A 288,358-nucleotide genomic window follows, 5' to 3' on the forward strand; every position below is an offset into this window, starting at 1 on the left:
ACTGGCTGAATGGATCCAAAAACAAGACCCATATATATGCTGACTACAAGAGAGCCTCTTCAGACCTAGGGTTACATACAGACTGAAAATGAGGGATGGAAAAAGATATTCCATGCAAATGGAAATCAAAAGAAAGCTGGAGTAGCAATTCTCATATCAGACAAAATGGACTTTAAACTAAAGACTATTACAAGAGATAAAGAAGGACACTGCGTGATGATCAAGGGATCAATCCAAGAAGATGATATAACAATTGTAAATATTTATGCACCCAACATAGGAGCACCTCAATACATAAGGCAAATGCTAACAGCCATAAAAGGGGAAATCATAGTAGGGGACTTTCACACCCCACTTACACCAGTGGACAGATCATCCAAACAGAAAATAGATAAGGAAACACAAACTTTAGATGGCATGATCGATCAGATAGGTCTAATTGATATTTATAGAACACTCCACCCAAAACTGGCAGTTTACACTTTTTTCGCAAGGGCACATGGAACATTCTCTAGGATAGATCACTTCTGGGTCACAAATCAAGCCTCAGAAAATTTAAGAAAATTGAAATCATATCAAGCATCTTTTCTGACCAACACACTATGAGATTGGAAATCAATTACAGGAAAGAAACTGTGAAAAACAGAAATTCATGGAGGCTAAACAGTGCACTGTAAATAACCAAGAGATCACTGAAGAAATCAAAGCAGAAATAAAACAATACATAGAAACAAATGACAATGAAAACACGACAACCCAAAACCCACAGCAAAAGCAGTTCTAAGAGGGAAGTTTATAGCAATTCAATCTCACCTCAAGACACAAGAAAAATCTCAAATAAACAAACTAACCCTGAACTTAAAACAATTAGAAAAAGAAGAACAAAGGAAACCCAATGTCAGTAGAAGAAAGAAATCATAAAGTTCAGAGCAGAAATAAATGAAATAGAAATGAAGAAAACAATAGCAATGATCAATAAAATGAAAAGCTGGTTCTCTGAGAAAATAAACATGATTGATAAACCATTAGCCAGACTCATCAAGAAAAAAAGGGAGAGGACGCAAATCAGTAAAATTTGAAATGAAAAAGGAGAAATCACAACTGACGTTGCAGAAATACAAAAGATTATAAGAGACTACTACAAACAGCTATATGCCAATAAAATGGACAGCCACGAAGCAATGCACAAATTCTTGGAAAAGCACAATTTTCCAAGACTGAACCAGGAAGAATTAGAAAATATAAACAGACCTATCAGAAGTAATGAAATTGAAACCATAATTAAAAATCTTTTAACAGACCAAAGTCCTGGACCAGATGGCTTCACAGGCGAATTCTATCAAACATTTAGAGAAGAGCTAACACTGATCTTTCTCAAACTCTTCCAGAAAATTGCAGTGGGAGAAAAACTCCCAAATTCATTCTACAAAGCCACCATCACCCTGTTACCAAAACCAGACAAAGATATCACAAAAAAAGAAAATTATAGACCAATATCACTGATGAACATAGATGCAAAAATCCTCAACAAAATACTAGCAAACAGAATCCAACAGCACATTAAAAGGATCATACACCATGATCAAGTGTGATTTATCCCAGGGATGCAAGGATTCTTCAATATACACAAATCAATCAGTGTGATACACCACATTAACAAATTAAGGAATAAAAACTGTATGATCATCTCAATAGATGCAGAAAAAACTTTTGACAAAATTCAACACCCATTTATGATAAAAACCATCCAGAAAGCAGGCATAGAGGAAACTTTCCTCAACATAATAAAGGCCATATATGATAAACTCACAGCCAACATCGTTCTCAGTGGTGAAAAACTGAAACCATTTCCACTAAGATCAGGAACAAGGCAAGGATGTCCACTCTTGCCACTCTTATTCAACATAGTTTTGGAAGTCCTAGCCACAGCAATCAGAGAAGAAAAAGAAATAAAAGGAATACAAATTGGAAAAGAAGAAGTAAAACTGTCACTCTTTGCTAATAACATGATACTATACATAGAATATCCTAAAGATGCCACCAGAAAACTACTAGAACTAATCAATGAATTTGGTAAGGTTGCAGGATACAAAATTAATGCACAGAAATCTCTTGCATTCCTATACACTAATGATGAAGAATCTCAAAGAGAAATTAAGGAAACACTCGCATTTACCATTGCAAGAAAAAGAATAAAATGCCTTGGAATAAATCTGCCTAAGGAGGTGAGAGACCTGTACTCAGAAAACTATAAAACACTGAGGAAAAAAATCAAAGACGACATAAACGGATGGAGAGATATACCATGTTCTTGGCTGGGAAGAATCAACATTGTGAAAATGACTATACTACCCATAGCAATCTACAGGTTCAGTGCAATCCCTATCAAACTACCAATGGCATTCTTCACAGAATTAGAACAAAAATCTTACAATTCATATGGAAACACAAAAGATCCCGAATATACAAAGCAACCTTGAGAAAGAAAAATGGAGTTGGAGGAATCAGGCTCCTGGGCTTCAACTATATCACAAAGCTACAGTAATCAAGACAGTATGGTACTGGCACTAAAACAGAAATATAGATCAATGGTACAGGATAGAATGCCCAGAGATGAAACCACCCACATATGGGCACCTAAGTTACAACAAAGGAGGCAAGAACATACAATGGAGAAAAGACCGCCTCTTTAATAAGTGGTGCTGGGAAAACTGGACAGGTACATATAAAAGAATGATATTAGAACAGTGCCTAACACCATACACAAAAATAAACTCCAAATGGATTAAAGAGTTAAATGTAAGACTAGACACTATAATACTCTTAGAGGAAAACATAGGAAAAGTACCCTTTGACATAAACCACAGAAAGATCTTTTTTGACCCACCTTCTAGAGTAACAGAAATAAAAAGAAAAATAAACAGATGGAACTTAATTAAACTTCAAAGGTTTTGTACAGCAAAGAATACAATAAACAAGACAAAAAGACAACTCTCAGAATGGGAGAAAATATTTGCAAATGAAACAACAGACAAAGGATTAATCTCCAAAATATACAAGCAGCTCATGGAGCTCAATATCAAAAAAATAAACAATCCAGTTAAAAAATGGGTGGAAACCCTAAATAGACATTTCACCAAGGAAGACATATAGATGGCCAAGAGGCACATGAAAAGATGCTCAACATAACTAATTATTAGAGAAATGCAAATCAAAACTACAATGAGGTATCACCTCATGCTGGTCAGAATGGCCATTATCAAAAAAGCTAGAAACAATAAATGCTGAAAAGGGTACCCTCATACACTGTTGGTGGGAATGTAAATTGATACAACCACTATGGAAAACAGTATAGATGTTCCTTAAAAACTAAAAATAGAACAACCATATGACCCATCAATCCCACTACTGGGCATATACCCTGAGGAAACCATAATTCAAAAAGAGACATGTGCCACAATGTTCATTGCAACACTATTTACAATAGCCAGGACATGGAACCAACCTAAATGTCCATCAACAGATAAATGGATAAAGAAGATGTGGCACATATATACAATGGAATATTACTCAGCCATAAAAAGAAATGAAATTGAGTTATTTGTAGTGAGGTGGATGGACCTAGAGTCTGTCATACAGAGTGAAGTAAGTCAGAAAGAGAAAAACAAATACCATATGCTAATGCATATATATGGAATCTAAAAAAAAAAATGGTACTGATTGAGCTAGTTGCAGGGCAGGAATAAAGAGGTAGACATAGAGAATGGACTTGAGGACGTGGGGTGGGAGGGTGAAGCTGGGGCGAAGTGAGAGTAGCGTCGACATATATACACTACTGAATGTAAAATAGTTGGCTGGTGGGAAGCAGCAGCATAGAGAGATCGGCTTGGTGCTTTGCAATGACCTAGAGGGGTGGGATAGGGAGGATGGGAGGAATGCTCAAGAGGGAGGGGATGTGGGGACATGTGTATGCATATGGCTGATTTGCTTTGTTGCGCAACAGAAACTAACGGGGTATTGTGAAGCAATTATACGCCGATAAAGATCTATTAAGAAAACATTAAACATAATTATTTCAGTGTTTTTGTCTGAAAATTCTCTTCCTTATCTGAAGTCCTTTTAGGTTCTGTTTTCTTTCTGCTGATTCTCAATCATGGTGCCTCTTTCTTTTTGTTTTTAGTTTCTGTTTGTGAACTGATGATGTTCTTTGAAATGAGAGGAGTTTCTTTTGTGAGGATTTTCATTTGCTTTTGTCTGGCAACCAGGGAAAATTCATTCCAGAATATCTAGTTTTCATCCTTAATGCTTTCCAAACACTGAGGTGATGTATATTGTCCTGTGGACACTGGTGAGGATTGGCTTGTGGTTCCAAATTCTCAGTGATGATTTTTTCCCTTCGTTCAGCCCTAAGTTTTGAGATACATAAATTTATTTTCAGGTCTCTATGGATGAAGGGCAGAGGGTTATATTTGTTTTTTTTTTCTTCTTTTAAATTTAACTATAGTTCATTTACTATATTGTGTTAGTTTCAGGTGTACAGCATCAGATTCTTTTCCATTATAGGTTATTAAAAGATACTGAATATAGTTCTGTGTGCTGTACAGTAAATCCTTGGTGTTTTTCTATTTTATATATAGTGGTGTGTATCTATTAATCCTATACCACTAATTTATCTGTCCCCCCTTCCCTGTCCCTTTTGGTAAACATACATTTGTTTTTTATTTCTGTGAGTCTGTTTTTTTTTTGTAAATAAGTTGATTTGTATTATTATGTTTTAGTTTGCACATATAAGTGATATCATATAATATTTGTCTTTCTCTGCCTGACTGCACTTAGTATGATAATCTCTAGATCTATCCATGTTGCTGCAGATGGCATTATTTCATTCTTTTTTATGGCTGAGTAATATTCTATTGTATATATGTACCATATCTTCTTTATCCATTCATCTGTTGATGGACATTTATGTTGTTGCTTCCATGTCTTGGCTATTGTAAATTGTGCTGCTATGAACACTGGTGGGCATGTATCTTTTCAAATGAGAGATTTTGTCTTTTCCAGATATATGGCCAGGAGTGGGATTGCTGGATCATATGGTAGCTCTATGTTTAGCTTTTTAGGAACCTGCAGACTTTTTTCCATAGTGGCTGCACCAATTTACATTCCCACCAACAGTATAGGAGGGTTCCGTTTTCTCCAGTATATTTGGTTGACTGTTCACTGAGGGTTTATCTCTTTGGTGTTACAGGCTCCAATATCTCATGAGTGTATGAAAATTGAAGCTTAATTTTACCTAGTTAAGCAAATGATCTCAGGGTGAAAGTTGACTTTAGTGTTCTACTTACTTCTATGGATTCTATATGACTTTTTTCACTTGAGAATTTGTTTTAGTCTTGCCAGCTTATTTCTGTTAAGGATATTTAAACATTTATTATATTCAAGATTATTAGTTATTTTCAGTATAAAATTGTTCCAGTTACTTAGCCTGCCATGTTACTAGAAACAGAAGTAAAACCATATTTGAATCTGAGCTATAGTAATTATATTGGCCCTATTTGGAGCACATGTATATTTTTCTTTTAATTGGTCAAGATTTTCTTTATTGTCTTGTGTCTTAGCTTATGGTGATCCCTTCCATTATTTTTCTTTTTATTCTCCTTTGTCTATTCAAAGACAGCAAATTCTAATGCATAAATGTTCTACATGGGTATTTCTAACCTCTGGGAATACGTTGTAATACCTGAAGAGTCAGGGCAGTTAGTTTGCCTTTTTAATTCATTTTACTTAGTAAAAATAAAGTGTCCAATGAATCTTTGATTTAATATGTATTTAGCCAAGTAGTGTTTCCCATAAGGTTTTAATAGTATTGTTCAGCAGTATTCCTAAGCAATGATAGCATTTACTCAAATAAGTTAGCGATATATATTTTTAAAGACCAAAGTAGAGTTGATTTAGTTTCCTCACTCAAGAAACTGAAAGTGTTGATTAAAATCTTAATTTGAAAATCTCTAAAATCTGTTTCTATATAAACACTGGAAAGAGTAAGTTTTACTTCAGTGTAAGATTTTATAGAGGCATTAGATTTGTTCAAAAACCTGAAGTATGAGCCACTTAGAACTTAAATGCTTATGTAACTAGAAACTTGATATAACTTCTGAAAGGATGGTTATTCAAAAACTCATTCATCACTTAATGCTCAAAGTTCATTCATCATGAGTACTTTATGTCATTCTTAAAAAAAAACTTTATCAGAGATTCAAATTTCTGCAAGGCGCATTGTGATATGTCCATATGGTACATTTTGCAGCTAACAAAAGGAGAAGGAAATAACATCCTAATCTGTTTCATTCATTCATCTGCTCTCTTTATTTCATTTGGGAGGATTTTCAACAGAAAGAGCTTCAGTGATGGTGGAAGCTGCAGAAATAATGTCAGGAATGCATTATTCGATGCAAATTTTGGAAAAGAGTGAGGAGCCTAAGTAATTCTTCCTGTTTTGCTTTGCATAACTGAGCCTATGTTCCTATCAGAAAGAGAGAGAGGTTTTCCTATAATATTTTCTGTGGGGGGAAAAAGAACCCGAGAGTTTTATTTTTTGCAGTGGGAGAGTCAGGTTAAAGTGTTAACTTAGAGTGTTTGGGGTAAACTTTTACAGAGAATGATATAACTCAAAGTACACCAAGGCAACTTAATGAGCAGTTTGTGTAAGCCAGCACTGTCCAGTAGAAATACATTTCAAAACAGATATGTAGGGCTTCCCTGCCGATGCAGGGGACACGGGTTCGTGCCCCGGTCCGGGAAGATCCCACATGCCGCAGAAAGGCTGGGTCCGTGAGCCATGGCCGCCGAGCCTGCGCGTCCGGAGCCTGTGCTCCGCAACGGGAGAGGCCACAGCAGTGAGAGGCCTGCGTACTGCAAAAAAAAAAAACAACAACAACTCCCCCAAAAAAACAGATATGTAATTTTAAATTGTCTAATAGTCACATTAAAAAGATAAAAACAAACAGGTGAAAGTAACTTTTATGCTGTATTTTATTTTACACAATATATCCAAAATATTATCATTTCAGGATATAAAGAATAAAAAATTATTGAGAGTTTTTACTTCTTTTTGATACTGAGTCTTCAAAATCCAGTATAAATTTTATACTTCAGCACACCTTAATTGGCAAACTAATATGGAAATATTTTATCTGCATTTAGAATTCATAAAACATACAAGAGAAAAAGTAGATTCATATCTAAGTTGTCCCCAAATACTTAAAATTTTCTGATAACTGAAATGAATATGTTTTAAAATTTACATCTAAATAAATTAAAATTACAGAAAATCCAAATCACGCTAGTTATATTTCAAGTGTTCAACAGCCTCACGTGGCTAGAGGCTGCCGTATTGGACAGCACAGCTCTAAGCCAGAGTTAGATTTGAAAAATGAAATCTTATTAAATACATACAAATGAGGTTAGCCTCATGTTACTGATGATGACTTGGCAAACTAATATAATTTATATAAAGTTGTATAAACAGCAATTTTTATAGTGATCTTGTCCTCAAGACTAAAAATTCTATGCTAATTTTGGCAGAAACATAAATGCAGTCACTTGTTCCAGATTTGCTATTTCTAGGCTAATCAGAGTCACAGCTCATAGCAACAACAAAGCAAAATCTAGGTTAGGTGCTGGGCTTGGGTCAGAACCCCAGAGTTCAGAGTTAAGGGTGGGGCGAGGCAGTGGCAGCAATGTAACAGAGAAAAGGGGTTTGCCTCTCACCCCAGAAGGCTCAGAGGCTCAGTCTTGTTAACCTTTGCTGCCCAATCAGCCTTCTGTCAGGTCCAGGGAAACATCTGCAGCTGGTAAGAAACCAAAATAACCAAATAATTGCACCATTCATCTGTCTGTCCATCTACCTATCTATCTATCTGTCTATCTAGTGAGTCATCTACCTACCTATCTAACGAAGAACCATACTATGCCTTCTAGCCTCTGTGTTAGAGGTGAGTTATCCAAGGTCACCAGAAGAGGTATTTTGATATTGCAGCATTACAGGTAGGGTTTTTGAAGATTACACACACGCCTGCTAAAATTCCCAGTTTGTTTAGCCATGCTACAGTTTGTAACAAGAGTGAGGTTACTTTATGCAGCAGGAGCAGAAGCCAAGTATCTTTGCATAGCTTTTCCCTTCTCCTTGTTCCATGTGGGGCAAGCTGTAGCCTGTGACAGTTTCTTCTCAGCTAAGATCTTGCCAGAATAAGAATGAAGATGGGTTTTTTGTCAGGCACAGCTCTTTTTACTGGCGCTTATAGCACTGTTTTAGAAGAATTACGTGAACAATGTTGGTACTCCATTTAAAGGAATGTCTACAAACAGAGTTTTTCAGTTCGTGAACCAGTTGAGGCATCAGCAACTGGCCATCCTTGTCAGTACACAGGTAACCCTAGACACACCCCTGACTCTAGTTTCTTTGACCTGGAAAATCTATTTCTCCATTGATATTTGCCCAATTTTGTTGATGTTGTTTCTCCAAGTAATTTCTTTGTATCCTTTGACCAGAATGTGCAGTAGAATCTGGGGGCAAGAAGGTGAGAGAGGACCTGAATTGACTTAAGATTTTTTTTTATCACCTAGCAAATCCAGCACTCAAAATGGAAATTAAATTCAACCATAAAATAGAAAATTACTTTTCTTAAACACCTGAGTTGGTTGACCTAAGATTATTTATACTTGTTTCGAGTTGGGACTGTCCAGAATTTTCAAGAATCCTCATGATCACCCATCTCTGCACCGTATTGATTATAAACCCTGGTCCAAAATCATCTAGAGGCAATGGGTGTCATCCTGTGAGGGATCTGGTGTGTAGAAGTGAAAGGGACTCAGAGGTTACTAAAGATTTCAGTGAAAGTTTTAGTGTGAAAGAACTATATGATGTCTTAAATTTCCCTGTTAGAAGAAATCTCAGATAAAGGAGAACTGGCAAAGGAAGAAAGGGAGAAAAATGGAAGGTGATTTTTGAAGCTGTTAGGGACTCTGAATTTCTAAAATAGCTAAACTTCTTCCTGGCCAAGGAAGAGTCCTTTCAGCAACATCAACTAAACCAGCCTACCCTTCAGTCTGCCTGCATATATGGGAGATGCGTCTACTGCAATTTTTTTTTCATTGCCAGGAATTATTTTTCAACTTGTTGTTCTTCCTCCATTGAAGGTAGAATTTGCGAAGCATCTATTGTCACAGGTCAGAGTTATTGTAACACCAAAGCAGAGAAAGGGATTTTGGGTTTTGAAAATCTAGGCTGTTGAATGTCAAAAGAAATGATCATAAGGGAACTGGCTAACAACAGATTTGGAAGAATATATATTTTATTAATAAGGATATGTTTCCACTAACTCAAAGTGGACACATTTTTTCCCCAACCAGAGGCAAAGGAGCGAAAACTCTGTACAACCACAAGACAATTTAGGTTCTGTTGAGTCTCTGTGAGGGGACATTGTATCTCCCTGTGTTGAACGAAGACCTGAGAGATGAGATATAACAAGATGACAGTGGCTTGAACAGTATGAAAGCAATGGAGGTGGTGGGAAAGGATCAGGTACTGAATATATTTTTGAAGTAAGAGAAAACAGAGTTTGTAGAGACATTGGATGAATGTTATAAAAGAGGAGTCAAAGTGGCCTCAAGTTTTTGACTTGAGCAATAGGGAAGAACTACTGTTATCTGTGATAAGAAACCGCAGGCAGAGCAGATATTTTGGGGAGTGGTGAGTGTGAAGATCAATGATTTAATTTTAGGCAAGGTAAATATGAGATGGCGATTAGGCATCCAAAGAGAGTAGTTAAAGAGGCAGGTAGTGAGGTGGGGATTAGAGATGTGACTTTGGGAGTTATTGCTGTATAGATGATGGGACTGGATAAGATCACCAAGGAAGTGAGTATAGGTAGAGGAGAAAGGAAGTCCAAGGAACAAATGCTTTGGGAGTTTAAAGTTTTGATGTATGTTGAAGAAAAGGATAAGTAGAGAGGATTGGGGAGCAATCAGTGAGGTAAAAGGAAGACCAGGAGTCCTTCTAAATACACAGCAACTCAACAACCCCACACCCTAACGCATTTGTGTTCTGGTGAAATCTACTTGAAAGGAGGCCATTCTTTAGAATGGGAGGAAGAAGAAAAATGGAAAAATATTGGTAGGACCCTCCTTCTTCCTTCCCCCACTTTCCATGCCTCTTGGTTTCCCACGAAGATATGGGGCTTTGTGGGATGATTGTATTTTATGATACCCTCAGGTTTGGTTCAGCATCTGCTCTGACAGATCCAACTTTTTGTTTCCTGCCTGACCTCTCCATGAGTCACGGGTAAAATTTTCTGTGGATTAGCAGAGGGTCTCTTGGAACTCAGGTCCAAAACATGAATACCTCAATCTTTCTGTTTGTAATTGTCTCATTCCACCATTTCTGGAAATTTTTGCAGCTCTTGAACTGTTTCTTGTCATGAAGTTTTCTAAACGTATTTCAGAGAAGAATAACCCATTCTTGATGGATTTTCTGCTTCTGGAATGAACTTGGTTTACTTAAGACAGATAATGTTTCTCATTCTTTTTTCCTTATTGTAACTTCCTGTTTAGGAATGCTTGAATTCTATATATAAATTGCTCATGTTAAGAGATTATTATCAAATCTATGGACTTAGTATCTGAATTGAACACTATGTACTTAGTATCTGAATTGAACACTATGAACACTTAGTATCTGAATTGAATACTATGGACTTAGTATCTGAATCATTTAGATGAGATAGGTTGTTTAGGAAGTAAATGAGGAGTAGAAGGCATGCCATTTTCCAGTGTATTAAGGAAGAGTACTTTATCTGAATAAAAGAGCTCTTGGGCCCAGTGACTCAAGTGGATACATCATAAGCCTTGAATGTAATTATATGGATTCTGAGACTTGTGAGAAGATGACTTCCAGAGAACAGACCATCGTTCACTGGCTGACTGATAAGGCGAAACTGGTAAATGCCAAAGGCATTCCCTACCGTGCAGTCCTTTGGATTTCCTCTGTGTTTCATTTTGACCTTTTTGACATTGGAAAATAGTAAATTTAAGAGCTAACATTTTACATAAGAATAAATCCTTTTCTCCCCTTCTTATGTACAAATTTAGTGATAAATATATTCAGAACACAAGTAACTGGCTCTGAAAATAATATTTTATATCTTTCCTAGTGTTATTTATTTGTATATTGTACATTTGTGTCTTCCAGTGCATATAACAGTGTTTTCCTTTGAGCTCTGGAAAGGAAAGGATTATATCTTTTTCATGTGATTTATACAATATCTAAGCCCAATATTCTACTTACACTTGGATTAAAATATAACTTAGGGCTTCCCTGGTGGTGCAGTGGTTGAGAGTCCGCCTGTCGATGCAGAGGACACGGGTTCGTGCCCTGGTCCGGGAAGATCCCACATTCCGCGGAGCGGCTGGGCCCGTGAGCCATGGCCGCTGAGCCTGTGCGTCCGGAGCCTGTGCTCCGCAACGGGAGAGGCCACAGCAGTGAGAGGCCCGCGTACCGCAAAAGAAACCAAAAAAAACAAAACAAAACAAAATATAACTTAATGATGATATTATGCTTAGATAAATTAATGATATTTAATATTGCATAGAGTATAATACAAATTTATTGGTCAAAAGCAGAGAAATTTTCCTTTTTTTGATCAATATCTCTATACAAGTATATAATTCGAATGATTTCTGTATCTTTGCAGAACTGCCTTCAAGTCTTAGTTATATCTTTAGCTGTATGTTGTGCACTGTGACATAGTCTGTGGCACTGGAGTCTGACCATTATGGTATTTGCCAAGCAGGCACAAAGGTTAATTGAAAATCTGTAATAGCTACAATACTATACAGCAAAATCCTCATAGCTATTTTCTTCCTTTATAAAGGCTTGAGCCTGTCTTACCATTAATGTCAGAAGCACAAATGATGCCTTTGAGTGGGATTTTAGAGCACGGAATCTGCAAAAGAGGAAGGAGTTGATGCATGTGGGTTGCTTTCCAGGCGGTATGCAATTCCTTTTATAGGCTTACTTTAAAATGCCTTCCTTATATCTACCTAAAACATACAAGTATGTACTAGTGGTGGAGTAAGAAATCAGTTGTAAAACTAACATGAAGTATAACTGAGTCATACAATTTGGGGTTTTTCCCCCTGAAATAACTAACTTTTAATTAAGACTTTCAGATGATATTGTAATACAAACATTCTAATTTTTGCATAGAAGAATAAAAATTTTTGTGACAAAAAAATGGATAGAACTAAACCCAGAGCCCACAGATCTTGAGCCTTGATGCTATCAGGTGATTTTCTCACATAATACTCAGTGAATTGACCCTCTGGGCTGGAACTGTCAATTGAGACTTGAAAGACTCTGATTTTGAGATTGTTTGCTTTACTGACATTTGATCTTGGCTAAATCACAGAACCGTCTCTGCTTCATTTTCTCATTGGTAAAAGAAAGATGATCCTTGACACCTACTCAGCTCGTAAGATGTTATTAAAGTACCTTTGGTTAACGTGGTATGAAAGAGAATTTTTGGTATCTTAAAAGCAGATTGTATCTAACTCAAAGTCTCTATTACTGTTAGGTCATTGCTGTTGACTTTTTGTACATAGGGGAAAAATTCATGTTGCCTATACTTTCTCTTTAGTTCTTTGAAACACACATAAACAACAATACTCTTTGTTTTGTACAGAACAACTGATGTGGAATACATAAATTCAGGCAGAATTGCTACTTGTTCCATTCCATTAATTAATTAAGGACTTTTCTTGCTCTTCTGCTGAAATTTGAAACATATTTGCTTCATTTAAGAGCTCTGGCTGATTCCTGTCCTCAGTTTGAATTTTGAAGTCTAACTTCACAGCAGAGAGCCTGCCATATAAATATGTTAAGTCATAAGTTCCCATCTTAAGCTAACAGGTGATTATCCTTTACAGTAGAACTACAAAAGGAGTCTAAATTAATGAACGTCTTAAGTGTCTTTTCCTATTGCTGTGATATAAAGGTAGAAGGCCTAAACAGGTGAGGTAATCACTCAGATTAAAAAAGGGAAAGCAAATAAAACACATCTGACTACTCTTGAGAGTTGTCAAGACAGTTCCTCCATTATTCAACTCACCTTGCAGTTTAAAACATTGAAATGCCTTTGTGCTGTTATTGCCTATTTTGAGTGTTTCCTAAGACTTTCAGTTCTTCGTTACTGCTTTATAGCTGAGAATTGCTTGCTTCTGGGATATTAAGATTATTTCTCATTGTGCTTTTCCTTACAGCTTCATAACTTGAAGAACTTGTTCCTCTCAGCAGAAACTAGTTCCTTGTTATTTTCGCATCTTCACTTATTTCTAATACACTAGCCAGCCAGGAAACCAATAAAATGAAAGGCCTGTTGGCAACATTATGTGTGAGATTTTCTATGGGTAAAGATTTATTTTACTCACTTTTTTTTTTTAAGGTGTCTGAGAGGAGGACATGAGGCAAAAAGCTTGAATTGGATTTTTAAATGTAAAAATATAGGAAAAGGCACTAGCTCAAAAACAGGAGACTAAAATGCCATCTTAATTCTAAGAACTGAGTATAGCTTTCAGATTGAGTTCTAGGGGTTCTTCATTTTGGGGTCAGCTTAGTTTAGAGAACAGAAGGCACCATATAGAATGGCCTCCAAAGTAATTATACCCATAAGAGTTTGTAATGCGATGGTTTAGAAATAATAAAACCTAGATTAACTAGGACCTAGTTAACTGGAACTTTCAATTATCCATATTTTAGTCCCTTTTTCTCTTTTAGAAGAATAGCTAAATGATGATAAAACTTTTGAGGTTAAACATCCCTTTTTTATTTTTAATTCATTAAGTTTTTTATTAGTTATCTATTTTATATACATCAGTGTATACATGTCAATCCCAATCTCCCAGTTCATCACCCCCCCCACCCCCCACCGCTTTCCCCCCTTGGTGTCCATACATTTTTTCTCTACATCTGTGTCTCTATTTCTGCCTTGCAAACCAGTTCATCTGTACCATTTTTCTAGATTCTACATGTGTTAATATACGATATTTGCTTTTCTCTTTCTGACTTACTTCACTCTGTATGACAGTCTCTAGATCCATCCACGTCTCAACAAATGACTCAGTTTCATTCCTTTTTATGGCTGAGTAATATTCCATTGTATATGTGTACCACATCTTCTTTATCCATTTGTCTGTCGATGGGCATTTAGGTTGCTTCCATGACCTGGCTATTGTAAATAGCGTTGCAGTGAACATTGGGGTGTATGTGTCTTTTTGAATTATGGTTTTCTCTGGGTATATGCCCAGTAGTGGGATTGCTGGGTCATATGGTAATTTTATTTTTAGTTTTTCAAGGAACCTCCATACTGTTCTCTATAGTGGCTGTATCAATTCACATCCCCACCAACAGTGCAAGAGAGTTCCCTTTTCTCCACATCCTCTCCAGCATTTGTTGTTTGTAGATTTTCTAATGATGCCCATTCTAACTGGTGTGAGGTGGTACCTCACTGTAGTTTTGATTTGCATTTCTCTGATAATTAGTGATGTTGAGCAGCCTTTCATGTGCTTCTTGGCCATCTGTATGTCTTCTTTGGAGAAATGTCTATTTAGGTCTTCTGCCCATTTTTGGATTGGGTTGTTTGTTTTCTTAATATTGAGCTGCATGAGCTGTTTATATATTTTGGAGATTAGTCCTTTGGCCGTTGATTCATTTGCAAATATTTTCTCCCATTCTGAGGGTTGTTTTTCATCTTGTTTATAGTTTCCTTTGCTGTGCAAAAGCTTTTAAGTTTCATTAGGTCCCATTTGTTTATTTTTGTTTTTATTTCCATTACTAGGAGGTGGGTCAAAACCTTTTTTTACTATATTGAGGAAAATGCGGCCCATGGCCTAAAGATTAGTGCCTATTTTTCTGCCTAAAGTTGGAGCTCTAACAACCATCTTTTAAAAGAGATGTGTTAACAATAGGAAACCCCCTAATTTGCAGATATCAAAGATCATTATAAAGTCAGTCTACTTTTCTGTAGTTTTCATAGACATATCTACTGTACTGCAAAAAGGGGACTAGATTAGGTGTCAAGACCTGATCCAAGGTCTGCCACTATCTAAGTGTGTGGCCCTGGACAAGTACCTTCTGTCCTTTATATCTCAGTGTCTTCATGTGTGGAATGAGGAGGTTGGATCTGTCCCCTTCAAGCACTAAAATGATTTTTAATCTGGTAATCACTGAATCGTTAGAATGATTGTCCTGAGGCACTGCCAGATCTTCAACTAAGATGAGCAATTTTGTTGCTGCTACTGTTGTTCACAATAGTTGTAATGTATTGTGAACTAGGGAAATTGCATGCCTACTTTCAGAGAAAACAATGGCTTGGAGAAGTTAGGTAACTGGCCCGTGGTCACATTATCAGAGTTGCAGTATCAGATTGGGATAAGAACCCAGGACTCTCTGACTACAGAGTTTATGTGTTTCCACTACTTCAGTGGGTATATCCCAAAGACTCTGTTGAATTTGGGATTTTGAAATGGGAAATACTGATCCCACTCATTCTATAAACTGAAGGCGGACCAGAAATATCTAGAAATTCTTATGAATTTGCTCTGAAGACTAGGAGTTGCAGAAAATAGGGAGATGGGTTCAATATGAATCAAAGATACAATATAATGAGATAAGTGTAAAATATATGTTTATTTAATTTCAAATCAACAGTTTGGGCATCCAAATAGATATTATTGCCTCTGTTGAATTAGGATTGGTTGCTTCATTGTTGATTAGAATAATGTTAGAGAATTGTATCTAAAGCCAGCAACACATTGTTTTTCAAATGTGTCAGCCTTGATGATGAATTCTCATCTTTTGAAGATGGATATTTTGAAATCGGTAAAATGTCAATAAACCTCTTACAAGAAAACTGTTTATCTTCCTTATTTTATATCTCACAGTGCCTATCCTAGTATCTTTTACTTAATGGACAGTCAATAAATAATTTTTTTAAAATTTGATTTATTATTTTTTACCATAATAAATGTAAGTGAGAATTTTGTGAAATTCTTACTTTTAATAGGTGTATCAGTTAGGGTTTTCTAGAGAATCAGAAGCAATAGGATATATAGAAATATTTATTTATTATAAGATATTGGCTCAGGTGATTATGGAGACTGAGTTGTCTGCAAGCTGGAGACCCAATCTGGTTCTGAAGGCCTGAGAAGCACGAGCACCAGAGACAGGTGAAGGTGGGTGTCTCAGCTCAGCAGTCAGAGAATGAATTCAACTTCCTCCACCTTTTACTTTCATTCAGGTCCTCCTTGGATGGGATGATGCCCAGCCACATTGAAAAGGGCCATCTGATTTACTTAGTCCACTAATTCAAATGCTAGTCTTATCTAGAAACACCCTCACGGACATACCCAGAATTACTGTGTAACCAGTTATTTGGGTATCCCTTAGTTCAGTCAAGATGACACATAAAATTAACCATCATAATGGGTTTATACGGCAGAGGAAGAGGAGTCATTTAGGATAAGACATTTTGCTTGTTGTTTTGCTTGTATCCAGGAATACTCTTAAACCACTCTTAGAAACTACTAAAATTGAAGTATGTTGTAGAGTCTGATATTCCTCTTGGGATCCATAGAGGCAGGCAGGTCTCAGAGGCAGCAGCAAAGGTTTGCCTCATAAGAAATTGCTTTTGTGTTTTTTTGGGAAACATTCAAATGTTACATTTCACTATTTATAGTGTTTTAGGTCATAGGTGCAGAGTAGCCCTTCACATCTTTCATGTGGTGGCTCAGATGAAAACTGTGCAATGTAAAATTAAAATTTAAGATGCCTGTTTATGCCAGTTCTACTTAAGGATGACTTGCCTTGGGAAAGCTGTACTGTGGGTTCCACACCCGACATCAGACAGGCAGTGACTCTGTGTATCTGTGCTGGAAGGTATTTCTCAGAAAAAACCTCATGTAAGGCATAGAACACTCAAACAATTTAAACTTAGGCAAGTGGGAAAAGGCACTTTCCTTGACTTTGTTTGATGATAGTCACTCCCCTTTCATTTTCTCGTGTGAAAAATAAACCCAACCATATATTTTCCATGACGGTTTTAAGCATTTCAAATTATTTGTTTCAGGCCTGAGGGATTTTAAGCAAAGCTACAACCTACACAAATCTCCATGATCCTAGAAGGAAAAGAAGAGCTTTCAGGGATAGGGGACACTATGTTTTTTTGCTGCTAAATGAGAATCACACAGTTATCTTGCCAACTGAAACGCTATGCCTATTTTTCCTCTGGAAGAGTCCAAGCTTGTGTGTAAAGGTTCCCATTGAGGCTGATCTTTCAGAAATGGAGTTGGAAGGGCCAGGATTGCTGTAGCAGACAGGCAGCTTCTGGGTTTTATCCCTCTTGCCTGTGAATCAGCACATCCTATTATGTATGTTTCAAGGAATCACATTTTGCTGCTCCTTGCAGTCGTGCAGCATTTCTAATTAAAAGTGCCTGCTCTTCTGAACATGTTGTGTAAGCTTTTAAAAGACACTTTTGTGTTTATTTCCCTTTATTTGTGTTTTTAGTGCCATTTTTTGATATCGCCTTTAGCAAAGGAGGAATATGGAATGCTTAGATAGAGTGCTGTTAAAGTGCTTATAGCAGTAGTATGTGGTTACTTACATAAATAGATATGAAACATCTGTTGGGGTATAGGAAGTTTCAACTGGACCAATGGTTTCCCAAGAGCAGCCTTTGAAGTGAAAGTATATAAGCTGGCTTGAAAGTTGATCTAAGATAAATTTTTTAAGGAATTGGAAATATTTAAGTTTAATTCTGGAGAGAATAAGAGCTGAAGTTGGAGAGATTGAAATAATAGGAAATAGGAGTAGAGAAAGGAGAGTTTGAAATGGCCAGACTGGAACTGAAAAGACCAAATTGTGGGGAGACTCAGGCATCCATCGGTGAATTGAGACATCTGGAGACTGCGGTCTGGTCCTCAGTCACTACACCCCTGTTCCCAGATGTCACAATGAAACACAAGGAGATTAAGCAAAATTCCTGAGATCATATGGCTAGAAGATGATGGATCTGGGACTGAAAAACAGGAGTTCCGAAACAATATTACTTTTACTATTGAAAATGCCTTTGTGATTTGTGTCCTACATTATACAAGCTCTATTTTTGATATCAGCCCCCTCTGATAACACTTTCGTTCATGCCCTTTGCCACCACCAAAAAATCTTCATTAGCTCTTTGTGTTTGAAACCATCTCTTAATCTTGAACAGAGTGAACATTTTGTCACCATGTTTCTGTCTTCGACCCTACCTGTACCATGGGATGATGGCTCATTGATGATGGTTGTACATATGACTCAACGTTCTACACCTCCTTTCAATTGAGTAATTAACCTGAGACCTTGCTTTTAAATTTAAACCCATGTTTTTCTTTATTTCTCCTGTCCCATTGCTGCCTCAGCCCCAGCTCTGACAAGAAGAAAATATTACCAAAGGAGCAGTGGGAGCAAGCATTTGAATACCTTAAAGAGAAGGAAATAACCTTATTTTCAGGCAGAGTAGGCTAAATAGATGTTGGGGAACAGGACTGTTTCCCTGAGAGATAATTTTCATTTGTTTAACAGTCTTCATGCATAGGACTGTTATTCAGTTTGCCTTAGGATACCCCTGAGTACTCTTTCACCTTCTTAGTCTATTTGTTTGATTATATTAACTTGGCAGGAGAAGGTATTTGAACATGATAATGTTTAAATATTCTTGTTTGAAAGCAAGCCAGAAGAAAAAAACTATACCCCGCTTGTGTTACCACATCTGTATATCTCCTTATTTTGAAAGTCAAAATATGTTCTTCACTAGTACCTCTTGATCTCACTCCAAGCTTTTATGAGAATATAAACGTTACTATATGTTAGATACAAGAGAATGCAATACTATTTATTTGTTTCATCAATTTGCTGTCATAAAATGAAAAATATTAAAAGAAAATTGATGGTCAACAGTGAAGGAGTAGGAGTAGATTGTTGGTATAATTGTCTTGCAGATAATAATTATAAGTTATGAACAGAATTAAACACACACACACACATATATGTGCACAATTATTTAAAGTCATGTAGAGCAATCATAAGCAGGTGTAAATGAGAGGTTTTGGCTAAAAAAGGTAAGTACTTTGAGTGAAGTCTATATTTATGGGGCTCCTTCTCCTGAGAGCATACTATTTAGTATGGCCTGCAGGGAGGCTAGACCCCAAGTAGAAAGTTACAGCTGACTAAATTCAACATCCATTCGTGAACAAGGAGTAGAAGGAAGCTTCCTTAATCTGGTAAAGGACATCTACAAAACATTACAGCTAACTACATACTTAATGGGAAAAACCTGAAATATTTATCCTTAAGAGTGGGAATAAATACAGTTTTTCTGCTTTTACCACTTCTGTCCAACATTGTACTAGATAGGTATAGCCAATGCAATAAGTAAAGAAAAAAGAAAGAAATGGTATATAGATTTGAAAGGAAGATGTAAAACCAAATCTATTCACTGATTGTCCACAGAAAATCCTATCAAGTCATCTACCAAAAACACCCAAACAAACAAAAACAACAAAAAACTAACTTTAAGTTATAAATGGATTTAGCGATTTCTCAGGATATTAGGTCAATAAAGATAATGAGCTGCATTTCTACACACTAACTGCAAACAATTTTAAAATTAAATTTAAAAAGGTTTATTTAATATAGAATCAATAAGTATAAAACACCTTAGGAAAATGTAACAAATACATGCAAGACCTTTCTACACTGAAAACCGTGAAACTTTGCTGAATGAAATTAAAGACATTCTAAGTAAATGGAAAGACTTAACCATATTCATGGATTGGAACACTAGTAGATTCAATGTAATCCCTATCAAACTCTCATCCAATTTTTTATAGAAATGGACAAGCTGATTTAAAATTTATATGGAAATGAAAAACTGACAATAGCCAAAACAATAGTGAGAAAGAACAAAGTTGGAAAACTTAAGAATACCTGATATTAACTCTTACTATAAGCTATTGTATTTAAGACAGTGTGGTACTGGAATAAAGACAGGCAAATAGATCAGTGTAATAGAACAGAGAGTCCAGAAAGAGATCCATAATTATGCAGTCAAGTGATTTTAAAAAAAATGTACCAATACAGTTGAATGAGGAAGGAAAAGTTCATACATACAACTGGGTGTATGTATGAAAACAAATGAACACTGATTTCTACCTCACATCCCACATAATAATTGATTCAAATTGGAGTGGGATTTAAATGTAAAACTAAAGGTATAATGATTCTAGAAAATACATTGGCAAATATCTTTAAGACCTGGGGCTAAACAAAGGTTTTATAGACACAAAATGAAAAGTACTAACCATGGGGCTTCCCTGGTGGTGCAGTGGTTGAGAGTCTGCTTGCCGATGCAGGGGACATGGGTTCGTGCCCCGGTCCAGGAAGATCCCACGTGCTGCGGAGCGGCTGTGCCCGTGAGCCATGGCCACTGAGCCTGCGCGTCCGGAGCCTATGCTCCGCAACGGGAGAGGCCACAACAGTGAGAGGCCCGTGTACCGCAAAAAAAAAAAAAAGTACTAAGCATGAAATTAAAATTGATAAATTTCATCAAATTTTAATATGTTTGCTCATCAAAATACACTAAGAAAGTGAAAAGTCAAGCCATCAATTTGGAGAAATATTCTCAACACATATTCACCAAAGGACTGTATCCAGAATATGTAAAGAACTCTCACAAATCAATAATATAGAGAGAAGAAAAATGGGTAAGAAAATTGGGCAATTAACAAAAGAAGATATACAAATAAAATGAATCTATGTAAAGATACTCAACAATATTAGGTGACAGAGAGATGCAAATTAATCCAACATGAGGTATGATTTCATGCTCACTAGAATAGTTACAATAAAAAGGAGTGATGATTGAAATGTTGTTAAGGATATAAAACAACTTGAGCCTCATACTTTGATGGTGGGAGTGTAAAATGGTCCAGCCCCTTTGGGAAACTGTCATTAAATCATCTAACCCAGCAATTCCAATCCTAGGTATTTGCCCAAGATAAATAAAACCATAAGTTCACAAAAACAATTGTACAAGAAAATTTAGAGCAGCTTTATTCATAATAGCCCACCAGAAACAACCCAAATGTCCATTTGAGTGAATAAACAAATTATCCTGTATATAATGGAATACCACACAGCAATAAAAAATAATAAACAATTATACATGCAAGCAGCATCTCAAAAAGCATTATGTTAAGTGAAAAAGTCAATATGATTGGAAAGGGTACGTATGGTGTAATTTCATTTATATGCATTTCAAGAAGTAGCAAACTGAGATGCAGTAATAGAAATTATGGAGGAGGGGATTGACTGGAAAGCACATGTGAATTTTATGATGTGAAGGAAATGCTTTATATTCCTGATTTGGGTGGTGGTTAAATAGCTGTATACGTTTATCAAAACTAGTATTTTGGGGCTCCCCTGGTGGCGCAGTGGTTGAGAGTCCTCCTGCCGATGCATGGGACATGGGTTCGTGCCCCGGTCCGGGAAGATCCCACATGCCGCGGAGCGGCTGGGCCTGTGAGCCATGGCCGCTGAGCCTGCGCGTCCGGAGGCTGTGCTCCGCAACGGGAGGAACCACGGCAGTGAGAGGCCCGCGTACCGCAAAAAGAGGAAAAAACCCAAAAAACTAGTATTTTGTACACTGAAGATCCAGTGTATTTTACTATATATAAATTTTTAAAAATTGCTAGTTTCTTGTATGTGTCTGGAACAAGCTCTAGACCTACATTTGTTTGTCTATCCAATCCTCATTTCCATCTGTAGTCCTGTCTCATGTTTAGAGACCACACTTAGTACTGTGCTAAGGGCTTTATATGTATTGTGTAGTTTAATCATCACAACGTTACGAGGTAGACATTGTGGGAGCTTGTCCATCTGACTATCTGTCCACACCTGTCGCCTCACTTCAACCTCTGTCATGTAATGCCATTTCTTTTTCCAGCTTTACTTCATTCACGGACACTCTAAAATCTACTGAGAGCCAATGAGATAAAACTTGTTTTCATTATTGGTCCAATCCCAACTAACGCCAAACTTCTTATTTTAAAGAGCTCTCTCAATCAAGTGCCGACTTATTCCTGTCCAAATCACTTCATCTTGCTGTACCTCACCTATTCTGCTTTTAATGAGGAAGAATACATTCTTATATCACCTAATATGTGTTGAACAGAGAAGCAATGGCTTTCAATGGTGAGATGAAAGTCATATCAATATCTACGGAAATATGTATTTGTATTGTTTATTAACAATAATGATTTAGTTCATGCTGTTTAATGCCAGTTAACACCAAATTCATATAATCTAAATATTTAGTAAAAAGGGAAGACTGTCCTCAGCACTATATTTGTAGGAAAATCCAAGAAGACTATATGTTTATGAAATGGACTGCAGCTTGATGGGCTGATTTTTCTGCAAGCCAAATCCTAGGAAATTGTTAAGGAAAATGGAGACACTCTTGATAAAGATTACAGCTGAGCAGCAGGATAGAAGCAGGGCAGCCATCTCCACACTAATGGTTCCTGATACACAGAGGAAACTAGCAATTTTCCCTCTCATTGAGGGGAGGAACAGGCAAGTGGTATTACATTCTCCTGTGTCTAATCAGGAAACCAAAATAGTAAAACATACATTCTCATCAGGGAAGCTGTTGGGTGGTGTGTTTGGTGAAGCACAGACTGTGACTTTCACAAGAGGGAGATTTACAAATGTAGTAACACAAAGGTAGTGACAGATGCAGAACTGAAGAGCCATAGGGTAGAGGAAGGCTTTTTAGCTGTTGCTTATTAAAATACTGTGTGGGAAGTGAGAAACTTTTCATTCTGCACCAACACATTCATCTAACGGTATTTGTCTTTGTGATGTGAAGGAAACAAAATCCTGTGATTCTTAAACTTTTCTACCAAAGTGCCTTAATAGTGGATGAAATCACAAGTTTACCTGGGAATTTGAGGTGAGAAAATAGAGGGAGAGAGGAGGCTTGGCAGAGGCAGAGGGTATAGACTATAATGGTCCTATGCAAGCGGGAAAGTTTCTTGAAATCTTCTGTTTTATCTTTTAATAAATATGTAAATAGCACCCACTTTTTATAATGCTTTTGATTTTTCTCAATTGAAGTTATCTACCCACAGTTTGTCATGTGAATTTTTTTGTGACCTAGCTTGGGAAGTTGGATGAGTACATTATCAATGATCTTGATCTTTTTGTTAAGCTTTCCTTTTTCCTTTTAAAGGACCAGATATAAGTAGTCTTATGTTGTTCCTCTTTCTACTATTCCCTGGTACGCCCAGCCCTGGACAGGTGATGGTGGTGGGTCATGGTAAGGGTGATAAGAGGGCAGGCAAGCAACAGAGAGTGAGCATGCACCTTCCTCCAGCCGTGGATCCGTGACTTCTGTGGTTTCCTTCCCAGCATCAGCCTTGGCCAGAGGGCCAGTTGAGAAAGCACGGAAATATATCTCTGGGGTTGCTTAATGCTGATGCCAGGAAGCCAACCAAAGTACTTGGAAGGAGCTAGAGATGAGTAGTCTCAGGATGCTAGCAATAGGCTGAAGTTAACAAACCTTTTATAATATGTCATACTCTTCTTTTTCATGACACCATTCTTTGTCAGAGATACAGATTCTTTCAAGAGCTCTTCTCAGATAGTTTTTGAAGACACCACCCATGATTACACTTCACATGCATTTATATTTTATTATTCTAGCGTGGGTATCATAGGTGTGGGTGCTATAGCAGGACCAGCAATGGCACATGCAGAGAGTAGCTTGTCCTGAGCCTTTATCTGTTTTAGATCCTGTTCTCATCATGATGTTTTCTTCCCTCAATCTGTGATTTAAAATATTTAAGTCATTTCACTGTTCTCTCCTTTTCCTCCCCTTGTTCAGTCTCAATACCTCCTCAAGGCCTGTATGGAGATCTCTCTTTTCCTCTCCCAGTCCACCTCAAAGATTACATAATTTGCAAAATTTTCCCTGAATTTACTAGTTTAACTTCTATTTCTATAATCTAACTTGATGCTCTCTCCTTCTTGCACTAATTTATATTTGCTTCTCTGATTAATATTTCCACATAAGTTTCACATGGGTTGCGTTGGTAGCAATACTTTATTTGTAAGCCTTTTCAGGCACACAGTACTTGCGTGGATAATGATAATAGTCAATATATATTGAGTGTTTGCTATATGCCAGACACTCATTGCATGTACTTATTTAATGCCCATAATTTTTGAAATTGTGATAATTATTATGGCATTTTGCAGATGAGGAAACTGAAATACAAAGAGCTTAGCAATTTGTACAAGGTCCCAGTTCTCATAGCAGTAAATATAGAGCTGAGATTTGAACTCATCAATTTGATTCAATGTAGTGTGCTATGCTGCCATCAGCACTAATTCTAAGAGTATTATGATGGTGTCCACTTCGGGCAATCTCTTTTATAAGGCTTCGATAGAGTAGTCAACATTAGATATTGATATTTAAGTACATTGTAATTTCCCTGTAGATTTCTCATTGTAGTGAACCAACAGTTTAAAAGCTAGAAATCATCCTCAGGAACCCTACTTATGTTAACAGGCCGGCAGATAAATGATCAGTTCAGTGCTGAGTCTTGAAACAAGAGTATGTGTTCAGAGATTGATGGAGCTGTTGAATATGCTGTCATAGAATATTGATTTTTAAAACTAAAAGGGATCTTAGATAATAATAATATTAGTAATAAACTAACAACTACCAGGCACACCAAGCTTTCTATATCCTAGATCTTTTACTAAGATCATTATATATGTTATTTCATTAAATCTCAGAATTACACTATGAGATAGGCTATCATTTTGTACTATGATATTTTACAAGTGAGAAAATAAACTTGTTATAGTTTGGTAACTTGCGCAGGTGGTAACTGGCAAAGTTGAGATTCAAATACTGTGTGCAGAATTCATGTTCTTAAACGTTCAGTTATTTAGTAATGTTTATTATATCCACATATTTCTACAAATGATGAATTCTTGTTTAGAGAAACTACCTGGCTTTCCTAGACCCTACAACTAGTCAGTGATAGAGTTGAGGCTTTTTGTTGAGCCTTCTTCCCATTACTGGTTACATTTTCTTTCATGTCACTTTTCTTTTTGTACAAGGTTTTAACTATTACCATTCTTTTCTTCAGACATTATTTCATTCAGTGCAAAACTGAAGATCGAGCTTAAGCAGAGCAAAAGTACAATGAAGGATACAAAGATGAATATGTGTTCTAAGCTCTTACAACCTCATGAGGGTAGAGAATAAAAATATACATACATCTGATTATGTTTCAAAGCAGAAACAATCATATACTAAAAGTACAAGCAAAGTATATGATAGTGCAGAGTAAGATACAGTCTTAAGTTGGAGTTGGAAAGAATACTTAGAGAATGTGGAGTTTGAAATTAGCCTTGAAGGAAGGGTAGGGGATTTGAAGGCAGGGTATTCCATCAAGGTCAGTGTATGTGAGATCCAGCTAGGTTCTGTGAGAGGTACAGAGGCAGTTCAGAGAATAGTCTCTCAGCACAAGGAAGTGAAACGCTACCTGAAGATGCTAGACACATACAGGTGAAGTGAAAGTGAACAGTGAAGTGTGTAAGAGTTGTAGGAGGTCAGAATTAGAGAAATATCTGAGAGCTAGAATAATCAGGGAAGGTGCCTGGATGGAGCAGAGCCTGAATAGGACCTTGAAAGATGCGCAGGGCTTCTGGGGAGAGAAGTGGCAGTGCAGGTAAGGGGAGGGTCCCAGGCACAGCCACATGGGAATGCACAAAGGTGTTTATGGCTTAGTGAGGAGGTATACAATAGTACGTGTCTGTGTGTTCATGTGGTGGTTAAAGAATAATTGTGGCAGACAAGAGATGCCATCAGGCAGTGAGATGGCATGTACCAGTCAGAAATGAGGGACCTAATACCGTCTCCTGTAGACTACTGAATAATGACAGACCCTGGAGAAGGTTGTTATATAGCCCTGAGTGATTGCAGCTCATGCATCAGTCATGTGAGTGCCCCTGGCTGAGAATAATCTTGTTAGCAGCTTCATCTTTAAATATGAAGAGCAAAAGTAGTCCACAGCAGACTATATAAATATACAAGTGGTGTATATTGAAAGTTATTTTTTAACACAAACAACAATACTCTGTTATGTGCAAAATTTTACAAATGCTGAAGAAGTCTGCATCAACCTACATTGCTTTTCCATAAGTATTCATTAGCGTGGTCTCTAATATACTTGTATGAAAATCTGAATCAATTGCTAGTGATAAAGACATTTGAATTCTGGCATATGAAAGTAGTGGAGTAGGAGAGGGAGCAGAGAGATGAAACTGACTTAGGTGAGGGATCTGTTACGAGGAGAGTAGAGAGCTGATAGTCTCCATCGGCCACGCTTTTGGGATGCAACACATTGAGGCCGTGAGATGCTTCCCGCTGATGCCCAAGCATTGGTGGGGAGGTGACAGGGACTGGAGACTTCTGCCCAATGCGGGACTCCTCTATGATCGATCTTGGCATTGAAGTGCCTGGTGGGCAGGCCAAGACTTTCTCAAGCTTGCGCTGTTGTCTGAGACTCTTCCTAATGAATCCTCCCTCCTCCTTCCTTTCCTTTTGTAAACGTCAGTCTTGTATCTTGGTCTGAAAGCTTTCCTTGCCTACTCTTGCTCCCTATCCACCCCTCCCCACCAATAAATCTCTTGCCCTTGAATTTTTTCTTGATATCCGTTTCCTGGAAGTCCCAAACTTACAAACATCTTTATGATGATTTAAGTCTAATAATAGAACTATAGTCCAGAATAGAGGTCAGTAAACTTTCTGTAAAGGGTCAAATTATAAATATTTTAGAGTCAGTGGGCTGCATATAGCCTCTGCCACACAATTCTTTGCTTTTTCTTACAACCTTTAAAAAATGTAAAAACCATATGTAACTTGCAAGTTGTAAAAAAATTGGCCCTAGTTTGTCTATTCCTCCTGCTCTAGGATATAAAAGATCTAATTTCAGAGGTGTATTCTTATTTGCTGCATGTTTCTATTTTATTATCTGTAAGAAAGTGGCTAATTTCTGCCCACCAAGCTCACAAGGGTGTTTGTTAGCTTTAGCAGTGACATTAAATAATTTCAAAATGATTTGGGGGTCTGAGGGAGCAGTATTCTGAGATGTGGTAGAAATTTAAGAAGTGGAGGTGAATGCCAGTGAATATATATAGGTCTCAGGCAATTAGACTGATAAAGAGAAAAGTACAAGGACAATAGAAGTGGTAGCATCAGAAGCCCTTCTTTACATAACTTCTGTAAGCCAGCTGTGCATGAGAACCTTGAGGAAAAGGAATGAAAGAAGAAAGCTAGAGGATAGGAATAGATGGAGAGGGCTTCCCTGGTGGCGCAGTGGTTGAGAGTCCGCCTGCCGATACAGGGGACACGGGTTCGTGCCCCGGTCCGGGAAGATCCCACATGCCGCGGAGCGGCTGGGCCCGTGAGCCATGGCCGCTGAGCCTGCGCATCCGGAGCCTGTGCTCTGCAACGGGAGAGGCCCGCGTAACGCAAAAAAAAAAAACCCCCCAAAACAAAACAAAACAAAAAAGAATAGATGGAGAAAGAAAGTAAAAAAGACAATAAGAAGAAGGGCAAGAACATGGAAAGAAAGCAGAAATTGTTACTTAATCTTTTTTATTCCACATGATAAAATGGTTAAGAAAAGACGGAATGGAAAAGGGAAAAAAAGGCAGCCTATGGGAGTGGAGCAGATAACCTAAAATTTGATTGAAAGAAGTAGTTGTCCAGAAATTATGTTTTACATTTCATAAAGGTAACTCTCCAGGAAAAGAACTGTGTAATGGAACCCTGATTAGAATCAGTTAAGATGAACCCAAGGAAAATATTCTGAATAATTTGGATTTCTGGAGTTTGATGAGAATGCAGAGAATTGCTGTTATTTCAATGACTGTATTAGAAGAAAATGTTTTAGACCACTTAACAGAACAGTTGTACAAGTTTTGTTCATTCCCTCTAGGAAAATATATGGTTTGGGATGTAGGACTCATTGTTCTGCATTAAATGTCATAGTAAAAGGAACATTCTGGTGTGGTTTTAGATTAGAAAATGTAAATATTGGATGGAACTAAAGTGAGGGTCTAGATGGGATTAACTATCTGGGGCCGATATATGCTGTGTTTCATTACACCATTCCCTTTTTCTGGGCACACCTTGCAGTTAGGTTGGGGCAATACCTATGAGTTTCAGCCAGTGAGATGAAGGCAGAAATCATACAAGCCACTTTCAGGCCTGGACCATAAAACATTTCTCTTGTCCTTCCAGCTTTCTTTTTTGTGGCAGTGACCTTGGAGGCCAAATGCTGCAGTGGGAATAGCTACAAGTTGAAGGAGGGCAGCCCAATTTTTACCATGCTATGCCTGGTGAGAAGTAAACTGTAATTGAGCTAACCCGATGATATTTGGTGGTTTATTTGTTATTTTACCCGAGTGTCGCCTATATTGATCAGTAGAGATTCCACAAGTACCAAGCCAGAATCAACGGCTTGCTGCAGGTAGGGCTCAGGAAAACATCTGAATGTTAAGTTTGGTTAGCCAATGTCATTAAAGAGTGGCATACAGAAATGCCGTCTGTGGAAAAGCAGATTAAAAGGACAGCAGATGTTGCTGGAATCATTTCAAGGGTACAGAATTCTAAACAAGGAACAAAAACAAAAAAAGCGCTCAGTGAATGAACCTGCCCAGATGAATTCAAGCAAGCCTTTTAAGGCTAGAGGAAAAGAGGGAAAGTCAGATATGACATGTACCTTCTGGAGATGCCAACACTGAGGCAGAATACGATGGGAATTGCTGGCGTTGTTAGTGCTGGTTGAGTGTAGGATCAAATTCTCCTTCCTAATGTTTAAAAACTAGTGACAAGGGAAAGTTCTCCTGAAGAGAAATTATTGTTGCAAATAGGAGTTAATGTATTAAAGGGTAGATATCTGTGCTGTGGAAGGCTGATGTGGTAATTTACCTGACACAAAGAGCTGATCTGCCCAGACCCCTGCCTAAAACTGCAGGGCTCGCTGTGTCTCCTCACTTGAACACCATGCATGCTGAATTATTTATTGTCTCCCAAATTAATCTTCCATTCTCTCACTTTAATGCCTTTACTTATCTCACTCCCTCTGGTGAACTTGATCTTCTTGGCCACTTTTTTGCCTGCTGAATTCTAGCTCCTTTTGAAGGCCTACATCAAATGCCATCTTCACATAAAGGATTTCCAGATGACTCTTGTGTATCAGATTCTCTCTCAGTTCCTTCATAGAACCTAATAACTTTCTGATGCCACTTTATTTCTACTTGTACTATAGTTGTCTGTGTTCCTGTCTGTTCTCTGCCACTATTTGTAAACTTCCTGAGATCTTGTCGAATTTATTTTTTGTACACCTCCTAGGACAAATCAAAATCTCTGGTCTTAGGATGGGATAAATGAATGAACAGATAAATAGATAGATAAATAGATGTTCAATTAAATTGAAGAAAACTGAAGAATGAAAAGAATACGTCTTTTTGCCATTATTAGATAGTAAAACATATTAAAAGTGATCATTAAATTAGCAGAGTATTATTATAAGGAATGGAAAAGTGGGAGGAAGGGAAATTGTGGTAGCCAAACAGTTCTTAGTAAATACAAGTGATATAAGTAACAAATTATCATAAATCAATGATGCTAGGACACTCAGTTTGCTATTTGTAAAAAAAAAAAAAAAGTTGGTTTAGATCTTACCTTATACTCTATCAAAATAAATGGGGCTTCCCTGGTGGCACAGTGGTTGAGAGTCCGCCTGCCGATGCAGGGGACACGAGTTCGTGCCCCGGTCCGGGAAGATCCCACATGCCGCGGAGCGGCTGGGCCCGTGAGCCATGGCCGCTGAGCCTGTGCGTCCGGAGCCTGTGCTCCACAACGGGAGAGGCCACAACAGTGAGAGGAGCCGTGTACCGCAAAAAAAAAAAAAAAAAAAAAAAAAAAAAATGGCAGTTAGAGCTAAACATTAAAAAAAAAATCAAGCCATAAAACATTGGAAAAGATTAATATTTATCTTGTGTCTAGACATGGAACAAGATAACCTTAAAAGCACTGGAGAAAATTTTTGACAAATGTAATTGACTTGAAAAACAAGTTCAAACAACTTTGATTCTTCAAAGCAGTATAAACATAAAGACAGGCATTAATTTGGGGGAAATATTTGCAAGAAATATGACAAAAACAGAATTTACATCCTCTAAATATAGAGCTTACATAACTTAGATGGACAATAGGACTACAATAGTACCTGAACTGAAAACTGATAAAAGGGAAAATAAAATGTTAAATCTCATTAGCAGTTAAAGAAATGCAAGTTCAAAAAACAATGAGATACAATTTTTTTTTTTTTTTTTTTTTTTGCGGTTCGCGGGCCTCTCACTGCTGTGGTCTCTCCCACTGCGGAGCACAGCCTCCGGACGCGCAGGCTCAGTGGCCATGGCTCACGGGCCCAGCCGCTCCACGGCATGCGGGATCCTCCCAGACCGGGGCACGAACCCGCGTCCCCTGTATCGGCAGGCGGACTCTCAACCACTGCGCCACCAGGGAAGCCAATGAGATACAATTTTTGACCTATCAGATAATATTAAAGATTTAACAATCGATAATACTGAGTGTAATGTAGGTCAGTGAGTCATGCATTTATACTTACGGGAGTGGAAACTTTCTAGAAGGCAATTTAATAATATGTATCAAAAGACTAAAATATTTATCACTCTTGGCTCATTAATTCCACTGCTAGAAATCAATACAAAAGAAATAGTGTATAATATAGACAAAGTTTTAGGCACAATGATGTTTGTAGAAATGTCACTAAAAATTAGAAACAATTAGATATCTAGCATGAGGGGAATGGTTCAGTAAAATATAATATATTTAGTGAAAAATATTATGCAGCTACTAAAAATTTTTATAGAGTTTAAAATGATAGGAGGAATTGCTTATATGATGTTGAACAAAAGCATATGATACATGCCTGTGTAAAATTTTATATAGAGAAAAATTTGTCAAAAGGTTTACTGTACTTATTCCTGGTGCTAGCAATATAAATGGGTTTTTTCTTTGTAATTTTCAGAATTTCTACAATAATCATGCACAGATTTCTAAACAGAAAATCATAAGCAAAATCACAGATTTTAAAAAGACTGATAACTTGAATGAAAAACTGGAAAAGTAAGATGATAAAGCACATACACATACAAAATAAATTCATGAATTTGAATGTCAGAATGTTTTTAAAGGTCTTTAAGAAACTATAGCATTTAGAAGTACATTCAATTAGGTAGATTGAGGGAAGTCTGACAAAGGGATCACTTACTAGATTGTACAAGGTGCTAAATGAAACTAACAAGAGATAGTTCAGAATCCCAGGGTTAGCAAAATGAGGAGCTGTTTCTACCTCTAGATCTGAAATGGAAACAAGACGGTGGTTTCCAGCCCCAGGAAATGGTAGCTATATGGAAAAGGGTCTCTGGCAGAGGCTGCCAATACAGGGACATCAGGATATAGATCGGGGGGACGATGACCTCAGCTTTACTACCCTCTTGTCCTCCAAGCTCCGGGCTGTGCTTCCCCTTGGGTAACCTCTCAACTAGAAGCCAGAGAACAAGGGAGCCTGTTGATGAAGAACAGCTTCTCACTGCACAGAGCAAGGTGTAAGGAGGAGAGTGGATCTGGAGGATAAATAGAAAATACAGCACCGATGCTATAGGAAAAAATCCTCCAGAAAATAAAAAACAACCCAGAGCCTGTCAGATCTCATAAGAAATTCTTTACATAATGAATTGTTGGTTCAAGTCAATATGAATTGGAGGATTGTTTGATACAAAATCTTCCAAATTAAGGAGAAACCTGGTTGATCAAGGTTTGGGCATGTCACAAGTAGCAAAAGGATTTTTGGACACAGCTAATATTACAGGAGAAAGAAAATAAGCTATAGAAACAAAAAAGCAGTATATGGAGTCTCATTAAAATAAAAGCTGAACAACAAAGAATCATCAATTTAGGGATAAAAATCCCCTGGAATAGGAAAATGCTATAGTTCACAAGTATGTGAGTGGGGATCAGGGAAAGAGCTAAGAAGGCTGGGACAAATTAGAGTAAAGAGAATACAGAAACTAATGAGAAGAAAATGATGATAATTTAAAAAATTGGAATGTAGGAGAGGTTTATATACATTGCATACATTTTGGTATATTTCTTTACAGAAAAAAGTATAAAAGTGAAAGTTTGAAAACGGGATTTGAAGTTAAAAATTACAATTTTGTTATTAGTAATTATTTAAAGCTAAATTGAATAATTTTGCAATTTTCCTGTCTGCTTTATTGAGTGTTGCATTTTCAATGATGTTTAATTCGTTTGAAACACATTTTTGTGAATTACTTAGGAGTGAGGTCATGTTATAAAATTCAGAATATGGTAGCCTGCCAAAGTTTTTGGATAATTGTTTTAAGTGGTAGTATTAACCTTGGAAAATAAAATATGGCTGTTTTGGAAAGATAGCATTTCCTTCGAAGGTTAAAAATATATTGACAGACCCTGAGACTCAGTAGGAATTCATCTTTAAGATACAGCCCACATAAAAATTTTAGATATTGCCTGATGGCAGAGAGATAAATGGTTGTCAGAAAATGGGAAAGACTCATTTACTAAGTCTGAGTGGCAATTTTCCTACAGCTCTGTCACATGGATAAAGTACTTGCCTTTCCGAAGCAGGTTGCCTGAAGGGAAGGAAGGAATGGCCAAGATGAATGAGATAAGCCAAAATAATATTTATTTTCTGAAGTACACTATTAACATTTCAGAGTGGGTCTGCCAGAACCTTTCTTCCAGTGTCGTTATGTGGATGACATAATTAAGACATTTGTTAAGTTAACAGAGGTGGAGAAGAGAGACCCTCTGCAAAAGCATATTTGTCAAAAATGAAAGCATCTGTTGCAACTCTGCCTTGTGTCTGTTGCTCTTCTTTTGCCTGGTCCTATCCCCTGTGTGCTTGAAATTTGTTCACTGTTCTTAGCTTCTATTTAGAGCTAGATGAAGAAAACTTGGAACGGATATTGTGTCATTTATAACTTTTTTTTTTAATTTAATTTTATTTATTTATTTATACAGCAGGTCCTTATTAGTCGTCAGTTTTATACACATCAGTGTATACATGTCAATCCCAATCACCCAGTTCATCACACCACCACTACCACCACCCTGCCTCTTTCCCCACTTGGTGTCCATACGTTTATTCTCTACATCTGTGTCTCTATTTCTGCCCTGCAAACCGGTTCATCTGTACCATTGTTCTAGGTTCCACATATATGCCTTAATATACGATATTTGTTTTTCTCTTTCTGACTTACTTCACTCTGTATGCCAGTCTCTAGATCCATCCACGTCTCAACAAAGGACCCAACTTCGTTCCTTTTTATGGCTGAGTAATATTCCATTGTATGTATCTACCACATCTTCTTTATCCATTCGTCTGTTGATGGGCATCTAGGTTACTTCCATGACCTGGCTATTGTAAATAGTGCCGCAATGAACATTGAGGTGCATGTGTCTTTTTGAATTATGGTTTTCTCTGGGTATATGCAGAGAGTGGGATTGCTGGATCATATGGTAATTGTATTTTTAGTTTTATAAGGAACCTCCATACTGTTCTCCATAGTGGCTGTATCAATTTATATTCCCACCAACTGTGCAAGAGGGTTGGTTCCCTTTTCTCCACACCCTCTCCAGCATTTGTTCTTTGTAGATTTTCTGATGATGCCCATTCTAAATGGTGTGAGGTGATACCTCATTGTAGTTTTGATTTGCATTTCTTTAATAATTAGTGATGTTGAGCAGCTTTTCATGTGCCTCTTGGCCATCTGTATGTCTTCTTTGGAGAAATGTCTATTTAGGTCATCTTCCCATTTTTGGATTGGGTTGTTTGTTTTTTTAATATTGAGCTGCATGAGCTGTTTATATATTTTGGAGATTAAGCCTTTGTCCGTTGATTCGTTTGCAAATATTTTCTCCCATTCTGAGGGTTGTCTTTTCGTCTATTTCCATTACTCTAGAAGGTGGGTCAAAAAAGATATTGCTGTGACTTATGTCAGAGAGTGTTCTGCCTATGTTTTCCTCTAAGAGTTCTACAGTGTCCGGTCTTACATTTAGGTCTGTAATCCATTTTGAGTTTATTTTTGTGTATGGTGTTAGGGAGTGTTCTACTTTCAGTCTTTTACATGTAGCTGTCCAGTTTTCCCAACCACTTATTGAAGAGACTGTCTTTTCTCCATTGTATATCCTTGCCTCCTTTGTCATAGATTAGTTGACCATAGGTGCGTGAGTTTACCTCTGGGCTTTCTATCTTGTTCCATTGACCTATGTTTCTGTTTTTGTGCCAGTACCATATTGTCTTGATTACTGTAGCTTTGTAGTAAAGTCTGAAGTCAGGGAGTCTGATTCCTCTAGCTCCGTTTTTCTGCCTCAAGACTGCGTTGGCTCTTCGGGGTCTTTTGTGTCTCCATACAAATTTTAAGATTTTTTGTTCTGGTTCCATAAAAAATGCCATTGGTAATTTGATAGGGATTGCATTGAATCTGTAGATTGCTTTGGGTAGAGTCATTTTCACAATATTGATTCTTCCAATCCAGGAACATGGTATATCTCTCCATCTGTTGGTATCATTCTTAATTTCTTTCATCAGTGTCTTACAGTTTTCTGCATGCAGGTCTTTTGTCTCCCTAGGTAGGTTTATTCTTAGGTATTTTATTCTTTTTGTTGCAATGGTAAATGGGAGTGGTTCCTTAATTTCTCTTTCAGATTTTTCATCATTAGTGTATAGGAATGCAAGAAATTTCTGTGCAGTAATCTTGCATTATTATTATCCTGCATTAATCTTGTATCCTGCAACCAAATTCATTGATTAGCTCTAATAGTTTTCTGGTGGCATCTTTAGGATTCTCTATGTATAGTATCATGTCATCTGCAAACAGTGACAGTTTTACTTCTTTTTTCCAATTTGTATTCCTTTTATTTCTTTTTCTTCTCTGATTGCCATGGCTAGGACTTCCAAAACTATGTTGAATAATAGCGGTGAGAATGGACATCCTTGTCTTGTTCCTGATCTTAGTGGAAATGGTTTCAGTATTTCACCATTGAGAATGACGTTTGCTGTGGGTTTGTCGTATGTGGTCTTTATTATATAAGGTAGGTTCCCTCTATACCCACTTTCTGGAGAGTTTTTATCATAAATTGGTCTTGAATTTTGTCAGAAGCTTTTTCTGCATCTATTGAGATGATCCTATGGTTTTTATTCTTCAATTTGTTAATATGGTTTATCACATTGATTGATTTGCGTATATTGAAGAATCCTTGCATCCCTGGGATAAATCCCACTTGATCATGGTGTATGATCTTTTTAATGTGTTGTTGGAGTCTGTTTGCTAGTATTTCATAGAGGATTTTTGAATCTGTACTCATCAGTGATATTGGTCTGTAATTTTCTTTATTTGTAGTATCTCTCTCTGGTTTTGGTATCAGGGTGATGGTGGCCTCATAGAATGAGTTTGGAATTGTTCCTTCCTCTGCAATTTTTTGGAAGAGTTTGAGAAGGATGGGTGTTAGCTCTTCTCTAAATGTTTGATAGAATTCACCTGTGAAGCCATCTGGTCCTGGCCTTTTGTTTGTTGGAAGATTTTTAATCACAGTTTAAATTTCATTACTTGTGATTGGTCTGTTCATATTTTCTATTTCGTCCTGGTTCAGTCTTGCAAGGTTATACCTTTCTAAGAATTTGTCCATTTATTCCACGTTGTCCATTTTATTGACATAGTGTTGCTTGTAGTAGTCTCTTAGGATGCTTTGTATTTCTGCAGTGTCTGTTGTAACTTCTCCGTTTTCGTTTCTAATTTTATTGATTTGGGTCCACTCCCTCTTTTTCTTGATGAGTCTGGCTAATGGTTTATCAATTTTGTTTATCTTCTCAAAGAACCAGCTTTCAGATTTACTGATCATTGCTATTTCTTTCTTTGTTTCTATTTCATTTATTTCTGCTCTGATCTTTATGATTTCTTTCCTTCTGCTAACTTTGGGTTTTGTTTGTTCTTCTTTCTCTAGTTCCTTTAGGTGTAACGTTAGATTGTTTATTTGAGATTTTTCTTGTTTCTTGAGGTAGGCTTGTGTATAGCTATTAACTTCCCTCTTAGAACTGCTTTTGCTGCATCCCATAGGTTTTGGATCGTCATGTTTTCATTGTCATTTGTCTCCAGGTATTTTTTTATTTCCTCTTTGATTTCTTCAGTGATCTCTTGGTTATTTAGTAACATATTGTTTATCCTCCATGTGTTTGTGTCTTTTACGTTTTTTTCCCTGTAATTCATTTCTAATCTCGTAGCGTTGTGGTCAGAAAAGATGCTTGATATGATTTCAATTTCCTTAAATTTACTGTGGCTTGATTTGTGACTCAAGATGTGATCTACCGTAGAGAATGTTCCGTGCGCATTTGAGAAGAAAGTGTAATCTGCTGTTTTTGGATGGAATGTCCTATAAATATCAATTAGATCTATCTGGTCTATTGTGTCATTTAAAGCTTCTCTTTCCTTATTTATTTTCATTTTGGATGATCTGTCCATTGATGTAAGTGAGGTGTTAAAGTCCCCCACTATTATTGTGTCACTGTCGATTTCCTCTTTTATACCTGTTAGCAGTTGCCTTATGTATTGAGGTGTTCCTATGTTGGGTGCATATATATTTATAATTGTTATATGTTCTTCTTGGATTGATCCCTTGATCAATATGTAGTGTCCTTCCTTGTCTCTTGTAACATTCTTTAAAGTGTATTTTATCTGATATGAGTATTGCTATTCCAGCTTTCTTTTGATTTCCATCTGCATGGAATACCTTTTTCCATCCCCTCATTTTCAGTCTGTATGTGTCGCTGGGTCTGAAGTGGTGTCTTGTAGACAGCATATATATGGGTCTTGTTTGGGTATCCATTCAGCAAGCCTGTTTGTGTATCCATTCAGCAAGCAAGTTTGGAGCATTTAATCCATTCGCGTTTAAGGTAATTATTGATATGTATGTTCCTATGACCATTTTCTTAATTGTTTTGGGTTTGTTTTTGTAGGTCCTTTTGTTCTCTTGTGTTTCCCACTTAGAGAATTTCCTTTAGCATTTGTTGTAAAGCTGGTTTGGTGGTGCTGAATTCTCTTAGTTTTTGCTTGTCTGTAAAGCTTTTGACTTCTCCATTGAATCTGAATGAGATCCTTGCTGGGTACAGTAATCTTGGTTGCAGGTTCTTCCCTTTCATCACTTTAAGTATATCATGCCACTGCCTTCTGGCTTGTAGAGTTTCTGCTGGGAAATCAGCTGTTAACCTTATGTGAGTTCCCTTGTATGTTTTTTTGTCATTTTTCCCTTGCTGCTTTCAATAATTTTTCTTTGTCTTTAATTTTTGCCAGTTTGATTACTATGTGTCTTGGCGTGTTTCTCCTTGGGTTTATCCTGTATGGGACTCTCTGTGCTTCCTGGACTTGGGTGGCTATTTCCTTTCCCATGATAGGGAAGTTTTTGACTATAATCTCTTCAAATATTTTCTGGGGTCCTTTCTCTCTCTCTTCTCCTTCGGGGACCCCTATAATGTGAATGTTGTTGCGTTTAATGTTGTCCCAGGGGTCTCTTAGGCTGTGTTCATTTCTTTTCATTCTTTTTTCTTTATTCTGTTCAACAGCAGTGAATTCCACCATTCTGTCTTCCAGGTCACTTATCCGTTCTTCTGTCTCAGTTATTCTGCTATTGATTCCTTCTAGTGTAGTTTTCATTTCCAGTTATTGTATTGTTCATCTCTGTTTGTTCTTTAATTCTTCTAGGTCTTTGTTAAACATTTCTTGCATCTTCTCAATCTTTGCCTCCATTCTTTTTCCGAGGTCCTGAATCATCTTCACTATCATTATTCTGAATTCTTCTTCTGGAGGGTTGCCTATCTCCGCTTCATTTAGTTGTTTTTCTGGGGTTTTATCTTGTTCCTTCATCTGGTACATAGCCCTCTGCCTTTTCATCTTGTCTATCTTTCTGTGAATGTGGTTTTTGTTCCACAGGCTGCAGGATTGTAGTTCCTCTTGCTTCTGCTGTCTGCCGTCTTGTGGATGAGGCTATCTAGGAGGCTTGTGCAAGTTTCCTGATGGGAGGGACTTGTGTTGGGTATAGCTGACTGTTGCTCTTGTGGGCAGAGCTCAGTAAAACTTGACTGCTGATGGGTGGGGCTGGGTTCCCTCCCTGTTGGTTGTTTGGCCTGAGGCAACCCAACACTGGAGCCTACCTGGGCTCTTTCATGGGGCTAATGGCATACTCTGGGAGGGCTCATGCCAAGGAGTACTTCCCAGAACTTCTGCTGCCAGTGTCCTTGTCCTCACAGTGAGACACAGCCATGCCCTGCCTCTGCAGGAGACACTCCAACACTAGCAGGTAGGTCTGGTTCAGTCTCCGCTGGGCTCACTGCTCCTTCCCCTGGGTCCCGGTGTGCACACTACTTTGTGTGTGCCCTCCAAGAGTGGAGTCTCTGTTTCCCCCAGTCCTGTCGAAGTCCTGCAATCAAATCCCATTAGCCTTCAAAGTCTGATTCTCTAGGAATTCCTCCTCCCATTGCTGGACCCCGAGGTTGGGAAGCCTCACGTGGGGCTCCGAACCTTCACTCCAGTGGGTGGACTTCTGTGGTATAAGTGTTCTCCAGTCTGTGAGTCACCCACCCCCTAGTTATGGAATGTGATCTTACTGTGATTGCGCCCCTCCTACCATCTCATTGTGGCTTCTCCTTTGTCTTTGGATGTGGGGTGTTTTTTTGGTGAGTTCCAGTATCTTCCTGTTGATGATTGTCTAGCAGCTACTTGTGCTTCTGGTGTTCTTGCAAAAGGGAGTGAGAGCACGTCCTTCTACTCTGCCATCTTGGTTCCTAATCCATTTTTAACTTTTAATAATAAAGATAAACTACAGTTTAGCTGAAGCACCAATTTCAGCAATAAAATTATTGCTTATATCAGAGAGAGAGAGAGAGAGAAGAAGAGACAGAGGGACTTAGGGAGAAGTTTTATTAGTATAAGTTGTGACCTAAAACTTCAAAAGCACTTTTAATTAGCCAGGTACAGTGTGTGTTTGCCTGTTTTACCCTTTTACTTTCTTATGTATTAAAGAGTATTTCCAAGTCTGGCTGAGTGGCCTTCTCACATTGAGGAAAGTAATGCTTAGGGGAGATAGTGTTGCCAGATATCCAATTTATGACAGATAAATTTGTTAACATAGAGTATAACTCAAATTTGGGTAATTTGTCCCAAATGCTAACCCTCTGGTGCTAGTATAAGATGTGAGGTAATCTTGAGCTTGTATGTTATTTCCCTGCAAACGAAGTTATTATATCATGAAAGTGCACAAAGCATCTAAAGATATCTTATGCAAAGTGCACTAATAAAAGGAGCAAAAGCGTGTGTGTGCCCGCATGGGCATCTTTCCTTGTCCAGCATGTTCTTTTGGTTGTTTTTGGTCCAATCCTCAGATCTGCATAATTGTGAGAGATTCTCAGTGGCCCATTAATCCCACTCTCCAGAGACAAACTCTGTTATTAGTAAAATGTTTATCTTTCCAGCCTTCTGTAGTGCACATTTAAATGTGTATATTTTCTATATTATGCATACTGAATTGTAATTTGCATTTAATGTATGGTAAGCCAATACCTAGCAACTACCTGATCCTTCCTAATGGCTGCATAGTATTTGGCTGTATGGATATTCTCTATTTTAAAAACTTTATTAGACAACATTTACATTATTTCAAATTTTACTAATGAAACAAATGCTCCCAATCCCCCAGTGGACTTCACAGTAACAGGTATCTTTGCACTTTTGCTTTTCTTGTTCCTGTAGGATAAATCCGAAATGTGGAATTGTTGTGACAATAAACAGATTGCTGCGGTGGGTGCATTGCAACATTGCCATCCAGAAGCTTGTGCAATTTATATTCTGAGTGTAAAAACTCTATTTCCTCACACATTCTGCCTTGGAATCTCTAGCTCTTTTTAATTTTTGCAGGAATGATAGGTAGAAAGTGATATTTTATTGTTTTGTTACATTTCTACTAGCTGAAGGGTTGAGTAAAATTTTTAAAAGTTTAATGCCATTTGTAACAGCATGGATGAACCTTGAGGGTATTATACAAGTGAAAGAAGTCAGACAGAGAGAGACAAATTCTGTATGATTTCACTCATACTTGGAATCAAAAAAAACAAAACAAACAAGCAAAAAAGATAAAATAAATGAACAAATCAAACCAAACAAAAACAAACACATAGAGGAAGGGGTGTGGGGAGACTGCAAAATAGGTAAAAGGGGTCAACTGTATGGTGACAGATGGAAATTAAACCTTTGATGGTGAGCATTCTGTAGTGTATGGAGAAGTTGAAATATAATGTTGTACACAAAAATTATGTTAAAAACCAATTTAAATAAATAATAAAGCTTTGCGGTCATTGACCGTTTGCTTCAGCTTTGTGCAGCAGCTCAAAAAAAAAAAAAAGGAAAGTTTAAAATCCAACTAACCAAAAAAAAAAAAGGGTAATTTTTTTTTCCCAGAATACACTCATTTTCCTCATTATGGTACCTTTAGGAACCTTTGTGTTTGCCAGTGTTCTTCCTGTAATGTTGTGACTGGAGTTACTGATGCTTATTATAATTTGTGTGGACTCCTCTCTTTCTGGAAGAGTGCATTTCTCTCTGCAGTATTAACTGAGAGGGAAGGTTCTCTGTTCTTTGATGAGATTGATGCTGATCCTGACACGACTCACTAAGTGGATCCTATTTCTTTCTAACTTAATGGTGATTTTCACAGCTTTGAAAATAGCTTCTATTTAAGATTTGCCTATTACTTAGGGGTTTATTTTTTCGTGAACAATTTCCTGTGTATAGCAGTGTATATGATTTCTGGTTGTATATCTTACAGCAATGGATCAGAATTTTAGTACGGATCAAAGCATAAATGTCCAAACTGAGTAGTCATTAGATATTGATAGCTATTAAAATTTCCACCAGACACATTATTTCTCTGTATGTTCAAACTTGGATTTCACAGTACTTATAGAATACTTTTTTTGCTTGTTTTATTTAAGAAATACATTGAACTTTATGAATCTTGTAAAAGGAATGTACTTGAGATTTAAAACCTTGTGTATTAACATTTCAATGATGTAATAGTATGTATTGAGGCGGTAAAAAGAGGCACTTGCTCTAGCTTTGTGTGAGATTGATACTACAATACATATGTGCATGGGAAGAATTGATGAGAAAAGGAACTGTGAGTAAAATTTTTCATATCAGTTATGCCTAAGACCATGAGAATATGATTACCTAGAATAAGAATTTTTGAGTTATTGGCACACATTGGTTTCTAAGTCCAAGATCTTAACCTGTAAGCGGTTTAACCTCTTGGAACAAAGGTTACTTAATCTGGAAAATTAGGATAATAATATTATTCCTGTCCCACATATAAAACAATGTATTTATAATAAAACAAAACTGTATTTGAAATGAAATCAAATATGCATCTAGTGTTATCTTTTCTAATCTTTATTATTACCTAAATCCTACGTTTTTGCTGCTAGTGTAAAAGGTTAGGAATTTTAAATGGCTGTTTATGATGCTTCATATTAATTGCATAAATTATTCAAGTGCATAGTTTATGGGCTCATCTAAAAAAAAGGATCACTTTCTATAGAGAGAAATAGGGACATAAATGAGGGAGAAAATCCAGGCAAATATGCCTCCATTGTACTTTCATTTCATTTTGCATTCTTTTTTCCCACATTCTGGATCTGATTTTTAATGCAGTGTCAAACATATGTATTAAACTAGTATCTGAGACTCTGCATTAGACACTTTTAAATAAAAACAATTTCCATTTTACAGATGAGGAAACAGATTCACAGAGAAGTTAAGTGACTTGCTGAAGCTCATACAGTTAGTAAGTAAGTGAGCTGGGCCTGGAACCCAGAGTTCTTTGGTACCTGAACATTGTTCCTAACTTCAGTGTTCCTTGTCTCATGGGGCACTTGTCTTTGTATACCAATATTGTGTAAATTTGTATTTCATGAGTACCAGCTAAGAGTAGTAGAAAGAATGTTGCACTAAAAGCCTGGAATCTGGGGTTCTAGATCGACTTTTTCATCTTATTAGCTGTCTGGTCTTGAGTTATAATTTAAATGTCCCCTGAACTTCCATTTCATACCCTGGAGAATGAGGCTAGTAATACCATCTACTTCTTCCTCCCCGTTTCACAAGAATGATATATGTGCATAATGAAAAATTTATGTAGATACTGTAAAGCTTTGTGATAAACTCTATTACTGTTCAAAATTTTCACTGTCCCTCCCTATGGAAGGATTTATACTCCTTTTCCTGCTGATATCAGATTGGGCATGTGTTTTGCTTTGGTCAATGACATATGAGCAGGACTGATATGTTTTAAGTGGAAGTTTTTGATTTCTTTTCCCTGACTCTATTCCCTTTCATCTGTGCTTGCAAACAAGCCACTTTTTTTCAGAGTTATCTCTTTTTTTATAATAAGTTGTTGAACATAACCAAGAGTAGCCCATACATAGTATTAAACAGGTTCCAACTGTTAGAAGATAAAACTGTGAACATCTGGTAGCAACTTAGGCTAGTTAAAACTGAAAAAATGGCTTGAATAAAAGCAAGAGTGTGGCTATAAATCCCATTGCTTAAGATCTTCAAATTGACTAAGGTGTTAGCCAGATTCCTTCAACTGGATAAAATTTCCCAGGGAGATGAGACCAAGATCATGGTTCTCTTATAGAAGCCTGACAAGCTTAAACTAGAGTGGAGGCATGTTCCAAAAAGAATTGCCATATTGTCGTTCTGGACACAAGGTTCTGGTTTCAGTCAAACAGATGAGAAACTACATTTTTATAGACTAGTGTGACCCCAAAATCCACTAGGCTCAATTTTCAAACTTAATATGACCCTTAGGCTTCCAATCTTTTATGGGTAGAAAACAGGATGTGAAATTTTCTCAGATTCCAAAAAGATCGTTTGCTCTAATGTCTTCCTAAAGAAGTCGAGGGAGATGATGGAAAAAGACTTTCCAGAGGGTTGAGCCAAAGGCTACTGATAACAATGGAATAGAAAGCTCTTCCTCCAGGCAAAAACATGACTTAATCAAGAAACATCTTCTACTGTATTGGTCTGCAAGGGCTGCAGCAACAAAATACTGCAGACTGATGGCTTAAACAATAGAAATTTCTTTTCTCACAGTTCTGGAGGCTGGAAGTCTGAGATCAGGGTGCCAGCATGGTCAGTTTTGGGTGAGGACTTGCAGACAGCTGCCTTTTTACCATGTAATCCCATGGTCTTTCTTTGGTTTGGAAAGAGAGACTAAGCTCACTGGTGTCTCTTCTTGTAAGGATGCTAATCATATCAGATCAGGGTCCTAACCTTATTGCATCATTTAGCCTTATTCACTTCCTTAGAGGTCCTATCTCCAAATACAGCCACACTGGAAGGTTAGAGCTTCAACATATGAATTTTGACGGTACACAAACATTAAGCCTGTAATACCTACCTTCACGGTGAGGTCCTTACGATGCCTGTTAGCAGGATTTTAGAATTACTGTGGATCAGTGGCCACTTGTGTCTATCATTCTTCCTGTTTCTGAATGGGTGTGCTTATTATGAAGCAGGGTGGGGTAGGGAGGGCCAATAAATTGTTTTTTTAGTTCTGTCTGGGTCTTTGGATCAAGAGGATCCACCTATGAACCTAGTGTTGAAACCCTCATGTGAGTGCGAGCCTCGTGCCTTGATGAGATGATGGGACTTTCAGATTGCTTCCTTTTGGAGATAGTATGGGAATGATATTTTAAATATGGAAAAGAGGATATTAAATATTTGTGAATAAGAGAGCAGACTGTTATACTTTATACTATGGTTTAAGTTTTTTTTCCTGCCCTCCTTGCAATGCCCCTTCTTGTCATGTATCTCCCTGTGGAAGGGTTATATATTTGAATCCCACTGATGTTAGACTTGGCAATATGACTTGTTTTGTTTGGCCAAGAAAATGTGAACAAAAATAATGTTTGTCACTTTTGGTGGAAATGTTAAGACAGAGTGTGCTCGCTATGAGATGGACAACATCTTAGATGAAAGCTACTCTATCAGCCTAAATGCTGTTGAGAAGATAACATTGAGCAGAACCATGTGGTATGAATAAGAGGAAAAGTACAATAAAACAAAACTTTTGTTGCTGTGAGCCATTGAGAGTTTGAGATGGTTTGTTTTCACATATAACCCAGCCTAAGCTAACTGATAGCATCCTACGTATATATGGGGAATTAATGTTACACTTAGTAAGTTCCAAGTTCATCCAAATTGACCAAAAGATTAAACGTGCTATTTTATTTAATTTGCTAGAATCTTGAGGTTAAGGCCGAACTATAGAAAGGCACATTTTCATATTGAAAAGCAGCCCAAAGAAGAATTGAATCATTTATTTTACTTCATTGTTAGTATTATAAGATCCACTAAGCTGTTCTTAACACAAATTTGGTGAGTCTCAAAATGAAGAGTAGAGATTCTGGAAAATCTCCTAGGGAGTGTTTCATGACTCTAGCTCCTTTTCCATATCATGATAGAGGTATTGTGCACTATTTCTATTTCCAGGATGACAAACTTGCTGACTCATCCAGTCCCATTTCATTATAATTAATTTAGGATGATTTCAGCAACATTTTCTATGAACTGGCCAAACCTACTAAGAGGCCAATTCTGCTTTTTCCTAATTTAAATTCAATTGATGCTCCAGTGTGAGATCTCTAGCTTATCTGGTCTTCATTAAAGGCCTATTAAACTATTTTAAAAAGTATTACATTTTTGGAAATTTACACCATTACATACAATATTAATTGCCAAAGTGTACTAATTAGCTGATTAGAATAACTGTTCTTTGTATTTATATCATTTCACTTACTATAGAGTCCACATTCTGAGTAGCATTAGGAGTAAAGAGAGAATTTTTATGTTATAAGGGAAAGGGTCACCCAAGTATTCCATGATCATCAGTATTCTTTTCAAAGTTGTACCAACTAAAACTCCTTTAGTCACCACCTTGCTTTCAATCACTTGAAGGGACTGGGCGCTCATTAGTAAGCTTCTCCATCCAGTTGCTGGTGCTGAGCATAGTGTTGAAGGAGGGAGATAAAATAGGCTTACTCAGCACTGCAGATAGAGTCAGTTGATCTTCCAGGCAGCAAATACTTGATCAGCTCTTCTCATACTTACCAGCATCTCTACATGGAGATGTCTGAAGCCAGTGAACAGCAGCAGCTTAGCCAAGTGAGATACTAACAGGATGTGCTATAATTGTGATGATGTTCTGTCTGCCTACATTAAGACCCACAATAATTTGTGGACATGAGAGCCCAGGCTAATTAACAAGACTTTTTTTTTATCCTATAAACGCTCTGTTTTTTTTTTTTTTTTTTCTCTTTGCGGTACTCGGGCCTCTCACTGCTGTGGCCTCTCCCGTTGCGGGGCAACAGGCTCCGGACGCGCAGGCTCAGCGGCCATAGCTCACGGGCGCCGCCGCTCCGCGGCATGTGGGATCTTCCCGGACCAGGGCACGAACCCGTGTCCCCTGCATCGGCAGGCGGACTCTCAACCACTGCGCCACCAGGAAGCCCAACGCTCTGTTTTTATTAAGTGAATATAAAATACTGTCCTAGTACAAAATCTTCATTTTATAGATGTGAAGTATGACTATTTCCTTAAGATCATATCATGTGAAAAAAGAAAATCAAAACAGAATGATTCAACAGGACTATTGCGTATAACGTGATCACTGATAATAGGCCAAGTTGGAGAAATCTTGGTAGAGAGAAAGCTAAGTATTCTGGGGTCAGGCTACGAAGTCCTGCAATGAGAATATCTGAAAAGAGGTGACCTTAGGAAAAGAGAAAAGCTAGTTCTAGCATCAATAGTATGTTATTTGAGAAGTCCATGTCTATGTTTTCTGAATAATGTCAATAGAAATGCTAATAAAGCTCATGGAATTTTCCAAATGTTGTGGTTCCCAAACTTCTAATATTATGTATTGCTTACTTACTTTCTTGTTTTGCTGTTTATTTAACGTTCACTTTATTTTCATTTTAATCAGTTTATGCTTTCCAAATATTTGGAGAAGGTAAATCCTTATTGTCAAAACTTCCTGCAATGTAACAAGGATAATTTAATATTCTTGTTCATATTTATTCAATACCTAGTTCTAAGTGCTTATTTAGTTTTAACATTCAGCTTTTGTGATGGCAACAGATTTCTATTGATCACTCACTTGAGTGCTTTCTTATACAATGGCTTGACTGAGGCCTATATTTATTTTGATGCACATATTCAGCATTGACATTCCCTGCTGTGTAAATAAGACCATTGTTAAGGAAGAGTATGGTTTTTCATAAGTATATGTTCAAGAAAGGTTAAGTACTCACCATTGGGAAACACCTTTTGAGAGACCATTACCCAAGAAATTGCTCATCTGTGTTGCTATTTGCCTACAGGATATAGTGTCTAGTGCTGGATATATATCTAGTATGGGATCTAGTGTAGTCTGGGAAAATACTGAGAAATAGAGAAGCAAATATGAAGATATTTCTACATGGTCTCAACTTGGTTCAAATATTGAGAATATTTAATAACACTAGAAGTAATTTAATAACATTAGAAGTAGAGTATGAAACTTTCAAACTGAAAGAGCCCTCAGAAATTACTTTGTTCAGCCCCCATGCTTTAGAGACGAAAAAAATGATCCAGGTATATCCAGTGACATAGTGCAAGAGAGTGACAGATTTAAGGTTTGAATAAAGGACTTTGTGACCAATCACTGCTCTTTCTCCTGCTCAAAGTTGACTCCTTATGGTCTTAAAAATCACAACTTGGTGAACTTAGTAGGGAAAAGTCAGGGCACAATTCTCCTATCAGTGTGTTTTGTTTTTTTTTTTACCAGATCAGATGGGCGTTGTTTGCTGTTATGACCCAAACCGTAAAATGATGATTCACATTGAACTGAATTCTAAAATTCATGGTTTCTGGAAGAATTAGTGATAATTAAGAAATTTAATTGTCCAAAGATAGATGTAATTTCCTAAAGTTTTTTTTAATCTGGCCTGTAACTCATCTTTTCTTTCTATGTGCAACTTCTTTTTCTCCATTTACTGAACTAAAGGCCTGGATAAAGGATCTTATCAAAATTCTGTTATTCTATTGTTTGTGATATGTGGGAATGTCTATTACAATAAAGTGAGGAGCAGTTATTTTTCAAACATGTTCTTGCAAACACTGTAAGGTGGGAATGTGACTTCCTTACGCCATTATCTCTAATATAGGTCCATGGTAGGAGAGCTTGATTAGTATAATGCTCCCAGAATCTCTCCTTTTCTTTACTTGCTCCACTCCTGGCAAGTAAGGGTGACTTACCTGATTGAAGCATTTGGTAAAAGTAAACCTATCGTGTTTGTCTTAGTTCTGCTTTTTTTTTTTCTGTCCTGTGGGGGTCTAGCTGTCCCAGGAAGCAGGAGTTCTGCAACCTTACCACCCAGAATAAGGAGATCATCTGCTATTTAGTTTTTCCTGTAACAAGCTGGTAAAATCTACTGAATTACTGGGCTTAGTTATCAGGGTTGTCATGGTTCTCACAGTAAGTTATCTTTCTCTAATGGTCTTTATGGCTAAGTAAGTTATCTTTCTCTAATGGTCTTTATGGCTAACAAATGTGATATTTTGATCTATAGCCCTTTCTTATCTAAGTTTTCAATTTGTTTAAAAAAAAACAAGGACCCTACAGACCTCAACCGATGCTCCTGGCATAACATAATTAAATGCATAACCCACGAAAATACAATATTTAAAAATTAGCTTAAGAGCATGGTAGGGAGATGGAAAACTCCAATTTTTTTCCCATTTCCCATCAACTCTATCCATGAACTCCTGAATGAGTGACCACTCCTAGGCCAGTTTTAAACAAGGGTTTTGGTTTTGTACAATGAGATCCTCCTCTTCCCACCTTCTGGGTGTTGGTACTGGGCTTTCTCTCTCTTGCTTTCTCTCTCTCAGCAATCCATCAACTTTGCACATCCAGTATTCCATGGAATCCTGGCTATCTCACACCTGTAAGCCTCCTTCTGAAAAGAAGCTCATGTTTCAATTTTTATTTATTTTTATGTCCATGTTTTCTCTTCTTCCCCTAAAATTCTGTTCTCCTTGGAGTCTCTCTTTTTCACATAATTCCTGCAATATTCCTTCCCCTCAGTCCCCCACATGCACATGTAACTTACATATATATATTTCTGTATACTGTATGTCATCCTTACATTTTGTACTGTAGGAAAATGATGATTGATGTTTAGTGACTAATTCTCCTCTACTTTGACACTCATAGTATCTATATATCTGATATTACTCTCCAAACTCACCAAAGAGGAGTTACTGGAACTGACAGTGTGAGAAAATCTACCTGACTTCACTTACAACCCTCGAAGAAGGGGGTTCCTTCTTCCTTGAAGAAGGAAGTCAGTAACGTATATCGAGTGACCACTGCAATCTACTGAGCTAGATACAGTGCTTGATGTTGACGTGCATTTGCAAATTTGATTTTCTTGAGAAGGAAATCTGTGCTACTGAGTATTAAGGGAGCTTCAGTGAAGAGTCATTTTTTAAAATCTATTGCACTTTCTTTCTTCTGATTACAACTTTAAATATTTCATATCCTACAAATCTTCACTTGGAACACAGTGAAAGGAAACAATTGAAATTTCCTTCTTTTGGAGCCATACTGTTAGAAGAGGAGCGATTTTTTTTTTTTTTTTTTTTTTTGCGGTACGCGGGGCTCTCACTGTTGTGGCCTCTCCCGTTGCGGAGCACAGGCTCTGGACGCGCAGGCTCAGCGGCCATGGCTCACAGTCCTAACCGCTCCGCGGCATGTGGAATCTTCCCTGACCGGGGCATGAACCCATGTCCCCTGCATCAGCAGGCAGACTCTCAACCACTGCGCCACCAGGGAAGCCTGAGGATCGATTTTTAAAATATTAGAAAATGATCAGTGCCTCATTTGACAAAACGGTATAGAGTAATATGTACTTAGGAAATTTTTCCAAGATGCCAAGGCTAGGCCACATTTAACTAGTCTTGCAAGAATCTTATCCATAAGGGCTTGAAATTCAGGTCAGCTATTGAAGCCAAATTAAACTACTTAGCAAGTTTTATCTATGACACTAGAAATACATGGATTCATGGATCAAGGCTAAAGTTACTTAAAGACTGAGGCAGGGTAATTCCCTTGTGCCGCAGTGGTTAAGAATCGCCTGCCAATGCAGGGGACAGGGGTTCGAGCCCTGGTCCGGGAAGATCCCACATGCCGCGGAGCAACTAAGCCCATGCGCCACAACTACTGAGCCTGCGCTCTGGAGCCCTCTAGCCACAACTACTGAGCCCAGGCGCCACAACTACTGAAGCCCGCATGCCCTAGAGCCCAAGTGCTCCGCAACAAGAGGAGCCACTGCAATGAGGAGGCCATGAACCACAACGAAGAGTAGCTCCTGCTCACCACAACTAGAGAAAGCTTGTGTGCAAAACGAAGACTGAAAGCAGCTAAAAATAAATTGAATAATTAATTAATTAAAAAAAAAGACTGAGGCAGGGTTCACTGAAAATCAACTGTGTTGGGAGGATGTTGAGTAAATTGTTCTGTGATGGACTGAAGAGGGGGGACTCTGTGTAAGGGAGGACTTCTGCTAAGGAGAGCTCAGTCCCAGCTTGCAGCATCTTTGAAGACCGAGAAACAGCTCAGGTCACACTGATGTGAAGATGAGAGGGTGATCAGGAAAGACATCCAATTGATTGGGAGATGCATGCAGAGCCCAAAGCAGTGTTAATCCTAATGGGAAACCGAGAGTTTTAGAAATAAATCTTTGGTTTCATTAAAAAAAAATTAGTTCTGAAAGATCAACAGGAAATGAGGTATTGACTGTGTGTTGACATTTCAGGCCATAAAGGGACTGGAAGGAATACAAACATACCCTTCAAATATGCTGATGCATTTGAGCGACATTTATACTGGAGAAAAATATTAAAATCATATTTCCCCCACTCTTAAGGCTATGTACCAAGGTTAGGGAATTAAACAACTGGCCTTTTCTAAGGAGTTTCTAATTTATAATGCCTGGTTTTGCTCCAGTGGCTTGTTGGGCATTGAGACCAATATTCAAGTTGACCCCAGGTCCTGATAACTTTCTGATTACAAAGAGTCCTCTTAGGGTGATTTTGTGTATCTTTTTTCCAACATTAACCAAAAGTATAAGGTAAATTGAATCATATCCCAGAGGTAATGATAAAAAATAGTTTCCAAAGTTTTGTTATATTTTTGTTAATATTAGCTGAATTACAGAGCAAACCTTTCCTTATATCATGTAGTTATTTCCTTCTAGAATAGAGGCCACATATAGCAGAATTTGAGTTCAAAATGGCTTATGCATAATTTTTGTTTGCTTTCAGTTTGATAAAAATTGAGAACATTAACACAAGCATCCAGATCTTCAGATTCTCTTGAAGAGAAATTAAAAGATCTGGGACGACTTTTTCCACTTCCTTCATGGCATTGCCTTGATACAGTAGAATAGTACTGCATATCCAAGCAGAGCAGGTGTTTTCTGATATGGTACCACTCCCTATGATTTTATGTTAGACCAGCCTCATTACTTACTTTACCCGAGTGGCCTTGTAAGTTTTTGAATTTGTGACTTGGATTTTGATAGTCTAGCCTGATCCTTCTTCAAATTGTCTCCTGCAGGCCTTTTAACTTACCTTGCCAATAACATTATTTTCCTAAATATTTAAAAACCAAAATATTAGAACAGCCTTGAAAAATCAATCCTTATCATCCTTCCCAGCAATTTTGTTAGACTTTCCTATTTTGACCATCCTTTATTTTTAAAAACTTACTGCATCAGTCATATTGATGGGGTGGATGGTGGTGGAAAAAGATGAGATATTTAAAAAATAAGTAGAAGTTGATAAATAGAAACATTTCTTTTGTGCAAAACAAAATTTTTATTGTCCTTTGGGTCCCTATCTCTTATTCTGACAGGACTTTGATATGTTGGTTTTTCTCCTGAGATCTAACTAACCTATGTCACCTTGCTACCTTTCATCTCTCTGGCAATGTGCTATTTAATGATTAAATTTCAGTGGGTGGATGTGTGAACACGTTAGGCAAACTGCTCTGTGGGGAAGAAAACTCTCCTAGCAGTCTTTTATTTTTCTTTGACTTACTGTGTAGCAAAACCCTAACTTGTGGCCCTGATTCAGTGAGTGGAATAAATTAGGGTTGGACAAATCTGTATTGTAATTCCAGTTATGGTGCTGACCCAGTGTTAAATGGGTTTCAACTTATTGACGGTAGTAGTACATTATGCTTAGTTTTAAGGTTTTAGTTGAATCTTCAACTAAAGATTGAAGCTAGACATTGACCACCATGACCCTTTTCCAATGGATGTAGAGAAAATCAGTTACCTTTTCTTTTTTTGTGCAAACGCATAAACACACCAGGATTTGTATTCAGATTACTCTGTCTTCCAGGGCTTCTTTAGTTAGTGTGACCTGCTCATTGATGAGAACACCTGTGGTAGGCAAGCTCCTAAGATGGTCCCCAAGATTTCCTGCTCCTCTAGTGCTCAGGCCTTGCATAATCCTTGGGATGGTAAATATGATGGATTTTCTCCCATGGTTATGTTGTTATATGGCACAGTTAATCTTAAAATAAGATTTATCTAAAGACCCAGCCTAATCACATGAGCCATTTAAAAGCTGAGAGTTTTCCTGGCTATTGGCAGAAGGGGAAGTCTGAGATTCAAAGCATGAGAAGGATTTGATGCCTCATTACTGATTTGAAGATGGAAGAGGATACATGACAAGAAATGTGGGCAGCCTCTAGCAGCTGAAGGTGGCGGCCACTAATAGTCAGCAAGGAAATGGGGATCTCAGTCACACAAAAGACTAGGAATTAAATTCCTCCAACGAGAAAGCAATAGATTTTCCCTCACAACCTCCAGACAAAAACTCAGCCCAGCTGACACCCTGATTGCAATCTCGTGAGCCCAAAGCAGAGAACCTAGCATGCCATGCCAGACTTCTGACGAAAAGAACTGTGAGCTAATACAGTTGTGTTGTGTAATGCTGCAAGTTTGTGGTAATTAGTTATGCAGCAATAGAAAACTAATTGCACTGTAGATCCTTTCATCATCTTTGATGTCTATTATCCCCTTTTTTGTATTTTTCTGTTTTTTTTTCTTTGTGCACCATTTAGGATATATTAGTTTTTGGCTTATTTCAATATTTCAGTTCAATGATTCTTTCTTTAGCTGTGTTTAATCTGCTGGTACAGTGATCCACTGAGTTCTTAATTTTGGCTGTTTTATTATATTACTTTATTGTCTAGAATTTCCACTTGGTTAATTTTTATGGTTTCCAGTTCTCTGCTGAAATTTCCAGTCTTTTCTTTTATCTCTTTATGTAAAGTAAGAACACCCATTTTAAAGCCTGTGGACAATAACCTTAATTTGTATATCCTAAAACTGTGTTTCTCTTGTCTTTTATTGCTGTTGCTTTTAAATCATATCCTCTTGTTCACATATGTACAAGATAACTTTTTATTTTGAGCCTGACATTATATTTTTAATATTGTGTGAAGAAATGATTCAATGCTTAGAGTGATGTCATCTTCCTTTTGAGAGAACTTATATTTATTTCTCCCTGGAGATCTACCACTCTGGATGCTAGAGCCACGTGCTCTCAGATCACCTTAATACAATTTCAGGGATTGATAAGATTCAAAGTTGGGTTACAGTTTCTGTGAGATCCATTTCCATTTCCAGTTCACCTTTATTTGTAGGTTCTAGCCCTTTTAAGTCCCAATCCATAGTGAGGTAGATTCACCAAGAACCTCCTACACGGTGAATCTGGGACTTCAGTCACTGTCCCCCTATCTTCATGAAACCATCTAAAGCTCTGCTCAATCTTTTAGTCTCTCAACCACTCCCTCCACAATCAGTCAATGCCCTGAGGGAAAAATTAGCCCGCAAAGTGAACTCATCTTCCTGGATTTGACGGTGTTTTAGAAATTTGCTTTTAATACCTTTAGGCAGCTTTAAAAATGTATATTCTGTCCAGCTTTTTTAGCTATCCTCAACTGGAGAGTTGGCTCAAATTACCTACCATTACCAGAAATAGATGTCTTCACAATCCTTACTTTACAGTTTCTATCTTATTAAAATGAGTACTCATGACAAAAACTTTATATCAACAGAAGAGTGTATTTATGTTGATAGATCTTTTTGAATTGAGTATCACATTAGTCCCCTCTTGAGTGAAAATTTTTGAATTGCTTTTCCCTAGAAAAACATTCTCCTTGAGGTGATAATTGCTTTTGCTGCCCAAATCTGAAATAAACTTCACTGTTTACCCTGATAATAGTACTTTTCAGCTACCTACAGCTCTAGTTTTGGCTTCCTTTTTTTAGGGTATTATATTAAAAACTTTAGACAGATTTGTTGACATCCTTTTAATGCCTACCCAGTGGCTCTGGAGAGACTCGTTGGTCCCTGAGCTTACATTTATTGTATTATTTTTGGAGAGCATCCTGTTTATACTATAACTTTGATATTTGCACATTAAATTTTTTGGTTTCATTTCTTCATAATTAAACTGAAAATTGACGACAGAAATTAATTTGTGATTTTGCTGAGGCAAGAACTTGACTTATGAACTCTTCGAGGCTGGTGTGGTGATTGGGAAAATCAGCTGTTAGCCAGTGATTGAGCCCCACTGACAATCTAGCACTCAGCTATACTGCTTTCTATGCAGAGTTTTGATTCTCTATGGTGATATTTTTTTTTTTTTGCGGTACGGGGGCCTCTCACTGTTGTGGCCTCTCCCATTGCAGAGCACAGACTCTGGACGCACAGGCTCAGCGGCCATGGCTCACGGGCCCAGCCGCTCCGCGGCATGTGGGATCTTCCCGGACTGGGGCACGAACCCGCGTCCCCTGCATCGGCAGGCAGACTCTCAACCACTGCGCCACCAGGGAAGCCCCCTTCTATGGTGATATTTTAAAATTTCAAGATTGTGGAAGTTCCTGGAACTATCTGAAATAAATGTCAAGGGCCTAGTGTATTTCATTTTAATTAGTAAAGAGAATGTGTTTTCCTCACTTAAGTTTTGAAATCTTACCACAGCTTTCACAGAAAAGCAGTTGGAATACGGGGTAGCAAAAACATCTTGAAGAAATGAGATTGTGAGCTAACAATTGTGTGAGGAACTCTATCCTAATCAGCTTTGGAAGCCAACCACATTAGACTATTTGTAAACATGTGCAACTTTATCTAGAAATATCTCATCATTCTCCCGTTAATATATCAAAGTAAAGCAGAAGTGACTCAATGTTCTTCAGAATATGCAGATTGACTTTTGGAAGGTCAAAGTCATTCTGATTTTGGGCACTGAAATCTAAGTTCTTAAAATAGATTTGGATAATTTAGTTAAAAAACCTTTACTAGTATGGTATAGTGTAATTATTGCAAAGTTATTGAGCTATTTTAATTTTCTTTTTTGTGTTATTTCTGACTTTTTATAAAAGCTTAATAAAATTCTTAGAGGACAGGTGTTTGGGGTTCACTGAATTTTCTGATTAATTTCTGCTCAAGCTTAGAATCTTTTTATGTTGATGGGAATAAAAAAATTGCATCCACTTGACTGACTTAGTAGAATATACTGAACATAATTGAATTTCCTTTTTTTTGATTATGACACTTAATAAATGATTCATGGTGGTCATTCAGAACATCAGAGTTTCCTGTGTTGTTTAGGAAACAAAACTAAATTTCTTCTGACTTTTGGACTCTGCGGAAATGATTTTCTCAAACTGCATGATATCAGCTTGTTTTCTTGCAATTTGACTTTGTTCCTTAGGGTTGTAGACCATGAGAATGTAATCGCATCCAAATAATGGTTAATGGAGATAGTATATTGGGAATGGATTTATTTATATTAATTTTGGAAGGTGGAATATTCTTTTTCTTGGACAAGGATTAGAGAATCAAGCTAAAATGTCTAAATATACCTAAATTAGAATTTACATCATTTGATCTGATATTAGTATAAGATTGGCATCATTTCTGGCTTGGTATGATTGATACTTAATCTGTAATTGGAGAAGCTATGAGAGCAATTTCCTGTAATGGCTTACAAGCTGTATCTGATTTCTCCTTGGGGGAGAATTTCAATTGTGCGTTACTCCCCACATATGGACAAATTTGGCTGCCAGCTCTTTCTTGAATCTGGTATTAATCTTTCTGGTGAGCCTGCAGTTTTATTTTTATCACAATTAATTTTGATGTGAAGAAACAACAAAACCTTTGATATTTTCATGGCCAGGAGTTAACATCTTGGTTCAAGAAAAATTCACAGCAAACATGAAAATGAATCTCTTTAGTAGAAGTCTCTGAGTTCAGCCTTCAGTGTTAACAATCATAATCATAATCATTCAATAAAGAATTATTGAGAGCCTGCTGTTCTGCTATATGTCAGACACTGTGATAAGCAGTCCTATACATAAATTGTGGAGCATGGTTAAGTAGAGCTTTAGATCTCATCTAGATTGCATGTATTAGCAATGATACCATTTTATATATGCATGTGCACATACACACAGGTTTTCTATGTTTCAAAAAGCTTTTAGCATCTTGTTTGACGGTGAAGCCACACTCAGTGAAAAGATGGAGACCCTGAAACAACAGAAACCTGTGAAAGGTTATGAGATTTCTGAGGATGCCTATTTCTATGTTGATAGTCATATGAGGAAATGTAATCATTTGGAAATGTCATTGAGGCGGGAATCATTTTTTTTTCTCCTTTTAAATTACCTCAGTGAAAGACAGAATAATAATATTGTTCTTGTGGTTATAGAAGTTGTGCTCATGGACTGAGGAGTCAAGGGTAAAATCCAGAGTTTAAATTCTGACTTCAACTTTATATTGGCCCAGATTATCACATAAAATGTTTACACTAGGAAACTGTTGTCGGTACTTACCATCTACTTACTTTCCCATTTAGGTATGATTATGATTTCTGTTTCCCATTGCCACATTGCCCCTCGTTTGAATGTAGATTCAGGAGTTAATTAATGGTTTGTGAATTCACAAATATTCTATGTGTCATTTATTGCTCCAGTTTGTGCCATCTCATGAGTCAAGCTTATATATTTTAATACGACATAAGAGGACAAGCAATTTAGGAGAAAATTTTGTTTTCTTTGACCTTCAGAGAAAAATTTAATAAATTTGTAAGAGACAGAAGTGTAACCAAGGCTTTAATTCTGCTTCACTTGTAATAGTTATTTTACCACAAGCAGATATCATTGTATGCATGTTACTGTCTGACCCAAAGAGCTCCTTCTAGGACTATCATTTATTTGTTGGGTATTAAGTTCACAAGAAAGCAATATAAACCTGCTCTCAACCATTAGCTGGGGAGAAAAAACTCCGTGTTTTACATCAGTGAATTTCGAAAGGGTAACATATTTAGTTACCTGTGTGTGAGGTGATTATACAATTGCTCTGTGTCTTTTTATGTAGTGATCAATTGAGAAGGCTTTAAAAACTTATTTGAATTTATGGCTGTTGCCTGGCCCTCCTCTGGTTTTATATCAAACAAGGTAAACAGGGTGAATTCACCCATGCAGGCTCAGTGTTTGGCAACCTCCTGGGGCTTGCAGTCACTGTTGCACGCTCTCCAGTCACTCCACACGAAAATCCTTATTAACAACATGGTGAAAGCTTCACTGTCCTCCGGGAGCTTCTTCCTAATCAATGCCTGTGGCCAATCTCTTTAGAACTCCACAGCCTGCAGCCTGGGACATGCTTGGCAGCCAAATTCTGACTCACAGGTACAGTAGTTTGCAATGAGATTGTGAACATGCCCGGTGAAGAGGTTGGCACCCTGCCCCCCCAGGCTGTTTCTCTTAGACAGCTGAATGTTATTCTGCAAAGTAATCTGAAGCATTGATTTTCTTTTTTCCCCTATTCTAAAAAAGGTATTAGACACAAAAAAACAAATGTTTTTCATTTTACCCATGTGGGACAATATTGGTGTTTTATATAAAAATAATCATATAAATAAGGTCATTTTTGTTGCCGGAAGCAAGAAGAACTAAGCGTGTTAGTATTCTTGGGACATTTTCCTTAGTTGTGAGACTGAGTCAACCAAGTAAATAGGATCTTACAACCTCTAACATCTATTATATAGATGTCTATATAGTTGTTCACAAAGAGGTCAAGTCTCTGACATAAAATAACTACAGGAATTGTGAAATGAGGCTATAGAACCTCCTTTGTGTCACTATTCTAAATAAGACACGTTCATGTAGGGTCTCTGGACTAGAAGGATGAATAAACCTTGCTTTGGAAGCAAGTTTAAAAAAATCTTCTGACATTTTTCAGAAGATTTCAGAATACATTTTTCTGGCCTATTAAATCTATGTGCATTTTAACATCTAATCTCAAATCATTATATCTTGAATCACTCCAATTTTAAATCAACCATAAATAGTAAACAGTGCTATCCTACTTCACATTTGAGGAGATATAGGTTCCAGACCACATAGCTAATGAGTAAGGAAGCCATTCTATCTATAATGAATGATTGTTTTTAAACATTTATTGAGTTCTATCAGGGTGTTTTTAAAATAGTAGACACAATTCCTTTCAGATTTTCTCTTCCTTGTTTTGGGTAAGTGACCTTCGTGACTTTGTTCTGATTTGTTAGAGTATGTGAGATGTTTCTCTTTGTTATGATTTTTGTTTTATGTTCAATTCTGACTTTTCTTCATAATGGTAATCTAGGTTGCTTTGGGGAAGAAAGAGAATACCTGGGATTTATATCAAAGACATTGTCAGATACTTTTTTTTTCTCTTTGCTTTCACTGCTTGCCCCATCCCAGAAAGGTGTGTCATGAGAAACAAAGAATTAGAAGTTTTCAACTGACCCAAGGGGAAGGAACAGCTTATTTACGGTGCTACATGGTATCATAAATCAGCAAGGATAATACCCGTGTGACTGTAATCTGGTATTAATTATGGCACTAAAATTTTAATGCTTCCCTGGCCAACCCTCAGAAGTATCGGGGGTTAATAAGGGATTTTAACTGGGGGACACTGAGTTCCTCTGGAGGTAAGTATTTGGGAATTTGGAGAGTCTTCCTAAAAGTGAGCTTTATGAGGTCTGTGTATTAATACAAATGGCATCAACAACAAGCAAGCCAGGGCCTGTGGTAATGGGGGGTTGAGTATCTTTAACAGTTCATTCTTTATTATTATCTAGATGCTGAGATCAACTCTGCTCCATTGGGTGTATAATAAACCTTAAAAACGAGAATGTTGAACTGTTTATAAAAATGTACTCTTCTTCATGGACAAATATTCATTGCCAAATGAACCAAATCAATGTTTTTTTCCTGCAAGTTCATTAATTTAGACTTGTCATGTGGGTGACTATTCATAAGGCTGGACTACATATGCTGAACTGCATATATTAGACTTAATATATATTTATTCTTCTCACTGCCTAAGCTGATACTATAAACAGTGACATCCTATGCGGAAAATGTTTCATAGAAGAGGGGCTGACTAATAAAATCTGTATATTTTGATAAGAATGCAAAAATATGGAAAATTACTTTTGGCTGAGCCCATGATAAGAAGTTTCAAAGCGAGGTGCTAGACCCGTTCAGCAGGATTGTAAAGAAGGCAGTAAGAACCGTGACTACCCTCATCCAGTGTGAAAAGGAGAGCGAACACAGTGGCATAGAACTACTTAACAACTAAGGTAGCCACCTGGAGTCTGACCCATCTACGGGAGTGTTAAGGGACCTCCGGGGAATTGGGACAATCCAATAGCAAGAATCTGATCGGAGGCCTACTGCCTAGACTGGGGGCCAAGGGGGGCTCCTTGGTGTTCAGAGGGAGGGTGAATATTTATGTCAGGGAGCTGCCGGGGAGATTGTGGTTTTGAAGAATCCATAGGTGTGCCCAGGAAAGAAAGGAGAAGAGAGAACTTAAAATAACTGCCAGGACCAGAGGAAACCAAATCCCGACAATACTGGCACCGATCTTGGAAGGTTTCTCCTCATTTTTTTCCTCTTCTCTCCTCCTCAACAATGGAAAGGGCTGTAAGCTGCAGCAAGGAGGAGAGAGTGGAATGGTCAGTGGAGGATGGGGAACTAATGAACATAGAAAGAACCTGCCCATGCCTTCCTTTCCTACCGTAGAATTCCTGCCTGCAGCAGGCCTAACTGGGCAGAGATATTCTAATGTCAGTTGAATTTCTGAGTTTTTATATTCTCTGGGACTGGCTGTGTCAGTTACTGATTTGTGACTTTTGGGGGAATCAGGGTACAGTTCTTCTCTGAAGCAGATTGTTTATATAATCCTATAGACTTTGTAGTTGAAGATTTTATTTCACATCAGTATATTTCTGTGGCATCAATTTATGTAAACATCAATCAGATAATCAGATAAACAAGAAAAATAGAGTAAGTGCTTTTCAGTGAATTGAAATACAATGACTTGGAAGCTTCTTTGGATTAGAAACAGTCCTCTGAGGGAAAGGAGCCACACAAATACTGTATGGCATTTTTGCATTTCAAACAAAAGAAATAGCTAGTGCAAAGACACTCAGGATGGAATGAGCTGGTGTATTTGGGGAACAGAGAGAAGGCCAAAGTGGCAGAAGATAAATTCTTGAAGTCGAGAGTGGTGTGAAGTTGGAGGGGTTAGCTGGGGCACATCACATGGAGCTTCCTAAGCTAGAGTAAGGCAGGGAAACGTTGGAGGGCTCCAAGCAAGGGAGTGACATTGTCTGAGTTATATTTATAAAATTCTCTCTCTAGCTGACATATGAAGAATGGGTTGTAGGGGGGCAAGAATTGAAGCAGGAAGACCAACTCAGAGATCGTTTCAAAGTTTAGGCTAAATATGATTATGATTTGAATAAGAGTTGTAGGGATACATATGGAAAGAAGTAGTTGGATTCTGGATATGTTTTGAAAGTAGTTACCTTAGTGATGTTCTGGATGTGGGATAAGGGAGAGTGTTCTCAAGGATGTGCCCTAGAAGTTCTACTGGAGCAACTAGGTTGGTGTTTCAGCCATCTGTCAGTCCACCACTGAGGAGACTTGCCTTGGTTCTACCATAAGATGGATACAATAAAAGACTCATAGGAGCCATCACCAGAGCCAGGATAAAGTCAACACTGGACCTCAGAAGAGTGGTTGTTGTAATCCCAGCATTGGCAGCAGTAATGGCTGCAATGCTTGCTGCCTTCACGGCAATTCCCATGGGCATCTGTAGCACTGGGGGCAGTAGTGATTAGTATAGGGTTATAGCAATGGAGTTAGTGGATGGGGCTCTAATATTAATCATCACACATGGCATGGACTTCAGCATCGTTTCTGATGCTGAGAAGAGCAACCGAAAGAGCGATGCCTATGGCTGACATCTGCAGCTGTGGTGGTCGTGTTCAACAATGATGGTGGTCATGCCTTTGAAAAGCTGAAGCCATGTAGCTACCACTTTTGATGTTGGCTATACAACACATAAACAATAAAGACCTAAAGCAGGACAGGAAGACGGTGGTGGCCAAGAGAATTAATTCTTTGTTTACATCAGAAAAAATCCTATGTTGATTCCTAGACATTTTCCCAGGAATTTGTATGATGCTTGGGTTCTCAAAGAACAAGTAGGAGAGGATTAGAAACATTTTTGTTTTGTGGTTATGTGCTTGAATAGCCTGCAAAATATAGATCACACATAAGTATAGCAACTCTTGAGAGAGAGAAAGTGTATAACTGTGATGCTGTGTAAAAGCACACAGGTAGAATATAAATGGCTTCAGAATGCAAGCTATTAGTTATACAAAAATGATGGAGTGGCATCCGGAGATGCCATATGAAGTTTTTTAGGTGGGAGTGAGCAAGTTATTTTGGTTGCAGTGGAGATTTTAGTTCTGAGCTGTGATTTTGGTATCTTATCCCAGTGGAATTTGAACTTTTAAAATGCTCCAAGAGCTTTAGGACTTCCTGCTTCTGCAGAGGATTTTAGGGAGATAACTCACCATCAGAATGATGGTTTAGATTCTGAGAAATGAGGAAATACAGCTTTAGAGTAAGTCAAGGTTTTCTTAGGGTGTGATTTAGTGGACTGGCCATAACATTTGTTATTGCCTGTTTTCTGGGACAGAGTCTATTCCCAACAGGGCTGTGACTCAACCTTTCAGACAACCAAATGGAATCCCAGAAGGATGAGACCATAGAAAGTGAGGCTTTACCTGGACCTTGTGGGGATTTAAGAGCTCATGGTCTTTTCCGTAATGTGTTTTGACCAAATGAAATTGGTCCAAAGTATTCCCTTTCCTTTTTCACCATTAGGCTCTTTGCTTTTTTTTTTTTTTTTTTTTTTTTTTTTTTTTTTCTGATTTTCTTCTATTCCTGAAGGGTTTACATTTCTTTTGTGAAAATGCATGTGTGGGATTTTGAGAAATGCTTCAGGATGAAGTCCTATCTATCAATCCAAAACTCTATCAAGAGATTTATTTGTTGATTGCTGTTCTTCCCCACAGGCCCACCTCTTTGCTTCCTAATACGTTTCCTTCCATTTCTATTTTTCTTCCATCCACAGCAGAAGGGCTGCCTGAAGCTTTTCCCCAGAGCAATTCAGCAGAACAGTCTTAGAGAGGAGTTAAAGTCTTCAGTGTCTCCCCTGACAGGCACTAGAACATTTTTTCTTTAACTCTAGCATCACTGATTTTTGCCACCAAATAGCCACCACCCTGCTCCTCTGCCTAAAATAAGACATTCTTATTGATGGTATGTGGATGGCAAAGAGCACTATTAGCCAGACAGTTTTCATGTTTTTACAGAGGAGAAAATTGCCTTGCTAGACATGTTTTTAGGAGGAATTAATAATACTATTCACATGATTTAAGTTGGCAAAATAACTTACCTGGCAAATTTTGGCTGGGTAGGAAAAGCTACTGAAGCCCAGTCAGCTTAATTATGACAAGGGTGATTAGTGTATCTGTCTCAGTGAAAGACCATTGCGATTATTAGAAAATCAATAACATATAGAATCACTGCCACTTTGCCCTACAAATATGCCCCTGCTCATGATGCTTTAGGATGTGAACATCGATGGTATGCTAGCCCTTCGTTGTCATATTGTACACGCTCTACGAAGGAAACTATATTAAAAAGCTTTTGCTCAGGACGACTGCAGTTTTTAGGTGCTATCCTGTCCAGATTCTTAAAACAGTCAATAGTGTTAGGAGAGCTTCACTGATTGAAGCTCTGACCTGATTATAAGAATCAGAAAGCTTTGGTGATTATCTAAAGCCTATAGGAACTTAATCACATTTCTTTAGTTATGGAAATAAGCCAAGATTCCACAATCAGCTTTACAAATAAGATATCTGTAGATCAGGGGTTGAAAGAGAATAATGCCATCCTTCTTTTTAAATCAGACCTTCCTTTTAGAGCAGGCGGTGATGAATTTGTGTTGCACCAAGTTCGGGCGGGATGTAAGGGGGAGGTCCTTGCTGCTATCATTAACACTATTTCACAATTTCTGAGAGATGATACTAGATGAATCATGGTTGAGAAAGTAAAATATCCAAATTACTTCAATACAACTAAATATTTCTTTTGTTAGGGTCTTATAAAGAGCCATTTAGAAACATCTGAGTTCACTTTTAAGAGATATCTCTATGTAATTTAAAAAATTGAATTTTTATTTTAACTAATTGTTCAAGGTTTTAGTTAATGCTAATCTAGCCTCTACTGACAGGTGTATATCACTACGCCTTTATCTTCTTCTTTTTTTTTGGCAGTGCCACGTTGCTTGTAGGATCTTAGTTCCCCAACTGGGGATTGAACCCAGGCCCTTGGCAGTGAGAGCACAGAGTCCAAACCACTGGACAGCCATGGGATTCCTGTCCTTTTGCTTCTTGTTTAAGGCCAAGATTTGCTATGGATCCCACCCCTTCTGTCTGCCTGAGGTCATTTAGGGACCAGCAAACTATGGCCAGAAGGCCTGCTTCCACTCTTCTTGGTAAATAAAGTTTTATAGAAACACAGCTATATCCATTAGCTTATGTACTGTTTCTGGCTGCTTTGTGCTCCCATAACAGAGTTGCATAGTTGCAACAGAGACCTTGTGACCTCTGAGCCGAAAATATTTGCTATCTGATCTTTTAAGAAAAAAATTTCCAAGCTCTCTTTCAGCCAAGAACATGCAAATCTCTTTCTACCTCACTAGCCCTTTGACTCTGTAGAGCTTCTAGACCTTTCTAGTCAATTTCAATTCCCTTCTCTTCAAACTTCTTGGAAATTACTAGCCACTCGCAGGACTAGCCAGACACTCCCTGTTTTCCCATTCACTCCTCAATTCTGCATTCTTGTTTCTGCTCCTACTCTATTGCAGTTGCTGCTGACTAGGCTAAAAAAGTTTCCTTAATTACTGAATCAAATGGCCACATTTTTGGTCCTTTTCTATGACATTTGATTCTGGGGTCAATGGTCCTCATGCTGGACTCTCTACACTCTAGGTTTCTGTGATGATATAGTCTCCTTTTTTAACTCTGACCTCTGTGGTATTGCTTCTTGGGCCTCTTTGAGGCTACATGTTAAATGCTATGACTCTATTTCAGGCCCCCATTAGCTGTCACTTGGACAACCTCAGCAAACTTCTAACTGGTTTTACCCTTCTGCATCACTGTCCTCTTTAAATCTTTTCTCATATAGAGTGATCCATATTGAAACCCAGTATCACCACTTCCCTGTTTACAAAACCTTAGAAATTCCCATTGTCTACAGCTACAACGAACAAGTCAAATTGCTGCCTTACCCAATGTTTCCGTCTGAGAATTGCCCAAAACCACTGTTTTATGACCTGGGTTATATCCCAGTAAGAGCAAAACACATTGTAAACATAGAGTGGTGATAGAGAATGTTGGGTGAAGTAGTTCAGTATTTCACAGGGTTCCTAAGGAAGATGGGTAGGAGATGAGGAGGGAAGCTGAGTAGGGAGAGGCAATGAGGAACCTGGTGTGCTATGTTAGAGAACTTATGTTTTATTCAGTAGGAGCCACTAATTTTAAGTCAAATAGCATTGTCAGTTTTATAGTAAAGAAAATCCATTCTTAAAATTGCATAATATATCTGGAAAACTATTTTTATAATATGTATTAAGATAATTAAGGAATTACAGGGCTGAGCCCTTGTTACTTTAAGTAGGAGAGATTTGAACATACTTATGTAAACTACTAAACATGAAAAGGCTGAATTACAGGAGAGAGATGGAATAATTGATGGAATGACTTACCAGGGGGATAGGATGCCAGTTAAACGATTAGTATATATAGAACAAGGAGCACCTAAATGCTAGGTAGGAAGAAAGGAAGGGAGAATAGTGGGAATGTCTGTGATATCAAGATGGGCAAAGGAAATTGAAGGAATTCTCATGAGCTTTACTTAACTTGTGAACTAGGAAGCAATATGGTCATCTGAGAATGATGAAGGAAGTAATGGCAGACGGTGCTTAAATGAGATTTTGGAGTAACAGTTGAGGAAAATGGGAGCTAGAGATAAATATGGAAAGACAGAAACAGAAGGATTATTTGGTAGTGTTAAGGATCACCTGAGATGGGATGTCGTCAATTTCTAGTGACTTCAAGAGAAAACTCTTCTGCTGATGACACTCAGCCAATCATAGGAGACTAAGGAAAGTGGGAGGTGGCCATTTGGTTGGTACAGGCCTGGAATTTCATCATGTGAAGAGGCCACAGGTAAAGGGTATTGACAAGTATCATTTTTTTTTAACATCTTTATTGGAGTATAATTGCTTTACAATGGTGTGCCAGTTTCCGCCTTACAACAAAATGAATCAGCTATACATATACATATATCCCCATATCTCTTCCCTCTTGCGTCTCCCTCCCTCCCACCCTCCCTATCCCACTCCGTAGGTGGTCACAAAGCACTGAGGTGATCTCCCTGTGCTATGCGGCTGTTTCCCACTAGCCATCAGTTTTACGTTTGGTAGTGTATATATGTCCATGCCAGTCTCTCACTTTGTCACAGCTTACCCTTCCCACTCCCCATGTCCTCAAGTCCATTCTCTAGTAGGTCTGCATGTCTATTCCTGTCCTGCCCCTAGGTTCTTCATGAACATTTTTTTTGATTCCATATACAAGTGTTAGCATATGATATTGGTCCCTCTCTTTCCTACTTACTTCACTCTGTATGAGAGACTTCAGTTCCATCCACCTCACTACAAATAACTCAATTTCACTTCTTTTTATGGCTGAGTAATATTCCATTGTATATGTGTGCCACATCTTCTCCATCCCTCCATCTGTCAATGGACACCCAGGTTGCTTCCATGTCCTGGCCACTGCAAACAGAGCTGCAATGAACATTGTAGTACACGACTCCCTTTGAACTATGGTCTTCTCAGGGCATATGCCCAGTAGCGGAACCACTGGGTCGTATGGCAGTTCCATTTCCAGTCCCTTAAAGAACCTCCATACTATTCTCCATAGTGGCTGCATCAATTTACATTCCCACCAACAGTGCAAGAGGGCCCCCCCGCCACACACACCCTCTTCAGCATTCACTGTCTGTAGTCTTTTTGATGATGGCCACCCTGACCAGTGTGAGATGACACCTCACCACAGCTTTGATTTGCATTTCTCCAATAACTAATGATGTTGAGCACTCTTTCATGTGTTTGTTGGCAATCTGCATATCCTCCCTGGAGAAATGTCTATTTAGGTCCTCTGCCTATCCCTGGACTGGGTCGTCTGCTTTCTTGACATTGAGCTGCATGAGCTGTCTGTAAACTCTGGAGATTAATCCTTTGTCAGTTGCTTCACCCGCAAATATTCTCTCCCATTCTGAGGGTTGTCCTCCCACCCTGTCTGTGGTTTCCCTTGCCGTGCAAAAGCTCCCAAGTTTCGTCAGGTCCCACTTTCCCATCCTTGTCCCTATTTCCATTTCTCCAGGAGGTGGGCCAAAAAGGATCTTGCTGTGATTTATGTCATAGAGTGTTCTGCCTATGTTTTCCTCTAACAGTTCCACAGTATCTGGCCCTACACCTAGGCCCCCAATCTATCCTGAGTTCATTTTTGTGTATGGATCCAGGGAGTGCTCTAATTCCATTCTTCCACATGTAGCTGTCCAGTTTTCCCAGCACCACTCACTGAAGAGGCTGTCTTCTCTCCACTGTACACTCCTGCCTCCCTTATCAAAAATAAAGTGACCATATGGGTGTGGGTTTATCTCTGGCTTTCTATCCTGTTCCATTGACCTATATTTCAGTTTTTGTGCCAGTACCATACTGTCTTGATTACTGTAGCTTTGTAGTATAGTCTGAAGTCAGGGAGCCTGATTCCTCCAGCTCCGTTTTTCATTCTCAAGATTCCTTTGGCTATTCGGGGTCTTTTGTGTTTCCATACAAATAGTGAAAGTTTTTGTTCTAGTTCTGTGAAAAATGCTACTGGTAGTTTGATAGGGATTGCGTTGAATCTGTAGATTGCTTTGGATAGTATAGTCATTTTCACAATGTTGATTCTTCCAATCCAAGAACATGGTATATCTCTCCATCTATTTGTATCATCTTTAACTTCTTTCATCAGTGTCTTACAGTTTTCTGCATACAGGTCTTTTGTCTCCTTAGGTAGGTTTATTCCTAGGTATTTTATTCTTTTTGTTGCAATGGTAAGTGAGAGTGTTTCCTTAATTTCTTAAGTTTACCAAGGCTTGATTTGTGACCCAAGCTATAATCTATCCTATGAGCACTTGAGAAGAAAGTTTATTCTGTTGTTTTTGGATGGACTGTCCTATACATATCAATTAAGTCCATTTTGTTTAATGTATCATTTAAAGCTTGTGTTTCCTGATTTATTTTCATTTTGGATGATCTGTCCATTGGTGAAAGTGGGGTGTTAAAGATCACCATTATGATTGTGTTACTGTCGATTTCCCGTTTTATGGCTGTTAGTATTTGCCTTATATGTTGAGGTGCTCCTGTGTTGGGTGCATAGATATTTACAATTGTTATATCTTCTTCTTAGATTGATCCCTTGATCATATGTAGTGTCCTTCTCTGTCTCTTGTAATAGTCTTTATTTTAAAGTCTATTTTTTCTGATATGAGAATTGCTACTCCAGCTTTCTTTTGATTTCCATTTGCATGGAATATATATTTCTATCCCCTCACTTTCAGTCTGTATGTGTCCCTAAGTCTGATGTGGGTCTCTTGTAGACAGCATATATAAGGATCTTGTTTTTGTGTACATTCAGCCAGTCTATATCTTTTGGTTGGAGCATTTAATCTGTTTACATTTAAGGTAATTATCGATATGTATGTTCCTATTACCATTTTCTTAATTGTTTTGGGTTTATTATTGTAGGTCTTTTCCTTCTCTTGTGTTTCCTGCCTAGAGAAGTTCCTTTAGCATTTATTGTAATGCTGGTTTGGTGGTGCTGAATTCTCTTAGCTTTTGCTTGTCTTTAAAGGTTTTAATTTCTCTGTTGAATCTGAATGAGATCCTTGCTGGGTAGAGTAATCTGGGTTGTAGGTTATTCCCTTTCATCAATTTACATATGTCCTGCCAATTCCTTCTGGCTTGCAGAGTTTCTGCTGAAAGATCAGCTGTTAACCTTATGGGGATTCCCTTGTATGTTATTTGTTGTTTTTCCCTTGCTGCTTTTTTTTTTTTTTTTTTGAGTTTGAATGCAAAAACCACATATTTATTAAACATATGATTAACTTAAAAACACCAAACCAGTTTGTTTTAAAGTGCTCCTCATCCAAAACCTTGGAAAAACCATCACTCCAAAGTGAACTGAAAAAACAGTTTACAAAGCAAACACTGACAATAGGTATGGACAGGCACTACCAAAAAATGCTATTTGTTCTTTAATTAAATAATGCCATTCTCAAGTTATGTAGGGCAGTCACCTTGACAGATTCCTTTTTTATAAGTATTCGTAAATAAAAAATGTCTAGATAGTCTAAAGAGCTGCAAACATTAATACCTTACAACAGCAGCTTACGTCTATTTTCGGAAAAAAGCACTAAAATCCTCTTCCATTGCAAGTCATTTATTTCTCTGGTGGAAGTGAGCAAGGTCACTACAATATTAACCTCTTTTCTAGAACAATGTAAATAACAAGGTATACACATCTTAAATTTGGTAGGTCATAAAAGTTAGGATGCAATCATTTTTTCTGATGCAACAGAAAAATAAATAAGTAAAAATTAAATACTTTAACCCAATATTTGGTATTGATAAATCAGTAGTGTCAACTTCATATACAAAGGACAGCACGATCTCGTTTTTAAAAAATCCTCAATGTCATGGTATTTGGGGTAAAAATATTTCGAATATTAAATGTTTCCTTTTTGCTTAAAGGAATATAATACAAACACCATCAAGCTGCGACCGTAACTCACTTTCAGCTGGGGTAAAGTGACCATTTGGTCCATGGCACAAGTTACATATATCACACTTCTGTCAAACTGAAACCTTAGGTTTATAAGATTTCATGTTTATAAGCTACAATACACACTGACTAAGATGTCAGTCCCTCACAGTATTTTAGAAAAATATCTACATTTGTCCTTACAGATGTCAAAATGTTACACCATCATTTGTTCAAAAAAAAAAAAAGATGCACATTCATACTGTGAAGTTATTAAGAAAATACTCTTGCAAATAAACTATATAAAGATAAAATACACTTCAAAGGTATGTGGGTTGTTTTTTGTTTGTTTTACAATATTCTATAAAGTGCAGAGAAATCCTAAGGGAAAAATTACTCCCTATAATATAGTTTAATTACAGCAGCTTTTGCATAGCAATACTTAGAGGAAGTTGGACACTTCCGTTTCCTCAGGAAGAGAATGATGGAAGAGGATCTTCCGATTCAGATTTTTTTTTGGTCATAAGTCTGCTTTCTTCAGGAATGGTTGCTGATGCCAAATCTCCATTAAGTGTATTTCTGGAACAGTGAACAGGTCTATCTGGGTCTTCGAGAAGAGCATCATTACAAGAGTCTGTATCTGAGTAGGTTCTTCGGCGCCTCTGGGAGAGTCGGTGAAGTGTAGACACTGTTTCTTTTATAGAGTGGCTACTCCTCTCTGAACTGCAAGAACCAGGGTGGCTGACAGAACGCTTCATCATTTGAACAGGAGAAGGTGACACAGGAGAAACTAAGGGATCCGGATGGCACAGCTGAAACATCTCAGGTTTAAACTTGGCATTCGCTATCTTCACACATTCCTCAAGCGTTGTGATGAATGTATTACACGTGGCACTAAGTAGAGAAGAGGCTTCATTCATGTTCTCTGTGCTGGGAGATGAATGATTCTCATCATGGTGAACAAATTCTTGGATCGTATGAACTTGCTTCATTAGGAGGTCACAGTAGAGGCGAAGCTCAGACATTTTGGTTTTCAGAGATTCACTGGTTTCACTTATTTCTTTTTCTTTTTTAGTCCTAGTATCAGACAAACAGGCTTTGGAGCTCCCCAAAGCAACCAGCCACCTTTGTCTTTCAGCTGCATTCACTGCCTTCATGTAGAAATGCTGCTCTCCTGGAATGATTAATTCCATTCTTGTGTTGTCTGCTGAATGGACTTTAATTTCACAAACTGCCATCTTTATACTTCCTTTGCTCCCTTTGCAAACATCATCTTGTGAATCATAGTAGGACAGGATTCCATTATCTAAAACAAACCAACGAGGCTGCCAACCCGTGAGATAGTTGGTCCACTTGTACAGAACTCCCTCCATGCTTCAGAGCCCGGCGCCGCGCATCCTCCTGGCCTGGCGCCGGCCGCGGTGAAGGGGGAAACGCGGGGCCTGGGCAGCCCCTCCCGGCCCGCCCGGGCCCCTCCCCGGGCGCCCCCAGCCAGCACAGAGCAGCCCTCAGCCCGCGCGCGCTGCCGGGACGTGGCGGCCCTCAGAGGCCGGGACGGCGGCCGCCGCGTGGTGCTTGGGGGCCTTGAGACATCCCCGGGCGAGCCCCGAAGGCGGCGGCAAATTCGGGACCGCGGCCGGCCTCCCGCTCGCGCTCCCACCGCCCCGCTGCTCCCTTCCGCGCCCCGGCGCTCCTTCCTCCTCGCCCGCCTTCCTTTCCTTCCCTTGCTGCTTTTAATATGTTTTCTTTGTATTTAACTTTTGACAGTTTGATTAATATGTGTCTTGGTGTATTTCTCCTTGGATTTATCCTGTATGGCACTCTCTGTGCTTCCTGGACTTGATTAACTATTTCCTTTCCCATATTGGGGAAGTTTTCAAGTATAATCTCTTCAAATATTTTCTCAGTCCCTTTCTTTTTCTCTTCTTCTTCTGGGACCCCTATAATTCGAATGTTGGTGCGTTTATTGTTGTCCCAGAGGTCTCTGAGACTGTCCTCAATTCTTTTCATTCTTTTTTCTGCTCTGGGGTAGTTATTTACACTATTTTATCTTCCAGGTCACTTATCTGTTCTTCTGCCTCAGTTATTCTGCTATTGATTCCTTCTAGAGAATTTTTAATTTCATTTATTGTGTTGTTCATCATTGTTTGTTTGCTCTTTAGTTCTTCGAGGTCCTTGTTAAATGTTTCTTGTATTTTCTCCATTCTATTTCCAAGATTTTGGATCATCTTTACTATCATTATTCTGAATTCTTTTTCAGGTAGACTGCCTATTTCCTCTTCATTTATTTGGTCTAGTGGGTTTTTACCTTGCTCCTTCATCTGCTATGTGTTTCTCTGTCTTCTCTTAACTTACTGTGTTTGGGGTCTCCTTTTCACAGGCTGCAGGTTCATAGTTCCCATTGTTTTTGGTGTCTGCTCCCAGTGGCTAAGGTTGGTTCAGTGGGTGGTGTAGGCTTTCTGGAGGAGGGGACTAGTGCCTGTGTTCTGGTGGATGAGGCTGGATCTTGTTTTCTGGTGGGCAGGTCTGCATCTGGTGGTGTGTTTGGGGTGTCTGTGACCTTATTATGATTTTAGGCAGCCTGTCTGCTAATGGGTGGGCTTGTGTTCCTGTCTTGCTAGTTGTTTGACGTAGGGTGTCCAGCACTGTAGCTTGCTTTTCATTGAGTGGAGCTGGGTCTTGGCGTTGAGATGGAGATCTCTGGGAGATTTTCACTGTTTGATATTACGTGGAGCTGGGAGGTCCTTGGTGGACCAATGTCCTGAACTCATCTGTCCCACCTCAGAGGCACAGGCCTGACGCCCAGCCAGAGCACAAAGACCCTGTCATTCACACGGCTGAGAATAAAAGGGAGGAAAAAAAGAAAGAACGAAAAAATAAAATAAAAAATAATTATTAAAATAAAAAAATAAAGTAATAAAAAGAAAGAAAGAAGAGAGCAACCAAACCAAAAAACAAATACACCAATGATAACAAGTTCTAAAAACTATACTGAAAAAAACAAAACAAAACAAAACAAAAAAACAAAAACAAAAACGGACAGATAGAACCATAGGACAAATGGTAAAAGCAAAGTTATACAGACAAGATCACACATAGAAGCATATACATACACACTCACAGAAAGAGAAAAAGGAAAAAATATATATATTTAAAAAAAAGTAAGAGAGCAACCAAATCAATAAACAAATCTACCAATGATAATAAACTCTAAATACTAAACTAAGTTAAACATAAAAGCAGAAACCAGTCGGTTGCATACAGCAAACCCCAAGTCTACAGTTGCTCCCAAAGTCCACCGCCTCAATTTTGGCATGCTTTGTTTTCTATTCAGGTATTCCACAGATGCAGGGTACATCAAACTGATTGTGGAGTTTTAATCCACTGCTCCTGAGGCTGCTGGGAGAGATTTCACTTTCTCTTGTTTGTTCGCACAGCTCCCGGGGTTCAGCTTTGGATTTGGCTCCGCCTCTGCGTGTAGGTCACCTGAGGGTGTCTGTTTTTCGCTCAGACAGGACGGGGTTAAAGGAGCAGCTGATTCGGGGGCTCTGGCTCGCTCAGGCCGGGGAGAGGGAGGGGTACGGCTGTGAGCTGAGCCTGCAGCCGCTGTGACCTATATGACATTGCAACAGTTTGAGGTGTGCCATGTGTTCTCCTGGGGTAGCTGTCTCTGGATCATGGGACCCTGGCAGTGGCGGACTGCACAGGCTCCCAGGAGAGGAGGTGTGGATAGTGACCTGTGCTCGCACACAGGCTTCTTGGTGGTGGCAGCAGCAGCCTTAGCGTCTCATGTCCGTCTCTGGGGTCCGTGCTGATAGCCATGGCTCGTGCCTGTCTCTGGAGCTCGTTTAGGCGGTGCTCTGAATCCCCTCCCTTCACGCACCCTGGAAAAATGGTCTCTTGCCTCTTCGGCAGCTCCATACTTTTTCCCGGACTCCCTCCCGGCTAGCTGTGGTGCACTAGCCCACTTCAGGCTGTATTCACACAGCCAACCCCAGTCCTCTCCCTGGGATCCGACCTCTGAAGTCTGAGCCTCAGCTCCCAGCCCCCGCCCACCCTGGCGGGTGAGCAGACAAGCCTCTTGGGCTGGTGAATGCTGGTCGGCACTGATCCTCTGTGCAGGAATCTCTGCGCTTTGCCCTCTGGACCCCTGTTGCTGTGCTCTCCTCCATGGCTCCGAAGCTCCCCCGTGCCATCCCTCGTCTCTCCCAGTGAAGGGGCTTCCTAGTGTGTGGAGATTTTTCCTCCTTCACAGCTCCCTCGCAGAGGTGCAGGTCCCGTCTCTATTCTTTTGTCTCTGTGTTTTATTTTTTTCTTTTGCCCTACCCAGGTACGTGGGGAGTTTCTTGCCCTTGGGGAGGTCTGAGTTCTATTGCCGGCGTTCAGCAGGTGTTCTGTAGGAGTTGTTCCCCATGTAGTTGTATTTCTGATGTATTTGTGGGGAGGAAGGTGATTCCCACATCTTACTCTTCCGCCATCTTGAAGTTCCTCCGACAAGTATCATTTTTGAAGCCCTGAATCACAGTGCCTAAGGCTGGCTGCAGATGGAGTTAACTTTCACAGTTTCAGAATTATGATTGGTACACAAAGCATCAGCCATCATGTTAATACTCTTTAGTGGTTCCTAATTGCTTTGCATGTTAATACAACCTATTGGTAATCAGCTTTAATGTCCTCCAACGATTAGCTTTCTTTTGTCTTAACAGTTGAGGATGTTTTGGAAGGGAGTCTCAGGCAGAATTGGAATGAACTATGAGGAATGCCCCAGATTATGGAGGCAGCCAGCCTGCCTAACACTGTGTTCCTTCTTTTTTTCTTCTGAAAATGTTTCCTTATCGTCCACAAACTTCCTTCATTCTCTTCTACCTCAGAACCTTTTGTTGTTCATACTTAGTCAATAAATATTTGAGTGATGTGTACCAGGCACGGTCATTAAAGTTCAGTCACCTGAGCTGTAATGTTTAGTCTTAGTATTTTTGGACGTGGAAGCATTTGAGAATTATTCTTGGTTCTAACACGTTGGGAGCAACCAGTTATACCTGGGGCTTTTTCAGAGCTAATGGGTCATGCAGTATAACAAGGTGCCAAACACTCACAGGAGAAGTAAGTTAATTATATGACACCACTAAGGGCACACATCTCCTGCTTGGAGGGAAAAGACTCATATGCACTTTTAATCTCTTCCTCTCTCATAATCTCTCTACTGTGTATTATTAGATTTGGTGGCTGTGGTGATGGGGGTTTTAATCTATATAAAACTTTCTTAATGTTTATTTATCTGAGCTAGACTTGAGAGAGCCCGTTCCTGCCTCTGCTCCCTCCAGACCACAAGTCCAGGAGGACAATGAGTGGCACAGGGTGCTGCTCAAAAATACTTGTTAAATGAATTGATGAATCATGCTAACAGGTACCATGAGTCTAGTAAAGTGTTCTAAGGCTCTGCAAGCCAAGACTGGGTTCTGTTAAAATCCAGTGACCCCCGCCCCGCCCCCCCAGGGGAACCACGGCTCCTGGGGAGTGAGGTTCCTGAGATGATTAACACAAATTACCAGAAACTCTCTGTGGCGTAACTTCAGACAGGTCAGCCATTCTCACACCCTCTAATGTGATTGGCTCCCTGTTCTTTCTCCACTTTCCATCTCAAATGTCCTCTACGTAAATTGCGTCTGAGAAACCCATCTGAAGAAGCCATATCCTTACAACTTATTTCCTGCCTACCGTTACAATCGCTGTTAAAGGCTTTGCCTACTTCTTTTACTCTGTTTCCTCATTCCCCAGTGCTATCAAGTTCCGGGGAGAAACAGAATTGTGTGATGATGTGTTAACTATATTTTTATGCCTTAAATATCTAGTACTTAGGACACAGCTTGGTTTCCTGCATATGTTAAAAATAAGCAAATGAACAAAACAAAAAGCAAGTAAACAAATAAAAATTACCAAGTGTTACTATATTCAGATCTTTGGAATACACAAAAGCCATTGTTCGGCTGCCTATGTCTATAGCTATATCATACCTTTCTTTTTTATTTTTCCTCTCAATAAATGTAAGTCAAGAATTGTTACCTGCTGGGACTTTCCCTGGTGGTCCAGTGGTTAAGACTTGCGCTCCCAGTGGAGGGGGCATGGGCTCAATCCCTGGTTGTGGGACTAAGGTCCCCCATGCTGGGTGGTGCGGCCAAAAAAATAAAATGAAATATCAATAGAAAGGTGTTATTAAGGATAGGGAGCATTTATCAAAATGCTCCCTATCCTTAATAGGGATAGGATACGAAAGTGTTTGAGAACTACAAAATTAAAATCTACTGGTACCAATGTGAAAACTCTTAAAAAAAAAAAAAAAGAAGTTACCTTCTAACATTGTATAGTTTTTTACTCAGTGGGTTTTGGTAAATGATATAGCTTGGGGAGGTAATTTTCTTAGAGACCTTATTTAATTTTCATCCTAAACCTATGAGATTATTATTACCTACATTTTGCAGGTGGGAGAGCAGGTTCTGAGAGGTTAAGGAACTTGATAATAAAAACAAGTATTGTGACAAAAGAGTAGCATTCAAATATATGATAATGCAGACTCTAGGCCAGGTAGGTATTGTCATCACCATTTTGAAGACAGTTTAAATTCAGGGAGAGAAAGTATTCTGCCTAAGGCCCCTCAACTGTACTAGTGTGTGACAGAAGCTACTGTTTCAGCTCGGTCTGTCTGACCGCGTAGCGTGTTTTCCTGGCTGAGTGGCTTGTTTAACTCAGGGCTTTTCACTCAACAGGGGACCATTCGTGAGCAGATACAGCTTCTTCCCTGTAACAGGAAATTACTGGATAAAATTGTATGCTGTCTTGTCCAATTATAAGACAATCAGTGCTGGGAACACCTTACTGGCTAAAAATGAGTGTTAATGCCTCTGTTCTTTTACTGTCATAGTTTAGTCTTGGTCTCAGGAAAGTAAAACATGATAAACAAAAACAAGTAAAAATTCTATTGCTGCTTACTGCCTTTACCTTCTTCCGTCTTTTCTGCTTAGCTAGTGCCAAAGTAATCACCTAATACACAACCCCCAGAAGCATTATGTTGACAGATCCTGATGTTCCATTTCTGTGTTTTCATTTGAGCTGTTCGGTCAAACGGAGATATGTTGTGAGAGGTGCTCAATGGAATTTTTCTAAAGGCAGTGAGGATCACAGCAACTACTTCTTGCTGACTTTCGGTGGGGTGGGGAAGGAATAGCAGGAAAATAAAATAAAAATGAAAAATTGTTGTTTCTTCCATATTGCCACGTAAAGTTACTTTTCTAGCTGTGTTCTGTATACATTTAATCACATCAATCTAGCTGATAAAATAAAAGCTCTCCTCCTTTGGCCCCATGCTAATTATTCTTGTTAATTATTTTTTAATTATCTTTCTATCACTGCTTCTAGAACAACTGTCATAATTTCTACCTCAGAGGCTCCAGACATGACATACCTATAACCGTGGTATAAAAGATGGTGGCTGGTGTGTGAATGCTTTAAAGGAAACATAAAGGGAAATCAAATCCAACTGCATCTCCCACTGCATTAGTGTGGTGAGTCTCTCAAATTGCTTCTGTTAATTATTCATTATAGGAACACATACACACTAAACCCCTTAATTATTTGAGGGTTCATGTTACCTAGTTCATATCTCTGTATTTGTCAGGTGTCTGACAGCATGTTGGACAAAGCAGAGCTCAAATAGCCTGCTATGTTGTCTAACCTTACTTCTGGAAATAAAAAAAACGGGTTAGGCACCAATTAATTATGCAGACCTTTGAGGTCTGCCATGTACTAACTAGTTCTTTTGTGTTAGAGTGAAGCCATTAGCACTATGCTAGGCACTCTGGGAGGGTACAAAGTCATTTGATTTCTGTTCTCTATTCTTTTTTTTTTTTTAAGTAGCCCTTGAGTTGAATCTTTATTTATTTATTTATTTATTTATTTATTTATGTCTGTGTTGGGTCTTCGTTGCTGTGTGCAGGCTTTCTTTAGTTGTGGTGAGCGGGGGCTACTCTTCATTGTGGTGCACGGGCTTCTCATTGCAGTGGCTTCTTCTCTTGTTACGGTGCGCAGACTCTAGGTGTGTGGGTCTCATTAGTTGTGGCACATGGGCTCAGTAGCTGTGGCTTGCGGGCTCTAGAGCGCAGGCTCAGTAGTTGTGGTGCACGGGCTTAGTTGCTCTGCGGCATGTGGGATCTTTCCAGACCAGGGTTCGAACCCATGTCCCCTGCGTTGGCAGGTGGATTCCCAACCACTCTGCCACCAGGGAATCCCCCCTGTTCTCTATTCTTAAGTAATTTAAAATGTCAATAGCAAGGTAAAATATACACATGTGACGTTAAAAAAAATTAGAGACCAAAGGCGTGAGAAAGAAGTCCAGAGGAGACTATCAGGGCAAAGTTTTCCTAAAAGACGTTTGGGTGGGAGGACATCATGAAGCATGGATAAATTTTAGAGGGTTTAGTGGTGGCAGTGAACATGGGGTCTTCAGTAGGTAGCTGGCGTGATTGAAGACTTTGTGTAAGAATCTTATAGGTAAGGTGAACATATAGCATATATATCATATAAAGTATTATCCATTTGCTCAGAATATCCTTGGTCAAATTCCGTTTCAGAGGCCTGAAGCCCTGCAGTACTCACAATATAGTTATTCTTATAACTATATTCTTATACAATATAGGTTTTTCTTCTCTGGTATGAGATTAGCAAGTTGTACCTCAAGTCAGTCCCATCTGTGTGCTTGTTTTTTAGAAAGATAAATTTTGTATCATTGTCACAACTGGGATATATAATATTTATAAAGTTTCATGCAAACTCTTTGTCGAAAAATTGAACCAACCTACTTGTTTAATTAATGTGAAAGATCAGGGAGGGAACTGCTGCTTAAAAATATTCCATATGAGATCATCATGTTTGCTTGAATGTCATCTCTGCTTATCATTTCTAAGAGAGATTATAAGGAGTTTGTTTCCCCCACTCCAATAAAGCAGACAGTCAATTGAAGGCAAGCCTAGTGCTTACTCTCACAGAGTTGGAGTATCTTGTTATTCTTCAACATTATGAGAAAATTGATCATCTTTAAAGCGCAGAGTTCAATACAGTGCTATAATCCCTAAATGTCTTGAAATGGTTGAACAATGAAATAACACTGACTGGCCTCCAGGTTTGTTCATTTTCTAAAGATACAGCTTCATTACCTTTTTTCCCAACGAGAATTAGAAGCCAAGCTTAGAGAAGTTACTCCTGATTTTGATAATGGTATAAATCATAGTTCATATGCATTATCATATTTAATTCCCCTTAATTCTATGAGATAGTTACAATTATCACAATCATTCCTGCCCTTAGACATGAGTAAGAGGTGTACCCAGTCAATGCTCTGAGCCTTAGCAAACACTGCAAATCACAGATATTGATACACAAAGAAAGTTTTTCCATTTCAAGCTAAGATTTTCTTTTATTTTTTTCTCTTTTATGTTTGAAATTAATTTGACTACACAAGAATTATGGGAAATAAATGCATTAGCCAAAATGGCTGTCCCAGGCCAGAGGATGCTAGGCTGAGTGTGTGTGTGTGTGTGTGTGTGTGTGTGTGTGTGTGTGTGTGTGTTGTCACATTTTCTGCCCTGGGAAACTAGAGAAAGAATTGGTGCTCTTGGTTACATCCAGCTGTCCAGACACCAAAGTGGCTGTCTAGGCAGACTAAGATCCCCACATAGCTGCATTCTCTTCCTCCCTATTTCACTCCCTCTCCTTGGATGGTCTAGTTTTGGTAGATGCTTAGAGTCTTCTGTAAATCCTGAGTCAGAAGGATATCCCTCTGGCACTCCAATCATCAGCTAGGAGGCCTGGGAAGTTTCTACCTTTCTGGCCCCAAAAGATCTATACTCCCACCCAGGCTTTCAGGGAGGCAGGGGCAGGCTCAGGGAGAGCAAAGTGCCTCTCTGGCCTCTGGGTGGTGAGCACATTCTAGAGGAGCAGACTTGAGGAGTAGGGGGGAGGGGGAGGCTGAGTGGAAAACAGGAAGGTAGGGGGCATAGTCTATCTGATAACTTTTAGGTATTTAGACATATGCTATGTTGGCCCTCATTTATCCTTTTGCCTTAGGCTGTGCTAATATTAGGGAAAACCTGTTCTCACTTCTACAGAGGAGCAAACTGAGGCTAAAAGGGATTAAATTAATTGCCCAATGGCTGGTAAATAACAGAGCTGGGATTTGAACACTGATCTGCTGACTTTAGAATATCACATTTTGGGTAGAGTGGAGGCAGTTTATAGGGGGAGCACCTTGAAAAATGTAGGTTTATGTAATAAATGAAACTTCTTGTAGAAGTCTGAGGAGAAAAGCAACATGAGAAAATCTTGTCCTGGAAAGATTTGTCCCCTGGTCTAAAGGCTATTAATCTTAGATGCATAAGAATTGGCCTTGGTTCTTAATCTAAAAATTTCCAGAGGATTGTCTCTTGAAGCTTGATTCACTAAACGTTAATAGTTTTTACACATGTGCACAACACAAAAAATGATCTCAAATTAAGAAGAGTAGGAAATTCAAAGTTAAACCAAGGGGAATAACATTCTTTATTGCAGTACTTCTCAGAGTCTTAGATTTCCTTATTTGGATTTCTATGGAGTAAATAACATACATAACTTCCCCAGACTGCTTGCTGATTGACCTGTTTTTGTGGAGCCCTTTACTGCTGCGGAAGTACTAATTCATAGCCCCTCTCCTGCTGACTCTTCCACCGGAGGCAGTAGAGGAGAGCAGCCCAGTAGCTGCTCTGTCTGACCCATGGTGGCCAAAATTAATGGTTCCCACATCTGACTAGCACTCAGGCCTCTGGCAAGTGAAGGAAAGACTGATCAGCACAGTTCTGCCACGAAACTAGTTTCCAAGTTACAGTGATGGTGCTGATAGCCAAGAGAACTGATCTGAACAAAAATTTAAGAATGCTTGCTTTTGTGGGTTAAGCTTCTAGGCTTTCCACATAAATGGAAAGTAAACTGAAAATGCAGTACCTGTATTTACTTTTATATTTCTGTTTTGGGAAAAATAGGAGAAGAAATGATCATCCAGATAAATTTGGACAAAGTCAGACAAGAAAAGGAAATGAAAATTGAGTGTCTGTGCCTGTAGGCGAGTAGCATTAGAAACAAAACATCCACAGCATGGGTGACAGAAGAAAATTATGAGATACAAAGATTTTATAATAAAGAAAAAAGCAGTCTTACTGCTGCAGGATAGCAGAAAAGTCTAGAACATGTTATTATGCAATGTGCTTGCAAATGGAAAGGGTAATGATGGGGTATAAATGGGAGCGTTATTGACTAATTTTCATATAAGAAGAATTAGATTAAGAGAATAAGTTACTGCTTCTCTAAAAGGTTTAAAAATAAAGCTACTAGAAGTAGGTATACTACAGACTTCTGGGACAAGAGATAAAGCAAAGAAATATGTGAAATAAGAGCAAGAGAAGATGACAAGATTAGGCTTATGGGAGATTTCAAACTCCTTGCTGTGATGTGTGATTTGTGAAACTTTGAGACAAGGTTGGAATGAGGGAAAAGGACATGATGGATTTTCTAAATGGAGATCATAGATTTTTGTTTTTAACTTGCCAAGCCCCAACTGATAAGGGCTGCCCAACAAAGTTTGGGTAGTGTAAAATTTTCAGTCCAGCTATAAATAGGTGTGTAGAATTCCCACATACATCAGTAGAAATATAAATCAGGACAAACTTTTGTAGAGTAGCATCTGTCCCCCCAAAATATTCATTGTGTTATGCAAATGTACAGCAGTAATCTCTGCCACAACAATCCCCTGAAGATCTCCCTAACATTCAGTATTATTCTCCAAGTAGTATTAGCTGGCATGCCCAAAGTTCCTCATGGCAGCTGTGAAGAAGATGAATTCATCCATTCTGGGGAAATCCCTGCTTGGGCATCAAGGTTATGGTCAGTAGGCTTTCCACAAGCTCCTGGATATTAGGAAACAAAGGAATCAAATTAAAAGAACAATGTAAATGGCTTATAAAGTAAGTAGTTAACCTTGGTATGTGTATATATGTGTAATTATGAATATACTGCTGATTTTTATGTACCTTTTATACAGGTGAGCTTGTTTATTAACAATTCTCTCAGTACAGACTGGTCACATCTTTCAGAATCCTGGGTGGGTGGGAGCCAAATTGCAGCCATGGTTCACAGATTTATGTCTTCCTCAGCCTCCTTGCATTTTGTTTCTGCTCACTGAGTTGGCTGTCTTTTTCCCTAAAAAATCTAGCTCTGGAAATATCTTGACTCTGTAGCCCTTCAGACTCCTTTTTCATTTTATTTAAGCCTTGATTTTATCGTGCAAGTGTTTCTGCTTTTACCACCATTGCTGCTAGACTATTACTACTGCTAGTCATTTTCATTGAGCTCTGTTTATGCCATTTACTTGTGTTATTCTGTGGAGTTAGAGATATCTTTGTTTAGTCAGGAAAAACGGGAACTTCTGTCTGTTCCACTAAAATTTTTCTGGCATAAAATTATGAGCTATCAGTGTAACACTTTTTTCACTAAACAGCAAATTCAAACATTTATTTGCAAACCACACATGTTCATTGACTGCTTGCTATGGGCCCAATACTAAGTAAAATGCAAGAAGAAAATATGTCTGCCTTCAAAAAACTCATAATCTAGCAGAGAAGCTAGGAAAGAATCAAATAGTGTGAGGGCTATCATAGAGGTGATTGAATGCTCTCCTTGTCCTCTTTGACAGAACACTCTCTTGGTTTTATCCCTGTTTCTCTGCCTTCTGTTTATTTTTATTTTTCCACTGCAAACTTGTACTCTATGACCAACAGTACTCTATGACCAACCTTAGGAGTTCCTCTAAGGTTGGTCGTAGCCCTCTTCTCTTCTTACCCTATGTATTCTCTTCCCAAGTTGTTTCTCTGTATCCATGTCTATTATTTTAATTTGTATGCAGAAGACTCATCCTTTTTCCCTTTACTAAAAACTCTACTCTGAGTTTCAGACTGATATATCTTAATTTTTGTATTTGACATCTCTCCAGGGAACCTCAAACTCAATATAATAAAAGACTGAACTCAACATCCAATCCTCTCCCCCTCAAAATCTGATCACCCTCCAGTACCACAATGTCAGTGAACAGTACCAACATCCATTTCCTTGTTCAAGCTAGAAAACTAGGGACTATACTTTGACATCTCTTTTTATTTGTCTCCAATACTAAATCTATAATTAAGCTCTATTGGTTTTCCTTTCTAAATTTCTCTCACTTGTATTATTATAATAGCCTCCTTTCTCTACTCGCAGATCTATTTTTTCACACTGAAGCCAGAGTGATCCTTTTAAAACTCTAATCTTATCAGAGAATTCCCTTTTAAAATCTTTAATACTTTTCCACTGTTATTATTTTAATAATAACATTATCAAGATATAATTTACATACCATAAAATTCACCCTTTTTAAAGTATGTAATTTGGTAGGTTTTAGTGTATTCACAGAGTTGTGCAATTATCGTCACTAATTTTAAAATATCTTTTTCTTCTCAAAATGGAAACTTGTATCTATTGGCAGTCACACTCCATTCTCCTCTTCCCTCAGCCCCTGACAACTACTAATCTACCTTCTGTCTCTACGGATTTGCCTACTTTGTATATTTCATTAAATTAAATAATACAATCCCATTGCTTTTTGGATAAAGACAAAACTCATAAACGTTGGCTTTAAAACCCTGCAGAGCCTGGTCTCCATTTCTTCTTATGTCTCATCTCAAACTGTGTTCTCCTCCATCTCTTGAATCCATCACATTGGGCTTCTTTCTTTACTCCTCACTTACCATGCTTGCTTCCTACTGCTAACGGTTTTTGCATGTGTTGTTTTCTCTTTCTCTTCTTATCTAGTAAATTCTGCCTCATTGTTCAACCAAGCCTCAAATGTTAAACTCTTTCAGGATGGACGTTCCTGACCCTTCTGACTATATCAAATCTCCTAAGTACAGGGTCTGATGACACAAGGTGCTTCTACTTTACAGCATTTGTCACAGTTGCAATATTCATTTTTCTTTTGTCATTATTTGATTAATGCTTTTTCTTCACTAGTCCAAGCTCTGCTTTAGTATCTAGCACAGTTTGACACATGGTAGGAGCTGATTAATGTTTACTTAATGAATGAAAGAAGTTTGGAATAAAAAGATTTGTAGAAAATAGGTACTGAAGTTGAGTGGACATTAGAAAAAGATGAAAAATGGAATGCAAAATTTGGTAGTGGGAGTATGCAGAAAATATTATCAGAATTGGCTCCTGGAATCCTGGGATATAATTGTAGTTCATCCTTCTGCACCTTCTTGCCTCACCTCCTCAATCTGTAAAGTGAGAATTATATTTTCCTTTTTATGTCCCAGACAAATTCAAAGACTCAAATGAGGTAATGTATTTAAAGAAGGTTTGTAAACCATATATCAGAGTTATTAAATTAAAAAATGTTCTTATTAAATAATCAGGAAATATATACTCGATAATCTTGGTTATTTATAGGATATAAAACTAGATTGTGTGGACACTAGGAAGAATGATAACTTTTCTCATTTGTGTATGTAATATTTGTCAGTTATAAAGATTAAATCTGTTTTCTTGATTGATGAAAATGTGAAGGACATTTTGCAATTTTATGAAAAAGAGAAGTGATTGGATCTAAAGTAAGAAAGATGACCTATGTGACAACGTGACTAAAAGTAGCAAAACAATGAATACTGGCAGAGATCTCTAAGATGACAACTATACCTGAACCAATAAGATGTTCAGGGTGAGTTTGCTGAGTTGGATAATGTGAGATTTAGTTAGGAAGAAAAAACAAAAGCTTTATATGAAAATGGATGTTTCAGTTGAAAACCCTATTTTTGTTTCATATTGTTGATTGAATATATTATACACTGTAATTCAAGTATTCCTCTGAGTTCTATGTGATTAAAAAACATCAGTAGGTTGTGTGGGATAAAAAAATGTTTATGTGAAGACCAATCAGAGTATCCTGGAGAGGAGAAAAATTGGTGTTAGCACTAAATACAGTGCCTGTTTAATAAATGTGTATATAGATATGTTATATATGTTGATATGTCATTTCTATGGTGTTAACGTTAGATTTGGTTATACATCCTAGGAGCAGAAAGACCATTTATGAACACTTAAATTCCTACTATTATAGAATTTTAGGATAGGTAGGGCCTCAAGCATTATCATGTTACAATCCAAGAAGTATATGGCTCTCTTACAGGTTTATAGCTAGTTGTTAGTGGCAGAAGTAGGCCTAGAGCACAGGCATTGAGATTTCCAATCTAATGTTGTTACTTTACTACTGTCACTAAGACAGTAACTTAAATTATCTTATTGGTTCCATCCTATATGTGGCTATCTTTATTTCTAACTCTACATCCAGAGATTGGCTTGTTTACATTTCCACTGACAGGCCATTGTGTAAGGGCATCTAATCTAGTTCCAGCATTATTACCCTTTGAATGTTAGGACTATCAAGATTAATGCCCATTATGTAATTATTCAGGGTTTTCATGTCTAAGAATTTATAAGAAGCTAGTCTTTAAGTTCACAGAGAAGCCTCTTGGAATGGCAGAACTATGAAAAAGTTAGGGGAGCCAATGTTTAATGCCTGTAAGCATAATAAATGATTTATAAATACAAGTGGGAAATCAAGAATGCACATATATTTGAGTAAAATAAAAAGCATGAAAGAAAAAGACATGGATCAATACAGAGAAAATACTAATGCTTAATCTTTTTCAAGTGAAAAAAAGATAAAAAAGTTTTAATTTGTACATTTGGAGTATTCCATAAAATAGCCCCTTCATAGAATTAAAATTGGCTGGTATGTAAAATAATCAACCAGAGGACAAGTGTTTATTCTAAATTAAAGGTATGATCAGTAAAATAGAAATCAAATAGAAGGGTTAAAGGATAAAGTTGGTAAATTGTTGATAAGGTAGAAGAATAAAGGCAAAGAGAAAAAGGGAGAGGTATAGAGGGCAATCTAGATGGTCTGATATTTATCTAATAGGATTTACATTAAGAAGAGAACAGAGACAATGAGTGGGAGGGAATAATACAGAAAGACTGCAGGAAGAGTTGTCAGAGATGAAGAACTTTTAAAAGAGTTGATTAATGACCAAATGGAATGAATGAAGCTGTATACATTCTAGGCCTAACTTAATGAAGGCTTACAATTTAGAATATAAAGAAGACATTCAAAGCTTCCAGGGAATATGAAACAGTTTACAAACAGAGGGATGTGAATCTGATTGTTGTCAGACTTCTCACCAGCAATATATATTAGAGGCCAAGAAGTAAAGTTTTGAAATTCTGAACAAAGTTATTTTGAACCTAGAAATCTTACCCCAGCTAGTCTGTCAGTTAAGTGTGAGGGCAAAAGGAAAACATATTAGAACATGAAAGAATATTACTTACTGTCAACTTTAAAAATAGAGTTAAGAACATATGCCAACAAAACATAAACAGAAATGAAGCAAGCATACAGCATGGAAATAAAAAAAAATGGGATTGAACTTGGAATACTATAAAAAGAAATGTCAGAATGAAAAATGTGCATCAACTTTAGAAAATATAGCAACAGGCTTCTTTGTGTAATTAATTTCTAAGTTCATACCACTGTGGTTGGAAAAGATACTTGATATGATTTTAATCATCTTAAATTTATTGACTTGTTTTGTAACCTAACCTATGATCTCTCCTGGAAAATGTTCCACATGCACTTGAGAAGCATGTGTACTCTGCTGCTTTTGGATGGAATGTTCTGCATATATCTGTTAAGTTCATCTGGTCTAACGTGTCATTTAAGACCAATATTTCCTTATTGATTTTCTGTCAGAATAATATATCCATTGATGTAACTGGGGTATTAAATCCCCTGCTATTACTGTATTGTATTTATCATGTACTTAATTACACAAAGCAAATTGGAAAATTCATAAATACGTGGAGATTAAGCAGCATACTGTTGAACAACCAATGGGTCAAAGAAGAAACCAAAAGAGAAATTTAAAAATACCTTGAGACAAATGAAAATGGAAATACAGGTTTCCTCCAGTTTTCAAAAGTTTACTTCATTCCACTTCACTTTTATGAAAGACCTACATTAGTTTTTGTTTCGCTAACAGAAAGAAATCTGAAGAGGATTTTTGCTCTTACAAAAAAAAAAATAATTGTTTCTTTGCTTTATGCTGTTTTAGCATATGAAAGCTTTCATAGGAATGCTCTAGTTTTGAATAGCAGGAGAAATCTGTATAACATACCAAAATTTGTGGAATGCAGGAAAAGCTACATTTTAAGTTCCAAGAGGGAAGTTGATAGTAATAAATACCTACCTCAAGAAATGCCTCAAATAAACAACCTAAACTTAACAATTTACAAGGAACTAGAAATAGAAGAACAAACGAACCCCAAACTTAGAAGAAGGAAGGAAATAACAAAGGTTAGAGCAGAAGTAAATGACATAGAGACTAAAAAGACTATAGAGAAGATCAAGAAAACTAAGAACTAGTTTATCAGAAAAGGTAAACAAAGTTGGCAAGCCTTTAGCTAGACTCACCAAGAAAAATAGAGAAAGGACTCAAGTCAAATCAGAAATGGAAGAGGAGATATTACAGCTGATACCACAGAAATACAAAGAGTGATAAGATACTTCTATGAACAATTATATGCCAACAAATTAGACAACCTAGAAGAAATGGATAAATCCCTGAAAACATAGAACCAACAAGACTGAATCTTGATGAAATAAAAAAGTCTTAAGAGACTAATTACTAGTATGGAGATTGAACCAATAATCAAAAACCTCTGAACAAACAAAAGTCCAGGACCAGGCAGCTTCACTGCTGACTTTTACCAATCATTACAGAAAAATTAATACCAATCCTTTTTAAACATTTCCAAAAAATAAAAAAGGAAAAAATGCTTCTGAACTCATTTTATGAGGTCAGCATTATCCTGATACCAAAACCAGTCAAGGATACCACCAGAAAACAAAATTACAGGCCAATATCACTGATGAATATAGATGAAAAAATCCTCAACAAGTTATAAGCAAATTTTACTGAATTCAACAATACAGTAAAAGGATCATACAACATGAAAAAATGGGATTTATTCCAGGGATGCAAGAATGGTTCACCATCTGCAGATCAGTCAGTATGATACATCACGTTAACGGAATGAAAGATAAAAATCTTATGATCATCTCAATAGTTGCAGGAAAAGCACTTAACAAAATCCAATATCCATTTATAATAAAAACTCTCAACAAAGCAGGTTTAGAGGGAACATATCTCAACATAATAAAGTCCATATATGACAAGCCCTCAGATAATATCACACTTAATGGCAAAAAGCTGAAAACTTTTCCTATAAGATCAGAAACAAGACAAGGATACCCACTCTTGTCACTTTCATTCAACAGAGTATTGGAAGTCTTAGCCACTACAATCAGACAAGAATAAGAAATAAAGGGAATCTAAATTGGAAAAGGAGAAGTAAAATGGTCACTGATGACTCAATCTAAAAGCTTTTGTAAATAATAAGTGAATTCAGTAAGGTTGTAGGATACAAAATCTATACTTAAAAATTTGTTGCATTTCGATACACTAATAACAAACTATCAGAAAGAGAAATGAAGAAAATAATTTCATCAAAAAGAATAAAATACCTAGGAATAAATTTAGCTAAGGAGGTGAATGACCTGTACATTAAAACTATAAGACATTAATGAAAGAAATTGAAAAAGACACAAATAAATGGAAAGATATTTCATGTTCATGGACTGGAAGAATCAATACTACTGTTAAAATGTTCATACTACCCAAACAATCTACAGAGTCAATGCAATCTGTATCAAAATTCCAGGGCTTCCCTGGTGGCGCAGTGGTTGAGAGTCCGCCTGCCGATGCAGGGGACATGGGTTCGTGCCCTGGTCTGGGAAGATCCCACATGCCGCGGAGCGGCTGGGCCCGTGAGCCATGGCCGCTGAGCCTGCGCGTCCGGAGCCTGTGCTCCACAATGGGAGAGGCCACAACAGTGAGAGGCCCACGTACCGCAAAAAAATAAATAAAACAAATAAATAAAATTCCAGTGGCATTTTTCACAGAGATAGAAAAAATAATCCTCAGATTTGTATGGAACCATGTAAGAACTTGAATAGCCAAAGCAATCTTTAGAAAAAGAACAAAGCTGGAGGCATCACACTCCTTAATTATTTCGAACTATATTTTAAAGCTATAGTAATTAGCTTTACTATGGTGTTGCATAAAAACAGATACATAGGCCAATGGAACAGAATAGAGAGCCCAGAAATAAACCCATTCGTATATGGCCAATTAATTTACAACAAAGAAGCCAAGAATATATTATGGGGAAAGGACAGTCTCTTTAATAAATAGTGCTGGGAAAACTGGACAGCCACAAGCAAAAGAATGAAACTTGACCATTATCTTACACCATACACAAAAATTAACTCAAAATGGATTAAAGACTTAAACCTGAAAATTTAAGACTCCTAGAAGAAAGCATAGGTAGTAAGCTCCTTGACATAGGTCTTGGTGGTGAGTTTTTGAATCTGACATCAAAAGAATAAGCAACAGAGTAAAAAGAAACAAGTGAGACTACATCATACTAAAAAGCTTCTGCACAGCAAAGGAAACCATCAACAAAATGAAAAGATGACCTACTGAATGAGAAAAAAATATTTGCAAATCATGTATCTGATAAGTGGCTAATATCCAAAATATATTAAAAACTCATACAACTCATTAGCAAACAAAAAATTAAATTAAAAATGGGCAGAAGATCTGAATAGATATTTTTCCATAGAAGATAAACAGATAGCCAACAGGTACATGAAAAGATGCTCAAAATTATTAATCATTGGGGAAATGCAAATCAAAACCACAATGATATCACCTCACACCTCTTAGCATGGCTATTATCAAAAAGACAAGAAATAACCAGTGCTGGCAAGGATGTGGAGAAAAGGGAATTCTTGTGCACCGTTGGTGGGAATGTTATTTGGTACCATCACTATGGAAAACAGTGTGAAGTTTCCTCAAAAATAGAACCACTATATGATCCAGCAATTCCACTGCTAAGTATTTATCTGAAGAAAACAAAAACACTAACTTGAAAAGATACATGCACCCCAATGTTCATTGCAGCATTATTTACAATAGCCAAGATATAGAAACAATCTAGAGTCCATCAATGGATGAATGGATAAGAAATTATATATGTATCGTATATATATAGTATATATATTGCATACATATACAGTATATTATATTGTCTATATAAAAATGGAAAAAAATGAAATTTTCCACTTGCAATATATGAATGGACCTCAAGGGCATTCATTATGTTAAGTGAAATGAGTCAGACAGAAAAAGACAAATACCATATGATCTCTCTTGCAAGCATGCTGAATCTAAAAACAAACAAATAAAACCCAAGTTTATAGATATGGAGAACAGATGGGCAGTTGCCAGAGGCAGGGAGTGAGGGGTGGGAAAAGTGGGTACAGGGGGTCTAAAAGTAAAAAACAAGACAGATGAGGTTCTGTCAGGATTAAAGTTTATCATATCTTTAATTTCCATGTATAAATACATAGGGAGAAACAGGTTTTATACCCAATGGGGAAAAGAAATAAAGAATTTTCATTACTGAAACATTATTAATCTGGTCTCTGTGTGAAGTGAGGCTGCAGTGATACCACACAGGGCAATACCATGTGGCCTCATCACATGAGTGAAAGAAGAAAAGATAGCAGTAGGATTCTAAGAATATTGTTTTCAAGAAAAAAAAATTCATTCAACATATTTAATTGATTAAGAAGCTGGATGACTTAGTTGTTTGGCCAAGGAGGGAGACATTTATTTGGTAAACAAGAAAATAAATGAGAGAGTGGGTGGGGAGAAACATTACGCTTTCAAAGGAAATCAAGCAAAGGGCTAACAAAAAATTCGCCCTAGATATAGAAAGCAAATTGAGTAACTAAGAGTTTAAAATAAATAACTCATTTGACCACAAGCCTTTAATATTTTCCTTCCAGAGGCAGTGGCTTTCTGAATAAAATTACTTGTCTTTTTATAATTTACCCAGTCACTATACTGGGTTCTGTAGTGAATAATATTCACATAATGATAATATTAATGGTTTTCAATTTTTAGAATTGAAACTTAATTTTAGTTATAAAACCATGAGATTTAATTATAGTCGTATAAAAGAATATAAATGTTATAAACTTTGATAGTGGAAAAGCAATGGTATATGATGACAAAAGCTGGCCGGTTGAAGCATGGGAGGGACGACTAGAGAGTGATGTAGCAGTGATAATTTCTTCATTGTCTAGAGTAGAGAGCTAAATGAGTCTGTCTTAAGTTCTATCTCGGTTCAGGGGCTAGCTTGGTCATTAACTACTTCAAAATTCAGATCAGGTAAAAATCACTCTGTGATAACATTTCAAGCATAAAATAAAGATTTTGGAGTATATAATACCCATGGTCATTGAAATAATATCTCAATTTTAGACATATACTTTTAAATAGCAATTTGAGGTGAAAAAGAAAAATCTCTAAATAAAAATTTAAAGCTAACAAACTGACTAGTACTCCTAAAAATACTGGAAAAATACTTAAAATGTTACATATATATATATATATATATATATATATAAAACACTGTGTATGAGACTGATAACGAAGTGTACTTGAAGTATTTATCAAAGAAGACAATATTATAACCATAGAAGCTAACATTCATTGAGCATCTGGGTGCTAGGTACGTTGTAAGTAAATAATATATATGACACAGAATAAATGCACGTTCATAGTTATCACCAGAATTTGAAAGAATGGAAGTGAACACCTGTAAAGAAGTGGTGTATGGTTTATGCAAGGTGTTTATGATTCAGAAGAAAATGAATTTAAAAAATAAGTTGGAAAAATATTGACTTTGTGGAAAACCCTTTCCTTGACAGCATAAACACAATAGGAAATATTCAGGAGGATTATAGGAGCAGAGAAGAGAAGTGACACTACAGAAGCACACCAATGAGATGACAGATAAGGGATGACGGTAGGATCAAATTACCATAGTGTTTACATTCAGATTCCCTCTGGCTATGTTTAAAAAAGTTAAGTAACTGTTTTTAAAAATTTTTTTAGTGTAAATATTTATACTGTGACAGAAATTACATCTTTGGTAACCATTTAAAATTCAGATAGAAAAAATTAGAAGTCAGTTTCATGTTTGAGGGAATATGAAATTATTCAGTATTATGTGGGGTAACACAGGCAAATGTGTGAAGATCAGTTCAATAGTTAACCTTTAATTTCTCTTCCAATTCTTAAATTCTGTGATTTAAGGCACATTTATTTAAGAATACATAAACAAACTCTTAACAGTTTAAAAATGTATATTTTCTTCTTTGATCTCATACTTCCATTATATTTCTCCAATAAACTTTTACTCTAATATAATATACTTTTGTACTTCTGAAAGTCTTGTATTTGTCACCTATCATATTTCTCTGCAACAAGCAAATTTGTCTGTATAAATTAAAATTTAATTATTTTTTATTTTTCTGGCCATAAGACTCTAAGTGTTAAAAAATTCTTCTAGATTGAATTTCATGAAAATTATTATTACTACCCAATTGATCAAAAAATCATACTATAAATTTTAATACTTATTAAATGCAAAAAGCAAAATATTACTGAAAATTAATCTCTTAATAAGAATAACTTATTTTTTCCTGGATGAATATTAGTTTTAATGTAATTGAGGCAAAGTTCAACATCAATTATATTTATATTTTTATATTTTATATATATGTAAACACTGAGAAAACATTATAAATAAGAAGATAAAAATGGAAGTTTTAGTATAGTAATGTCACTCAATTCTTTGAGTTCTTTCTGAGTTCTGTGCCAAAAATTCATATAGTGATCTATCATCAAAAATGTTTATATTAATCTACGAGCTGACAATTTAATTATGTTCTCTTCAGTTTTGATCCTGACTTTCAAAAGGATTTGTCACCCTGTCATTAGAGTCATTTTCTTTCTCAATTTATAGCCAGTACACCAAAAAGGCTTTACTGAGATGTATTCAATCACTATTATTATTAATTCTGATGCACATCTACCAATAAACAGTTTTGATAAAACACTTTCTTTTCATGCACTTTAAATATACTATTGTTAAAATCTCAGAGCCACAGAATTAACTAATTTATGGGAAATATTTAAGTTGCTTATTTGGCAAAGCCAGTCCTGAAATCAAATCAATCAGCCGAATCAGATTTACTGTCAGAAAAAGTCTGACTTCACTTCTCAATTCAGTTACACGTGTTAATACATGTCTTCATGAAATCCTCTCACATCTGAATTCTAATTCTGAGAGAGATAGTCATAGCAGTGAGCCCTACCAAGACTTTATTGCTTGGATGGAAAAAAATGCATAAAAAAGTAGAAAGAAAAATTTACTGGTCCCAGACAAGCATACCTTTAGAATTTATGGAAGCCTGGCTCCAAGAGCTGGGAGAAAAAAAAGAGATAGTCACATCACAAAACCAGATACTCTTAAAGGGAGATGAGGTCCTCTAGAAAGGAACAATGTGAAAATCTGATAGTAAAATTGCTAATTATCCTTAGAAGAAAAATAAAGGGGAGACAACCAAAGAAATCAATGACACTTCACAGAAAATGCTGTGATGATTCAGGTTCTAAGGGACCCCGAAGATGGAGTGCCACATGCATGTTAAAGAGTGGCAGAAGTCTGAAAGAATATGAAAGCAGGCAAAAGGCTAGAATAGTAGAGAATTATAAAAGACTGCTACAGAGGGCAGGGAGCGAGATGGACAAGGGTGAGGCAGCCCACTGTTTTCCTAGGTGGTGTGTTACTCAAGATGGTAGATACTTCTCTACTCAACATGTTCAAGATTGCTCTTGAAAATTAGTTTTCCAACTGGAAAAGTAGAATTAAAGTCTGAAATATATGATGAAACAATAAATGACACTGGTCACCTTTATACAAAAATCATCTTAATTCCAATAAATGACCTTATAGTCTATTGAAAGGACTTGTAAACATAGTTGCAGAATATCTATCAGCAATATTTAACAGTCATGATTAATTGGGAGACAACACACAAAGAGACTGATACTTTTCTAAAAAAGTATATCAAAAAGTCTTAAAAAATGGGTGTTGATATACTTAATGTCAATGCTAAAAACTGTCTAGAGGGCTTCCCTGGTGGCGCAGTGGTTGAGAGTCCGCCTGCCGATGCAGGGGACACGGGTTCGTGCCCTGGTCCGGGAAGATCCCACATGCCGCGGAGCGGCTGGGCCCATGAGCCATGGCCGCTGAGCCTGCGCCTCCGGAGCCTGTGCTCTGCAATGGGAGAGGCCACAACAGTGAGAGGCCCGCGTAACGCAAAAAAAGAAAAAAGAAAAAAACAACTGTCTAGAGCTAAAAACTATTATAAATAGTTTACTAAAGATCTCTTAGAAAAATGCTCTTCTCTCTCTCTGTCCCTGTCTCTTTCTCTCTCTCTCTAGGACTAGTCAGAATCTCCAGGTAAAAAACAAAGGGAAACAGATGTCAAGTCAAAATAAGAAAAATTTCCGTAAGATTTACAGTGGTCCAAACCTGAACCAACATCACAATCATGCTCTCGATGCCTGCAGTGGAGAGACTGAAGCAAGGTCATCGTCATAGTCAGAAGGGCAGTTGAGGGGATTCTTTTGGGGTGGGATTGGATTTAGGTGATCTCAGATTTTGGCTCCGTTAGTTCCTTAGAATTCTATTCATCTGTCTTGGGTGAATGGAATAGACCTGCTTAAAAAAGACACATTTCTTTGAATGCTTTCTAGGTTTCTCCATTAGCACTTAGCAAGAGATGGTGTGAGTTAGTAGTTCCAGAGGAGTGTGGAAGAACACATGTGCATCATTGGTGAGGATAGGGATGGAGAAGGAACTGCTCTCTACTAACCTGGGCTGTGTGGATCATCAGTGGGATCTACAGGGAAAACCAATGGGCGGCAGGGCCTAGATTCTCTGGGGTTAAGATTTATCTGCCTCACATATGGTCTCTGGCAGGACCCTGCTGTTTTTGTGGATTTGGAGGCCGAGGACAGTTTGGGAGATACCTGAATCATTGACAAAATCTCCCTTTTTTTGTTTGCTGCTATTGTGTTTACCCCTCACTCCAGCTGAAAAGAAGAAGTCAGTTCTGTGTTTCATTGATCATTCCTCGTGCAGAGAGACCTATATTGGCCTCATCCCCACTGTGTTTATGGTCTTCAGTTTCTGCCTTTGGGGAAAAGAGGGACTCTCCAGCTTCCCTCCACATTTTGATTATATGCAGTTGTAGAAATTCATTAGTTTTCCATGGGAAAAATTATTTGAAAATTATAAGCCTTGTTAAAAGCAGATATGGAGTAGCTTATAAGAAAGCTCTAAGGGGTGTGTGTGTGTCTGTGAATATTGAGATGAACAGTTTCAGGCATCCATTGAAGTGAAGCTGCATTTTTGTGTGTGCGACAGACCCTACTCAGCAATCTCTTAGCTTCCTTTTACTTACAAACCAAAAGCTTCAGCTGTTTTATTAAAGACTGGGTGTCAAAGCTGAAGTGCTTTGCCAACACAGACATCAAAGGGTCCTAAGTGTACTTTTCCCCATATGTTTTAGATAGTTTTTCCCTTCATGCCTGATATCAGTCAGAGAGGGTGCTAGAATGTGGTACCTCACACCTTGAAGATTAAACACCTTCTCAGCTGGTATTTCTGTTTCGACTTCATTTCCTGCCACCTTCTATCATAAGCACCTTGCACCATGTCATGGTTCTGTCTGAACAATGAGACTATGTTTTTCAAAAGCATTTTTCTGCAAATAAGTAGTCTCTGCCTTGCCTTTGACGTGAGCTTAGTTGCTGAATGAATTGCTTTGTTGGACAGTGAGATAAGATTATAATAGAGTCTGTAATAACGATGCCAATCACGAATGGCAGGAAGGCTGTTTTTCTTGGACTGTTGTATTTGTAAATCATGCTAGATTTCCCACGCCTTAATCTAAAAATGCCACCTTGTCAGTGGTAGAAGCTTACATTTTTAGTTCCCAAGAAAAGTATTTCATAAAGAACTTTCTTTTCTTCTTCATTGTGTAATAAAAAAGTTCCAGGAAAGATTCATATTATCTAAAGAATCACTCAGGTGGCATTTTCACTTCTGTACCTAACCCTGTATGAGTCGGGCAGTTACCACATTCTCTTATGTGTAGAATGATTCTTACTTGTATTGGAGGTGGTTGTTGTTTTGCTTTAGTTTTCTTTTTGCTTGAATTGGAAGCACATGTTCTAAGATAGGCTAAGGAGTGTGTTTGGGAGCTCTGTGGCCAGGGGACAGACCTCTAAGGAGGAAGAGGCAGGTTGGAGGACTAGTTCGGCGTGAGGAATCAGCCCTTCAAAATAGGAAGACTTGAAGTTAGGTATTAAAAAAGAAAGAAAAAGGGAAGTGTTTCCAGACATTCTATACATCTTCATGGAATTGATGTGTTCTTAAGGGTAAAACACCAAACAGAATAAATCAGTTTTTGTGTTTCATTTGCCTTATATTTTCAGAGACGTTTCATTTTTTTATCCTGAGAAGGTAGCTTCTTATATTTTGGTTTAAAATTTTTCTGTCCCTTTGCTAAACACCCCAGTGACTAAAAAGCAGAATAGTCACCACTTTGTAGCTATAAAGGGACTGTGGACTGTTCCTCTATAAGAAAATGACCTATTTCAAAGTATGTTCCTATGTAAGGTCTAATTGTGAATTTAAGAATCTAAAGCCAGAAATAGCAGCTAATATTTTGTAAATAACCACTTAAATGAATCAATATTTAAGGGGACACTTTAGGAAAATTATAAGGAAATTATAGGCAAATTTGGATTTAGAAAGAACATCAGATTATTTCACTCCATCATGGCAGTTGAAAGATAAACAAAATGAGGCTGAGAGAAATTAAAAATGTGTCGTAAATATTGTTGAATGAGCTAGCTGTGAAATCCTGGTCTCTTGAATGTCATTTCTGGAGCTCTCTTAAATATGCTTGGTATCTCCTGTAATATAAGTACTCATAACCAAATCTACCTATTTTGAAATACAAGATTTTTTTCCAAACCAGAAAAATGTCTTTAATCGTAAATTGTCAATTGTAATAAAGTAGCAAAAAAACCTAAAATATGACTAATTTCCTCGATCAAAAAAGAAGTTCCAGGGCTTCCCTGGTGGCGCAGTGGTTGAGAGTCCGCCTGCCAATGCAGGGGACACGGGTTCGTGCCCCGGTCCGGGAAGATCCCACATACTGCGGAGCGGCTGGGCCCGTGAGCCATGGCCACTGAGCCTGCGCGTCCAGAGCCTGTGCTCTGCAACAGGAGAGGCCACAGCAGTGAGAGGCCCGTGTATCGCAAAAAAAAAAAAAAAAAGAAGTTCCAAAAGGTTAAACTCATTTGAAAGAATAACATGTTATAAAAGGATTTATTATATATCATAAATTTTAATTATAAAACACTTTCACAGGTGTTTTATGTACCCTTTGTTTAAAAAAAACTGTGAGGTGATTGACTATTAACTGCGTTTTGCAGATAAGAATCCTGAAGCTCAAAATTGAAGAGGTACATCTGAGACAGCAGGATTGGGTAGTAGGTCCAGGTCTTCTGACAGCAAATCCCAGCGCTCTTGTCACTACCTCCCAGTTTGTTCCTCAGTGGATAATAGACCCACTCTTCTTCACCTGCATTCATTATCTCTCAGATTTCATTCCAGTTCAGGAAATAATAATGAGCATTTTTTAAAACCAAAGAGGTTGTAGTAGGGAATTTCCAAAATAATGTTGCAGCTGGGGAAATACACCTAGAAAGACTAGTTAGAAGGGCAGCATGCTGGACGTTGGGATGGGTAGGGGCAGCTGGCATGCTCCAGCCACCTCCTACTGGCTCTCAAGAGACAATTGTTAAATTTACAGTGATTTTGCTGTTTGTTAAATAGCCATTATTAAAAATGAAATTGCATAAACTTATAACTGAGCATTATGTTAAAAACAGATATAGTAAATATGAAAGACTTGTCACATCTTAATTTTACTGCATTTTACTATTATCTATGTGGTGTTTTTTTTGATTTTTTTTTTTTTTTTTTTGCGGTTCGCGGGCCTCTCACTGTTGTGGCCTCTACCGTTGCGGAGCACAGGCTCCGGACACGCAGCCTCAGCGGCCATGGCTCACGGGCCCAGCCGCTCCGCGGCATGTGGGATCTTCCCAGACCGGGGCACGAACCCGTGTCCCCTGTATGGGCAGGCGGACTCTCAACCACTGTGCCACCAGGGAAGCCCTATGTTGTTGATGTTATTTACATGTCTGGTATCTGTATGGTGGAAATGCTGTGTAATGCCATCTGCTCTTCCCAGTCCTGCACTGGTAGTTTGGAATCAACTATGGTGGAAATATTTATACCATGACAATCACAAATGCTAAAAAGTTATTGATTTGTTCATTGTCTAGACTTAAAAATATTAATATTTTTCATATTAGCAATGCAGATTAAATTTTAAATTGTTTTGTATCTGCAGCTGTTACATTGTAAATAGCACATAAAATTGAAAAAATATTCTTTTAGTGTTTGAAAACTGCTATCCGATTTAGCAAAGAAATTACTCATGTCATTGAAAATGAAATGACGTCTGACAGACATCCTTGTTGTTTTACTTTAGACTCACCCTATAATATAAAAACTATATATATCAGCCAACATCTGTGTCAGAACTACACTCATTTGTCAATGAGTGGACATTGACATGAGGACTTCTTTTTTGAATCAGATTGTAATCAAACATTTATCCATAGTCCAATTTTGTGGCATTATTGTTGGGAACAGAATGAAAATGAAACTGATGGTGGATTTTATAGGAAACAGCAAGCCGCGCTGAAGTCATTGGAATGGAATTTACGATGATGATTATTACATATTTTATCGTTATTTGTAAATCATGTTGCTGTATGTTTTTAAAGCAGTGAAATTTATAATAATTTTTTTTCTTGGAGAGTCAGTTGTTGAACCCTTGTCAGCACACCATGGATAGAGGGCATGGTTTGTTGGAAAGATTAGTGCTCTTTGCAGACGAGAATGCAAGAGAAATCCATTCTTGTCCCTTTGTAGTTTTCCTTCAACACGAGCTCTAAGTCTAAATAATGATCCCAGTTTTATGTAATAGACCTCTGTGACCTTTTCCTATAGTGTATGGGGAGGGTCTCTTTTCTATTTGTAGCATCACAACTTCAAATTCCAGAATGCATTTTACATTGTAAAAAGTAACCAACTTACACAGACAAATGGAGGACAAAAAAGCTATCATTAGTTGTAGGGAAACTTCTGGTGTTGGCCCCAATATTCTATCTCAGCTCTGTCCTTTATTTCACTTTCCTAGTACCCAGTACCTAGTACAATGATTCTACCTTCTGGAAATAAAACCCAAAGCTCTGGTGCATTTTTGGTCCTTTACTCCATTGATGTGACTTCTCCAGAATCAGTCATAATTTATCTGTCTTTTATTCTATCCCCTTGGAGCTCTGCATTATATTAGGTTACTGCACTAATAGTGGCCAAGGACTTACTGCTATCCCATCTTCGAGTAATACATATTTACATTAACACATACTAATTCTCTGGGAATTCTTTAACCCCAATGGATAACTCAAGGGCTGGGATTCTAAGAATTGTGGCATAATGGTAGTTAGTGGTGGTGGATATTCAATAAGTAATTGTGGATTGATTGATAGGATTCCCTTCTAGACTCTTTCAGTCATACCAATTCCAACTTCTCCTGCACTGACAGGCAAATTAGTCTTATGATCCCTTCTTCTCCTTTTTATTGACTTTTGATTTCAAATTAATTTATATAAAATCTAAAATTACAGATTGAACATCTACTAGTTTTCTCATAAAGCTATCTTTGGTTTTAGAACTGGCTTGCTTTGCCATTCATATATGGGGTTTAGCTTGTACTGCAGTTAATCATACTTAAGTTCCATTTGTAAAGGCCTTGATGAGGCAGCAGAAATGTCGAAAGAGAAGAAGAAATCATGAGATGCCACGGTCTTTTGATTTCCAGTTGAAGAGTGGAGGTTAGTTATAGGTCAAAGTGAATGAAGCGTTATTTTGTGGTCTCAAGAAGCTTGCTAAGGTAAAATAGGGGAATCTTACTGAGAACACATTTCTACTTTTAAAACTTCCATGGCTCCTGTAAGATTTAAATAGGAAAATCAGGGTGTTACGTATTTTTAATACATGAAACAGGTAACTGAATATGAGCATTGCAGAGAGAGGTGGGTTAAGTAAAGTGCTTTGTAAACAGCAGCCTGATTTCCAATCCTAGCTCTGCCTCCTCAGTAAACTTAATTAGTTTCTCTTAACCTCAATTTTATTATTTGTAAAATTGGAGATTATTTACAATGTAACTACTTTATTGGATTGTTTTAATTATTAAATAAGATAATAAGTACAGAGTGCTTAGCAAAATTTCCACTCACAGATATTGATGACAACGTGTTGCCAAGAGGGTTTCCATGATGCAAAACCTTATCGAGGAGACAAGTTGGGGAACTGTTTCCCTTCAGAGAATCTTTTATTTCATGGGCCGTATAATGACTTTCTCTATTATACTAAAATGGTGTTATTCCATGAAAATATTTAAATTAACTGCAAATAGATTTAGCTACTTTAAAGGTTATTTGTTGAGTTTTGAAGAATTGCTCAAAAATTTTTATTATGTGCAATTTGTGAAGGTGGAAATTATTGAAATTCGTTGAGAATTCTCTTTCTGTTACAGAGATCGTGAAGATCTGAGGACAGTGCAGCACATCTCAGGAGAAGGTTATGATACAAAATGCTGTGGTCTGTCATGGTGCGTTGTTTAACTCCAAATTCAGCCAAAGAGTTTCCATTTTATATCCATGTGTTCTGGGAATTTAAACTTTTGTAATCCGATTAAATGTTATTAATATTGTTATATTTTATCATGGTGCATTCTGTAGCTATTCTTGAAAGAGTTATCTCTTCCTTTTACTAGAAGTAATTTTCTATATTATCAAGAGATAAAAGGTCACATAAATGTAAAGCTTTTCCAGAATTTATTGCTTAATCTTAGCTATACTAACAGATTGTAATTGGGAAGTGAATGCAAAGACTAAGATTATCAGACCTCACTTACCTGGTCTGGTGAACTCTCCCCCACTTCCCGCCCCACTGGGACATTATTTTCTGCAGTTTGCTCCTTGGAAGTCTGGGGGTATGCCATTACAGAGGGTCACCTCAGAGGTCCAAGTAGTTATGGAAATACTGCTTTCGGAGATTTATGAAGCATGTCAACACATTAAAATCTCTAAGAAGTCCAGTAAAGCAAGTTGTTTGTGCCAGTGTTTGCCTCTTTGATTGCATAATACATATACCTTGTATTATTTGTTTGATGAAACATGTTTTAGGAAGCTTTACCCTGGATTAGAATTCCTCAGCCAGAAGCACGAAACAACCTGAAATTGCTTTTAACAAAGTCCTTAGAGTTGATTTGGAATGAGAAGAATTGGGTTTGAGACTTTATGCTGTAATTTTACAGCTAGGTAACGTTGGGTAAGTTATTTCATTTCTCCAAATCTCAGTTTCCTTTTCTTTAAAAGCATAAAATACCTAATACTTATGTACAGGTTTTTATAAATATTATGTAACAATGTTAGTGAAAATAATACATAAAACCAATGGATGATATTTACTGACTCAAATACTTCCCTTATAGATTTTTGGGGGCCTTATTTAACACACTTTGGGCCTTATGCACATGTTAATGAACTTAGGTCTCCAGTGTCTCAGCCCATGATAAACTAGAATTAGGAAAAATGACTAGAAAGCTACTGAGGCTGTTATGGAGCAGTGGCAATAAGACCAGCAATCCCCAAACTGAAAAGCAGACTGGCTATATGGATACATGGCGTAATAGCCAGTTTTTACAGTTCATCAAGAAATGGTTAAACGATGATAGGAGTCCTCCAATTAAAAAAGGTAGGGTATGGGCTTCCCTGGTGGTGCAGTGGTTGAGAGTCCGCCTGCCGATGCAGGGGACACGGATTCCTGCCCTGGTCCGGGAAGATCCCACATGCCGCCGAGTGGCTGGTCCCGTGAGCCATGGCGCCTGAGCCTGCGCGTCCGGAGCCTGTGCTCTGCAACGGGAGAGGCCACAACAGTGAGAGGTCCGCGTACCACAAAAACAAAACAAAACAAAACAAAAAAGGTAGGGTATAATATTTTAGGAAAAATACCATAATGTAGCTCCTTTAGATGAGGATCCCTGTTATCCATATTTGAACATCTGGTTCTTGTTCTGAGGTCAGGACATACTGAGATCTCTAAATTTCTAATTAGAATTTTTTTTTCAGTATTAGTTGACTGATAATTATTTTTTGGATCTACTCTTTCCCTGAAAATCCTAGATTGATGTTTTTTAAAAAAATTGTTGTCAAACATGTCTGATTGTTTATGTAGATTTTATATATATACATATATAGTACAATATATAATACAATATATAACATGTATACAATTAACAGTGAAAGTATAGGAATCATATTTATTCATATGAAATATATTTGTGATATTGAGTATATAAAAATCAGGCTATCAAATAATGTAAAAATATATTTGTTTAAAAATATGTATGCAAAGAATATAAATCTGGTAGGAGAATAATTGGCCGAAAAATTAGTGTCTGGGTAGTGAGTTTATGGTGAGTTTTTATTTTTTTGTATTTGCTTATCTTTATGTTCCAATTTTTCTGTAATTCATGCCAATGTGGAATATTTCATACCAACATAACCAAAAATAAAATATTCACTCTGATATTTTACCTTAGTCCATTTGGATTGCTATAACAGTATACCAGAGAATAAGTAGCATATAAACAAGAGAAATGTATTTCTCGCAGTTCTGGAGGCCAGGGAGACCAAGGTCAAGGTACTAGCAGATTTGGAATCTTTGAGGGCCCACTTTCTGGTTCTTAGACAGTGCCTTCTTGCTGTGTCCTCACAAGGTGGAAGGGGGGAAGGATCTCTGTGGGGTCTCTTTCGTAAGAACGCTAATCTCATTAAGGAGGGCTCCTCCCTCATGACCTACTCACCTGCGAAAGGACCCCCCTGCTCATATCATCACATTAGGCGTTAGGATTTCAACACGTGACTTTGGGGGGGACACAAATATTCAGACCATAGTACTGACCAAAAGAATCGAGCAGAACAAATGGTAGCCTTTACATGACAGTCACTCAGGAGCGTGAGGATATGTCCTTTAGTCACCTCTGTGTCTCTCTGGCCCTCTGCCTACCTGCCTCCCTGAGTGCCTACCTGTGTACAGTCTCAGAGGAGATGATAGGCTGTTACACCTCCAATCAATCAAGTTCTTACCTGAATGAATTTTCTAAGAGAAGAAAACATATACATCAGCAGAACTCTGAAACCTCTTAATCTTAATATCCCCATGGGACTCTTCAAGAAGTTTCCAACTCCTATATTAAACAGTTGAGCAAAATGAATTAAAAAAATAGAGAGTGAGTAAGAAAGGACATTGAAAACTGTAAACAGTTTTGTAGATTGTCTTTCCACTGAGCTCTTCAAGCAAATGTGGCTCTAAACTTTTAATGATTATTCAGTAGGTATTGATGTGGTACTCTCAGTGACATAATAGAGATATAAAAATTTCTCAACATACCATCTCTTACAGATATATCTTGAAAGTTACCAAGAAGGACTCATCAAATATCACCTGAGTGAGACAGTCCTAAGAGCATAACCCATGAATATAATTCATCTGAGATAGCACTTAACTCCAGGTAAGAGATAAATGACATAACCAATAATGTATATAGTTCTTAAGAAACTTCGATCATTCTCCTTTATTCAAGCTCTCCTTTGTCAGAGAGAACAAAATCATAGGCTAAAAGTTACTTTCCTGTAACTCCTACAGAGCACCCTGCTGTTGGTCATTGTGTTTATATTTAATGATGAGGAGGTAGAGGAAGGCTCTTGGGTTTATATCACTGTCAGATTGTTAATTCATTTAAGGTTTTTGTGATTTGTTGCACTTAGGAAATTAATGAATTTTTTATGCTACACTGGTATGAAGCCTTAGGGCTAGTAGGCTAATTACTGGTCATAAGTGGAAGGACAGTCTATACACACTTAAAGCCACATATTCCAAAAGGTAGGTAGTTTCCATATGCAAACAAATTATATGAATACATAATTTTAAAAAACAGATACTTTGATGTCTTTTTATTGATTATCAAAGGGGAACTAAAAATCCAATATTATTTAAAACCTTGTCTTAGGCTTGACTTTATGCAGACATTTCTATCCCTCACATTCTCTTTTTATTTTTGTTTGTTTTTTGCTGACTAGCCAGATGAAATGTGGATTTGCACCAGTAACCCTGGTCAGAGATGACCAAAAGGATGCACAGTCTATACAGATTCTCCTCTTGTTCTCTTCCTTAGCTCGCTGGCTTTGCTTTTCTGTTGCTTTCGTTCTATCTCCTTTTTTCCCCTCTGTCTTTGATTAATTTTTGTTCTCCTTGGACCCCTCCACTCCTTTTCTTTTTATTTTCTCAAATGTTTCTCTTGTGTCCTTCTTACTTCCTCATTTCTCTTTTTCACCCTGATTCTTTTTTCCCCCGACATCACCCTCCAGGTCCTGTTTTCTCATCATCCCCTCACAGAAGTGCCTAGTAGTCCCCCTCCACACATTATTGTTTCTTTTCTGTTCCATCACCTCTCTTTCTTTTGATCCCCATGGAGCCAATTTGACACTTTCATCCGTGTGTACACTGAGACAAGGCTCATTTAGATTTGTCTGGTATTAGCAGCAGAAGAGAGTTTTATTTAGAGCAGGGGACATGAGGTACAGTGAGTGTCTCTAGTGTCTGGCTTAGCTGAGATCTGGCTTCTTGCCAGTGTCAGGAATCAGTCAATGTTCTGGAAAAGTGAATTTCGGTTGCAGGGGCCAGGGTGATGTGTGAGGCCAGCTGTGGTAGGTGAGGCAACAGGGATTGCACCCTACAGATCTGCAGGTCCTGGGGTGACTAGGTGTGTTTCAGTGCTGAAGGGCATCATGCTGACTATAACAGGCAAAGTGATAATCCCTGTCTGCTCCATCATTCAATTTATGCCACATATCATTGCCAAAAGAATTGACCACTTTTGCTGCTTTAATCTCCCCTCTCTTGAACCTGGTTCGGAAACTCCAGTTACTGCTTTGTGCAAGCCTCTACTCTTTAGCACCTTGCCTGCCACCACACCACATGGAAGCCGTGTCTTCCCTCTGCACTCCCCACACCAAATTTTCTTCCTTCTTTCACTTATACTCTTTGCATATATTTATTTGACCTTTTCTCTCAAAGTGTCCTTCTCATTTTTTGAGAGACTCAGGCCAGCTTTTTTTCGGAGGATTTGTTGCACTTAAGCAGCACCATCCACAATCCCCAAATCTTCAGCACGCTTGTAAAAGCTCATCATTGTGCTTTTCCTACATATTAATTTTAATCCCATCTTCCCTTTTTTCTCAAATTGTAAGCTCTGTGAATACACTTTGCACCTATCCTGCCTATATCTAATAAATATTAAAGGATATAATTTCACTTTTGATGAGGATATAATTTCACTTAAAAAAATTTTTGTGATTAAAGCAATCTTAGTGTTTCTACTGTTGTGTATAAGTAAAAGTACTTATAGAAGGCAGTGATTTGGTAGGATTTTATAATATTATGTTTAATTTTTAAGGATTAAATATTCTTACCCATGCTCCTTTACCAGAAAAAGTGCTGGTAAAAAATACATTCTTTGCTGGCCAGGGTCTCCATCCAAAGTCTTTTTTTTTTACATCTTTATTGGAGTATAATTGCTTTACAATGGTGTGTTAGTTTCTGCTTTATAACAAAGTGAATCAGTTATACATATACATATGTTCCCATATCTCTTCCCTCTTGCATCTCCCTCCCACCCTCGCTATCCCACCCCTCCAGGCGGTCACAAAGCACCGAGATGATCTCCCTGTGCTATGCGGCTGCTTCCCACTAGCTATCTACCTTATGTTTGGTAGTGTATATATGTCCATGCCTCTCTCTTGCTTTGTCACAGCTTCCCCTTCCCCATATCCTCAAGTCCATTCTCTAGTAGGTCTGTGTCTTTATTCCTGTCTTACCCCTAGGTTCTTCATGACATTTTTTTTCCTTAAATTCCATATATATGTGTTAGCATACGGTATTTGTCTTTCTCTTTCTGACTTACTTCACTCTGTATGACAGACTCTAGGTCTATCCACCTCATTACAAATAGCTCAATTTCGTTTCTTTTTATGGCTGAGTAATATTCCATTGTATATATGTGCCACATCTTCTTTATCCATTCATCCGATGATGGACACTTAGGTTGTTCATCCAAAGTCTTGAAGTCAAGTCCTTTCACATGCTTCAAATGAGTGCCTTCAAGAGCAGTCTGTTGGTGGAACAGTCCAATAGCCCTTGTGGTTTGGGCCATTCACCTCTTTCTAGGTGGTGTCAGGGGCTCTTTTCATGTTTTTAAAAGGCTTTTGTTTTTGTCCTCTGGTATAATTTCCTGGATTGGTTTTTAGACACTATCTTTAATGTCAGAATCAACTGGATATTTCAAGTACTTTAATGAATAGTTGCTAGGAGAAACTGATGTTTTGGGTCCTTAATAGACATGTAAATAGACATGTTTCCTATAATACCCATGTCCTTCTCAGAAAGTATGTTCTAATAGCCACTGTTGAGTGGACAGCCACCCATGTGACACTCACTCCAAACTAGCCACAGCTTAACATCAGTGGTCTGTTAAACTGTTCCCTCTCCTAGAAATATGGAGGTGGGACACAGGTCTTCTCCCTAATCAGCATTTAAATTTGTAAAGGATGTTAAGCCCAAACTGGGAGTAGTAGTCTTTGCCTCACATGTAAATGGGTAGATAAATCTGGACAACACAGAAGGAAGAAAATAGAGACACAAAAGACAGAAGTAGAGATAAGACCTCATGGCGTGAGGGACAGACACACATATACAGAAATACAGAGATAGAGGGAGACGGGTCAGCCAGTAGGGGGAAAGAGAAAGAGGGAGGGAGGGAGGGAAAGAGAGAGAGGAGGGTTAGAGGGAAGGAGAGACACACACATGGAATAGCCTCAGATCCCAACAACTCACCAGTTCCTGATTCCACAGCCACCCCCCCAAACTCCCCCTCCCTGCTGAGGACAGAGGCAGAACCCTTGTGCTGAAGCCAGGTTGAATTGGTTCTATTCTATGTATCCAAAAGATTCTAACACAAGATAGAGCCTTCCTTTAATCTACACATGTCTAACTCAGAACAACTTGTGTCGTAACAGTTGCGTGTTCCTGCTGTGAATTAAGGTTCATGAGTTCTGTCTTGGTATTTAATAAGTTGCTAAAGCTCATTAGCAGTCATTATCCTAGTAAATCCACAATGAGGATTTTTTTGCTGAATGATATTGAAACATTACTGCCAACTTTTGTAATTTTGGGTTCTTTATTAAATTCATTGGTTGATCAAAATAATTAATCAGTGTTTAAAAAGAATTATCTAAAAATAAGTAACGTTAACAATGACAAAAACCCAAATGGTGGTCCATCGTGTTCTAAAGCATCTATGTAAACCATGTATTTTTTCCATGAAACTAAACAGTGATTTGTTTTAAATTTAATTAAACCAAGTAAGCAAATAATTATTTGTCATATTGTCATACTAATTTAATGTTTTAAATTACAATTTCATTGGCTTTGTAATTTTGCTATCATTTAACATAAAATTGTTTATTTTAGCTCTGTAAGAGCATAAGCATAAGAACTTTATACCTACTTTTATGTTTGTACATATACATATAATATTAGGAAAATAATGTATGTAATAGTGGGTTGTCTAATATTTTTCCCTTCAAAGAAGTTCCATGCATTATTCAAATTTAAGAAATTTTGAATTAAGTAGTTGTTTTCTAAATGAAAGTTTTTCTTGATTCACTTTACTTTTTCAATTTTTTAAGGTAAAATTCCTAAATTTATCCATGTGCACTCAATATTTACATACCCTGTAGTGGTCTTTCTTAAGGGTCAAATAAGTTTGTTTTGAACAGTTATGTGGAATTTCTCACTCTCTCTCTGCATTTTCTTCAGTAATTTCAATCTTTTGTCTGAAAACCAGGAGGCAGTTGGTCAGTTCTTCTGGTTTGGACACTGTATCAGCGAGGCCAAGTTTATGGGGTGAAGATAGGAAGTTAAGTGGTTTCCATTTGTGATTACTTGCTGCGCACAGCAGCTGGCCCCCCCTCCTGGACATGTTGCACTATGATTCATAGGAGCACCAGGTACAAATAATCCATCCCAGCTACAGGTAAAACAACTCATATTATTGGACCCAAAGCTGCAGTTCAGCATGCCACTGTGACTTACAGAAAACTGATGCAAGTAGCACAAATAAAATGAGAGATCATCATACAGATATATATATATATCTAGATATATAAAGATATATATCTAGATATATATATTTCAAGGAATTGGCTATATGACTGTGGCCCGGCAAGTCTAAAATTTGTATGGCAGGCCACAGCATCTGATGCTGCAGTCTTGAGGAAGAATTTCTCCTACAGGGAAATTTGTTTTGCTCTTAAGTCCTTTCCACTGATTGAATGAGGTCCACCCACATAATCAGGGATAATCTTCTTTACTTAAAGTCAACTGATTGTAGATCTTAACGAGATCTAAAAAAGCGCCTCTACAGGAACACCTAAATTAGTGTTTGTTTGGGTACCTGAATCCCTTGGCATAGCCAAGTTGACACAAAAAACTAACCATCATAGTCTCCAAATCTGATCAGAATCTTACATGTGCAGACTGGTAGGATCTCAGCTTTTCTCCTGTAAAATGTCCTCAGAATCCCCAAGAGGGGGAAGATCTGATTCACATTTAGTACCAAGCTGTTCTTCTCATCTCGGTGACTTTCAGCCTCCATACTGCAGCTGTCTTCAAACATCTGGTGCTTTATGAAATTCTAGACCTTCTGCTCAGGCTGCCCTTCCAGTGGTGCTGATGAATCCTTGATCTTTGAAAACTCCTTTCCCCACCACCCATTCTGAGTTCTCTTACCTCTGCCAGTGCTTTAGCTGGTTGGGTTCTTTACCCAGTGCGGTGGCCCTAACCTCTATCACCAGAGGATTTGAACCCTTTGTGGCTTTACCTTTATTGCGTTTCTACAGATTCTCTTAAAAATTATTGTGAGAATAATGAGGTACTCCAGTGAATCTACCAAACTCCCCACATCTCCCTCCTTATTCCCTTTCTGTAGCAGCAGTAAAATCACCCCTTGACAATTGGAATGGATGACTCCAACAATGTTACACACTCTTCCTCTGCTTTCAATTCAGTGGCTTAAGAGCCCTAAATTAACAGGAGGTGGAATTAGTCTCCAATATACTGAAATCGTGACTTCATTCCCATTTGAAGGTGTTATTCTCTTAGGAACTCATATTTCCAAATTTGTGGAACCCAAGGGTGCAGGAACAAGAAGCAAAATTTTTAACATGGAGATTTCAGGTTTAATATTGAGGGACCGCTACCAATTTGTTCTGGAACTTGGCTATGGGGTAAGTAGGGGGGACATTACTGTACATTGATCACTGGTTTAAAGTACCCTAACCCCACCCTCCTCAGCTGGTACCATAGCTGTCCACTTCTAGATGATAGGACATGTGGTAAAACCCATGAATTCCATAGGCGTGAGCCCATCACTGTCTTTGTTTCATTATAAAGTGAGTGGCTTGATTGAGGTTGATGCTTTGTGATATAACTTTTGACTGAATAAGGTATGAATAAGGATGTGTATTAGATACCTGGGACTACTGTGACAAAATACTACAAATGGGCTGGCCTAAAACAACAGAATTTTATTCTTGTACAGTTCTGGATGGAGGCTAGAAGTCTGAAATCCACGTGTCAGTATAGCTGTGATCTCTCAAGGGACTAGGGGAGAATCAGTTCTATGCTATGAGCTCCTGGTGTTGCTGGCATTCCTCGACTTACAGTTCCATAACTATAATCTCTGCCTCCAACATCATGTTACGCTTTTCCCCTGTGTCTTCACATCATCTTATAAGGACATCAGTCATGTTGGAATAAGGGCCCACCTTGCTCCAGTATGACCTCATCTTAACTAATTACATCTTCAATGGCTCTATTTCCAAATAAGTTTACATTCTGAGGTACTGGGGGTTAGGACTTCAACTAGGGACACAATTCAGCTTATAGTAGGGTGTTAGAAGAAACACTGTAGACTGGGATGCCAAATGCATATCTGGGACAGGTATTTGGGTTCCTGAGGACAAATATCTACCCCACTCACAAGTAGAAAGGATAATCAACTTTCCGTCAGGGAGCTTGCTAGTCCTTTTGGAGAATGGTGTCATATCAGAGCACATCATTGGTCTCTATGACTGAAAGGCTGGGTACATAGGCATTGTAATAGATTAGCCTTGGGAAGAGCAAGTCCATGTTGCTGAGTTCCATGTGTATCCTTCCACCTTGCCACCATGGCCATTTTGAACACACATGCTGGATTGGCTGGGTAAAGAGGCTGAATGGTATCTGTAATAGTAATCTTTCTGATCATTAAGAGATTCCTCAGCAATAGATACCCTCTGGTAGACTTTTCTATAGGACATAAATAGCCAACAGTCCATGACTATACCAAGACATCTATTCACATAACCTTTCCCCAGAACTCCTTGTCACCAATCCTCTAATCTTGTTTTTCAAATCCCTGGTGGGAAAGGCATCCCATTAGCTCCTCCCAGGAGTCATTGTGGATCCATACAGTGGACCATCTCTCCCTCCACACAAAGTGTACAGATGTACAACACAAAATTCTGCCAAATGGAAATATTTCCCTTTAGGAGTTTCAGACCGTCACAGATGGGGCTGGAGTGTAGCAGCTGTCCATTTCTGGATGTGGTCAACATCCATCAGAAAGACAGGTAATTTTTCCTTCTTGGCTAACAGTCATAGATAACTTCCCAGGAGGCCACAAGTGTGGTTTGAGGAACTGATGACAGCAATAGGAGTATGTACTTGTGTGTGTGTGTGTGACTTGATTTATTGCAATATTTGCTTTATTGCAGTGGTCTGGAACTGAGCGCACAATATCTCCAAGGTCTGCCTGTACTCTGTTATGGCAGCCTGAGCAAACTTATACAGAGGGGAAATTAAGGATCTTATAGAAACTAAAGAGAAACGAGATGTGCCAACCCCTATTCCTTCTCTCACCCCACTACCAACATCCATTGTTTTGTTGTTTTTTTTTTTTTTTTTCAGTACATGGGCCTCTCACTGTTGTGGCCTCTCCTGTTGCGGAGCACAGGCTCCGGACGCGCAGGCTCAGTGGCCATGGCTCACGGGCCCAGCCGCTCCGTGGCATGTGGGATCTTCCCAGACCGGGGCACGAACCCGTGTCCCCTGCATCAGCAGGCGGACTCTCAACCACTGCGCCACCAGGGAAGCCCCCAACATCCATTTTAAAACTGCACAATACTGACAGAAAGGTGGTTTTGAACTAAGAATCCTGTCCACATAATACCGAGAAATATGAAAAATTAATCTTGCTTTATGCAATTTTTTTGTTATGGAATTGATTTTATTTGAGCTGAAAGAAATCTTTTGACTTCTTCTTAATTGATTTATTTTTTAAAATTTTTTAATTTTTGTTTTTTAAAAAATTTTACTGGAGTATAGTTAATTTACAATGTTGTGTTAGTTTCAGGTGTACAGCAAAGTGAATCAGTTATACATATACATATATCCAATCTTTTTAAGATTCTTTTCCCGTATAGGTCATTACAGAGTATTGAGTAGAGTTTCCTATGCTATACAGTAGGTCCTTATTAAATCTATTTTATATATAGTAGTGTATATATGTCAATCCCAATCTCCTACTTTATCCCTCCCCCATTCTCCTCTGGTAACCATAAGTTTGTTTTCTACATCTGTGACTCTATTTCTGTTTTGTAGATAAGTTCATTTGTACCATTGTTTTAGATTCCACATATAAGCGATATCATATGATATTTGTCTTTCTCTGTCTGACTTACTTCACTCAGTATGTTAATCTCTAGGTCCTAGGTGTATGTACTTTGAAGTCTGATTCTGCCCAGCTGGGTTATTTGAGTTTTCTGGACTTCCTTGGGCATGTTAGATATATTCCATTCCAAATTTAATCATTCAATGCACACATCTACCAAATAATACCCAATTCATGATGAGCAGCTCAGGTCATATGGTCTCCTGGTTGTTGTGCTCAGGTGTTGTTTTGTTGTACCAGGGCCAGTAGCAAACCAGAAATAGTTTTACAAATGGGATAGTTTTTTGCAGGAGGGAGTTTGGATTGCTCTATCATATTAGGGTCTATACTGTGTTTCTCCTATTGCGGCACAGTAGAGGCCTCAAAGGGAGCCTTTCAAGTTGTACCAGAGAGTTCAAGTACCATTTAAATATTCTAGCTTATGAAATGCAAAAGATGGGGAAGCCTGCACCATAACCTCGTCCTATTGCTAAGCCTTTTATGCTGTGGGCAGCAATAAAATTGGTAACATTGTGGATTATTCAGGAAATGGGTTACAACAGTGTTGCCAAATGTAGTGTAGTCTTCCTCCAAACCCCAAAGACTTAAGCTAAATTTGCTGCCTCTTTCTTCATAGTAGTAAATTCAAGGTGCAATTAATTGTAGCTTGCTTTAGAGGGAATATCCGCACATGCTCTACCGTAAAGGATTACTAGAAATTTTGCAGTTTGACAGTATCCCAAAGCTTTGTGTGGTTTGTCTTCTACTCACTAGCACACATGGTTTTGTTAAGGCATCTTGGAACTTGTGACCTCCTGGTCATCAGGTCCAGTTAGCATAATGTCTTCAATATACTAGATCAGGGTGATGTTTTCTGGGATTTCAAAATGGTCAAGATTTTTTCAGGAGAGTTGACATAGTCCTGAGTTGAGACATTGAAGGTATAATTATGTTCCTACTATTTAGATAAAGATGAACAGTTTCTGATTGTCTTTACTAATGCAAATGGGAAAAACCCCACAAGAAAACAAACCACTTCTTAGATCAATAACTATATTCCAGGAGCCAGCAGCTGTGTTGATTTGCTCCAGTTAGGGCACTACATCTGGATCAGCAGCTGTGGCTGATCACAGTAACTCAGGGTCATTCTTAAGCATCCTTTTGTGACCTCCAAACTGAAAAGGCCAGTATAAAATGAGGAAGGGACCGGAATTACCATCCACGCTGCTTTTAATCTTTGATAGTAGTACATATTTCTGCAGTGTTTTCAGGGTATTGCTTTTTGTTTACTACTTGACAGGGGAAATTCCAGAAACTCTACTTGGCTCTTCCCACCATATAGCATTTACTTCATAGGTCAGAGAACCAATGTAAGGATGTTTCCAGTTGTTAAGTTATGATTATTCCAAGTATACAATAAGAAGCATGGGAAATAACAGTCAGAAGGGATATAGCCCACTGACCACTCTAAGGTAGATTTGGGCCAAGACTCCGTTTATTTCCTGACTTTGTGCCTACACTGATTAGTGCTAAACTGAGGTAATAACTCCTGGGTAGTATGGTTATTTCTCTTTCCCAATTCACTGTCACTCTGTTAAACAGCCATGGATCTTGTGAGGGAAGGTTTGGAGGAAGATTTGCAGTGTATCTTTGTGTCTGCCTTTCAGAATGATTCCTTTAAAAAACAAAACAAAACAAAACTAGCCTCTATCTGAAAAGGCGCTGGGTTTGTGAACTGGGTAAGAGGCCATGAATTCCCACTATAGTATTTTTATTTGGGTATTGCCTACCAGGGGAAGAATTGGTGTGATAACGTAAACTAAATAATATTTTAGAAGGTTGATAATCTATTTCATTCCTAAAATTCTCACACACACAAAATTAACCACAATCATATATCCATGTAGGTCAACACACTTGTATTGCTGTTCTGTCTTTGTGGTCTATTTCAGTAGTTGTGCCACCCTCACCCCTGAAACTGGGCACTGCCACCTGGCCTCTACCACTCCAAGACCCCATCATTCTCATTGAGATTAGGGAGCCTGATTCTTCAGTAGCATCTCTAGCCTACACAGGGCAGCCATGACAGAACTTTTGGGGGGTACTGGTGCTCACTACCAAGGTATTCTTTTTGCTTTGGGGAAGGAAGTATCCTTTGGTCCTTCCTAGAGGTATGGTAAGAGTGGCTGAGTAGGTTACAGATAATAGGTCCACTCCAGCATTCCCACCTCCCTATGCCTTTAATTTCTTTCCTCTTTGTTGCAGAGAAGTCCCAGCATCTCAACCTTATTACTGTAGGTCACCACTGAGTTCAGGCTTCAAGCAAACTAATTAGAGCTTCAGCTGACATAATATATCTAGAATCTTAGATAAGCTTTCCCATATTGATAAATTCTTCTTGAAACAACCTTATATTTTTAGCTCCTTGATTTAATCCTGTCAGAATCTATTTGTAAACATGCTTCCCCTACTCCCATTTCTTGACTATAAAAATTGGCACCTTCCTATCACCCCTTTGATACTGAACCTATCTTATATTTGAGAGTACTTTGCAATTCTCCTTGTGGCCATGGAAGCTATGGATGGTGGTGTGGGTTAACCTTGAGAATAATGGGAACGTCCTGGCTAGGTAAGCGTTCCAGATGAAGCTACTGAAAGTAATTTTTTTAGTCTGGAGAGACTGTATCAACTAGCAACGACGATGCAGGGGGATTTGAGAATTCAAGTTAAGGACCTCATTTCAGGTGTCAGGGTTCCCCTTTTTTCAACCAGTGCTTTATTACAAGTCTCTTAGATTACAGTTAGAACCCTGGTTACAAAGAAGTGGGATCCTGAGACTTGAGAAGGGCTGCTAAGCTTAATTTTAACTTGGACTTTCAAAGCCCACTGGATGTATATATTTAGTTGGTTTTGCAGCTCTGCAGCTCATATCATCATGTCATGATTCTGATCATCAACTATGTCTGTTGTACAATACGCGAGATAAGAGATAACATTTAAAGTTAACTAGAAACTTTCCGGTTCTCCACCATGCCTTGAGTTGAAAGTTCAGGCACTAAGCTTATATTTTTATTCTTATAATCTCTCCAGCACGTGAGAGGCCACCTATAATCTTTATCACCACAAAGCTCAAATGAAACAGATACTTAATCTCCCACAATCTTGCCCTCTGCTCTTTACCCTCCACTCCTCCTCCCACTTGAGTAGGTAAGTCATCTGTATGTTATAAAATAATATGTGTGGAATCAATACTGGAATTCCAACCTGAGGGTCTGTTCCTGGAACCAATTACTGCATCAGCCAGGGGCCCAGCGAGAGACAGACAGAATGCACACTGATGGAATTGTGAGGAGAATTTAATGAAAGTACTTGTTAGAGAAGTGTGAGGTTGGGGAAGATAACAAACAAGAGAAGTTGAGGCACCCCTGACTAGCAACATTTGGAAGGTGTTGCCGTCCCTAAACCCGAGGAGAGGAACACACATTAAAGCCCTGTGAGAGACAGAGCTCTGAGGAGAGACCGCCTGTCCAGAGCTGTGGTCAGAGGGAGCCGCATCCACTGTTAGAATCCTAGCATTGAATCCAGGCATGAGCAAGCCAAGAAGAACCCTGCCCTCTTCATTTTTTTTTTTTTTTTTTTTTTTTTTTTTGCAGTACGCGCGCCTCTCACTGTTGTGGCCTCTCCCGTTGTGGAGCACAGGCTCCGGACGCGCAGGCTCAGTGGCCATGGCTCACAGGCCCAGCCGCTCTGCGACATGTGGGATCTTCCCGGACCGGGTCACGAACCCGTGTCCCCTGCATCGGCAGGCGGACTCTCAACCACTGCGCCACCAGGGAAGCCCCCTGCCCTCTTTCTTTTCTCACTTTCTGATTTCCTGCTGGGCTGCCATTAGCCCAGGTGACGCAGTTTTGCAGGCGTCAGCCTTTTTGCCATACACAGAACACTACAGAACATAGATCTGGGTAGTAGGAGACTGGAGAATGGCTGAATGGAAAATAATCACTGCGTGCTGGTGGCAGTGGGAGCTGTCTGTGCAGTCGTGGTGAATTCAAGGAACGTCTCCTACTGTATTCAGAAATACTATTCCCTTTTAGTATTGCTCCTGGTAGAAGATGTATAATATTTTTTCAGGCTCATTGTGCCAACATAGCAATCACTCTTCATACCACATCCCACCCCAGTATGTCAGAAACTCTTTCTTACAGGCCTAATGCTCCCCAGGCAAATCAGGAATATGGCTAGAAACTCTTTAAGTGTCCTTAAGAATTCCCATTTAAGGTGATTTTATGCAGTCGTGGCACGTGCAAGCCTCCAGAGAGATTGTTGCCTAGCTCGTCTTAGCCTGAGCCAAGATAACTTGTTAGAGAAGTGAAGTAAAAGAAAATTAAGGTGAGCATTACTTGGAAACAAAATTAATTTATAATGTGATGTGGCAGCAGAAAAGCTGAATGTTTTTTGAAGAACTATATGAAGAATAATCACAGTCCTGAGTGTTTCTTCCTGCACAATTCAGTTACAATGCTTCAGACATCACATCTGATTTGGAATGTCGGAGTTACAATCAGTTGCAGACATTTGGTGGAAGAAATGGCAGTAGAAAGGGAAAATGTACAATTAAATAAAGGAAAAAAGCCTTACTAGTCAGAAATATCCTCCTCCCCACCAAAAACCCAAAGTGAAATAGATTAATTGGCTTGACTCTATAGCTGGAAAATGAAGTTTTACCTTAATAATCATAAAAAGTATAATATGTTGAAGGTATATTACATAGAGACTATAGGGAATATATACCTTGGGCATGAGAAACATGGCTAGAAATGATCACTCCTGTATCAGAAACATAATCTTTTCTTGAGAAAAAAAAAATCAGACGTACATAGAAGTGTGTCAGGGGTGTTGATTGTCATTTCAAGTATAACTTGTTTATTCAGAACTATGCATCCCTTTCTATGCTGCATCTTTTAACTCGTGAAGGTGAAAATTCACACTGGGGATAGATCTGCATACGAGGAAACAGGCATCTTTTTACTCTCCTTCCATTCCCATAAGTAGAACAAATTTAGCTGTATTTTGCTAGAGGCAAGTTTGCTGAACTTGAATAACCTTTACATTGATTGCTAGAGACATTCAGGTAAGATTGCGAAGCTTCTGTGGCGTTGCAGTTTTACATGGTGTAGGTTTTTCCTCGTTGGGTCAATTTACATTGCTTGCCTCATACCATCTCTATTTGAGTAGACAGTGACCTTTGCTCGAGATATTGGGTTTCTCATCGCTATGCTGTAGGGGAGAGCATGCAAACTTTGAGGCCAGTCGGTCATGGTTTGAGTCTTGCTTCTTCTGCTTACTAGCTGTGTGACATTAGGCACATTTCTAGCTCCTATGAGCCTCAGCTTTCTTTTCTGCAATGTGGGATTAATGCTCATAGTAATGTTTTGAAGCATCTAACATGGCTGGTATATAGTGGGGATTCAGTAAATAAAAGCTGCTGTAATTCTTCACTGTTGTCTTCTCATTTCTCAATTAAGCAATTAATATACCTTCCCTGTGGAGTAGAGTGGTGGTATTTCCAGGAGAGAGAATGTTGGCAGGGCTAGGACTTGTCTCTGTTACCAGAGTTAGACACCATTTACCTGAAGTAGCTTCTCCATTTCTACCTCTCAGAATAGACTGATTCAGCATCCCCTGGAGATTTTAACTTCTTCCCTAATAAATAAAACGTTTGAATCTGAAGTCAGGTAACACTTTGCCTTAAAGCATTGTCTTAAGTGGATTTTTCTTTTCTGCCTAAAAGAAACTCAGGAAAGATTTATTATAAACGCCCTCAGGAGACCTCTTCCAAAATGCTTCCCTTTAAAGAGGTAGTCACAAAAATGAGCACTGAACATTGCCATGGAGATTTGTAGAATGACAGCAAAACCATTTTCTGAATGTCTGTTAGTGGATTTGGGATGAGTTTGAATATGCTAAAAATTAATCTAAAATTTCACATTTGATTAAATTATGATCCACATATGAACACATGGATAATAATTCATTTTTTAAAAGTGAACCAATTACTAAAAAGAGATATGTATTAGAAAGCTGATAAGCAAGCCAGATTATATTCAATAGCTGTATAGTTACATCTTTAAGGCCAGTATCTCTTTAAGAGATAACTTCACCAGTATTTAGTTAACTTACATTTATATATTACATTTATCTCGAATAGCATTTCTGAATTTAATTCAGATAACGTAAGTAAGTTTTTCTTTTACTCTTTGAGTTTTTATAAATCTTTGCAAATAATCTTTTAATTTGGGGAGGGAATGGGGATAAAAATCAAGAACATTTTTTGCCTGTTCAGCTGCCTTTTTCTGTCTTTAGGCTTTGAGTAATTTTTGAATGTTTGAAGGAAGACAAGAGCTTGAAGTTTTCAAGTTTACTTCATCTATACCCTAAACTCTATCAACTACTTAATATCCATTGAGAAGGAGTGCTGTATATCTAGAGATTTTTCTAAGTTGATCTCTTTGAAACATAATAATAGCCTGGTAGATGGGCAAATATATGTCAGGAAATGTTAGGTCCTCTTACAGGTGTAATAAATTGTTTCTTCTTCTGGATTAATAATCCCTCATAATCAATTAATACAGAATGGCAAATTGGAAAGTATTCTGGTCACGGCATAGAAATCCCTGGGTTTTATTCCTGGTAATACAATTTATTTAGCACTGAAGTCTTGTGCAAATCACTTAAATTTTTTGAATCTCAGTTTCCTCATCTGTGAAATGGAAGTTCCAACAAGCTCCCTGTGGTGGTATGGCTGATTGGTCTGTTCTCAGCATCCATTTCTTTTTTAAAAATTTTATTTATTTTTTGGCTGTGTCAGGTCTTTGTTGCTACACACGGGCTTTCTCTAGTTCTGGTGAGTGAGGGCTACTCTTTTTTGCAGTGCGTGGGCTTCTCATTGCGGTGGCTTCTCTTGTTGTGGAGCACAGGCTCTAGGCACGTGGGCTTCAGTAGTTGCAGCACACAGGCTCAGTAGTTGTGGCTCGTGGGCTCTAGAACGCACGCTCAGTAGTTGTGGTGCACGGGCTTAGTTGCTCTGCGACATGTGGGATCTTCCCGGACCAGGGCACAAACCCGTATCCCCTGCATTGGCAGGCGGATTCTTAACCACCACGCTACCAGGGAAGTCCCAGCATCCATTTCTAACTCCTTCTGCTTTGCCTTCTTGGCCTGTAGAAGCTGGAAAGCTAAAAATCCATATTTCCCAGGCTCCCTTGCTGCTAAGATTTGGAAGCAAATTTGATTCTATCATTTAGAAGTATTGATTCAAGATTTATAAGGTGGGAGTAATAAGGGAGCCATCTTCCTGCACCTTTGTTTGTTTTTTTCTTTCAGAAAACAGGTTGCAAAGATGTAGGGTTTTTCTTCAGCAGTGTTCCAGTGTCCAGCTTTACGTAGTAGCTAAGGTGACAACAGCAGTTACTTTCTCATTTCCAGGTCACAGCCATAGCATAATGTCTTTTTTATGTTTTGTTTTATTTTACTTAAAAATTTAAAAAAAATTTGTATACAATTTTCTAAGGTTACTTTTCATTTACAGTTATTATAAAATATTGGTTGTATTCCCCGTGTGGTACAGTACATCCTTGAGCCTATTTTATACCCAGTAGTTCGTACCTCTCACTCCCTAACTCCTACATGGCCCGAACCCTGCTACCCCAGCCACTGGTAACCACTAGTTTGGCCTCTATATCTTAGTCCATAACAGAATGTTCTCGACTTAATAGTTCCAGTAGTGGCCTCTTGATTTTTACCTCTGACTGTGGCAGAATCAGCAGCCCTCCTGGTGTTTTGGTTATGCAGTGTTTGGGGGTTATTCCTGGAGGCCCAGTCTAGAGCCCATTCCTTCCAAACTTCTAGTTATTTTGTAAGCCTCTCATTTCTTGAATTAAACCCATTTCTCTTAAAACATCTAAAGTGTTTCTATTTATTATATTGAACTCTGTTACTTGGCCTAAAGTCTTGTGAATATCATGTGGAATTAATCATGTATTTTAAGGTGCTTTGTTAAAACGCTATATATAGACGTAGAAATTATTACAATTAACACACACAGAAGATTTGCCACATTATTTGACTAGTGGAATTTAACTTAAACATACCCTATGATATGCTCCCTGAGGCTTTAAGGAATTAGATCAAAGTGGGTAACTCTTCACATAGGGAAAGGAATAACTGTGTAATCAAGTTACATTAAGTTTTCTGATTACGCCTTGGTAGTGGGGTCAGGGCTGAGTGAGTTGAGGGTGCAGGAGGATGGCCTAATACTTCTTGAGTAACTTGGGGTCTGGCAGTGCAGGAGCACTTGGTCCTGAGTGGTTAACTTGCTTCCATGCTCTATTCCTGATCTCCACTGCCTTTGACTAGAGTTTTCTGCAGCACTTGTGAATTTGAAGTTCCTGGAAGTCTGAGTACTGGACTATTTCTTGTTTTCCTCTTTTTCTTATAAGTAATGTTCCTTGAGAAATTTAAGGGTAAAGGTTTAAAATTGTAAAGGATTGAGCCAATTCCTAACATCACTGGTTATTCCAAGATGCCATCCTAGTATATTTCCTGCAAGAAATCAAATTATTCAGTTAGAAAATATGATGATTCTTGAAACATAACAGGAAAGTTACACCTGCTAAATCAGCACTCTGGGTCTCAAGATTTCTGAGTTATAATGTTATATATAATGTTATAATTATAATGCCTTATAATTACTTGCAGTATCAAAGAACATTTACTTCTCTCTTCCTCATGACCATCTCCAATTTAGATCATGAGTTCTTATAGAGCAGGGAGGGCTGCAGAGACCAAACACATCTGCTGAGATAAAGAGCTGAGGGACCTCAGCTCTTTTTACTCCCCTTTACATAATAAAGTACTTTGAACCACGTTGAGCGTAGAGAGGAATCGAGTTTTAGATGAAGAAGAGAGAGGAAAAACTGGCCTGGTGTTGTTTTATTCCTTGACTCCTTGTGCTGAATATCAAATGGAAAAGCAGGACACAAATATTAGAAGCCCCCAGGGAGTAGGCAGAAACTTGAGAAAAGGAGATGCATGCACTGTCTTCTGGCTGCAGTTTAAATGTGGCAGCCAGGCAGATGTGCACTGCACCATCCTGCACTGGTAACGCAAGGGAGATGGATACATGGTTCATTTATATATGAGAGGGGCCTCCAACCACACCCTGCCCTCCACTGAGTCTCCAGGGTATTACATGGTCCAAGAGTGACGTGTCAGGGAGTTGCTCACAACAGTGAGTTGAACATGGATGGACCTCATGACTTAACCTGGGAGGGGCAGCTCATGTGCAGGCTGAGGAGAGAAGAGCAGAGCTGCTGCATCTCTGAGATGTCACCCTTCCAGTTTGCTGCCAGAAATCAAATGTGACCCCTACCAGCACCCCTCTTGATGTGGTTCAGAGACAAGAGACTACGCTGACAGAAGCAGTGGAATACCATACAGAAAGTAGATTTTGTCACTCTTCTTCACAACCTCTCCCCACTACAGAGAGGCAGCCAGCTGCTGCCCGTGGAAGGCAGGTGCTTGATACCCTGGAACACTGACAGCTCGATGAGGTGAGAAAGAAATGTCTAGGAGGCACTAGAGAACCACACTGTAACTGGTTTACACAGTCTAAGTGGACTATTAAATCACTGGATGGGGCAGAACTAGAATGCAAGAACTAAATTAAATTGCCTGATATAAGGCTGGTGAGTTGGCGATCCAGATTTAGAAAATAAATTCACTTCAAGACAAAAAAGCATTATGTTTTTAAACATCCAACTTTGTGAGTGTATAATGTAGTCATGTTATTCAAACATATAATTATTGACTTTTTTCCAAAATGAGATCATGCTATAGATGCACATCATCTTTGCTTGCGTATATATCAACGCTGTAATTTTCAATAGGTGTCTAAAACAAACGTTTTAAATTTATGTGAGGTCAAATATATTTTTTATGATTATTAATTTTTATGTCATGTTTATATTTTTGCATTTATAATGTAATATAATATAAAATTATATAATGCATTATACCAGACGTATAAATATCATCTCTATATGCTTATAGCACTTTATGATTTTGCTTTTAAATTTAATCTTTATTTCCAGCCAATTTTAAGGTAAGGATGAAGCAGGAATCTACCTAATTTTTTTTCCCCATATTACTCAACCATTGTCCCAATTCCATTTATTAAATTATTTATCTTTCCTGTGTCAACTTGAAAAGCCATCTTTATCCACCAATTTTTATGTATTTGTGTTATTGATTATTTCAAAAACACCAAAATTACTCAATTATGACAAATTTTCACTACATTTTAGATTCTGAAAGGGCAAGTCCTCTCTCATTCTTCTTTTTCATAATTTTCCTGGATATCCAGTGAACTTTAGCATAATTTTTATCAATTCACTGAAAAAATGTTCAGTATTCTGACTGAAACTGAAATAAATCTATAGCTTAATTTGGAGAATTTCTATTTTTCTTTAAAAGTTCCTTTCTATCTCATAATCTGTATGTTTTCCACATATTCATTTTGCTCCTATGCTTCTGACTAAAATTTTATAATTTTATTCAAGTAAGCGATCTAACGTCTTGTGAAGTTAATTTCCTCGGTAGTTCCTTTGCATTTCTTGTTACTATTTTATGTGAAATATTTTTCTTTGCATGTTAAAATTTTGGAAACATTAATTTTTTAGCTTAGTTGTCCATTTTACTGACTTTACTTTCTATTTCCAATGGCTTCTTAGTTGATTCATTTATTTTTTTTTCTAGATAGACAAATATATTTAAGTGTTTTCCTCTATTTCAGTACTTTTCACTTATATTTCATTTTCTTATTTAATTGCACTGACTGGCTGATTCAGAGTAATCATATGTGCATTATTTGTAGAGAGAATGATTATTACTTTGGGCATACTAATACTATTATCTGGCATTAATGGGCAAGCATGCAATGCTCAAGTATGAGGCTGGCTGGAAAAACTGTGATTGATTTTAATATACATCTTTCTATTCATGTTTTTAAGAGATTTTTCCTTTAAGAGTGGATGGTAAATTTTATCAAATGCCTTTTTTCAATGTACTATAAATTGAGTTGTTTTTTTCTTAGTTGATCTGTTTATGTTATGAACTTTATTGATACATACCTATATGTAACCTATATATTCCTGGAACAAACGCAAAGAATATTAATTTTAAATATACAGCTGGATTTGATTGGTTAATACTATATTTTATTTAAGATTTTGATGCATTATATTCACCATTCACATTAAGGTAGGACCCAGTTTTTCATGGTTTCAGAGTTGGATATGGTTTCAAAGATATTGGGAGAACTTGACTGTGTACCCCGGAGGTTTTGACGCACAGATGCAGGTACCAGACTTTAGCCTGAAAGAGTCTACGGAGCAGAAGCTGGTTAGAATTGCCTGCTGTGGCAGAGTCAAGGGCACGTGACTTTTGTGGGGCAAAAACAGAGGTGTTGCTAGCCCGTTGTGTGAATAAGGAAAAAACACTCCTTGCTACAGGCACGCACAACCCCATTCCAGGATGCACCATTTGAGGTCAAGAATGAGGGTCCCTCCTTTGTGTACATCACTGCGTGGGGAATACAGTGCACGGTGTTCCGTGGCCACGTTGGGCAAACATGCCAAGGGTTTATCAGGGCTAAAGAGACACTGCAGAAGAGAACCAAGTTAAAGACATTTTGAAATCCATTACATAGGACTATCTATAAAGGGTGAGACAATCCCAGCAGAAGAGGAATGCTGGTTTGATAGGGAAAGACTAAAAAAAATAATAGGGATTCTTACTGATACAAACAATATTTCTCCATGGCCTATAGAGATGATTATGCAAGTTACATATGGAATGGCCAGTCAGTAGTTATAGAAAAGAAAACGAACTCTCCACTTGGAATAAAACGAAAGCAAATACATGGCGCAATTTGGGACAGGAGTCTTGTGGGAACAGATATGACATAGAATTGGCAGATCTTGTTAAATGGCCAGGGATTGAATGTGCTTCTGCCTGTCCTCTAAGGGTGCTCCACTTCCTGCCAATAGTAGTATTTTCCTGAATCAGCCATTTACTTAGTTTTTATTCCAGGGAGAAAAAAAAAAATAGTCTCCTAGTTTTTAGGTTAGTGTATGATTTACAGCTGGCCTCCATGTGTTCAAATGAAAAAACAGTGCAGAATATTACATGGAAACTTGGGAAGTCAGAGCTCCGAATTTGTTCCAGAGTGTCTGATTTATGATAAAAGCCCGTGGCACAGTGTTGTTGCCTGACCCTGTGTGAAGCTGCATTTGACATTTGGACTGTGAGTAGAATTTCCTTCATTTATAATAACATGAAACTCAGCAGTAAATCTTCACAAGATTATTGTAACTCAGACCAACTGGAAGCTATCCTTAGGGCTTACTGAGTGGTGTAATGGCAAAAATTTCAAATTTTAGGTGATAAATAACAAAAGAACATTCCCCCTATTTCCCTTCCTCAAAAATTCTATACAAATGGAATGATGCTTCTTGCCCTAGTGTCTAGTCTTTGGATCTTTATAAAACCATCAAGAAATAACTCTTTATTACATGTCTAGAGCCTTGAATTTAAGCAGCTAGAATATTAGTAAAAACAGATTTAGTGCACATTCCTTAGGTGTAATACTTTACATCAGAGATAAAAGGGAAGCAGAAATCCCTAAACTGTTGTAACTTGAAAAATGAAACAAGTTTAACCTACTGCAAATGGGCCATGTGGATGTAAGAAAGGACATATTAATCAAACCTTACCAATTAAGGAGCGGGTACTTCACTATTAAACTCTAAGATGAATTTCAAGAGCCTGGCTTGATGGAATGGATATTTATGTTATTAAGATATCGTAGCAACCAATCTTTATCTATTCTGAGTGCTACACAGAGGTCAAGTTGAAAGTTCTCAGCTGATTACTATCGTGACAATGAATAAAGATGATGTAGCTTGTCTGTTCTAACTTCTTTGAAAACATGAGTATCTAGAGGTAGGAGAGTCTTTTATGCTAAACAGTAATGTCTTCTGCTAAATAAGTGAGAGATAAATGAATTGAATCACTGTTAATCATTCAACAAATAGCTTTAAACCAATTTTAATTAATGTTAGAGCTCTTAGAATTTGTGAAATTTGAAGCTGAAGTCCTGCAGTAGTCTGAAATGATTTTCAATTATGCGTTCTAAAGATGATTTTTCTTGGGATGTTATTTTCTCCTTGTTCCTGCTCTGATTACTATTGCTACTTTTAAAAATGCTACAGATTTGGAATTTGAAGTTATGTACTTATTATCACTTATATAAACAGCTTGCAATGGTATTAATTTGTACTTTTTTGTTTTTTAATTACCGAATTAGCATTTGTGGAGCATCTGCTCTTGGGAGCCCTATTCTAGGCTTCTCCCCTAGTCTTCCGCATCTCATAACTGCATCACTATTCACCTCTTTTCAGACTAATAACCTAGAAGGCATCCTCAATTCTTATTTCCTCGCAATTAACATGAAAACCTTTAGAAAGTCTTGTCTTCCATCTCTACTTTCAAAGTATGTTCAAAATGTGATCACTTCTTATTACCTCCAGGTAGTGCCAATCCAAGGCACTACCACGTCTTGCCTGGCCCATTGCAATACCTCCCAACTGGTCTAGCTTCCATTTTTGCAACCCTATAGCCTATTTGCCACAGAGCAGCTAGAGTAATCTTAAAAGACAAATCAGATTATGTCACTCCTTTGCTCAAAACCTTCCATAAGCCTCTCATTGCATAAATATAAAATCTAAACTGCTTACCATAGCCTATGCTGGCCTTACATGATCTGGCTCATGCTACCCCTATCTTATACCCCTCTGCCCCACTCTCACTCAACTCCAGCCACACCATCTTTCTGATGTTGTTGGAACACACAGGGCTCATTACCACCTCAGAGCCTTAGTACTTTTTGTTCTCTCTGCCTAAAACATTCTTCTACCCAGATCTTTCAATGCTTTCCTCAGTACATTAAGGTTTTTGCTTAATTGTTCCTTGGCCATTTCATCTTAAATAACCCTCATACTTACCAGTTCGTAACCCTTTACCTGTTATATAAGTCTTTATGGCACTTTTTTCTAGCTAACGTATTTCATATTCGTTTGTTTACTTGTTTAATCTTTGCTCCACCCCGCCTCCCACATACACATTCAATACAGCTTCACGGGAGTGGGGACTTTATCTTGTTCTCTATATCATGGGTCTAGCAGAGTAACTGACACATAGCAGACATTCAATAAATATTTGATGAGTGAATGTATGAGTTGATACAGTAAGAAAGAAGGACAAATGATGATAAAAAGGAGTTAACCAAAAGTCAAGGTGTTTGTAGCCAAGGAAATTCAGGTCTAATCAGAGGAAAAACCCCACACCTATGCAAAAGAATATAAAGCATTACAGATTGAATGCATAATATCTAAGTAAGGCAGAGCAAAGCAGGACACTTTATTATGTATATTACATGGAGCCATCTGTCTCCCTCCTGTTACTTTTGCATTTCTACATATTGCCTAATATGGTGTCTGCACATAAAGGTTGACTATGACTAATTGATTATTTTTTTAAATATGCAAATATGAGTAGAAAGTAATATTGAAGGCAAAACTAAAGTGAAGGTTTGAATTGCTCTGAATTACCTGTGATTTAATTTTTCCATGCATGATAATAAACATAGATAAATATGTATTGACTTTTGTTTAGCTGCTGGACATACATCAAAGCAATTTTTTATGGCATAGTACAATATTTTCAAGATACCACTAGTCAAAAATAAATTGTATTTAAAAATCTAAATTCTCAATGTTTTCTTCTACTCTTCCATTTCTCTGATCCTTATAAATTTTAGGAAATTAGGTTACACACTTTCCTTGAGAATCAAGTTTGTTTAACTTGACTATATTTGTAGAGTTATAAATGAATAACACACAATTTACTGAGTTCATCATTGAGTCAAAAAATTGCTGCTCACTGACTTGGATAGACTGGGCATAGTAATTTGAATAAGATATGGTTCCAACTTTCAAGAAGCTACTATGCATTTATTTATTCACCTGATGTTTTCAGACAGTTGAGAACTAATAGATTTCAGGCACTGTCCCAGGCATTAGGGATGCAATTGCGAACAGGATTGTTAAGGTCCCTACAGTCACAGAATGTAAGGTTCCGGGAAATAGAAACCGTACAATGCTGACATGTGATTTTATATAAAGGAAGAGAACACAACAGAATGGGAGCGTATAACAGAGAAAACCAACTTTGAGCCATCAGGGAAGGTCAGCCTGAGGAGTCACATTAAGATTAGACTCCAAGAAGAAATCTAAGGGCAAAGGCAGGGCTAGACATGCGTATAGGTCACCATAGGGCAGTGTAATCAGTCAGGGCTTTAGCAGAAGTAAGGAAGTGAATACAGAATCTGCTGGCTGCATTGAAAAAGGGAAGATAAACAGAGCCTTGTGGCATCAATAAAGGCTTGCCCTGGAAGAGATACTTGGGCTTCAGGAGTGTGGGTTTTCCAGATGGATAAGGGGGTAGGATTCAGCTTGTACAACATTTGAAGATTGTAACATCGTACGAGAAGGTAAGCAAGTGATGTAAGCCTCAAGCAAAGTGCACCAGTAGTGTGAACTGCTCTAGGGAGCTTGGCTGGTGGAGTCCTGCCTTTCTGTCCACATGTCAGGCACCGTGACCTTTAGAAAGGTGATTAATACTTGAGAAAGGGTACAAGGCAATGTCCTGGGCTGATCTGGCTCCAGAGCTGCCTGTGGCTAACTCCTGGCGTGACAAAGTGCCGTCGCTGCAGACCAGCCATTAGCACTTGCCTGTTTGCCTTGCTGGCTGAAAAATGGGCACAGTTACAGGAGAGAGAATGGTCTTTGTTATTCTAGACAGCACAGCACTTGGGTCCTGGACATGAAAACAGAGAAGTAGAGCTAAAAGCTTTTCACAGTATTTGGGAAGTACCTAAATAAACAAATTGTGTCACATAAATGTAGATTATGCTGGTATTTTATAAGTGTAGATTAGGGTTTCTTTTATTTTAAACATGAGAAATAAACAGGGGCCATTAATTTTCCCTTTAAGGAAGGTAGTTAAGAAAACGGTTAATAATCTGTCGCTAAAAATAGTAGGCAATCCTCAAGAGATATTTTTTCACAAACAACAAAATATACATCTAGTATTGACATCCATTTTTATGAACAAATTCAGAGTAGATTGGGAGGAGAGAGATTCATGAAAACAACTTGAATTTCCTAAGGCAGATGTTTAAAAAGGATTTTATCTGCTTTAGAGAGAGTTGTTATTTCATAAGACTGTGATTTTCTCCATGGTGCCCCGTTTTGAGAACATGGATTTACTTGGCTGTTACGTGCAATTGCTTGCCTTCTGTGGTTCTCTAGTACCGGCATTTTTCATATACGCAAAAAATGAGGCAAGTGGGTTTGTGAAATGGTGTCTTGTTTAGCTGTATGAGAGCTGCCTCGTCGTGAGAATGATTGTAATAATTCTTTCACAGAACTTAGTGATATCTTTTAGGCAATGCTACTATTTAAGGCTTTGCTTGTGTCCTAGCCAAACAGATGTGTTTATTTACGTGTCTGATCTAAACAGGAAGACAGTGGGGACTCTGCCCACAGCCTTGTACTTCCTCTAATACAGATAGAAGCGGAGGAGAGATGCAAGCAGTTGGGGCTCATGGAAATGAGAGCGGGAATGAAGAAAAGCCTGTAGGTGTGGGTCAAACTGAGGCAGCTGTGCTTTCCCTCGCAGCACTGTGACAGCTGTGTGCGGTCTGAAAAGAAGCAGAGGGACAGCTAGCTGCTGGCACTGGTTTGGGGTGGGTGGTCTCCTCTCTTTGTGTGCCTGAGAGGGAATAGACATATAATCGTCATCTCTGTGCAGCGATGCTACTGCCAGGGCACTTTTGAATCCATGTCAGGCACCTGGACATATTCTGTTGCAAACTGTAACTGCACACGGACTGAGGGACGTGAAGAGGCTGCTTTTCTCCAAACGTGGATTAAATGCTATCAACAGTGGGAAAAGCTTTGCAAGTAGAGGACCTGCAAATCTAGAGTAGGCAGAATAAAGAAGTCAGGTTGCATGATGAAGTGGTCTCTTAGGGAATAAACTGAGGGTGGTGGGACAGAGATCAGGGGAAGGTCCTTGTCCTGGGTAGCAGCAGGCTGGGGACTAGGGGCTTGAGCCATGTGTGCCAGTGGAGAAATGAAGAGAGTGGTACTCTCATTTGAGGGATTGAGATTTTCATCTTCTGTCACTTCTTAATTCTTTTCTTCATACTTAATAACATTATACAATAATGGAAACCTTAACAGAAAGCAAAATCGAACAATTTCAGTACCAACAATGGCTTTGGAATTTTGTCCCGTTCCTACTCAGTGAAGGAAATGGAGTTATCATTTGTAATTATTCCTTGAAAAGCATATTTAGTTATTGTTCTTTTAGTCATAGCTTAGAAAAACAGGTACAGAACTGCATGTATACACACACACACACACACACACACACACACACACACCACCACCACCACCACCACCACCACCACCACCACCACCACCACCACCGAAAGATATACTCTGTAACTTTGTAGGTGAAACTTATCATTTGACTCTGACTAGTTTTGGGCTCTTTATCAAATTTTGTTCCCTAAAACTTATTCTCATAAGAAATAAGGAAATAGCTTTACTAAAGAGAATTAACAGCACTCACTTTACTGTGATCTTGCTCCTGTATGGGTTGAAAATGGCACCAGAAGTCATCTCTGAACTGTAGGATTAGAGTCAGCTGAGGTTTCTTGATTTTTGTTTGTAATTGCTTTGTTTGCTTGCTAACTTAGGGCTGGGGATTCTCTAGTTTCATTCTAAATATTTAGTACTCACTGTGGGCAGTAAGGTAGGGGGGAGTCCTCTGTGCCTCATCTGTCACGTTTGTGATGACAGGGTCAAAAGCTCAAAGGTAAATATAATCTTTGCTTATCATAACTGTTTCCAAATGTGAACATACCTTGACAGGCCAAATACATGGTTGCACGTGGATTTGAATTGATCTAAGTATATGCTGTGGATATCTAAGGTTCCCTGAAAATTGTGTATACATTTTCGGTGTGTATGAGTATGCGCGTGTGTGTTTAATTGGGGCAATGTTGAAAACTGGAATGGAGACTTGTTCTATTTATAAGAGGATCCCAAATACAGGTTTGGGGGGCATGGTGTGAAACTGTATTCATAAAACTCTATTTCCATCAGTAAAGAAAAATATTACTCTTATTTTGACTTTTCCTTACTTGGTCTTTAGAAAAGAAAGGAGCAAGAGAAGGACTAGCAGGAGGCAACAGGGTTAGGCTATGTTAGTCTTTATATTTTTCTGATGGTGAGGCCACCAGTGCCTACCATTACAGTTCTGCCAAGTGCTTGCTTGCAGCAATATTAATCTGTTTGGATGTTTAGTGGAAATAGTGTTCTTCGGAGGAGCTGTAGTTAAAATATACACTGCCGGCCTTCCCTGGTGGCGCAGTGGTTGAGAGTCCTCCTGCCGATGCAGGGGACACGGGTTCTTGCCCCGGTCCGGGAAGATCCCACATGCCACAGAGTGGCTAGGCCCGTGAGCCATGGCTGCTGAGCCTGCGCGTCCGGAGCCTGTGCTCCGCAACTGGAGAGGCCACGGCAGTGAGAGGCCCGCGTACCCCAAAAAAAAAAAAAAAAAAAAAAAAAAATGCACTGCCTTCGGTTGCACTGTGTTTGTTTTTGTGTAAAGGTTCTTGCAAATATAGTAGGTGCTTTCTTGGTAAGCAAAGCATTCTAACACGTGAACTGCCTGATCTTTGGCTAGCTGTCCTGTTTACTAGCTGTGCAGGTGGTTAGTGTGCCAGGAGCTGCAAATAAATCAAAGCTGTGACTGATCTCCAGTGATGGGAGCACCACACTCTGCCTAAGTGTTCATTTTTACAGCACAACTCTTATCCCTTAGTTTTATATCTACTGATTCTTAGGCATAAGGATAAGTCACCAGTCAATGCTCCAAACTGAAAATGGGAAGGGATGAAACAGCAGAGGAAAGAAAGGAATTTTCCTGTTTTGAGAACCTCCTGCATACTACCCTGTGGTCCTTTCAAATGTTTGCTTTTGTACAGAGAGAAAAGTAGTCTTTCTCTCCTGAAATATAAAAACATGTTCAAGTAGAAGAATAAACAGTGGGTTGCACTAGGGTCTATTTTTATTTCTAAATTAAAACTAAATTGGTTTTATGATATATAAGAGTGCTTCTCATTTTATATTTTAAATCAAGTATTTTGACTGATCTAAGTACAAACCAGATAGCTTGTCAAGAGAGTAATAAGCTGATAAACATGGTTTAAACAAAATAGACTCCTGGGAATAGTCAGATATGAAGATAACATTGCCTCCGTATTTCTTACCTCACCTTAGATGATGTATTCAGTGGGTGTTCAGTAGAAGGGTTTAGAGTGTAGAATTTCCTGGGCTGTGTATGAACTTGTTGATGTGATGTACTGGAAATGATAATTTAGCTCTTCACCTCAGTTCTGAACTTTTTCTATTTAGCTCAGCAAGCTGGTTCCATTTCGTTTTCTTCCCCTACTCAGCTGAGAAAAATAGCTTTAGAAATTGACTAGGTGCTCTGGGCTATTTCAAAGACCAAGAAAGACAATTTTTTGTTTTCATTTCTCATAAGTGATACATGAAGTCTGGAAAGTAAGAGAATGATAACTGAATATGGTCAGAACTAATTAAAATATTATATTCAGGACTGAGATTGAAAGGCAGCTAAGGAGAAAAATCCTACAGATGCTCAAAATCTGTGAGACTTCAGAATTAGCTGAATCCCCAGTGAATCTTCATTATTGACTAGAGGAAATTGTATTTTCTTTCTTTGCAAGGCTTGACAATTTATTGAATTGCTACCAAAAGCTTGCAGAAGGTAAGGGGAACTTCCCAGAGGCAATTATGCTGCATTTTGCCACTGAAATTTTCTAAGTTTCTCCCTTGTGTGACAGGGTTTTAAATGAAACTAAGGAAAACAAAAATGTTAAAATAGACCAGCATGGTCTTGCCTAGAATTAGTGTGTATTCACAGAGTTTGAGAATGGTGGTTCTATATAGATGTCTCAGAATATGGCTTATCTGCCAAATGACAGATGGTCCAAAGCCAGAAGAGAAAGGCTTAAGAAGATGTAGTCAAGGGTAAGGCTGATTCTGGGAAGAGCTGAGCAGCTGTTTGGTGGTTGTGTTAACACTGATCATTAGTACAGCCTCTTTTGCATTCTGTCACATTAATTTGTTATTGTTTTCACTTTTGTGATGACTCAACTAGGCTCTTTATTAGATGGAGTGATATCTGCCTAAAGGTTCACAAAATATTCTGAAATAATTAGACTGAACTAAATATTTTTTAGATAGGACACTAATGCTCTGTATCACACATGAGTGAAAAAAAATTGAAAATTGATTTTTAGTCCTTCGTAATGCTGTTGAGACATGTCAATGTGTTTTGCTATTAGAATTCAATTAAAAGGGGCTCCAGAGAGGTAAGCAAGCCAAAGCAACTTCATCATGTGTATGTAGCTCATGCATTGTCGATTATGACATTTTAAATCACTAAGTACTTATCTACATATTTGTTTGCTTGTTTTAAGTCAATTTTATTGACTTAATAAAATGCACCCCTCTTTAAGTGTACATTAATGTAATTTTGACACATTTAAACCCCTGCGTAAACACCATCACAGTCAGGATATAGAACATATCTATCACCTTCCAAAAGTCTCTTATGTTCCTTCCCACTCAATCCATTCCACCTTGGACCATGTAACCACTGATCTGTGTCCTATATATTAGATTTGCCATTTTTAGGATCTCATTAAATGGACTCAAACAGCACGTACGCTTTTGTTTGTAGCTCCCTTGGCTTAGCTAAGTGCTTTTCACATGCATTTAACTTATCTGTTTCAATAGTTCACTCCTTTCTCTTGATGACTAGTATTTCACTGCATGCATATGCCACAAATTACCTATTGTAGGATACTGAGTTGCTTTGGCAAGTTCTGAATAAAGCTGTTTGGACATTTGTTTACAGATCTTTGTGTCGGCATATATTTTTATTTCTCTTGGGTTAACACCTAGATATGGAATATGATAACTGCATATTTAGCTTCATTAGAAAGTGCCAAACTATTTCCCAAAGAAACTGTACCATTTCTTATAGCAATATATGAGATTTCCAGTTGTTCTTTACCCTCTCCAAGACTTGGCCTTGTCAGTTTCTTTTAAAAATTTACCACTGTAATGGGCATGTAGTGTTATCTTATTGTGGTCCCATTCTTCTTGGAGGCCTTAGCTCATTCCCAGGCTGAATTATGTTACTCTGACTGTGTTGTCCATTCAATGGGGACCATAAATGGACAGGTAATGATGTTTCAAGAGTAGGATTAGTACTATGGGAAGGACCTCATAAAAGGAGCACTTTCAGTTGAGGAGTATATTTTATACTTCAAATACATCCTTTACAATGTGAAACTTTATAATTATACTTGTGTACACTCCATACAATGCACTCCATGTACTAAAATCAGAACAGGTATTCTTAATGGTTTTGAATGGCTGTGAATCAAGGCCAGTGGGTAAAGTGAGCAGAGGCCCTTAGGGGGCAGCAGAGGACCACATACCAAGAGACTCATGGGTTGGGGAATAGGGTATGTGTCTGTCTAAGTAAAGGGGCCTCTGTCTGTCACTAGTTAATAGGTTAAACTGTTTGCCCTTCTCTTCTTCAATAGTAAATAAGGATAAAAGCTAAAGGAGTTGGGGTGTAAAAACTCACAAACTCAAAAGCATGCAGGGGTATGACAAGAAATATACTGCTGAGAATGTGACCAGTGTTAAGACAAAGGGTGTTTAAAGGTTTGTGGTCAAATTGAGCGTACAGTGCTTCACCAGGAGGCATGAAAACTCACCAAATAAACGAAGTGAGTTTTGCTAGCTAATCGTCTTGCAGCACCTTTGCACACGAGCTGCAAATCTGTGACCCTAGGATGTCACCTGAAGAGGATTAAGAACGCTGGACCACACCGAGACACATAGGGAACTCCACTGAAGATGGGAAAGGAGGCAGGAAGTATCAGCAAGGGAGAGCTAGAACTAGGGCTAGAACAAAGATGGAAGCGAGGACTGAGCTGAGGTGTGTTATAACGGAGGGTGTGAGGATTGTGGTTGATGGTGACGTGAGTGAATTCATACTTACTGGGTACCTACTATGTGTATAAAGAAATGTATACACACTTTCTGTTAATTTTCATAATAACCCTTGAAAGTAAGAGTTACTATCCTCATTTATACATGGACAAAGTTTAAATGAGGGAGGTTATGCAAGTTTGTAGAGAACTCAGGCCTATGTAACTCTAACTTCAAATCTCTAAAAGAGATGAGAGAATTGGTAAACTGAGACTTGAGAATCAAAACAGATTGAAAATGAGGGTTGCTATCAGGGTTGCAGGCCAATGCCTCTTAAGACTTAATATGCCTCTGAATCCCCTGGGTATCATGTTAAAACACAAATTCCGATGCAGAGCACCTGGGTTGAAGCCTAACAAGCTCCCAGGTAATGTCCATGTTGCTGCTCTGCAGACTATGTGCTGAGAAGTTTGCAGCCATGCTCACCTGAACCTTATATTGCAACAATAAGTTTTATTCTGCTCTCTCTAACTTGAAAAGCCAGCATGTATTGAGGAATATCACTTCTATGGGGATGGGGGAGGCTTAATTGCACACAGGCTTGTTTCTAAACTGTGAGATCTGCTTGTTTTTTGTCATAGGACTTGGATTTTAATCCGTACTCCACTAATTCCTACCCGAGTGACCTCGCACAGTCCTCTTGAAGAATTAGTTTCCTCATCTACAAAATGGGAATAATAATAATCTACTACTACATAAATCATAATGCCCTTTTTCATTGTTAATATTTCACACTGTAAAATAACTTGACAGATGAGGACCTTGACACAATGTCTGGCACATGGAAGATGATCATTAAATGTTTGCTGAAGACTGAATGAATATGTATATGTTGTATATGTTGATGAAAACTGACATAGCACCTAATATAAATATTAAATTAACACTTAAGGGCTTCCCTGGTGGCGCAGTGGTTGAGGGTCCGCCTGCTGATGCAGGGGACACGGGTTCGTGCCCCGGTCCGGGAAGATCCCACATGCCGCGAAGCGGCTGGGCCCCTGAGCTGTGGCTGCTGAGCCTGCGCATCTGGAGCCTGTGCTCTGCAACGGGAGAGGCCACAACATTGAGAGGCCCGCGTACCGCAAAAAAAAAAAAAAAAGTTATAGGCATTAACTCTCTCTTTCTAAACTTTCTTTACATGGACCACACAGGTCCACAGCTCCCACTTTAAGTAGTTCTGGTCTAACCTAATGTCTGGAGCTCTCCCATTTACTCAGGACTCCTGACTGCCATGTTCCCATAATTTGCTATTGAAATAAATCAATATATAATGTGACTTGCAAAGAATTCACAATGACAACTCATTAATCCATATTCAAATAGGTAAAAACTAGAGAAGCCATGTCTTTGGCTGGAAATGTCTTCACTTTTTTCATCTCTTGTACCATTTAACTGAGACATTTTAGAGACTATGTCTCAATATTTATGGTCGAAGCTATTTCCATCTGAGGAGTAAAGGGTTGGAGATTGATGGGTCCCTGTGGTTGATATCTTTAAAGTCTGACTTCTTAACCTCCCATAAATCTCCAAATGCAGGTGGTTAACTTCATCACATACATATTAGGATATTTTTGTAATTTACGTTTGAATGACTTCTTCTGAATGAACCTGGTTGGAGGGGTATGAAATACTGTTTATGGAAAAAGAAAATTAATGTTGTGGTGGCTATGTCTGCCAGACTTTCACGTCTCCCCATCCATGTAATCATGTATATGAAACTTCCTTTAGTGGGCAACAACTCACAGTTGAGGGAATTTGTCTATAATAAACCACTTGGCTTATGTTGCATCAGATTAGATCAGATCAATTTCCTTCATTCTTAATTCCTTCCACATCATATCAGAATGCTTCTTAAATGAGATGCCTGTAAACAGATCTGGGTCCTTAAGGGAGATGAAAAGATATGAATATAAATGTCAAACTGCTTTTTGGGAAAGGAGACTTTTCCTTTTGTGAATGATCAGTTGAAGAGTGGTAGAATGAAGAGCTAGGTTTAAGGGGATATTTGAGGCGGAAAATAAAGATCCAAGATATAATATTTGTATTTTTTGCTAAGTAAATATATATATATATATATATATATATATATATATATATATATATAGTCAAAAACTAAGTCCTTAACTTTTAAGGAAAGGGTGTTGCTGCTTCATAGAAAGTATAGAAAAATCATGTTTTACTTCCAAAAGAAATAAGCCTACGTGAAGCATTACAACGTTGGAAGGCCTCCTGTGGGTAAACCACTTTATAACACTGATTTCCTGCAAGCATATATCAGCTCACATTAATGCTCATATAGTTAGGTGTGCCATCTGTTGTAGCTTTAGATGCCAGATAACATTTCTATGGGTTTTCTTAAATCATACTAACTCATAGAGTGTCTATGATACTTGACTAAACTTGCTGACCAAACAAGCTAAGAAGAGATTGAGTTTGCCTCCTAGCAAACATAAGATTTTTTTCCTTTTCAAACATTACTTGAGATCGTGCTGTCCTTGAAATCTCTATAGGATTTATTGCCTTACTTCTCATTTGGAATTTTCATTATATTTCCATTCATCCTAATGATCTTTCTTGTATATTTGTGTTCTTTCTCCATATGATTATCAGACAATAAAAACTAAGTGATGACTCTGGGGGTTGAATTGCTGGACCTATTTTTCTCTGGTCAGAGAAATGAATGTTATAATCTAGGTAATAAAGTCTGAGAGAGACCAGTTTATTTCAACTAATTTCCACCAAGGTAACATTGTATGATGAAACTTTATATTGTGGTTGGATGCATAGAGTACCAAGTGACTGTTTAGTAATGATAACTTAAAATTATCAGATGTTGCCATGTATTTGATATGTATGGTAAAAGGAGAAAGACAATGAAAGACTTGTAGCTCAGTAACCCATGAAATCCTTAGAATAGCGGACTTGTTAAGACATGTTAAATATTAAATATCTTCTAAATAATTTTTTCAGATAACTCAATGATCAACTCAGCAAGAGCAGCAAACATCAAAATTCTACGGCTTTGTATATGTACAACTGAATCACTTTGCTGTACACTTGAAACTAACACAACACTGTTAATCAACTGTACTCCAATATAAAATAAAAATTAAAAAAAAATTATACGGCTTAGGACATATCTCACATCCTGGGAGCACTGTGTACAAGCTTTCCGTCACCAGAAAATCAGCAAGAAGGGAAATGAAGACTTGTGGTATGTTTGAATCAACTGATGTCTTATTTTAAGCACAGTTTTCTTTTTCCTTTTTAAAAAAAACCAGGTGAATGTATTAATGTTGATATTCATGCACAGAAATGGGTCAGCTGATATTTTTGGAACTCTGTTTTGTTCTGCTTTGTTTCTAAGGTCATTGAAGAGACCCTGGACAGGTAGTGCACTAGACTCTAAATATCCCTAAGGGCAGTTTTTTATTTGTTCCCTGTGGAAATGCATGAGAAGACCCTGAGCCTGATAGAGTGCTTAGTATATGATAGAAGTTGAGTTAATATTTGGTAATGATGATGGATTTTAGGCCAAGTATATTTTGAGAGCTGGAGTCTTTTTGTGAACAAGAGTAATAAAAACAATGAACCTTTATTAAGCACTTATTTCAGGCAAGATGCTAAGCATTCCACATAGATTTTTAAAAATTCATTGTTAGACCAACCTTAAGAGACAGATATTATTATCCCTCTTCCAGAGATTAAAGCAAAAATAAAAAAAACAAAGAAGCTGAGAGTTAGAGGTATTGAACGATATTGCAGCTCTAAATTGGAATGCTTGAGCCCTGATTTGAACCGAGGCATTCTTAACTCCAGAGCTCACTCTTAACCAACAAGTGCGCTATTCTGCCTTGCCACATGATGTTCCAAAGTTGTGGTAATAGCCGTCAAAAAGGTAAGTTAAGGAAAGACCTGACTTCAAGAAAGACAATACACATTGGTGGGACATTTTGCCATGACAGCTGGATGTCTTCATTTTACAGAAGATGGCTTGTTAGATATCAGTTTAATTAGCCAACTTCCTCTTGGGTCTCCATGTAGTTGCTAACTCCCTTGACCATGGAAATGACCCTGAAAATTGTGTCTGTGTCTGGTAGCTGGCAATGTGCCCTAACAAAATATCTGTGTAGTAGGTAAGTTGCTTTCTAAATGTTTCATGCCATTTTCAAAAGCCATTTTCTGACCACAGAAATGAATGGAGTGTGCTAAGAAGTGACGTGTGGTATGAGAGGGCAGATGATTCCACTTAGCCATAACCTAAGTGACATGCGCAATATTAAAATGTATAGATTTATATGCTTAGACTCATTCTCTTTCACAGACTTTCTCTCCTCTTTATAAAACTGAGTGTGACTAGTTCTTAGCAGCCTATTAGAGAGCATGGAGATTCTATTCTAAAAATGGTTTCTCATGGTGCTTATTTCAAGGTGCAGCAGAAGCTCACCCTGTTCTCTGCCTGGAGCAGGGAGTAGATTTTCCATTTGTGTGACTTACCTATCCTGCTATTCTCTCATGTACTCTTCTTCAGCAGAGGGATTATAGGACTTCCAGAAGCTAAGGACCATGTTTGTCAGACAGGGTGTGTATATCTTACATCATTTCTTATAGGTAAAACTATTTCTTGTAGGCTAAAATGTTTAGAGCTGCTATGTAAATGAGTATAGAATAATGTCATCTTCCTCACAGAAAAGTTTGGGAAAGTAAATATCAGAATTCTTTATTTTAAATTTGTTTCTAGCCATTGCCAAGCAGGGATTTAGCTCTTTATTTTAGAATACCTCAATAGGTATCCCAAACTTATATGACATTTCTGATTTTACAATCTAGGAATACTCTAGCAGATTTGACATTCACGGAGATTCTTCTCTTCTTTTGATTTTTTTCACCCGATTTATGTATTTTGCTATATTTTTACTCTGCACTATTGCATCTCCCTAAATTGCATGCATCTTGCCTTTACTCTCTTATTTTTACTATTGTAGTTTACAAATTAGTTGTATGATGTGTTGACAGTTTAATTATGATTATTGTGCCTTAAAGTTTGGGTTAAACCCAAAAGGTCAGAATATTCACTATTATTATTATTATTATTATTATCATTCTGAGCTTCTTGTTATCTTGTTTGCTGTGTCAAATTGTGCATAGATGCAGAACTAGAGTAGGATCAAAATCAGCCATGTCTTGCATAACAATTTCAGCTTTTGTGCTGTTTTAAATTAACTATTTTTTATGCCATAATAACATCTAATGTTTTCTTTAGGAAACAAAAAAAGCATATTTTTCTCTTTGACAGTAGCAGCCTTCCAAACCTCTTTTTTGATCAAGTTGGTAGCATAGGTGTCAATGTAAATTGTTTTTTACCTCAAAACTCTAGTGCTTTGTGTATTAGAGGTAACCTCCATGCCGTATAAGCTATTTACTTCAGTGACTTCTTCTGACAAGCATCTACCTCTTTACCACTTAGTGCCCACTGGTGAATTTTACTTGGTTTTGGATGAAGAGCTGGGAAAACCAATTATCTCAGTCTTGCACATTTCCCTGATCAGGGATCAGTCATGTGCTTTAATCTTAGTGTCATGTGATGCCCAAACTGTTTCTTGCTTTGCAGTGAGTTGCTGCAACTGTCCATCTTACTTTGATTGCTCTTGAAAACATATCCACATCTGTCTGTGCCTAATTCATGGGCATAAACTGCGTATTGGTGACAGCGTAGTATGACGAAGGGAACGTTAAAACTTTAGTGTCAGAAAGTCTGACTTCAATGGTGGCTCTGCCAGTTATTAGACATTTGATGTTGGGCATGTTGCTGATCCTCTCTGTGCTTCAGCAGCTTCAATGATAAAGTGCAGTTTATTAAAACAATAATTTTAAGGATGTTTATATCATATATGTTGTATGTTATATATAATATTATACAGTTATAAACAATTATATATAAATATAATTTTAATTGCATGTTATGAATTAGATATTACATATTACACAATACATATTAAGTGTTGTGCATATTTTGTGTGTGATATATTATTTTGTTTCTCCTTTTAGTTTCATTTCAAAGTTGATGTGATTTATCCCACATAAGTCAGTGTATTCACACCTTTGTCTTTTTTAGTCTTGGAAATCATTCTCTTTTTTGCTATCAAAACATAGGCAAGGACCTTAACCCTCCCTTGTGTGAATTGTCACTGCCCCTGAGTTACCAGTTGGCCTTAGAGAACTTATCCATGCTATGAGTACCAATCCTCAGGAGCAGTAGGTTCCCCAGACCTAGGAGGTTTTCACTTCAAATTTAAAATATCCCAAGGACAGTCTCTGAACACTGGATTAATATCTTGTGTTCTAGGTCTAAATGTCATACTGGTGGAATGACTAAAATATCTTGGCAGCCCCAAGAAGATAAAATTAATTATGTCTGGTCCATCAGCAAGGGCTCCAAATTATAGCTAGCTTTACTAGGTAGGTAGGATTATGTCAGTCACAGCCGGAGTAAAAGTAAATTCTAAGAAGAGAGAATAGTATAAGCAAATATACAGAGACCAGGATTTTCTATGGAGTTTTTGGTGTAGGAAATGGTGAAAAGTCCATGGCGATAAGTGCATAGCATTCCTTCTGTGGTGAGGGAAAACATAAATTATCTGGAAGGTATCTGCTTGCTTTGATTTTGAAAGTTTAATATTATGATGATATTTTGTTTTGTTTATTAACTGTGCTAACTAAGATGAGTTTTTGATACATAAACACAACTATTAGCAAAATTATGATGGAGTATTAAAATGGGAGAACTAGTCACTATTCATTTGAATAAAATTTCATTTATTCATTTGAATAAAATTTCTTAAAAATACATTTATAAAAAGACTGGTAGTAGAGTTTACTGGTAGTGGGGAAATTTTAGACATGTCAACGGCCTCATAAAATATTTATATTTAGTCCCTCTGTGCTTTCTGCCATACTTAAGATGAATATTTTTGACTTAGATGTAATGTGATGATTTCGATTCCTATTCCCCTCCTCCACAACGAACACATTTTCTTTGGTCCTTGGAACAGAACCTGTACTCATTTGTACTCAACAATTGGAATTCTGAAATTTATAGTTTGAGAAGTCTGAGATGAAGTGAGTGGTTTTTAAATCTTATTGGTATCATGTAAAGGGAAATCTTCTTTATCCAGTCCATGATTAGAAAAAAATTCGAGGTACCAATATAAATTGTTTGCAGGGAAGCAAGGAGAATTGATTGAGGAACAGAGACTTGAGTTAAGAGGACAAGTTAGATGTTCACTGAAGTAATTCAAGTAAAGGATGTTGAAGGACTGATGTAGGGCAATGAGAATTGAAGAAGCATTTTAGATTTAGAATGTGTAAGACTTGAGAACAGATTGTTAGGGGTTGAGGAGTTGGAGATGATGAGGAAAACTCTGAAGTGCCTAGCTTGGGTGACTGGTTAATGGTAATACTGGTAACTTGAGTAGGAAGAAATGACTGAGCTGAAACCATCTGTTGGAAAATGAAGTGGGTTAGAGTGAATTAAGGGGTTGAGGAAAGTGGCAAAGGTTTGGAATAGTAAAAGAAATGGTAGCAAAAAGGATGAATAAGAATCATATTTAGCCTCCATGAGGTCACAGCTAAGGTTGGAAAACAGGAATTGACATTCAAGTTTTCAATGGCTCCTCACTGGTTGCAACAGCAGCCTTCAATATTTTCCTAACCTGAAATATAAGAGGGGCAATATCCACATCTTAAGTATTATCTTATTAGGCTTTGGCATAGACAAAACTGGCTTTAGAATTGTAAAGTTGCCTATTAGTTAGGTGTAAACCCAACCCTTTCTCCTAAGTATCTAAGTGAATGAGTGGGGTATTATAAAGGGATAACCTTATACGAGCTCTATTTTATTTTTGTAAAAAATATATTTCAGTTTTGATAGTTTAAACTATTATTTGAATAAATTACTTATAACATATTTCTTAACTAGCCTGAACACTGAAATTTAGACCTTGTCTAAACAAAAAAGTTTTTGAACTTGTTGGCCCAGCAAATGGGCCACAGGTCTCCACAGTCAGACACTGTCTCAGATTTTATCTTCCAAAGGTGGTTGCAAGAGGTATCTGTTACTCCATATGGATTTCTAGAACCTTTCCACTATAACTAGAGTCTAATTCTAAGACTGGAATCTTGAATCTAAGTGTATTTGCGATTTGCTTGCAACTGAAGGAATGCAGTCGAAATGACTGCATGACTTCTGAGGCTACATCAAAAAAACACAGTGCAAATGGCAAGATTTCATTCTTTTTTAGTGCTGGGTAATATCCCATTGTATGTATATTTACCACTTTATGACGTAGCTAAGGGTGTTTCCAGGCATAGTCCTGAAAGTGCCACCTACCTTCTCCTAGCTACCAATAATAAAAAAGAGAGGCGAGAGATGGATTGAAGAAAAAGTTATTCAGTTTTAAAGTGGAATTCAGAAGAAATGTAGATTCCAGAGGGTGTTTTTCAGACAACCAAGTGTTTTCAAGGTAAGAAAGGACCTCGACACAAAGATCAAATCCAGGGTGGAATTATACAAACTTTTGTTAAGACCTTAGAATTGATTTAAGATAGAGCTGCTTTAGAAACCTTCAGACAGACACAACGACCTCTAAGTAGCTTAAGGGCATGCTGCACAGATCCTTCTAATTAAACAGTAGGGCTTCTAAGATTCTTCAGGATACTGTCCAAGGGGACAGTAGAAAATGTATTGTCTTGAAGAGATTATTGATACAACTTGGATGCTAGTAGCTCTCTTTTCAGACTTCTCCTCTTTTTCCCCCTAACACTGCCTCTACATTACTCTGAAAGTGTACTTGCTTTGACAACAAGGTGCCTTGGGAGTCAACCTGTCTACATAGATTGAATCAATTATTCTCCAAGAAGACGTGGCTCCTTTTAGTGGAGAGTAGCCATAGGATTGAATCTGGATGCGACTAATTGAATACTGGATGCATTTCTTTACAGGAGCCTGTGAGATAGGACAGGATGACACAGAAGCAACTAGATTCATTTTTGTCTGGCCAGAATATAACCTTTTTTTAAAAAAATAAATGTAAGTTTGAATTGATATTTTGAATTCAACTCTTTATTTTTTTAACAGAGTTGATAACAGTTTTAACATAATTGCCTTTATTGAGAATTTATTACTTGACTGTTAAATGTTTTTTTTTAATATCATTATTGGAGTATAATTGCTGTACTTTGTTGTGTTAGTTTCTGCTGTATAACAAAGTGAATCAGCTACAAGTACACGTATATCCCCATATCCCCCCCCGCTCACATCTCCCTCCTACCCATACTGCTGAGATGACCTTTCTTTTTCCCAAAGCTACATTACATTATCATATTAAGAAGGTGTCCAATTACAGTGTTATCCCTAAATTTAGAAGTCCACTCCCACCTCCCTGGCATTTTCATCTTTTACTCAAGCGTCTTGGAGCTGGCTTCATCCTTGTCAGGATGACCTGAGCACCAAATGAGCGATGAGACAAAGATATCTCCATTTCCAGCTAAAGGAACACTGGAAGTCATAGAAACTTAGTGTCACAGCATAGTATTAAGGAACAGCAATAGAGACAAATAAAGAATTTAAGGTTTTGACTAAAACGCTCTTTAAAAAAAAAAAGACTTTATTTTTTATAGCAGTTTTAGGTTCACAGCAAAATTGAGAGGAAGGTACACAGATTTCTCATTTAACCCCCTAAACCTTCACACGCATAGCCTCCCTCTGTTATCAACATCACCCATCAGAGTGGTACCTTTGTTAAAATTGATGAACCTACACTGACACGTTTTTTTCCTTTCTTAGGATATAAGTTATACTTCTCTTTTTACTTCTTAAAGTGGTTGCCCTAGAGTTTTCAATATACAGTTACAACTAATCCAAATTTGTTTTAAAATAACAGTATAGCACTTCATAGGTAGTATAAGTACTTATAATAACAGAATCTTAATTCCTCCCTCCCATCCCTTATATTATTTTTACCATTTATTTCACTTATATATAAGCATACATAAACGTATGAATTTATGCTAATTACGTATGTTTATATATATCAAAAACATCGTTTCTATTATTATTTTGAACAAATTAGTGTCTGTTGGATCAATTAAGAATAAGAAAATTAAAAATAAAAGTCTGTATTTTACTGTCAGTATTCCTTATTCCTTCCTCAGTGCTCTTCTTTCCTTTATGTAGATGCAAGTTTCTGATGTATGTTATTTTTCTTTTTTTCTAAAGCACTTCTTTTAACATTTCTTACAAGGCAAGTGTACTGGCAACAAGTTGTCTCAATTTTGTTAGTCTGAGAAAGTCTTTCTCTTTCTCTGTTGAAGAATAATTTTGCAGGGTGCAGAATTATAGCTTGCTGCTTTTCCCCCCAACACCTTAAATATGCACTCTCTTCTTGCCTGCATGGTTGTTGAAGAGAAATTGGATGTTATTCTTATCTTTGTTCCTCTCTAGGTAAGGTATTTATTTCCTCTGGCTTCTTTCAGGATTTTTTCTTTATCTTTGATTTTCTGTAGTTTGAAATGATATGCCATGGTTTAGTTTTTCTGGTATTTATTCTGCTTGGTATTTTATGAGCTTTCTGGATCTATGGTTTGGTGTTTGACATTAACTGGGGGAAAATTCTCAGTCACTATTGTTTCAAATATTTTTATTCCTTTCTTTGTTCTCCTAGAATTCTCATAACATTTATGTTACACTTTTGTAGTTGTACCAGAGTCCTTGGATATTCTGTCTCTTTTTTTTAGCCTTTGTTCTCTTTGCTTTTCAGTTATGGAGGGTTTCATTGATATATCCTTTAAGTCAGAGATTCTTTCCTCAGCTGTGTCCAGCCCAATAATAAGCCCATCAAAGGTATTCTTCATTTATGTTGCAATCTTTTTGATCTCTAGCATTTCTTTTTGGTCCTTTCTTATAATTTCCATCTCTCTGTTTACATCACCCATCTGTTCTTGCATGCTGTCTACTTCATCCATTAGAGCCATTAACATATTAATCATAGTTGTTTTAAATTCCTGGTCTGATAATTCCAACATCCCACGTCTGGTTCTGATGCTTGCTCTGTCTCTTCACATTGTGTTTTTGTTTTTCAGTATGCCTTGCAATTTTTCCTGATATCTAGGCATGATGTACCAGGTAAAAGGAACTGCTATAAATAGTTTGGTAATGTGATGGTAAGGTATGGGGGAAGAGGAAGAGCTCTGTTGTCCTATCATTATGTCTCAGTCTTTTAATGAGCCTATGCCTCTGGACTGTGAACTTCACAAACGCTTCTCAGTGTTTTTCTCCTCCATTAGCTGAGACATCATAAACAGAATAGGCTGGTGTTGGGTTTTCCCTTCTTCCATGTGTAAGGCTGGAGTGGACTGGAGTTAGATATTTCCCTTCTCCCAGGTCAGTTAAACTCTGATAATACCCCAGCAGGTTAGGCTCTAGTTAACTAGTTTCTCCTGAAGGCAGTCCTTGCTATGAAGATCATAGCAATCTGGTTTATTTCAAAACGGTTCCTTTTCCTTCCTTCTGCTAGAAGTACAAGGAGATTTTTCTTGATATTTATTGTGAGAACCTCCTTGAGTCCCTGAAGGTAAATCTCACAAAATTGTAACCCTCTACTTCCCAATGACTGGGCTCCCATGGAGTTTCTAACTCTCAGAGCTGTCCACACTGAACCTCCAGCAACTCATCAATTACAATTTAGGATTTCCACTCTGGCACTTGCTCCTGCAATAGTTTCCACTCATGTGTCTTTGTTTTAGCAATCGGTGACTCCTTGTGTTCACCTGTCTCTTTCCAAACTTGAGGGTAGTGATTTTTTTCCTGTGTCTTTTCCTTTCTTACGGATCCAAGAAGAGTTTGTTGGCTTTTCAGTCTGTTCAGCTTTTCACTTGTTAGGATGGAATGGTAGCTTCCATGCTCCTTATATGTGGAACCAGAAACAGGAAAATAGGAATTCTTTCTTTCTTTTCTTTCTTCCTTCCTTCCTTCCTTCCTCTCTCTCTCTCTCTCTCTCTCTCCCCTCCCTCCCTCCCTTTCTTTTTCTTTCTTTCTTATAAGTTTTGAATATTTTTAAATCTCATTTTCTTTAATCTATTCTCTCTCTCTCTATATATATATATATATATTTTTTTTTTTTTTTGCGGTACGCGGATCTCTCACTGTTGTGGCAGCCGCGCAGGCTCAGCGGCCTTGGCTCACGGGCCCAGCCGCTCCACAGCATGTGGGATCTTCCCCGACCAGGGCACGAACACGTGTTCCCTGCATCGGCAGGTGGATTCTCAACCACTGCACCACCAGGGAAGCCCTAATCTATTCTATAATTTGATTTTCTTTCCTTATTGTAGTGACTTATGGAGGATATCTATACTAGTCAAAAAACACCTTTCTGACCTTTGTTTGCCTCTTTTGTCTATGGAGCAACAGGCAGTTGTGTTCATAAGCAAGCTGCTTGAGTATGTTGTGGATTTGTAAGGACAAATTGAAAGATTAGCATTTAAAAGAAATATCTGTAAAATTTTAACCAATCTAGACAGTTGGTGAAGATTAATTTACCTCAATGCTACCTAGATAAACATAGGGCTGTCTGCCTGTCTTAAGACCTCTTAATGTATTTCAAATTTCTTTAGTAAATTAGCCTTCATTTTTAAAGATAGCATTGGGCTTACATTCATTCAGTTAGAAATGTGTTACATGGGCAAACGCTGACCAGATTTTCCATTGACATCAATTATATTCAATCCAGGGTATATGTCTATTAATTAAGATCTCCCTTAAATAGTACTGTAAGGATGTTACTAGAAAAATAAGTTCAGAGAGAGACCATCTTGAGGCAGATGCTTTCCTGCTTTACGGTCTTCAAAGCAAAAGAGAATTCTACCTTTAGGGCCCTCTATCCATTATAAATGTAGGGACAAAATTACTACTTTGCTTTAATTTGTGATTTTAAGTATTATGTGTTTTGAGAGTGTGAAAGGTGAAGTGGGGAAATGAAATATATCAAGCTATGAGTCCCCTTATTTCAGGGAGGATCACTACAGCTGCTACCACCCCTCCCTAGTCAGTTCCCAACAAGGGTCCTTCTGCCCGGTGTCATTTGAGCCAATAGAACGAGACCGAGATTGGTTTAGAAGCAAAAGAAAGCTTTAGTCTTCCACTAGAGTGTGAAGCGGTGCAAACTGGCGCTTTAGAGTGCATGATCTTCCCGCAGGGCTGTGGGCGGGGCTGCTTTATAGGGTTCTCATCAGCACGGGGGCGGCCGCGGCATTCTCACAAGTCTGGCGCAGCTGTGCTGCTCACGCCTCTCCCGGCGCAGCGTCTGCACACAGCCCGCCGCCGCCATCTTGAATAGTGGTGTGCGCAGCGCTTCTGCGCACGGCTCGCCAAGGTGAGTCAGCGCAGCTTTTCTGCCCGAGCAGCTCGGGCCTGAAGGGCCAGGCCAAGGCCTCTGCGAAAGTAGAATGGGCACAAAGGAAAAGAAAAAAAGGTAAGACTTTATTTTATTACCCAGATTCTGTTTTTGTTTCCTGGGAATTGTTAATGGACTTTGCCTGTGACGCAACTAGAGTGAAATCTTTGAAGAGAGGAGAGTGTTTTGAAAACAGCTGTGTGTGTACGTGTGTGAAGGGCCGCAGAGCATGCACTCACTAATTTGTTTCCCAATATAATTTGTCAGACTGTGCATTTACCCAAACGTATTTTGTATTTCCCAGAAAAAAAATAGTTATGTTTTCTTTACATTACAGAAATTTAGGCGTTATAAAGAGAAAGAATGTTTACGAGGTGCTCTTAGATATTTAAATCTTTTGTGACAGCCAAGAGGAAAAAGCAGGCAGCAAAACAAGTCGCTTTGCTTGGGTGAGCAAGCACACCATGACTGTGTGTGGCTTCCTTCTGTGCCTTTCTTGTGTGTTCTCGTTGATAAAGTGCAAGCAGTTGTTTGACTGTGTTGATGAGGAAGAGATGGAAAAAAATAAAAGCATTCACCCTGATTCTGTTAAAAAAAATCAATGATGAGTTTGTAAACATTTAAAGGTAACACTTGAGTTAATTTCCAATTTAATTTCAGTGAGTTTGACTACCATTTATCTCCCTGCTCTCAATAACAGGTTTTCTGTTGTCATTTTCCTGATGTTTGAAAGCGAGGTTTGCTGACCGCTGAGGACTGGTCTCCCATTAGCATTAGTCAGACATGGCTCCCGTGGCTCCGTCACGGCGCCCTGGAGTTTCCCTGACAATCCCTGTCCTTGATGTACGTTTCCCTTTTGGGTCTCAGGCTGTGCAGAGTGGGGCAGCACCTGTCAGAGGTCTGATTGAGCTGCCTGGTGCTGTCACATTTCCCAGCTGCCCTGGCCAGGGAGGCAGATGTCGAAGGACACACTGGGACTTGTATGTGTTGTCAAGTTGGTTGGTAAACATGCATTATCAGAGGAGATTTAGGGCAATAGGGACAGAAAGAAACAAAATAAATACCTTTTTTATCCTATTAGCTAAGAAGCATTTATGGGGATGTATTAATTAGTAATTGGCAAATCATTTCTTGAACACCTGATATACCCAAGATAAAGTTCTAGGTCCAGCGAAAGGCATGAAAAGAATAAGGTAGGAAACCGTCCTCTCAAGAAACTTATAATCTTATGGTGGAAATAAGAATTATGTAATCGACCATATTTTAAGGTATAAATTGCCACTAAGAAGCCTATGGGAGCTCAGAGAGAAAAGCATCAGGGGCATTTAGAAAGGCGTTTTGGGGAAGGGGCGTTTAGGTGATTTATCGACCTTGGAAAAATATATTCCTTTAGGATCTAGGTTTGGAAAATTTTATTGCATGTTTCCATGATTACAGCATGCCTCAAGCCATCAGTGATATTACATGAAAGCTTGTGTGACACTGGAGGGGTCTCTATTAGCTGTACAAAAATCATTTGTCACAGGAGACAGACATTTGGGAAGATGAAGGAAAGGGGTGCTGAAGAATAAAGAATGAAGGAAAAGGAACATAAAAAGGCTCCCATCACTCTGCCATATTTTATGCCTCAGAACTGAGTCATTAAATTCAGTACACACTTAAATGGAAAGGTTTACACAAAAGTATGAATACCAATAGGCAGAATAATTGGAGGACATATTAGAGGCTATTTGCTGCAATTCACCCTCTGACACCTAAAATTCATAACACTTTCATAGGCAAAGTACTCTGATCTCCTCCCAAGGTCCCTGAAATTCTCATCTCGCTAAAGAAATAGCTCAAAATTCCAGAACCTCATCCTCCAGATCAGGTCCAGGTAGATGAAGTTCTGGTGTAATATATCATGCTATGAGTCCCCTTATTTCAGGGAGGATCACTACAGCTGCTACCACCCCTCCCTAGTCAGTTCCCAACAAGGGTCCTTCTGCCCGGTGTCATTTGAGCCAATAGAACGAGACCGAGATTGGTTTAGAAGCAAAAGAAAGCTTTAGTCTTCCACTAGAGTGTGAAGCGGTGCAAACTGGCGCTTTAGAGTGCATGATCTTCCCGCAGGGCTGTGGGCGGGGCTACTTTATAGGGTTCTCATCAGCACGGGGGCGGCCGCGGCATTCTCACAAGTCTGGCGCAGCTGTGCTGCTCACGCCTCTCCCGGCGCAGCGTCTGCACACAGCCCGCCGCCGCCATCTTGAATAGTGGTGTGCGCAGCGCTTCTGCGCACGGCTCGCCAAGGTGAGTCAGCGCAGCTTTTGCGCCCAAGGAGCTCGGGCCTAACGGGCCAGGCCAAGGCCTCTGCGAAAGTAGACTGGGCACAAAGGAAAAGAAAAAAAGGTTAGACTTTATTTTATTACCCAGATTCTGTTTTTATTTCCTGGGAATTGTTAATGGACTTTGCCTGTGACGCAACTAGAGTGAAATCTTTGAAGAGAGGAGAGTGTTTTGAAAACAGCTGTGTGTGTACGTGTGTGAAGGGCCGCAGAGCATGCACTCACTAATTTGTTTCCCAATATAATTTGTCAGACTGTGCATTTACCCAAACGTATTTTGTATTTCCCAGAAAAAAAATAGTTATGTTTTCTTTACATTACAGAAATTTAGGCGTTATAAAGAGAAAGAATGTTTACGAGGTGCTCTTAGATATTTAAATCTTTTGTGACAGCCAAGAGGAAAAAGCAGGCAGCAAAACAAGTCGCTTTGCTTGGGTGAGCAAGCACACCATGACTGTGTGTGGCTTCCTTCTGTGCCTTTCCTGTGTGTTCTCGTTGATAAAGTGCAAGCAGTTGTTTGACTGTGTTGATGAGGAAGAGATGGAAAAAAATAAAAGCATTCACCCTGATTCTGTTAAAAAAAATCAATGATGAGTTTGTAAACATTTAAAGGTAACACTTGAGTTAATTTCCAATTTAATTTCAGTGAGTTTGACTACCATTTATCTCCCTGCTCTCAATAACAGGTTTTCTGTTGTCATTTTCCTGATGTTTGAAAGCGAGGTTTGCTGACCGCTGAGGACTGGTCTCCCATTAGCATTAGTCAGACATGGCTCCCGTGGCTCTGCCATGGCGCCCTGGAGTTTCCCTGACAATCCCTGTCCTTGATGTACGTTTCCCTTTTGGGTCTCAGGCTGTGCAGAGTGGGGCAGCACCTGTCAGAGATCTGATTGAGCTGCCTGGTGCTGTCACATTTCCCAGCTGCCCTGGCCAGGGAGGCAGATGTCGAAGGACACACTGGGACTTGTATGTGTTGTCAAGTTGGTTGGCAAACATGGATTATCAGAGGAGATTTAGGGCAATAGGGACAGAAAGAAACAGAAAATAAATACCTTTTTTATCCTATTAGCTAAGAAGCATTTATGGGGATGTATTAATTAGTAATTGGCAAATCATTTCTTGAACACCTGATATACCCAAGATAAAGTTCTAAGTCCAGCGAAAGGCATGAAAAGAATAAGGTAGGAAACCGTCCTCTCAAGAAACTTATAATCTTATAGTGGAAATAAGAATTATGTAATCGACCATATTTTAAGGTATAAATTGCCACTAAGAAGCCTATGGGAGCTCAGAGAGAAAAGCATCAGGGGCATTAAGAAAGGCGTTTTGGGGAAGGGGCGTTTAGGTGATTTATCAACCTTGGAAAAATATATTCCTTTAGGAACTAGGTTTGGAAAATTTTATTGCATGTTTCCATGATTACAGCATGCCTCAAGCCATCAGTGATATTACATGAAAGCTTGTGTGACACTGGAGGGGTCTCTATTAGCTGTACAAAAATCATTTGTCACAGGAGACAGACATTTGGGAAGATGAAGGAAAGGGGTGCTGAAGAATAAAGAATGAAGAAAAAGGAACATAAAAAGGCTCCCATCACTCTGCCATATTCTATGCCTCAGAACTGAGTCATTAAATGCAGTACACACTTAAATGGAAAGGTTTACACAAAAGTATGAATACCAATAGGCAGAATAATTGGAGGACATATTAGAGGCTATTTGCTGCAATTTACCCTCTGACACCTAAAATTCATAACACTTTCATAGGCAAAGTACTCTGATCTCCTCCCAAGGTCCCTGAAATTCTCATGTCACTAAAGAAATAGCTCAAATTCCAGAATCTCATCCTCCAGATCAGGTCCAGGTAGATGAAGTTCTGGTGCAATTCCTTATGCAAATTACGGAATTGCTAGAATCATTCCATTTCAAAAAAAAAAGAAAAAAGGAATATAAAAGATTAACATTTCAGAAATGGTGTAAGGCTATAATGGTATAAGGGAGCAGGTTGGTATAAGGAGGAAGGATGAAGCTATTGCCATAAGGAGTTCAGGGTGTCAGGGAGATCGGTTTATAAAGGAACTGGAGTAGAGGTTCATGGATAGCCTCCCTTTAGCCTTAAGGCTCATTTCTCCTGCTGCATTGAATGAGGAATGGGTGTCGAAATCGAACTTGGTTAAGCAAGCTGCCCCTTTCCTCTAGCACTAAAGCATCACTGCATGGGGTGGCCCAGGAACTTTATTTCTAGGCCTTGTGCATAGGACCCTGCACAGCTCAAACAACTGTAGTGCTGAAAGGGCCCACTTCCTGTCATATCCGTCTGCATAGTTCATTTCACTCTGCCTATTAACATTTCTCCCTTGTTCAGAGCAGTGATGCTGCATAACACTGAGTTATTATGTAAAAGCTGTATGCTGCTGTGCTGATAATTGGAAACTTCCAACTTTATGTGGCCCAGTGGAACAAAGTAAGCCTGCTGGCTTTAGTGGTGTAATGCATTTGTTTTAGAAGAAAGGGATATTTAAATTGAGTTTGGGTGCTTGCTTACAGGTTTGACTGTTAAGGTTCTTATGTGATGTGTTAACTGTGTAGAGGCTAACTCCAACTTGGAAATTACAGGGCCAACTCTAGGAACTAAATAGTATAAGATAATGTAACACATAATTTTTAAAAATGAGCTTCTATGTAAACCATTATACAGAGTCTATCAGAGAGATTTAAAAATGTGTAAGACAATTCCTGCTTTTAAAGAGATTATATTTGTTAGTGGGAATAACAGATAAGCTGATGCCCATATTACAAGGCAGACTATAATAAGTATAAAGAGAGAGAGATAAGCAAAATGTCATAGAATCTCTCAGAAAAGCAATGAATCAGGAAAAGCTTCATGTAGGAGGGTGTTATTTAAAATGGGCATTGAGAAGCAGTAATCTGAGAAGAAACTTACTATTCTAGTCTGATAATAATAGAAGACCTGGGTGTAGGACATTGCAGAGTAGTCTTGGAGAATAAGAAATAGTTTACTTGTTCTAGAGTTGGGATATGACATGTATTTTATATATATATATATATATATATATATATATATGTTTCTGGACTCTACCTACAACTTACTAACATAGAATGTCTGAAGATGACACGAAACAGTCTCTCTCACCTTCAACTCTTCTGGTTTGAAATCAACTTGAGTGTAGGTTACATATGAGAGAATATCAGGAGATAAGATTGGAATTTAGGTAGATGGGACACATATGGTATTGTCTCAATAAACTATTAATAATTTTTTTCAATAAACTATTAATAAGTAACTGCTGAAATTTCCTGATCTGGATTGTAATATACTTGCACATTATGATAATCTTGCACATTAGGTGATTCAAAGGTAAATAAGATAGAATTCCTATACTCTAAAGACTCATAGTCTTGTAAGGGAAATAAAAACCGACAAAATGACAATTTAAGACAGTGTGATATATGGGAGTATCAGAGAGAAATTCCGACTGTATTTCAGATATGAATCAAACATTTTCTTATTTTCACTCATTTGAGCCTCTCCAGCCCCTCGGTAATCGAATGATCACATAAAATACTTTGACAGCTGAGGAGCACTATAAAAATTTGTCCCAAAAGAAGAGAAACTGTAGGACTAGGACCAATTAAGTGGTTAGTTATTGCAACAGTCTGGGTGAGATGCTTAAATTTTGTTTCAAGTAGTATCTCTCAATGAAAAATTCTAACAAAAAACCAGGAAAAGTTTATCTTTGCAGTGTAAATGGGATTGTATTGAATTGATGTCATTGATGATTTAATTGAATTTTGATGAAGTATACAATCTGAGTCTCATGGATCCAGAGTAGATACTGGCTGACCTTGCTCAGGAAAAGGAAAAAGAGCAAAGTTTTTGGTCTGGTAACTGGGCATACTGAATTCAACAGACTGATTGCCTAGTAGCAACCTAGAGAAATGAGGTTTCAGCTTCAATCTCTTTACATGTATTTTTATCCTTGATTGGTTCCATGCTTAAAGACTGATTCCTGGGGATAGGCACCTATCTTTAACGTGGATTGCAACAGTAATAAGAGAACATGAAAGGATCAGCACATATCTTTCTGCACTCTGGGAAAAATAATTCCAAGTCCATGGACCAGTTATTGCAATTTCCAGAGGACAGCCCAGCCCAGTGACCAGTACTCTCAGTATAAAAACTACATCTTCATCTCATATTGGAACTCAAGACACAGATTATGAGTATGAATTTTTATTGTGCTCATTAATTTTGAAAATACTTCCCTATATGTTGTCCTGCAGTTACCATGGACTAAGGGGCTGGGCAGACTTAAATGAACGAAGGAGAGAACAAATTTTTCCATACCTGAAGTAAAGTAGGAATTTCTCTCTGATATTTCATATATCACACTACTTTTATTATGATTATTTATGTGTTTATTTCTCTCAGCAGCCTGAGTCCTCAGAGTGCAGAGATTCTATCCTGTTTATTTTTACATCCCCAGAAATATCTAGCATGGTATTTTTCAGAATGGTGATTTTTAATAAATGTTTGTCGGCATAATTAGAATTAAATATACAAATTATTTAGTCATTGGTGAAATTTGGCAAAGATGCCCAGAGAATGGTTCTCCATATAGAAATTAATATGATCAGTATGTTCTAAGAAATTTTAATGTGTTGTATCATTTAATAATGGTTTTATTAGATAGACATTATCATTATTCCCATTATACCAGTATAGAAACTAAGGTCCAAAGAAAGTAAGCAGCCTTCCTAAGGATACACAGGTAGGAAATAACATAGCCATAATGTATAATTAGCATATTACCAGGGTCTGAGCTCTTAACCACTTTGCTGTTGCTTATGTTAATTCTGTCAGCGTAATTTTTGTAACTGTAATTTACAAATTTTTGTACCCCCTATATTTGTGAGGTGGTTTCTACAGCAAAGGGGCTCTGTGTGTTATCTGCCATCACAAAACAACTGTGGAAGGCCAGCAGGGCAAGTGTTATCTTTATATTACAGGTGAAGAAACTAAAGCTCTAAGAGGCTGTGATTTCCCCCAGAGCCACAGAGCTCTTAACTGGAAGAGCTTGCACTAGATCATGCTCTTATGATTCCAGTTGAACTTGGTTTCCTCATTTGTGTTATGGAGTTCCTACACTACAGTGTTTTGTGAGTAAAGTAAAGTACCTTACTACAAAATATGCATCCAATAAATGTTTTCTTCTCAACCATTATTATTATGCTAACTTTATTTTTTTTTTTTTTTCTTTTAACATCTTTATTGGAGTATAATTGCTTTACAATGGTATGTTAGTTTCAGCTTCACAACAAAATGAATCAGTTATATATATACATATATTCCCATATCTCTTCCCGCTTGCGTCTCCCTCCCTCCCACCCTCCCTATCCCACCCCTCCAGGCGGTCACAAAGCACCGAGCTGATCTCCCTGTGCTATGCGGCTGCTTCCCACTACCTATCTACCTTACGTTTGGTAGTGTATATATGTCCATGCCTCTTTATCGCTTTGTCACCGTTTACACTTCCCCCTCCCCATAGCCTCAAGTCCATTCTCTAGTAAGTCTGTGTCTTTATTCCTGTTTCACCCCTAGGTTTTTCATGACATTTTTTTTTTTTTTAATTCCATATATATGTGTTAGCATACGGTATTTGTCTCTCTCTTTCTGACTTACTTCACTCTGTATGACAGACTCTAGGTCTATCCACCTCATTACAAATAGCTCAATTTCGTCTCTTTTTATGGCTGAGTAATATTCCATTGTATATATGTGCCACATCTTCTTTATCCATTCATCCGATGATGGACACTTAGGTTGTTTCCATCTCTGGGCTATTGTAAATAGAGCTGCAATGAACATTTTGGTACATGACTCTTTTTGAATTATGGTTTTCTCAGGGTATATGCCCAGTAGTGGGATTGCTGGGTCATATGGTAGTTCTATTTGTAGCTTTTTAAGGAACCTCCATACTGTTCTCCACAGTGGCTGTATCAATTTACATTCCCACCAACAGTGTAAGAGGGTTCCCTTTTCTCCACACCCTCTCCAGCATTTATTGTTTCTAGATTTTTTGATGATAGCCATTCTGACTGGTGTGAGATGATATCTCATTGTAGTTTTGATTTGCATTTCTCTCATGATTAGTGATGTTGAGCATTCTTTCATGTGTTTGTTGGCAGTCTGTATATCTTCTTTGGAGAAATGTCTATTTAGGTCTTCTGCCCATTTTTGGATTGGGTTGTTTGTTTTTTTGTTATTAAGCTGCATGAGCTGCTTATAAATTTTGGAGATCAATCCTTTGTCAGTTGCTTCATTTGCAAATATTTTCTCCCATTCTGAGGGTTGTCTTTTGGTCTTCTTTATGGTTTCCTTTGCTGCGCAAAAGCTTTTAAGTTTCATTAGGTCCCATTTGTTTACTCTTGTTTTTATTTCCATTACTCTAGGAGGTGGGTCAGAAAGAATCTTGCTGTGATTTATGTCATAGAGTGTTCTGCCTATGTTTTCCTCTAAGAGTTTGATAGTTTCTGGCCTTACATTTAGGTCTTTAATCCATTTAGAGCTTATTTTTGTGTATGGTGTTAGGGAGTGATCTAACTTCATACTTTTACATGTAGCTGTCCAGTTTTCCCAGCACCACTTATTGAATAGGCTGTCCTTTCTCCACGGTACATTTCTGCCTCCTTTGTCAAAGATAAGGTGACCATATGTGCGTGGGTTTATCTCTGGGCTTTCTATCCTGTTCCATTGATCTATCTTTCTGTTTTTGTGCCAGTACCATACCGTTTTGATAACTGTAGCTTTGTAGTATAGTCTGAAGTCTGGGAGCCTGATTCCTCCAGTTCCTTCTTTCGTTCTCAAGATTGCTTTGGCTATTCGGGGTCTTTTGTGTTTCCATACAAATTGCAAAATTTTTTGTTCTAGTTCTGTGAAAAATGCCAGTGGTAGTTTGATAGGGATTGCATTGAATCTATAGATTGCTTTGGGTAGCAGAGTCATTTTCACAATGTTGATTCTTCCAATCCAAGAACATGGTATATGTCTCCATCTATTTGTATCATCTTTAATTTCTTTCATCAATGTCTTATAATTTTCTGCATACAGATCTTTTGTCTCCTTAGGTAGGTTTATTCCTAGATATTTTATTCTTTTTGTTGCAATGGTAAATGGGAGTGTTTTCTTGATTTCACTTTCAGATTTTTCATCATTAGTATATAGGAATGCCAGAGATTTCTGTGCATTAATTTTGTATCCTGCCACTTTACCAAATTCATTGATTAGCTCTAGTAGTTTTCTGGTAGCATCTTTAGGGTTCTCTATGTATAGGATCATGTCATCTGCAAACAGTGACAGCTTTACTTCTTCTTTTCCGATTTGGATTCCTTTTATTTCCTTTTCTTCTCTGATTGCTGTGGCTAAAACTTCCAAAACTATGTTGAATAAGAGTGGTGAGAGTGGGCAACCTTGTCTTGTTCCTGATCTTAGTGGAAATGCTTTCAGTTTTTCACCATTGAGGATGATGTTTGCTGTGGGCTTGTCATATATGGCCTTTATTATGTTGAGGAAAGTTCCCTCTATGCCTACTTTCTGCAGGGTTTTTATCATAAATGGGTGTTGAATTTTGTCGAAAGCTTTCTCTGCATCTATTGAGATGATCATATGGTTTTTCTCCTTCAGTTTGTTAATATGGTTTATCACATTGATAGATTTGCGTATATTGAAAAATCCTTGCATTCCTGGAATAAACCCCGCTTGATCATGGTGTATGATCCTTTTAATGTGCTGTTGGATTCTATTTGCTAGTATTTTGTTGAGGATTTTTGCATCTATGTTCATCAGTGATATTGGCCTGTAGTTTTCTTTCTTTGTGACATCCTTGTCTGGTTTTGGTATCAAGGTGATGGTGGCCTCGTAGAAGGAGTTTGGGAGTGTTCCTCCCTCTGCTATATTTTGGAAGAGTTTGAGAAGGATAGGTGTTAGCTCTTCTCTAAATGTTTGATAGAATTCGCCTGTGAAGCCATCTGGTCCTGGGCTTTTCTTTGTTGGAAGATTTTTAATCACAGTTTCAATTTCAGTGCTTGTGATTGGTCTGTTCATATTTTCTATTTCTTCCTGATTCAGTCTTGGCAGGTTGTGCATTTCTAAGAATTTGTCCATTTCTTCCAGATTGTCCATTTTATTGGCATAGAGTTGCTTGTAGTAATCTCTCATGATCTCTTTTATTTCTGCAGTGTCAGTTGTTACCTCTCCTTTTTCATTTCTAATTCTATTGATTTGAGTCTTCTCCCTTTTTTTCTTAATGAGTCTGGCTAGTGGTTTATCTATTTTGTTTATCTTCTCAAAGAACCAGCGTTTAGTTTTATTGACCTTTGCTATTGTTTCCTTCATTTCTTTTTCATTTATTTCTGATCTGATTTTTATGATTTCTTTCCTTCTGCTAGCTTTGGGGTTTTCTTGTTCTTCTTTCTCTAATTGCTTGAGGTGCAAGGTTAGGTTGTTTATTCGAGATGTTTCCTGCTTCTTAAGGTGGGCTTGTATTGCTATAAACTTCCCCCTTAGAACTGCTTTTGCTGCATCCCACAGGTTTTGGGTCGTTGTGTCTCCATTGTCATTTGTTTCTAGGTATTTTTTGATTTCCTCTTTGATTTCTTCAGTGATCACTTCATTATTAAGTAGTGTATTGTTTAGCCTCCATGTGTTTGTATTTTTTACAGATCTTTTCCTGTAATTGATATCTAGTCTCATGGCGTTGTGGTCAGAAAAGATACTTGATACAATTTCAATTTTCTTAAATTTACCAAGGCTTGATTTGTGACCCAAGATATGATCTATCCTGGAGAATGTTCCATGAGCACTTGAGAAAAATGTGTATTCTGTTGTTTTTGGATGGAATGTCCTATAAATATCAATTAACTCCATCTCGTTTAATGTATCATTTAAAGCTTGTGTTTCCTTATTTATTTTCATTTTGGATGATCTGTCCATGGGTGAAAGTGGGGTGTTAAAGTCCCCTACTATGAATGTGTTACTGTCGATTTCCCCTTTTATGGTTGTCAGTATTTGCCTTATGTATTGAGGTGCACCTATGTTGGGTGCATAAATATTTACAATTGTTATATCTTCCTCTTGGATCGATCCCTTGATCATTATGTAGTGTCCTTCTTTGTCTCTTCTAATAGTCTTTGTTTTAAAGTCTATTTTGTCTGATATGAGAATTGCTACTCCAGCTTTCTTTTGGTTTCCATTTGCATGAAATACCTTTTTCCATCCCCTTACTTTCAGTCTGTATGTGTCTCTAGGTCTGAAGTGGGTCTCTTGTAGACAGCAAATATATGGGTCTTGTTTTTGTATCCATTCAGCCAATCTGTGTCTTTTGGTGGGAGCATTTAGTCCATTTACATTTAAGGTAATTATCGATATGTGTGTTCCTATTCCCATTTTCTTAATTGTTTTGGGTTCGTTATTGTAGGTCCTTTCCTTCTTTTGTGTTTCTTGCCTAGAGAAGTTCCTTTAGCAGTTGTTGTAGAGCTGGTTTGGTGGTGCTGAACTCTCTCAGCTTTTGCTTGTCTGTAAAGGTTTTAATTTCTCCATCAAATCTGAATGAGATCCTTGCTGGGTAGAGTAATCTTGGTTGCAGGTTTTTCTCCTTCAACACTTTCAATATGTCCTGCCACTCCCTTCTGGCTTGCAGAGTTTCTACTGAAAGATCAGCTGTTAACCTTATGGGGATTCCCTTGTGTGTTATTTGTTGTTTTTCCCTTGCTGCTTTTAATATGTTTTCTTTGTATTTAATTTTTGACAATTTGATTAATATGTGTCTTGGCGTATTTCTCCTTGGATTTATCCTGTATGGGACTCTCTGTGCTTCCTGGACTTGATTAACGATTTCTTTTCCCATATTAGGGAAGTTTTCAACTATAATCTCTTCAAATATTTTCTCAGTCCCTTTCTTTTTCTCTTCTTCTTCTGGAACCCCTATAATTCGAATGTTGGTGCGTTTAATGTTGTCCCAGAGGTCTCTGAGACTGTCCTCAGTTCTTTTCATTCTTTTTTCTTTATTCTGCTCTGCAGTAGTTATTTCCACTATTTTATCTTCCAGGTCACTTATCCGTTCTTCTGCCTCAGTTATTCTGCTATTGATCCCATCTAGAGTACTTTTAATTTCATTTATTGTGTTGTTCATTGTTGCTTGCTTCATCTTTAGTTCTTCTAGGTCCTTGTTAACTGATTCTTGCAATTTGTCCATTCTATTGTCCATTCTATCTCCAAGATTTCGGATCAACCTTACTATCATTATTCTGAATTCTTTTTCAGGTAGACTGCCTATTTCCTCTTCATTTGTTAGGTCTGGTGGGTTTTTATCTTGCTCCTTCATCTGCTGTGTGTTTTTCTGTCTTTTCATTTTGCTTATCTTACTGTGTTTGGGGTCTCCTTTTTTGCAGGCTGAAGGTTCGTAGTTCCTGTTGTTTTTTGTGTCTGTCCCCAGTGGCTAAGGTTGGTTCAGTGGGTTGTGTAGGCTTCCTGGTGGAGGGTACTAGTGCCTGTGTTCTGGTGTATGAGGCTGGATCTTGTCTTTCTGGTGGGCAGGTCCACGTCTGGTGGCGTGTTTTGGGGTGTCTGTAGACTTACTATGATTTTGGGCAGCCTCTCTGCTAATGGGTGGGGTTGTGTTCCTGTCTTGCTAGTTGTTTGGCATAGGATGTCCAGCACTGTAGGTTGCTGGTCGTTGAGTGAAGCTGGGTGCTGGCGTTGAGATGGAGATCTCTCGGAGATTTGTGCTGTTTGATATTATGTGCAGCTGGGAGGCCTCTTGTGGACCAGTGTCCTGAAGTTGGCTCTCCCACCTCAGAGGCACAGCACTGAGTCCTGGCTGCAGCACCAAGAGCCTTTCATCCACAGGGCTCCTTAATTTGGGATGATTCGTTGTCTATTCAGGTATTCCACAGATGCAGGGTATATCAAGTTGATTGTGGAGCTTTAATCCGCTGCTTCTGAGGCTGCTGGGAGAGATTTCCCTTTCTCTTCTTTGTTCTGCCAGTTCCCAGGGGCTCAGCTTTGGATTTGGCCCCGCCTGTGCGTGTAGGTCGCCGGAGGGCGTCTGTTCTTTGCTCAGACAGGACGAGGTTAAAGGAGCCGCTGATTCGGAGGCTCTGGCTCACCCAGGCCGGGGGGTAGGGAGGGTCACGGAGTGCGGGGCGGGCCTGCAGCGGCAGAGGCCGGCGTGACGCTGCAGCCTGAGGCGCGCCGTGCGCTCTCCCGGGGAGCCGTCCCTGGATCCCGGGACCCTGGCAGTGGCGGGCTGCACAGGCTCCCCGGAAGGGCGTGTGGCTAGTGACCTGTGTTCGCACACAGGCCTCCTGGCGGCGGCAGCAGCGGCCTTAGCGTCCCATGTCCGTCTCTGGGCTCCGCACTCTTAGCCGCGGCTCGCGCCCGTCCCTGGAGCTCTCTCAAGCAGCGTTCTTAATCCCCTCTCCTCGTGCACCAGGAAACAAAGAGGGACGTAAAAGTCTCTTGCCTCTTCGGCAGGTCCAGACCCCTCCCCGGACTCTCTCCCGGCCAGCCGCGGCGCACCAACGCCCTGCAGGCTGTGTTCACGCCGCCAACCTCAGTCCTCTCCCGGCGCTCCGACAAAAGCCGGAGCCTCAGCTCCCAGTCCCGCCCGCGCCGGCGGGCGAGCAGACAAGCCTCTCGGCTGGTGAGTGCCGGTCGGCCCGATCCTCTGCGCTGGAATCTCTCCGCTTTGCCCTCCGCACCCCTGTTGCTGTGCTCTCCTCCGCGGTTCCCAAGCTCCCCCACTCCGCCTCCCGAAGTCTCCACCCGCGAAGGGGCTTCCTAGTGTGTGGACACTTTTCCTCCTTCACAGCTCTCTCCCGCTGGTGCAGGACCCGTCCCTATCCTTTTGTCTCTGTTTAGTTTTTTCTTTTGCCCGAACCAGGTACGTGGGGGGGTTCCTTGCCTTTTGGGAGGTCTGAGGTCTTCTGCCAGCGTTCAGTAGGTGTTCTGTAGGAGTTGTTCCACGCGTAGATGTATTTCTGGTGTATCTGTGGAGAGGAAGGTGATCTCCGCGTCTTACTCTTCTGCCATCTTCCCGGAAGTCTCCTATTATGCTAACTTTATATCACATGATGACTAATATTGATAACACCTCTCAAAACAAAAGCAGATTTCTCTTTCAAGATTGGGCTTAGAATTCTGTATTACTTCCACGTGGGTAAAGCTTTATTTTCTTCATCATTCATCTATTTTTTTCTTTCCCTATTATCAAGCTTGACTGTTAATCATTCTATTGAATCATTGTTTACATTGGGAATATACATATAAATTATTAAAATTATACTTCTGGTTCCCTGTTCATATCCTGTCTCTATGATGTTCTGAAATTAACATTTGTAGTATCTGGTATACCTTCCATAATTAATTTTGTTGGCATAGTTCTCAGACTCTTTGTTTCCATTTTTATGCTTTGTCATCAAGTTACCAAATTGTTGAAAACTTCACTTTATTCTAGCTTTTTCATGTTTATGTGTGAAATTTCACCAGCCTTAGCTAGAGTGTCATCTTTGAGTCTTCGGCAAATACTGGAGTCAAATTCTTCAAGGTTCGATTGACTGTATGTACTGGCTAAATGTTTTTGAGATTGTTGACCATGTTACCGGCACCAGAAGTGAGTGTGAATTTTGTCCTAAAAGGGCAAAATAATATGGGAAAATATTGTGTTCTCTGAGCATCATTGTAAAGAGGAGATAGTGTCATTAATTTTGTTAATGTATAATTGCTCAAATTTTTCTTGGCCCTGATCGCTTGTAAAATACAGTTGCATTCATTTATTCATTTTTTAATGGAGCAAAGATAGTCATTTAAGCAGGTGATGCTGGAACAACTGGATATCTACATGTAAATAAATGAATCAAGACACAGACCTTAGACCTTTCAAAAAAATTAACTCAAAATGGTTCATAGACCTTAATGTAAAATGCAAAAATATGAAACTCCTAGAAGATAAGATAGGAGAAAACCTAGATGACATTATGCTTAAACCTAAACATAACTAAAACAAAAGAACTTTGAAAACCAAGTGCAAACAGTATCAATGCCAATAACAAACCAATAAAAATTAACAACAGAATTTTAATATGATGAAGCCTGAAATTATCACTCTGCTGAAACCACTGTGTGGTTGTAGAAGTGACAGGCATGGTGCAGGTTTTGTTAAGCTCCGTGTAACCAGGCTCTCCCCTTTTGTGCTGTGACATCTCATGGTTCAAATGCTTCCTTTTTTACTAAGTTCATCATTTTCTCTTGTCCTTCAACCCAAATTGTGCATTTTGTTGCCATTTGAATTGTAAATACAGGCACTAATGAGGGCACACATATTACCCAGCAGCAGAATCCAGATAACTTAAACATGTTTATTTTAATTATTTTAGGTTATCATAAATAAGAAACTCAAATTAGAAAAAAAGTCTCAGAGTACTCTCAGGATTTTGAAAATATATTTTTTCTCCAGACAAATGATATAGTGATTGATAGGGAATTATTACATTTTTCTTAGGTTTCCGTACATCAATTCATTTTTTATTATTTCATTTGAATCTAAATTCCTTTAATTACTTTCCAGAAGCTGTTAGGGTAATGCAAATAGGGGCTTTTATTTTTTTCATGACTTCTAAGAAAAATTTTTATAAGTTGTATATTGGAAATTCATCATAAACTTATTCCTCCATCAATGTATCTATAATATAGAATATGTAGCCTAATCAAGTAATAATGTGGCAGAAGTAGTCATTAAATATTTTGAGGTCTAGTTTGCCTGTGGTTTTAAATTGAAATAAAAATTGGCATATTACCTAATGTCCCTTTTTCTACCATTTTGTATATTTGCAGATTAGTATCATAATGACACGAGCTAAATGTGATTATTTCTAACCTTTTCTATTACTCTGAATATAGTAAGTTTGTATAATGAACAAAAAGCCATTTGAATCATTGATTTATTATTTAAATTTATTATTGCGGTTTTCCCTTTGCTCATATCACCATAGTAACCTCTTAGTGTCAGCCTATTGATTATTTTGTATTATCTTACCATTTGAACTTGTAAGTAGTAAGAAATATGCAAGTATTCCTCATTATTTATGGGAGCTATGTTAACGATAGTACGTATTCTCTATGATTTTGCACATAGCAATGGGAATTATTTCCTACTTTTGCTCTTATATTTTTGACAAATGATAACATGCTTTTTATTTCACATTAAGCAATTTTACAAGTAGACAGCTGTAGTCTGTGGCATTATATATTTGCATTTATTTCTGTAGCGAGTTAACTTAGGTGGATAAGTTGGCAAATGTGAACAAAATAAATATTGTGTGTTTAATAAATGTACAGGTTTTGCCTCAAAATCTTGGCCAGGTCCAGCTTCATAGGTCATCCAGGACCTGATGTGGATCAAACTGATTTGTTACCTCTGGAAAGTAAACTGAGTCTTCATGGTTCTGTATAGATGAGGAGCAGATTCTGTATATGGGTATTCTTACAGTTATTTAAGCCTGCAAATTTGTACATTTATAGAGAATCATGGACAGTATTTTCCCCCTTTAATGGGATTTCCTATGCTGACAGTGAACAAACGTATATAGTCATTACTAAAAAGAGAATCTTGATTTGTTTATAATAATACAAGTTCCTAATAGGGGCCAAAATACTATTATTTTCCCACTTTTAATGGCAACTGCCATATCTAGAGATGGACTTTTTCCTACCCCCACCCCTGCCCCTCACCATTTTTCTTTCCTGAATTCTGTTTTGAGGCTCTCAACAGCTTTTTTTTTTTTTTTTTTTTCCAAGTGAGATGTTTTCACATGCAACAAGAAACAACCACCAAGTAAGAACATAATGTCCTTGTGGTTACATGATTCCACATACAGCATTTCTGGTCAACTGGAAAGTTATCTCTGGTAACTTTACATTTTGAAAAATAAACATTAGGACTATTTTGACATATATTTTTATGTTTTATTAGCTATATTTTAATTTTTCTTCTTTTTTGCCTTCTTTTTTTGGTCATGATGTCTCTCAAGGCTTCTTCCTGTATTTATACAAGGTAGCTCTTGCTCTTTACAAAACAGCGCCAGTGTGTGTGTGTTTGTATTCCTATATGTCTGCATTTTTATAGATAGTGAGTTTCTGCCTGTCAAGGAATTCTGTGTTAACAGCTCCTTCCTGAGCCAAAAGGAAGTTAGAGTTGGATATAAGCCTTGCAATCAGAGCAAAGAGCCTACGAGCTTCTCCAGCTGACTTGGATTCTATTGTCTTAACCTTTGTAAGAATTCCTGGAGAAAATGAGGAGATAACTGCACTGCCTTTCACTCTCAAGGAATTGAAAGTCCCAAATGGGACTAAGGAACTGCAGAGATATAAGGCACATATTTCTTGGGCATCTAAGTGGGCAATTTTCATGTCATCATAATATATCACTCAGTACACTGTGCTACCAAACTCCACATTTCTTGGCCTCTCTTCAGTCTTTTTGATTGGCCATCAATAAGCAAAGGGAATGAGAAAGGCTCCCTTGAATTTCCATAGGTAGGCCAACCCTCTTTAGAGTTCCGACATTGTCTTTGAAAACAAAATAATGAATTCAAACATTGCAACGTCTTGAATCCCAAACATTTAAATTTCCTTCCTTGCTCTGTTCAAAGCGCCCATATTTTGTGTCTATTGTTGTGATACATTAAGGAGTCTTGATTCATTTTCCCTCTGTATTTCCTTGTCTGCAGTAGCTATTCTTATGTTTCATCTTCTTTTGTTAAGGTTTGTTTTATTTCTGAGATTGAATTCTCAACCTTATAAAGAGGAGGTGGCCTCACACTTACTTTCTTGTATTCTCTTTCAAGAGTGGTCACAGCATGCATTTTAGCTGTGTTATTCTTGGCAACTGAGTTCTGAATGGCAGATGAGTTGTTGTTTTCTAGTTGCATCCTATCATGTAGCTATGTAGTTTTGTCTTCAGTAAGAGACTTCAAAAACTATGCTTTTGCAAGTAAATTCAAGTCTCTTTATTTTGAGTTATGTTGCCCTTTTCTGTAATATTTACTGAAATGTAGATTAAGTTCACTTGGCATATTTTATTGTACCTTTAATTATACACATCTAGCATTAAAGAACTGAAGCATATGACCCAAATTCTTGCCTAAAAGGAATCTCTCCGTCTAGTTGGGTGAAAAAAATAAGGACTTTGAAAAAACTAATAACACCAATGCAACTCAATTTTAAAAGAGTCATGACATAGGAGAACTCTCACATGTACCAAATATAGTGTGTAAGAGTAGCTCTGCCCTTACAATCATGTGATAAGTGAGATTATAGTTAAGCTATTTTGAGCTTATAAAACTGTAATGATTATAAATTCCAGTTGACCTGTGGGAGGAGAAAGAGTGATAACTAAGAATTCAAAGTCAGAAAAAGCTTGGGACCAGAAGTGACCCCAGAGACTAGAATGGCTGTAGAGTTGAAGAATACCAGAAGAGACAAAGGTAGAGATGGGGAGGGTAGAGTGAGGGTGGAGATTCTACAAGAGAAGATTAGATAGTATATCCTGGATGGGTCTCATAACCCTGGGAATAGATCCAAACCAAATTCAAGGCCAGCTTGTTCAGTGTAATTTAAGTGTTGCATTGGAAACAGAATATGCCTTGGCAGTAGAGACCTGAGTTTTTGTCATGCTCAGCCACTTCTCAGCTATGTGACCCTGACCCGTTTTTCTCAGTTGTGAAACTGGGATGATAACTGTGCAGTAATGCTATAAGGATTAGACCTCCTGATAGGATTCCAGGAACATAGAAGATATTCACTGAATGGTGGCTATAGTTCTTGTTGTAGTTCAGGTAAAAGGAACAGGATCCTGTGTATTCTAGAGTTGTCATTGCAAGGCAGTCTTGAATTAAACTTTTTGTGTTTTAATATTTTGCATTTTGACATTTTTGCTTTTTAATATTTTGTCTTTTTTCCATTGCTCCCACTTTTCTAATAAGGGTATGATGAAAAAAATGAGTCCATTCTTAGTGGAAACTAAGGAGAAAAATAATTTGCTATCAGAACCAGAGAGTGAAGTGGTTTTAGAGGACAGTTATGGGGGGGCAGATCAGCTATCTGGATGAAAAATGGGTAAATGGAGGGGACAAAAGACAACAGTGGTACAGAGAGTGGTAAAGTCAGGTGAAGTGTGACTTCCAACCCTCTCCACTAGAGCTGTTTATTTCCTGAGTTTTTGTTTTTGCTTTTTTTTCTTTTCTCTCTTTGATACTCTTTGTTATCTGGGAAGGTTAAAATGGGTCAAGTTGGTCTTGCTCTTTGAGGTTCTAGAAGAATTTACCCTTGCCCAGTGCATTGGATGTTAGACACACTCAAGGGAAATGTTAAGTATTGTGAGGGCAAACTAGGGCAGATTTGGGGACAAGTCATGTGTAGGACATGACAAGGGAGGAAAGAAAAGCCAGAAAAGCAGTGGTTCTTAAACCCTGCTTACAGTCATTTATAGTCCTTTGAAAAAACACTGAGGCTTGGGCCACATATTCACAGATTTTGATATAATAGGTCTGGATGGGACGTGGGCTTTGGCATTTCTGAAAAACCTCCCAGGTTGTTCTAAACCTCAGCAGGGACTAAGAACCATCAGTTTTAAACTAAGGATGAAGGTTCAGGACAGATGCTTTTCGTATGTGATGGAAAACTCAGGTTAATAGAAGCAGGGAATAAGAGTAGGTACTGAATGCTAATATACAGGTATGTATGCACATGCATGCACACCCACATATGCAGACTGCAGGTAAAAATCTAATCCTGATCTTGCTCCAGATCTTTGTAGCATGATGTATTAGTGGGCAAGCTATGTTTAAAGAACATTCAACATTTCTCCTGTTACTTCTTCTTCCCTACCCACCCCCACCCCGTGACTCCAGTTTCTCCAGTGGTTTACTCATGGTCTGAATTATGCATTGTGCATTACCTTTCCCTTGTCCCAGTTTTCTGGAACTTGACATATCATCTCCTACTGGTCCCAGTTTAATGTCACACAACTACAAGTTAGTGCGGGGAGAATTTGATGCTGCGTGTCTGACTGAAGCAGTATCTTTATTGTAAAGCTACTGATGGTAAAACTTCATAGATCTTCAAGTGAGGTCTTGCAAGTAACTTCAGTACAACTCGTGACACAAAAGGAATTGATATTGTGTGTGTGTTTTAGTGTCATTACCATAAAATATGTTTTAGTAATAATACTACATGTTTTTATTTACTTAAGTCTTGCCAGAAAATAATTCCAAACTCACAATATTTATATCAGAAGAAATTACTTTTCTATAACCTGGGATTCTTTGATGGGATAATGGGAAATAATAATAAACACAAATTATTATAACTAATATTTATTTAGGACTTACCGCATGTCAGGCATGGTTCTAAGTGCCTGACAAGTTTTACCTGATTTAATTCACATGATGTGACATATGAAGCATATACTGTTTAAGATACGTAATGTTCCTGAGGCTATATAGCTAGTAAGTAGAACAATGATGTAGGATACCAAAGGCAATGAAACACTGCCTCAGCATACATTCAGGATTTTACAAATTAAAAAAACCTCTTGATTTCCTGAGTGAATCTACATTTAATTAAAATCTCTTTGACTTGATACCTTCAAACTGTCTCCATTTTTATTCTAAATTTAAAATAATTCTTAATTTAAAAACATTAAAAATTCAACATAATCTTTGTTGTATGCAGAAGTTTATGGTATAAACTCTATTTACTACTTACAATATAGAGATTTGATTTAGAAATACACCAAAACATAATAAACTGTTGTTTTAGGAAAACATTTCTAATCTAAAATGTAATGTTGTATATATACTGTAAGTCCCCTACATATGAACGAATTCCCTCCCACAGAGCACATTCGTTAAGTCCAGTTTGTTCGTAAGTCCAACAAAGTTAGCCTAGGTACCCAGCTAACACAATCGGCCATATAGGACTGTACTGTAATAGATTTATACTACTTTTCACACAAATAATACATAAAAAACAAACAAAAAATAAAACATTTTTAATCTTACAGTACAGTACCTTGAAAAGTAGAGTAGTACAGTACAACAGCTGGTGCTTCTTAACAGTATCAGCTACATCACTGCTGCTTTTATGTTTGCTTCCAGACATCCTGGGCTTGAAATAAAGATACTGTATTACTGTACTCTATACAGTACTGTACAATAAAGTACAGAAAAGCACAGCCACTTGTAGAGGATGCACACACGTGACAATGTCTGTCAGACACAGGAACTAACTTTTTTTCTCATACATATTGAGAAGTAGGTATTTTGCACGATTGCATACCTTGTATATCTACTCTCAATAGAGACACGTATTTGAGAATTTTCAGTGTCTCAGGATTCCAGCAAGAGTGTCTAAGATTTATCCAAAGGCTATATAGTTTTTTTAAGGTGACTGTCCTTGAAAAGAGAGTCATATTTCCTTCAGTGTTTGAAAGTTGTTTTTGTTTTGTTTTGTTTAGCAATTAGGATTTTATTTAGAGCTTACAAGAGTCTTGTGACCAATAGTTTCTACATGATTATTAAAGCACACAGGAACTCCCCGGGTGGTCCAGTGGTTAAGACTTCACATTCCAGTGCAGGGGGTGAGGGTTTGATCCCTGGTCGGGGAGCTAAGATTCCATATGCCTCACGGCCAAAAAACCAAAACATAAAACAGAAGCAGTATTGTAACAAATTCAATAAAGACTTTAAAAATGGTCCACATCAAAAAAAAATACATGAGAGATGTCTGAATACCACCATCCTACATGCTATCATCCCTCATTTATTAAAAACACACACACACACAATAATTCACAGTGGTCAAATGACAGAATGCAAGATCAAAGAATAAAAGGGATGGTAGCAATAAACAAATGATGTTTACAGATAGTATGGGCAGTTTTGAGTGTCACTGAGAAATAAAAAACTGTTGGATCCATATCAGTTAAACAACCAAAAATTTAGTAAGACTTGAAATAAGATGGTAGACTGAGTGCTTTTATCTACCTCTACTCTTGCCCCAAATTCCTTGAGCTGAAAAGAAAATACTAATACTTCATTATGCTGATAAAAAAATTGATTCCTTTATTATAGCAGATATTCTTAGAAATTTTTGAAAGGCAGAAATTAGCCTGAATTAGAGCAAAGGAGAATAAAATGGCTAAAGGTACTTGAGGAGGAAACTGCACCAAAGGAGGGATTGCTGTCAGGGGAACAACCTTCTCAGTGTAAATATGAGGTGCAGAAGTGGATGTGCGAAGAATCTTTATGATGAATGACTGTGGAATTGCGTTTGCAGCAGTTGTGTTGATTCTTTCTTTTTCCTCCGATTGTGCATATGATCACCCTGGAAAAAGTATCAATAGAAAAAAAAAAAGACACCAATTCTTAATGTGAATTTCTAGCAAAGTAGGACTAAACCTGGTACGCCCTTAGTCTGATAAAGGATGGCCTTAGTGTAAGTATACCCATCAGAAACCCACAGAAAATATGATTGTGAGAGGTTGGAAACACTTCCTTTAAAGTCAAGAACAAGACAAAGATGCCATTTATTATAATTAGTATTCAGCATACATTGGGCTTAGCTAATGGTATGACTACAAAATGAACTAAAAAATTTAGTTACCTAAAAAAAAATTTAGTTACCTTTCTGTACTTTCTGCTCATTTTTTTCCTGTAAACGTAAAACTACTCTAAAAATATAAGTGGTTTGGAGAGGACCTTCAAGATGGCAGAGGAGTAAGACGTGGAGGTCACCTTCCTCCCCACAGATACATCAAGAATACATCTACACGTGGAACAACTCCTACAAAACACCTACTGAACGCTGGCAGAAGACCTCAGACTTCCCAAAAGCTGGCAGTGTCTGGGTGCTCTGGCCGGGTGTCAGGCCTGAGCCTCTGAGGTGGGAGAGCTGAGTTCAGGGTATTGGTCAAACAGAGACCTCCTGGCCCCTCGTAATATCAGTTGGTGAGAGCTCTCCCAGAGATCTCCATCTCAATGCTAAGACCCAGCACCACTCAATGACCAGCAAGCTCCAGTGCTGGACACCCCATGCCAAAAAACTAGCAAGACAGGAACACAACCCCACCCATTACCAGAGAGGCTGCCTAAAATCATAATAAGTTCACATACACCCCAAAACACACCTCCGAACACGATCCTGCCCACAAGAAAGACAGTATCCAGCCTCATCCACCAGAACACAGGCAGCAGTCCCCTCCACCAGAAAGCCTACACAACCCACTGAACCAACCTTACCCACTGAGGGCAGACACCAAAAACAACAGGAACTACAAACCTGCAGCCTGCGAAAAGGAGACCCCAAACACAGTAAGGTAAGAAAAATGAAAAGACAGAGAAATACGCAGCAGAGGAAGGAGCAAGGTAAAAACCCACCAGACCTAACAAATGAAGAGGAAATAGGCAGTCTACCTGAAAAAGAATTCAGAGTAATGATAGTAAAGATGATCCAAAATCTTGGAAATAAAATGGAGAAAATACAAGAAATGTTTAACAAGGACCTAGAAGAACTAAAGAACAAGCAAACAATGATGAACAACAAAATAAATGAAGTTAAAAATTCTCAAGAGGGAATCAATAGCAGAATTACTGAGGCAGAAGAATGGATAAGTGACCTGGAAGATAAAATAATGGAAATAACTACAGCAGAGCAGAATAAAGAAAAAAGAAAGAAGACAATTGAGGACAGTGTCAGAGACCTTGGGGACAACATTAAACACACCAACACTCATATCATAGGGGTCCCAGAAGAAGAAGAGCAAAAGAAAGGGACTGAGAAAATATTTGAATAGGTTATAGTTGAAAACTTCCCTAGTATGGGAAAGGAAAGAGTCAATCAAGTCCAGGAAGCACAGAGAGTCCCATACAGGATAAAATCAAGCAGAAACATGCCAAGACACATATTAATCAAGCTATCAAAAATTAAATACAAAGAAAAAATATTAAAAGCAGCAGGGAAAAGCAACAAATAACATACAAGGGAATCCCCATAAGTTTAACAGCTGATCTTTCAGCAGAAACTCTGCAAGCCAGAAGGGTGTGGCAGGACATATTGAAACTGATGAAAGGGAAACACCTACAACCAAGAGTACTCTACCCAGCAAGGATCTCGTTCAGAGTCCATGCAGAAATCAAAACATTCACAGACAAGCAAAAGCTAAGAGAATTCAGCACCACAAAACCAGCTTTACAACAAATGCTAAGGACCTTCTCTAGGCAGGAAACTCAAGAGAAGAAAAAGACCTACAATAACAAACCCCAAACCATTAAGAAAATGGTAATAGGAACATACATATGGATAACACCTTAAATGTAAATGGATTAAATGCTCCAACTGAAAGACATAGACTGGCTGAATGGATCCAAAAACAAGACCTGTATATATGCTATCTACAAGAGACCCACTTCAGACCTAGGGACACATACAGACTGAAAGGGGATGGAAGAAGATATTTTATGAAAATGGAAATCAAAAGAAAGTTGGAGTAGCAATTCTCATATCAAGACTTTAAAGACTATTAAAAGAGACAAAGAAGGACACTACATAATGATCAAGGGATTGATCCAAGAAGAAGATATAACAGTTGTAAATATTCATGCACCCAACATAGGAGCACCTCAATACATAAGGCAAATGCTGACATCCATACAAGGGGAAATCGACAGTTACACAAAATAGTAGGAGACTCTAACACCCCACTTTCACCAATGAACAGATCAACAAAAATGAAAATAAATAAGGAAACACAAGCTTTAAATGACACATTAAACAAGATGGACTTAATTGATTTTTATAGGCCATTCCATCCAAAAACAACAGAATACACTTCTCAACTGCTCACGGAACATTCTCCAGGATAGATCATATGTTGGGTCACAAATAAAGCCTTGGTAAATTTAAGAAAATTGTAATCGTATCAAGTGTCTTTTCCAACCAGAAGGCTATGAGTCTAGATATCAGTTACAGGAAAAAATCTGTAAAAAATATAAGACATATGGAGGCTAAACAATACACTACTAAATAACCAAGAGATCACTGAAGGAATCAAAGAGAAGATCAAAAAATACCTAAAAACAAATGACAATGAAAACACGACCCAAAATTTATGGGATGCAGCAAAAGTAGATGTAAGAGGGAGGTTTATAGCAACACAGTCCTACCTCAAGAAACAAGAAGAATCTCAAATAAACTACCTAACGTTACACCAAAAGCAATTAGAGAAAGAAGAACAAGAAAACCTCAAAATTAGCCAAAGGAAAGGAATTATAAAGATCAGATCAGAAATAAATGGAAAAGAAATTAAGGAAACGATAGCAAATATCAAGAAAACTAAAAGCTGGTTCTTTGAGAAGATGAACCAAATTGATAAACCATTAGCCAGACTCATCAAGAAAAAAAGGGAGAAGACTCAAATCAATGGAACTAGAATTGAAAAAGGAGACGTAACAACTGACACTGCAGAAATACAAAGGATCATGAGAGATTACTACAAGCAACTATATGCCAATAAATTGGACAACCTGGAAGAAGTGGACAAATTCTTAGAAAAGCACACCTTCCCAGACTGAACCAGGAAGAAATAGAAAATATAACAGACCAATCACAAGCCCTGGAATTGAATCTGTGATTAAAAATCTTCCAACAAACCAAAGCCCAGGACCAGATGGCTTCACAGGCGAATTCTATCAAACATTTAGAGAAGAGCTAACACCTGTCCTTCTCAAACTCTTCCAAAATATAGCAGAGGGAGGAACACCCCCAAACACATTCTATGAGGCTACCATCACCCTGATACCAAAACCAGATGAAGATGTCACAAAAAAATAAAACTACAGGCCAATATCACTGATGAACATAGATGCAAAACTCCTCAACAAAATACTAGCAAACAGAATCCAACAGCACATTAAAAGGATCATACACCATGATCAAGTGGGGTTTATCCCAGGAATGCAAGGATTCTTCAGTATATGCAAATCAATCAACGTGATACACCATATTAACAAACTGAAGGAGAAAAACCATATGATCATCTCAATAGATGCAGAAAAAGCTTTAGACAAAATTCAACACCCATTTATGATAAAAACCCTCCAGAAAGTAGGCATAGAGGGAACTTACCTCAACATAATAAAGGCCATATATGAAAAACCCACAGCCAACATCATCCTCAGTCGTGAAAAACTGAAACAATTTCCACTAACATCAGGAACACAGAAGGTTGTCTGATCTCACTGCTGTTATTCAACATAGTTTTGAAAGTTTGAGCCACAGCAGTCAGAGAAGAAAAAGAAATAAAAGGAATCCAAATCGGAAAAGAGGAAGTAAAACTGTCCCTGTTTGCAGATGACATGATACTATACATAGAGAATCCTAAAGATGCTACCAGAAAACTACTAGAGCTAATCAATGAATTTTGTAAAGTAGGAGGATACAAAATTAATGCACAGAAATCTCTTGCATTTCTATAAACTAATGATGAATAATCTGAAAGAGAAATTAATGAAACACTCCCATTTACCATTGCAACAAAAAGAATAAAATACCGAGGAATAAACCTACCTAAGGAGACAAAAGACCTGTATGCAGAAAACTATAAGACACTGATGAAAGAAATTAAAGATGATACAAACAATGGAGAGATATACCATGTTCTTAGATTGGAAAAATCAACATTGTGAAAATGACTATACTACCCAAAGCAATCTACAGGTTAAAGGCTATCCCTATCAAACTACCAATGGCATTTTTCACAGAAGTAGAGCAAAAAATGTCACAATTTGTATGGAAACACAGGAGATCCTGAATAACCAAAGCAATCTTGAGAAAGGAAAATGGAGCTGGAGGAATCAGGCTCCCTGACTTCAGACTATACTACAAAGCTACAGTAATCAAGACAGTATGGTACCGGCATAAAAAACAGAAATATAGATCAATGGAACAGGATAGAAAGCCCAGAGATAAACCCACACACATAGGGTCACCTTATCTTTGATAAGGGGTGCATAATATACAGTGGAGAAAAGACAGCCTCTTCAATAAGTGGTGCTGGGAAAACTGGACAGCTACATGTAAAAGACTAAAGTTAGAACACTCCCTAACACCATACACAAAAGTAAACTCATAGTGGATTAAAGACCAAAATGTAAGGCCAGACACTATAAAACTGTTAGAGGAAAACATAGGCAGAACACTCTATGACATAAATCACAGCAAGATCCTTTTTGACCCTCCTCCTAGAGAAAGGGAAATAAAAACAAAATTAACAGATGGGACCTAATGAAACTTCAAAGCTTTTGCACAGCAAAGGAAACCATAAACAAGACTAAAAGAGAGACCTCAGAATGGGAGAAAGTATTTGCAAACAAAGCAAATGACGAAGAATTAATCTGCAAATTATACAAGGAGCTCATGCAGCTTAATATCAATATATCAAACAACCCAATCCAAAAATTGACAGAAGAGCTAAACAGACATTTCTCCAAAGAAGATATACAGATTGGCAACATACACCTGAAGGGATGCTCAGCATCACTAATCATTAGAGGAAAGCAAATCAAAACTACAGTGAGGTATCACCTCACACCAATCAGAATGGTCATCATCAAAAAGTCTACAAACAATAAATGCTGGAGAGGGTGTGGAGAAAAGGGAACCCTCTTGCACTGTTGGTGGGAATGTAAATTGATACAGCCACTATCGAGAACATTATGCACGTTCCTTAAAAACCTAAAAATAGAACTACCATACAATGAAGCAATCCCACTATTGGGTATATACCTGGAGAAAACCATAATTTGAAGAGTCCTGTACCACTGTGTTCATTGCAGCACTTTTTACAATAGCTAGGACATAGAAGCAACCTAAGTGTCCATCGACAGATGAATGGATAAAGAAGATGTGGCAATATATACAATGGAATATTACTCAGCCATAGAAAGAAACAAAATTGAGTTATTTGTAGTGAGGTGGAGGGACCTAGAGTCTGTCATACAGTGTGAAGTAAGTCAGAAAGAGAAAGACAAATACCGTATGTGTTAACACATATATATGGAATCTAAAAAAAAAAAAAAAAAAAAAAGGTTCTGAAGGACCTAGGGGCAGGACAGGAATAAATACGAAGACGTAGAGGATGTACTTAGGGACACCGGAGGGGGAAGGGTAAGCTGGGACTAAGAGAGTAGCATTGACATATGTACGCTACCAACTGTAAAATAGTTAGCTATTGCAAAGCAGCCACATAGCACTGGGAGATTAGCTTGGTGCTTTGTGACCACTTAAAGGAGTGGGATAGGGAGGGTGGGAGGGAGACGCAAGAGGGAGGGGATATGGGAATATATGTTTATATATAGCTGACTCACTCTATATTACAGCAGAAACTAACATACTACTCTAAAGCAATTATACTCCAATAAAGATGTTAAAAAAAAAAGTGGTTTTCAAAGTGTTTTTTTTAATTTAAACTTCCATTATGTATTATTTTTCCATTTCTTCAAACCATTAACAATATTTGGTATTGTCAATCTGTATAAATATGGCCAGTTTGGTTTGTGTAGTGTTATCCCATGGTGGTTTTGATTTGCATTTCCCTGACCATCCATGAGTTATAGTGCCTTTCAGTATATCTATTCACAGTTTGAATGTCCTTTTCATGAAAAACTTATTCAGATACCTTGCCTAATTTACAAATTTGCATTATCTTTATTTTCCTTACTAATTTATATAAGTTCTTTATAATATTCTGGATATAAACTTTTTATTGATTATGGATGTTGCAAATATCTTGCCTACCCTAATGCTTGTCTTCTTACTCTCTTAATATTATCATTTCAGGAACAGGAGTTCATTTAAATTTTAATATAGACCAAAGTGCCAATCTTTCCTTTTATAATTAGTACATTTATGTCCTGTTTAAGAAATATTTATATATTTCAAAGTCATAAAAATGTCCTCCAACTTTATCATTTAGAACTATCACTATATTACATGTCACATTAACACTTACAATCCATCCATAATTAATTTTTGTGTATGGTATAAGGAAGTGTCAAATTTCTTTTTTATATATAAATCTAGCAACCCAACACTGTTTACTGAAAAGACCAGTCTTAGCACACAGCACTGAGGAGTCATCTTTTCCATGAATGAGGGGTTTATATCTACATTGGAGAGATTCCAGACTGGATACTGCCTATGCCTTCTGTTCTATTTAATCAGTCTATTTATCTTTTTTTACTCCCAACACCAAAGATATGAATTGCTGAAGATTTTAAATTTTCTTGATAACTACTAGGGTAAATTCATCTTGTATTTTCATATCCATTTTATAATCCATTCATTTCCCATAACAAAGCTCTTGATATTTTGATTGGATTATGTTAAATTTATAGATCCATTTGGGGAAATCTGACTTGTTTATGACATTGAGTTACCTAATAAAGAACATGTGTGTTACTACTTTATTTAGGTCTTTCATTTCTACTGATAAACTTACATTTTGTGGATTTTTCAGTGTGTTTTATTACTTGGAATTTGATGTTTTTTATGCAATGAAATGGTGTCTTTCTTTTTCACAAATTTAATTTTTCTATTTGCTGATGTGTATGGAAAATATAAATGTAATGCATTATATGTAGTTATAAAATGTGTATTTTGTCGCTCTTGATCCAATTATTAATAATTTTTGAAGAAACGCTGGCCATGGTATATATTAGTTTGAGTGTTCAGATTTTAAAAACAGCATTTACAGAGCTTTGTTTTTATATTTAAAATTTATTTACTCATTTATTTTGCAATTATATCTATTTTTTAAATTTTTTATACAATTTTTAAAAGTTATACTCCATTTACAGTTATTGCAAAATATTGGCTATATTCCCTGTGATGTACAATATATCCTTGTAGCCTGTCTTACACCCAATAGTTTGTACTTCCCACTCCCCACCCCTATGTTGCCCCTTTCCTCCTCCCCACTGGTAACCACTAATTTGTCCTCTATATGTGTGAGTCTCCTTCTTTTTCTGTTATATTCACTAGTTTGTTGTATTTTTTAGATTCCACATATAAGTGATATACTATTTGTATTTCTCTGCCTGCCTTATTTCACTTAGCATAATGCCCTCCAAGTCCATCCATGCTGCTGCAAATTTGTTCTTTTTTATGGCTGAGTAATATTCCTGTGTGTGTGTGTGTGTGTGTGTGTGTGTGTGTGTGTGTGTGTGTATCACATCTTTTTTATCCATTCATCTGTTAATGGACACTTAGGTTACTACCATATCTTGGCAATTGTAAATAATGCTGCTATGAACATTGGGGTGCCTGTATCTTTTCGAATTAGTTTTTTTGGTGGTTTTTTCTGGGTGTATACTGAGGAGTGGAATTGCTGGGTCATATGGTAGTTCTAGTTTTAGTTCTTTGAGAAACCGCCACAGTGTTTTCCAAAGTGGCAGCACAAACTTATATTCCCACCAACAGTATATGAGGGTTTCCTTTTCTTCACATCCTTTCCAACGTTTGTTATTTGTGGTCTTTGATGATAGCCATTCTGACAGGTGTGAGGTGATATCTCATTGTGGTTTTGATTTGCATTTCCCCAAAACAGTATCGTACTGGCGCAAAAAGTGACACATAGATCAATGGAACAGGATAGAGAGACCAGAAATAAACCCACACACTTAATGGTCAGTTAATCTATGACAAAGGAGACAAGAATGTACAATGGAGAAAAGACCATCTCTTCAAGTAGTGCTGGCAAAATTGGATAGCTGCATATAAAAGAATGAAATTGGAACATTCTCTAACACCATATACAAAAATGAACTCAAAATGGGTTAAAGACCTAAACATAAGAGCAGCTTCTATAAAACTCCTAGAGGAAAACATAGGCAGCAGTATGTTTTTTGGATCTGTCTCCTAAAGTAAAGGAAATAAAAGCAAAAATAAACAAACGAGACCTAATTAAACTTAAAAGCTTTTGTACGGCAAAGGAAACCATTGACAAAACAAAAACGCAACCAACTGAATGGGAGAAAATATTTGCAAATGATATAACCGATCAGGGATTAATATCCAACATATGTAAAGAGCTCACACAAATCTACATCAGAAAAACAAACAACCTGATTAAAAAATGGGCAGAACTGAATAGACATTTTTTCAAAGAGGAAATGTAGATGGTCATCAGGAATATAAAAAGATATCCATTCTATTTCTTGCTTTGTAGAGCCTAAAATCATATTCTGTCCCTGCATGGGCATTGAAACTCAGCTCTAGTGAATTGTGCATGTATAAGTTTCCAGGAAGCCAGTGGACCACTGTGGGGCCTGTTCACACTCGTAGGCTTTTGGTTTAAGTTTCGTTTTAATTTATGACACATTTGTGTTGTTCTTTATTTCTTATCTTGGCTATGTATTAACTTTTCTCATTACATTGTATCCAGCATACTTTTGAAGTAGGATATAGAATTGCATCCACTCAGTCTACCGTATTGCCAACAAGCTTCAGCAGTCACATTTTTGACATATGCTGTAACTTCCTCTTTCTCTTTTTAAAAGTCTAGATAACACTATTTTCTCAGGAGCGAAAAAAATCATAAAGATTATAATTTATTGCTTCTGATCTATGCCAAGTTCACTAAACTGCATTTTTTGTCAACAACTTTTATTTTATTAAAGATAAGTGTCATTTTCTTTTAGATATGCTAGGCATGTAATTTAAACTATCTCAAAAAATCAATGACAAAGTGGTGGTGTTTTCCATAGTATAAATAATATTCATGCTGCATAGTTTTCTTCTCATGTATTCGTAAAGTATTATCAGAAAAGAGGGAACTGAACAAATTCTTTAGGTCCATGGTTTATTTAGTCCACCACTTTTTCTTTTATAGGTATAATAATGGGGGGGGGGCAGAAATTGATTTTTTCCTCATAATTTCAACTTCAGAAAAGTTAGGATTATATACCCAACATTCTAGTTTCTTTAATAATCTATTATGAATTTATCATCTAAAAATTTATAGGAAGCTGTGTTTTTAGCTTTTTCCACCTGTTGGGGGGAGTAAGTTTCATGAGTTTACTGCCTGCTGTGTAAATTAGTACTTTACTTTTGTTGTTTTATAACTACAGCTTTTAGGCTACCTAGGGTGCCTTTTAGTTCTGCTCTTACGGAATTTGGTGAACAAGGTTGTAGTGGATAAACGTGATTTTTTAGACTTTGACAATGTGAGGAAACTGCCATATAACTGTTTCAAAAACATTATTATATTGCATTTAAGTCTGTATTTAAACTGTTGAAAAAAAGTATGACTACTTTGAAGTTTGTATTTTCTGCCAGAAAATATCCACTTTTGCTAACCAAAAGGCTAACCAATTAGGCTGATGGCTATGGAAGAAGCAGAGCTGTTTCAACTGTGAAATGCATGTAACTGAACTCAGTGCCTGAGAGAAGCAGGATCAAAGAGAGGAGAGCTGGAAGAGGTGACTATGACATGCAGTTGGAAGCAAGAGACACTATCCTGTGCTCTGTCAAGGAATTAAGTTATCAAAAGTAGTAATGAGAGAAAGAATAGTGCTAATCATTTATATTTACTTAGTGTTTGTTCTCTCACCACACCTGCCCTACAAATCTTCAACATTTTATCCAATTGACCTGTTTATTCTAATATCTCTAACATTGAACACTTCTTGAGAAAATGCCCCGTTTTGAGTATTTTTGCCACCTTAAACTGATGACGTCCAACCTTGGTTGGGCCCTCAGTGCTACCCAACTGCTTTTCTACCATCTACAGTGAGCTCTGCTCCCATTTCTCTCTGCAATCTTGCTACCTCACTACCCCCACTCTCAGAAAATTGCTTTCTAAGTCAGGACCAGGAACTTCAGCTCTGCTGCTTAAGATTTTGTCTCCACTTTCCTTCTATTCTTTTCTCCTTCATTCTGAACTTTGTGTAACCTACATTCCTTTTTCAATTCAAAATATCATCTCTTGAAATGATGCTGCATGCAGATTCTATTTACACAAAATCATCACCTCCCTCTTGCTCTCATTTCCTTCCATATTCAATTTAGTTTCTGTATTTAATTTTTATGATTACCTCCTTATGGATACTCACAACAACTTTTCCCCTCTCTCTTCCCATCATAGGCACTTGTAAAAACTCTAACTTTATTTGTTCCGATCATTTATCTTTTCCATGCCCATGAGAGAACAATGGAAACTTCTGGGGAAAAAAATCACCCACCTTGAATAACTGGTTTTACTTTAGTTACTACAAACCTGAACTACACTTAGTAATGCCTAGCAATACCTTTAGGTTTCCCTCGTAGATTTGCTTTACTATTCATTGGAAGAACTGTTTTAAAATATTTCCTTTTCCCTTAACCTTCCTGCACATTATATACTCCCCACATTCTAAGCTGATAGCCTACCTCATACCTCATTAAACAAATAAAAGCAGACTGCAAATGCTTTGTTCTCCCATCACCAAGTCAACAAACTTATCTTCATCTTCACCGATCCTCTTTTGTATTTTCTCCTTTTGTAATTGAAGAGATCCTTGCCTCTATTCGAGGTCCATTTCCTTCACGTGTATTTTCATGCCCTAATATTTCCCATTTTAATTTCAAAACCCCTCCTTTGAGCTCAGGTCCTTTCTTAGCTGACATCCTATTTCTCTGCTGTTTTTCAAGGCAAAACTGTATACCTGACTTCTACTCCTATTTACTCTTCATCCCACTCCAATTTGGCTTCTTTTCGTACTGGCAACATTTTGCATCTCTCTTTAATTGTGTCCTCCTCCACTTATCCCTACCACTAGATGTTTGAGCACTCCACTTTTGGGCCCAGTTTTCTTCCTGTGCTCTCCTTAAGTGAACTAAACCAGTTTCATAGTTTGAATACAAATCTCTAAACTGATACCTTTCACATTTGTATCTTAAACCTTGGTTTCTGACCTGACCTGCAGACTCAAATATTCAACCACCAACTTGACATTTTCCCTTGGATGTCTAATGGGCATCCCAAACTTATCAGAAATGTTACTTCATGTCTGCCCCACCCCTAAAATTATTTCTCTGTGATGTTCACAGTGATAACTACAGGCAATACCTTTCGTACAGTATTTCAAACAGAAACATGTGATTCTTCTTTGATCCTACTGTTTAGTGTATTCTCTTTATCCAGTTCATCAGCAATTCTTATTGATGGAAAAATATAGCACTTTTGTATTTACAGCATCAGTGGTGTCCTTTTAGATGTGACACCCTTGTGTAGTTTACAACCTGCATAATCATGCATGATGGTCCTTATTCTACTCACCAAGTTATATCTAAAGATAGATTTCTCTCTTGCCTTTACTGCCACCATACCAGAGAAAACCACCATGATTTTCTCAGCTGGTCCTACTGTGTTTTGCTTTACTTGATTTTATATGCAATTGTCAGTATAATATTTTTAAAATATTAATTTCATCATGTTGCTTCCTTGATTAAATGCTTTAATTTAATTGAAAAACTTCTTGCAAATTTCCATATGATTTGGTCCCTGTCTACCTATCAGACTTCATCTTGGCCACTGCCTCCTTGCTGGTCTCTTTCCAAGTTCCTTCCTACTTTTGACCTTCTGTACTCTTTGCTTAAAATATTATTTCCCTCTCAACGTTCCTGGATACCTCTTCTCCTTCACCTGTAAGCCTTGAAAACACTTCCCCTGAGAGGCATTTCCGCCCAACCAATCTAAAAGAGAACTCTTCCTCTCCACAGATTGCTACAGAACAGTGACTATTCCCTTCATGGCTTTTATCACAATCTCTTAGTAATATAAACGTCATGGATTTTTTGTTTGTTTACGTGTATATCTTCTGTCACTGGGTAAGATCCATGAGGGTAGGGGCATTATCTTGTTTACATTCTATTTTTAACTCCTAGGATAGCATCTAGGACAGCTCTTCACCAAATATTTAAATATTTGTTGAGTGCATAAATGACATTGTTAGATAGTCACAAAAGTTTTATTTGTATCTATTTAAAAATTTAGGCTTAGTGAAATTAGATCACTTACTCAACGATAGATAACTGGGCCATGATTGACCCAGATTTCCAGGAGTCAAAGGCTATTTCTTTTGAACTGTGTTGGATGATACAATTCCCAGAATAGTTCAGGGAAATCATGTTAAGACCTTGCAGGACCATCCAGTAGTTGTTTTTCACAGGAAGATGATTAGGGAAAAGATAGAAAAATTTTTCCTTTAGACACATGGAATAATGAAGAAAAATATAATCCCTTTTTGGATGAGGCGTGGAGGGTTATGCGTGGTACTTACAAACAGCTTGTATATCTTCCAGCAATGGCAAGCTCTGTAGGAAACAATAAGGGGATCTATAGGGGATAGCTTGATAACTGCATTAAGGTAAGTGACAATCAGGTATGTTATGAGGTTGTGAGGATAGAAATAGGAAAGACAAGGCCATTACTCTCATCCTTGGCCAGGACTGAGAGTAAAGTGAACTTAAGAGAACCTGTCGGGTACTCAAGAGCCAAAAATTATTATAAGCAGGGACAATCCAGAAACTTATAAATCCAAGCAGTAAATCAGAGTTTAGAATCAAGATGTTCCTGAAGCTCTGGAGAAAGAAAGCTCTGGTACCCCAATAGCTGATTTAGAAAATTAAGTGAACCAAATAATTTCAAATATGAATTTAGGCTATGTAAATTAAGTGAATATAATAAAGTTGGTAATAGAAAATAGAGCTGTCTTACCTACCATATTCCTCTGCCTCCCCTTGTAGATGGAGAGCATTTGGAGATGCAGTGGGAGAGGCTGGGATCCTGAGTGTGAGCAGAGGCATAGTGGAGGACAAACCGGGAGATATTTAAGGGCTAGTGATGAGGCCTTGAATCTTTACCTGAGGCATACAAGAGTGAAACTGGCTTAATGTGAGGTACAAACAAAGATTTTAGCCTTTACACCTCTTTGGGCATTATGGTATCTCCCATTCCGGACTCAGAAAACTGCCTATGTATCTATCCTTGATCCCCACTCCACACTTGTCCCCATCCAGGAAGGAAAATCATGTCCTTCCCACCCACAGCAATCTAATCTTCACAACACCTCATGTTGAAGCCCCTCGGCCAAGGCCATCACCCAAAATCTTAGTGAGATTTCTGAACATCTCCATCCCTATTTCTATTCTTTCCTCCTCCAAAAAATATATATTAGCAGGCCTGTCCTGTGTGATAGGCATAAGAAGATGAATAAGATCTGATCTCTGCCTCAGAGGTATCCATAGTCTGGTAGAGGTACACACAGTTCTCCTGTAGTATGACAGGAAAGTTTCTTTTTAACATAGGAAAATTTAAGCATATTTGTAACAATAATTCCCAAAGCTTTAAGAGCTTTATGCTTTTATTGAATTCTCAGATATCTATGAGGATGACATTTGCCCCATTTTACAGATGAGTAAACAGATTCACAGAGATGAAGTCACTTGTCCAAGGTCATATAGCTAGTAACATTGAGGGGGGTTGGTTAGGGAGCTGGCACTGCGACCGATTCTTCCTGGATCCACAGGTCACACTTTTAACCTATAGGTAATGTTGGTTTGTATGTTGATAGGAAGGAAAGAAAGGAGAAAAAAATTGAGGTTGGAAGAGATATTTCCCCCGTGTTTCGTGACCTTTTCAAGCACTATTTATAAAAACTCTGGCTCAATGGTGCATATGGTGATCCCTGAATCTTTAGATGAGTCATGGGAATCCAACATGATTTCATAATGATTCATGGTGGTGGTCGATTGCAACCCATTATTGGTGGTTCTGTGGTGGTCCATGGTTATCCTTGATCCGTTGGAATCTATGGTGATTTGTGCATTTCTGACTGAAGGTGCTCCATGACAGCAATGAAAATGCCATTTTCTACCTTTGCATTTTATTCTGGGGCAGGTGCAGTTTTCATGATGTCAGTCACATGATGTCACAGTAAAAAAAATATAATGTACTATGCCTACTTTGAATAAGATGAACATTACTCATGCTTAAAAAAAAAAAGAAAATAGAGCTGTGACCTCGTATCCTTTGGCAGAGGGATTTTGCCTGTTTTGAGAACCCTGGTTTGCCCGAGATGGCAGATAGAGCCCCAGGTATCAAAAGATCCTGATAGATTAGTAACAGGGATACAAAATTATTCCTTTCATTCACAGCTATTAGGAGAAAACAGCACAGTGGTCTTGAGAATATCAATATATTCGTTTTACTTTAAGTGAATACCATCTTTGCAGCAAATTTTCTTAAGAATGTTTCTTATTTATTCTGTTGTTTTGGTAATTACTTTTGTGTAGCAAAAGCAAAACTGATTGGGAGTCATTGATTCTAATCTCATCATCAATCAGTGTTTTAGGGTATCTTTCCTAGCTGATACATTTCTCATATAGTAGTAAGTTCCTAAAATTATAGGTATAAAGTTCTGCAAAATCATAGAAATGAACACAAAACCACTTTATCTTTTCAAAGTTTCCCTTCCCCTTTTGTTTGTCTTCATAAAGTAGACCGTTAACTATTTTTGCTGCTTGTATTGGTTAGTTTTCTGTGTCAGCTTGGTGGAGCTATGATGCCCAGTTGTTTAGTTAAATGCTAGTCTAGATGTTGCTGTGAAAGTAGTTTGGAGATGTGATTATCATTTACAGTTAGTTGACTTTAAGTAAAGATTGCCCTCCAAAATGTGAGCAGGCTTCATCCAATCAGTTGAAGGCCTCAAGAGCAAAAACAGGTTTCCCAGAGAAGAAGGAGTTTGCCTTAAGACTGTAACAGCTTGAGTTTCCAACCTGCCAGACCGCCCTGCAGATTTCAGACTTGCTAGCCCCTACAATTGCATGAGTTGATTCCTTAAAATAAATGTGTGTGTGTGTGTGTATATGTGTGTACCTTACTGCCTCTGTTTCCCTGGAGAACTCTGACATACTACCCTTGTGTGGATCTCACCAGGCATCTGTGTCAGCTTGGACTTCTGTTTTCAGGGAGGGACACATGTAGATTTCTATAAGGGTGAATGTTTTCTCTGTTGGTTTTTAATAAATTTCTTGAGGATAACTTACATTTTTGGACCTTTTGGTGATAACACTACATTGAGTCATCCTCTTTGAGGAACAGTCTATAGTAAATTTTTAGTAACTTTCTTAGGGTATAATTGATGATAACATTGTCCAAGCTGTGCCTAGCAGTTGGTGCTTATTTTATTTTTCTTACTGACTAATTAATTATCCTCAGTGGCCCACACTGAAGTATTTTAAAGAACAATAAAGTTCTCCAACAGTCCTAAGATAGGTACAATGCAACAAATCATGCGTTTAATGGACACTGGATCATAATGGATAACTCATAAATTTTCACTGTGTGTGGTTTATATGATTTTCACTTATATTGAAGCTCGTCTGCCACTTTATTTCACAGGCACAAAGCAGAATATTTTTGTACCTTTTCTGCATTGGGTTAGCATTTTACTATCCCCAAAAGCCCATCTTCTGCAAACTAAAGCAATTTACTGTATGTTGTTTCATCCTGGTTATTTATGAAATTCTGATCCCTGTGGACCCAGTGGTTTGTACTTTACTCTGAAGGAGCTACTGTTTTCTCCACATTACTATCTCTTTACAACTCAGTACTTTGTCTATGACAAAAACAACCATATCTACATTTCTGATGTACATTTTTATTGGTGTGATCATTCAATTTTACAGTCATCTTTTGAGCACCCAACCAATGCTGATTACTGAGGTACCCATTGAGTATACAGGGATAAATAGAAATAATAAAATCAAAGTCAAGTGTTAAAGAAGTTTTGGAACTAAATAAATCATCTACTTGTTTTCAACTTCCTTATTTTTGTGTCTCAAAGTAGTCAGACCTGATTTCTGGCCAAGTTTCTTTTCCTTTAGAGATTATGCCTGCTTCAGCATACATTGAATTAACATGTATTTGAATCCAACCAGCTTTTTAGTATGAAAGTGAGATTCATTGGTTTGTACTTCCTCAGAAGTTTCTGAAATTCTTATAGATAGAGGTATCATTAGTGTTTCAACAAGCTTTTTGCATAACCAATTGTCTGATTTAGGAAGTGAGTAAACTGATGATTTTTCAAAGGCATAAAAAAAGACACCTTGTTTTCCAAATCTAGAAAAGTTATTTGTTAGTTCAGACAAATATTTTCTTCTAGTGTTATTATAAAAGTCATACAGAGCATATTTTGAGTGGCTTTTAAATATTAAAGGAAAAATTTTAAGGACATATTAAGTAACACTAAGGCATATAATGCTATGTAATATTATATACTAAGTACAATAAATCATATGTGTAGAATTATACATATGTAATATGCATATAATTTATTTATAAAGCAGAATTCACCAGTACTGGCTGGTGATTTTTACTTGAAAATTAGAATAATGAGGTAAGGTAGGAAAATGATCTGTCTTGAACAGGTTTTTCTGCACTATTAAAAAAAAAAGGAACATAACAAGGAAGAGTAATGGAGAAAATACATTGTACTTTAATGCACATAACTGAAATGCAGTGGGATGGTTCTTATAATAAATGTCAAAATTAATAGATGCGGTCTGTGTGGGAGAGAATAAAAGGAAGGAAGGGTGGCAGTTTGTGCCAGAAACATTTATGAAGCAATTGAGAGTCTTTTTGAAATACGCAAAAGGAGAAAGTAGTTTGAATAAGCCCTGTAAGCAAAGAAAAGTAAGTTCTACCCAGATATTCTTATATGGAGTTGAATTCTTTTTTTTTTTTTTTTTTTTTTGCCGTATGTGGGCCTCTCACTGGTGTGGCCTCTCCGGTTGCAGAGCACAGGCTCTGGAAGCGCAGGCTCAGTGGCCATGGCTCACGGGCCCAGCCGCTCCGCGGCATGTGGGATCTTCCTCCCAGACCGGGGCACGAACCCGCGTCCCCTGCATCGGCAGGAGGACTCTCAAGCACTGCGCCACCAGGGAAGCCCTGAGTTGAATTCTTGTATTGATTTTGTGGACTATTTTTCCTGACAGGTTTTTTTTTTTATTTTTCCCTGTTCTCCTGCTACTTCTGGGAGCTTGGGAAAGGACTGGGTATAGTAGTAAGAGGCTGGCTATTATTTTCGCTATTTGAAGAAAAGAGAGGTCTATGCAAAAATAGAAGGATTCTGAGCCTATTTTGCCATCCTATGTAGTTTCCAGTATGTGCCTACCTTTGGCTGTATTAATTAGGGTGGGAGTGAGCTGTTTCAGGCCTTTGTCACTTATCTCTCAAATACGTAAATATATCCCTCCAGTAGATTGGTCTCTTCAAATTCCCTAACTTACCTCATTGATCAGACTGTCTGCCTGTCTTAGCCTGGCACTCTTGTATGTCTGAGGTATCTTTAACTTTTAATTGCAGCTTTTAAAACCCTAGTCACCCTGCAAACACCCACTCTCTGTATCTATATCTTCCCTTGAGGACCTCCCTTTACCACTACCTCCATACTGACTTCCCTCTCTTTTCTCTGATCTCATAAAATTTAATGTCTGGATTACTCATCAGTTGTTAATCTGGGTCTTAAGAAGCATCAGGCTAAAGAAGAAGGTTGCGGACTAAGACCAGAAACTGAGTGTCCATAAAATATGGAGGGAAGACTGGATAAGCAAACAAATCCTCTCTCTCTCCCTCGCCCTCTCTCTCTCTCTCTCTCTCTCACACACACACACACACACACACACACACACACACACACACACACACACACACACACGAAGAAAACCGAGGCAGTAATTTCAAAGTATATGTAAATAACTGTAAGATCAGTAGGATTTGAAGGAGGATGTCGGTGTAGCTGTCAAAAGTCCAAGGAGAGATTGTCTAAGACAGCCTCAGCTTTTAATATTTCTTTCTAAAGCTAATTTTTAGTGAATTTTAGGTCACAGTTTTGGCTGCCACGAACCACCCAGCACCAGCAGTTTACTTAGTAGGCATTCAATAAATATTCTTTGAATAAATAAAGGAACAGATTAAGTGATTCTTTCTGTATGTTTACAAAAGTGCTTATCATTCAGAAAAACTAAGTGCAGGACCAATTCAGTTATCCTTGGGGCTCTCAGCTTTCTGATTGGCTCATTTGGGGGGACAATTTTCATAGACTCATGAATATTAGAGCTTGAATAAAACCTGATTTCTCATTCAACCTTTTCATTCTGCGAATAAAGAATCTTTTAGAGCTACTGTTGATGGGTACATAAAAGTACACAGAACAAGCCCCAACCTTGAGTATGATCTTAATGGAAAAATCTTGCAATAAAATTCTTTCTTTTTAATACAAATCAACAAATAGTAAGTACTTCTTTGTGTGTATAAAAGGCACTCTGCTAGGTGCTGGGATATACATAAGACATACAAGAAAACTACTGCAAGAAATCAAATAGATTACATTCTAATTCCCAAACAAAATGATGAGGCTTTACGTTTGTTTTCATAACATATTTTCATTGAATTTCTGTTGAGTTAATACTTTTTATCAATCTTATTACTTCAACAGGGGCAGTTAACTAAATTTTGGATGGCCTAAACATGGAGCCTTCTAATTTATATCACAGTGAAAGTGTATCAAGAAAGGATAAGGAGTTTAATTCTGCCTCTCTGGATATCATTTTGCATGATCCAGATATGTGCTTCTTATATTCTTTTCTTAAGCAAAGTGCACCTGGGCTCCCATTTGTTTTATTTGATCGTTTGTGTTTCACACATGCCTGCAGATCTTCTTCATGATTCAATGTACTGTGATAAGAGTTTCTACTCCTTGGAATTCTGTCCTTCATCATATCATTTAAAAAAATATGAAATATTTCAAACATGCAAAATATTTTAAATTGATATAATCATCAACTGCCAACTTATGAATTAAAACATTAAAAATACATTAGGATCTTCCTACGTGTTTGCTACAAGAAACTAACTGACAAAACAGCAGGAGAACAAGCACTAGAAGTCAGTCCACTCTTAAAAGCCATTGTAGTAAAAGTCATCAAATATTACTGAGACCTTAGTTTGTCTTCAGCACTGGGGATGTAAAAGAATTGGTATATGCTCTCTGGCCTCTTTTAATTTATTGATGGGATATACCTGTAGAAATTCTATTAAAAATTCAAGTATGTGAAATAGGTTTCCCGCCATGCTTCAACACTGATTGGTTGATCATAGTTGTCTGCAGAGCTGTGTTATGAAGACTCCACCCAATGCCTTAGCCAGAAAGAGTACCAAGAATGACTAGTGAGTCTGTCATGAGCACAACAGGAAGGTATGAAGCACTAGTATTGTGTTTGGAGTGTCTTTCATTGTCTAAGAGCCTAGTAAGTGGTACAGGCACAGAAGTAAAAAGTGATAAACTCAAATGAGTAGTCATCATAGAAGAGGTAATATTGAGCTGGCCCTTGGAAAAAGAAGCCCTAAAGTTAGCTGAAGGTTGCTTTTAGTGAGTAGAAAATGGATAAGCAGTGTTGAGAAAATGGCAATGAGCATGACATTTTGGGGATTTTAAGCAGATTATTAGGCTAGGGTACAAAATATAATGTGATGAACTGTTTAAAATAGGTTAAATAGTCTTTCATCTAAATTTCTGCTTAGGCCCAGAGACTGAGAACACAATATTACATGACAGGTATTCCCATATACCAAATTAAGGTACCTGAGAACTGGTTTTGAGAACCTTAGCTCTCCTTTCACACACAGTCTTTAAAAGAGCTTAGAGAGGCTAAGAGTTGGAGAGAATTGATGAGGTGCTCTTAATCTCACCCTTGCCCTCATGGGGATGAGGAAGCATGCTGCTTTCTCTTCTCTTCCCGTTACAGGGCTTCAGTCAACCAGAGAGCTGGATATGAGGTTAGGCCTACCTTAGATGCTATCATTCAAGCTGTGTAGTATTCAGACAAGATTCTTTGTCCCTCTCAGAGATTCTGTGAGCTGATTGGGGGCCACAGAGGACAGGTATTATAAACACTTGAGAAATAAAAGGTGAGAGGCGAGTTCTGGAGTTTCTTTCTCTGACAATAGGACAGAATTTGGTGATTATACTTGTTTAACCCTAACTCCCACAATTTGATAGTTATGAAATTTATTTACTAAGGACCAAAAATGAACTAGATTTCCAACCTGGCATTCCCTTAGATCCTTTCCAAGAAGCCTGCATGAGTAGGTGAAGAGACCTCAGCAGAAGCAGGTGGACTTTGTACTGACAAATTCCCAGGAGCGAAGGGAAGACTGAAATAGTTATTCTGAGGAGCTGCTTTCACTTCATAAACAAATTCAGTTGTGCAATTCCAGCGATGATGGAGAGGGAGGTCTCTGAAGAATACTCAGAGCTCCATATATTTGTCAGAATTCTTCATTTCAGGAATAAGCAAACAAGAATTTATTACAGGTTATTTTCATAACCTACACAATCTTGGGAGTGCCAGGAAACCAGTTTTAAAAATATAAAACTAGGAACATCAGTAACCAGAAGAAATAACCAACCTCATCACAGAACTGGCTTTTGAATCAGGAAAATTACTACTGCTGCTTCACACACAGACAGAAACTTAGAATATCAGACCAAATGCTAGAACCTCTGCTAGAGTTATCCTGAAGAATCAAAGGCCTCTGCTTGCAAGAAGAGTCCATCTCCTCATCCATGGCTGCTGCCTCCTGTTACTCTCTTTCTCTGGCTGACACAGAAATTAGGGCCTATGACCCTAACCATAAGCTAATGGTAATACAGCTGTTGATGTTCTAAGCTGGTAAGTATAGGAAGGATACTCAAAAAAGATGGTTGGTGCAAGTACTAAACTAGTGGAACTCCAGTATCTACCACATACTTCAAGAAAGACAGCTTTAGGTACTTTAACAACCAGAGGAAGCCAATGATATATCACAATATGCATGTGTAGTAAGACAAGCAAGACTTTTCTGTTACTGATTTCTAACTTAATTACGTTTGGGCCACAGAATATACTTTCTGTGGTTTCAGTCCATTTACATTTTTTCATCCTTGTTTTATGACTTTATTTTATTTGGAGTGTTGAAATCTTTTATATTTCATGTAAGTGGTTGGGTTTAAATCTGCTGTGTTGCTATTTGTTTTTTTAAATTTGTTCTGTCTGTTTTTTTTCTCTTTTTCCTGTTGTCCTGAACTCTCTTCTGGATTAATTTAGTATTTTTTTTTTTAGTATTCCATCTTATCTCTATTATTGGCTTATAGCTATTGCTTTTTGTTTTATTTATTTATATTGTTTTAGAAATTGCTCAATGGTTTACAATATGCATTTTAATTTATCAAAGTCTACTTTCAAATAATGTTATGTCACTTATATCTAATGTAAGAATCTTACAACAGCACAGATCCATTTCATGCTCCAATTCTTTATTTTATTGTTGTCAAATAATTTACTTCTACATGTTAAACCCCAAAATACATTGTCTTTTTTTTTTTTTTTTGTCTCTTACGGATGGCTTTTTTTTTTTTGTAATTTTTTGGCTGCGTTGGGTCTTCGTTGTTGCGCGCAGGCTTTCTCTAGTTGCAGTGAGTGGGGGCTGCTCTTCATTGTGGTGCATGGGCTTCGCATTGCGGTGGCTTCTCTTGTTGTGGAGCACGGGCTCTAGGCACGTGGGCTTCAGTAGTCATGTTGCATGAGCTCAGTAGTTGTGGCTCACAGGCTCTAGAGCGCAGGCTCAGTAGTTATGGCACACGGGCTTAGTTGCTCCACGGCATATGGGATCTTCCCGGCCCAGGGGTCGAACCTGTGTCCCCTGCGTTGGCAGGCGGATTCTTACTGCCCCACCACTATCACCACTGCCCCACCAGTGAAGGCCCACATTGTCATTATTTTTGCTTTAAAGAGTAAACTTATGTTTTTGATTAATTTTTCATTTTGATCTAATTTTAGACTCATAGAAATGTTGCAAAAATGGTACAGTGATTTTGTGTATTCCTCCCTCAGCCTCCCAAATGTTAACATCTTACATGACATAGCACATTTTTTAAGACTAGGAACTTAACATTGGCATGATACTATTAACTACAGATCTTATTAGAATTTTAACTGTTTTAGAAAAATTCAAAACAAAAAAAAGACTCTTATGTTTGCCCACATATTGGCTGTTTTGGATGTTATTTATTCCTTTGTATAGGTACAGATTTCTACTTGATATCCTTTCTGCCTGAAAATCTTCCTTTACCATTTCTTATAGTACAGATCTGTTAGTGATAAATTCTCTCAGTTTTGTTCTTCTGAAGGATTTTTAAAGGATTTTTTTTTATTTTATATTGAATTCTAGGTTGACAGATTTTTATTTCAGTCCTTTAACGATGTTTTCTGGCTTTCATGTTTCTTTTCAGCATGAAGTGTGTGATTACTATTGCCTTGTTCCTCTTATATAATGTGTCTTTTTCCTCAGGATGCTTTAAGAATTTCTCTTTATCACTGGTTCCTAGCAAAATAATTATGATATTTCCTGTAGTTTTCTTTGTGTTCATCCTGCTTGGGGTTTGTTTAGTCTTTTAAATCTGAGAATATATAGTTTTTATGGAATTGGAAACATTTCAGTCATTATGTCTTCTAATTTTTTTTCTGGTGTCCTCTCTTTAAATTTTGGGACTTACAGATAAATTGATAATTTCCCTCATAGGTTGTTGAGGCTCTGTTTCATTTTCTGTTTCTGTATTTATTCCCTACTTTATTTTGGAAAATTTTCTTCACTAGATCTTCAAGTTCACTGTTGTTTCTGTAATGCCTAATTGGCTATTAATCTCATTCAATGATTTTTTGGTTTCAGATAATACATTTTTCATATCCAGAAATTCTATGTGATTGTTTATATATCTTCCACTTTGCTCTTTATTTTATTCATGATTTCCTTTAAATTCCATCATTTCTTTTATTTCTGGGTCTGATTCTATTGACTTCTAATTATGAATATCAGTTTTCAATTTTCTTGCTTTTCTTCATACATAGAAGTTTTATTAGATACTATACCTTTTGAATATTACATTGCTAATTGCTTAATTTTGTTGTTTTCTTTTAAAGACTGTTGTATTTTGTTCTGACAGACGGTTATGTCGTGTGCGTATGAGTTTCATTCACTGGGCTTATTTTAAAGAGTTTAAAGATATATTTTGAATAGGCTTTGGTCTAGAGATAGTTCAGTCCTACTGTGAAGATATGGACCTTCTGTATCTCTACTTTTTTCTCTCCACCTCAGGAGTTAATACAACTCTATTATGGCTAATGGAAACTCAAATGTCTCCTGGCCCTTTGTGAGCTCTGGGCTCTGTTCAGCCTGCGGCTTCTAGTTATTATTTGCTCAGTCTTGTTAAATTTTATCCTGTGCATGCATGAATTAATATTTAACACTAGACTTAAGAGCAACCCTAAGCAGATTTCTGGAGCCCTTTTTCTGGGTATACCACACTGTTCTAGAAACTTGCTCTGCAATGTGAGTCTCTGTCTCCTCAAATTCTGATCTTTGTGTCTTCAACCCAATATGACTGCTTCCTCTGCTTGTTTAGAAAGTACCCTCTGATAGAAAAGACATTTGTATTATTCTCTTACAAATCTCAATTTTGTGTCCCCTGTACAAACAACATCCATTGTCTAAACATGGTTGTTTCACCTTTTTTTGAGCAGTTTAATATCTGTTTATGGTGGGAAGTTTAGCCTGGTCCCAGTTAGTCCATGATGGAAAGTGGCAGGAATCCACGGAATGCTTTTGTACAGGGAAGTAACATGATGTGTTCTATATTTTTAAAGTGTCATTCTAGCTTCTTTGTGGAGAACGGACTTTTGAGGATCAGGGTGGATGCAGAGAGATCCTTTAGAAAGTTCATATAGTTGTGCAAGAGTGTAATGGGCTTCCATGTTTTCAGTGTATTTTGTAAGAAGCGATTGGTCGGTTTTAGTATTTATTCATGAGAGGAGACAGATAGTTTGCTGATGGTTTGGATATGTTAGGGAGGAATAGAAGAGGAATCAAGAATGATGTTTAAGTTCTTGTCATGAGTAACTGGGAGAGTGGGGATGTGTGAGTAGGAGCAGGATTAAGGGACGTAGGAGAGTCAAGAGTTCTCTTTTTGGACAGATTAATCTCAGTGAGCCTACCAGAAATCCAAATTGGATATGCAAGTTAGAGGTCTTATATAAAGATGGAACCCGACATCAAAATTTTTGGAAAGTAAGGAGTTAATATTTTTGGAGACTTTGTTATATTGACTTTCACTGTGATTTTTCAAGTAGAAGGTAAGTGTGCCGTGTTTTCCAGTATGTTCTCAGAACCTTGTTTCTCAGAAGCATCGTGTGGAGTGATTATTCCGTGGAATGTATTTTGGTAATTTCACTCTGGGCAGAGGGAAGCCAGTGAATGTTTTAAGTAGAGTTACATGGTATAAAATATTTTAGAAGAGTTATTTTGGCAGGACTTTGATTTGTTGAGAAGGAGGCTGGAGGCCTAAAGAACAGATGGGAGCCTGTTAATATCATCACTTAGACATTTGGGGATGAGGGTCCAGATGAAGGATGACAGTGGGAATCAAAATGAATATGTAGATGCAAGAGAGCATGTGAAGGACAAAAATCATCAGATGATGCTTTATTTTTAAAATGTTGGTGACCCAGATTATGCCGTAGAAAGTTCAAATGAAAAATTTAGTATAGATGGCATTTAATGAACATTTATTATAGGACTGATTTTGTCTATCTGTCTATCTTTATATTCCATAGGCTAAGAGAAATGGAGTTATTTATCCAAGATCACATGGCTAAAATTGGAATGATAACCAAGTTGTGTTATAATTAAGATTTTTCTGGACTGTAGACATGAATTGAAAGAATATGAGCAATTAGAAATAGTTACTGTGAGATACGCATGTACTATCAAAATCTTCCAGGATAAGAATTAAATAATTTAAACATGACACTTGAGCATTAAGAAGTTTTGCTGGTAAAAATATACAATGGATAATGTGACATTATATGATATATAATTTGATATAAATTGATACAATATAAATTAGAGGCTACGAGTACAACTAAAACTCTTTAACCTCCAGAATTTTACTTCTAAAGTTGTGGCTACTGATATTAGACAAACTTTTGAAACAAAGTAATAGGGCAAATTAAGACTATAGAATTAGGTATCCTAGAATCATCTTAGTAGACCATAGCAGCAAAAGCAAATGGTGATGATATGAGTGCCAATGCAGTAGGTATTTTTTTGAATTAATCAAACATATAATACCTTACTGATGTATGCTATGTACTGTATAAATTGCTTTATTTGCATAATTTACTGCACCTCACAACGTCATGTAAAGGTGGTCATATATCCATTTTATCCATGAGGAAACTAAAACTCAAAGGTTAGCTCATCAAAGATTCACATTCAATTATCCACAGAATTGGAAGTTAAGTTGGGTTTCTGTGACTTTTATGTTGCTTTACTTCACCTAGCTTTAAGGAAACATTGGCATTCCTCTATATTGTTTTCTGATTATTTAAAAAATTGCTCTCCATTATCATATAAATATATCCCTTCTCGTTTGTACAGACTGTTTACAATTCCACTTCTTTTGTGAAACATTGCGTAAATAAAAGGGAGGTAAAAGATTGTTCTTCTTAAATAATGATTACTTACCTTCCAGGTATGAAGCATTTTTGGAGGAGGTCATTGAGATGGTGTAACCACTGGTTGACCTGCAAGCTGGACCTGGGCAATCGAAGACACCTCATCTGTTCTCCTGTCCTTGGACCCACATTCTACATTCTACCCACCATTCCCACTGTGGGAGCTGTTCCAAGGATGTAGCCTTGAAAGAGTAAGGTGTTGATGAGACCTCTGGATGGTATATGTGACTGAGCCCAGTTAAGGCCACTATATAAACTTAAGATTCTGGCTGGTGGATACGGAGATCTGCTCATCCTGCAGCTGCCCAAGACAAGCTTCTTAAGTAAGTTCCCTTGCCTATTAAGCCTGCCACACGCCAATCTGAAGTGATTTGCCGATTTCTTTGGTCTCTCCCTCTCAGTTTGCAAACCAACAATTGACAAGTCAGTCTGGACACTGAAGAAATGGGCCTTGGGAAAGAGGCATTTGCGGGGAAATCCTGAGTTGGACATTGGCTTCTATGTAGGGGTGATGGCCTATATGTTAGATGCTTGTGGACCACTGTGTGGGTATGGGGATGCCCCCAAAACGTCAGCTGGTCTAATGTGCTTGTTTGAGGAGCTGTGCAGAGTACACTGTGACAAAGAAGGGAAATGGATGGCTGCTGCAACAGGGTGGCCTCTACTGTGAGCAATTCATCTGGTTAGCGATGCCAAACTGGAGGCTAAAGGTCAAGTTAGAAAGTTGGAAGAAGAGTTGAGGTTAGAGACAGACATGCAGGTATCTACTGCTTCGCTAGCTTCGGGGCTGGAGGACAGGTGGGAGAGTAGGATAGTAAGTCGGAGACTTTAATGTGCTGTTTTGCAAAGCTAGGAGGGCACAGGCTGCTGTGGATTAAGGTCTGAGAGCTTATTATGAAGCCTGATTGGGATGCTAAGAGGTGGAGTTGCTGGGAAAGTGAGGAGAATGAAGAGGAAGATGTTATGGTGATTGACAATGAAATGAATGGAGTGTCCCATCTGTCTGACTCTTAATACAAAGGAAAACAAAAGCACAGCAACAGCAACCTCAGCCAGCGGGTCAGCCCCCGATTCAGGAAACATTTCTGATGAGAGAATATACTCCTGCTGAGCTTATTGTAGGAGCTGCCAAGTTCCAGCAAAAGGCCAGGGAAAATAATTCAGGCATGGTTAGTGCACACCAAGGGAAGGGGTGATGGGATTTCTCTCACCAGGTAGGATTCATGGGAAGTGAGCAGCATCACCACACACCTGCCTGCAGGCAGCACCTGCGTGGCATGAAGGGGGTTCAAAGAACTTACTCCCTTGTACAATGGATTTTTCCAGTCTGCAGGGAGGCTGAACCCAATGAGGAGGATCTCCCTGGGTACATGAACCCTGGAAGTCTCTAAAGAGGTACAAGTTCTTAGAGAGTAAACCAGATGACTCTGGTTTACTTTGGAACTGAGTAACAAAGTAAACCAGATGACTCTGGTTTACTTTGGAACTGAGTGTACTCTAATACACAGTCACCCCCTGAAGTTTCCTGGCTCCTTCAGTGCCGTCAGTGGTTATGGAGGCAAACAGTTATGATCAGAAAAGTCTCTGACACTATAAATTGGTTGTTCTCCCCCACGAGACTACAAAGTTTTGGGGATACAAAGTTTTATCTCTTCAAAACCAGAGAACATATTGGGCATTGATATCATACAGTGTCAAACTCTGCAAACCTGTATTGGTGAATTTCTCCTCAGAGTTAGAGTAATGAAATCGTTGCTGAAGGAAAAGGCCAAATGGGAACCAGTAAGCCTACTGCTCCATGAAGAGTGGTAACTGTCAAACAATATAAATTGCCTGGGTGGCATAAGGAAATAGGAAAAACTACCTAAGAGCTGTGCCAAGTGGGTGTTGTATGCCCACTTTCTTTTTTTTTTTTTTTTTAATTTATTTTTTGGCTGTGTTGGGTCTTCATTGCTGCACACGGGTTTTCTCTAGTTGCAGCAAGCGGGGGCTACTCTTTGTCACGGTGCGCAGGCTTCTCATTGTGGTGGCTTCTCTTGTTGCGGAGCATGGGCTCTAGGTGCGCGGGCTTCAGTAGTTGCGGCGTGTGGGCTCAGTAGTTGCGCTACACGGGCTCTAGGGCACAGGCTCAGTAGTTGTGGCGCACGGGCTTAAGTTGCTCCATGGCACGTGGGGTCTTCCCGGACCAGGGCTCGAACCCGTGTCCCCTGCATTGGCAGGCAGATTCTTAACCACTGCACCACCAGGGAAGTCCTGTATGCCCACTTTCAACAGCCCAGTATGGCCAGTAAAACAGCCAGATGGCTCCTGGCAGATGACCATGGATTGCTGAGAATTGAACAGGGCAGTGCTCCCCATCCATGTGTCTGTGCTCAACACTGCCACCATCTTACATAACTGGGCCACAGTCACAGGAGTATACCATGCTCTGCTGGATTTAAACAAATGCTTTTTTCAGTATACCCCTGGCCACTGAGTCACAAGATCAATTTGCCTTCATGTGGAAGGGGCAGTAATGGACTTTTCACATGCTTCCCTAAGGCTACCTGCACAGCCCCACAGTGTGTCATGGGATGGTAGCCTGAGATCTGTCCCTTTTCTCCTTTCCCACATCAGTAAAATGGGCCCATGACATTGATGCTATAATGTTAACATGTGAAGCCTTGCCTCTGCTGCAGGACACTCTGCAGATTTTGCTGGAATACTTGTAAGGGAGAACGGGCAGTGAACTGGCAAGAAATTCAAGGTCCAGGCATTGCTGTAAAGTTTTGGGGAGTTGTTTGGTCAGGTAAAATGTATATTGTCCCGGAGCTGTGACTGATAAGGTGCAAACCTATTCAACCCCTAAGAACGTGAAAGAGGTGCAGGCTTTGGAGGGGTTTGGGAGTTTGGGAGGACTTTTATTCCTCACCTGGCACAGTGCTTCTGTTCCTTATACTACCTTGTAAAGAAAAGGCAGATGTGGGACTGGGGATCAGAGCAACAAGACACCTTTGAGAAGGCAAATATGCTAGTGAAGCAGATTAAAGCTCTGGGCATCTGTCAAGCTGGAATACTGTTTGAATTGTATTTCTCTGTGACTCTAGAAGGTATGAGTTGGACACTGTGGCAGAGACAACAGAAGGAGAGAGTACCCTTAGGATTTTGGTCCCGGCTCTGGAAGGGGGCAGAAACCTGATATCCTCCAACAGAGCAAGAGCTCCTAGTCGTGTACACAGCACTCCTCCAGGTAGAGCCTCTCATGAAGGAACAGCATATCATAGTAAGAACTTCCCTTCGAATTAAGGGGTGGGTTGAAAATATGTTCCATTAACCCACTTCAAACTCCCACACTCTGTGGCATGCCTATTTGCAGCAGAGGATTACGTTGTCCACCAGCCCGCTGTCTCTAGATATGTAGGTGCAGCTAGGCCCTGCAGAGAATATAGAGCTCTAAATGCCCCCACCCCTGTTCCTGTAGCAGCCCCTTCAGCCTGTAGAAAGGGAGTGGAGGAGATTCCCCCTGAGGCCTGGTAGATAGATGGAGAGTTGGGGCAACAAATCCACAAAGACTACAGTGGCTGTTCTGCCCAACACTGACACCATCTGGATGGAAACAGGAATGGACCACTGTAGCCAATGGACTGAACTTAGAGCCCACTGACTGGTGATCACTCCTGAGCCCTGGCTGTTAACCCTTTGCACTGAGAGTCAGGCTGTTCTAAAGGGATTAACCCTATAGCTTGGACAATGGGAAGCTGAGGGGTGAATAATCATGAATAAGTACTTGTGAGGTCAGGATTTGTAGACATTTGGGTTCACTTGTAAGAGCCTGAGGCAGTTCTCACTGTTTTCCCCCTCCCAGCTGGCACTGGCACCCCCTGGCAATCAGGAAGCTGATGCCCTAGCTCAGGTATGAGCCCTAACACATGACCTGTCAGTAGATGGTATAGCAGATTGGATACATAGGAAGAGCAGTCACCATTACCACCCAGGTGGGAATGCATATTGTCAAGGATGCTGGATTGCCCTTGAAATACAGTGACTTAGTTAATGCAATAACAGCATGTCCTGTGTGTTCTAAACAATGCCCAAGGAAGCTGCCAAAGGACTCTGGGGCCAACCACCAGAGTTCCCAGCTAGTAAGGGATTGGCAAATGGATTATGTTGGCCCCCTCCCTCTGAGTGAGTGTTCTAAATATGTCCTAGTTTGTGTGGACACTGCATCTGGCTTAACCCAACCTCTGCCCTATTACCATGGAAACCAGGCTGGCCACCGTTAGGGGATTAGAAAAGCTAACTACCATACCCTCATCTAAAAGATAGTGACTGGGGGGGTGGTCACATTTCAAAGGTCATGATATGCAAGATGGGGCAAAGCAAAACAAAACAAAACAAAAACCCAAAAAACATGACCTTAATGGGGCTTCCAACTCCCCTGTAAACTTTATGCACAAGCGTTGGTAGAAAGGAAGAATGAAATATTAAAGCAGCGATTAAATTACTAACAGGTAAAACAGTGTTGGCCAGGTATACTAAAGTACTGTCCTAGGCTTTAACTCATTTGAATGATCAACCTGTAAGGCCTGTTACCCCGTATGCCAGACTGGGAACCCCTGCCGAGACACCCAACACTGTAAAGATACGAAAGTCACAGGAGATAGCCACTGCCCCAACTCTCATGGTAGATCAACGTTCTATGCTGCTGAGAACACTAAGTCATGCCTGGAAAGGCATTTTGTACTGAAAGTTTTAATGGGATGTCACACCAGGATGGGTGAGTTACTTTGCACCCCTGGGTGAGGGGGAACAACTCAGTCTCCACTGGGATACCATTGTCGTGCTGCAAGTCAGACCTGTTGAAACACTATACTTGGAATGGAACATGCACCACTGAAAGGAGGGAAAGGTGGAAACCCTGGTCTGGCATGTCCTGTGCCCTAGTCCATCACCTCACGCCTGACGGTGCTGCTTCCCCTGGACAGTATGTATAGTGTGTACAACCCGCTCAAGTTCCTAAAGCTGCCCACTTCAAGGTCAGGTAGGCATGTTCTGTTTTGCACTGATACAATCATTTGGCTGCTGTCTTTTTTCCCTCCATTGGCCTGGAGGACATTTGTAGCACACATAGAAGCCTTTACTAAATTCACCAGCAAGTTTAACTAATAGCTGGCAAAACCTGTCTTTACTGAACACTAAAATGCCTCTAATGAGAAAAACTGTCTTTCAAAATAGGATGGCCTTTGACATTATTACTGCCTTAAAAGGAGACACCTGTGCCATTATCCAAACAGAGTTTTGTATGTTCATAACTGATGTACTGTCTTTATTAAATCACATGAGGACACTAGTGAATGCTCTGAGGGATCAGAACCCCAGTCTAAGGGACTTCATAAATCAGTGGTTCGGATCATGGGGCTCTGGGTGGAAAAAATTGTTATTTATTTTGGGAATCATTATTTTGATCTGTGTTTTCTCTTGGCGTGTGCCTCTATTGCTGCTGTGGCATCTGCCTCCAATGCAGCCAGATAGCCACCAAATGAGCCGCTTCCACGCTAGTGAAACCCCTTGCTGGTAACTCAGGGCACATTGCGGAAGGTGGGGTGTGTGTGAGATTGTAAGAGCCAAGAGCTGGGTCTCGAGGGGGTGGAGTGTTGTAGGAGATCTTGGAGAGAACACGACCGCTGGTTGACCCACAAACTGGACCCAGGTATTAGAGGCTTTGCATTCGCTCCCCTGTCCTTAGGATGTACACCTTTTGCCCACTGTTCCCACAGTGGGAGCTGTTCCAAGGATGCAGCCTTGACAGAGCAATGTGTTGTCGAGACCGTCTGGATGGTATACGTGACTGAACCCGGTTAAGATCTCTGTATAAAGTTTTAAGATTCTGGTTGGTGGGTGCAGAGAGCTGCTCATCTTGCTTCCCCCAAGACACAAGCATTGTATGTAAATTCCCTTACGTGTTAAAACTGCCACCTACTAATCTGGAGTGTTCTGCCTCTTTCTTTGGTCTCTCCCTCCCCTCTGTACATGCGCTCCAGTTTGCAAACCAATAAGCAATAAATATTCATTCTTGAGCCTTGTATTTTGTAATATCTTGATTTGTTGTTTAACTCTATTTATTCATCTTAATAGTTTCTCTGATTAAGGAAGAAACTTTCAAATGGAAATTAGGAAGGATTTGAAACCACTTAAAGCCTTTATAGTTATGTTTGCTATTAAACAGAAGTGGTGAAATGGTATTATATCATTTAGGTACAGTCTTCAGGGGTTTGCAATGCTGGGTACAAAACAAATCTGAACTTGTTATTCTTATGAAAAAATAAATTTGGACAAAGAACAAGAAAATGGATCCTGTGTGGAAAGGAGGAGGCTCACATGTGTTGAAAACATAATTAAAAACAAGATCCTCAGAGGGAAAGACTACCTTGGTAATAGTATTGTCAAAAAGACCTATGGTAATAGAGAAAAACAAATGGGAAATGAGGCTGAAACGTGATGGTGCACAGGAGCATTATTATGATTTTAGAGCCGTCTATGGATGCACCCCATTACGTAACAGGAGGGAGCTGTACCTCTTTACGGGGCAGAGACACAATCGTAATTGGAATAATAAATGATACTTCTGTTTGGGGGATCTCATTACCAGAAAATTATAGTCAAAATGCAAGAAATACAGAGAAGAGTAATAATAGTGGATAGGGAACTGCTAGGATTACTTCTAGAAGAGATGATTAGAAGAATTAAATAGCTTGGTAAGGGGTAACTAAGAGGGTGCGAGTGTTTCCAATCACATGGAGAATGTTAACCCTAAAGAGAAAGACATGTCAATTATTTGGCATGGTAGTAAGGGCTATAATTAGAAGAAATGTAGTGAGATTAGCAAAAGGGGGATTGGAGCAGCAGTCATAAGACCCATCTGAACACTGACAGGACTGTGCTTAGAAACACAGCCCAGATTTATAGTGTGCAGTTTTAGCTTCTATGATTCTGAACATTTCTGTGGATCTCATACGTTCTTTTTCCCCCTTTATTACCTTTCCTCCTTACAAATTTTATCCCTCTCATTTGAACCGTAAGTTCTGTGTTCCTTTGTGTCAATACATTTTATGGACCATCTGTGGATTCCTGCCTGCTTAAATACACTATCTTTTAAAATTTATGTTTCAGCTTGAGCTAACAGTCCTTTTGCCAGCACTGGAAACAACCTTTTCCTCACAAATTTGCCTTCCTTTAGTCCATGGGGATATGATATTTCCAAGTACTGTAGCATGTATTTCTGTAACCAGAATTTCTCAGTATTCTAATAAAAGGTATAAAAATGTATGGCTATTGGTAACTCATTTAAAATGTTATATCACAGCATTCAGTGCTTCCTAGCTACCAAATTTTAATGGAACTTTAAACAGGCTTGGCTTTGAGTTATGAATGCAATGAAATGTAGCAAAATATATAAGAAGTCCCAGGAGAATGTAAATTGGAGGACAGTATTCCTTTCCTATGGAATAGCTGCCTTCTCTTAAAAGAGTGACATCACTTCTGTAAAGTCTTATCATCTAAGCTTTATCAAGAACCATCTGTAAGGAGCAGAAGTGGAAAGATGCTTTGGGAAACCAAACGCCATCATCCTCAGTGGGACATAGAAATAGGTCTCCAAAGAATATGCACATTAGAGCAGTGCAGGCATCAGTACTCAAGGAACGCTGAAGTACCTTTACTGATGCCTCTGTTCATAGCAATTTAGTGCCCTTAGGAGGAATGTTCTCTTAATCAAGAATTAAAATATTCCATGTTTTTTGCAAAATCCAGTGACATTTGCAGGATGTCTGAAGGGTAATGTGGGAGAACTCATGCCACAACTACAAACAATAAAGAAATATATTTTAATTGTTCATATGCTTTGGAAAAATATTAAATTTACATCTAGAGAAATTCTTCGTTTCTTCTTCCTTCCTCTCCCTTTTCCTCCCCTTTTCTCTTTTCTGCTTCAATTAATGTTATTAGAAGCAAGACATTAAGTTGTTTTGACTGATTGAAATGTAGCCTAGATGAGTCATAAGAAAAGTGAGGGATTGGCTTTTCTTTTCTTCAGAGGATGTGCCTGACACACAGACGATGCCTGTGGCCTCTTCTGCGATTGGAGACGAGGAGCATGTGTTCACAGTGATAGCCAGAGCTTCCTCTTGCTTGCTGTGGTGAGTACCGCTTGATCTATGCTTGTACGTGATATAAATCCTCTGAAGAGAGTACTGTGTACCTCTAAGTCCTCTAGAGCCTGGTTATAGGATAATATCCTGAGAGATAATCAGTTGTTCCTCGTTTTAGAAAAAAAATCTTCTGTGACCTGCGCAGGTACCTCCTATCTCTTGATTCTAGTCCAGTTCAAAAGAAGTAAGTAGGTTAAACGTGTGTCTTTAAACTTCTGCTTAGTACTGCTTGGGCTTGGTAAGAGAGCTCACCGTTGTTACTCAATCCTGACTTACCATTTTTAGTTTGGAAATAGGAGAATAGCTCTTGACCTAACTGTCTTACCTTGCTAGTGCTGTGATGATGGGGCTGAGAGGTGTGGAATTAAAAGGGGCCCATTTATATTACAATCACAACATGATCACATATCTTTCTTAGTAAATCTCTAAATGAAATGGAAACTTGGATCTAAGAACAGCAGTAGTTAAACAGGAAATGAAGAACAGTGCCTGAGAGTGTACTGTATCAAGGTGCTGACCCAGGAATTAAATGTCAAGGGGTGTCAGTTCTCAGTCCCTCTCTTTTGTAAAACGAAGTTTAATGTGTACATTTGCTTATCATACATGCACATGCATGCACACATACAAGTGTGTGTATGTACACATAGTATGTACACACACATGCATACATATGTAGTTTATTTATAAAACTGACAATGGTAGAAAAAACCATAAAGTTGGAAGAATGAATAATATTTCTATAACCCAAATGTAATTGGAAAGTTACTGCTAATATCCTTTTGGTTTTTTTCCCCCAGGCCTTTATTTAATGTAGTTGTGATTGTCCTGTGTTTTGTATCTTGTTTTTTTCTGAAATTTAAGATGATAATGATCATTTCATATACCTCTGTAAAGCCTTTATAGACATCATTTTAAATATATTTTAAGAGTCTATAGAGTATGGGTAATTCCATGGTTTATTTAACCATTTCCCATATTTGGTGCTTTTGATTTCTCTCTCTCTTTCTAGCTCTCTTACATTAAAAAAACCTTTTTTTTTCGCATTTCCCTCTTCTTTCTCTCGTTCTCTCTTATTTCTTCTCATTTTAATAGGGACTCTGCCAGAACTTTGAGATATGGCTGGCATTTTAAAATGGATGACAGTCTTTGCTTCAGAGAAATATTTATATCCATTAACTTCGGATGTTGAGGAACCTCATAACTGGAAAAAAAATGTGATGGCAGTGCAACTCTCCAAAAGAAAACCTTAAATAATGTTTGCATATGAGTGTATATGGGTGTGCATGTGAGTTTGTATGTATATATGCATTTGTACCTGTGTGCATGTGTATGTGTGTGTAAGTATGTATGTATGCATGTGTCCACACCTGTGTAATAGATTGAGGTATAGGTATGTCAGCCAGTCAATAAGTTAGGCTTCAGAGGGAGAAGAGCAGCTCCATCAAACAGAATTCCTAAAATGCACTTGCAAATCAGCAGGTTTGGCAACGTGGCCTCATAGTTTTGGGTTTAATGTGACAGTTGGTGTGGACACCTGTTTTTTCTCAGCTTTATTGAAGTATAATTGACATATAACATTGTTTAAGGTCTGCAATGTGATGATTTGATACATGTGTGTATTGCAAAATGATTGTGGTGTGGATGCCTTTTTCAGTCTAGATGCTCTAATAATGATACCTGTGTGCCTTGAAGGAGAGGTGAGGAAGAGCCATGTGTTTAAACTGAAGCTTAACTATTGGTAGTTCTTTGATAGCCAGGTAATGCCCACAAAAACCTACTGTGGAACCCCACATTGAACATAACTTCCTAGTTTCAAGAGGAAGGGGTAGAACATTAATTTCTAAGTTTTAAGAGGCTATGGACTCACAGACTGCAAAAACAAACTTATGGTTACCAAAGGGGAAAGGTGGAGGGAGGGATAAATTCGGAGTTTGGAATTAACTTATACACACCACTATATATAAAATAGATAATCAACAAGGATATACTGTATAGCACAGGGAACTCTACTCAATATTCTGTAATAAACTAAATGGGAAAAGAATCTGGAAAAGAATGGATATGTATATGAATAACTGAATCACTTTGCTGTACAACTGAAACTAAAACAACATTGTAAATCAACTATACTCTAATATAAATTAAAAAATAAAGTAAAATAAAATAAAATACAGGTAAACAAACAAACAAAAAAAGAGGCTATGGAAAAGAAACAGCATCATCATTATGAGCATCGGTGATGGGGCAAGTTCAGAGACTTCAGCCCAGGGCAGTAGAGGCCAGTGAAGTGGTAAAGGCAGAGGCTTCAGGTGGTGACCTCCCGGAGTGATTTGGAGGCAAACATAAGCTACTACTTGTGGACTTTCAAAAAGTATTTAGAAGAGCTAAGAGCCAGTTAGGTTTAAGTATTGGGATTCAAATACCAATGTTAATATAAACTTACTGGTAGACTTGGGGAGATTTGGGTCGCATGACTAAAACCACAGTATTCAATCTTTGTTCATAAGGGTCTTCCTGTCCCACATTCCCAATTGTTTTCTTAAAGATGGATTCCCAGATGATAACTTACCAGATTTTTCAGTTTGAGTTTGTCCCTAAACAAACCCTGATACAAGTATTTGTGTGCAAAGAGTTTATTTGGAAGATCCCAGAATGCCCAAGTGAGGAATTGGAAGAAATTAGGTGAGAAAAAAAGAAAAGCCAATAAAGGGTGCTGTAATGAGTGGGTTATCCATGTGGGCAACTGGGGCTTGATCCCACTGGGGACCTTTTGAGAAACCAGCCCACAGAAAGAAGCAAGCAGGCCATTTCCATACCTCCAGGAAATGCCTCCTTGCAGCAGAACAGGATGATAAGAAGAAAGATGTGGGTACTAGAGGCGTAAAGTTGTCATCAGGCTGAAAATTGTACACTGCCACTGCCAAAGCTTTCAAGTGGACCAAGGGGTAAAGGATGGGACACTGACAGCATCTGCCACACTGAGCTTACCAAGTCTCTTTCCATTTCAGTACACTGTTCTTGTGATTATGTGCTATCTACATATTTAGGGTTGTCATTCCTTTGCTTTCTGCCATCTAGCAATCACAAGGTTTCTAGGTATCTGAAATAAAATATGCCTCCAAGGCTTTTCTCAATCTCTGTGTCAAAGTTCACTTAAGCAACCAAGGCACAGAGGCCCTTCTACATTGAAGGTTAATTGTGATGTCAGTTTCTCCTTGGAAAGAAGAAATATTGAGGCAGAAACAGGCTTGAAATTTGGAAGAGAATTGTGCTACTGTAAGCAGCCTCATTCTGAGGGTGGCCTAATAGAGATAGAGTTTTGGCTCATACCTTTGAAAATCCTCTTTATTTCCACCCCAAATTCAAGTTGTCTGATGTCAGTGCCTATTTCTTTAAATAGCGTTTCTTTCATTTTCCAGTTCTCCTTCATTTTGCTTGTAATAAATCAACCAAGAAGCATTTTTGACCTTTCCTATGTCCTATCTTTCTTTATTCCTTCTTAGTTAAGAATTTTGAAAAAAAAAAAAAAAAAAAGTAGTTTACACTTCCTCACCATGCAGTCACACCTCAACACACAAAAAATCTGGCTTCCACCTCCACCACTTCACTGAGAATGTTCTTGTCATATTCACCAAAAATATACTGGTAAATCCAATCATCACTTTTTGTTTTTATTCTGTTTGAACTCACTGATTGCTCTGCTGATATCAAGACTGTTACATACTACATGATGAACATCTCCACTTGTATAGTCTACAGAGGTCAAGTTAAAAGCTAAGGTCATCATCTCTGAAACCAGCCACCCACTTATCCTGCCCCAAATTTGCTCCTTCTGTTGTTATCTTGGTGGCTAGCATTATCATCTGCCTATATAGCCTAAGCAAAAAAGAGTTGGAGTCATTTTAGAAATTCTCTATCACTTATTCTCCATATACAGTCAGCCTTACAGTTTTTACTTCCTAAATAAAATATGTTTCTGAGGCTACATTGTAAGTCATAAAACAATATTTCTTTGACTCTGGACCTGTCTAATCTTTGGAAATTCTAGTTTCCCTCAAGAGCTTCCAAAACTTTTGCAGTGGGTATCTCATTTGTTTCAAGAACGTGTCACTCCTCTGAGATCTGTTATTTAGTCTCTTTACCTTATATCTTCAGTTGCTTCTGAGATCAGCAGTAATTTATGCCCCAGTATCATACTAACAGAAGTCCCGAGGGCCACTGCTGCTGCCTTACAAAAACGTTTCTCCTGCTTCTGATGTTCATTTGCATTAAGGCTGTGGAAACTAAAAACTAAAAATGCTGATCTCCAGGACACTGGGGATACCATGATTCCTGCTGTTACTGCTGTTGCTGTCTGTGACTGCTAATGCATGCCTGGTGATTGTTGAACCAGCAGTCTCCTAAATTATTTTTCTTCTTTATGATATTTCCTGATTATTTGTTTAATTAGACTCTTGGCCAACTATGGCAACCTGTCTTTTAGACAAACCCAGATACAGCTGCATCCTAAGGCAAACAAGACTTAAGCTTAAGGTTGAACCTCTGCTGTATTCTGTTTCCAGTAAAATATTTGAAATTTCTCTGTGTCTCATCTGAGAATCCAACTTGAAATGATAGAAGAAAAGGTTATTTGCCTGGGCCACTCCAACATTTCTGCTGGGGACAGACTCTTTTTTTTTTTATTTTATAAATTTATTTATTTTTATTTATTTATTTTTGACCACATTGGGTCTTTGTTGCTGCGTGCAGGCTTTCTCTAGTTGCGGCGAGCAGGGGCTACTCTTCGTTGTAGTGCGCAGGCTTCTCACTGAAGTGGCTTCTCTTGTTGCGGAGCATGGGCTCGAGGTGTGTAGGCTTCAGTAGTTGTGGCACAGGTTATTTCTAAGATCATAACTTATGAAGTATGTGAAAAAAAGAGTTTGGGATTCTCAGATGTTTCTGGCATGCATTTATATTTGTATTGAGTTGTAGAAAGTATTTAATGGTTTGAAACTGCCCCTCCTGTAGGCTGTAGAAATAGCAGGTTTACTTATTTGTACTCAAAAATGTCCTAAGAATAGATCTCAGATATCTGAAATGCTGATATTTCAATAATCTCATTTCATTCTATAAGATTCTCAGGATCCTACATTCTCTCCCTTTCTTATCCCCTGTAAGAAATAAATAAGATTGCCTAATACATATTTACATATGAAATGATAGCCACATTATATAATATAGTAGTAGTGAAGAAAAAGCTGACTAAAGTCAACTGAATTTCTATGAAAAGAGGCTTTAAATTCATATGTGTGTGAACATTGTTTAAATAATTCAATATTGTTTTTCTTCATAAAAATTTTTCCCATAGTGCTTAGTTTATTTGTGAAAATGCAAACAAGTGCTAGAGGCTGTGTTATTCAGTAGGTAAAGTCTTTATCTGTATTAAGTAAATGTGGTTTTAAAGCCTTTATTAGAAGCAGAATTTCCCATGGTCAAATTTGACCCAATGACCACATTATTTGAAAAAACTTAAAAATTCTGCAATAATAAAAAAATAATTTTCTACATGGCAATATTACCGAAAAAGGACTCAAACAAGTTTATGCCCTTACCAGAAATATAATATAGCATTTCACAATCTCTGATGCTGAAATTCAGTTATTGAGTTTTTAATAAAGCACATCATCAGTAAATTGAATAAATGGTTTAAGGCCAAAAAAAATTTGAAAGAACACCATAAACGTTTGAAACCATAAAACTGTAAGCATTCAGAGCTTACAAGTAGGGATTTACAAGAAGTCAATTTGGCTTCTTACACTTGTTAAAATAGGGGTATTTGGTGCTAGTATTAATAATCATAAAAAAATATTTGAAATTACCTCTATTTTATTTTAACATCTTTATTGGAGTATAATTGCTTTACAATGGTGTGTTAGTTTCTGCTTTATAACAAAGTGAATCAGCTATACATATACATTTATCCCCATATCTCTTCCCTCTTGCATCTCCCTCCCACCCTCCCTAATTGGAGTAATTTATGTTGATGTTATCACATTAAATTAAAAATAAGGCATAATGAATTCAGAAGGCAGTATATACACAATTTTCAATTTACAGATGAGTTATTTTCCTCAGGTTCCTTTGCATGTTCATTGAATGGGACTTTGAGAACACAACAATTAAGCTTCCATTATGTAGTTGGATTCCCAGACCAGGAAATGGAAGTCACTTCTGGAGGAAGTAGAGTACTAAATATTATGACGTTTTTTCACTGGGAGTGTGCGTTAAGCATTTTGGCATTTGAGGAGCACATCTTGCTTTATTGCAGTGAGAATGAGAATTACCAACTCTAAATCACAGGATTCTTAAAGCTCCAGTGACCGTATGCCTTGATTTTTCTGAGTTGGTCCTGAAAGCATGTGATGTTGAGGAGCAAACACTCTACAGTGTGAGATCCCTAAGCCAGTGAACTGTGTGCTCAAAATCCCAGCTTGATGCTCAGAATACAGCAAAGAATAAGATAAACTGCTCTGATAGGACTTTGTATATAATGGGGGAGACACACCATTAACATATGATACAAAAATTATTACCATGCAAACAAGTATTACGAAGGGAAAGGACAGGATGCTAGGTAAGCAGGTAAGGAACATCTTAATATTGTCACAGTTTGGACTGGTCAAGAGAGGTGTCCATGAAGACGTGGAACCCACAGGAAAAGTGGGAGTTATTGAAGCTAATAAATGGGGAAAGCAACATCATTGAGACCCTGAAATAGAAGGTTCAGTATATCAGATGAATTGAGAAATTGCCAAGTTTACTGGATTACAGCAAACTAACAGTGTGCCAGTGGGTGAGACTGCAGAGGGAATCAAGGGCCAGAAGGTGCAGTACCTTTCTTAGATGCCTTAGTAATGATCCTAAACTTTATACTAAGGCCAGTGAGTAGTTCTTGGAGGGATTTAGCAGGAGAATGCCTTCATTAAATTTATATTCAATGTCAATAAATGCTGACCTGAATTGAATAATTGAATTGTCTGGATAAAAGCAGAAGTGGATCTAAAGGCAATTTCTGTCAGTGGGGGTGTACTTTGAATCCTTCAGTTTCAAGCCATGCTACACAGCACAGATTTCTGACAGTGGTGATCCTAGCAGGTACTTTGGTTAACAGCTCTTATGTGCTACCATGGCCAGTTTTGTTTGTGTGTGACCAAAACCTAGCTGTTGAGTGCAACCATACATTTGAGTAAGGTGACTAACACTTCTAGTATTCTCAGTATTGAGGGGTTTCCAGGGAAGCAAGGCTCTCAGGGCTAAAATGAGGACAGTGGTAGACAAACAAGGATGGTCAGTCACCTTATTGACAAGACAGAATCATTTCTTATAGAAACTTTGGCTTCAGATGGTTACACCTCAAAGCTGATACATCCAGTTCTGAAATTTGAGTCCATTTCATCCCACTGTTTATTTCTACCACTCAAAGTGCAGGCTATCTGTTTTTCTCTCTTACATGTACTTTTTCCTTTCCCACAATTTGCCTATTCATTCCTTCCTTTCATTAGAAACCTCTACAATATTCTCAGGCTGTTGGGAGAGTCCTTATTCCTCCTCTTTGCTTCAAATGGAACCAGAGAACTACACCTTTGATAGTAATCCTACACTGAGGCTGCTCATGTAGTCCCCAACCTGCATACATAGGTCTGGAGGTAAGAGCAGCATTCCCCTTGCTCCCCAGTGCTTTCACCTTCTACATTCTACTGTAAGAGTTCTTTCTATTTTGACACTCAGGCCATCAGAGCATCTATCCTATACCTTGGCTTGTCAAGGTCACTTTCACACATTCACAGTGAATGCTGGCACCTGCTGGCAACTGGCTCGTAGCCTCTTTCCCTTACCTTAATTCTCACCACCAAACTCCTTTTATGAAGGTCAAGACTTACCAAATCCAACGCAAACTTTTTAGTCTTCACTTATTTGACCTCCCCGAATCATGTACTCTCACCCAAAGACTAGGACCCCCATCTCCCCTTGGCCTCTCCCAGTGTGTGGGGCGGTGGGGTAGTAATGGGTTCCATAGGCCCATTATGCTACCTCTCAGCCATAAGAAGAAAAGTCTATAAAATAAAAGAGATTTATTAATTTTTGTGAGTTAATTCCATTTTATCCTCCCAAGTATCATGTGAGGTGTGCAGGAAAAGTAGTGTTGCAAACACATATTAAAGGAGAGAAAATGGGGCACGAAGAGAATAAGTAGTTTTCCTCCGAGTTGCACAAGGTGGCAAAAGCCAAAACTAGCATGTAGATCCCCTTCTGATGCTCCTTCCACTGTGCCAAGACGTGTTAGTGAAAGAATAAGGGTATAGAAATTGCCCTCATAAATAAGTTTTTAATTCAAATTCTTATTTGTGTTTATGATTCAGTAGCATGTGATGGAAGAAACTATTAAAGTACAAATTCTGAGGTAGATTTCCTAGGTGATCTTGCATTCAGAATATTGTTTCAGAGCTTATTGAAATGAATTAAGATTGGCTGACATGGCTTTCCATCTGCAATTTCTATGTATTTTGATGTGAAAGAACTACCCTGTGAAACTTGCAATTAAAAGAAAGAAGAATAATAATTTTTATGTAATCTCTGTAGCAGAAGAATCTTAATGGTGGGTAATAAAATGTTGAAATGAGATATATTTTAATTAGGTAATAATACCAAGCTTTGTTTATTAACTACTCTGAAGGTTCTAATGAGCTGTGAATTTCTAAGGCTCTTTGGCAAGGAAATGAAAACATTTAACAATTTCCCAAACTAATCTCATTATGGAGAAGTCAGCCTTGCACATGCTTATTTAAAAATAAAGGTGAAATAGAAAACTTCTCTGCTGGCTCCTCATGATACTTGTTGAATACAACTTCCTTTGTTCTTTTATATTTCTGAAAAATATTATTTTATGCCTAAAAACTAATAGGCCAAATTTTCTGTCCCAGGATAAGCATAACCAAGTTGAATCATCTTTTTGCAGGGCAAGGTTTTAGAAAGACCTCCTAAGTTTGAAGTCTTCTCAAACCTCTTTCTGTCCTCAGATTACTCAGGAGACGTGTGCTAAAGCTGAGGTATCTTCTTTATATCACCAGGGAGATGTGACCATATTCCATCACTCATAGATCCAAGAGGAAAAACGCAGGGGGGCCTAAGCAGGAGGTGACCAGAGCAAATTGTGGAGCTAGTCAGAGCAGGAACATGATTTCAACCCAGATAGGTCAGAATCCGAAGTCCAGGCCTTTCAGGCATATAAATCAAAATTGACATCTGGTCATCCTAATTACCCCGTATTTCCACTTTATTACTGAAATTAATTCTTTAAATGCAAGTTCATTGGTATGTCCTCAGAGTGTAATCCAATCTTTTCTAAGATTAATTTTCCAAAATTCTGAAAGGCAGATAAATAGCTATACATTCTGTTTCCATGTTGACTGTTGGAAGATCCCTCTGTGTAAAGATTTTCTCTCCTGGATTGTTAAATGTTGGTATAGCAATGAAAAATAATTGTATTTTTAAGTTCTTTTAGTTGAATGTTTATCTCTGAGAAAACTGCATTTTGCAAAATGCATTTTCTATTGCTCCCAAGTTTAAGCCTTTTCTTTACTGGCAATAAGACATAATTTTGTTAGAAATAAAAGAGGTTTAACTGGTAATTTTAGAAGAATGTTTTCACAATTACAAGGCATATATAATAAAATAATACTTGTGGTATTCATGATTTAGACACTTTATACAGCCAAACTGGACTTAAACTTTCTATTTATCCTGTCAAAATGTTTTTAGATTCTTGTCTTCAACATGTCATAGCTATTTAATTTACTTTACAGGGATTTCAACTGATATAATTTGCAATCTTCTACTGATATTTTATCATTAGGACATCACTGGAAGACAGATTCCTCATGGAATATTTCTCTAGAAATAGTTGCCAAGACCATAGCTAAACTTACCTATAAGCACACTTCATATTGTTAGCTGACGACTTGTGGGACAGGTCTGGACTGAATTTAAATTTTGCCTTAAGCAGTGGTGGCAGTGTTATTAACCACTTACCTGTTAGTACACATTTTTGCTTATTTGAAATGTATGATGTGGATTATGTTGAAAGCTACCTCTTTTCTTCGGTATAGCTATTCAAAGTCTATTTGTACCGAATCAGAATTTTAAGAAGCTGAGATAATGAGATTTCTAACTTCATTAGAAAACTGACGTTAATGATACACCAGTAGATTATTAACTCTTAAGGAGGCTCTACTCTCGAGGATACAACCACCAAGTACTGCATCTACAGTATCTGCCCCAGATATTATGCACTGATACTATCATCAGTCCATTCTGATCAGTCCAGATTGCTCAATTTCTTCATCAACTTGGCTCCAGATTATAATCCAACCTGGGTGACATTTAATTCTGTTATAAAGCATATACCAGAATACTGCATTACATGGAAGTTCTAAATTTCTTAGGCTAATATCTGATGTTTAAGCAACCATGTCGCCAAGAAAAACCTAGGACTCTGCAAAGTTCATTGAAGTATTATTAGCTTTTAATACTATTAGTATAATAGTAAATTAAAATAAAAATTAGTATAAACCAATCTGTAAGATTAAGCATAGATTTCAGGATTTTTGCAAAGCCTGAAACATAAACATGGTAGTAGCAGTCTAAATGTATAGTAGTATTTCCCTGATAAACTGGCTTACATTTGAATCTGGTGTAAAATTGAAATGTTTCAATTCACTTTAATATATTCAAATAATCATTGTGACTGTTTTTAAAAATTAAATCACGTCCATCTGCTGTAAAAATGGCATGGACATCATATTTTTCACTGATGATATTGTTCTGTTGAACACTGGGAATGGGTGCAAAAAGAATCATAACTTATGAAGTTATCATTGGAAAATTGAATTCAGTATTAATAATGTCTAGTCAGAAATGTTTGCTTTTGGCAGACTTTTCCAGTGTTTGAATCTTAAATATTAAAAACCCTGTCCATCAGATGAATTTATTCAGTATCCTGTACATTTTGCTGCTGATTCATCTTGGAGAGACCACTGGAGGGCATGCTGCTCAAAACTGCATAATATACATATGTAATACTGAGTTTCTCTTATGGTTGATACAGATGAGTAATAGCATCTTCTCTTTTGCTTCTGGAGATTTTACTTTGAAAAATCTTTACCTACATAAAAGTTGTAATAATAGTACAATGACAGTTCATGTACACTTCACCTTGATTCACCAGTTGCTAACATTTTGCCATATTTTCTTCATAATCTCTCTCTAAACATTCCTCTGCCCCCTGTTATTAATCTCTCCCATATTCCTCCTTTCTTCATCTTTTTCTTTCTTCCTTCCTTTGTTCCATCTATAGTTCCTTCCTCCATCTCTCCCTCCATTCTCCTTTTCTTCCTTTCTTCTCTCCATTTTTTCCTCTCTGTTCTATTTTTTGCTTTTATTTTTTTTTACAACCATTAAAAATTTGTCTTAAAAGTCAGCTAACTTATTAACTAACATACTTCAATATATGTTTCCTAAGAGCAGACATTCTCCTAAATAACTATGATTCAATTATCACCCTACGAAAATTTAGGAATTTTTCCTAATTGTTCCAGTAATGTCCTGTGTAGCTCCCTCTCCCCATATGTTAAATTTATCCATATCTTTTTAGTCTCATTGAATCTAGAACAGTTCACCAGGCTTTGGTATCTTTCATGGCATTAACATTTTTACAGAGTTCAGGCCAGTTGTTCTGTAGAATATCCTTCAATTTGGATTTGTTTGTCACCATATCTATTCTTAATATGTGATAAGCTTATATAATCTCTGCTATGATATATGGTATCATTTCTACAGTCTTTCTAAAGCACTTATGTTATTGTTTCCATAAAAATAGGAGTGGTTTTAGAAAAAATGTTGTATGGTGTGCCAACTCATTATTTTTGTCTTTGGGTTTGAGGAAATTCTCAGATTTCAGATTTTTTCCAGAAATAGTTAGTCCACTCTCTAACACTACTTTTGGATGATAGATGGTCCTAAGTATTGATAACATTTTGTTCCCTTGGTTACAAGAACTTGGATATAAAAATATGAAACCAGAACATTGGCCATTTCTTGTTTAAAAATAAAATGTGAATCAATTTACAGTCAAATGATAATTTATTGTATCACTATAAGAGTGTCTGTAGACATTTATTAAATGCTAGATAGATGAGACAGAAATAATAATCAAAACACTCCTAACATTCTAGTAGTTTTAGAATAAGGTGCGAGAGAAGACAAATACACACAAATACCCAAAGTACTCAAATATAGAATTGCAAGTGCTTAGATGTGTGAACAAAGTGTTAAAAAACGTAGAGCAGATAACTTCTCTTGCTGCCTGGCGAGGAGTGGTTTGGGGGCTAGGGTGTCAGGACAGGCTTTACATTTGAGATGGCAGTTGAGGTGTTCAGTGTGTTGGTAACATGCTCAGGTTTTAGTTACCCAGGCTTGTTTCTGAATTCAATTTTGTGATCTTTGGTAAAATGCAATAAATATCTGGTCCACAGTTTACTCTTCTGTAAATTGGGGTTAATAATACCTATCCTGTAATGCTGTGAGGATTGAATAAGATAATGGACATATGTAACCTGAAGTAAATGTTTGATAAATGGTAGCTCTTACTAGTAGTGTTATTTAAATGTGACTGGTAGTTCCTTTCATAGAGGAGTAGAAAATGACACAAAATTGTGACATATATAGTGTGCTAGAGAAAAGGATGTTTTTCTGTGTAGTCAGCAAGCTTGTCAGGAGATTAAGGCTGCAAAGTTTGTCTTCAGATTCTGTGGAACTGTATGCTAACTAAAGAAGAGAGGATGTAATCTTTAAACACAGATTTTTGGAAAGAAAGGGGAAGTGTTAGGATAAGATCTGTGTTTTACTAAAATCAATCTGGGGTCAGTGTAAGTGATGTGTTTGCCGGATCTTAACCTAAGAGGTCTTAGATGACTTGAAAGCTATATATGCACATACAAAATATAGGGATTATAGACTTTTAAAAGTCATCTAATCACTACCCTGGGGCAGAAGGATATGATTCACTGGACTTCAGGAAGACTTTTATTTATTTATACTTCACTTTTAAAAATTATTTTTGTATATTTAAAAATATACAGTAAGCATTGGCAAAATAAAACAGGCACATAATTTATGAATAAATAAATGCACATATGCTGTGAGTGCACAGACAAAATTTTTTTACTGAGAGGTGAGTGATGCAAAATGTTTTGAGATCTCCACTTCAGAAGTGCTAGTTCAGATATGAGAACTTCTGAAATAAAAGAAAGCAAGCTAGTTAGTGTAGAGTTTCAGTGGTCCTGATGAGTTTTAATGAGAACTTGACCTAGGTTGGTAACACTGGAATTGAGAAAGGGACTGTATCTGAAAGACTGAAAAATAAATTCATCATCAAGACTTGAAAGCCGTACTATCACTGTGGATATCTTTGCTTATCAAGGATTTGAAGGAGAGTAGTCAGAGATCAGCTGAGAGATTGTAGAAAATACATTCTACACTTGGGTCATTTTTAAAGTCAAATTTAAGTTATTTGATACCAGGTTGCCTAATTGAATTACAGAATTCAGCTGATAAATAAGAAGTAAAAGAAGGATAATAATGTGTATTCAGTTTTCAGTATAGATGTGGTTTTGTGAGGAAGAGTTGATTAGAGCAGAATTTTCTACCTCGTTACATGGATTGAGTGGTGATAACTCAATTAAAATGATTAAAGTATCAATTAACTACATGATTTTATGGAGAACAAAGTTGTGTGCTTTATTGATACAGAGTCAATAGGTTATGGTTAATTTTGAGAAGTGCACTTACTGTGTCTGAAGGAATCAAAGTTTGCTGAGTCACAAACTGCTAAAATGAGCAAGGAAGTAAAGTTTTTCATGAATCAAAATCAAATATGAATAAAGGACACATATTTGTTTTGTAAAATGACAGTAATATATGTTATCCTCAGTCTTGTCAATATAGAGGTATTCTTTGATTTTGTCATACTCCTCTGTCAAAACATGGAGGATTGTTCCTTACTTCTTATGAAATCAAGGGAGTATGAGTATTTTAAAACCACGCTTGAAAAAAAAAGTATACTAATCTAATTAGAGAAAAACAAGGCTTGGGAAGTTATCCTGTATATAACAGAGCTACATTTTCTATAAAACCCTGATTCATCCATTCATTCTTCACTTATTCACTCTTTCAATCAGTCATTCATTCATGAAATATTTATTGAATATCTCCTGTGAACTAAGACAGGTAGGTCTCTGGTAGGCTTGTTAATAGTGTGAACATGAGAGCAAAGGATCCTCACTTTATGAAACGTCAATCCTAATAGGAGAGACAGACATAAATTTTAAAAAATACATAAATAAGAGTAATTATAGAGTGTGATAACAAATGCTGTGCAGTTTAATAAATGATATGATGGAGAGTACCTGAAACGTGGAGTGGTGTGTGTGGCGACTTTATACACAATGGACAGGGAAGGTCTCTGAAAATAAGTGAGACTTGAGAGATGAGAAGGAACCATATCTCTCTCCCCAGACTTCTGCTCTTCATGGAAACTGAAAACAATTTCCTATCTTGCCATAATTTTCCTTCTCTCTTCCAAGCAAAAATAAACACAAATATAAAATCATCCCTCCCTCAATCAACCCATGATGAAGCTCCTCAACATACAACTCTGCCCCATCTAGAAATGTCCTTGAATTACTCTTTTCTGCCTATTTACAGATGTATTCTCCAATTACTGCCTTATCCTTTCTAGTGTAGCTCACCTTAGTGTCTTCTGCTACTTCCCTGTCTTTATGTTTCCTACAGTTCAACCCAGCTTGGCAAAGGACCTGCAGCTGAACAACTCAGTAAGAAACTAAAGGGATATATTCAGATGTCAGGATGAGGGAAAGTATGTAAGACAGATTTTAATAAAGTTGCTGACAGTGCTGTAATTTATCCTTTATGAAAAAGGCTATAATATGTACTTTGGCATCCAGTGTCCCTTTCCATCCAAATCTCAATCCTTTGGTCCCCTACTCCTTCCACTGGGTTGAGTGTCACATCTTTCTGTTACTCTTACTTTTGTTCTTGTTCTTTCTGAATCAAGGTTACTGTGCTCACCGAAGTATTTTCTATTCAATCAGAAAGGAGGGTTGGTGTTTTTATTGATTACTTTTCTTCTTAAGTATAATCTGCCAACAAATGCTTGACTTTACCGTAAGTGAAATAAACACAGGGTGTTGCTCTGTCCCAAAGTCCTTATCTGAGGACTGTTAAAATACCTGTCCCCACATCTGGGTTCTGATACATTCCAGGAGATTAGTGCTAAGTGGCCAGAGAGTTGCTGTCAATGACCAACTCTTATGAACAAAAGGTAAATTTGAAGGCATAATCCATAATATTGTCCCCAGGCTAGTTCTGAGGGTCTTTTGATAGAAAGAGGAGAAATGTTTCTCTCCATGCCCATGAAAATCTATATATTTAAAGATTCATTCCTTGTATATGCTTTCTTACATTAACTTTTCTGGTCCCCATGACTATCCTGGAACCTGTAGACTGAAGTCCATTGTTTGACCCTATCCGTGAGGACTGGCATGGTAACCTCTTTTTTCTCATCTTTAATTAAATTTATTAACATTGATGATTCTGGAAAAAAGTCTGTTTGTTCAGTATCCTTTGGCATTACTTTCTTTTGCATTGACTTGCCCCAGCCATTTTACCTCTCCAAACTATGCTCTAGCACTGTGTGATCTATTATCAAAGACTCCTGAATCTCATCACTATACAGAAAACTTCTCCCTTTCCTCTGATGCATTTTTATAAATTGATACCCTCAACTCCCTGACTTGCTCTGCATTCTTTCTAGGGCTTCTAGGCATTCAGTCGTGGAAATGGAAGTCTGCGTCTCCAAGTCCTCAAATTATTCTTAATGCAAGACCCATAATATTCCTCTTAATTTCTGTTGATTCTCAATCTCTGAGACCTGCCATTACTGTAGTATTTCAGTAGAACATCTCTTTTTCAGACCTGGAATGTAATTTCTGAAAACTTCTCTAGTTCCTTAAAGGAAGGATTTTTCAGTCCTCTGAGGTTTCCAAGCACCAGTGAATCAGGTCTTAGCCTGTGGGCCAGACAGACGTCCTGAGACTATTCAGTTGTACCTGTCACAGATCGCCTGTCTTCTAAGACTCAGATGTTTCAATAAATCATGTGTCTATAGATGTGGCTTAAATACTAATTTTCTTCCTGCAGCCTCATGAGGGAGTCTTAGATTTTTACAGTCTAGCAATCTCACATAGTTCTAAGGCTCTCTATTCCATTTGGTATGTCTAGTTACAGACCAGGCATTCTCCCTATCTTAGAGTAATTCTTACAGTTCGCTTCTCACCTTAATATGGTACTATAAGGGCAGTCCAATCATGGATTGTGTCTATTCAGCTTGTCCCCCAAATTCAGCAACCTGACTCTCATGATGATAGGGCATTCTTGGTCCCCTGGAAGTACTGCTGGGCAGTCACCTTATATCTGAAATTCCATGAGTCCCTGAAATGTTACTTGAATAAAATAAAGTCTTTTTTTCCTATTGACTTTAAGAACAGTCACAGCATATTGTAACATTAAAAAAACTGAAAAGAGATACTGTATTTTGGGGGATTTCAGAAGGTTTCAGATAAGGACGTTGTATTGCATATTATGTGGCATAATTAAACATCTCTTTGTCATCAGTCCTATTTCTCATTGCAGCTGGTCAAATCTCAACTTCCTTGTTTGTCTTCCTTTTCCTGATAAACGAACATTGCTGGTTCACTGGTCTTTTTCCTTACAACCACTTCCTTCCTTCCTTTAGCTCAGCTCCTCCAATATTGTGTCTCTACTTTCTCACCTCTTTTAGCTACCACTAAGAATCTCTTGTCCATATTTCCATGCACTTTCTTATTCCAATCCACTTAACCATTTTCTCATTTTTCTATCCTCCTTTCTAAGACTATTATACCTCAGCACAATGATGGCCTCCTGTCTGAAGTGTACACAAAGGATAAAAGCAAAGTACTACCTTAGGATAAAGGTAAATATCTTTACATCCTTTCAATTTGATAGTTTTTGTCTTTATCACATTAATACAAATTTCATAACTCTCAAACAACTTATAAACATGTAAAAAAAATGGCACCAAGATAGATTTGTTACTGATGAAAATTCTTAGCATTCAACCCTTAATAAGGTTTCTGATTTCCTTCTTAACATATGTAAAGCAGATCAAATTAAGCACTCTTGACATTTAGACTCTTAAAACAAAATAAGAAGCCAATTTACACTTCACTCAGAATAAGCAAAAAAGAAAGAAAAAAAAACCCACAGATGCATCCTGCCTTCCCATCAACCCCTGCATCAGGGTCTTATGGATATACTGTTTCTAAAAAAAAAAAAAAAAAAAAAAAATCACAGTAGCTTAGTGGATTCACTGGATGTAAGAGACGGTAGAGGCCAGAGAGTTTGTCCTACTCTAGTTTTAGGTATGTGGCTTGAGGTTGGACCAGGGGCTGATTGGTAGTTATTCCTGTGGATGAACAAGGTCAGATATCAGTATGATGAACAGAAGTCCTTCTATATATTGTTCCTAATTGCTTCACAGAGCACTGATGCCTTATGATCTGGTGCCCATCTTTATAATGTCAGAGATTGGAAAAGATCCCATACCAGACAATATGTAAATACTTTGATTCTCTACCTGCAGGATATTTTTCTGCTTAAGATTGTTTTATGGATCCTCCCATTATACCTATACTGATATACTCCTCTCTCCCATTTTGTTTGGTTAGTACAGGACCATTGAACACATATTGACACAGGATAACCTAAAAAATGACTTCTCAGTGGTTGGTTGTTTTACCTACATTGTTATTTTAATGATGATATACCTACAAGAAAGAACATCTTAAGAATTATGATTTATAAAAAGACATCACACCCAAGACATAAAGCAGTTAGTCAAATATAGAAAGATAAATATGTTAAAGATAATTTAACAGGATAAACTATTTTAAAATAGTTAACTATTTTAAAATCAAGTTGTACCACAGATAATCATAATATTTTGAAAGACTTTTTAGGCTTGGTTTTGCTAAACAAAATTATAGAATCTCAGAAAAGCAGGGAGTTAGGTGGCTATGTGAACACCCATCAGTTAAGAGTTATAAATATTGGATAACATTTAAAATCAATGAATAACTGTATAACAAAAAACAAACAGAAACCAGGGATAGTTTAAACTCATAAAACCACAACTAGAATGAGTAAGAACTTCAAGTTTGTTTATTCTTGACCTGAGTATGCCATTCTTCCCTAAGGCTACAGCTGTTCACCAAGTGTGCTAGAGATCAGAGTTCAAGACTAGATGTTCAGAGGGAAAATACTAAGTAGTATGAGAAGGAAGGAGTCTCAAATTCTGAGCATAAACTGTCCAAATATTTGGCTTACAGCTAAACGATTTGTGTACAGGGGAGACCTCAGGAGGCATGATAGAGAAGAAACCAGAGACCAGGGGTGAAACATAGGATGTCCCAGATTCAAACCTCTGAGTTTGATGTTTTTAAAAATGAACTGCATTCCTCAGTCATGCTCAATTCAGTTAGCAAAAAGATGAAAGTGTCAGAGTACAGCGCCCCAAACCAGCAGAGCAACTGGAAATTAGGGGATTCCCTGGAAACAAGGTAAAGCAGAAAGCATGAGCCCCATAATCCACCTAAATTTACAGTTTTTTGACAAATTTGGCAGGTATGGGTGACGATAGGAAACCTGGCTAAAAATGCAGCAGTAGGAAGGCATAAGAACAAAGCAGATATTGTAGCAGCTATATATTGCTGAACTTGGAGGGTAGGTGATTGTGAGAGCAGAAGACAGGCAGTTGGCAACAGAGTTTGCAGTTTGTCTCCAGGCAAGGTAACTGCCTAAGAAAACAAAACCAGAATAATTCCCAGAACAGGATAGAATTTGGAGTCACTACAACATATTATTTGCAAAGTCTGCATTTTCAACCAAAAATCAGGCATCCAAAGAAACAGCTAGATTTGACAAATAATCAGGAAAATAAAGACAGTCAGTGTAGATTGACTCACATGTTGGATTTGGCAGACATAGGTATGCTCACCTCCTCTCACGACCACACCAAAATCACAATAATCTGCAGAACAGCCATCATTAAAAAAGTCTGAAACCTACCAGAAAAGATCTTCTACAGCTAAAGACATAAAGAAGGAACCTAAACGAGACCAGTAGAAGGATCAGACTCAACGATATACTCAAATCCCATACCCCATGGGTGGGTGACACACAAACTGGAGAATAATTATATTACAGAGGTTCTCCCACAGGAATGAAAGTTCTGTCATCCACATCAGGTCCCCCACCCAGGGGGTCTGGCACTGCAAAGAGGAGCCCCCAGAGCATTTGGCTTTGAAGGCCAGTGAGGCTTGATTGCAGGAGCTCCACAGGATTGGGGGAAATAGAGATTTCACTCTTAAAGGGCTCACACAAAATCTCATGTGTGCTAGGACCAAGGACAAAAGGAGTAATTTTATAGAAGCCTGGGGTAGACCTACCTGCTAGTCTTAGAGGGTCTCCTGAGGAGGAGGGGTGACTGTGGCTCACCCTGGGAACATAGACACCAGTGGTGGACATATCGGGGGGTATTCATCTGCATGAACTGTCGTAGAGGCTGACATCTTGCTTGGGTCACTGGCACCAAGACCTGGCTCCACCCAACAGCCTGTAGGTTCCCGTGTTGGGACTCCTCAGGCCAAAGAGCTAACTGGGTGGGGACACATCCCCACCCATCAGCACATAGGCTGCCTAAAGACTTCCTGAGCCCACAGCTGCCTCTAGACATGATGCTAGACATGGATGGCCCTGACCACCAGAGGGCCGATCTCCCAAGACTGAAACAGGAAGAAATAGAAAATATGAACACACCAGTTGCCAGTACTGAAATTGAATCAGTAATTAAAAAACTATGCTATATATAGAAAATTCTGAAGATGCTACCAGAAAACTATTAGAGCTCATCAATGAGTTCAGTAAAGTTGCTGGATACAAAATTACTCTACAGAAAATCTGTTGCCTTTCTATACACTAACAATGAAATATTAGAAAAATTAAGGAAACAATCCCATTTATCACTGCATCAAAAAGAATAAAATACCTAGGAATAAACGTACCTAAGGAGGCAAAAGACCTGTACTCTGAAAACTATAAGATGTTGATAAAAGAAATTGAAGACAACACAAACAGATGGAAAGATATACTGTGTTCTTGGATTGGAACAATCAATATTGTTAAAATGACTATACTACCCAAGGCAATCTACAGAGTCAATGCAATCCCTATCAAACTCCCAATGGCATTTTTCACAGAACTAGAACAAAAAATTTTTAATTTGTATGTAAACACAAAAGACACCAAATAGCCATAACAATCATGAGAAAGAAGAATAGAGATGGAGGAACCATGCTCCCTGGCTTTAGACTATACTACAAAGCTACAGTAATTAATACAGTATGGTATGGGCACGAAACCAGACATATAGATCAAGGGAATGGGATAGAAAGCCCAGAAATAAACCCATGCACTTATCGTCAACTGATCTATGGCAAAGCAGGCAAGAATATATTATAGAGAAAATACAGTCTCCTCAATAAGTGGTGCTGGGAAAACTGGACAGTTACATGTAAAAGAATGAAATTAGCACATTCTCTAACACCATATACAAAAATAAACTCAAAATGGATTAAAGACCTAAATGTAAGATCAGATACTATAAAACTCCTAGAGGAAAACATAGGCAGAACACTCTTTGACATAAATTGCAGCAATAGTTTTTTTAATTGGTCTCCTAGAGTAATGGAAATAAAAACAAAAATAAACAAATGGGACCTTAAAACTTAAAAAATCTACAGATAATAAATGCTGGGGAGGGTGTGGAGAAAAAGGAATCCTCCTGTACTGTTGGTGGGAATGTAAGTTGGTACATCCACTATGAAGAACAGCATGGAGTTTCCTTAAAAAACTAAGCATAGAGCTACCATATGATCCTGCAGTCCCACTCCTGGGCAAATATCGGAAGAAAACCATAATTCAAAAAGATACATGTACCTGTGTTCACTGCAGCACTATTTACAATGGCCAAGACAGGGAAGCAACCTAAATGTCCATTGATAGATGAATGGATAAAGAAGATGTGGTATATTTATATAATGGAATATCACTCAGCCATAAGAAAGAATAAAATAATGCCATCTTCTGCAACATGGATGGACCTAGAGATGATCATATTAAGTGAAGTAAGCTAGACAGAGAAAGACAAATATTATATGATATTGCTTATACATGGAATCTAAAAAAAAAAGATACAAATGAACTTATTTACAAAACAGAAATAGACTCATAGACATAGAAAACAAACTTACGGTTATTAAAGGGTCTAGTGGGGGTGGGGGGAGATAAATTAGGAGTTTAGGATTAACATATACACACTGCTATATATGAAATAAACAACAGGGACCTACTGTATAGCACATGGAACTATATCAATATCTTGTAATAACCTATCATGGAAAATAATCTGAGAAGATATATATATACATATATATATATATATATCTGAATCACCTTGCTGTATACCTGAAACTAACACAACAGTATAAATTAACTATACTTCAATTTTTAAAAAATGATTAAGAAAATCAAAGAAAAATATTTTCAAAGTACTGAATAAAAATATGGCATCAATGCATAAACAGATAAGAAATATGAACATAAAAGTTGCAATTAGTAAAAACTGTAAATTATAGAGTAGAAAAAGTAGAAGTAATAAAAGTAGTCACTAGATGGGCTCAACAGCAGATTGCAGATGACAGAAGAAAGAATCAATAAATTTAAGATTAATAGAAATTATCCAATTGAAGAAGAAATAGAAAAAGGCATGAGGAAAAATGAACTGAATCTTAAAGATCTGAAGGAAAATATGAAGTGGTCTAACACATATGTAAATGAAATCCCCAAAAGAGAAAGGAGACAGGAAAAAGCAGAAAGAAATTTAAGGAATAAAGGTCCAAAACATTCTAAGTTTGATGGAAAACAACCTACTCAAGGAATTTCATACAAGTTAAACACAAAGAAATACACTCCTAGACACATCATGGTAAAGCTGCTGAAAGCTAAGAAAAGAGACAATATAGAAAGCAACCAGAGAAAAATGACACATTACATATGGGGGAACCATAATGAGATTAATGCCTGACTTTTCATCAGATTATGAAAGCCTGGAGACATTATATTTAAAGTGTTGAAGGAAAATAAAATCAACCAATAATCTATATCTGGTGGCGCTATCCTTCAAAATGAAGATGAAATAATATATCTAGATTTTTTAAATCTTAAAGAATTCATTGCCAACAGGCCTCCCTTATATATATATATATAAATATATTTGTATATATATAAATGTGGAAAGAAATTTCTTTCCACATTTGAGTATAAATAATACTAGATGGCAACATGGATCTACAGGAATGACATAGTCACCAAAGCTACATACTGTATGATTCATTTATATGCAATTCTTAAAGATATAAAATTATAGTAACTGAAAGCATGTCACTGTGCCAAAGTGGGGTGAGAAATGATGACGAAAAGATAAGAGGGAAATTTGAATGATGTAAAATTTGAATTAGCTGATAGTTTTATAAATGTATACATTTGTCACAATTCATTGAATTTTGCACTTAAACTTGGTGATTTTCATTTTATACAATATATAGGGCCTTACTAAGTCACCAGCTAGAACCCAATAAGCAACACTCTGTTAAAATAAGTAAATTCAGATATTTAACTATTATAAATAAACGTATTCTAGTACAATTGAAATTTACATTATTTATTTAATATAATTATATTTCCAGCCATTTTTTAATGAGGTAATATGATTTGGGATATTACTCCTGCAATCTCCATTTAAACTAGAGCAAAATCATTCGCCAAAAAACTGTTTTGTTAATGCCAACTAATAAAACTTAGTCAATAGGTTGTAGAATGTAATGAAAAGATGAACATTGGTGCCAGGTACTCCTGGGTGTGAATCCCAGCCTGCCTCCTTAGCAGCTTTGTAACCTTAGATAAGTTACTCAACTTCCCGCAGCTTGGTTTGGCTCATATGTTAAATGAAGGTATTATTACCTGTTCCATAGGGATGTTGTGAGGATAAGATGCCAAAAAGGTATGTACACTGCTTAGTGAAGTTCCTAACACAAAGTCAACACGAAATAAATGTTATATGTTTTGTTATTTGCAGTATCAGGATATTCTTTTTTAAAAAATATTTATTTTATTTATCTTATATTTGGCTGCGTTGGGTCTTCATTGCTGTGCGCGGGCTTTTCTCTGGTTGCGGCGAGTGGGGGTTACTCTTCCTTGTGGTGCGCAGGCTCCTCATTGCGGTGGCTTCCCTTGTTGCGGAGCACAGGCTCTAAGCGCGCAGGCTCCAGTAGTTGCAGCACGCGTGCTTGGTAGTTGTGGCTCACGGGCTCTAGAGCGCAGGCACAGTAGTTGTGGCACACGGGCTTAGTTGCTCCGCGGCATGTGGGATCTTCCTGGACCAGGGCTCAAACCTGTCACCCCAGCATTGGCAGGCGGATTCTTAACCACTGCACCACCAGGGAAGCCCCATATCAGGTTATTCTAATTAATGTATAAAATAGATCATATGGAACAGTGAATTACCATAATGGCTACTGACCAATAATAAAATATTTGTATACCCTTCCTAAAATATTTATGAATAGGAGAAGAGAATGTGATAAGGGAGAAAAATCAGAAATTATGTGAAAAGACAAATTACTGACTGGCACTGGAAGAATAAATTTGGCTCACATGAATCCTTTTATTGAGGGTCCTCAACAATAGCCTCTGTCCCTTTTCTAACAACCTACCTACCTAAAGTAGATGTGATTTTGCATCTCTCTTTCCCTCCCTCTCCCTCTCCTTCTCCCTCTTCCCTTTCCTCTCCCTCTTCCTCCCTCTCTCCCTTTTCCCCTCCCTTCTCTTTTTCTCTGTTCTCCCTAGCATATATTCAGTTCCTCTCTATCAGTTTCTTAGTTTCTATAACCTAGAGGTTTTTCCTGTTTTGTAGTCTGAATGTGTACCTAAGCTTTTTTCTTTGTTGGGTCCGTGATAATTTCCTAATATTTTACTCTTACAGCTCCCTTCTGTTGTTCCACAGTGCTCTCCCTCTGACTTGTCCTAATGTGATGCTTAAGGTAATAAATGCTGGAAGGTAAAATGCTCTGGAATGAAGACTTGGTGAGGGACTCAGGTGAAAGGGGTTGAGGCATCCTTCTAAGGAAGGGCTCTTGTGAAGAAACAAGTGGTGTTTGGTGATCTTGGAAAAAGATGGGACTATTTAGAGAAAGTGGTTTAAGGAAACCAGTATGAGTTCAGAAAGATAAAGAAGCAGCTTGAAGTAATATAATCACTCAGAAAGCATTATAAGCAAGGACAGAAAGGGGGAAAAGAATAAGAACTAGGATACACTGGTGGAACACTGCATGTTGGCTGAGGCCCTGGAATTGTGGTAAAGATTGATCAGTTTTTCATGCACCGACGACCTGGAAATATTTACCAATGGAAGGTGTGAGTCAGATAACTTTGAGGAGCATGGTTTTTCTTGAGGCTGGAAAGCGATTTGGATCTAAAGTCTATGCAGGAAAAAAAAATACACTGGTTTCAGAAAGGTAATGAGAGAGGTCTAAAATAAAAAGAAGGGAAGAGAAGAGAAAAAAGCCTACATTTTGAAGGATACAGATAGAAAGATAATGAAAGAGCAGAGTATAAGAGAATTGGGCTAGAGAAATAATAAATGAAAACAAGGATGCATTTTGAAAATACTGTTTAATTTTTAAAGTATGTCATAGGCTAATGGAGTAATGTTGGGTTGTGAACGTGTGTGAAGTTTATGCAGCAAGATTTCCTCACTTTGGGGCAATATGCCCATAACACTTGCTTACTGTATACCTTATATCTTACTACATACCTTATACCTTTTTCCTCCATGTTTTATTTGTCTACTGCAATATAGTATCATCTAGAGCAAAACATTCTTAAATTACCTTTTTCTTTTCCCATTAGAATCAACCCTGTTTGAAACAAATGAGATTTTTCTTAAGTTTTCCTCAAAGTGAGATAGGGCTGGCCCTTTAAGATAATAGCAGTTTCACCTCTGTCTGAATCTAATTGTTGCAAATGACACAGAGAAATGAGAAAAAACAATGGTGACCAACTAAACAAACAGGAAACCTGAAATTATGCAGAACAATCTCAATTAAAATTTTTTAATATTTTCTTTAAGGAAGAGGGATCAAAGACATATTTAAAGGCTGCTCTATTCATATATCTTTTTCGACCCATCATCTTTCCTCAAGAACATCCCAAGTCTTTCTCTTACTTAACAAAATAGATCCACAAAGTTTCCTTTCTGTCTCATAAATATTTGTGCCTTTTGTTGTCTATGTTTTCCTGCTTTCTGTCTCTGTACCACTATCCACCAATTATATTAATCCACACCCTTGCTATAATAAGTATCATTTCTCATCCAAGAACAAACTGCTGTGTTTACTATCTTGCTTTTGATTCTTACAACCCATCAGCTATTTCCCTTGTCTCCCATATATTCCTTTTTTCTTCTTCCCCTCATCCTCCTTCAGTATTTGAGCCATTAGTCAGCATTTTTCTTCATTCTATCAATTCTGAAAAAAGTATTATTTGAAAACTTCTTTATCCCCAATGATTCTATTTTTTATCAATATTTGCACTTCATGGCAAGATTAAACAACTCTTTAAGCACTGATAAAATATCAGAGAACTGCAGTTAGAACCAACTTATGACCTTAAGAAGTACCTGTGATGATGGAAAAGAACCAGGCAATTTAAAGGAAGGTCTTAATAATAAATACTGTGGAGCCCAGGTCTGTTAGAGAAAAAATTGCAAAGTGTATAAACCTTAATATTTCTCTGTGCCTCCACCATTTCTTGCCCCCAGAATCAAAATCATGCCACAGGATTCTTATTTAATGAAGTCACCCTACATGCCTGGTATATGTCACTTGTTTATATATCTCACCCCTGGCTTCTTCCCTGAAACTCTGGCCCCTTGAGTTTAAATGGCATGGGCAAAGTGTTAGGAGGTAACAATCTAATAGTTTAACAATTTTACATTGAAGTGTCAATGATGGATAGCCCAGCTTAAGGTCCTAGGAATGTTTTCATTTTAAAAGACAGAAACATTAGAACCTATACCACTCTCTAGTTGGCTTATTTTCAGGTGGAATTATAGGCTTAAGTTATAATTATTAAGAAAAAATATTAGTTAATAGAAAACTAAAAGGACTTTCTGTTGCTCCTGAATCATTTTACCTACCACCTTTCTTTTGATGAATAAGACTGAGGATGTAGAAATCCCAAATAACAATAGCAGCAAAATATTGAATGCCAATGTAGAGCTACAAAGAGTTTGCAGCAGAAGTAAAAACAGGTCTATAAATATGTTGCAATTTGGGGGGAAGACAAAAAAGGTTAGAATAGAAGCAAGATAAATATGTAAGATACATGTATACTGGGCCGCAGACACACATATCTAACGCCTGCCATCCCCCCAGGTCTAATTGACCATCCCACATTGTTTCCCACAGCTTTCTCCTTTTTCAGCGTCTCTGAATTATTTTCCTGTGAAATCTATGTCAGAGTCATCTGATGATTTCGAGCAGGCTACAAGAGTTTTGTTGTTGCTTCCTTTCTCTCACCCTCCCTCCCTTTCTTCCTCCATCTCCTCCTTCCTTCTTTTCTCCCTCTCCTCCTCCCTTCCTTCCCTCCTCCCTCCCTCCCTCCCTCCCTTCCTTCTTTCCTTCCTTCCTCTGCTTTTATAAAGATAAAAGTGAAAAAAGAGAGGAGGATAATGTCAGGTTTTGATTCAGAAGTTGAATTAGTTTGAAAGAGGGTCATCAAAATCTTCCTGACTGAGATAGGGTGTGGGTAAAATAAGGATGTGTGTGCTGTGCTACTTTAATTGAACTCGTTTAATTTGATGAAACTTTTTTTTTAAATTGTGTGTCTGCCATGTTCATCTATTTTTAGTTTGTCAAATTATAGAGGTATAGGTATTGGATCTTCGTTGTGTCCTTAGGGAAGGAAGAAGACATGCTGTCTGTATGTTCAGCTGTCTCACCTGGATATGCTCCCGTATGTCGTGACCCTGTTTTAAAGACTAGGCCAATATTGTTTGCAAGGTTTTCTGGTCTCTGAAACCTACTCAGTTTCTCTAGGCTCCCTGCTAAAAGAGAGGAAACACTCAGAAATATATCATAGTGGAATGCTTATTAGAAAACACAAGTTTCATAGCAAGTGACTTTTCTATGAAGTATAATAAATCATAGATTGGTAATAAACAGTAAGTGTTAGCCAGCTGCTGGCACAATCCTTTCCTCTTGTCAAGTTTAAGACAATTAGGTGATCTATATAGATTTCCAAATTAAATATCTGTTCTGAGTACACTACTTTAAAACATTCCATTTGAAATAATAGTATATTTGGTCATAAAGCTTGATATTTTCGTCTACAAAACTTCTTAGAAGAGCCAAATTTACCTCTTTTATTTTTGTAATATGTAAATGAGTCAGAGAGTGGGTTTAATTATTTTTCCTCTCAAATAGCTACCCTCTTCCTTATTATATCAAGGTTTTTTTACCTTTTTCCACTCTGTCTATAGGGTACTTTGGTTGCATCTGATTATTCTAGATGCATTATATATAACCAAGAAATTAAAAATAAAAAGCTTTCAGCTTAGGGTTCTGTAAACATTTTTACCCTGCTTTTTCTTTATGGAGTAACATCTGATACTGCTTTTAATACATCAACATAGTTGAAATTCAGCTACAGAAATACACGTACTGCCAGATACAGGCCTTTAGCCCAGTGGGGACTTCATTAGTAGATGTCTTCTTCAGTTCAAAGATGGCACTTGAGAGTTTTAAGACTCTCTAGTTTACTAATTAGTTTACCTCCAAGGACTACGTTTAACATTGCTCAAACTTTTATTGATATGGACATTTGCACATAATTGTTCTCAGTTTAATGTATCCAAATCCCTAAGTCACATTCAAGGACAAGTGCGTTAGAACACATTAGAAATCCTGTTTAATGATTTCCTTTCATATTTATGTATATTTGCTTATGAGCAAATACTTTGTTTTGTTTTACCTTTCTTCCAACTAAGCATATTCTCTTTGCCTAAATGTTCAGATTACAGTAACCACATAAAAGTAAATTCGCTGTGAATTGGCAAATTCTGAACTTAATCCCGCCTAGTGGGATACTAATCACAATAGAAACCTTTGACATGAATCTGTATTCATCAGATGGTATTCTAGGGATTAGAGAGCTCTCCTGGTAGGTAAATATGTGATTAGTTTTATAAACTCAACTGCCCTATTCTGTTTTCTGTAAACTGTATCTATAAAGGCTTTCATTAGAGTACTTTTTGTAAGGTTATTGGCAAAGTTTTATCTTGAGTCAAGAAGAAGCACTTGGTGTTTATTTCCTGACATTAAATTTATACTGTAATATCACACAAGGTATATTTCAGAGCTATCTTCTTTCCATCTCCATTGTCACTCCCCAAGTCCTATGTGCATTATGTCAGAGGTGCAGTAGCCTCATGACCTCTCTTGTTTCCCTATAATTTATCCCTACCACTCCCCATGCTGGAGTGAACCTTTTATGAATTAAGTTTGGCCATGTCCTTCCCTTGCTTAAGACTCTTTAATGGTTTTCCATTGCATTTGGGAAGAAAAACCTACATCATTGCTATATCCTATTGAGCCCTGCATGACCTGGCCCATACTTATTTCTCCAGCCTCACCTTACTCTCCATCACTAATGAAGCTCTTACCTCACTGTCTACCTTCCAATCCCTTGAAAATATCAAGATGTTTCTCACATTGCAGACTTTTCTACACATTGCTTTCTCTGCTGAAGTGAACATCCACCTGGGAAATCCTAATATTCTTGCAGAAGTCAGATTAAATGTTTTTTTCTCAAACCTAAATTAGATCATCCTTTCTTCTCTATCAAAGTACTTTGCTTTTTCATCATAGACCTAATCAGAATATTTAATTGAACATTTATTTGTGTAACTTAAAGTTTGCCTTCCATATAAGAATGCAAATTCTGTGAGGTCAGAGGCCATTTTCTCTTTTATTAACTTCTGTATGTCAATATTTAGAGCACAGTCACATAATGAGTTATAAATACCTGCTTGTTTCTGAATAAATGAATAAAATATGGTGTTGGATTTTTCAAGTTATCTTCCAATTTTTTAAGTTCTGTCAACAATCTAGTCCCTAATGGTAAAATTAACTTTCTTATATAAACAAAATCTCTTGGTTATTTAATTAATGAATTAATATTTATTTTATTTTCAACTGAGCATCCAAGGAGAGAGAGTATTAGTGGGGATTTATATGGACAACGTCAATCAGACAGTGGTAAGAGAAAACTGCAGTATATCTGGTGGGCAATATTTTTGTCATATACTATATGTATGACATAATGCATAATGTGACTCAGAAGAATCTAATCTTCAGCTAGAACGGACATTCAGAACATCTGGTTTACTTCTGACCTTTTAGACAATTCCAAACTATCTAGATAAGGCAGTTCATTTTGGTCTTAAAGTCTTTTCATTAATTTAAAAAAATGGCTTCCTTCTACAAAAGTTTTACTTGTATTTTTCCCTTATAAAATATTTTTATACCTAATCGAAATATTTCTATTTAGTAGAGCTAGAATGGAGCTAATCACAACCCTCTGGATTCATGTTGTCTGAATTATGATTATAAAGTGATGAGATTAATTTCCTTTAGGGCTCCTTAAGTGACTCTGGAAATAATTCCCTAAAGTGGAATTCTAAAATGGTGTCAAAATGGTACAAGTTGCAATAAGTTGCTTTGAAAGAAAAAAAATTATCATGTCGTCATTTAAACATGTATGCTTACATGGTAGTTCGAAAACACCGGAAATCCCATGGAATTCCTGTACATTTAATGAGATACAGTATGCTAGAAAAAAAGAAACTCTTGTGACCAAAAAAAAATCTTCCAGACTTTTTAAGGCCTATGGTGTTGATCAAATTCCTTCTAAAGCAATATATCATATGATTGGTTACACTTTCTTATTGAAGATTTTGCCTCTACGATGTTGCCAGGCAGCTTTCTTTTTCACATAGATTAGTTTGATTCTACCAGTCCCATTCCAAGAAAATCACCTACTGCATTTGGTACCCATTTACTGACCTTATGGATTGCATTTGTGGTTGATAGTCTATTAAATTACTGTGCAGATTGGATTCAGGCCAGTGGTTAAAATATTTCTATTAGATTCCAACAGCATACGTGTATTTCTTACAAATTCACATCATTCTCTTATCGTTCACAGTGTTTCATTCTGTCTACAGAGGTTGAATTGGGTGCACACTCAATTTCACAGGTGAACAGAAGCCTGCAGTTTCTCTGGGCTGAGTGTTTGGGAGCAGAGAGCAGTGCCCAGAGTCAGTGTAAAGGCTTGTGTGTCACCAGCACCCTTTCAAAAGGACCTTATGTCTCACTTAGGAGATAGCAAAAGAGAAATTTCCTCCTAATTTAAATTAATTATTAAAGACCCTAAAACATACATTTTTACAATTCATTGCTGAGATTTTTTATGCATTTACTTAATATGTACCTTACATTGATGTCTTTAAAAAGGCAACATGTATTTCGTTCTCTCTTATTAAAACTAAACATATCTCTCCTCGTTCCATGATAAATACAGATCATGTTGTTATTGTTCTGAGAATCAAGACATAGCTTTGGTTCAAGGATCAGTTTTTATTTAGAAGTTACATATCCAGCTCTGATTATGCTTCCTTTTATTTTTGATTGCTTAAAAAAAAACTGTTCTTTTCTATTTCAGGGCATGTGTGATAGGAATAGTAAGATGACTACTTCCTTCTGTTATTTAATTGGAAAAAATCTTTGACCTTGAGACTCTTCATGCTCTGATACTGAAACATTCTCTTTCATTTGATCTGTGATTCCCTGGGGATTATAGAGACATGATCAATAAGTTTTACAGAAGTTTCTGGGTTAGTACTGTAACTCGTTAAATTGTTATTAAACCTCAGTGAGTCCATGAAGATAGTGGGAGCCTGATACTCAGAGTGACTGATGTATCACAGCGGCTCCTTCTGCATTTGGCTGGTTTGGGCCCCATCTTGGCATTTTAGCCTTCCCTTAGAAGGCTATCTGGCAATTCTTGATTAGCCTAAAATAAACCTATATTTTCCAAGGAATGAGAGGAACAGCAGTTTCTCACACCTATATTCCTTTATTAGTTGAATTCTGTGGACATCTATTTTGAGCATATGCTATAATCAGGTGTCTGTGCACCATTCAAAATGAAGAAGGACCCTCAGGGCTGGAGGGTGCAATAATATGAGATCTAATATTTTGACTCTACAGTGTATGTGCAACTATATATCATACCATCCCTAATCCTTACAACAGCCCAGGAAAGTGGATATTCTCTCTAGTCAAATGACTTACCAAAGCCCCCCACATTTTAAACAAATGTCAGAGGTAGGATTCTAATCAAGATGAGTCAATCTCTAACAGTCTTCCCTTTTAACCACCCTACACTACCTAGCGAAGAAGATTATATTATGCTGTGAGATAATATAGATTCAGACTGGGGATATCCAGGAAGGTTTACAAATAATATAACGTTTTATCTTGACTTGAAGGATGAGTAAAGTTTTGGAGGGTAGAAAAAGGTTGAATAAACATTGTGCTCAAAGATTTGGAAGCAAGAGGCCTGTGGTGTGTTTGAGAAACAGCAAACAACTTCATGTGGCCAGGCTGTGAAATATGCAGAGGAATGCAGTGAGATCTTAGCTTAATGAAAGCCTTAAGAGTCATGATAAGGAGTTGCAACATTATTCTGTAGGTGATACTACCAAACAAGGGAAAAATCATAAAGATGGATTGGTTTTGTGTAGGATGTGTTTTTCAGCTCATCAACCCTGATTCTTCTCTTTCCTGGCCTCAAGCGTTTTGAAATCAAGGAGGAAAGAACACACAGAGAGATTGTCTTTGTGGTAATTGTCTTCAGGCAGCTATCTTAAGATAAATGGAAAGTGAAGACACTGATCTTGGTTTATCAGAGAAAGCATTTTTATGGCAGTAGATTTTAAGTATTTAAATGATTCAAGAGACATTTTGTCAGTTAGAGTTGGTGAAAATTCTATAATTTTTCTTTCATGGGAAGTCTAAAATTTATTTTCCTATATCCCAGGGGGGGAAAAGCATTCAGTATTACTTCATAGACATTTTTTAAAGTAAGTTTCATTTAACCTACTGTTTAGGTCTATTTATTAAAGTAGTTTTCTTCCACTTTTACCACCTAAAATGTATTTGTAAATTAATTTTTTAATCTATCTGGAATCAAACCTAATTTATATCCATCCTAAATCAAATTTAATTCATATTTATATTAATTATATTTGCTCTAAAAATTTTCCAGTATTCACTATTCTTTTTTTTTTTTATGTTTTTGTCTGGTAGTTTAATTTAGACAATGCTTATCTGACATAATCAACTAATTCCAGTTTTTAGCAAAGAAGTACAGAGTTGGCTATCAAATGAGTACATAAAATTAAAAATGGTGGATGATGTATATTCTGTTATGACATGTTTTTTGATGTAATTTTAGTCATGATCTTGGCCTGTTGACTTTGGACTAACTTTTGAAAATATGCTTTATCAGGAGAAAAAGTGTACTGTGTTTGAGAAATGCATTATTTCTCCAGTGTTCTGGAATCTGTTGTTAGTACAATTTGCAGTGAACTTTCTTTAGCATGGCCTCCAGGGTAATCAGCTACAGGCATGTGGATAGTTAATAGCTAATAACTGTTCCCTTAGAGGTGACAGAGAGTTGTATACACATTGTAAGTCTTGGCAAGGAGACGAGACTTATCCATCCATATTTTGCCAATGAAGACACATAAAGAAAAGAGAAGAAAAACAAACAAACAAACCTATACTGAAGAAGTGTTACAGCTGCAAATATTTGACAACTTAAATTTTCCACAACACTGGTTTATTTTATCTATTAATTCAACAATATTTACTGAGGTCTATTTATACTTAGTTTATATTTATATTTAGTTCAGCTCTAGGCTAGGCCCTGAACTAAGTTGATGGAAAATGCAAAAAAAGCTCTTCCCTAACTCTTTCTGTTGTTTTTCTTATAACAAACTAAAAAGTTATATGCAGTCATTTAAAGCAAGTGAAATCATATTTCTGCACATGCTTAGAAATGTCCTATATTAAATTTATTTTTGATTTTATTCACATCTCTAAAAAAAAGTCTTTTTCTTTTGTTCATCTTGATTTCCAAGTGAAGGGGAGCTTAGCAGATTTGGAAAGCTACTAAGAAGAGTAAGAGGACTTTCAAAGAACATTATGAGTCCATTGAAGCAAGTGTGAATATTTATTAACTGTCATTTTCTTTTGAAGCTTTGAAGTACAATAGCAAGAACCATAGAGGCTGACTAAGATGAAAACATTTTCTGTCACCATTTAAGATGATAGAGGGATTTGAGATAGGAAAGCCACCTTCATGAAGTATAAGGAGGGGAGAGGATAGAATCTAATATTGCTATATATGAGTATTATCTGTTTTTGACAATATATAGTAGTGGTAATGATGAAAATAATAATAGTGGTATGTAGTAATTGTTACATTTTTATTTTATTCTATCATTCTAAATCCTTTACATATTCTATCATCTAAATCCTTTATCTCAACTAATCCCGATACAAACTATATAACTACTACCAGTATCATAATATGATTGGAGGTGCAAACTTAGGCACAAACCAATTAAGTACCCTCCAAAGATTATCCAGCAAGTGTGCTGAGGCTAAACCACTCTGCCCTTGAGGGAGAAGGATGTGGTTGAATGTTTCCACACAACCAGCAAATCCTCAAAGAGCAAAACTCGTTTTGAAGAATAGTTTTCCTGTCTCTTTCAAGAGAACCATTTACCATTGCCTTGAAAAGACTAACATGCTTTTTGATCATACCAGTAATTTTGTAAGACCCGAGTATAGATGCTGTGCCAAGGGGCTAAAGAAAGGTGATGTTAAATTTATTATTTTCCATAGAAATCTTGATTGAATGAGGTGTTACTTTTCTCTCATCTTGAGCTGTATTAATCCTAGAGGTCTTTTGCTCCATAGGAACTCGCCACAGAGTTCTGTTTTAGAGCACCAAAGCATACCACTACATCTTAGGTTTGATTTATGCAGTATAATGTAAGATAAAGAAAACTGCATTGAGATTTCTGTGACCTGATTTCTATTCTTGGCTCTGCTGTTATGATCATGCACAAGTCACTTTGCCTCCCTGGGTCTTAGTTTAGTCATCTGTAAAATGAAGAGGTTGATTAGAAAGCCCTATGGTCCATCTCCAGCTCTAAAATGCTGTGACTCCATGATTCCTCTTCTGATGCAAAAGAGAAGGCAGTGAAAAATTAAAAGAGGCTTATCTTCCATGACTTTCTACCCAATTACATAGGACTGAAATTGCTTTGAAAGTATCAGAACAACCAGTAATGTTTTATTTGGAATGTTTCAGTTCTGTCAGTTTTATTGTGAATGAACCAGGTTAAGACTTTTATTTTTACTTTATGGATTCAGCTATTAAATGCTTTCAGTATAAAGCACTTATTATTGTTGATTAACAAGAAATCACTAAAAATCACTGATTTAATCTTTCATTTATTGAGTAGGTAAGACACAATAATAGGTGCTGAGTTATAACAAAATGAATCAGGAATCTTATAAATGAATAATAACTATCAATTATTGGGCAACACTGACATGCCAGTTATTTTGCCTGCATCACATCACTGATTCTCAGCAGGATCTCTGCACAATTTATATTGGCCTTAGAAAATAAGTAAACTGAGATTATAGAGTTTGTAAGTGACAAAATCGAGAATGGAACTCATGTCTGTCTCTGAATATTGCACTATTTATTTTTCAATTTTTTATTTTATTTTATTATAATTTTTTAAACATCTTTATTGGAGTATAACTGCTTTACATTGTTGTGTTAGTTGCTGCTGTATAACAGAGTGAATCAGCTAAACATATACATATACATCCCCATATCCCTTCCCTCTTGCACTTCCCTCCCACCCTCCCCATCCCACCCCTCTAGGTGGTCACAAAGCACCGAGCTGATCTCCCTGTGCTATGTGGCTGCTTCCCATTAGCTATCTATTTTACATTTGGTAGTGCAGATATGTCAATGCCACACTCTCACTACATCCCAGCTTACCCTTCCCCCTCCCTGTGTCCTTAAGTCCACTCTCTACATCTACATTTGTATTCCTGTCCTACACCTAGGTGCTTCAGAACCTTTTTTTTTTTTGTAGATTCCATATATATGTGTTAGCATATGGTATTTGTTTTTCTAACTTACTTCACCCTGTATGACAGATTCTAGGTCCATCCACCTCACTACAAATAACTCAAATTCGTTTCTTTTCATGGCTGAGTAATATTCCATTGTATATATGTGCCACATCTTCTTTATCCATTTCCCTGTTGATGGACACTTAGGTTGCTTCCATGTCCTGGCTATTGTAAATAGTGCTGCAGTGAACATTGTGGTACATGAGTCCTTTTGAGTTATGGTTTTCTTAGGATATATGCTCAGTAGTGGGATTGCTGGGTCATATGGTAGTTCTATTTTTAGTGTTTTAACGAACCTCCATACTGTTCTGCATAGTGGCTGTATCAATTTACATTTCCATCAACAGTGCAAGAGGGTTCCCATTTCTCCACACCCCCTCCAGCATTTATTGTTTGTAGATTTTTTTAATGACGGCCATTCTGACCGGTGTGAGGTGATACCTCATTGTAGTTTTGATTTGCATTTCTCTAATGATTAGTGATGTTGAGCAGCTTTTCATGTGCTTCTTGGCCATCTGTATGTCTTCTTTGGAGAAATGTGTAGTTAGGTCTTCTGCCCATTTTTGGATTGGGTTCTTTGTTTCTTCTTTAATATTGAGCTCCATGAGCTGTTTATATATTTTGGAGATTAATCCTTTGTCCATTGATTCGTTTGCAAATATTTTCTCCCATTCTGAGGGTTGTCTTTTCGTCTTGTTTATGGTTTCCTTTGCTGTGCAAAAGCTTTTAAGTTTCATTAGGTCCCATTTGTTTATTTTTGTTTTTATTTCCCTTTCTCTAGGAGGTGGGTCAAAAAGGATCTTGCTTTGATTTATGCCATAGAGTGTTCTGCCTATGTTTTCCTCTAAGAGTTTGATAGTTTCTGACCTTACATTTAGGTCTTTAATCCATTTTGAGTTTATTTTTGTGTACGGTATTAGGGAGTGTTCTAATTTCAGTCTTTTACATGTAGCTGTTCAGTTTTCCCAGCACCACTTATTGGAGAGGCTGTCTTTTCTCCATTGTATATTCTTGCCTCCTTTATCAAAGATAAGGTGACCATATGTGTGTGAGTTTATCTCTGAGCTTTCTATCCTGTTCCATTGATCTATATTTCTGTTTTTGTGCCAGTACCATACTGTCTTGATTACTGTAGCTCTGTAGTATAGTCTGAAGTCTGGGAGCCTGATTGCTCCAGCTCCGTTTCTCTTTCTCAGGATTGCTTTGGCTATTTGGGATATTTTGTGTTTCCATACACACTGTGAATTTTTTTTGCTCTAGTTCTGTGAAAAATGCCATTGCTAGTTTGATAGGGATTGCACTGAATCTGTAGATTGCTTTGGGTGGTAGAGTCATTTTCACAATGTTGATTCTTCCAACCCAAGAACATGGTATATCTCTCCATCTATTTGTATCATCTTTAACTTCTTTCATCAGTGTCTTACAGTTTTCTGCATACAGGTCTTTTGTCTCCATAGGTAGGTTTATTCTTAGATACTTTATTCTTTTTGTTGTAGTGGTAAATGGGAGTGTTTCCTTAATTTCTCTTTCAGATTTTTCATCATTAGCATATAGGAATGCAAGAGATTTCTGTGCATTAATTTTGTATCCTGCTACTTTACTAAATTCATTGATTAGCTCTAGTAGTTTTCTGGTAGCATGTTTAGGATTCTGTATGTATAGTATCATGTCATCTGCAAACAGAGACAGTTTTTCTTCTTTTCTGATTTGGATTCCTTTTATTTCTGTTTTTTCTCTGATTGCTGTGGCTAACACTTCCCAAACTATGTTGAATAATAGCAGTGAGAGTGGACAAACTTGGCTTGTTCCTGATCTTAGTGGAAATGCTTTCAGTTTTTCACCATTGAGGATGATGTTGGCTGTGGGTTTGTCATATATGGCCTTTATTATGTTGAGGTAAGTTCCCTCTATGCCTACTTTCTGGAGGGATTTTTTTCATAAATGGGTGTTGAATTTTGTCAAATGCTTTTTCTGCATCTATTGAGATGATCATAGGGTTTTTCTCCTTCAATTTTTTAATATGGTTTATGACATTGATTGATTTGCGTATATTGAAGAAACCTTGCATTCCTGGGATAAACCCCACTTGATCATGGTGTATGATCCTTTTAATGTGCTGTTGGATTCTGTTTGCTAGTATTTTGTTGAGGATTTTTGCATCTATGTTCATGAGTGATACTGGCCTGTAGTTTTATTTTTTTGTGACATCTTTGTCTGGTTTTGGCATCAGGGTGATGGTGGCCTCGTAGAATGAGTTTGGGAGTGTTCCTCCCTCTGCTATATTTTGGAAGAGTTTGAGACGGATAGTGTTAGCTCTTCTCTAAATGTTTGATAGAATTCACCTGTGAAGCCCTCTGGTCCTGGGCTTTTGTTTGTTGGAAGATTTTTCATCACATTTTAAATTTCAGTGCTTGTGATTGGTCTGTTTATGTTTTCTATTTCTTCCTGATTCAGTCTTGGAAGGTTGTGCTTTTCTAAGAATTTGTCTGCTTCTTCCAGATTGTCCATTTTATTGCCATATAGGTGCTTGTAGTAATCTCTCATGATCCTTTGTACTTCTGCAGTGTCAGTTGTTACTTCTCCTTTTTCATTTCTAATTCTATTGATTTGAGTCTTCTCCCTTTTTTTCTTGTTGAGTCTGGCTAATGGTTTATCAGTTACGTTTATTTTCTCAAAGAACCAGCTTTTAGTTTTATTGTTCTTTGCTATCATTCCCTTTATTTCTTTTTCATTTATTTCTGATCTTTATGATTTCTTTCCTTTTGCTCACTTTGGGTTTTTTTTTGTTCTTCTTTCTCTAATTGCTTTCGGTGTAAGGTTAGGTTGTTTATTTGAGATTTTTCTTGTTTCTTGAGGTAGGATTGTATTGCTATACACTTCCCTCTTAGAACTGCTTTTGCTGCATTCCATAGGTTTTGGGTCATCGTGTTTTCATTGTCTTTTGTTTCTAGATTTTTTTTGGATTTCCCCTTTGATTTTTTCAGTGATCCCTTGGTTATTTAGTAGTGTATTGTTTAACCTTCATGTGTTTGTACATTTTTACAGTTTTTTTTTCCAGTAACTGATATGTAATCTCATAGTGTTGTGGTCAGAAAAGATACTTGATATGATTTCAGTTTTCTTAAATTTACCAGGGCTTGATTTGTGACCCAAGATATGATCTATCGTGGAGAATGTTCCATGAGCACTTGAGAAAAAAGTGTATTCTGTTGTTTTTGGATGGAATGTCGTATAAATGTCAATTAAATCCATCATGTTTAGTGTGTCATTTAAAGCTTATGTTTCCTTATTTATTTTCATTTTGGATGATCTGTCCATTTGTGGAAGTGGAGTGTTAAAATCCCCTACTATTTTTGTGTTACTGTCGATTTCCCCGTTTATGACTGTTAGCATTTGCCTTATGTATTGAGGTGTTCCAGTGTTGGGTGCATAAATATTTACAATTGTTATATCTTCTTCTTGGATTGATCCCTTGATCATTATGTAGTGTCCTTCTTTGTCTCTTTTAATAGTCTTTATTTTAAAGTACATTTTTTCTGATAGGAGAATTGGTACTCCAGCTTTCTTTTGATTTCCATTTGCATGGAATATCTTTTTCTATCCCCTCACTTTTAGTCTGTATGTGTTCCTAGGTCTGAAGTGGGTCTCTTGTAGACAGCATATATATGGGTCTTCTTTTTGTGCCAATTCAGCCAGTGTATATCTTTTGGTTGGAGCATTTAAATCATTTATGTTTAAGGTAGTTATCAATATGTGTGCTCCTATTACCATTTTCTTAATTGTTTTGGGTTTGTTGTTGTAGGTCTTTTCCTTATCTTGTATTTACTGCCTAGAGAAGTTCCTTTAGCATTTGTTGTAAAGCTGGTTTGGTGGTGATGAATTCTCTTAGCTTTTGCTTGTCTGTAAAGGTTTTAATTTCTCCATGGGATCTGAATGAGATCCTTGCTGGTTAGAGTAATCTTGGTTGTTGGTTCTTCCCTTTCATCACTTTAAATATGTTCTGCCACTCCCTTCTGGCTTGCAGAGTTTCTGTTGAAAGGTCAGCTGTTAACCTTATGGGGATTCCTTTGTGTTTTATTTGTTGTTTTTCCCTTGCTGCTTTCAATATCTTTTCTTTGTGTTTTATTTTTGATAGTTTGATTAGTATATGTATTGGTGTGTTTCTTCTTGGATTTATCCTGTATGGGACTCTCTGCACTTCCTGGACTTGATTGACTATTTCCTCTCCTATGTTAGGGAAGTTTTCAACTATAATCTCTTCAAGTATTTTCTCAGTCCCTTTCTTTTTCTCTTCTTCTTCTGGGACCCCTGTAATTCAAATGTTGGTACGTTTAATGTTGTCCCAGAGGTCTCTGAAACTGTCCTCAATTTTCTTCATTCTTTTTTCTTTGGTCTGCTCTGTGGTAGTTATTTTCACTATTTTATCTTCCAGGTCACTTATCTGTTCTTCTGCCTCAGTAATTCTTCTATTGATTCCTTCCAGAGAATATTTAATTTCCTTTATTGTGTTGTTCATCATTGTTTGTTTGGTCTTTAGTTCTTCTAGGTCCTAATTAAATGGTTTTTGTATTTTCTCCTTTCTATTTAGAAGATTTTGGATCATCTTTAGTCTCATTACTCTGAATTCTTTTTCCAGTAGATTCCCTATTCCTCTTCATTTATTTGGCCTGCTGGGTTTTTACCTTGCTCCTTCATCTGCTGTGTATCTATCTGTCTTCTCATTTTGCTTAAGTTACTGTGTTTGTGGTCTCCTTTTCGCAAGCTGCAGGTTTGTAGTTCCCGTTGTTTTTGGTGTCTGTCCCCAGTGGGTAAGGTTGGTTCAGTGGGTTGTGTAGGCCTCCTGATGGTGGGGACTGGTGCCTGTGTTCTGTTGGATGAAGCGGGATCTTTTCTTTCTGGTGTGCAGGACCGTGTCCGGAGGTGTGTTCTGGGGTGTCTGTGAACTTATTATGATTTTAGGCAGCCTCTCTGCTAATGGGTGGGGTTGTGTTCCTGTCTTGCTAGTTGTTTTGGCATGGGGTGTCCAGCACTGGAGCTTGCTGTTCGTTGAGTGGAGTTGGGTCTTGGCGTTGAGATGGAGATCCCTGGGAGCGCTCTTGCCAATTAATATTACGTGGGGCCGGGAGGTGTCTGGTGGTCCAAAGTCCTGAACTCGGCTCTCCCGCCTTGGAGGCTCAGGCCTGACACCAGGCCGGAGCACCAAGACCTTATCAGCTACATGGCTTTTGGGAAGTTTTTTCTGCCAGCGTTCAGTAGGTGTTCTGTAGGAGTTGTTGCACATGTAGATTTTTTTTGCAGTATGTTGGCCTCTCACTGTTGTGGCCTCTCCCGTTGTGGAGCGCAGGCTCCAGACGCGCAGGCTTAACGGCCATGGCTCACGGGCCCAGCCGTTCCGCGGCATGTGGGACCTTCCCAGACTGGGGCATGAACCCGTGTCCCCTGCATCGGCAGGCGGACTCTTAACCACTGCGCCACCAGGGAAGCCCTGTAGGTGTATTTTTGATGTAATTGTTGCGAGGAAGGTGATCTCGTCGTCTTACTCCTCTGCCATCTTGAAGGTCCTCTCTCTTCACACTGTTCAGTTTTGAAGTGTTCCCTACTCACAGATCAATCGAGGAAAAGCTTGAGGGCAGATTTAGGGAAATCTTCCATACTCTTGTTGCTAGAGGATCCACATTTCGTCTGGAAAGGACCTAAATCGGGCCATCTCACTTCAGGCCTACCCCATCCACCTTTTTTCCCTTTGTGCTTAGTCTGTTTCCCTTGCTCATAGTGAGCTCTGTGCAGAGGCCTTGCTCCTGGCCCTTCAGACCAGAGTTCCTCGTGAAATGGCTGAGCCGACACCTCAGCTTGGACATGTGCTGAAGCTCCTCACAGGACACTCAATTCAAGTTACGTGTATTCACTTCTATCTTTTAAAATTAATCAATAGACAGCACAGGTGCCTGGCACTTTTTTCCTTCGTGCTTAGTCTCTTTTCACTTGCTTATAGGGTACTGCGTGCAATGGCACTCCTCCTGGCAATTCAGACAAGAGTTTGTAGCCTGAAATGGCTGCACCTGATACTTGATCCTGGTGGCCTGAGTGCAGGCCGTGCCATTCTGCGCATGACACCTTGGCTCAGTGGGGCTGTGTGCAGAGACACTGCACCCAGCAATGTGATCTGGAGCCTTGAGCAGCGCTAGCAGCACGCAGTTACGTGGACCCACTGCACTGTGTTTACTAAAACATATTACCTCTCCTTAATTTCTGAAGATCATTTCTCCACCGCCCCCTCCCCCCATGACAGTCAGAGGCCCTGAGAAATCATTGAAGAATTCAGCCTAATTAGTATAATGCACAAGTATAGTTTTTCATGATATCATTTAAAAGCAAGCTTATCAAAACAGCTAAATAAGGGTTATCATGTGAGGAGTATTATTTTAGGTTGAAGGAGAGATCAGTCAAGGAAAGTCTGTCATTCATTTCTTATCAGCTGGCTTCATGAATTCCTCCCACTCGCCTTGGTATGAGTCCATCTGTGTCTTTTGAGATGACTGTTTTAAATCTCTCATCTTCCAGGTCAACTGTTATATCACAATCCAAAGGAAGTTGTCTGGCTCCATAATGTGACTTAGTAGAAAGCAGCATGCAATATTCTGTGAGTCACATATGGTCTGAGGGTTGTAGGATGACTATCACTATGAGAATCTGGATCCAATGATAGTGAAAAAGTATGTTTTTCTCAATTCCGTGTGTTTTCAAAAATTGGAACAAGAATGTTTGGTTTCCAAGCTGGCTCCATAAAAGTGATTGCCTGATGTCCTCCAGTTCAAACAAATCATGCAACAAAAATGAAAAAGGCCACAAATAAAACAATTTTGTAAATTGTCTTTATGGAGAAATTTGCACCTGAAGGAAAGGATTCAATTTCCATTACTTAAATTAGCTCTTAATGTAGCTTTAATACACCTCTTTTCCAGTGAAATAATTGAGTAGTGTGCTTGACTACACATCAGAAGCAAACCCACCCCTTCCTTATTCCCATTACATAATTCTCATAACAATAATGAAATTAAATGTACTCACCAGTTTTTTGTTTTTGTTTTCTTTTAGGAAAACACATTGCTTGAATGAAGGAAATAATGTAGCTTAGTTTCAGAAAGAAAAATCATTTTGTTTAAAATTGTCATAAATCTATGCTATTTGCGTATGATATTCTGAATTTTGGTCAAATGGAATACTTAAGCCATCTCATTGATACTATAGACTTTTACAGGATGGGACCTACTTGTGTGGAAGACCCAGTGGATTAGAGCCTCTTCGGAGGTGAGAGACATACAGAGAAGGGCTAAAAGCTGAGGCTGCCCAGCTACATTTTTGATAGAGTCTTGGAAAAATCTCATTTCCACTGTTGACATTCTGACTTTCTCTTTAAGAAGAGTTCTGAACTTTGAATCCTAATGAAACCAGTGAAGCTGTCAATAAAAAATTTACCTAATGTACAGCTTCCTGATAAATTTTTTACCAAAAAAAAAAAAAAAATGCTATGCTTTGAAAGCACAATTTGTCACCAGCTAGAAAAGCACAGAAGTAGTCTATACACAGTTACCAAAGTTTTCTCCCTTAGCTTTTTCAGGAGTAATTTTCCATACCTCCTACACTTCCTCACATTGCTGGGCTAAAAGAACAAAATGCATATCATCATCATGTCCACTTAAAGATTAATCACAAAAAATTGAGCAGTTTGCTGAATGGGTCCAGGATATGATGCATTTCTTTCAGGCCTATTGCTTTATTTCCTTCAGATTCTGTATATTCGAGCAAATTGCTATTCTGTAAGAGTTAAGGAATTAAGATGATTGAGACTGCATAATTAGACTAAGGACAGATTTAAGGAAATTATCTTTTCTCCTAGCTGAAGTCTAGATTAGTGGGTAAAGCCACCGCGTTGTCATTACACAATTAGTATGCCTAGTCAGATCCTTATCTTGGTCCTGGTATTCCAATTTCAAGCTTGTACTACGTTTTAAACCCTAGTTAGCCATTTTAAGCCCTTCATATTCAAAAGATAACCCCAAATCTTACTTCACAAAAAAACAGAGACATTCAGGTGGAGGATCCTCAGCTGTCTAGCTCCCCACATCCTAAAGTCACTTTCATTTGGTCCTGGGAATGATGTATACCTCTGACCAGATCATATTTTCCCATCTCCTCCAGGACTGTGCTCTGGTGGCTTCGCCCTTACTTTCTTAGATCTTTCTCTGCTCTAGTTCCAGCCTCTCTCTCTCTCCCTGGGCCGTCTTTTCCCTTTCACATGCTCAGATAATTCATATGATATAGTCACATGTTACAAATGCACATCTAGAGATAAAACAAAAGAAAAATAAACAAAAGGAAAGCTATTTTTTTAACCTCTAGATCCCTCTCTAGCTAGGCCTTATTTCTCTTCTCTTTTTCCAAACCAAGCAGTTTGAATGAATTGTCTGAACTCACTGACCCTGTTTTTTCTATGTTTATTACTTCATTAAGGTATAATGCAGGAAGGTTCACAGTTCTTAAATATACAGTCTGATAAGTTTTGATTAATATAGACACTGAAGTAACCACCACTCCATTCAAGTTATAGAAATTTTCACCAACCCTGAAAGTTTCCTCATGCCCTTTCTCAGGAAATCCCTGCCCTACCCTTTCCTACAATCACTTGTCTGGTTTCTTTAAATGTAGATTATATATCTCCTGTCTCTTTTCCTTTAATTTTTAAAACAGCCTCAAAACTTACAAAAATTTTGTAAACACAGTATAAAAACATTTTTTTCCTGAACCATTTGAAATTAAATTGCCAACTTGTTTCCCCATCAAGTCTGAATATTTTAGTGTGTTTTTTCCTCCAACAAAGACCATATCCTTCAGGACCACAGTGCAACCATTAGAATTAGGAATTAGTGTTGAAGTATCACTAACATCTAATCCTCAGGATCCATTCAAGTTTCACCTATAAAAGTGCACGGGAGAAAAAGAATCCAGTTCAGAATCATGCGTTGTATTTAGTTTTATATCTCTTTAGTAACCTTTAATCTGGAGCTGTTCCTCAGTCTTCCCTTGACGTTCATTGCTTTGGCAACTTCAAAAAGTATAGGCCAATTGTTTTGTAAGATGTCTCTCAGTTTTGTTTGTCATGATTCTGTGTTCTTCTCATTGCATCATATCAGTGGCTCATGGCTTTAATTTGTCCCATTATTGATGATCACTTTGGTCACTTGATTAAGGTGCTAATTTCCAGGCTTTTCTACCATAAATTACTCTTGTTCCCTTTGTAATTAATGAACATTTCATGAGGAGGTAATTTGTGTACATGCACACACACATTCATTTATATTTATTTGTATTTCTCCTATATATTGAAAACCATGAGTTCACACTGAAACTTCCAATTACAATCCAACACCACAAGGTTCATTCTAGTTTTTTCCTTTTCTGTATTTGTAACTCTTTTCTCTGATAATGAGAAATAGGATCTCATTATTCTTAACATTTTTACTTATTTGATGAATTCTCCTCTATGTAACCCATCTCATTCTTGATACTGCCTTCTCCCCATGTGGAAATTCTCCTTAATGCCACTCATACTCAGACAATGTGTGCTATGCTGCCACTACCATACCCTCCTCTACCTGTAGAGCTCTGAGACCCCGTTCAGGCACCCCCTCCACTTGCATGTTTCTCCTTCTCACACCACTTGGGCTCCAATATTCTGTGCTGGCTGCTGCCACCCCTCCCACATGGATGCTGTCCTCATTCTGCCTGTCGTCTGACACTTACACCAAGCTTCTTTGCTGGGTGGAGCACTGCCTCACTTTGCATGGGTACCAGAAACCCGTGATGGGCCATCTTCCCCACCTCCGCCAGTGGGGATGTCTTTTCTCCCCTTGTGTGGTCTTTGACACCTGCACCTCTCTGCTCCTCACACCCCACACTTGTGGTTGCCTTTCTGTCACTCTCCTCACCCCACATGGGCTCTGACACACTGCATATTGCCACTGTAATCTGTCCTCATCCAAACCTTAGTCTGACGCCTATCTGGCTTGACCCCAACACAAGCCTTTTGGATTGAATTGTTCAGGAGAGGAAGGGAATAAAAAGGAAGTATTATGAACTTCATCGTCCTCCCCAACCCACTGGCAAATTTGTAGTTTGCATTCCTGACCTCCAGTGTGACTGTATGTGGAGATTGGGCCCTTAAGTAATTAAGGTTACATGAGGTCATAAGGATGGGGCCCTAATCCAATAGGACTGGTGTCTTTGTACGATAAAGAGACATCAGGGATGTTCATACACAGAGAAGAGGCCATGTGAGGACACAGCAAGAAGGTAGCCTTCTACAAGTCCAGGAGAGAGACCTCAGGAAAAACCAGATCTGACAACAACACCATGTTCTTCAACTTCTAGCCTCTCAGAACTACGAGAAATAGACTTCCATTGTTTAAACCACCCAGTCTATGATATTTCATAATGGCAGCCTTAGAAGACTAATAAAGGAAGATAAAAGGAAGAGGAAATAAAAATGGAAGTGCTTCCTCTATATTTTACTTTATGTTGTAAGCTGCTTCAGTCCTCACGGTGGTTCTGGGCCTGCTTTTATCAAAACCATTATGAATTTTAATGGACATCACTATAACACAATACCCTCAACTACTCCCTCTTCTTTAAAATTTAGTTAATGTATTTATTCTTCTTCCTCTATTTCTTTTTTTGAAAATTAAAAAAATTCCAGCTTTATCGAGATAAAATTGACATATTAACATTGTGTAAGTTTAAGATGTACAATATGTTGATTTTTGTATACTTATGTATTGCAAAACCATTACCACCATAGTTTAGTTAACACCTTCATCACATAACTACTATTTCATTTTCTGGGTGAGAACATTGAAGATCTTACTCTCTTAGCAACTTTCAAATACATACTACAGTATTATTAACCATAATCATTATGCTGTACTTTACTAGATCCCTAGAATTATTCATCTTATAAGTGGAAATTTGTACCCTTTGACTAACATCTCCACATTTCCCCCACCCTGATAACCCCTGTTAATCTGTTTTACACCACTCACAGAAATTAACTTGAAATGGATTAAAGTTTTAAACATAGACCTGAATCCATGAGTTTTATGAGAATGCATAGGGGAAAAGCTCCTTGGCATTGGTATTGACAATGACTTTTGTTTTGTTTTGTTTGGATATGACACCAAAAGCACAAGCAACAAAAGCAAAAGTGGGACTACATCAAACCAAAACCTTCTGCGCAGCAAAAGAAATAGTCAATAGAATGAAATGGCAACCTTTATAAAGGGTGAAAACATTTGCAAATCATATATCTGATAAGGGGTTAATATCCAAAATATACAAGGAAATCCTACAACTCAATAGCAAAAAAATAAATAATACAATTACAAAATGGTCAGAAAAACTGAATAGACATTTTTCTATAAAAAAACATACAAATAGCCCACAGGTACATAAAAAAGTGCTCAGCAGCACTAAGCATCAGGGAATTGTGAATCAAAGCCATAATGGGATCACCTCACACCTGTTAGAATGACTATCATCAAAAAGACAAGCAGCAAGTCTTGTTAAGTATGTAGAGAAAAGGAAACACTTGTGCATTTTTGGTGGGGATGTAAATTGTTGTAGCCACTTATGAAAACAGTATGGAGGTTCTTCAAAGAATTAAAAATAGAGCTACCATGTTATCCAGCAATCCCACTTCTGGATATGTATCCAAAGGAAATGAAAACAGGATATCAAAGAGATATCTGCATTCCCATGTTCATTGCAGCATTATTCACAATAGCCAAGGTATGGTAACAACCTAAGTGTCTGTCAGTAGATGAATAAAGAATATGTATGTGTGTGTACTGTATGTATAATATATTGAAATATTATTATATAATATAAAAATATTATTCAGCCATAAGAAGGAAATCCTGTCCTTTGAGACAATATGATAGATCTTGAGGGCATTATTCTAAGTGAAATAAGTCAAAGATAAATACTGTATGATATCACTTATATGGGGGATGTAAAATCACACCCTCCTTTTTAAATCGACGGGCTGAATGACCAAGTGAGCTTGTCATTTTGGCATCAAACACACTAGTCCCTCAAGGAGCGCATGCTACTTTCCTTACCTCTGTCTCACATAAACCAACACTTAACCTTTAACTTCCCAGAGTAAGATTATTTTTAATGGGTTAAATCATTTCTGGTTATTAGCATTAAAAATAGGCATTGAGGCATTTAAATAGAGATCCTGGATCCCATAAGGCAAGTTTTGCCACTCAGACCACTTTATTCATATTACCCTGTAATCTACTCCACAAATCTACAGAATCATTCTTTTGCAACTGATGCATCTTATCAACTAGGGCCATATTTTTGGTTTCCAAAATTCGTCTCCATGGTCTCTGACTGACAGTGCACGTAGTATTTGTGCAAGCAGTGGGAAATGCTGTCTTATGTGTGGTACTCTTTGTAGTGACCACTGGCAGAGGAGGCAGGAAGTAACTGCTGCAAACAGAAGTAGACTCTATATTACCATGCAACTTAAGTGAGATTTTGAAGCATCTCCTTTTATAAAACTGCCCAATTAGAAGTAGTGATCTGTCTGCTGACAAGTTAAGAGGCCCATGGACTTCTGCTAGTCTACATTTTTAAAGACTTCTGGGACCCAGGCCAATGTCTGTCAGGAGAAGGGTTTTGTCTCTCTCAGAACAAAAGAGTATCTCAAAGAGCATCACTCAGTCCAAGTCACTGGTCTAGGCAGTGAACATTTTCATGTGAATGTTTTAAAGTATCTTTAATTTAAGAGGGTCATATGAAACTTTATATATATATATATATAAATTCTTATAACTGTTTCTCCTTTTGAAACCTCCATTTTAATTAATGACACGAACATTTCTCTAGTTTCCCAAATTTAGGAATCCTTTTCTCTTTCTTTCTTCCATATCCAGTTAGTAACTATATCTTACTGATTTTACCTCCATAATATATCTCCCATCAGCTGCTCCCTATACCCGTGTTCATAGCCTTAGTTCAAATCCCCATCCTTTCTTAGTTGGATTACTCAGATGCCTTATTAGTTGTTTTCTCTCTTCTCTGAGCTTATGGTCTATTTGAAAAGAGCCATTATTAGGATATTTGATGGGTTGGGTATATGTATATTGTTGGAGGTGGAAGATTAGCCTTGTAAGCCCCGTAATCCAACATCTCCCACCATTCCCAGCAACATCATCACATAACTTCTAGACATTCCAGAATAAAATAAGAATGTAGGAAATGTGGCTATTATGGTTAATTTCCTGTGTCAACTTGACTGGCCAGGAGGTGCCCATATGAAACATTATTTTGGGTTTGTCTGTGAGGGTCTTTCTGGATGAGACTCAATAAAGTAGATCACCATCCCCCAAATGGGTGGTCATTATCCAATCCACTGAGGGCTTGAAAAGAGCAAAAGGCAGAGAAAGGAAGAATTCTCCCTTTTTTGCTTCCTGCCTGCTTGCTTGAGTTGGGACGTCTCACCTTATTTTCTACAGCCTTTGGGCTGGGATTTAAGCCATTGACTCATCATTAGGCCTTCAGACTTGAACTGAATTACATCACAGGCTTTTGTGGGTCTCCAGCTTGCAGACACCAAATCGTGGACTTCTCAGATTCTATAATTGTGTAAGCCAGATACGTCATGACTTTCTCTCTCTCTCTCTCTCTCTCTCTACCTCCCTCTACTTCTCCCCTCACCCCGTGTGTGTGTGTGTGTGTGTGTGTGTGTGTGTGTGTGTGTGTGTGTGTGTGTGTGTGTGTGTGTGTGTATCTCCTACTGGTTCTGGAGAACCCTGACTAATACAGTGGTAGAAGTGTACCATTATACATGAATTGTTACTTGAATTGTTGAATTTGTCTTGTGACAATGTAAGCACTAATTTTTTTCATGAAGATAGAATTTAAAAATACCATATTGTGGACAGTCCTATTATACTAAGTTCAGATCTTTATTCCCCCACCTCTCTTGCATACCTCCCCAGCACTGTGGTGGCTCATCTGAATTGTGCATAGACTGTACAAAATAATAAAAAAATAATCGTATATATTTAAAAGGGACTTTGATAGAGCAAGACTCTCTGCATTTTGGTGCCTTCCAGCACTGGCTCTGAGTAACTTTACATCTTGGTGAGTCACTTCTCTGCTTAGGTGCCTGCCTGCTATTCTGCTGGAGGAATATCAGTACAGATGTGGAATCAAGAGGGGACTAAGGCATGCATCAAAATGAATATAGCCATGAGTTCTGAGTAGACAGACATAAGCAAAATAGCACTATGAAGATTAAATGAAGTTATACATATATGGAAAGAGCTCCTTGTTTAGTACTTGACTCATGGTAGAAAGTCAGTTAATGTTAAAAGAATTGGTGAGTAGATATTAGAAGTGTTGTGAGGATGGGTCACCAGCTTAAATGGTGGGGTGTGAGGCTGGCAGGGTTTGCAGGGCATGGTGCCTCGGTGGGCTAGCTTAAAGGTCTGTCATTGCACAACCATGTATCTTTTATGTCTAGCACAGTGTCTAATTCATATTATATTCTGGTTGAATGTGTTTGCATATATAAATTTTTCATTGACTGTATGGGAAATATACAGAATCTTTGGCATTATTTTCCCAATGACTAGGGGGTTGGGTACACTTTCTCAATGACTTAAGAAGTCAGTGTGCCATTGTCTCTTTATCAATTTTTTATAGCGATTTTCTATCATGGGTGGAGAACTGTGCATGCATTTCTAGTCTCACATCAGAGAGATGCCCTTTTAGTATTACAATATTCTTAGTGGATCTTTGGCTTGAATTCTCTTCTCCGCATCAGGTGTTTATTTTCACCTGGACTTAGCTTCAGGATTTACTAAGTTTCCAAGGCCCCTGTAACACTGTTGTTCCTGGCAGCTAAAACACTCAATTTTGCTCCCCTTTCCAGTATATTTTAGCAAGCGTTGAAGAGCAACAAAGCAGCATGTAAAGAGGAGTTTGAGCCCCTATTTTGGTTCAGGTGAAACAGGGGCACTGGCAGAGGTCCTACAGCTTGTTCATATACACCCATCACTTTATGACACTTAAACCCTAAGGCACAGAAGCAACCAACTTCCCTGCAGATTTCTCATCATCAGAGCAGATGGGTGTGATCTTAAGCAGCCAGCGGCGCACATATGTTCCTAAAGTTGAAAGGAGGATTCTGAGCCAAGAATGACTGCAAAAGCCTGTCTCTTCATACCTTCTCTCTCAGGTGGCAGCACTAAATGTGGCCCTCTGTAAGATTAATTAAGTAAAATGAAAAGCACAGTGGAACATTAAGAGATGAAATAGAAGATACCGTGCAGAAGAAAGTCTGATGGTGATTTGATCTCAGTGGGAAACGTTGAAGAAAATTCCTGACAAAATTTTCATTAGGACATCATCAAATTGGTCAGCATGTGTTTCCATCTATGGGTTAGCTACTCCAGAAACTGTAAACCATAAAAAACACACATGATCAAGCTTCAGGCCTGTGGAAGCAAATATTAAATATAATGATTTTTAAATGTCAGCTTTTTATCTTGCATGTTATGCACAGGACTCAAACTACTAAAAAGCCTCCTGTAATTGAGGATTTTTTCCCCAGCATGTTTCAACTAGTAATTTCTTGCTTTAGCTTTCAATGACCATATTTACTTATCAAAACTTATCACAGGGCTTCCCTGGTGGCACAGTGGTTGAGAGTCCGCCTGCCGATGCAGGGGACATGGGTTCGTGCCCTGGTCCGGGAGGATCCCACATGCCGCGGAGAGGCTGGGCCCATGAGCCATGGCAGCTGAGCCTGCGCGTCTGGAGCCCGTGCTCTGCGGTGGGAGAGGCCACAGCGGTGAGAGGCCCGCGTACCGCAAAAAGACAAAACAAAACAAACTTATCACAGACTAGAACATAATCTCTCCTTTTAAAACTTATGATTTTTGATGACACAGTTTTGTATACTACAATACCATTGATGTCTGTGGGGGAGGAACACCCCTTTAGGCTTTTTATAACAGTAATAGTTCTACACATTTGTTGGCTAAGAATGAAATACTTTTTCACTGGGACAAAAAATAGCATTTGTTAATGATAATACTCCCATGGGGGACACAATGCAGAGATTCTTATTTCAGTTTAAATATATAATTTAGAAACATAAATCATTACAAAGTAAAATCCATTGCCTATCATTTAGCCAGGTGTATCATGTAAATGTGTAATTTAAATAAGTTTTTATTATCCTAAATACGGATACTTCCAATTATGTTGGTACTCTGTCCTAATTACTCTTAAAATAAAGCTAGACTGTTCCTCCTATTACATAGGGGAAGAAAGATTTAATTATGGATCCTAGTCTTTCACAAACAGCTTTACTCTATGGAAAATAAAATTAAATGTCAATTAAACTAATATGAACATTAATATCCATAGACTGTGCATACAGTAAGGCAAAATATCACAGCTGTATATAACACTGAACCACAGCCATTGCTGTCCACTTGGTCCTCCACATTGCAAAGGTGCTGGCCAACAGTCTGGGACTCATTCATTTCAGCACAAATATTTACTGAAGGCTTTCACATCACTGGATAAAAAACTACTGCTTTCTGTCTGTCACAGAGCATCTCAGATGATCTACACAAAGACTGTTAGAAGCATAATGTGATGCATTTTAATGTGCAGTTTTGTTCATATGTAGATCAAAGCTTGGAGAACATCGACAGACACTGAACCAGGAGTCAGACAGCTAAACTCAGCATCTTTCTCTGATACTTGCTGGATGTATGCCAGTCATTCAACACCTCAATTTCCATTCCTAAAGTTTAAAATGAGAGACAGTAATACCTTCTTGGCTGCATGAGAAATTATTGAGAGAATATGTGTTCGAAAATTCTTTGTAAATTCTAAAGTGTAGCCTCATTATCATACATATTGTTATAGACTGAATGTTTGGGTCCTCCCAAAACTGATATGTTGAAATCCTAATGTCCAATGTGATAGTATTAGAAGGTGGGGCTTTTAGGTGGTAATTAGGTCGTAAGAATGTGGCCCTCATAAATAGAATTAGTGTCCTTATAAGAAAAGGCATGAGAGAGCTTGCTTTTCTATTTTTGCCATGTGAGGAAACCAGAAAGAGGGCTCTCACCAGAACCCAACCATGCTACCATCCTGATCTTGGAATTTCCAGCCTCCAGAACTGTGAGAAATAAATGTTTGTTGTTTAAGCCACTTAATCTGTGGTATTCTTGTTATAGCAGCCTGAACTGAGACACATTTTTTTATCATGAAACATTATCACTCAGGTATAACTTTTAAGCATCTATTTGGAGTAGCATCTTTCATCCCCTGCATTATTTGCCTAAAAATACATGACATTAGCCTGATAATACCATTTGAATGCTATGATGAATATTATACCGAACTATGCCTATAAAACCAACTTAGATACTAACATGCCACTTTGGTTCAGTTTACACTGATATTTTTGTTAATCTTTATGATATATTAACTCTTCCAAAACTCTTCTGTCAATGTGGTTAACCATCTCAACCTTAAATAGTTGAATAAGCATATATTATGGGCAGAAGGATTTAAAAGTTAGAGTGGTCCTTAAAGGCCATTTCTAGGCCAGATCCAAGGGTTGCAGAAATGACTGTTCTTGGTGAGTAAAGTAAAACCTCAATAGCAAGGTATGATGGACGGAAGTTTCACAAATATTTAGTACCTTATGTTCAGAACTGTGTTTTGTGTAATACCATTGCATAAAAGGGCAAAAAAAATTAACAAATCAATTGGAAGATACATCTTTCTTCATCCAGGCCACTTGGTTTGATAACTGGAGGATAGTCTGGTTAGATGTGGTGATATCACATTCATCAAGTTGCATCTGCATGGCCAATGTGTATGATTTCAGCAAAATGACTTGGGATCTGCTGCCCTACAGGGATGCTAGATGCTAGGTAGTGTTGAAAGGCCTCAAACCAAAAATGTGCTTCACATCTGCACATGTTATGCAAGGCAAACACCTTGATAAGTTCTCAGTTTTATGAAAATTGGAAACGGAAAACTTGTCTCACAATATGGGGCATTTTCAAGATATAAACACTACATTTGGGTTCTCAAATATTTTAGCTATGCATGGGAATCTGATTTGACTCACTAGATTATTTGCCTAAGTATTCATATGATTGTATAGATGCAATAGTTTGTGTCATCAGTGCTTAGGTAAGAGGAATATGTACTTTGGTTTTGCCATCTATGTGCAAATTTTTATTATTTCCATTCCTACATAAACCTGGAGTAAACAAAACAATTTGATACACACACTTGCACTTCCATATAGTATATACTAATGGCCCTGGTAATGAGTGACAGAACAAGGATCCAAACCCAGCGCCCAAGCTCTTAAACACTAAACGAGAAGCTGGACAGCTGAGGGAACAGGAAGTAGGCAGACTCAGAGCATCACATGACTGAATGTAGAGCCTGTGCTCTAAACCTCTATACTATAGCATGCTTACAACTGGATTTCTCTTTACTACATACTTTAAGGGAGAAAAATTTTCCACATCTAGTGCACTGACAGTTGCTGGATTGAGATTCTGAAGATCCAGAGAAATTTGTCTGGATAGTGGGCCTTGCAGCCAGATGAATGAATTATTCTAGATTAAATTTACTGATCTAAAGTTAGTATTCATTTTTATCTGCTTAAAGAGTAATATCACTGAGTAATATGTACTCTGGGGGAAAAAGCACTACTCCAAAGGAAAAAAAAAGTTCTCCAAATGTCTTATTGGTACTTCTCTAAAGCCTTTTCCCCACAAACATTGAACAAAATATTTGTGCGTTCTCACCTCTCCTTCCCCATCCATCAAAATGCGTTTTTTTTGGAAAGTGAGCATTAGAAATTTTTGAGTGGGGGTATTTTAAAGTGCTAAATTCTAGGGCAGTCTACTTTCTGCTCTCTCACTCCTCTTTCAGAAATACAATACTTGGGAGAAGAACAAAATATATCCTTATTTTGTCTGATCAGCTCTTTTAATTGTACCCACGAAGTAAATTCTTATGACACCTCTCATCTTTTAAGAGTAAAACATAGCCTCTTCAGCCTTTGCCATTTTAGAAAATGCTATTGCTACCACATTTCTAGAAATATTTTCTTTTCCACCATACAGGAAATTGAATGTCCAATTTTAAATATCATTGTACATATTTTTAGTCCAACCTAGCTCTACATGACACATCATTTAAGTGAGAAATGTAAGGCAAAAAGAGGCTTATATCCTGTTTGCATAACAAGTATGAAATTATTACCTGAATTATTTAAGATGAAAATCACCCCATTGGCAGGCACAATTAAAAGAGTAGCACTTCATTCAGGAGTTTCACACCATTTATTTGAGAGAAGAGGTAGTGGAAAGAGAGAGTCAGACACTAGGCACTTTAATAGCATTTATCATCAAAGGGCCGAAATATCATAAGCAGTTAAGGAATCATACTTTTGAGGCTATAAAGTCTATAATATCTATGATATTACCAAGTAAGTAGCAGCTAGATTGTGCTGAATTTTAAAACCAGTGGACTATCTTGGATTTTCCTAAAATTGCTTTTCATTATAATATCGCTGCATTCATGGGATGCATAGAATTCTGTATATAACAAATGAAGTATCATATCCGTGGTTAGATGTTGGATTTTCAAGTCTTATAAGCATTTCAGTGTAGTCATTGTATGTACTACAGTTTTTCATGAGGTGTTACTTGAAGCGTCCTCAGTCTGCTGCTACAGAGAAGTTAAAATTCAGGAACTTTCTTAGTAGAACTGGAGTTATTACCTCCTTGTTGTGATTAGCTATGTTTTCTCTCACAGGGAGTATTCAATACTCGGTATGAGATTTTTCTGGTAGTGGGAGGCACATTTTCAGTGCCACGGTGAATTTATTAACTTAGTATCTGCTGTGAGCTATTTTTATATTTAATACATGTAACCGCAGTATGACACATACTACTGTTTATAAAGAACAAATTTTAAATGTCAAATATTTGCCTGAATTAAACATCTTATTGGTCCACAAAAATAATTCACTCTTGTTTCATTATGCTATTAAGAACAACTGAAAGGAAGGTCCGTCTTGGACCATATCCAGGTAGTTTTTTTTTTTTTTTTTAAAGAAGGGGTAGGAGTTTAGTAATTTATTTATTTATTTTTGCTGTGTTGGGTCTTCGTTTCTGTGTGAGGGCTTTCTCTAGTTGTGGCAAGCAGCGGCCACTCTTCATCGTGGTGTGCGGGCTTCTCACTATCGTGGCCTCTCTTGTTGCGGAGCACAGGCTCCAGACACGCAGGCTCAGTAGTTGTGGCTCATGCGCCTAGTTGCTCCACGGCATGTGGGATCCTCCCAGACCAGGGCTCGAACCCGTGTCCCTTGCATTAGCAGGCAGATTCTCAACCACTGCACCACCAGGGAAGCCCCAGGTAGATTTAATTATTGACATAGCAAAATATCTTAATATTAAGTGCTCATGTCCAGCATTGAAAGCATTATCTTTTTCCCTGAGCCTACTCCTTCTTCTTTATTTCTATTATTTTTTCATTATCAAGGATTTCCATCTCCTGACCCACACATGCCAGTTAATTGCTAAATCTTATCTATTCTCTTCCCTAGTATATTATTTTCTTAGTTCAGGACTGAGGCATCTCTCACCTAGACCATTCCTACAGTGGATATTTCTCTTTTCTTTGATTATAGGGGGATGAGGGGAAATAATGAATTTTACAGATTTATAGGAATAAAGAATAAATCAGAGTAAATAAAGAATAAATTAGAATAAATCACATAATTCTAGGACTAGGAACAGCTTTGAGGATCATATCAAAAAATAAAATACAGGGGGAATAGTGTAAGCTTTTGAGACATGTAGCCAGATTGTCTCCCTGCTCTGCTATTTCCTAGCTGTGTGGCTTTGAGCCATTACCTTAAATGTTGTTAGTCTCAGTTTTCTTGTCTATAAGGTATTAATAATAAAACCCATAAATAGTAAGATATACTCCAGAGGGTAATCGTGTCATTTAAACAATATAACATAGATAGATAATATAACAATATAACAGCAGATCCCCAGGAAGAGGTAGGTCCAACCTTCCTTGATTAAAAAAAAATGCCACCCTTCCTCCCATTTTATGTCCTAAAATATATATAAACCCCTCAAAAAAACAAAAAAAGAAAATCTCTTAGGAATAGATGCATAGTTTTTTTAAAAACAGTTATTCTAAGAAGCAGATTGCACTTTGCCATTCTTGTGTTAAAGTATGATTGTTATATATAAACAAACAGTATCATTCCTTAGGAACCCAGCTTCAACCTTAGAATTTGGTAACCACTTTCTTGATTTACACCGCTTTATCATTTGAGAATTTTTCCTGATGTCTAACCTAAATCCCTTGTTTCAGTATCAACCCTATTCCTTTTACTTCATATTTCTTAAGAATGAAACAAGTGCTAAAGTACAGGTTTTCCTGAACTAGAATTAATTTATCTTCCTTATTTGCTTTCTCCTTCAGGAGTTATCTTGTGATGTCTTAGCAAAGCATTATTTTATGGTCTTGCAACATTTGCATTTGTTAGCATTCCATTACAGATAAATATAGTCTTCACCTCTGGAGTGAAGTGAATGAAAAATAGTGTAAGCTCCCATGATGGATCAGGTCAGGGCCTTAATCTAAATTTCCTCCAACACCTTGCCTTCTATACTGTAAAATTCCTTTGGAATTTTATGATTTTTGTTATCTCTCAAATCCCTTATATTCTGTGTGTTCAGTGATTAAGACTTGCAATTGCTTGTTGTTTAGGTAGATTTTTCTTTTTATGTGTTGCATGAATTAAAGAAAAGCATGACCAACTACACACTTGGCTTTCAATCAGATTAATCCTCTTAATAAATTTCTTACATCTTTTGATTCCTCAGAGGTCTGGTTAGTGCTTTTGGATTTTATGGTCTGTGGCTTTATTTCTTTCATCACATTCTTTTGGTATTCTTTCCTAAGAAGTCACAGACCCCTCTTGGACTCCTTTGCTTTTGCTGTTTGGACAAGATCTCCGCAAAAATCTAAGTCCCTAGAGATAAGTTTGGTGGAAAAGGGCACAGCCACCGTAGTGTAGTTTCAGCTGGTTGAGGAGGGAAAAATTTTTTTTTCTCTTTTCTTTGTATTGGTCAATAACTAACCTGTATGCAAATTGGTGTTGAAAAGACAGTATACTACCCAAATGATTTTTAAAATAAAAATCTGCATTTGTCTAATTCTTTGTCTTCTCTCTGTCATCTTCTTTTTGCTTTTGTTTACTTTAACCTTGGTCCTTTATTAAGAAAATAATCATCACTGGGGAAAATCATGACATGCTCATTTCATATCTTTTAGTGCTGGGAATATATTAACGTATCCATTTCTCTTCTAAATAGAACCTTCTGAAGTAACGTAGGCAGGATTTGTGTGAAAGGAAACTCATTTGTTTTAGTTACACAGCCAGTGCGAAAGAAGTTCTAACATGTTCTCCTGTATTACTTTGCATTCTAAATGAGCACACACGTCCTATACAGACACTCTCATATTTCAATTACAAGGTGATAATAGTTCTGTTTTCAGATTTGGTTGGTTTCCTGTTTCCTTACTTACCCATAGATTTCTTTCAGCTTATGTTGACAAAATATTTATTAATTCTCACTTCTTTATTGATACCATTCATGATCCTACTACTGGCCACTGTCATTTAAAAGCCTATGATGTTTCTAATCCTAATTAAGAAAATTAAATCATGTCTAATCAGATTGAGCTAAGCCAAGAAAGCTACAGAATAATTCAGTTTCACAAACATTTTCTTATAGTCACACACCATTCTAGGTTCTGGGAAGCCATGATGAAGAAGCACAGACTGGGCCCTGAAGGGGCTCAGAATCCAGTGGGGTAGATGGACAAGTAAGCTGGCAATTAAAATGTGTGCTGGTATTGTTGGTATTGTAAGAAGTGCTAGAGCAGGCCTATCTTTTTTTATTTTTTATAATTATACCCATGTTGAGATCCATCATCAACCCCTGCTAGGCCTCATTTTCAGGACAACTCATTTCTTTTGATCTGTTACCTCATTCATACCCTCCTAAAGTTCATGGAGGCTGAGGCAGATGGTATTGATATCTGGTGACTTCTTGGGGAACAAGGGGTATGTCATTTTCTTAGAAACTGGTATAGTGCCTGGGATAAGCTTTCAGTATAACTTTATTTGTTGAATCCCTGAATCTTGACAGCATTAGCAATGAATAGCTAGCTGTATTCAGATAAACTTAGGCTAACCTTTCTCTAGGACAGTGGTTGTCTTCTTTGTTCCTCCGTCTGTCATCACACACTCTTATCTTTCACTTAACCAGTGATAGCATGATGGTGTTGACCTAAAACAAACAGACTGCCAGTTATTTCTCCAGCAAAAATTGGTTTATTTGGGATCAACAAAGAATTGCAGTTTAGGGTCTACAAGCATGGTGAGCCACATGCAAGTTCCCCCACAGAAAGGAGAGAAGAACTCTTTCAAAAAGGGGGAAAGGAAGCTGGGAAAGCTATGGTAAACAAAAAGTCCAATGGAGAAATTGAGAGTTCAAAGTATAGTGGCTTGTCATTGACTGAGCTCTTGCCAGGCAAGTAGAGGAAGTCTTTCCTTCCTGTTGGGCTCTGCTATCATGGTAGGACATGAGAGCTTCCCCTCTGTCCTCCCAACTCTATTTTAATTGAGGTTTCTATTTATTAATTTTTACAATGGACTCTAGTCATTTGGGACTTCCAAACTCCTTCTTGCCCTACTGGCCAGTACCCTTTTGAAGATATGACTTAATTCCCCTTGAGTCCCTGAGAATCCTTCAGAGATATTCTAGCAAAGACATATTTTGATCACTGACTTTAGTGTTTAACCCATTAATCTGGGAATTTCAGACAATATTTTTCTTTTCCAGGGCTAATAGAGGATATTTTAAGCATTTAATCTGGAAAAGACACCACTACCACCACCAGCATTAACATGAACATAACAATTAATAGTTTTTGAATGTATTCTATATGGCAGCACCATATTGAGTGTTTCTACATTCATTATCTTTTTTCCTCTTCACAATTATCAGATGAGGAAAGTGAAATTCAGAGAAATTATGACACTTGTTTAAGGTGACACAGCCAGCAAGTGTTGGTATCTTATCAGTTCCCATTTATCACCTTGCTTGCTTCTCTGGGTTTATTATAGAAATCGCCCAAATTCATGATAATTTTCAAACAATTATTTATGTTTCCAATTGACTGGCTTGGTTCTCACTTGACCTCCCGCAATAGCTCTGACTGCAAATGTATGTGCCACTGAGGTATTTCATGATGTTCATGGCATTTTTGTACATAGGCATTTCCATGCCATTTGGTAGAATACAATTCCTTCATAGAAAGCTTTGTCTTAGGATGATAGAGAAAAAAAAATGATTGCATTCATCTTGGCAATGATTCATCTAGAGGAAAGACTAAGCATTTTATACACAAAATGTAAGTTGTAGCAGAGTAACCTATTGGGTCTCAGGATGCTTCATGAAATTGAAAAAAAAAAAAGCCCTCATTGATTTTCTTACTCTGAGATATCAGGTTTGAGTATAAAGCTTTTCCTTTTTTTGTGACAATGGCAAGAACTATTTGTATAGTACCTTATTCTGCATAGTTTCATAAAACTGGACATTAGGGTCTATATTTATGGGGGGAAAACGAGGAAAGAATAAAACAAGAACGCTTATAGATAAACATTGCTCTAACCTTCCAACAGAGCAGCAAGGGTGTATAAACTGAAACTGAAACATATCTGAATCCATTAGGGGTCTGTGCTTTAAGACTTAAGAGACACTAAAGGATTTCTGCAGCAGAGCAATGACTCTGTAAATCTGATGTTTCTATTAGTTGTAATTTTCATTAAATAGCCTCCCATTTAATTTTCTCTCTTCTGCATGAGCAGTAATTCAGTGACAACTTTTTCAATCCACACAGGTATATTTAGGCACACTGAGGAATAAAGCTGCTTTTGGCTTATAGTGTAGGCGTCTATCCAGTGTCGATAACTGATTCTAGAATTTACTTTTCCATTAGTAAGTCCTTTCACACCAGGAAAATTATGCAGGGGTTTGTACAGAAGTATTTTTTTCTTGCAGAAAAGTCTTAAGTCGAGCACAGCTATATAGGACTAGATAAATGGAGTGAATCCAGGAGCTACACGAGACATTTGGTAAAGTAAATCAACACAGTGGCAGTTCCCTCTTTTCCAGGGATTCTGAACTTATTTGAACATTTTTTTCTTCCACACATCAAAATTTTATCAAATATATTTTTCAGTGTTACTGTCTGTTCATAGTACAAAGCCCATCTACTAAATGTGTTTATTTTTACTGTTTGTGTTATGCACCCTGACTCAAGAGAAGTTTGGAGAGAATGAAGGCAGAGGTATATTGAGAAAGAGTCTTTGGGTCATTGTTGGGTACAGAGTAAGGATAAAATGAGAAAGTCTCGGCTGAGAATCAAGATTCCCCTGGTTTGTATCATTCATTTATTCATTCATTTATTCGTTCTTTCATTCTGTCAGTCATCGAGTGAGTCAACCAACTCACTCAATGTGTTTATTTGGTTGGGGCTTATGATGTGTCGGGAACTGTTAAAGGCACAAAAGATGCAGAGATGAAAAAGGCAGAACTGGTCACTGCCCCTGAGAAGCTTAAAGTTTGCCTTTGGTGCTAACTGGTTAGATGCCTTTGAAAGAAAAAATTAATCAATCTCTCTGGACTTCAGTTTCTTCACATATAAATGGAAAGGTTATTAAATGATCTGCTTTCTGTGATTACAGGTCTTGATTAGATATTACACCCTGGTATGACCAACTCAAACCTAAAATATGATTTTTTTATTTTAATAAACTTCTGTTCCTACAGCAACCTCTCACTCCCAGTCCCTGCATTTCCAAAGAGAGTTTAAGACTTACGTTAATGATATATTCAGGCTTTACAATAGGAATATTGTTCACATATTTAAATTCCATACTTTTTATATTTTATTTACTTTGATTTCTTCAGTGGTTGGTCATCATTATTTGTTTAAGGCTTTGGAGTAGGAGCAGCCTTAACTTTCTTATGAAAAAGAAGTTATGTCACTGAAACACATAATAAAAATAGCTAACATTTCTTGAGCACCTACTCTGTGCCATGCCTGGGGCCCGGCATTTATAACCAGTTTTTCATTTAATCCTAGGGATAAAGTAATTTGCCCAAGTCATTTAATAAACAAAGGATGAAGTCAATATTCAAACCCAGGTCCTCTAAATCTAGAGCCTATGCTTTTAACTGTTGTCGTATAATCAGGTGGAAAAGACACCCAGAGGAGGTGATATTTTGGGAGTGAGTGACCAACCATTCTCATTTGCCCAGGGCTGCCCCTGTATTGGCACTGACAGTCTTATATCCTGGGATACCACTCAGTTCTGGGCAAACTGGGGAGAAAAGACCCTTAATTATTTAGAGTGATAATAACAGAATACATTGAAGTGGGTCTATCCTTTGAGGCTGAGAAAATATTTAATGACCACTTTACAAAAATGTATTCTGCATTGTGCTATCTTGACATAAAATGGTTTGTTTTAGAGGTAAAGAGATATAAATCACTCTCATATTTTAATTAAAAGAAATACATTTGGAACGGCAAAATTTTAGGAGTTAATAAAATGATAAAATCAACAAAACTCTCCTATACCGATCCTCCATTTCAGTCTTTAAAAAGCAATATTACATTTTTAAAGAAAAATTTTTACAGAATATAATGATAAAGGAACTCTGGAGGACCCTAACTAAAAAATATTTTAAAATGCAAATTTATTCAAAGAAAATAGAATAAGAAATAGTACCTTAAGAAAGAGACAAAATAAATTTCAAAGGGAGATTTTTGAATTATGGCTTATTTGTGATGCTGAACATCTGTATAGTATTTGAGAAATTCTGTCAAATATTTTAGTGAATAATTAGCATCATAAAGTTATGCCTATGACAGTTGCTTTGAAGCTGTCAGTTTTATAGTAATGTTTGGTATTTTTAAGTTTTAGCCTTTGGTTTAGAAAATTGTTTTTTAATAATTACTTGCTGAGGACATTATTGATCTCCTGGTGACTAAATTGGTGCTTGTCTTACTAGACTTAGAGCAGCATTTTTCACAGTTGATCACTCCCTCCACATTGAAACATGGCCTTCTCAGAGATCCCAGGACACCTACATTTCCTGGTTACCCTTTTACCTCAAAGCTACACTTTCTTTTTCTTTTGCTTCCTCTTTCCTCATCTAAACACTAAATGCCCCAGGGCTTGGCCATCTGGATTTCTTATCTTTTCTATTTACACTGACTCTCTTAATCTCCTCTAGTTTCTTGGCTTTAAAAAACATCTTTATATTGAAGATACCTACATTTCTTCTTCCAGTCTAAACTTCTTCCCTGACCCCAGTTTTGTGTATCCAACTGCTTAGTCAGCATCTCCACTTGGATGTCTAAAAATGTCCTTAAATCTAATATGTCCCAAACTTAGCCCAGATTTCCACCCTGACTCTTGCTCTTCCAGCAGTGTTGTCCCTTGCAACCCTGGGAATGGCAACTCCATCCTTTTAGTTCCTTGGACCAAATTCCTTGAAGTTAGCCTTGACTCCTTTCTGCTCCATGCATTCTCATCACCTCTGTCAACAAATCTTGTCGCCTCATTTTTGCCATCTAACTATTTATGTCAGCTTCCACTATCACCCTATTCCAAACTACCAATATTTCTCACTTGAATTATGGTAATAACCTCCTAACTAGCCTCCCTGCTTCCTCCTGAGGACAGCAGCCAGAGTGATTATTTATAGATATGTGAGGTCATGTCACTCCCATGCTCAAAATCCTCATCATACTCAGAGTAAAAACCAAGGGTATCACACTGGCCTCTAACTACACACAATCTGAATTTCCAACATTCTCCTCTTCTCCATATTCGCTCCTACAACTCCTCCCCTAGCTCTCTGCCCTTGAACCACCTAGGTCAAGTTCTTGCCTCAGGGATTTTGCACTGTATTGTTTGCACTTGAAATGGTCTTCTCCCAGACAGCTTCACAACTCCCTCTCCTGGTTTCTTCAGTTTTCCACTTTAAAGTCACATTCTCAGTGAGGCCTTTCTTGAACTCTATTTAAAATTGGACTCACGTACTTCGTCACCACCAGCACTGCCTATCTATTTTCCCTGATTTATTTTTCTCATAGCATTGCAACCATATTTAGTCCAAGCTTGACCATGAATATCAATACTATAATTTTACCAACAATGCCAGAATTCTACCATAATGCAGTATGGTAGATGTAACCTGAAGAATAAGGGTCGAAAGATACTGGCATATTACCGAAGTCCTTTCTGTCACTAGCAATTAGTCCACTCCATCATCATGTCATATGACCAAACTATCTCCCAGTGTGAGGCCACTAAGGTTTCAGGTTTCCATTTGATCTTGTCAGGTTCCAAAAGCAAGTCTGGCCTCAGGAATATTTCTGGTATCTGGCAGAATTGACCTAAGAGACCATATTGTCTCTTGCTCTAAGACTCTTTTGTTACATTGGATTACCCTTATTGTATAATTCATTTATTCATTCCTTGACCTTCAGGTACTATCCCTCTTTCTTTTAACTTAAAGTCAAACGTTTCCTCTTTGGAAGGAATGTTAGGCTTGGCCATCCTAGTGTAGATTGGAGGCAGCAATGATAGTCTAGCAAGTGCTTCTCCCTTTATTCATTTCCATCCACATCAGGTAGGATTACTCAGGTAGAGAATGTGTGGACTATCTCAACCCCTAGGCTTATAGCTGTATTCACTGGCAACCCTAATTTTGCCATAGGGGGGAAAGGCAGCATTTAGTCAATCAGGACCTTAGGAATTTGATACAAATCTTTAAAAGTATAGTCACAGTTTCTGCTTTTATCAAGGATCATTCTTATGGTACCTGCAGTGGAAGTCCTAGTCCTGTCACCACTGTATCAGATTTGTGTGTAGGCGAGGGAGTTGAGGTGACATGAAGAAAAATAAAATAGTCGAGGTTATTTGGGAAGAATTGTATAGTCATACCAGCATCCTCCCTAACCCCTTCTTCCCCAATTCACCGGAAAAGAAAGTTCTCTTTTCTGAAAAATTAAAAGTTGAGGAATCTATCTAATGGGGACACTCCCTTGCCCCACGCCCATGCTGAGTATAAGCACACACTTGTTATGGTGTGCAAGCTAGCCCTTCAGGCTGATATATTGCCCCATTTTAGACAACCCATGTTTCAATTGCCCATTTCAATTCTCTATCAAATCATTACTCTCAGTATGTTGTATCTCTGCCCATTGTTGGACATTATGGACTGTAGAGTATTTCTTGGTCTGAAGAAATGTGACTCAGTTTTTTAAATTGGTGCAATATCTTCTGTTCTGTTTCCTTTATAATACTTTGAGTATTTACATCTACCACTGGATTCAGTCTAGAGTAAGTACCTATTCCTGTTAGTGCTCATTTGTAGCCTCCTGGGGCTAATGGCATCAGTTCAACTTGCCAGTTATTTGCAAGTTTGCCTTACCCCCAGGAAATCTTCCCCACAGCCATCTGCAGTCTCTTTGTCTGTTTTTGGCAAACAGAACAGTTTTGGTAAACATTTTATGCCTCAGAGGGTATAAGAGGAATATGTCTAGATACAGCCCATCTCTGCATAGCTGTAGTATTCCCATGACCACTTATTTCATGAATCCAGGTGGCCACCTCAGTTGAGTACACCAGAATATCTGCTCATCAATTCTGATCAGCTTCCAGTCCTGCAAGGGGATTATTCTCATGAGCATCAACATGTCCTACTTTTTAATGCATTCCTCAGATTCTCATAAATGATTCCCGTAGGGCCATGCAGCAAGTTGGCATCCCCTAACAGGCTAGTTTTCCATTGTCCTTTTGCCTGAACATATGGCCAGGATATTGGCTTCTGCCCATGAGTGGTAAAATCCCAAATGTAAGGATAAAAATGGTGCAATTCAGCCCAACAACCTGATTAGATCTACCTTCTTCAGAGTGGTGGCCTTCCAAATAAGATGCTGTCCATTTCCCTTGGAACTACCATGCATAAACCAGACAGCTCTTTGTTAGTCCAGCAAGAGCCGTTCATGGGCACCACCCAAGTAGCAATAGGGTCAAGCATTTCCAAAGTTGACGCTATGGGAAAAGAGCCTTCCTGCTCATTAATATCTTCTTGCATTCCCCCAATAGCATGTTCTTATATAAACCATTTCAGTTTTCTTTTGGAACTCTTCTGGGCATTGCCTTCCTATTAGAGCATCTCTAGGACATCATTCAAGATATTAGAGGTATTTCAGTCTTCAGGATTATTTTATGCCCTTCAGGCATAGGGGCAGTCTCATTAAAAACCCAATATCTAGCTGATTGTTTCTCAAAAGGACATTTTCTGGTCTGAAATCCCAGTAGTTATTGCTGGATGTTGCTCACAGGCTTTTGTAATAAGCACCTATCTATGTTCAGTAGACAGTTGTACAAATAATTTGTTCATACCAACACTCCAGCTTCTATTCGACTCTCTTTCAAAATAATAATTTGCATGGGCTCAGGCTATCTTATTGGTTGCCATTTAGTGTGTCTAATTAATATTGCCTGTAGGGTAGATTTACATACCTTCAGTTTTATACTAGGTAGGAGAAATGTTGGGAATGTTCCCCAGTAATATAATACAGTCATCCCATCCCCATAATACATTCAAGTAAAGGAAGTGCTACTACTTCACATAAAGTTTGTTCAAATATTGCAATTTTCATCCAAACTTCCACCTTAATCTCTCAACTCTTAAATTTCTATATCTTTTCAATTTAATTGCAGCCCGTGTTAGGGTTTCACCAGTGGGTTTTGATACCAAAATGCATAGGGCTCCCATGTAAAGGAGTCCCAGAAATGTCTTTTCTCCACTCGCTGATCCTTTTACCCATTCATATGCATAAGACTTTGAGTCAGCAGTGGAAGGGTCAGTCCTTGTTCTGATTAGATTGCTTATGGGATCCTTGCCCAAAGTAGGTTGAATAAAGCAGATCTGTTGAGAGTAGTTTAATGTTGAGGGACCAACAGGGGCTACTACTGGTCCACCCAACCTCTGAGAGTGCTGCTTTAAGATCTCTGTTTGACTCCATCAAAGTCTGCTTTATTCATCTGACTTTTAAATAACTTCTTTCTACTCTGTTGGGATGAGCCCCTTGGTTCTCCCCCTTCTCTTTCCCCTTTGTTTTACCACATCAATGCTTAATTTACTCACTCTGTCTCTTAATAACCATTTAAAGATTTCCACTCTGCTGGGATGAATCCACTGACTTTTCTCTTTGCTTTTCTCCATTGTCTTGGAAATCAGTCTAGCCTTCTTTGCTGTCCTTGTTTTAGCATAACTTTTCTCTTTGGCAGTGGCTCTGAGGCTAGCAGTTCTACCTCAGGCTATCTAAAATCTAAACTTGACCTGGTGTCAGGGTTCTACTCCAACACATTCCTTCGGTAGGGTGCCTGAGATAGAGGCTGTAGTTTGAAACAGCCAGAATCTAAACTTGATCTGTCTCTTAATTCTGTTTTAACCATTATAATAGCTGATAATAATAACAACCAGGGAATTGCATATTTTAAATTTTTAGTTACTTTGCATTTCCTTATGTACCTAGTGAACTAACTCCCTGGAAGTTAGATCCAGCATTTCTAAATTCCATTGGTAAATTTTACCTTCAGTAACTAACAGCATATCATGGAATGTTGTGCCCCCGTGACTACTCAGGAATCAAAAATTCCTTATACCCTACATGACAAGAGCACAGCAAGTTGGTCCTCCGTCATCCCTGCTATAGTCCCTGAAGTGGTCTGTTCTGAAGAACTGGGAGAGCTCTGCATAGTCCCATTTGCCAACATTATTATTGTGATGTTCAACGTCAAAAACGACGTTGGAAATGACCTTCCCAATGTATACCGTATAGGTTAAATATTTAAAAAAATAAAATGTTTATTCTGAAAAACATGACTCCTAAGAAATATTTAAAATTTTAAACCATATTTTAATGTAAATATTTTACTCCTTTGAGCATTCAAAAATGCTCATGAACTCTAAAGTTTCAAATAATCTTGATCTGTCCTTAACCTAAGAGCAAATTTCTATGACAAAGTAATAGATTATTGGTCAATTGAACACTAATCTTGTATTCTAGTGTCAACAGTGTATCAGTCATCTTTCCATTTTGGAGAATTTTAGCCTTGTTCTAGGATGATGTAATTCTCTCATATCCACGAAGTCTAAAAGAATCATATAATGTTAACTTATTGTTTACCCAAGACAGAAGTAAAACAGTAAAATTTAGTTATTGTTTGTCATTTGTATCATTTCACATGTTTTTCTAATTTTTACATAAAAGGAATCCAAAAGTCTTGGATTGAGACTATAAGAGAGCACAGTCTTTGGAAAAGTTCATAATAAACAGACAAAGCAAACACCAAATTCATATTTTATTGATATAAAAAATGAACTGTAGTGATTTTATTTTATTGTATTGGGTGAATTTTTCAGTTATTTAGATACTTGTAGAAAAAAATGATTTAGACGAAACAGTAAGTAAGTAACTGAAACAGTAAGTAAAAACCACTCATACTAGAAATGAAAATTAAAAGCAAAAAATCTTCAAATTTTAGTGCAAAAGTAGCCATTTCCTTCTTTTTCTCCACAGTTTCAGGAGGTTTTATGACAAAGGTTCTCAACATGTGGTTCTCAGACAAGGATGAGCAGAAATGCAAATTCTCAGTCCCATCCCAAACCCACTGAATCAGAAACTCCCTGTGATCCATGCTGTAACAACCTCCAGGTGATTCTGAGGGGCACTGAAGTTGGCGAGCCAGTGCTTCAAAGTGATTGGCTCCCAGGATGCTCATAGAGACAGCATGTGCTTTTTTCCTGGATTACTTTACCAGGAGGTCCACCCTTCCTTCTCAGTTTTTAGCATTTCCTACAGGGTAGGGATAGATGCAGTCCATGTGTTAAATAGTCCCTGTTAATGAGTTTTGTAAAGTCACATTCTGACAACCTGGATGGCCACTGTGGGAACACTGGGTATGTACAGAGTGAGTTTTAAGGGGAAATGTCCAAAGGATTTGCAGAAAGTCCTCTGAATGGACAGTACAGAGAGGGTAAACATGGTGACTCCTGGGGAAGTACCCCATCCTGGGAGCTTAGACCAGCAGTAGTACTACCCCAAGTCCAGCATGGAGCCCAGTTAAGGTGAAGGAGGAAGGACTAGCAGCACAGGCAGACATCACATCAGCTCTGTGAAAGCTCGGATGTCTGTGTTGTTCAACTTTGTAGCCCCAGTGCCTAGCACAGTGGCTGGTACGTAGTAGGTGGCATGAGTAAATGCTTATGAACTCCAGGAATAAGAACAAACAAGGGATTTTAAAAATACAGAAAAAAATTTAAAAATAGGGAAAGAATGTAATCAAACTTCCCAGGACTAGTAATATAATAATAACTAGACATTAAAGAATGCTAAAAGTCTGTTCTTTATAATACATAGGCAAGAAATTAAATACCAACAATCAAGCTTACAGCATTGAGACTCTGGCCCATAGGTGCCTGTCCAGACAATATTTACCTGCTCTCTATATAAGGAAAAATGAGTCTTGAATGAAAACTGTACACTATATTTACATTAAGTTGTAATGTTTGTTTAGATATTAAGTTTACTACAGGGTTGGAGATAACATATGATTAAGTGGATTTTGAGCAAATTCTTTTTGTCTTGTTTCAAGCCCAGATGAGGAAGATATTAAATATATAGGATATCAGGAAACTTTACTGGCTAGGATGAATTTTTCTCTCATATATACTGGGTTGAAACTCATGAAATTGCTGTTTTTGTAGGTCCGAAATGATTAATTCTTGGCAATATCATATAGTTCCACCTAATAAAATGAGGTTTTAGTAATTGCTACTTTTTGGAAATTATGTAAGTTTCAAAAAAAAAAAAGTGTCATTGGAAGTTATGCAGGTTTGGTTCAAAGTTAGAAGTCTCACAAATCAATATTTGATAATTGAATAACAGCCCTACTTAATACCAGAATCACAGAACTTAGTCACTCCAAATTCTCAGGATTTTGAAATTTCTTTCATGTATTCAAGGGCTTTTCCAGGTTTTTTTTTTTTTGCATTTTGTTGTGATAGTGGTATGTAATACTGGGTAGGTTTCTTATAAAGTAGCCTCAATCCTCCACTACTCCCCATATACACATTCCTTCCTGTGTGATGTTGCAGCTCCTGCCTCCAAGGGAAAGTGTCTACTTCCCCACCCCTTGTACCCACCTTGGCCTTGTCACTTGCTTGGTTTAACAGAATGTGGTGAAGTACCACGGAACCAGTGGGCAGCCTTGTTCTCAAGAGGACCTGTGCATCTCTCCTTTCTCTCTTTGGACATCTGCTACTACCATGTGAACTAGCCCCACCTAGTCTGCTGGAAGAAGGAAGACTAATGGGGACCAGAAGATTTTATTCCTTTAGTGACAGATATTTGCTTCACATTTATGCCGCGGTTGTTTCATTTCTGAGTAAAAAGAATATTTCATTTTAAAGCAGAAACAGAATGTAATCTTTCAGAAGCTGTAGAAAAGGCAATTAAATTCAATACATGAACTATTAACAGTACACATAACTCAAAATGGTGACAACATGAACACCTATGATGAGCTTATATGTGTCTAGCAATGAATATATTGTGGCTGAGAGTGATTCCAAGATGCTTCAGATTTCAGAGATAGAAAAATAGATGCAAAAAGTTCACACTAGGTAAATCTGCATATAAAGAATAAAATACTTAAAAAAAATTTGGCATCTGGTTTGAAAGTGCTGAAGATACTGGATTTTATGGAAGCTTTCCTTTCACAAGAATTGAATAGCTAAGGATTGAATAGTAAGCCTGATTTTAACTAGAACATTTAAGTATAAAGTGTTTCAAAGAACTAAACCAAAGGAGAATTGACTAGAAATAGACTAGATTTGGAAGCCAGGTAGAGGTACCAGCCTGAAGAAATCAGATCTTTGCTCATTTGTCACCTCCTTGGAAAGGGCATCAATGACCTTTTAACCCAAATAGTAACTCCTGTAATGCTCTGTCCTCTTACACTTCATAACACTCACTATCACCTGAAAATTTGTTATACACACAGGTTTATTTTCTCCCTTCCACTAACTTTATTGCTGTATCCCTAGAACCTAGAAAAGTGACATCTAGTAGTCACTCAATAAGTTTATTGAATAAATGAATTAATGATTGAGAAGCGTAACTAAGCTCTGTCTAGCCCACATCTGTGTGTTGATTTTGTACACACATTTGTCTCATTGCTTGTAGTAAAATAATTATGTTTAAGTCTTTAAAAAAACTTGCATGGGACTTTGTAACTATTGGGATAACTTACACTGAAGAAAGAAATGAGCAAGGACTTTGGGGGAGGGTATTGTGGGGAGTAGTGGTGTATATGTGTGAGAGGGAGAATGAGAGGTACATTCCTAAAGTGAATGCTATTGAAATGCATCCAGTATGCTGAGAGAGGCATTGAAGACGAGTCTTCTAAGTATACTGGCATCCTAGGCTTCAAGGAGGCGATGGCATTTGAGCTGAGTCTTGTAGATGAGGTAATACTCCACATGTTAGAGAAGGATTTTCATCTAGAATTATGTGCAAAAGCAAAGGGACCACTGTTGGAAGACGTCAGGAATGTTCTTGATCATGATGTATAATCCTTCAACTGTATTTTTGGATATTTGGTTGAGGGTTTTTGCATCTATGTTTCTTTGAGATATTGGCCTTTAATTTTCTTACAGTGTCCTTGTCGGATTATGGTATCAAGGTAATTCTGGCCTTGTAAAATAAGTTTGGAAGTGTTCCCTCCTCTTTTTTTGGAAGAGTTTGAGAAGGACTGATATTCTTTTTTAAATATTTGGTAGAATGGTATTCACCAGTAAAGCCATCTGTTCCTAGACGTTTTTTTTTTAATTGGGAGGTTTTGATTACTGATTCAAACTCTTTACTACTAATTATTCTGTTTAGATTTTCTCATTGTTATGCTCTGAAACTCCAAAACCATATTAAATAATTTATAATTTTATACTATCATAAAAAAAATTTTATTTTTGCTAGTTGTGTGTGTTTTTCTTTTCTTTACTGAGGTGAAATTTACATAAGATAAAATTAACCATTTCATACTGTACAATTCAGTGTTACTTAGTATATTTATAATGTGCAACTAACACTTCTATCTTGTTCCAAAACATTTTCATTACCCTAAAAGAAAATCCTATGCCCTCTAAGCAGTTACTCTCCTTTCTCTCCCCACTGCTAGTGCCTCGCAACCACCAATTTGCTGTCTCTTGGATTTACCTCTTCTACCTATTTTATATAATGTAATCATAAGGTAATTGTCTTTTGTGGCTGGCTTCTTTCACTTAGCATGATGTTTTTGAGATTCGTAAGTGTTATAGCATATATCAGTGCTTCACAATTTTTTATGGCCAAAAAAATATTCCATTGCATGTATATATCACATTTTATTTTTCATTTCATCCATTGATGGACATTTGGATTGTTTCCATTTTTTGGCTACCATGAATATTGCTGCTATGAGCCTTTGTGTACAAGTATCTGCTTGCATACCTCTTTTGTACTTATTGTATTTTAAAGTCCTTTCCTTGTTATTAAATAATCGTCCTTTTCTACTGATACGAAATCTGTTTATTTCTTACATTCTGATTTAGGGTTCTATTCTGCTCTATCATTTTTTTAAATTCAAAACTATGATCCTTTGAGTTGGGAGAAATTTTGTATTTTATTTTTCATCACTTGTTTGAATAATTTTTCAATATTTAATACACATGCTAAATTTTACATTTGTACCAATATTATGGAAAACTTGCCTATATTCTTTTCCAAACATGTGAAGAACTATTTGCTTTCTTAGTTTCTGTCAATCTCAGGTTTTAATGTAATTTAAGTACTAGATTGTGATTAAAATAATTTTCTTTTTTACATCAATTCTTACACATCAGATTATTGGTTAAGAATCTTTACCAAATTCTCTTACTGTCCTTCTATGACTCACTTCTTTGTCTTCTTGAAAAACGTCCACTAGCTTTGCTTTTTAGAATTAGTAAATTTGTGCTATGTCCTCTTGTCTAAAAATAATGGTTTTTCTGGGTATACAATTCTAATTTTTTTTTTTTTTACAATTCTAATTTAAAAGCTGTTTTCTCTTAGAATTTTAAGCTTTGGCTCCTTGTCTTCCTGTTTCCAGTGCTGTCAATAGCAACTTTGTGGTCCATATAATTGTACTTTTTTAAATGTAATCTTTTATTCCCCCATTCTCTCTGGAAGCTTTTTAGTATTCTGTCTTCATACTTGTTCTATTTTTAGGTGTGAGTTTTGTTTTTGCTATTATTTTTCTTTTTGCTCCCAAAATGCAGGCCTTTTTAGTTTTAAGAGTTATATCTTTCTTCACTACTAAGAAATTTTCTCCTGGGGTTTTTTTTCTTTCTTTTTTTTTTTTTTTTAAAGCTTGTCTCTCCCATCTTCTCTCTACTTTCTTGTCCTGTAAATCTTATCAAGTGGATATTGAAACTTTGATTTTAAGGCAGACATAACAAACTAGTGACTAAAAAGATAAACACAGCTTGCAGACTTAGTTTGTCTAATCTGCACAATGTTTTGAAAATAATTGATTCAGATATTTTAAAATTAGTAGATTTCACCTAAGTATATAAATTTCTGGTATTTCTGGCAAATTGGAAGATCTGACAAATTGAACCTTCATTCCTAAATGAAAGTAATTGGCAAGAAATAAGAGCCTCTACTCTTAGATGGGATGCACACATTCCAGGTTCTCCATGTCATTTCTGCTCCTGTTTGTCCTCCTGATTTTAAGCTCAAGTATCAGCTGCTATGCATCATCATCCTTGTGCCATTTTTTTTTTAACTGGAGAGAGATTCTCGATTTGTACATTTTTCAAAGTAGACATAAGAAAGAAAGTACAATTAGTTTCAAAAATAATGAAAGATTATTCCTTAGTGGAAGTAAACAGTTTTCCTATATGTTGATAATGTTACTAAATGTCTGTTGAACAAATAGAATGGAAAATGCCATTATATATATATCTCTAAAAACTAAGGATTATGATAGACTTACGGAAAGATTCATGATGAAAAACTTAATGAACTGAAACATGGACTAAACTTTCCACAGGCTTATTTTTTGAATACAAATGCATAGATATAAAGCAAGTTATTTTGCTATGATATGTTGCTATGAATTAGGTTAAAAATTGCCTAGATGGCATTTTTATTACAGTTGGTAGTTTTATAAAAGAGTGTCTATTGAAGGCAATAGAAATTATATGTCCTAAACAGAAGCCATCGTTGAAAACATAAGGCAAACAGGAGATAGGGCTAAAAATTTACAGTCTGTGTTGGAAGAAAAAAAGTTAAGTCATTTATGGCTTTGTTTCCTCTAGCTGATGATAACACAATTATATATAATGCCAACTATTTAGATGTATATATTCATCATCAGTAAAAACTTCATATGACTGAATAACATTTGGAGATGATGACTTTGAGAGTCACAGAATTACTGTGTTAAGAAAAGTTTAATGTAAATTGGTCATATAAGTAAGTGTATATATAGATGGTGCTTAAGTGGTGATCTATGTTAGATTTTTAAATAAACTTAATTAAAAGCACTAACATTTTGCAGAGACATAGAGCTTATGTCTTCGGATTCCATTATTATTCAGAAATAGTTTTGTCAAAAAAAAGAACAGAGCATATAATATATGTAAATTCCTTTTCTTTAAAATATCTTCTCATTTCAGAATAAAAGCCAAGACCTCACCATAGCCTGTAGGCTTCACAATTGTGTGTACCGTTCTCACACACACTAACCTCTCAGACCCCATATCCCAGTGCTTTTTGCCTTGCTTAATCCACTTCAGGCATCTTAAGGGCCAGGAGTACCTCTGCCTCAGAGCCTTTGTACCTGCTCTTCCTTCTGCCTGCAGAATTCCCCTATAAATAGCTACAGGCTTGTTCCTCTACCTTATCTGGCTATTCCCCAAAGTGTCGCCTTCTCTGTAATGTCTTGCCTGGTCAGAGAATTTAACACTGAACCTCCTACCTTCTGCCACCTGCCAGCACACACATGTCATATTGCTCTTCTGATTTTTCTCCATAGCCATACATTCTTATGGCCTGTATATTTTATTTTCTGTCCCCCTGCCCCCAACACACTTACACCCACATGCATGCTTAGAAAGTAAACTCCAAAAGGACAGGGTATATTGTTTTTAAGTTTTGGTCTCATTTGTTTGTTTGTTTTGATTTTTTGTTTTTCATTCCCAGGGGTTAGAAAAGTGGCTGGAACATAAAAGGTGCTCAGTAACTATTTTTTGGATTACTAAATGAACCAAGTAAATTGGATATTTTTTTTGACCTTAAACCTTAGTCAACTCAAGATCTTGCTTAATTGACTGGATATACAATACAGTCTGGAAGTTATTTGACTTGGCAAGGATGTGGAGGCCTAGAAATGTTTGAACTATTGGAAGAAATCAACATATTTATGCCACCCAGAGCAAAATCCCCACCTCAGTTCACCAGCAGATGTAGAATTATGTAACTGATCTTTTTGGTTGACATTAACACACATAGTTAAATATTCTTCCAAATGTGATTCCTCTGCAAATGTATGCACATGTATTTACCTAAGTGTATATATTGATTTGTTTGTCCCAAATGTATATTTGAGAAACTCATTTGGTCCTTTTTTCTGTGTTGATGTTTATTTTCTCAGGACATGACTTTCTGATATATTTTTCCAAAATTGGACTATTTTTGAATTCTGAATTCCAAAATGAATCTCTGATTTAAGCCATTATGACTAGAACTATCATTGTTGGGTTTGCCTTTCTTAATTATACCTGGCAGTTTCAATAAAGACAAGAATAGAAGTTATTGAATTGTGGTGCCATATAGTAGTGTAAACCAAATATGATAGCATCAGAATATCATAATTAGGCAAGTATTTGAGAATTAGTGACTGTAAGATTATTGCAAAAATTCTATTCATGTTTTTGTTAATTAGTGACATGAAAATATTGCTCCTAGGTGAGGATTCAAGCCCCAATTCACTATTACATATTTACTCTCCAAAAACAAACCTTGTTATTGACATTTTTGGGCAGAGAAAATAATTCCAGCTCTCCTGTTTATATAGAAGGAAAAACACACTGCAAAAATATAATATTTAAATACTTTATTTTTAATCTCTATGTTTGAAGTTACAAATTTAAATAATACCCAATCTCATACATGTTTCTATTGTGAAAAATGCCCAGTTTGTCGTATTTATTTTATTCCTGCCTTAGGGCTGTGGGCAGCAGAGCTTGGTTTTCCTAAGGGAGGTATGGGAAATGCACATAGAACGTCCTACATTATATAAAGTGGAGGACTTTGCCCTGGAGAAACAATGCCTCTTTTAGCCTTTCTAGTTCTTTCCAAAAAGATCCTATGATTTCTTAGGAGAAAAATTCTCTAGGTTTTCTTTTTCTTCTTTTTTTCTCTTTTCCCTGCATGGTTAAAAGACTGTGTACATAGGTTTGAAGGTGGGATTGTGAATCAAGTTTTCTGTATATGGACTTTAAATGAGTTACCTTTTTCTCAACCCTTCCTTTTACCTGGGGTTTTGAAGGGAAAATCATATCTTCCCTTAACTGGCCTTATTCAACTCGAAATATGATAGCCTATACTTTTAATCCATTTACATTTATTATAACTCTTGTACTTTATCTCACTTTTGCCTTTTTAATTTATGCTTTTTATTTTTGCAAATATTTTCTTACTCTTTATACTTTGTTTTATAGTTTCATGACACTGTTTTTTGCTTTTTTCCCTTTTTTGCTAATTGCTTTGAAGTTGTGTGGTCTTGTTTTAAATCTAGTTATTTCATTTCCATCTAGTTTTTACATGCTCTTAACTCAATTTTTTTTTTTTTTCTTTGTGGTACGCGGACCTCTCACTGTTGAGACCTCTCCCGTTGCAGAGCACAGGCTCAGGGGCCATGGCTCACGGGCCTAGCCGCTCTGCGGCACGTGGGATCTTCCCGGACCGGGGCACGAACCCGTGTCCCCTGCATCGGCAGGTGGATGCTCAACCACTGCGCCACCAGGGAAGCCCCAACTCAAGTTTTTTAATCAATTGATTTTGGGACATTATGTAAGATGAGATTAAACATGATATATTTGTTTACATTAACTAATTTTTAAGTAACACTTAACAAGTAAATGTTACTTAAAACAAGTAACTTTAAGTAGCATTTAACATAAACTCGTGATTCCTTTACACACCCTATGTTAAACTTTGGCATATACCATTATATTTGTTTCCCATTATCTTTGATTTTATCATTGGTCTGAATGTTTATTCCTATATAAAATATTATATTTTCAAAATATATTGAATATCTGTCAAGAGTATCCTTATTATTTTACTCTTTATATAATCTCACAGCCATTCTCGTGTATTTATACTTTCTTATGGAAATTCAGATTGATCAATTTCAGAATGTCCCGTTTAAGATATTGTTTGTAATTTTATTAAATTCACATAGTAACTTAGGGAAAATAGTGTTACTTATCTTCCATTTTAGACATATTGCCTTTTCCTTTTTTCTTTCATCTCACAGTTAAAATGTTATAGCTCTCTTGGAGCAACTCCTAAACATTTGTGATTAAGCCACTCTTCTTTTTGTTCCATATACATGAATTACATATACAGACACATTTTTCTTGAAATTCAAAAATTGTACCAAGTTATACCTATGTTTTAGTTTTCACCTGTTTTTTATATTATGAACTATTTGGAGCTGTATGTTTAGTTCCTTTTGTTTTTTTTAACTATGGAAAGTTTTCTTTTCATAATTTTATTTATTGGTTTAACTAAATTTATTGGGATTATATTTTCAACTTGAATCTCTATATTTGAAGAAAAATTTCTCTTTTTTCCATATTTATTATATTTTCTTATTATAGGTATTTCTGTGTTCCTTTATTTTCTTCCTCTGAAATCTGGAATAACTTTTGAAGTTGGTCTTTGTATCACATATTAAAAAGTTAATTTTCTGAGTCATTTCTGCTCTTTAAATTTTTTTTACAGGATTTTAAGTTAATCTCATACATTTTTGTGTCCTTAAAATTATTTTCTTAACTTGCTCCTTCATCTCAGCCTTCATCTTAGCTAATTGCCTTAATCTGAGCTACTTCTCTTTATGGTATTTTAATATTTGTTCATACAGGCATTTATATCTGAATTTTTTAAGACATGGAGCTGTTACTTTTAAAGTGCTTATATATTTCCTGTGTTAAATTATTTTCAAGATATTAATTCTCTTCTGAAATAATAATGTCACTCTTTTCTTTTGCACTGGACTCTTAATAGTTTCCACCCTAGTTTAATCATTCATGTATGAAAGAGGATACATTTTTTTCATGTCAAGCACTTGCTAAAAATAGGGTGCTTTGATTGTTTTTAGAGCCCTCTTCATGTGTTTGGGTGCTAAAGACTCTCAGATCTAAACCTGAGTTGATGAATATAGTGTGCAGTCCAATTTCTGGTAACTACAGGCTTGATCTTATATTGTTCCATGCTGAAGTTGTGATTTTTTTTTCTCTATGCCTAACTTACTTCTTCTTTTTTTTTTTTTTTTTAATGTTTTAGGAATTGATTCTCAAAAAAGACAGTGCTTTTAGATTCTGTCCAGGTTTGGGACTAGGTTAAAGTAAGTGAGACACTTTGTCTTGGGTGCAGAATTTAAAGGGATGCCAAGAAAATCTCAGTAATCAAGACAAATAATACTTGTGCATAAACATGTTATATTTAAGTAATGCAAAATTTTTAAATATTTTATAAAATCAAATTGGGAAGGAGTACCCATGGGTGGCCTCTATTTATAGATAAAGTTTTATTGGAACAAATATTGGATTAGGATGAGGTGAGTGAGACAGGGTCATGCAGATGCAGGGTCACATCCTGGCTTTATTTTAAGTTTTGATATTTTTTTCAACATTGATTTTTTGCATTTAAAAATATTTCAGTAAAACATTATATATCTTGATTACTGAACTTTTTGGTGCCTCCTTAAATGTGCTTGAAGTGTGTATCTCACACACCTTACCCTAGTTCTAGCCCTGAGCTGAAGAACTTTATTCAAAATATACATGTCTGGATTCTACTTTGAACCTACTCATTTTGAATAAAGGACTACAGGGAATGCTATCACTTCCTTCCACTCCTATCTCCAGCCCTACTGCCCATCCCATCCCCATTAAGAACTGCTGAATGATAATTTTCATCCTAGAGAATCAAAGAGTATGTCATTCTTTCACTGAAAATCAATCTAGAGTTTTAACAGTTTCTTCTCACAAGCTCCAGATCCTTTCTGTAAGTACTACCATATGCTATCCTAATTTTTATTTCTGCCTGATATACCAGAAAGTATCTAAATGGATGATAGAAATGAGAAACTGATAGAATAGATATGTGTATTAATCTTCTCTGGTTTATTAATCTGCTCAAAATAGCACAGACTTGGCTGGCTTAAATAACAGACATTTCTTTCTCACAGTTTTGGAGGCTGAGAAGTCCAAGAAAAGTGTTAGATGTTATGGTTCCAGTGGAGTCCTCTTTTTGGCTTCCGGATGGCCACCTACTCACTATGTCCTCACATGGTAGAGAGTGAGAGCTCTGGTGGCTCTTTCTTTTCCTATAAGGGCACTAATCTCATCATGAGGGCTCCATCCTCATGACCTTATCTAAAAGTAATTATCTCTCAAAGCCCCATCTCCAAACACCATCAAATTTAAAGTTAGGGCTTCAACATATGAACTTTTGGAATTCACAATTCGGTCTGTAGTGGTCTGTGACTCTGATAGCTTCAGAATGTTACTCTCTTTAATTGGGGAGCTGAGTGTAGTGTGGTGACGAGTATGGAAGAAACTGTTTCTTGTTTGATGTAGACCAGAGACCTTTAAGATATATATAGATGGTCCTCATTTTTTGATACCGCCTGATTGAATATTTCCCTGTTTTGTATTAGTAGAAAACTCTGCAACCCGGCTCTCTTCCTTAATCTACCTTTATCAGTGCTACAATTACTTAAGTTTACTTCTTTGGCAAAAAGGTGGCTGGTGTTCTTACTCAAAGATGCTGGTTTTGGTAGAAAGTGTTTAACTTTTATTTTAATCTGCAGAGAAAATATATCAGACTGTAAACTTGTTGCCACTCTAACCTGGAAAGATAATTTTTATTTAATTGCACTACTTTCTGGAACTACTCATTTGCATACTCCCTATCCCTTTTAATGGCAAGTGTGGGATAATTTGCTTCTTATATTTTGACTGTATATCTCAAATTTCAGTCTCAGTTACATAATAGATTTTTGTCGATTTCTTTACAGTGAAGAACTAGAGAATCTTACATTGTCACTTAATTCTGATAAACCCTTACCACTGTCCTCTTGCTGTTACGATATTACTGTTGTTACTAACAATCTTCATTGTATCATATTTTTATCACTTGTAAAATTAGAAAACAATTATAATGAAAACTAAATATCTGATCTGTAATCACACCTCCACCTGTTTCCATTTGTTTCATCTGGCACAACCCACTGAACCACTTTGGCCCTCAGTTTTCACACCTGTGTAGTAAGGGTGTATCACTGCTCCATGTACCAAATAAGTTTTGATAGCTTCATAACGAAGCAACAGGACTTCCAATTCAAAATAATTTTTAGACTACAGCTTATACTATGAAGGCTTTCCCAATAAAAGTTTCTTGAAGATGCATTAAAAGAGAAAATTTCAAAATGGCATAATCAAGATAAAAGGAAATATAATTGCTAAAAGAAAGAGAAAAAAAAGTATGGAATAGAGTTTTGGACTGAGAAAATCATTACCAGACTTTAGTTTGACCTTACTTTCCACAACAGAAAAATTAGAATAAAGCTTCATACTTGTACTGAGTCAGCACTCTGATTCAAAGATGCAGGACTCTACCAAACTGAAAAAGAAATATCATCATTGTGTACCTCTTTGGATATTAATCTGTATGGTGTAATGCTGTTACTACCTCTCTCCTGCATCATGTTTTGATCCTAGACAAAAATTACAATTCCCAGGAAACCATGGGCTGAAGGAAATAGCAGATTTACAGAGGTGCAGTAGATTCAGGGAGCCATGATTTCATAAGTCAAGTGTTGTGGGCAGATGGCTAACACTTTCATAGCAATGCTTATTTAGAATTATAGCTTAAGCATGCTTATCTAATAATTATAATGGGACCTACTGATTGGCTGGTTAAGAATTTTATTTGTTTTATTTTAAATTTTTAAAAATTTACTTATTTTTAAAATAAAAAGTGTGTATAATTAAGAGGTACAACACAATGGTTTGATATACATATACATAGTGAAATGATTACTATAGTCAAGTTAATTTTCTCCTCACGTATTTACCTTTTTTTGTGTGTGTGATGAGAGCACCTGAAATCTACTCTCACGGCAAACGTCCAGTATTCATAGTCATAAACAAATTTAAATATTTTGTTCTAATTAACTATAATAAATGTATACTTGAATATATGTTTAATGAAAGCAGTAACATTCCTTTGTTTAAAAGAAGACACATAGTTTTTGCATTATAGCCCTTCTACTTATCATAAAGTCAGTGACTACTGATTTAATCTTTTCAGTATAACAATAAAATATGTGAAATGTGTCTTTCTACATATACATTTCTACATACGTGTCCAGTTTTCTATATACCTAATTTTGGCCTCTACATATTACTCTGAATTTGTGTCTTTTTTTTTCTATTTAATTTATTTTTTGGCTGCCTTGGGTCTTTGTTGCTGGGTGGGCTTTCTCTAGTTGTGGTGAGCGGGGGCTACTCTTCCTTGTGGTGCACGGGCTTCTCATTGCGGTGGCTTCTCTTTTTGTGGAGCACGGGCTCTAGGAGCATGGGCTTCAATAGTTGCAGCACATGGGCTCAGTAGTTGTGGCTCGTGGGCTCTAGAGCGCAGGCTCAGTAGTCGTGGTGCACGGGCTTAGTTGCTCCACGGCATGTGGGATCTTCCCAGACCAGGGATCAAACCCATGTCCCCTGCATTGACAGGCAGATTCTTAACCACGGTGCCACTAGAGAAGTCCCTGATTGTGTCTTCTTGATGATAATCAGCACACCAAGTTTTTCTTGGAAAAGTGATTTTATATTAATACTGAACTATAAACTGTTTTTGTTGGAGAGGAATTCTCATGATTCTTTAGGATCCAGACTTTTAAGTTTGTGTTTCCCAAAACACAAGGCAAACCTTTGCCTAAGTCATTTCTTTATTCCAAACTTTTTTCAGTTAGGCTACATCAGGGCTTATAAACATATCCTTTATGATCCTCAAAATAGGTTTAGGGAGCCATATTACTAGAAGCCTTTTCAGTTAAAATATTCTTTAAGTGTTTCTATTCATAATGTTCTTTTTTTTTTTTTTTAAAAAAAGAATCTTTGACTAAATTAGAATCCATTCATGTTAATTTTTATGGTCATTAGTATGTTGGTGATGAATAATGTCTATTTTATAACATTTTAGAATTTCTTAGCTGGCCAATCAAAAAAGCAACAATTTTTGAATTTCTGTTGTATTGTCTCAGGCAGCTTGTGTTTTTCTTTCATTAATTTTTTTTCCTATCTTGTTATGCATACTGTACTTTCTGTGTCACTTTAGTAGGTAGAAATAATATGATTCAGAGCTATTTCATCTATATCATAGAATTACTCTGCATTCACAATTTCTTTTTTGGTAAACTACTTTAATCATATCATAAATTTTGAGTAATAGGTTGACCAGTGGGTAATTTTGCCAAAACATGCTCAATACCTAAGATCATGTGTTTTTTTTTTCTCCTCAAGTCAAGCCACCTGTTATTTGCTGTAAACCTTCCTGTGTTTCAAATCTTTTTATGTAGGAAAGAGTCCTTTTTACTTATGGATCCACAGACTAGAAGATCCTAAAAAAGAAAAATTGGTCAGAGAAAAGGGAAAGCAGCACTATAAGCTCAATAAAAAGATAAGTGAAAGGAAACAAACAATTTTTAAAAAAAACACAGTCATAGAGGCAGTCAATATAAAACCTAAAGCTGTCAAAAAATTGAAACATGAATATGAAAGATGCACTTCATCATTTTAGTGAAATAGTCCTGAAAAAGAACGTGGGAAAAAAGATTATATGAGGAATAGAGAAAAGATATGCTATATATATATAACTTTTTTTCAAAACTGGAGATCAACACAAATGAAAGTGATGGGATAATCTGTAATGTAATGGGTGGAAATGCTCTATATAAAGAATACTGTATATGAAAACTGAAAAATTAAAACTATACACTAGTAAAAATTAATCTGAAGTGCCAGTATTGAATACATATGGACAAAAATTTTGTATTGCAAAGGACCAAGCAAATATTTCGTGCTACCCATGAAGGCAGGGGAAAAATACCTATCTTTAAACGTCTCCATTATTAGTTGTTTGAAAAATAAGATTAATGAGAGGGATCATAACTGACTAGCTAAGAAAAGTTAAGTCTCAATTTAAAAATCTTACGATAGAAAATCAGCCACTAAGTCTATGAATCCATTCAAATAAGTATAGACAGTGTATCATGAAGATGACTTTTAAGTCACTGAGGAAAGGCGTTATAATAACTGATTTACCAAAATGAATTCTATTATAGAAGAAAATACAATTTAAAATTTTATAAATTTGGCTTGTGGAAAGATTTGAAGTTACAAATAGATCTACAAGAAACCATAAAAGAAAAACTATAATATGTAAAATGCAGTAGAACTTACTATAAGCAAAATAAAAATATTAAAAGCTAAGTGTAAAAATGTACTACATATGACAAGCAAGCAGTGCATATAAAATGTACATATAAAAAATCATATAAGTCAATATGTAAAAGACAAATACTCTAATAAAGACCAAAAGATATGAATCATCAATATATGCATATGTTTAGTCAAAATATGTGAATATATTTAATCACGTTAACAAATAAATAGAATAAGAAACAACAGTTACCACTTTCTGCCTGTTAAACAACAAAACTGAACTGAATAGGTTTTAAAGTTCTTATTGACTTTATTCA

General features: G+C 37.5%; 1 long non-coding RNA gene and 1 pseudogene across 2 annotated transcripts; one reads left to right on the forward strand and one right to left on the reverse strand.

The window, feature by feature from the left end:
- The first annotated feature begins 38,496 nt into the window (after positions 1 to 38,496).
- On the forward strand, positions 38,497 to 136,699 carry LOC109552810 (uncharacterized). 2 transcript variants are annotated; one of them, XR_012325038.1, is made up of 5 exons: positions 38,497 to 38,660; positions 99,777 to 99,851; positions 100,429 to 100,573; positions 102,710 to 102,818; positions 136,439 to 136,699. It is a non-coding gene; the product is annotated as an uncharacterized lncRNA (long non-coding RNA). The 2 variants fall into 2 exon arrangements; XR_012325037.1 differs by lacking the exon at positions 38,497 to 38,660 and adding an exon at positions 90,885 to 90,982.
- Positions 68,485 to 70,535, reverse strand: LOC117314492 (pleckstrin homology domain-containing family A member 3 pseudogene; annotated as a pseudogene).
- Positions 136,700 to 288,358: the final 151,659 nt, after the last annotated feature.

This window comes from Tursiops truncatus, chromosome 12 (assembly GCF_011762595.2).
Source record: "Tursiops truncatus isolate mTurTru1 chromosome 12, mTurTru1.mat.Y, whole genome shotgun sequence".
NCBI classification, from domain to species: domain Eukaryota; kingdom Metazoa; phylum Chordata; class Mammalia; order Artiodactyla; family Delphinidae; genus Tursiops; species Tursiops truncatus.